The 211,595-nt window shown below is 52.7% G+C and overlaps 17 protein-coding genes across 50 annotated transcripts; 8 read left to right on the forward strand and 9 right to left on the reverse strand.

Annotated features, from left to right (window-relative positions):
* Positions 1-1,648: 1,648 nt before the first annotated feature.
* On the forward strand, positions 1,649-58,334 carry CDON (cell adhesion associated, oncogene regulated). Of its 2 annotated transcripts, none has more exons than XM_058856938.1 (21): positions 1,649-1,848; positions 21,033-21,169; positions 23,205-23,477; positions 24,978-25,124; positions 25,395-25,538; positions 26,241-26,528; positions 27,350-27,619; positions 28,537-28,869; positions 33,003-33,295; positions 36,092-36,266; positions 38,446-38,574; positions 39,872-40,078; positions 40,720-40,901; positions 42,016-42,121; positions 45,253-45,375; positions 46,806-47,033; positions 48,065-48,339; positions 50,648-50,727; positions 55,119-55,378; positions 56,273-57,238; positions 57,996-58,334. In XM_058856938.1, exons 2-20 carry the CDS (start codon positions 21,094-21,096, stop codon positions 56,437-56,439), a joined length of 3,756 nt encoding a protein of 1,251 aa, XP_058712921.1. In that variant the 5' UTR covers positions 1,649-1,848; positions 21,033-21,093; the 3' UTR covers positions 56,440-57,238; positions 57,996-58,334. The 2 variants fall into 2 exon arrangements, with proteins under 2 accessions (XP_058712921.1, XP_058712922.1); XM_058856939.1 differs by lacking the exon at positions 1,649-1,848 and adding an exon at positions 4,880-4,980.
* A 118-nt stretch (positions 58,335-58,452) lies between these two features.
* On the reverse strand, positions 58,453-64,483 carry VSIG10L2 (V-set and immunoglobulin domain containing 10 like 2). Its single transcript, XM_058856940.1, has 12 exons — positions 64,376-64,483; positions 63,946-64,299; positions 62,901-63,185; positions 62,132-62,407; positions 61,708-61,983; positions 61,175-61,435; positions 60,793-61,086; positions 60,326-60,628; positions 60,003-60,125; positions 59,901-59,925; positions 59,233-59,408; positions 58,453-59,151 (listed from the first exon to the last, which is right to left on the reverse strand). Exons 1-12 carry the CDS (start codon positions 64,449-64,451, stop codon positions 59,075-59,077), a joined length of 2,526 nt encoding a protein of 841 aa, XP_058712923.1. The 5' UTR covers positions 64,452-64,483; the 3' UTR covers positions 58,453-59,074.
* Positions 64,484-65,397: 914 nt separating this feature from the next.
* Positions 65,398-71,048, reverse strand: DDX25 (DEAD-box helicase 25). Of its 7 annotated transcripts, none has more exons than XR_009279565.1 (11): positions 70,764-71,048; positions 70,126-70,261; positions 69,948-70,040; positions 69,752-69,854; positions 69,017-69,131; positions 68,489-68,666; positions 67,641-67,878; positions 67,257-67,419; positions 66,951-67,139; positions 66,237-66,778; positions 65,398-65,877 (listed from the first exon to the last, which is right to left on the reverse strand). XR_009279565.1 is itself a non-coding variant. In XM_058857192.1 (10 exons), the coding sequence occupies exons 1-10, from the start codon at positions 71,008-71,010 to the stop codon at positions 65,813-65,815; spliced, it is 1,527 nt and encodes a 508-aa protein (XP_058713175.1). In that variant the 5' UTR covers positions 71,011-71,046; the 3' UTR covers positions 65,398-65,812. The 7 variants fall into 7 exon arrangements, 2 of the variants coding, with proteins under 2 accessions (XP_058713175.1, XP_058713174.1); XR_009279564.1 differs by having other exon boundaries at positions 66,237-66,781; XR_009279566.1 differs by having other exon boundaries at positions 66,237-66,678; positions 70,764-71,047.
* PUS3 (pseudouridine synthase 3) lies at positions 70,945-77,516 on the forward strand. Of its 2 annotated transcripts, none has more exons than XM_058857198.1 (5): positions 70,945-71,068; positions 74,076-74,505; positions 75,566-76,116; positions 76,436-76,626; positions 77,014-77,516. In XM_058857198.1, the coding sequence occupies exons 2-5, from the start codon at positions 74,119-74,121 to the stop codon at positions 77,301-77,303; spliced, it is 1,419 nt and encodes a 472-aa protein (XP_058713181.1). In that variant the 5' UTR covers positions 70,945-71,068; positions 74,076-74,118; the 3' UTR covers positions 77,304-77,516. The 2 variants fall into 2 exon arrangements, with proteins under 2 accessions (XP_058713181.1, XP_058713182.1); XM_058857199.1 differs by lacking the exon at positions 70,945-71,068 and adding an exon at positions 71,069-71,190.
* Positions 72,208-77,669, reverse strand: HYLS1 (HYLS1 centriolar and ciliogenesis associated). The gene is made up of 2 exons (XM_058857202.1): positions 77,551-77,669; positions 72,208-73,156 (listed from the first exon to the last, which is right to left on the reverse strand). Exon 2 carries the CDS (start codon positions 73,130-73,132, stop codon positions 72,383-72,385), a length of 750 nt encoding a protein of 249 aa, XP_058713185.1. The 5' UTR covers positions 73,133-73,156; positions 77,551-77,669; the 3' UTR covers positions 72,208-72,382.
* A 29-nt stretch (positions 77,670-77,698) lies between these two features.
* RPUSD4 (RNA pseudouridine synthase D4) lies at positions 77,699-80,992 on the forward strand. Its single transcript, XM_058857201.1, has 7 exons — positions 77,699-77,909; positions 78,896-79,061; positions 79,269-79,470; positions 79,688-79,781; positions 79,874-80,024; positions 80,298-80,395; positions 80,535-80,992. The coding sequence occupies exons 1-7, from the start codon at positions 77,751-77,753 to the stop codon at positions 80,718-80,720; spliced, it is 1,056 nt and encodes a 351-aa protein (XP_058713184.1). The 5' UTR covers positions 77,699-77,750; the 3' UTR covers positions 80,721-80,992.
* Positions 80,993-82,025: 1,033 nt separating this feature from the next.
* On the forward strand, positions 82,026-85,196 carry PANX3 (pannexin 3). Its single transcript, XM_058857200.1, has 5 exons — positions 82,026-82,206; positions 82,871-83,013; positions 83,113-83,327; positions 83,440-84,104; positions 84,926-85,196. Exons 1-5 carry the CDS (start codon positions 82,026-82,028, stop codon positions 84,985-84,987), a joined length of 1,266 nt encoding a protein of 421 aa, XP_058713183.1. The 3' UTR covers positions 84,988-85,196.
* Positions 85,197-85,296: 100 nt separating this feature from the next.
* SIAE (sialic acid acetylesterase) lies at positions 85,297-91,272 on the reverse strand. 4 transcript variants are annotated; one of them, XM_058857197.1, is made up of 11 exons: positions 91,236-91,272; positions 90,854-90,906; positions 89,065-89,229; positions 87,855-88,018; positions 87,633-87,771; positions 87,365-87,548; positions 86,966-87,075; positions 86,748-86,881; positions 86,422-86,576; positions 86,148-86,343; positions 85,297-86,072 (listed from the first exon to the last, which is right to left on the reverse strand). In XM_058857197.1, exons 2-11 carry the CDS (start codon positions 90,903-90,905, stop codon positions 85,791-85,793), a joined length of 1,581 nt encoding a protein of 526 aa, XP_058713180.1. In that variant the 5' UTR covers position 90,906; positions 91,236-91,272; the 3' UTR covers positions 85,297-85,790. The 4 variants fall into 4 exon arrangements, with proteins under 4 accessions (XP_058713180.1, XP_058713179.1, XP_058713177.1 ...); XM_058857196.1 differs by lacking the exon at positions 91,236-91,272 and adding an exon at positions 91,181-91,205; XM_058857194.1 differs by lacking the exon at positions 91,236-91,272 and adding an exon at positions 91,164-91,198.
* A 63-nt stretch (positions 91,273-91,335) lies between these two features.
* On the forward strand, positions 91,336-100,881 carry NRGN (neurogranin). 2 transcript variants are annotated; one of them, XR_009279569.1, is made up of 4 exons: positions 91,336-91,890; positions 95,793-95,967; positions 98,253-98,459; positions 100,511-100,646. XR_009279569.1 is itself a non-coding variant. In XM_058857203.1 (3 exons), the coding sequence occupies exons 1-2, from the start codon at positions 95,953-95,955 to the stop codon at positions 98,457-98,459; spliced, it is 222 nt and encodes a 73-aa protein (XP_058713186.1). In that variant the 5' UTR covers positions 95,787-95,952; the 3' UTR covers positions 100,511-100,881. The 2 variants fall into 2 exon arrangements, 1 of the variants encoding a protein (XP_058713186.1); XM_058857203.1 differs by lacking the exon at positions 91,336-91,890 and having other exon boundaries at positions 95,787-95,967; positions 100,511-100,881.
* An 840-nt stretch (positions 100,882-101,721) lies between these two features.
* Positions 101,722-110,553, reverse strand: ESAM (endothelial cell adhesion molecule). The gene is made up of 7 exons (XM_058857204.1): positions 110,406-110,553; positions 105,061-105,215; positions 103,692-103,905; positions 103,460-103,615; positions 103,164-103,286; positions 102,935-103,073; positions 101,722-102,480 (listed from the first exon to the last, which is right to left on the reverse strand). Exons 1-7 carry the CDS (start codon positions 110,449-110,451, stop codon positions 102,129-102,131), a joined length of 1,185 nt encoding a protein of 394 aa, XP_058713187.1. The 5' UTR covers positions 110,452-110,553; the 3' UTR covers positions 101,722-102,128.
* Positions 110,554-111,731: 1,178 nt separating this feature from the next.
* MSANTD2 (Myb/SANT DNA binding domain containing 2) lies at positions 111,732-134,716 on the reverse strand. Of its 13 annotated transcripts, none has more exons than XM_058857208.1 (7): positions 125,226-125,486; positions 124,821-124,856; positions 123,802-123,884; positions 123,130-123,175; positions 122,276-122,534; positions 120,580-120,640; positions 111,732-113,580 (listed from the first exon to the last, which is right to left on the reverse strand). In XM_058857208.1, exons 4-7 carry the CDS (start codon positions 123,139-123,141, stop codon positions 112,728-112,730), a joined length of 1,185 nt encoding a protein of 394 aa, XP_058713191.1. In that variant the 5' UTR covers positions 123,142-123,175; positions 123,802-123,884; positions 124,821-124,856; positions 125,226-125,486; the 3' UTR covers positions 111,732-112,727. The 13 variants fall into 13 exon arrangements, 11 of the variants coding, with proteins under 11 accessions (XP_058713191.1, XP_058713192.1, XP_058713194.1 ...); XM_058857209.1 differs by having other exon boundaries at positions 124,821-125,114; XM_058857211.1 differs by having other exon boundaries at positions 125,345-125,415.
* A 9,028-nt stretch (positions 134,717-143,744) lies between these two features.
* Positions 143,745-156,722, forward strand: ROBO3 (roundabout guidance receptor 3). The gene is made up of 26 exons (XM_058856845.1): positions 143,745-143,892; positions 146,907-147,233; positions 148,276-148,433; positions 148,992-149,112; positions 149,200-149,338; positions 149,841-149,968; positions 150,049-150,173; positions 150,587-150,758; positions 150,849-151,060; positions 151,278-151,359; positions 151,444-151,612; positions 151,699-151,865; positions 152,106-152,230; positions 152,310-152,529; positions 152,610-152,722; positions 152,833-153,004; positions 153,126-153,311; positions 153,391-153,517; positions 153,610-153,701; positions 153,782-153,999; positions 154,095-154,237; positions 154,306-154,473; positions 155,978-156,084; positions 156,168-156,245; positions 156,320-156,427; positions 156,508-156,722. Exons 1-26 carry the CDS (start codon positions 143,745-143,747, stop codon positions 156,720-156,722), a joined length of 4,020 nt encoding a protein of 1,339 aa, XP_058712828.1.
* Positions 156,723-156,777: 55 nt separating this feature from the next.
* Positions 156,778-164,915, reverse strand: ROBO4 (roundabout guidance receptor 4). 6 transcript variants are annotated; one of them, XM_058857058.1, is made up of 20 exons: positions 164,803-164,915; positions 164,637-164,681; positions 164,274-164,552; positions 164,059-164,197; positions 163,857-163,984; positions 163,020-163,132; positions 162,695-162,914; positions 162,495-162,616; positions 161,765-161,936; positions 161,535-161,685; positions 161,322-161,452; positions 160,715-160,891; positions 160,341-160,632; positions 159,731-160,255; positions 159,461-159,640; positions 159,104-159,373; positions 158,894-159,034; positions 158,485-158,813; positions 158,230-158,367; positions 156,778-158,141 (listed from the first exon to the last, which is right to left on the reverse strand). In XM_058857058.1, the coding sequence occupies exons 1-20, from the start codon at positions 164,864-164,866 to the stop codon at positions 157,996-157,998; spliced, it is 3,762 nt and encodes a 1,253-aa protein (XP_058713041.1). In that variant the 5' UTR covers positions 164,867-164,915; the 3' UTR covers positions 156,778-157,995. The 6 variants fall into 6 exon arrangements, with proteins under 6 accessions (XP_058713041.1, XP_058713040.1, XP_058713042.1 ...); XM_058857057.1 differs by having other exon boundaries at positions 159,104-159,370; positions 159,461-159,643; XM_058857059.1 differs by having other exon boundaries at positions 158,894-159,013; positions 159,461-159,643.
* A 460-nt stretch (positions 164,916-165,375) lies between these two features.
* Positions 165,376-171,505, reverse strand: HEPACAM (hepatic and glial cell adhesion molecule). 2 transcript variants are annotated; one of them, XM_058857123.1, is made up of 7 exons: positions 171,256-171,505; positions 168,683-169,024; positions 168,182-168,463; positions 167,981-168,074; positions 167,361-167,434; positions 167,204-167,274; positions 166,686-167,102 (listed from the first exon to the last, which is right to left on the reverse strand). In XM_058857123.1, exons 1-7 carry the CDS (start codon positions 171,338-171,340, stop codon positions 166,815-166,817), a joined length of 1,236 nt encoding a protein of 411 aa, XP_058713106.1. In that variant the 5' UTR covers positions 171,341-171,505; the 3' UTR covers positions 166,686-166,814. The 2 variants fall into 2 exon arrangements, with proteins under 2 accessions (XP_058713105.1, XP_058713106.1); XM_058857122.1 differs by having other exon boundaries at positions 165,376-167,274.
* Positions 171,506-172,730: 1,225 nt separating this feature from the next.
* CCDC15 (coiled-coil domain containing 15) lies at positions 172,731-186,807 on the forward strand. Its single transcript, XM_058857124.1, has 11 exons — positions 172,731-172,776; positions 173,268-173,439; positions 175,039-175,188; positions 176,004-176,168; positions 176,916-177,002; positions 180,225-180,386; positions 181,449-181,559; positions 183,202-183,305; positions 185,204-185,374; positions 185,446-185,594; positions 186,268-186,807. The coding sequence occupies exons 2-11, from the start codon at positions 173,278-173,280 to the stop codon at positions 186,372-186,374; spliced, it is 1,368 nt and encodes a 455-aa protein (XP_058713107.1). The 5' UTR covers positions 172,731-172,776; positions 173,268-173,277; the 3' UTR covers positions 186,375-186,807.
* Positions 186,808-187,956: 1,149 nt separating this feature from the next.
* Positions 187,957-197,302, forward strand: SLC37A2 (solute carrier family 37 member 2). Of its 3 annotated transcripts, XM_058857127.1 has the most exons (20): positions 187,957-188,115; positions 189,808-189,889; positions 190,000-190,087; positions 190,451-190,529; positions 190,723-190,858; positions 191,269-191,345; positions 191,440-191,606; positions 191,986-192,023; positions 192,254-192,433; positions 192,570-192,660; positions 192,738-192,800; positions 193,285-193,370; positions 194,173-194,221; positions 194,505-194,578; positions 195,061-195,139; positions 195,220-195,317; positions 195,620-195,684; positions 195,949-195,997; positions 196,548-196,580; positions 197,039-197,302. In XM_058857127.1, the coding sequence occupies exons 1-18, from the start codon at positions 188,057-188,059 to the stop codon at positions 195,989-195,991; spliced, it is 1,554 nt and encodes a 517-aa protein (XP_058713110.1). In that variant the 5' UTR covers positions 187,957-188,056; the 3' UTR covers positions 195,992-195,997; positions 196,548-196,580; positions 197,039-197,302. The 3 variants fall into 3 exon arrangements, with proteins under 3 accessions (XP_058713110.1, XP_058713111.1, XP_058713112.1); XM_058857128.1 differs by lacking the exon at positions 196,548-196,580; XM_058857129.1 differs by lacking the exons at positions 195,949-195,997; positions 196,548-196,580.
* A 5,772-nt stretch (positions 197,303-203,074) lies between these two features.
* TMEM218 (transmembrane protein 218) lies at positions 203,075-205,791 on the reverse strand. 2 transcript variants are annotated; one of them, XR_009279544.1, is made up of 4 exons: positions 205,669-205,791; positions 205,422-205,524; positions 203,370-203,574; positions 203,136-203,197 (listed from the first exon to the last, which is right to left on the reverse strand). XR_009279544.1 is itself a non-coding variant. In XM_058856993.1 (3 exons), exons 1-3 carry the CDS (start codon positions 205,770-205,772, stop codon positions 203,440-203,442), a joined length of 342 nt encoding a protein of 113 aa, XP_058712976.1. In that variant the 5' UTR covers positions 205,773-205,791; the 3' UTR covers positions 203,075-203,439. The 2 variants fall into 2 exon arrangements, 1 of the variants encoding a protein (XP_058712976.1); XM_058856993.1 differs by having other exon boundaries at positions 203,075-203,574.
* Positions 205,792-211,595: the final 5,804 nt, after the last annotated feature.

A 211,595-nucleotide genomic window follows, 5' to 3' on the forward strand; every position in this document is an offset into this window, starting at 1 on the left:
AGGGATAAAATTAGGGCTGGTAAACACAGGGTAGTGCAGTGTTTTGGTCTCACAGGTTTGTCCAAAACCATGAGATTTTATTTCAAGTCTAGTTTTTTGGGGGGGGGAATTTTAAGTTCCTCTTTTTTCTTTATTTTTGAACATAGCAACTGTGTTTCTTTGCACTCTGCTCCATGTGGCGCTGAAGCCTTTTCAGGTGCAACTCTCCTTGGAATAAATCCCTTTCCAGCTACTACTTGTGGATGCCACCAAAATACAGCAAATTCCCAAAAAACAGGGCATGTTGGGCGTATTTTGGGTGTGTTTGGGTTCTTCCAGAAGGGGTCGATAGTTTGGGCACAGTACGAGCCCTTGATAAAGGCCATTTTTGCTGTTTTTTAACGCGAGTACGGGGTTCTTGGTGGAGTCATCCGGAGAAAGATGATGCGTGGAGCATGTGTGGCGTGTGGGGGCATTTCCCAGCCCTTTGGAAAAAGCGAGAGCCACTCCCTCGCTCCAGCGACACTCCGACCATCGAGGCAGGAGAGCCGCAGTGGGAGCCGCGGGTTCGTGGGGATGGGCACGGGATGAGCTCTGCAGTCGCACAGGGGGAGGCTCCCGGGAGGCCGCCCAGGTGAGCTCGGTGCTCAGGTGCGCTCGGATGGGGGCACAGGGGGACTGTCACACGGGGACTGTCACAAGGGGACTGTCACAGGGGGACTGTCACACCGGGACTGTCACACGGGGACTGTCACAGGGGGGCTGTCACAGGGGGGCTGTCACAGGGGGGCTGTCACACCGGGACTGTCACAGGGGGAGAGGTGGTGCGGGAGCGCACGGCTGCGGCTCTGCGGCTCTGCCCGAGCGCCGGGGGAGCACAGCGGGTGCTGGGACCCTGCGGCTGCCTGGGTGCCCGCTGGGTGCCCTCCCAGCCCCGCGGGTGCTCAGCTGCACCTGTTCGGGGTGTCCCGGCTGTTCGGGGTGTCCCGGCCGCGCTCTGCCCGGTGCCGCCGGTTCGGGGGTGTCCCAGCGGTTCGGGGGTGACCCGATGGCTCGGGGATGTCCCGGTGCCGGCTGTTCGGGGGTGACCCGGCAGTTCGAGGGTGTCCCGGCGGTTCGGGGGTGTCCCGGCCCTTCTCTGCGCGGTGCCGCCGGTTCGGGGGTGACTCGGAGGTTCGGGGGTGACCCGGCCCTGCTCTGCCCGGTGCCGGCGGTTCGGGGGTGTCCCGGCCCTGCTCTGCCCGGTGCCGGCGGTTCGGGGGTGACCCGGCCCTGCTCTGCCCGGTGCCGGCTGTTCGGGGGTGTCCCGGCCCTGCTCTGCCCGGTGCCGGCTGTTCGGGGGTGTCCCGGTGCCGGCTGTTCGGGGGTGTCCCGGCGGTTCGGGGGTGTCCCGGTGCCGCGGGTTCGGGGGTGTCCCGGCGGTTCGGGGGTGTCCCGGCCCTGCTCTGCCCGGTGCCAGCGCGGGGACCCCTCGCGCACGTGCATCCCCTGCCGCCCTCCCGCCCCCCTTAAAGGGCCCGCACCGCCCCGCTGGCCGCAGGCTCGGACCGCGCTCACCGCCGCCCGCTCCCTCCCCTCCCCGGGCGGTGGGTCCGCCCGCGGGGCACCCGTGCTCCCCTCCCCCGGCCGGCGTTGGTTCGCTCCGCGGGGCGGGGCGGGGCGGCGGCGCCTCCCCCGACACGGGGCGCCGGTGGGAGCGGGGCGGGGAGCGCGGCGCGGGGGGAGATAAGCGGCGCCGAGCGGCCGGGCGGCGCTGGATGGAGGCTCCCGCCCGCCGGGACGCCCGCCCCAGCCTGGAATGTCCTGGCGAGCCGCCGCCGAGCGGCACCGGCACCAGGACCGGGACCAGGGAGGGGGCGCGGCGGAGAGGTAACGCGCGCGCTTCCCGCTGAGGGGGCGCGGGCGGGCGCGCGCCGGGAGGGGCGAGCGCGGCTCCTCCGGGAGGGGCGGGGGCGGCCCGGGGCGGCCGCAGGTGGTGGCTCCCGCCTCACCCCGCAGGGCTCGGCTCCTGTCACCCTCAGGGCTCGTCCGTGCCCTCGCCGCGCGGGGCTCAGCCGGTGCACCGCGCTCACCGGGGAGCGGGACGAGCCCTCGGAGCTGCCCGCCTCTGATTTATGGTCTCATTTCGCAGGGAACGCGCCTCCACTCCCCTCTATTTGTCATTTAAACGCTGCTCTGCTTGAAGGAGGTGCCGTAGGGGATGGGTTTGGGGTCGCGTCCAGCCTCCTAACCGCCTTAAAATGGTTAATCTCAATGTTTTTAACCTGTAAGGTCACTTTTCTCTGCAATTAGAGCGATGGAAAGTCAGTCCCTAAGGCAGGAGGTGGTGTGCGATGCCTGCCTGAGGTCTCTGGCTGTAAAGCATCCTGACATCTTATCTCTGTTATTATTATTTTTATTGCATTAAGCTGCCTACCTTCTTAAAGCCACGCGATTCTTGAATTTTAAATTACTTTCCCTTGCTTTGTCTGTCTCTTTGCCAAAAACAAATATAAATTATGTAGCTCCTGACTTCTCATGGAAGAACTTTCCAGTCGTCTATCCCATGCTTTCCAATACTGATGTTTTTTAAACCAAAAGAGATGTGTTTTTCTGCCGTGACACACTGTCGGGCAGCAAACAGGCAATGTTTACTTTGCTCCCGCCTCGTAACTGTGTAAAGGGTTGGTGAAAGGGTAAATGTGATGGCTTTATGTAGCTTTTTTTCTTTTTAATTATTATTTTACTGCTCTCCCCAACTGCTTTGCTGCCTCTGGGAAGGAGTAGTCGCGCCGATCCTGTGGCTGTAAAGCTGTCAGCTCTGAAGGGCTGTTTACTCAATGAGTTGTATCTTTCACACATGCACCAGAAATTCAATTTACTGACCCAAACACCAGCCACGGCCGCCGAGGTTCCCGGCAGCGTGGAAGCTTTGATTCTCTGGGGTTTTCTCCTTCGTGGCCCGGCGTTTTCCTTGAACAAAGCAGGTAATCCTGGGGTGCTGGTGCTCCCAGCCGAGCTGTGTGGAGCTCCTTTCCTTTTCTCATCTCCCACTACTCGGGTGTTTTGACAGCTATGGGATGTACAGCCTGCCCGTAGCTGCTTTAAGGAGAAAAACTGCTTTTGTGGTAGCAGTTGCTGTGGGCGACGGCCAGTTCTTTCTCCGTTCCAAAAATCTGCACTGAACGTTTCCCAGCACAATTTCTTAACGTTTTTCTGTTGAACTTGATATTATTTGCCTTAATTATAGCCAGCATGCTTTTGTTCCACCAAATTAAAATAGGTGGCGAGAGCATGAGTCAAACACATTGAAACCAAACCCTGCTTTTTCAAAGCAGCTACAAGCCTATCTTGTGGGGAGGACTTGGTAATGGAGTGATTAAAAAGAAATAAATATATTTGACCTGTATTCCCCTTTCCATAAGAAGAGGGAAGCCTCTGACTGGCTTGGTCTGCATCCCGGAAAATCCTCAGGCTTGTGGGGAGAGCCATGACTTGTTGAAAGCTGGATTCAGAGAGAAGGTGGGATCCACTGAATTACCTACCATGTTAAAAGGGTTTTTTTTCCCTCCTCAAGGGGTAGGAAGTGAGATGGGAACTGCTGCGGTGTGGAGGGATTAGTAACTCACTCTAGGATGAGCTCGGTGGCTTTGTCGCCTGGATTAAGGTGATTTACACCCTTAAGCTGCTCCGAGTGCTCGTAAAGAGCCATGCCTGTGTGTGCAAGGTGAAGTGTGGGCAGATGAGCTGGGTACACCACGGTAGTAGCTTCAGGGGTTGGGTTTTGCCATCCTTCGTGCAGACCTGGTGATTTTTCATCCTTTTTCTCTGGTGGGACACCAGCTCTGCGTTCTTAGCCACCAAACCCCTGGGATAGTGGCAGTGGGATTTGGGCTGCCCCCCCTGTGTGCCCCCTCTGCTGGATCACTGGGCTGCTCTGCTGCTAAAACACTTGGGTTTTACCCCAAATCTGAGGAGGGGGGGGAAAAATGCCTTGCAAGGAGAGGCCTGTCTGTGCAGGGCAAGTCCCACCAGTGCTTTCATTATCTCAAGGTGTGCTATAAGCCCATAAATGAGGCTCCTGCTTACTTTGGCTTGCTGGTGTGCCAGAGGAATAAGGCAGCTGTGCTCCGACTTCAGGTGATGTCACTTGAGGATTTTAACTGTCAGAGCTTAAAAATACTCTGGCTTGTTTAAAGACTGCTTCTGCAGATGTGGGAATGGGGAAGCAAAGCAATGGATTGTGAGTGCACAGCCACATCAGGATTCAGCATCTCATAAATCCCCCTCTGCCTGTCCCACTGCAGATCTGCTCTGCCTAACGAGGCCTCAGGTGTACCATGACCAGGGCATTAATTGGTGGGTGCTCAAGATGAGGCACTACCATGAACTGCAAGACCAACAAAGTCTTGGTGCCAAAGAACTAACTGGGAAGCATGTGATGATTAAATGATTTTGGGAATAAAGCTGTTTTCTGATGTGGTGGTACAGTCAGCAGTGCCTTCTCCCATACGGTTGTTGGTGTGACTGGGTGTGTACAGGACCAGCTGCTGTGATTTCAGGTTGTTTGCAGGGCTGGGTGTGAGGAGCTGTGGGTCAGGGGCTGATCTCTGAGTGTTTGTATGCAATATAGCACAAAGAATGAGCTGCATTGAAAGGTTCCCCGCAGGTTATGTGAGCTGTTTCTAGTTGTGTGTAAAAAGACATTGAACTTCACCAAACCCACTCTTCACACCTTCTCCAAGAGCTCCTTTACCTCCTGTCTTTCTGCCAGGCCTTTTAGCCTGTGGTGGAAAACTTCCTGTTCTGCATCTTCCTTGTTCCCATGTCCACAGGTGTGACTCTGGAGGGGTTTCACTGCAATGTTGTGGTCTTGGCACACAATCCTATGCAAAATGACTTGGAAATGTGGTGAACCTGTTGGGAAGCTGCCACGAGGCTTTGAAACCTTTGGTTTAGTACAAGGAGCCCTGAGACTGAGCAGGTCTTCACCCACAAACCTGCTGGGATTGGGTATCTCAGGTAATGTTTTTTATGGAATCGCTTTAATTGGCAACTCGGAAACCTGCCGAACGTCTTTTGTTAGGGAACATCTCATTTGTATAAATTAATTGATACTGTAAACTTGCCCTTTGTATGTTGGGTCAGGTTTTTGTCTCCTGCTTTGCTTATGAGCTGCTGTTCAGTGAGTGGCTCCCTTGAGCTGAGTCCTGCTCCTTCCTCCTCACTGCAGCAGTTTGCAGTCAGTTCTCTGGTTTTCCGTGGGCTGGGGAGCTTCAGGGCCAGTTGCTATCTGCAGCTGGGGTGAGACTGAGCTGAAAACCTGGTTTCAAGTGGAACTGGTCAAATTTCCTCCTTAAACGGGAATTTGCAGCTTGCCTTGCAGTCCTTAAAGCCGGTACGTGGGCACCAAACTGTGTTCTCTGTCCACTGTTTTTGCTATTCCAACCTATTTTGGTAATTTTGACCTATTTTGTTCTTTGGACTGGTATTTGGTTGGTTCTCCAGGTGTTTTCCCTTTCCTACTCACTTTTTTGCTCTCCTGGAGGCCTCCCTGAGCAAACCCTGCTATTGTGTGTCCCCTTACCCTGCATCATTTGCTCTGGGATGCTGTTTGTCTTTGGCAAAGTCAGCAAAAACCTCTTTACTGTATTACTTTGGCTGGTGGGAGGTCTCCAACTACACTGGCTCAAGAACTTCTAGACTAGATAGTTTCCTCTGTGTATGTGTTCACTTTTTTCACTTGAGTGTTCTTCCAGCTATTTCCTTGGTAGATGACTCAAGACAACTTCCAGGGCTGAGTGTGTCAGAGTTTTCCACTTACGTTCCCCAGCTCGCTTCTCCCTTTCTGGTGGGGATGATGATTCTCCAGTGACAGTGATCACTTTAGGGGAAATGCTTGTTCAGCCCAGTAAGGGATTGAGCCTTGTACATCCAGACCACCTGCCATTTCCATTAAGCCCGTACTCATTTTTTCTGTGTGAGAAATATCTGCTGTCTTTCAACAGGAGGGAAAACAATCATGCAAGGTGGGTTGTCTTCCCATTTTCCATACCTATGAGATATCTTGGAGCTCTTCTAGCCAGGTGGGACTATTTTTTTTTTTATTTTTCCCCCCTTTTTTCCCCCCTCCTCAGCTCCTTGGGCGCAGTTTCACGTTACAGCTCCATCCAAGGACTCGCTGCTGCAGGAGGTGGCAGGTACATTCCTGCCTCTTCCCCGCTGCGGGAATCCAGCACTGGAGCAGCCGCAGGGGAGTGACTCCAGCTAACCCTTCAAAAAAAAAAAGTACCCAAGCCCCAAACTTTCCTGGATCTTGCCCTGCAGTTAAGAGTTGCTAAATCTTCCACTTGGATGATTGGGAAGGCCCCGAGGGGCTGGGGGGGGATGGCTGCTTTTGGCAGCACTGGCTTCTAAATTGGATTTGCTGTCTCCTGATCCTGTGCACTCGCTCTGCTGCTGAGCCAAGGGTGGTGCCTTGCAGAGAGGGAGGGGTTCTGGCCAGCTCCCTCCATCTCCTGCCTCTGGAAATGCCCAGTTGAAGCAGTCCAGCTCACAGGAACAGCACGGGAAAAGGATAAAATAATTCCCTAAAGCTCAGTGGGCAAGACCAGCTTGGCTGGGGTATTGCCATCAGCTTGGCAGCACGAGTGTGCTGGGGAAGGAGGAGACCAGAGGAAAGGGAAGGAGACCATCCCTTTGGCAGTGGCTGAGCTGAGAGGTGAAACCACACCCTCAGCCTCACCTGTCTCTCTGATCACATCTTTGAGTTCTACCCTGGGTTCTGCTGTTTAGCTTTCCCCGCAGACTCCAACCATTGAATCTGATAATGAACCAAGTGGTTGAATCTTATTTGTTTAATTCAAAGAGAAGTTTAATGCTTCCTTCCTCGCAGTGTATGGAGGCTCTGCCTTGCAGCCCATGGTTTTCTTTGCAGTGAACCTATAAAATGCCAAGATAAGGACTAAAAGGCTCGAGCAGTGAGCAGCTTGTCATTGAAACAGTCTTAGCAAAGAGGCTGAGCACCAGAAATTGATATTTTTGGAGGGGTTTGAGGGTTTTTTGTCTCTGCAGAGGTGTTTGAGGGTTGCATTGCCTATGAGTATTCCCTGCCAGCTCACCTTCTGTGTGCTGGTGATCCTTGGGCATTGTGGGCTGCCAGCTCCAGTCTGTGGGGAGCTTCTTGGCCCCCCCTAAATCTTAGGTGAAGAACAGACAGATCCTGAATGTCTCTGTAATCACTCTATGGCATCTACTGAAGTACAGACATGAGATGTCCATCCTCCTGGAATTGCTGGTATATTCTGTGTAGGCACCTTGTGTCTGAGTACAGCCTGCTCTAGCTGGAGATGCTCCCGCAGGAGGATGGCACCAGGGGGGTTTGTTTCCCCGCCCCAGTGAGTAAAAGAAACCTTTTATCTGGGTAAAAGGCCTCACCCTAAAGAATCTTGCAAGAAATGAATCCTTTTTCTATGCCAGTTCAGGAGGTAAGGACCCAGGTGACTGTTCTTCTCCTGAGGAACACCAGCAAGGGAAGGGGACAGTTCATGTTGCCCCTTCTGAAACAAACAGTCATTGTTTGGAGTAAAAATCCTCTGCTTGCTTCCAGATCAATCCACTTGAAGTTACTGTAGACAGGTGGTATGTTTTCAGTTTTTAATTTCGTTTTTTTCTTTTTTTTTTCTTGCTTGTTGTTAGTTGAGAGCTGATGGATCGGCCCAAATAAGGCCATGAGAAAGGCTGGCCATTTCCAGGAGGATCCACAGACAGTCAGTGCATGACTTGTTGCCTTTATCTCTGAGATCAGGAGATTCCTTTGCAGTGATGGATTAATCCACCCTTGAGTGAATAATATAACTGAGAACAAGTAGGAGCCAGCGCTCCAAACAGATGATTTGTTCAGTACGTGTGTGCCTCCCCTCCCCCTCTGAAAAGTGTCTTTCTTCACCATTTCATTCAGCCTGTTGAAACCTCACAGCAACCTGTGTCTGCACCAGCCCCCGGCCCAGCGGAGGGCGAGGATGGGGCTGTGCCAAAGGCCTCTGCTCCCAGGTGCAGGAGGAGATAAACCAGGATGGAGAGAAGGTGCCTGTGGGCTGCTGGAGCTCTGATGTCACCTGTCTGCTCTGGCCATGACATCAGCTGTCTGCACATTCTGCTGGCTCTAGGTGGGAGTGTTGATGCTGGCACCTGCCTGGGGTGGCACAGCTCCAGTCCCTTGGCAGCAGTGGTTGTACCCCATGAGGCAGCGGGCTCTGTGTCCAGGAGAAATTGTGTAAAGGAGCTGGAATATTGGGGTTGAGGGAGTGAACTCACTGGCTACAAGGAGATGGCAGTGGGTGGCTTTGAACAGAAATATGGTATTTAGGAGGATGGTTCTTAGTTGTGCCAGGACAGATCTGTAACTCATCAGCAGAGCCACAGCTTCTTGAGCTGCTTGGGGGTGTCCTGGAGCCAGACACTGAAGGCCTTCAGTGACACGTGGGCAGTCCTTGTCAGCACACCTGCAATAGGATACAGGGCTGGAAGGGAGTTGTGCAGCTCCAGCAGTGGAATTCATGTAGTGAGATCTGTTATCATCCCTGTGGATACACTGGAATAATTCTTTGGCAGCTCATATGCTGGGTCTTGTTGCTTTAACATCTCGGAATGCATCAAGGTCTGCTCCTGTTGATAGGCTCAAAGAGGCTGTGAGGTGCCTGGGGCTCCTCCTGCTCAGGGATCCCCCCAAGCAGTCACAGTCTTACTGAGAAAGGCTTTGATAGCTCAAGATCAAGTTGGTGAAGGCCCCCAGCTTTGGCTTTCCTTGTCATAAGTACCAGTAGCCTTGCCTTGATCCCATGCTCTTGGGGTGTGGGATTGGTGGCAGCTTTCAGCAGCATTTTGGAGTTTCTGTGCTGTGTGGGGTGAAGATAACACTTAAAATGGCATTCTCCCTTTGGAGAACGGGCTTTGCTGCTGTTGGCTGTGCATAATTTCTGGGAGCTGAGCAGTTTTGCTGTGTAATGTTCCAACCCCATGTAGATTAAATGTTTTGCGGAGTCAAAATAAACAATAGCATGTGGTTTTCCTTTGTTCCCCCCCTTCCCCACAATAAGAGTTCACAAAAGTTCTTGAATTAGGGTTCTGCGTGCCATAAGCTCGAGCATAGGCTCAAATTTTCATGAGGCTTGCTGAGGGCTGTTACTGCTTGGGGAGTGCTTTCACCTTTGGGACAGCTTTGGAAATCTCTTTGCTTCTCAGGAGTTTTTTGGGAAGGTGTGTTTCAGTGTAGCACTCGGATAGTTGTTGCCTTAAATGCTTTGCAGTGACAGTGTATCATAGCTTGATGGAGATTTGAGACTCCTCTAATAAAATGCAAGAGGAGGAAAACCCCGAGGGTTTTTTGGAACAGAAGATGTTTTCTGTTCCTGCCACTAATCTCTGTTGCAGAATGAAATAGGAATGTATACTTTAAATCTCTGTCAGGGTGTAGAAGGAAGCTGGCAACGGATGTAATCAAAAATGTTATTATCAAAACTCTCTAAGTATGTTGAAATTTTAAACTTAATGATATAATTTTAAATTCAGCTATTCAGACTGAGGCATGGTTTTGGGGTGCAGATTGCACTTCCAAACTGTGCATTGAGATGGACCAGAGAGGAGTTTGGAGCAGACAGTAGGTGCTGGGTGCTACATTGATATGGCTGGAGTCTTCAGCCCTGTGATTTCCAGTGACTGGGGTGGCAGCATTAAATTGAGGTGTGGTTTTCTAGATTATGGACTTTGTGGCTGAGCACTTAAAAAAGGGTCCAGTTTCCAAGTTAGGATTTTTCCTAACTAGTGTGTTTGTCGTGGCTTGAACGTAACCAGCACATGTAAAAGTGTACATGTTCAGAGTTTGTTCAGGGCTTGGGGCACAGTGAACACAAGGAAGCAACACCAGATCTGATGCATAGCAGCAAAGACTCAAGCCAGTGTGAGAGGAGACAGAAAGCTTCCAGCCTTAGACTTGGAATAAGGGAACTGTGAGTAACCTTCACCCTTGTGACCCTTCGTCCTTGAGTGGAGAGGCTGCAGGTTGAGGATGCAGAAGAAGCTCAAGTCCTTCTCTGAGCCAAAGGTGTGAAGCTGTTTATTTTCACTGGGACAATGTATATATTGCAGGAGGCAGATGCTTGCCTGCTTAACCCAAGCACTCGCTGCTTATCTGGGCTCTGGCGAGCGTACAAGTGTTGTCCCTTCTAATCCCCCAACATTAAACAGTCCAGGCACCTTTCCCTGGCTGAGCCTGGGACTGATTTAAAAAACACACAGAGAGAAGCCAACAAAAAAGAAACATTTGCTTTCTTTGCCAAGTTTAAATGAAGACTAATGCCGTGGTGCTGCTTAATCTTGTTTTTCTTGCTATCTGATGGATGCTAACGTGGGATGGAATCAATCCCGGCAGCCGGTTATCTTTGCGGGGCCCCCATGTTGCTGAGATCGGCATTAAAGTCTCGTGGGGGAGTTGATGTGCTATGAAGAGTCTGGAACTTTCTTCCTATGTGGTGACTCTGTGGTATCCATCTTCCTTTGGGAAGGTGTCTCCAGGAATTGCCAGTCTGCTGTTGGACATCCGAACAGAAATCCTGTTCGGCAAAGCGGGATGTGTCTGAGCGAGTGAGAACAGGGCACAGTCAGGTGAACCTGGCGGAACTTTTTCCCTGGTCCCTGTGATGAAACTTAACTCCTTTCCTATCAGTTGCTCGTGTTTGAACTGGTTCTGCTGGGAACAGCTGCCATGGCCGTGATTGGCAAGAGGAGGTTTGGGCTTTGACTCACGACCTTCCACTGTGAGGGTAATGCCTCGAGTGCCCCCAGCCCTGAGCAGGGGTCCCTGCTGCTGGCAGGGCTAAGCTCGGCTGCAGGGAGTGAAGCAGGAGGGCTGGAGGAGCCAAACCCTCAGGCCAGATCTTTGTGATGACTGCTGCCTCTCTCCCTTGGATCAACGCTCTCCTTCGGCTCTGCTGGCATGAGGAAGGAGGCGGGAAGCTGCACCAGTGCTCGGTTGTGCAACACCACTGAGCAAAGCCAACCCAAAGCCTCCCTCTCTTTCCCCCATGTTCCTCTACCCCTCTCCTTGCCTGGGAGCCAGGTTGGTTTGCTGTAGCAAACCTGGCCTGACCACCACAGTTTTTTCATTTCTTTTTCTGCCCAGCTGCTGCTTTTATCTGGGCCTGAGGCAAAGGGGCTCCTTTTGCTCAGCAATATTGTCAGTTGTGTCAGGATTCCTTCCCTCGAGGTGAAGAAGTGCAGGAGTGTGTGTTTGCCGGAGAGCTCGGACTTCAATTTTGAAACCAGGTTTGGTCTTTTGAGCATGGGGGAAGGGAGGGGAGGAGAGCAGTAAAACTGAATTACTGTAAGGCTGGAGGATGGATTGTGTGAAGGCTTGTTTTAATCGGGGGAGGAAAGGCCGGGGTCTTTCCTGCTCTCTCCCTCAGCTGTCCCTGGTTAGCTGGTTTGCTTTTTAATAAGCATTATTCTGCCTGGAGCCTGGGTCCGGCAGCAGGGAGTGTTGGCATTGCCTGTGACAGCGTGTGGACAGCTGTAACAAGAGGGGAAAGAGTGACATGGAGTGCAGAGAAGCCCTTTTGTTTAGAAAGCAGGGTCCAAGTGGGTCTGTCGCTCCAATCCGTGCACAGGCCAGCCGTCTGCAGGCACGGTGAATTCGAAGGTGACTGACGACTGTGCTGTAACACAGGCTTGGCTCTCCGCTTCCAGCGCACCTCCCATATCCTGCAGCCATGAGTTCACAGGCTCCTAATTGCCTATGATGTAAGACAGCAGTAGATGAAGTTGCTATAAATTCTGGCTGCAGGTGTGGATTTAATGGCTGTGCTTCCCTTTAAGGGCTCACGGATAGCATGGATCCCTGCAAGTTACAACAGACCGAGTTGGACTCGGGCTAGTGCAGCTAAAAGAACCCATTTGTCTGCGTTTTTCAGAGCTGTTGCTTGCTGGAGGCTACCAAAGGACGAGGTGTCAGTGTTCAGCTGGAATTGCTTGGGGAATGAGCTCGCTGTCCTTTAACAGAGCTCAGCCGTGGTTCCAGTTCTCTCCATCAATGTTCTCTCGTGGCTGAACTGCCCAGGTGTGAGTGCCACTGGAAGTGGACCTTTAGGCAGCCTGTGTGGACACAGGAACCTTTGTCTGAGAGTCTGACAGCTTTTTCTCGTGACCAGAACAAGACTGTGGTTCTTGTCCTTTTTAGTTTTTATTCATGCAGGATTCTGGTTTTGGAAATCATAGACAAATTATGGGTGATGGTCCTTGATGTGCAAAATGCAAACCTTTTGGAGGGAGCAAAACAACCCCTCAGGCAGTTACTCCAGCTTGCTGTGGTGTGTGCACCTGTAGTTTGGATAATTAGCATGGTGAGTTCCCTAGCTCTCTTGAGAAAAGGGGCATGGCTTACTTGGAGTTTGGTTTTGTATATTTTTCTTCATTTTTGTGCACATTCTTGCAGTCCAGGGTTTATCTAACATGCTGGGGTGGTGCTTCATGAGTTGAACTGAGGCCTCATGCTGTTCAAGTGCTACGTTCCTTTTCTTGGATGTCCATTCCCTGCCCCTCCCTTGGGCTGGTGCTCTAGGACTGCATGGGGAGCTGAAATTGTTCCCTCATCCAGGTGAAAACTGAACCTCATTTTTTCTCTGGCTGAATTTTCAGCTGGATCTGCCAGCAGATCTGACTCACTTGCTGGCCGCAGGATCCCTGGTGCAGATAGGAGAATGCAAGCCAGGTCCTGAAGGAAGGTGTTGCTGCCCTCCTCGGCAGCAGCCCGGCTTTAAATTGGCTGAAAACCTGGTTGTGAAATCATTCTTGCTAAAAACCAGAGCTGAAGAAGTAAAGCAGGCGCCTCTCTCCAAGGCTGAGGCCAGCCCTGAGGAAACAGGGGAGGGGGTGTTGTCCCAAGGACCCTTGGAGATGTGGCTGAAGGCAGCAGAGCTGGCACAGGTGTCCCTTCAGTGGTATGGCACGGGTGTTGTGCTAAATGTGGGGAAAAAAATGGAAATACAAGGCAAAGTAGTACTGAAGCAGGAGAGGTCAAGACAGGGAGGTGTGGGGGAGCTTCGAAGAGCAAAGGGTGAGAATTTTGTATGTATTTGGCCTACTGTGATGGAACTGTTAAACTAATGATACCTTTAGCTCCCTTGGGGGCTGAAAGCCCTGATTTAGGCATTTAAGTGTAATTGCAGCCCAGCAGAGCTGGGTATCGGGCTAATGCTCTGTTCTCTCCTTCCCCCGAGGCCAGAGGAGGCAGGAGCCATTCCCACTTCATTACTGTGGCAGCAGGGGGACTTGTCTTAGCTCTTTGGCTGAAGTTAATAATAAAATTAAACTAATTGTTATGCCTGTTTGTGGAGAAGAAAGTGTGGCTTCTGGGATGATTTATTTATTTTTCTCCTTGCTGTGACCGGTGCTGGAATGGCAGGATGGGAACCCCAGCTCTCCCCCCTCGGAGCACAGATGTGTCTCGGGAGCAGAGTCGTGACTCGGGAATGTTTTCATCTGTGTGTGCAGAGGCACAGTACACAAACTGTTAAATTTCCTTCCCTCAGCTCCCAAATCCATTCCTCCAGTCCATGCCAAAGCATGCGTTCTTCTATCAAGACCATATGTACGCCAAGACCGAGGTTCTAAAGTCAAGGTGTTTTTGAAATATTGGAGTGCAAATTAAGTATCTGAGTTATCTTAACTGTCTTCTAAAAAAAAAAAAAAAATCTCTATCAGCCTCACATATAACTCAAAAGATTAATGGAAGCCTAAACTTTGATCCAAGTCCAACAGCTGATACCAACCATGAGATTTTCCAGGCCTGAAAGCAAAATAAAAAAATCCAATAAAAAATACTTCCTTCTCCATCTTTGAGGCACTCAGCCTCTTGGCCATGTTTTGGGCTAATACTGCTATTTTTTCCTCAGTTGCTTAACCTCTTCTTGTGTCACCTTTATCCTGGGCCACTGGACCTTACCTAGAGTGGTTTGAGTAAATGAATGACATTATTTAAGGTGTTTTATAGCTTTGTAGGAAACACCTCTGCCTGATTATTGAGGAAGGCCATCAGGATTTGGGATCCCCTGTCCTCTCTGGAACTCAGTCACTGTCTCGTTTGCTCAGCACTGTTTGTTTTTCCTGCCATCTGCCACCCGAGCAAACACTTGCTCTGCATTTTGACAAAAATATCAACTTTCAGGTCTTTAAGGTCCCTTCCAATTCAAGCCATTCTATGAAAAGTGATGTGCCATTAGAAATTGCTGCACAATTGATGAGGGCCTTTAATTCCTAAAATTGTTCTTTGGATTCATCGCTGATTCGTAGGGGTTTTAAATGGTGTGAATCAATAAAAAAGCTCCATACAAGGCTGCTTATAAAAATATGTTACCTAAAAAGCAGTAAAAATGCCAATTGAATCTTTAGGTGGGAAGTGGCATAGGAAGCATTTGGATCTGGCTTTTGGCACTAATGGGTGTAGGTGCCAGGCATGGGCAGAAATGTGGAGGCATTAGTGAAATCCAAACTGAGGATTGCAAAATTTGAGCAACTGTAATTTCTCTCCTTTATTCAGGAGATCCTTATCCTTCTGATAAGGATCTGGAGGGTGCACTTTCATTTGTTTAAAATGCAATAAATAAATATGAACAGAACATCAAAGGATGCTTTTTCTTGTAATTTTTAACTGCCTCTCCATTCAGTGTTTCTGTGGATCCTTTGGTGTCCATTTCCTTGTGTTCTGACCCGTTTGTGTCTCTCACACTTGGTTTATAGGGTTGCTGTCAGAAAACTGCTTTTTCTGGGGTTTTCCCTTTCACATGTTTTTTTGGGGGATTGAGAAAATCCCAGGCGTATGGGACTGGTCGGCAGAGCTCCGTGTGTTTCCTAAATGCACACGCAAAATCCCTTTGAAGAATGTAATTTTACTGCTTACACTCACGAAATCCTCTCGCTGGTGATGCCATAATTCCAACACAAATGCTCAATTATGGTATTTTTCGCAGAATTCCCCAGCCCTTCTGTAGCTGCCTGGCTCCTTATCTCCAGCACTCGGCTTCCTGTGATTTAGCAGCACACAAACTGCAGCTCCAGTGCTCGAGGTGGAGAAGAGTAAAACAGGAGCACTTGAATGTTTTTTGCCCAAGCTGTGATTACAGCCCGGCGTTTCCCGGCGCTCGAGCCCTCTCTTCGGAGTGTAATTAGGAACACATTGATTCTTATTGCAGCTGGCAGCTGCTCGCTATTGCCTTTTTCAGCTTCTGACCCCCATAGTCCCGCTGACCTTTCCTGGGGTTAGTCGTAGGCCCTTTTCATTGTGATGGGCTCGAAGTGGCTCATGTGGAGTTGATTATTTCCTTGCTTGTCTGGCCTTTTTGGTGCCATAACTCCAAGTCACTTCCATTTTTTTCCCCTGCTTTTGGCTGACCACAGTGAAAGGAAATGCTTTTGCTGGCGACAGGATCGGTTTGCACGCTTGACTGACTCGATTGAGACCCTGAAAGGGGGGGAGGGGGAGGGTAATGAACACTGTAGGTGCTGCATTTGCTTTTTAAAGGTTGATGTTAATGATTGAGTGGTCATTAGGCATTCATAAAAACGAGGCTTCGGCCGGCTCCGTTGCCTTTTGGCACGCCGAGCCCCGCGGGTTGGCATGAGGAGCGCGGCTCGGGGGATGCGGAGCGCGCTGCTGTCACCTGCGCTGTCCCCCGAGCTGGAGCTGTCCCCCGAGGTGTCCCCCGAGCTGGAGCTGTCCCCCGAGGTGTCCCCCGGGCTGGAGCTGTCCCCGAGCTGGAGCTGTCCCCGAGGTGTCCCCCGGGCTGTCCCCCGAACTGGAGCTATCCCCCGAGCTGTCCCCGGGCTGTCACCCGAGCTGGAGCTGTCCCCCGGACTGTCCCCGAGGTGTCCCCGGGCTGTCACCGAGCTGGAGCTGTCCCCGAGGTGTCCCCCGGGCTGTCCCCGAGCTGTCCCCGAGGTGTCCCCCGGGCTGTCCCCGAGCTGTCCCCGAGCTGGACCTGTCCCCGAGGTGTGCCCCGAGCTGGAGCTGTCCCCGAGGTGTCCCCCGGGCTGTCCCCGAGCTGTCCCCGAGCTGGACCTGTCCCCGAGGTGTCCCCGAGGTGTCCCCCGGGCTGTCCCCGAGCTGTCCCCGAGGTGTCCCCCGAGCTGTCCCCGAGCTGTCCCCGCCCCGAACGGACCGGGAGGTTCGGCTGCGGGCAGGCTGCCGGTGGCTCCCGGGCTGGAGCCCGCTGCCCCCAGCCCAGAGGCTAATGAAGGCTATGTGCCAGCTGTTACACTCATTTTGCCAGACCCCAGGAGGACAGCATGAAGACAGTCAGTGATCAAAGGCTCTGGAGATCACTGAGGAGCCGAGCGGCAGGAATGTCTGATTGCTTTCTCTTGGAATGCCACAGGCTTCAATACCTCCTTTTTTTCTTTTTTTCTTTTTTTTTTTTTTTAAAGGTGTCTTGGTGTGAGATTTAATGATCTAACTCAGCTTGCTCACGCTGAAGCCAGAGTATTTTAGTTAATTCAAGGGGATTCATTTGCTCTAAATTTAGGTGGTTTGAGAATTTGGGTTTTGTTGTACTGATAGCAAGTTAAAATGAAATTTTTCTTGGTAATTCTAATAAATTACCTAGGGGAAAAAAAAAAAACAAAAAACAATTTTCCAAGCTTTGGGTGTTAAATCACATATGGCATTATAAAATGAGGTGGGATTAATCAATTTTGAGTTGCTGCTGTTTAGGAAAAAATGGGAAATCTGTGTATCCAAAGCTGGTATACTCCAGAGGGCTGTCACCATGCAGCTGGTGGGCAGTGCTGCTCCTGAGGCTCAGTCACTTTTTCCTTGGACTTCCTACCAAAGGCCGTCAGCTCCTGGAGGTGGAGTGGGAAACCTGAATAACTCCCTCTGTTCCTGAGCGTGCTGTTTCCTTCCTCCTCCTCCTCCTCCTGCTCTACCCAACATTTATAGGACCTGGAGCATTTGGGTGGTGCAGAAACCCTTCCTCATTTAGCTGTTCCTCACGGAGCAGCTCGCTGGAGGTTGGGAGAGTGTTGGAGCGGGGAGTGATGGAGCAGGAGTGAAGTAACAGATCCGAGATGGGGTGGTTGCTCTTGGCAAGGGAGGTTCTGGTGTTGTCCTGCCAGCTGGTCTGAGATGGCAGGAAGATGATTCAGGGAGCTAAACCAAAATGGGGATGAGATAATGCTCTTTTCATAGTGACTCTGGTCTCAGCTGCAAGGGTGGAGAGGAGAAGTTCACGGTCCAGTAAATAAGTGGGGCAGGATCTCAGCTGTGTTTGGAAGGACACTGGAGCTTGGCACCATGGCAATGCATAGAAAACAGCATTTTGTAATATTTTACAGTATGAAACCTTATTTGGGGGTGAACATGGGTAGGAGTGAGTTATTTGGGAGGTGAGGGTTAAGTTACAGTGCCAGGACCAGACCTGTGGAGCTGTACATTGAAGGCCACTGGTTTCTGGAGAAACAGTGACAAACACAAAGCTTTGGGAAGAGACAAGAGTCACTGCAAGGGCTGCAGAAATCTTGGCAGCTCTGGTGCCTGTGCCTCCCCATCTTGGCTCAGTAGAGTGCTTCAGTGAGCCCAGGGGCTGCTCTCTGGTCCAGGATGACCCATGTCCATCCTGGTGAGGTCTCCAGGCTGTGCAAGGCGTGTGACTGTGTGCCAGCTCCCCTGCAGCATCCTGTGCCAGGCTGATGTGCCAGTCTGGTGTTGGGGACAGCCCTGCTCCTGTGCTGGGAAACCACTGTTGAGCTGTCCCTTCCCCTCTGGAGTTAGAGGTGATGGTTTATTTACATTTTCTTGTCTGTGCGTGGCATTCCAGAGGTTGAGGGGCTGAAACTGGGAGCTGCTGGACACCTGTCCCCACAGCTCTGTGCTCAGGGGCTCCTTTCATAAAGGGTCTGTGACAAATGAGGCACACAGCTAGAATTGTCATGTGCAGAAATGCTTCATCTCACTAATTACGTCCAGAAGTGCCAGGCACACGTTTCTGGGTGCTCCTGTGTGTGCTTCTGAGGGGCAGGCATCCATTGGAATGGTCAGGATGAGCCCTCCCCATGACACAAGTCTGTTATCTTCCTTGTTTCCCTTGATCCATGAGCAATAACCTACTTTAGAGCTGACAAGGAGGTCAAGTGCTGCGTGAAGATAACTGGAGGATGACTTTAGGTGAAGAGGTCTGGGTGGAAGTGAGAGAAATGTGGCCTTTGCCATGCTGTGCCTTTCTGCTGGGCTGGAGAAATGGCCAGAGAAAGTGAAACATTTTCCTGATCCGCAAAAACCACATCTGTCTCTATTCAACCTTGAATATTATTTATATGAATAATTACTCTTTTAGTTTAAAATGCTCAGACAGTGACACCTCTTAATTCAAAATAGTTGCAACTATTTGATGCACAAGTGATGGAGATACATCCTTCCAACCTAGGAACTGTGAACAGTGGGCAGAGCTGTTCTGAGCAGAGCTCATCTTGGAGTCCAGGACACTAAAGTGGAGTCACATCTATCCAAGATGCTCCTCTTTCAGATCCCAACACGTCCCCAGTAACTGGTACTTGCTGTCAAAATGGGAGCTCAGGGTTATTGAGAAGATGGCAAAGGGGAAGAGTTGCGTTTTTCCATCCCTAGGGCTTTTTAAGTACAGTATTAAAGAGGCAAAGTTTCTCTATGAGCTGTGGTCTTGCTGTCTTCTCTGTATTTAACAAGGGGCTTCTGCAGTGTCACCATCTGCAGAAGAAAAAGAAGCATTTCTGGGTTATGTTGTGTTGCTGGGTCTTATCTTCCCCTGTATTCTCAGATCTATCAGTGAGCGAGATGTTTGTGCCATCCCTTCAGAAGCAGATGTCGAGAGGTTTCATTCAGATACCTGAGTGTTGATGCTGAACAATCCTACTCCAGTTAAAGCCAATATTTTTCCTTTTTCCCCCCCAGTCAAAGAACTTTGGTGTTTGTGGCTCTCTGTGTGTACTCACTGCTTTGCAGTTGATCTTACCACTCCACAAGGCTGCAAAAGCCAAACTGGTAGGTCAAAAGAGGAGTAGCTGTTGACACTGGCAGCAAGGAACATGTAAGGAGAAAGATAAACAGAGGGAAATCAGAGCCTGGATAAAGTAGATCTCCAAAGATAAAGTTTAGTTAAAGATAATGAGCTGGCCTTGTTTAAAAAGACAGCTGCAAAATAACCCAGTAGCTCCATGTGCTGGGGTTAAAGTTGACCCAGAATATACGTTTCATTGCTTTTGATAAATAAATAGTGGAGGGAAGATTTGGCAAAAAGCAACATTGCCCCCAGCCCTCTTCAGCAAAGTGTTTGATGTTAACAAGTTCTCTGGGTGTTTACTTTGTCCTCTGCGTGCGCTGGTGGAGCAGCGCTCCTGCCCTTGAACCGAGGGAGAATTCAAATAAACCAACCCCTTCGGCACAGCTGGGCTCTTCTGCCATCTGCGGCTTCCCAAAACAGCCCCAGCTCGCCTTGGGAACCAGCCTGGGCCACAGGATCACTGGGTCTTCCCAACAGCTGAAATAAATTTGCCGGATCAGATAAAACTGCCCAGAAACGGGAGCAGAACTCGACAGCTTTTCTTGCCGCCCTCTCAAGCTGTCAGTGTAACCCAGGGTGCAGTTTGTGGGCAGAAGTGGCAGTGATCAAACAGCTCCATAAAATCCAGAGCCATCCTTTAATTAGGATTGGAAGCTTTTCCTGATGCTTAATTTGCATATATACTTTACAGTGATGCTGTGATGATAAAACATGGTTATTTTATAATAAAATAAACCACAAGAATAATTTTGCTGTTGATATCTGGATCCAGCTTCTTGGAAAGCAAATGGCTCTGTGAACACCCAATAATCTGAGACTTATTCCTACCAAGCATGTGTATTGCTGCACTTGTTTCTGTGCTCAAGTAAAACTCCCAGTTATTGTGTGTGTGTTGGATACGTGTTTATACACACAGCTGATAGATGAGATGTTTAAAGTTTATGTTGAGTGTTATCAGCAGCGGAATTGTATGGCTGGGCTGATAAATGAAGTAACTGTGCTAAATGAGCTCAGATCTTATCCATCATAGCATTATGCAAGGCCAGTAGGACATTTACATGAATGGCAGCTGTGGATTTATTGTTTTCTTGGAGAAATCAGTGTTTGATTGAGACTCAGAGTGTCAGAAACACTGTTCCTGAGGCTCACCTCTTGTAAGTTTGGTTGCCGGTTCCATGACTTAATTTGTGTTTTGCTGGTTTAATAATTTATTATAGAGTCATTTAGGTTAGAAGAGACCTCTGGAATCATAACTAGTTTGTGTTTTGCTGGTTCAATGATGTGGTTTTTATTTTTGATGATGAAAGTGAGATCTCACATCACTGAACAGTTGTGTGTGATACAGCCAAGGAAAAGACTGCCCTCTCTAGAAGCAGCCATGGAAATAAAAGTGGATATAATGGATGTCTCAAAAGGATATAGGAGAAAGCACCTTTTTTTTGGGAATATAAATGAGAACAAAACTAATATTGGTATTTTTTCGTTGCTGTGGTTTGCCTGTAAAGCCCAGCAGAAGGAGCCAGCAGATGACAGGTCTCAGTGAGCAGCTTTAGAGCAATTGAGAGTGGCAGGAGCATCGCAGCAGTAGATTCATAGAAACTTGTAAAACAAGTGCAGCCTGATGATAGATGGTCAAATGATTATTGTTTGCAAACAATATTATCTCCAATAGATAAGCTGTTTACTTTGGACTCCAGCTCCTCTAGGCGGAACGGAGTCTAATTTATCAAGGCAGAGCGGTTCAATGCAGATGCCTCATGCCCCAGCTGTGGAAAAACTTTTACATTAAGAATAGTCCTTGGAACCACAGTGAACTTCAGCTCTAACTCACTTTTACAGATGGTTTCTATATTGCAAAGAATATTGGCTGTTTCCTGGTTGTGCTTTTTTTTCTTTTTTTTTTTTTTTTTAAATCCCAAACACTTTGTTGTAAGAGAGTCAAAAGACCAACTCCTGAAACTCACAGTAGACATGTGCCTGTTTGTTTTGTAGCTGTTTCCGTGCCTCATCTTAGTCTGGAGCTTCGGGCTTTCAATTTGGATAATCTGGCGCTATGCATCCAGCCCCCGGGCGCTTCCAGGCACTGCTGCTCATTGCTGCCACCAGCCTTGTCACTGCCACCAGCACAGGTAAGACCTCACCCAAGCTGGGGACTTGCAGGTTTTGGGGTTGAGCCCAAACTTTGGAACAAACAACGCTTGGGAGTGCACTTCAAAGTGGCCAACTTGAATGGATATTGTCAATAAACTGCTTTTGAGGAAGCGTGGAGCACTGAAACGCAGCCTTACACTCAATATATGACTTTGCTTGTGAAAACTTGGCTCAAGACAAGCACCAGAACGTGGAAGACTCTGCGTTGCTTGGGTTTGTTCCTTGGGATCTCCATGGATTCATCTGGATGCCGATTCTGCTGCATGCAGTGCATCTCGTGTTCCCAGGGGTCGGGAGGGGTTTGGATTTGCAGGGGGAGAGGGGAATCAGCCCTTTGAAATGCGAAAGCTGATGCGTGGCTGCAGTTGGAACAGCTCTGGTGTTAAAAAAAAGAAGAGGGATGGTTTTAATTGACACATCTGCTCTGTGTAGTCAGCTTGTCTTAATGTAACCACACAAAAAAGAAGCTTTTACTACTTTTAGCACTTCATAGCCAATCGTTATGAGCAAATGGGATAAATTTTATTTTTCAAGCAGTCATAGGAGATAAATTCCAGCTGCAGGGTCACTGCTACCAATTTTGCCTTTTACGCAAAGTGCAGTGTTGGTGTCAGAAGTGAGGGCAGGGGCGAGGATGAAAGTAGCAGTATGATTTCATAGCAATTGGTGGCAAGCAAACTGAAAGGTCAGTGCTTCCCTCTTATCCCTGGAAATTCAAACTGAACTAATAGGAAAAACAGTTTTCTAATTAAAAGCTAAAAATGGACATCTGGAGTCCTGCGAAATGCTTGGATACCATTTTTATGGATTTCATCTTTTTTTGTTAAGTGAAGCCACACTTTAATTTCCAGTTTTATTTTATGTTTATGCAGATAGTTTATGGTTCAGTTAAAAATGTGCAGTTTCTCATCTGAAACTCATAACCAGAGCTGGGATGGACTGACTTGAGAGGAAAAGCATGAACCCAGGGCCCCACCTATAAGAAAACTGTCTCTGACTTGGATGTCATTTAATATCATCTTGACCCGTACTATCTGGAATTCCTTAGATCCTTTACAAAATAGAATTTGTTTTTCCCTGCCAATGTGTCTATTTTTAATTTAGTTTTTTCTCCTAATTTATATTACTAACCAATTAAGTATTACTGGTGTTAATTGCCTTTTGCTTGCTTCCTTCATGCAAAATCTTTAGGGGAGCATTCAATAGAAAACAAATGGAAATACTTCCCAGTGTTTCATTGGCCAGGATAGGAAAAAATCTCTTCCAACAAGCAGGAATTTTCTTCTGGCAAATAAATGGATTCTCATAACCAAGTTCTGTGGAATTGAACCTTTTATTTATTAGCAGCTCTTCCTGTTTCTGTTCATCTTTACTCAGTAAAGATAATGGATGCCCAATTCATCATCCTTGTCCTGATGAAGTCCATGTATTTGGAATTAGCAAGAGCCTTTGCTGTTCGTCCAGCTTTTTTTATCCGGCTATTTTTAATTAGTTCTGCAGACTCGGAGACGGTTCTGTGTAAATACCTGGCAGGCTCCTGCCATTTCTAGCATTTTACAAGTCACGTCCAGGCCTGCTTCATATGGGACAGATCAGCTACAGCTGCGTGTTCCTGTGCTCTGTCTCTTCAGGTGACGGGTGCTGTTTTCCTCTGGATAAATCCAGTGGGATTCCAATTTTTGCTGGCCCTGGCAAGCGTGACGCCTCTGCCTTGTGCACACTTGGGGATGTACTTCCCCCTTACTGCGCCTACCTCTGTTTAATTGTTTTTACCCCCTTTGTGGGGTTTGAATCTTGACATTTTCCCAGTGTTTGAGAGCAAGCAGGAATCTCTCCTGAGTTCCTCTTGCCAAGGAAAAGGCAACACTTGCTTGAGTATCACTTGCAACTCAGAGTTTAGGGACCCTTTATATGGTGAGTCTTTCCTACCAGTCAGCACTTCATTAACCTTACCACCTGTGTCCATGCAAAATTCTGATCTCTAACTCAATATATGTATATTTTTCCTTTTAGATTTAACTCCCCGTTTTATTTCTGAGCCCTCATCTACTGTCCAGAAGTCTGGTGAGCCTGTCCAACTCCGCTGCTCGGCCGAGCCCTCCTCAGCTCACATTTCTTGGCTGTTTAATGGGGAGCCTCTGGACAGCAGGGTGGGAGAAGTGGAAATCCAGTCAGGATCTTTGACAATCGTGTCCCTGAGCCCGGAGACGTGTGGGCGCTATCAGTGCGTGGCGAGCAGCGGCGTGGGAGCTGTGCTGAGCCAGCCTGCCACGGTGTCCATGGGCAGTAAGTTCATCTGCATTTCTGTTCTTTGCTCCTTGCCAGTTCTACAGACCTTAGCTGGCTTGTATGGTTTGTTCTTCTTTGACTTTTAGAAAACGCCTAGATCAAAATGTTCTGGGTTTTTTTTCCTCAGCCAGTATGTATGATATGATGGTTTATACACTTCTTGCCTTTTTAAAAATTACATCAGCTGAGACCTGTCAGGTGATGCAGGCCTGGAACAGATTCCCCATCTTGTGGATCCCCATCCTTGGAGGCTTTTAAAGCCTCAGCTAGACCAAACCATACCTGATGGATTTAGTGTTGGTGTCAGCTTAATTTTGAGTTGAAGGACCTCAAGGGTTTCCTTCAGCAAACACAAATGTTATTCAATGAAATAATATGAATTTCCATGAGTTGGCCTAAAAATACAAGATTCCCAAGTGCTTCCCTTCACAAAGGAAAGAGCAGCTGAGCTGCCATACCATTGCAGAAGTGCATTTGAGAGTTGAGGAGAAATCTGTGGCAATTGTTGCCTGGGAAATAAGTGGGAGCTGCAGATTTTCATTTTCATTTTATTTGATCAAACCAGTGTTGATGTTCTTCAGGTGGGGACAGTCTTTTCTCCTCTTAGGGACAGCTTCCCTTCTCTTAGTTGCACTGGTTCTTCTGATCAGTCTCTGCCTCGATGCTTGATCTGTAAATTATGTGACCTCAAGGGGTTTGGAAGAGGAAGGACAATATCTTCCACATGGAAAGGACGATGCAGTGCTGAGAATGGGAGTATGATACTCCTGCATGAGTGTGATTTGTCTCCTTAGGATCTGTGGGCTGTCTGAATCAGGTCTTTGTCAAGCAGGTTTGAGTGATTTCTCTGGAAGGGTACCTCATCTATGGAGCATGTCCAAAATCCCCTTGGGAGGAAAATCTCTTAGAAGTGTTTTGGTAAAGTACTGACCCATGGCCAGCCCCTCTCAAGAGAACTCCAAGGGTGGCCAACACAGGAAAACTTCACAGCCTCAAAGAAGTTTGAACATGGAGGAGGTTGCCTCCTCCCTTGGAGGTTTTGGCAGCACACAGGAAGGTGCTGGGAGCTCTGTGTCTGCCTCACGGCACTGCTGTGTTCATTATCATCCCAATTCCAATGTTTTTATGGACAGGCTCCCTACTGTCAGTGTGGATTGTCTTCTGTAGTGCCTGCAGAGCCTGTCAGGAGTCCTGCAGCCTTTCCAGTGTCTCTGCTGGCTTTTCTGGGAGCGGTTGAGGGGATGTAGGAATTATTTTTTCTCCTCACTGTTCCCATGTAAAAGCTGGTGCTCTTTGTGATAAGGAAGTGGATAAGGAGGGTTTATGCTGTAATGGGCTGCAGGATAGACCAGACCTGTTGTTGTGAATGTCCAAAAGCTACACCAGAGAAGAAAATCAGCATGAAACCTACTGTATTCTGAGCACAAGGACTGAGCTTGCTGCCCTTCCCCTCTTCCAAGCCATGGCTGCTCTAACCCTGTTCCCAACTCTCTGCAGGTTTAGCTGACTTTGATGCTTTGGGGACAGCTGCTGTTGCAGCAGAGGAAGGAGGCACAGCTCTCATCAGGTGCAAGGTGCCAGAAAGTCACCCCAAAGCACAGGTTCGCTTCCAAGTGCGGGGGAAATGGCTGGAACAATCAACAGGTGAGGTGTTGTGTGCAATATAAGTATCCAACAAAAGCTTGCCTGGAGTTTTTTCTTTGAACCTAAAGGAAAAAGATCATCTGTAACCTTCCTGTGCCAATCTCTTTATCTAAACCTACCCTTGGAAATTAGTCTCCTTTGCATGGTGATTTCTTTGTGATTGTATATGTAGAATAAATAGGTATAGCTGACAAATTAACTTTAAAAATAACAAAAATCTTTTGAAACTAAATTAAATTTAATTATCTTTTCTCCTTCCCCTTTGTTTAGGCAACTACCTAATTCTTCCATCTGGAAACCTGCAAATTTTGAATGTATCTTTAGAAGACAAAGGTTCCTACAGGTGTGCAGTGTACAACCCAGTTACTCACGACCTCAGAGTAGAACTCACTGGACGAAAGCTCACGGTCACACGTGAGTATTCAGTTCAGCTTTCCAGAATTAATACAGCTCAAACAGAATAAATAACATCCCTGAGGTTTTTAGCAAGGTCCTATCAGTGCCTCCAATACCATGTTATGTAAGATCTGTCCTGCATTCTTTGGACATTCAGTTCTTATTTCCCCTCACTGTGGAGGAGCAGTGTGACTGCTTTTAAATCCCAGGCAGTCACCTTTGGAAAGGGAATACTGCTGATACTTCTGTCCCCAAATCTGTTCTGGAGCAGGACTTCTGGAAGACAGTGTTACAACATCATGTTCAGTCCCAAGTGTGCTGTTCAAAAGACTTGAAGGAGGACAGGGAATGGGATGGGAGGGTGTGGTTTAAAAGCCTGGTTGGTTTCTGCTGCAAGGAAAGCTAAGAGAATTGGGGTGACCTAATTGCGACCTTCCAGTACCTGAAGGGAGCCTACAAAAAAAATGGTGAGAGAGGGCCTGGAGTGACAGGACAAGGGGGAATGGCACTGATAGAGAGTAGGTTTAGATTAGATATTGGGTCCCTGTGAGGGTGGTGAAGGCTGTGAGGCTCTCTGGCAAGAGAAGCTGTGGCTGTCCCATCCCTGGAAGTGTTCAAGGTGAGGCTGCAGAGGGCTTGGAACAACCCAGTCTAGTGGAAGGTGACCAGAAGCCCAAACCATTGTGTGATTCCATTCCACGACCATCTCCTTTCCTCCAGGCCCTTCTTCAGGTGGCTCCCAGATCCTTCACCCGCTGGCTCCCCAGAGCCTGGCCGTGCCCAGGCACAGCGCCCTGACCCTGGAGTGTGTGGTCAGTGGGTCAGCTCCAGCCCCCATCCGCTGGCTGAAGGATGGCCGGGATGTCCTGAGGAGAGGCAGGTGGAAGCTGCTGCACTCTCACCTGGTGACGGACCGGCTTGAGCCTTCAGATGCTGGAAATTACTCCTGCGTGGTGGGAAGTGACTCTGCAACAGTGAAATATGTAAACTATTCACTTTCTGTACTTGGTAAGAAGCAAAGACATTTTCACATTCAGGCAACAAATGTACCCTTCGTATACCTGCTAGTTTTGGCATGTGCTTCCAAACAGCCTTGCATTCTTTCTCAACCGTATTAAAATAAAGAATACAGATCTGTTTATAATGACCATATTCCATCATTTCTCCCAAGTTGAAATCCATAATTATTTATCTCTTCAAACCATTTGCAGTCTGAAATAATTGAAGGATAACAAACTCCAAGGGAAGAACTGATCCATTTATTTTCCCACAGAGTGCCAGCGTCACTAATGTGCCCAGGACCAGATTTGCTTCTTTTGAGGTTGTATGTGAACAAAAAGCTGGCAAGGGAAGGTGATATGTTTGGATGAGAACATAAACAAAAGCAAAAGAAACATAATCGTATATTTGGCTTCTTTTGTTTAGCTGCTAGTTGTTACTCACCTCCCCTTTCCATTGTAGCAGATTTTCCTGGTATTTGAGTTTTTCTGCATTTGTGACAGATTTTGTTTGGGTTTTAAAATGCGTATGTTGGAGTTACTCAGGAAACAGGGTGTTGATGCACAACACACCTCTTTGTGGGGGATGTCACTAATTAATTGTTTTGAAAATAGAAGTGTTTTATTTACAAGATTAACACAAACATACGGCTGTTGGAATAAAAGGGAGAAACCACTCACATAAGCCCATGTGTGAGAAAACCAGCTTTGGGCTCTGCAGTTTGTGGTACTTGCTCAGCCTTTGGATGTGAGAAGCCTGTGTAATGTTTCACAGTGGTTTTTTCAGGACTTAGTCTAAGTCATTTATGTAGAATCATTTCCCTTTTCCAGAACCTGCCTCACTCTCCAGGGGGCTGCAGGATGAAACCGTGGCCGCCGGAGCGAGCGTCCATTTCTGGTGTGACGTTGGTGGCAGCCCTGCTCCTGCCCTCACCTGGCTGCACAACGCTGCTCCTCTCCGTCCCTCCCCACGACATTTCCCCACGGGGAACCACCTGCGGATCTGTGGGGTCACCCTGGAGGACTCTGGCTTGTACCAGTGTGTGGCAAACAATGGAATTGGGTTTGTGCAGTCCACGGGGAGACTCCGTGTCCAGCCAGGTAGGAGCACTTACTTGCAGCCCTCAAGAACTCACATGAAGCATTTATACTTTAAGCTTTATTCTGTTGTGGTTTTTTCCCCTAGATTATGTATTAATTTGTTTCTGACTGCTAATCTTACAAAGAAGGTGCTTTCAGCTGGATTTTAAGAGATGTAGGGATTTCTGGGGTAGTGTGACTACTCAATACTTAAAACCTGGATTATCAGCTGCAATCAAATCAGCTTATGATTGGATTTGATGTGATTTATTCTTAAATAGAATCAGGATCCTGTTGTGCTGGATGAGCTGGTACTCCTAGTAATATTGACTGCTGAGTAGTTAAGCCTGTTCCATAATCAAGTTTACACAACAATCATCAGGTTTGGGGTTAATGCACACTTCCCCTCTATCAGATTGGCAGGATCAGGTACCAGTAGTCTTTTTGATCTCTTTTCTGTCTAAGATACCTTCTAATACCCAGAGAAGCTGATTTCTGCTGGCACAAGGATGCTGGCAAGACTGTTGCTGTCGCTGTTCTCTCCCTGTCATGCATAGCTTGAACCTTCTCTGGACCAGTTATGGTTGGTGTGAGCTGTGCAGAGCCTGGCTGAGCAGAGATTTCATGGCCTGTGTGTGTGGGGAGTGTATTAAGCCAGTCCTGCCTGCACTGTGTTCCTCACTGACAGTCAACTCTTCGTCATTTAGAGCGTTTAAAGTGTGGTTTGAGTGTAGGTTTTTATCAGCCTTCTCTAAGGAGGAGTCTGTGCTGATCCCTTCAGTCTGGAAGGGGAGTCTAGAGAAGCTGTGTACAGAAGAAATAATTGTTAAAATGGTCAGAAAGAACCACACGTGATTTTTTAAATCATATTGACTTCTTCTGGCATTAAGTGTCATATCCCTTTGCTGAATTAATTCTTTGATTGTATTTCCCCCCAGGCAAAGACTCTGTCCCCATCATCATCTCTTCCCCAGCCAACACCACTGTGGTGGCTGGTGGGGACGTGACCCTGTCCTGCAATGCCACCGGCCTGCCCGCTCCTCTGATCCGCTGGTACGACAGCAGAGGCCTCGTGATCGGCCAGCAGGGGCTTCACCCCAAAGCACAGAGCCCCCCCAGGGCAGGGCCAGAGCCCTCCTGCCCCTCGGTGCCCCGGGTGGGCTGGGGGTCCCTGCGCCTGCGGGGCGTCACCCCTGAACGCGCCGGCGAGTTCCGCTGCGAGGCCAGCAACGAGCACGGCTCTGCCCTGTCCACAGCCTTCCTCACAGTCCGTAAGTTGAAGCCCCCAACTTCCCCCTTGAATCCCTGATTTAGGAGAGAAATGCCTCAAAATAAGAAATGCGTGGCAGGTGGGTGGGGCAGAGTCTCAGGGGGAGGAAGCAGAGGAGTCTCGGTTGTCTTCATGGACCAGTTCCTCCCTCCCACCTTAGAAAAAGGAGGAATGCTGTGTGCATTGCATGGACTTAGCATCTTATATGTGATAAAAACTATCTGAGGGTGCTGGTTTTTTATTTCTTTCTTGAAATTGCTCCTAGGAAAAGACAGTACTTACACTAAAGCAAGACAGGAAAGAGCCTTTCCTCACATTGGAATATTGAGTGACATTAATATCAGGTTTGAGCTCCCTCAAGAACTGAGATACAGATTTGTACTTACATGAAGTTACTTAAGTTTCTCAGCTCTTTCAGCACCTTGCCTTAGTTAATTTAGCTAAATGCCAGGGAGATTTCAGGTCAGTGGGATTTTATATGTGGCCCCATATTTAAAGTTCTTTGGTTAGAGCTTAAAACTCCTGTAAATAACATGAAAAGATGCTTAAAGGTTCACTTAGGGGGAAAAAAGAAAGAAGAAACCTCAAGAAAGTGATCCCATCATGTAGTTTTATAAATCAGTTATTTTTGGACCTTGCTGAGTGGAAACACGAAACCAAATATCATCCCAGAATTCAGCCTGTGTTAAAGAGAAAAATCCCACTGCTTTGCCTCAGAATTTTATGGCAGTGAGTTCAATTTTAATGCTTTGTTTATTAACTTTTATCGGTTTCTAATACGTTGTACTGGCTGCTGATTATGGTGCAGAGGGTGGTTAAGGCATTTGGTTTTGATATAAAAGTCCCTGAGGACTTTCTGGGAGCTGTTAGGGGTTTAGAACAGCTCCCAGCCATGCCAAAGACATGCTCAGACACTCAGCTGTTTAATGAAGAATTTCTGCCAGGTAACACTTCTGAAGCACCTGAATGACTTCATCTGGGATTCCAGCGCATTTCTTTGGGAGAAGGATCAGCTTAAGCACCTCTCAGTACCCAGTCCTGTAGTTTGCCTTGTCCCAGCTCACAGTAAGAGAGCCCATTTGGCTGAAAAATGGGTTTGTTTTTTTTTTCCTTTTGCTGGATCTATTCCAGGCTGTGATTCATTGCATGGTCTTACAGCAGGCAGGACAACTTCAGCTGCCATCATAGTGAGAAACCACCAAAATGTAAAATGATGCCTCAGGATCCTGTACCCACGGCCCTCCCTTTTTTGAGTCTGTTTTAGACAGTTGTGGGGTTGGCCTGCATGGCAGGAGCTTCCCAGAGCTACTGAACACAAGGTTAAATCTCCAAAATAACTTTATCTAATGGAAAGGAAGGAGAAAAATACACTGCAGGCAGAATGAGTAGCAGGAGTGGGAGTGAAAAACACAAGGAGCATTTAGTCTACACAGGTGGGTGTTTCAGGGGCAAATGGGCTGAAGTTGCTTCCACAGAAACCTTAGAGAAGCTCTGAGAAGTCCTAATGTGATTTGAAACACGTGCCAGGTGTGGGTGAGCTCGTTGATGTGCTGTGTTCAGGTTTTCAGAGGGCTTTTCCAGCCTGTGCTGAGGTATTTGGAGAGCTTGCAAAGCAGGGAGGATCCTCAGGCTGTTAAAGGAGCAGGGAAGAAGTGCCTGGGAATGTGAGCTGTTTGCACAGCAGAGATCAAACCTGGAGCTCCTGGCTCTGCCCGTGGCTGTACCCTGGTCAGGAGGGGAGCAGGAGAGCAAACAAAGGGGCTGTGAAGCACAGCAGGTGGGGAAAGGTTTCTGCAGGAGGAGAGGCTGAAGAAGTGAGGGCTCTTCCCCTTCAAAATGAGACAGCTGAAGGGGAGAAACAACAGCAGAGAGCAGAGTACTGGGTATTATGGAATGTGTGAGTTGGAGCCAGGCTGGGAGAGTTGGGATGGTTCATCCTGGAGAAGGATCTGGAGAGATCTTAGATCCCCTTCCCATGCCTGTGAGAGCTGGAGAGGGCTTTTGTACAAAGGCCTCGAGTGACAGGACAAGGGGGAATGGCTTCCCACTGCCAGAGGGCCGGGTTAGATGGGATATTGGGGAGAAATTCTTCCCCAATAGGAAGGGGTGAAGGTGGAGAGGCCCTGGCACAGGGTGCCCAGAGAAGCTGTGGATGCCCCATCCCTGGGAGTGTCCAAGGCCAGGTTGGACAGGGCTCAGAGCACCCTGGGATAGTGGAAGGTCAGTGGGGCATGGAACTGGATGGCCTTTAAGGTCCCTTCCAACCCAAATTGTTTTAAGATTCTATGAATACATTCTTTCAATTCCCAAATTCGGGATATTCAATCCTTCTCCAGTTGCTGGTGGGATCAGGATTTTGGATGCATGCAGCCTTGGCCTGACTCAGCTCAGTGCTGCTGGTATTCCTGCTGGGATTGGGAAACTGAGGAAGAAAAATCCCCATGGCTAAGAGGAAAGATATGGCACTGAGAGCAACAGCCAAAAAAAGTTGCATAATGACACAGCAGCGGAGAGAAGGCTGATGCTGGGTTATATGGGTAGTAATTATACCAGAAACTTCTCCAAAAGAGCTTAGAACTGAATTATTTAATGGGAATTGTTACCCGGGGGTTGTTTTCCAAAGCAAAAATACAACCCAGCAGTTGTTGACGACTCCCCTCCTGCAGCAGTGAACACAGCACTGGGTCTGCTGTCACCAGCTGAAACCACAACTCATTCTCCACTCCAAGAGTCCGTGTCCCCAGTGCCAGCAGGCGTCAAACCAAACCATGCCCACCCACATCCTCGGGGTCCACCACGCTGCTGAGGGCCTTCCACCTCCTCCCATTTGTTTTCAATATCACGCCCTTCCCGCTGCTCCACTGACAGCAGAGATACCCTTTCACTTGGGGATTGTTCTGGGAGTGCCTGGCATTTTAAGACCATCTGGGCTTTGGGGACATCCTCCCCACGTTGTTGACTTCTTCCTGTCTCTGAATTTTGTGGCATTGCTAAATAGATGAGAAGAAACAAACAAGGAATGCTTGCCGAGAGCGTGTCTTCAATTTGAAAAGAGAACTTTCCTTCCCAGCTTTTTTAAAAGTGGCCAAAAATAGCAGCCACACTTGCTGCTGGTATTTTAATGGAGGTTTGAAGGAATCTGAGTCAGCCAGGCTAACACTGCCTAGGCTTTACATTACCAAGGAATTTGTTTGTTTTGTAAACCAAGTTCCCTTCATTCCCTTCCCCTTCCAGACCCCGGCACGTAACATAAACCTACACAAATCTGAAGGGACGGACAGGGCTCCGAACATCTGGCTGTCCTGCAGCTGCCGTGTGCAGCCTTGAGGAGCTGCACTGCTTCCCAAACCTTCTTGCTTTAAGTACTGATGTTTTCTTGTCCTGGATAATCTCAGATGTCCAACCTGCCATCCTTTCCCTGCCTGGAGTTCTGATGAGCCCTGCATCAGCTGAACAGGGCCTTTTTTTTGTCTTGTGGCCTCTTTTAGACTTCTGGTACTATATAGATTTCTTTTTCATACCAGCAAAAGTAAATAGAATGGAGGAGGCTGGAGGATTTCTAGAAATGTGTTGGTATTAAATTGCATGTAGATCTTCCTGTAAACTGAGTTTATTCTCAGCATAAATTTTCAAATGAAGTAGTTGAGTTGTGCAGTTTTCAAAGCTTCTCTAAATTACAGCTAAAACCTCAGAAACCGGGGTAGGAGAATGTCCTCTTGTGTGCATGCCAGTGCAGGCCATGAAAAGTTCCTTGTACAACAGCGTACAAATTACTCTGTTTGTCTCACAAATTTAGCTGTACACTTATTTATTTCTTTTAACATGCATTGCCATGACTTAATTTAGTGGAGATACTCAAACTGTGCCTGTAGACCTTGAGTTTCAGATTTTCTCTCTTTGCAACTGCGAAAAAAACACCAAACCAAATAAAACAAACCGAACCCCACTGCTGTGCCCTGAAAAAACACCCAGGCCACAGCTTAGCACCGGGCTCAGATCTGTGTGGGCACCTCTGGCCCTGGTGTTTTGCAGCAGGGCTTGTTTGGAAATGTCACTCTGAAATGATTTAACGTCCCCTCGGCACGGGGCGAACGTACGTCATCGTGGGGATGTAACCAGACCCTCCCTTTGCAGTTCCTTCAGCAACTGGCACGAGAGCAGGAGAAACAGCTCCTCTGGAGCTTGCCCAGAGCGACGAGAGCGGCGGTGATTTTGGTGCAGAAATGGCATTTTCAAGCTCGCCTCCGACAAAATCTCCTCTGGACGCGGCGGCGATGGAAAAGGCGTCGAGCGCGGCGGCCCCGCCCGAGGCCCCCATCATCCTGAGCCCCCCGCAGACGCCGAAGCCGGACACGTACAGCCTGGTGTGGCGGCCGGGCCGCGCCGGGGGCCTGCCCATCAACGCCTACTTTGTCAAATACCGCAAGGTACCATCCCCCAGATGTCCCCAGCCGTCCCCAGCCGTCCCCAGCCGTCCCCAGCCGTCCCCAGCCATCCCCAGCCATCCCCAGCCATCCCCAGCCGTCCCCAGCCGTCCCCAGCCATCCCCAGACGTCACCAGCCGTCCCCAGCCATCCCCAGCCGTCCCCAGCCATCCCCAGCCATCCCCAGACGTCACCAGCCATCCCCAGCCATCCCCAGCCGTCCCCAGACGTCACCAGCCATCCCCAGACGTCCCCAGCCGTCCCCAGCCATCCCCAGCCATCCCCAGACGTCACCAGCCATCCCCAGCCGTCCCCAGCCGTCCCCAGCCGTCCCCAGCCATCACCAGCCGTCCCCAGCCGTCCCCAGCCGTCCCCAGCCGTCCCCAGCCGTCCCCAGCCGTCCCCAGCCATCCCCAGCCGTCCCCAGCCGTCCCCAGCCATCCCCAGCCATCCCCAGCCATCCCCAGCATCGCGGCCCCGTGGGTTTCCCAAGGAACCTGCGGTGCTGGTGTTGACCAGGACATGGGCAGAGGTAGTCGAAGCACAACGTTCCTGTGCCCACACAGCTTGTTTGAGGGATGGATGACATTGTCACCAACACACTGCTCTGTCTAGTTTTAAGTGAGATTTATCCAGGCTTTTCTGTCCTTTACGGTGTCATTATGGAGAATGGGGATCCAGGGTTGTGTGCAGTCAGTGGGGTTAAAAGTGCATCTAAATGTGAGCCAGCTTGAATCTGTGTGTGAGAGCAGAAGGGAAGCTGAGTTTTACCTTAGGACATCACCGAGTTTGCTGCTCTGGGTCCCAAAGGGACTGAATTAAACTGAAGTTATCAAATATGAAAGTGAACTTGCAGGGCAGTACCCACTATGGCATTAAAAGCAGTGTGTCAACACCGAGCTCTTTTGCTTAACATCACATGGTGGGATTCTTGTGCAGAGCCAACAATTGGACTCTGTGATCCATGTGGGCCACTTTCAGCTCAGGAGGTTCTGTTACTCTGAAATCAGAACCAAGCAATGCCTGTGTCTGTTCTTCCAAGCAAACCAGTTTTCTACATGGCAAAGCTGTTTGATTTATTTTTCATAAGCTTTTTAATCCTTTACATCCTGATCTTGTCTTAGCCTGGAGGGAATGCTTAGATTTTTGACCTGTTGGTTCCTGAAAACCAAGTGCCAGAGTTTGTTGGTGATAATTTCTCATCCAAAGGCGGTTGGTTCACGTAAGCCCCGGAAGCTCTGAATGCTTTTTTGACCTTTTTGACGCTCTCCCTTCTCTCACACCAATCCTTTCCACATTGAATGTGCTCATGCATGCATTTCTCAGCAGTGAATTTATCCTCATTTTTAGGGTGGTGCTTTCTTTGTGTAATTAAATTATTTTATTGATTTCCCTCTTTTAATAGAGGGAAAAAAAAAAAAAAGTTGGGGGAATAAAAGCCTTGGAGTGGCTGCTGTAGAAGAAAATAGTTGAACAAAGACCTCTGGCATAACCTTTGATAATCCACAGCGTTTAGATCTGCCTCCAAAGTTTTATTAAAGTCTTATATTGTTTAGTAGTTTATTTTTGATGGAATCTTTGTCTTTTCCTTTGGGATTTGGGGTAATGTTTTCCTGCAAAGGTCAAGCATTAAGAGACTACCCAGAATGTCTTTCTTTTCTTTAACAGAGCTGGTGGTTTCACTGCTAAGTTAAAGAGTGGTTTTGTTTTAAAAAAAAGGAAACATGCATTGATAAACCCAAATCTTTGGTCTCCCTGCTGACTTTTTCTTTAAGGAGTAACTAAGACATACTTTTTGTTGTCCATTTTAGCCAATAAATATTTTTAAATACTGAAGTACAGAGAAAGCTGGGCTAGTACAGGGAAAGTCTTCTCATTAGGGTATTGGGTCCAGCCCTTTAGTAGCAAACAGCTGAAGGCTGACTGAAGGCTTGAAAATCATTTGAGCTCTTGTAGTTTTAGCCACATTTTCATTTGAAAATGAAAAAAAAACAAACAGTCACAACCAGCTCTGTGTGTGTTTATGGACAGGGAAAATAAGTTTATCCAAGGAGTGCTGTGAAAGTGGGTGCAAAGCTGCTGATTTGTAGCAGAAGCACTTGGAGACAAATCGTAGGTAGATGCAGGAGAGCAGTTTTGGGGATGGGCAGAGGCTTTTTTGTGGCATGTGCTGATGGTTTCTCCCCATGTGCAGCTGGAGACAAACCATAGATAAATGCAGGAAATCAGTTTTGGGGATGGGCAGAGGTGTTTTGTGTGCTGATGGTTTCTCCCCATGTGCAGCTGGAGACAAACCATAGATAAATGCAGGAAATCAGTTTTGGGGATGGGCAGAGGTGCTTTGTGTGCTGATGGTTTCTCCCCATGTGCAGCTGGAGACAAACCATAGATAAATGCAGGAAATCAGTTTTGGGGATGGGCAGAGGTGTTTTGTGGCATGTGCTGATGGTTTCTCCCTGTATGCAGCTGGAGACAAACCATAGATAAATGCAGGAAAGCAGTTTTGGGGATGGGCAGAGGTGTTTGTGTGCTGATGGTTTCTCCTCATGTGCAGCTGGAGACAAACTGTGGGTGAAATCAGTTTTGGGGATGGGCAGAGGTGTTTCTGTGCTGATGGTTTCTCTCTGTGTGCAGCTGGAGACAAACCATGGGTGAAATCAGTTTTGGGGATGGGCAGAGGTGTTTGTGTGCTGATGGTTTCTCCCCATGCAGCTGGAGACAAACCATAGATAAATGCAGGAAATCAGTTTTGGGGATGGGCAGAGGTGTTCTGTGTGCTGATGGTTTCTCCCCATGCAGCTGGAGGACGGCGTGAGCGCGGCGGGCGGCTGGCACACGGTGCGAGTTCCTGGCAGTGAGAACGAGCTGCGCCTCACCGAGCTGGAGCCCTCCAGCCTCTATGAAGTGCTGATGGTGGCCAGGAGCGCTGCTGGCGAGGGCCAGCCGGCCATGCTGACGTTCCGCACCAGCAAGGGTAGGTGCAGCACAATGTGCCCTGTGTCCTGGCCTTCCAGAGACATTTATTTAATGACATCAGTCATTTAATGGCATCTACTAAGCCATATGTGAAATATTCTGCAATTTATTTGCTAAAGAACGGCCTCGAATAGCTAAAATTGCTGTAGGGCAAACTTGCCTGAGTGTGAGGCTGTTGGTAAGTAGAAGCTATTAAAAGCTTGATATTATTTTTGGGGTGATGGTATGATTTGTACTGTGAGGTTTCTCTTGCTCTAAGGAGCAAAGTCAGGAGCAGCCTGTCCTTGTTGAGGTTTCTAATCACAGAAGAAACTCTGCACCATTGAGTTTCCATGTATCAACAAAGCTGTTCCTGGTTTGCTTTGCAGACACCTCAGTGACAATCTCTGCTGACCACAAGCCAGCTGTTCTGATAGTTGTGTGCAGACAGCAACAAGCACAACATTCTTAATCAGAGCATTTCTTCTTTCAGTCTTGGACACTGGTGCCTGTGCTCTTTAGCACACAAACAAGCAGATATTTTTTGTACTACTGTCTAAGAATGGCTTTTAAGTGACAGAGGGCAGGGTTAGCTGTGATATTTAGGATAAATTCTTCCTTGTGAGAGTGGTGAGGCCCTGGCACAGGGTGCCCAGAGAAGCTGTCCCATCCCTGGAAGCTGCCCCATCCCTGGAAGTGCCCAAGGCCAGGTTGAGCAGGGTTTGGAGCAACCTGGGATAGGGGAAGGTGTCCCTGCTCAGGGGAGGGGGTGGACCAAGATGAGCTTAAAGGTTCCTTCTGACTCAAACCCTTCTGGAATTCTATGAAGGAGAATTAAGGATAGCTTAAAATTTTCTTAAGAATTTAATGTCTTCATGAAATTTGTGAAACATTCTCAGATTCATTGTTCTGTCCATCCTTATCATCATTCTATCAATGAACAGATACAAAACTGATGGCCCCAAACCTCTGAAAATCTCCCCCTCTGCTAAAAATGTCAACAACTCCCTAATTGTGACCTACCTACCCCACAGAACACCTCTGCCTGAGGAAGCTTTGGGTCCCTCCCAGGCATCTGCCTAACAACTCTAATCCAGACTGACCTACTTCTTGCCCTACAGAGCCCAGCAGACACAGCCCCAGCCTGCACCAGCCTCACCCAGACACCCAGAAATGTTCCCTACGGCTGACTGGTCCCTCACCTGCTCAAAGGGAGCCTCATTCTTCATCTGCATCTGTCAGCACGCTGGATGAGGATTCTTCTATGGCTCCTACTTACACAGGAGTCCTTTTCCTGCTCCCCCTTCATAGGCTGAGTCCTACCATGAGGCCAAACACCATTTTGAGAGGCCACAACCATCCATCCCCAGCCTGTTCTCAGCCATCCCCTTCCTTGCACAGACCCTCAGAGGATGAGTCTGAGGATTCTCTGTAGAAAACCCCACACTTACCTGATTTTTTCCCTTACACCTCCTCCCTTTATCATCACAGGTGCACATTCCTCCACCCCACCTTCCTGCACAAGTCAGGTTCAAACAACCCCCAGGGTATTGTATCAAACTGTGGCAAAATCCCATTCCACCCATACTTTTCCATGAAAGACATCCTAGTAAAGACATGAGGACATACTCGTGTTCTTCCTCCTCCTATCCCTCCCAGCTTACTGGGGGGCCGAGAAAACTTCACACCAGCAAAGCCACTTGTCACAGCTCATCATTTGTAACCCAGATGATGCTTCCTCTTTGCTGTCCTGTGATCAATCCCTGTCAAACTCAGAGGAGTCAGTACTGCCACCCCTACCCTGCTCCACTATACTGTCCTGCCACCCCTACATGTCAACAGCCCTCTCAGCCTGGTGTGCTGACTCCAGCTGCTTCCACAGCATTTTCAGTCCTTCTCTAGACTGAATTTCAGTGTAGTTTTCCCCACCTGGTGATGATGTGATGAACAGGCTGGGCAGCACAGGCAGCATCACCACTAAGCACTGTGGGTGTCAGTACTGCAGATGGACAGTCACTCACCCACTGCCTGGGTAGGAAATCTCTCTTTCTCTCCCAGAGAAACTCCCTGATTGCTATCCTGACTGTTCAGCTTGGGATTTGGAGCTGGGGCAGCACTGTAGCGAGTGACCTTGTTGACAAACAGCATTTCCTTATGCAGGCCCTACACTGATCTACTGTCTTGTCAATTCTTCTTAGAAAGAACATCACCCTCGAAAAACACACAGGCTCCATCTCCACCTGTAGGAATCCCCAAACATCCCATTGTTCATGAAGGCACAAATAATTTTGGTGTTGTCCTTCCGGACCTGTCTCGCCACAGTGGAGGTAGGAGTGTGCATGGTTTGTGATTCGGGCACTAAAAGTCGTGTTGCAAAGAGCTGCATCTGAGTTAACCTGTGTTTATTTCTGCTCCAGGTGCTTGTATTACCTCCTCTATTTCCTGTTGATTTTGAGATTACTCTGTTACATAAGATATTTCCAAGGATGCTGCTGCCTCCATGTGTGGCTCTCAAAAAAACAAGAGAATTTTCGCTTACAACCCATGTTCTTATTGCTCATTTTTAAACCTATGGTTTCTTTTTGCTAAATACACTGGTTTTCTCTTTCCTTCCACTGAGAAAGAGCCAGAGGAAGAGGAAATGGGAAATGGCTGTGTCAGAGCTTTAAGTTCTCAAAGTGTGTGATATCTGTTCTGAATGTTTTCCTGTGGCTTCCCAGGGCCAGGCTGATTTCTGATGGTGAGGAGCTATAAGCACTTCCCAGTAGATGTGACATTTGGCCTGGTTTCCAGTGGAAAGAGCACATTTATAGTCCTTTTTCTCACTCATCCCTCCCCCCAGCCTTTGAACTCCTTGGCCTGGTTGAGGCAGATTTAGTCAGGGGCTGAGATCTCAAAGGTATCTAAAATTTGGGGTAAAGCCAAAGGTGAGTGATAAGGTTTAAGGCGAGGAGTTGAGCTTGTGGCAGCACTGAATGTCAGAGGAGCCACACAAGGGCCTTGCTTGTGCCTGGCTGCAAATGCTCAGCTGCTTCATGCCCCAGAGCTGCCAGCCTGCTGCTCCTTGCTCCACTCCTCAGCACCAGCTCCACATTTACAAATCCAGGCTGCTTTGGTAAAGCCTCACAGCTCTTACAACCACATTTACTAACACCCCTCTTTCCCTTCTCTCTGTGCCACTGCTGCCTGTAACTTCAGTGAGTTCCGTAAGTACATCCTGGTGCATGCTTTGTTCTCTTTTCCTTCTCATTTCTCCAGCACTCGTTAATGCAGATGGGTTGAAGTTTCATTGGGTCTGGGGGGATTTTGAGGGCTATAAAAATAATCATGTTTTTCCTGTTCACTTAGTGTATGTGTCTGTTTTCATGTAGAAATGGTTGGAGTAGTGCAATACCATATAATTTTTTAATATTATATTGATAAGATAATCAATTCCTCTGTTGTCTGCTCATCATCCATCCTTTTCAGCAGAATAAGGGCAGTGGTGATTTCAGGAGGATTTAAGATTCTCCTTGTTAATATGTGAAATCCAACATAATTATCAGCAGTGACTCTAATCTGCTGTTAGTGAAAATTAAGTTTCAGCTGACTCTAATCCTCTTGTAACCAAATTTCTCCTTTCAGTTCCAGAAGCTCCTGACCGACCCACGATATCCACGGCATCGGAATCGTCCGTCTACGTCACGTGGATCCCCCGTGCCAACGGGGGCTCCCCCATCACTGCCTTCAAAGTGGAGTACAAACGTCTGGGTCGCAACAGCGACTGGCTCGTGGCAGCTGGCAACATCTCTCCCTCCAAGCTGTCTGTGGAAGTTCGGAACTTGGAGCCAGGTATTAGAAATAAATGATCTTTCATTACTGCAGCTCTTCGCTTCTTTTCAACTTCTGCTTGGATTACCCCGTTTCTGCTCCATTAGGTTTGTGTCTTGTGCACGGCCTAGGAGCTCGTTACGTGAATTCAAGTTGATTTCTGGCTTTCCAAGTGGAAAAAAAACCCACCATAATTTAATACTTGTTCATGTGGAGAGGAGGGTTGTGTATCACTGCTATTTTTAACTTAATTGTCCTTCTAGTGAGCACTCAGAATGTAGAGAAAAATGCATTAATGGAAAAATGTCTGCCCTGACTTCTTCCAGTGTCCAGCCCTGAAAACTCAGGCAAAAAGCACAAAAGAAGATGGAGTGGATGGTGATCCCTATCATCCTTTGAAGCATCTTCTCAGTGCCCACCAGTTTAGGGACTTCCTGAGCTGATGGAGGTATCTCCATCCATGTGTAGCCTTTGGATTTGCCTTGAGTGAGTTTTAGGAGCTGTTTATATCTCCACATCAGTCCATGGCAAGGACTCCTGTCCTTTTCCAACTGGACATTGTGCAAAAAGTACTTCCTAATCTGTTTAGTCTCTCTTTGAATTCTCTTTCCACCACTTGTTTTGCCACAAGGGCTTCTTTCTTTCCCTCTTTCCCTTAAAAGGAGAAATGTATAGGTTCCGAGTGATCGCAGTGAACAACTACGGGGAGAGCCCGCGGAGCGCGGCGTCGCGCCCGTACCAGGTGGCCGGGTTCAGCGGCCGCTTCTCCAGCCGGCCCATCGCCGGCCCGCACATCGCCTACACCGAGGCCATCAGCGACACCCAGATCATGCTGAAATGGACGGTGGGTAGAGCACTGTTCTTCCCAGTTTGGACTGCAAAGTTGAGGGTTAAGAGCTGTTTGCTTCCCCCTGAGAGCTGGAAATAATCGTGTTCCTAGGATGGGGCTGAGCACTTCTGTATGGTAGAACTGGGGGAGTTAATGGGACTGGTGCCTCTCGAGCCCTTTTGCCCCCATTTCCAGTCCCTTTTTCCCGCTCAGAGGCAGCCCTGTCAGTTGTCTGCTGCCTTTTGCACCATCTCCCAGCTTCCCTCCTCCCCACTCCCCTTGCAGCTCCGCGGGGACCCCACACACCCCTCCTCGGGTTACGCCAGATGTGCCCAACTGGCAGCTCCAGTGAGAGGCCACAGCCGGCCCAGTCCACCTGCTCTGGCACAGACATAGCAGAGGCACCAGTGGGCTTAACTCTGTCCCAAGCCCTGCTCATGCCATGAGTTGTGAGCGAGTTGGCTCTGTTTCCTGCGAGTCCTGCTGCTTTTGTCAATCCAGGCTGGGGTGGCTGGGAGCGGGTTTCAAACCCACCGTCTTCCCTCACATCCACTGGAGGTTTCATGTTAGAGAAACATTTTCCTTTCCCCTGTTACCTCGTCTATTGTAAACAAGTACTTTAAAGTCCTTATTGAAACCCACAGAAATTCTTTGCTCTTGTTTTGAAATCTAACCCCCTGGTATACTTTGGAGGATTTAATGTGTAGAGTTCCCAGTGTTAGTTTGCTCTGCTAGCTCAGCCTTAAGAGATGTTAAGGATAATAAACTTAAAATAACCTCTGGTTCCTCAGGAGGCTGCATAACTTAAAGATTCTTGAACTGATTTTTAGAGTGACCTTAACTCTTTCTGAAGAGTTTTATGGTTCTAACTTTTCCATTTCCATTAATCATGCAGATTTTCAGGCTGTGCATGGTCAAACCCTAGCTGAGGGTTTGGGAAGTGATGCCTAAGCTCAGTCTCTTGTCCCCATCCTACTCTCTGGCTACTCCAGGGAGCTCAGTCACCTTTGCTTACACAACCTCAAGAAAAACACTCATCTTTACAGAGGATGAGATGCTCGGTGATGACAGCTCAGCAGGACTCAGTTAAAACTCTCCTCTCACACGGTCTCTTAAAATTCCTTTGTAGTACATCACATCGAGCAACAACAACACGCCCATCCAAGGATTTTATATCTATTACCGGCCCACGGACAGTGACAACGACAGCGACTACAAGCGGGATATCGTGGACGGTACGGTGCCGGGCACGTGTGCTTGGAGAAGGGAAAGGACACCCTGTAGCCACGTTGGCTGTGTTTATATGAAATCTAAACTGCTTTTCCCAAGCAGTCTTTATAATCTGTCTCACAAAAGGAGCTATCTCAATTCCCTAACGTTGGGTTTTGCCCACACGTGAGCTGGTTTTTTCCTTCTGAAGCCTCTTTGACGTGGAAGCTTGAGACCTAAATACTGGGTTTAAGTTTGGCTTGTTATACAGCTGCAAATCCTTAATGAAGGTCTCTTTAAACTGGTGTAGCTTCAATTTGTTTAAAGAGAAAGCAGTGTAAATGAGGTTTAACCCAGGATAAAAACATCTGGGTTACAGACTGTACTAACAACTAGCTGGCTTTTCAAATTATTTACCCCAGCATGGATTTTCTAATCTGGCAGTACCTTGAGTGCAACTGCCCTTCTCTCCTCTTACCTCGCCTAATCACTTCTCCTGCTATAAGGAAGTTGCTTTTAGCCTCAAGTGCTGTAGCACTCTGCAAATGCAAGTATGTTTGTGCTTCATTTTGCCTTTTAATCAAGTTATTTTTTTCCCCTGTGCATATTAGATCATCATTTTCCTGGAAGAAGTTATTAGATAATGTCTATATTAGTCCAGAAGTGGAAAACCCTTTTAAAAATATTTTATTTAATGTCCTTATTGCTCGGGCTGAGCAAACGCAGTGATCTCATTCTGGCCCGATGACGTTAATTATTTTTTTCCCCCTCATTTATTCAGTTACAAGAGGAATGGACCTTTATTTTGAAAAATTTCCCCTGCCAGACAATACTGCACATAGTACTTTGATGCATGACATAAGCTTTTGCACACTATAAAGCTATTAAAGATCCAGAGTTTGAGCTCAGAGGCTTTAAAGAACCTTATGCAGGCTGCACCTTCATCTGCAAATGTATTTTAGCCTTTGCTAGACAGAACTTGTGTGTTTATAAATCTTATACACTGTGCAGTTAGTTGTTTAAGTGGGCTCCACTGTGCTGTGAAATTAGCTTGTTTCGGGTTTTTTTTCCGAGCGTGTGTGTATTGAACTCTTTGTGGCAGTCTGAAACCATTAGCAGCTGCTCTGTTCTGCCAGAGCCTGCAACAGAAATCACTTGGTGGAAAGATTTAAACTTCAACTTTTCTTTACTGTGCTCCCCTAAATTAACTTTTCAGGAGGGAAAAAAAAAAAAAAAAAAGAGAGAGAACTATTTTCAATTAAGTTATGATTGGAAGCACTTGATGTGAAATATGTAGAGGAACATGTGACTTAAGGTATTTTTGCCATAAATCACTTTTTTTTTTTCCCTTGTGTTACCTTTGAATTAATCTGGTTTTTGACAGGGAATTTTATCTTGAAATGACTGCATGAGTTGTGGAAAAAGTGTTGTGATGCCTGTGCTATAAGTGCTTGCCGCAGGCTTTCCTCACCGCTTCCTGTTAAGTCTTGTCTTTCGAGACATTCAAAACTCTGCAGAAACATTTTTTTTCCTTATAAATGCCGCTACAGGCAAAATCAGATTTTATTTGAAGGAAAAAAACAAGCAAAAAGCTTGACTCTGATGGCTCCTCGGTATCTCTCAGCTGCTTTAAGCAAAAGCAAAAAAAAAATCACCCCTGTCCTGCAACGATGCATTTCTCTGTTTCTGGTCTGAATTTCTCTGTTTCCATGATCCTGGAGATTGAATTTTAAATGTAAATGCAGTCTGATGTCAGTTGTTTAAATGTTTTCCCTTGCTAATGGTGCACGAAGAGGACAGTTAAAGTGCCTGTACTGATTCCAGTCCCACTAATGGTTTGAAGCGGAAACCTAAAACCTGGTGTAGTAATTACCAAAAGGAATGCTTGGGGGTGGGGGCGCCGGGAAAAGCGAGTCGGAATCTTGGGAAAACGTGCGATTTAGGGAAAGGCGGTTCCAGCTTCAGCCAGGATTTCTCCACCCTCACTGGGATGTGCAGCAGGCGAGGGCTGGACCAGCCCCCGGTGCAGAGGGGCTCTCCTGGGTACCCCCACCCTGCTGGGGCTGGGCAGAGGGTCTGGACCTGGGCTGGGCTCCTGGAGGAGTCACAGTGACAGCCCCAGCACGCCCGAGCCTTTTTATTAATGCTTAAATCAGTAGGTGGTAGACAGTTCCTTAGAAACAGTGGAAACAGTTCAAGGTGGTATTTTCCAAGAGGGATTAAGAGCACTCAAACAGTTAATTAAACTACCTAAAAAAAAAATTTAAAAAAAAAAATGGTCGCTGTTTAGTAAAATTTGTCACAAGCCCGTGAAAGTAAAAACTGGGAGTGATTTATCCTGAAGTGCTCAGTACTTCAGGAGGGTGTCTAAATGAAATGCTGGCCAGGGGCCAGAGATGACAAAACCATCCTATTAGAGAAGATTGCTTGGCTCAGGCTGGGGCTCGGGCTCTGCAGGGGCAGTGGCACCGGGACAGCCTTGCTGCGTTCCCAGGATGGTTCAGAAAATGCACATTCAATTATTTGGGGTTTCAGCCAAATTGAACAACCCAGATGTGTCCTTCGTGCACCACACCAATGGCTGCAGTGGTACCTCGCACATCAAGGTCTGCTCACAGCCAAGTTTTTCCCTTGTCCCAAGCTCTCTGTGCCAGTTTTCCGTATTATTTGCCCAGTGTACTGTAAATAGTCAGCATAATCCACCTTAAACCCATCCCTTTGGCAGTTCCATGAGGGTGCACAGGGCTGCTGTTGGAGTTAAATGCACATGTGTGGGCACTTGGATGTCTGGGTTTTGAGTTTAGTGAGTTCTGGCTTTTGTAGAGAAAGACTTTCTTTAAAAGAAAATACTGAAAAAACTCTCACTTTTAATTCATCAAAAGGTCCTTCTAATAATCAATTTCACATGATAATGCAAGTCTTAGAGAGTCACGGAATATTTGGGCTGAAAGGGACCTTCAAGATTATCTATTTCCTACCCTCTGCCATGAGCAGGGATGCCACTCATGGACCATGGCTTCAGCTAAGTCCATAAACTGTTACTGAAGATTTTTGTGCTAACAAGACAAGCTGCAGTGCCCTTGCATTGCACTCATCCATAATTCTGGCTCCTGTGGGTAATTGGCCTGCAGTCAATTTACTTCTTGTCCCCCAACAGGTACAAAGCAGTGGCACCTGATAAATCACCTGCAGCCTGAAACTTCTTATGACATCAAGATGCAGTGCTATAACGAGGGGGGAGAGAGCGAGTACAGCAACGTGATGATCTGCGAGACCAAAGGTGAGGCTGCGGGGCCAAGCCGAGGTGGCCTTTGGGATGGGAAAGATCCACTGGGGGAATTTTAGTGCAGCACAAAAGTCAGCTGCCATGATGACCATAATTTTCTGGAATGTTTCGGAGGATTGTTTTGTCTTCCCAAGCTGGGATTGTTTTGAACATATGGAAAGTGATCTGTTGCACTCGTGAGGCTCTCAGCAGAGCTCTGCAGCTTTGCCTGCCCTCGGAGATAGCGCCGCTGCCTCTGCGGTGCTGATGGCCTCTCCTTAGGAGACAACCATGCGCCTGAAGATGACAGAATTGATTTGTACGTCTGTTTTATGTCTTCAGGGCTCTGTGACACGTTGTATAAGTGCAGACCACAGCAATTGATGGCTGTGTTGGCTGCCTCCATCCCTAATCCTGCATGCCTCTGGCACAAAGTTTGTACTGTTCTCGGGAAGTGTCAGATATGGCAGTCACATTTATTTTGCAAAGAATTCCTGTCTGCTTTAATCTCTAAAACCAAGTAAGGCTGTAAAGGGAAAATGCAGACAGTAAACTTCAAATGCAGTGCTATGAAAAAATGTTTGAAAAAAAAAGAAGAAAAAAGCCCTCTGGGAGCGGAAGCATCAAAATTCAGCAAAGTGAGTAGAGAAACCTTTGAAGGAAGGGAATAGGAGCTGCAGGGCTTCAGGGCTGTGCACACAGTTGGTCTCCCTCCTGCAAGGAATATAATGTTCTTCTCTAATTTTAAAATGGGCAAGATGTAATTTGTCATTCCCCCTTTCTCTTCCTTAAAATTTATCTCCCCCAGGCTTAGAAGGGTGATCCAGTTTATCCAACATTCCTGCATGGAGGTGTTTGTATCTCTCTGACCAGCTTCACTCCTAAGCCAGGCACCTCTTTTAGGGTTTTAGTGTCAAATGAAATAAATCTGAACTGTGGTGTACTGGAAACAAATGTAAATGCAATTCCTGGGTTAAACTAGCTTCTCATTTTCAGTGATTTTCTGTTCATCTCTTGGTTGATCTTCAACTGTGTGGTTTGGGAAGGGGGTTAGCAGGGTTCACATCAGATAAGAGCAGGTCATCTGGCAGAGCCTGGGTGAGAGAAATGAGTGTTGTGGTTTTTCCTGACCTCAGAAGTGGAAAGATTTGTGCTCTTTCAAGTTGAGAGTTAGAGCAGTTGCAGCCACGGGTACCTCGAGCAGCTCGTTAAAGTTCCAGTGACCTCAAAGAGTGGGTGAGCAGGCAGGATAATCACCATTTTCCAAGGCAAACAGTTATTACCCAATAGGAGCTGGCATTCTCATTGTAGGAATTAATATTGACTTGGAAGCTTTCTTTGCGAGGCATTGGGACACAGCTGTAATTATTTTCATTTCATGATGAAAAACCACATTTAGAAAATGCATTTAGTGGACGTACACGTGTTTGTCTCTACTCATCCAGTGAAACGCACGCCGGGAGCGTCTGAATATCCAGTGAGGGACCTGAGCACTCCACCCAACCCCCCTGAGCGGGCTGGGGGCAGCGGGGCCGTGCCCGCCAGCGGCCCCGTGCGCAGCAGTGACATGCTCTACCTGATTGTGGGCTGTGTGCTGGGGGTCATGGTCCTCATCCTCATCGTCTTCATCGCCATGTGCCTCTGGAAGAACCGGCAGCAGAACGCCATGCAGAGTGAGTGGGGGTTGGTTTCATGAGGAAAATATTACCAGAGTAAAATTAGGAATGTCCATGCTGCGTTTTATGGATGGGAAGCAGTTTCCTGTTAGGAGCCAACTTGCATTTCTGTAGAGACTTGGACTTCCAGGTGTGCCTTGGGCTTTTAAGAGCAGCAATGTCTCCATTTCTTCACTCTGATGCTCCCTGTCCTGCTGCATCCCTGGAGGATTGTGCTGCAGTTTCACACAGAGAATGGTGTGGGAAAGGCTTGGGCAAAGTTTCTGCAGTTTGTGTTTAACTTTAAGCCCCTGCACTGGTCTCTGATGATTGCAGAGGCAGAATGTGTGTAATTGTATTCACTTGTTAAAATTGTGGAGAGTTAAACCCTGGATCTCTCCCTTTCTTGAGTGCATCTGGAAAGAAAGAAAAGTTGCAGCTCTAGGACAAGTCCCTTGTTACCCTGTACAGTGAGATGGCATTCAATGGCCAAGTCTTCCAGAGAGGTGTTAATAATGAAAATCTGTTCATTAGCAAGCAGGAGCCTGGAGCAGGAGCTTTGCAAGGTGCTCTGCACCCACCACTAACCCAGAGCCAGCAGAATCTCTGCACTGGCCTTTTCTGCTCCTGGTGCATAAATCAGCCTTGCTCTTGCCATGGCCTGTGGTTATTTTTAAATGCTCTTACTCTCCTAGAGAAAGAAATTAAACAAAACTTCTTGCAAGATAAGATGGTGTCTTCAACTGCGGCCCAGATTGATCTGGAAGCAGCTTACAGCAGATAGAGCAGAGGGGCTGTTGGTGATACAAAAGCCCTGGTTTCAGGATGCTCTGGTAGTGACTGACATCAGCCAGGTCCTTCCAGACCAACATTTCTGGTCTGCTCTCCAGGATGGGGCTGTTTTCCATGTCTACATTTGTATGCTAAGCAGTTGGAGATCAGAGTTAGATCACAAAAACTGGAGAACGAAAAAAACAAGTTTATTTATTTTTTAGGGACGCTCATTTAGCTTCTCATAAAAGTGCTTTCAGTGATAATATCTTTTGCAGAATATGACCCTCCTGGCTACCTCTACCAAGGGGCAGATATCAACGGGCAGATGATTGAGTACACGACCTTACCCGGGACCAGCCGAGTCAACGGCAGCATCCACGGAAACTTCCTCAGCAACGGCCTCAGCAACGGCTGCCCCCATGTCCATCACAAAGTTGCCAATGGTGTCAACGGGATCATGAGTGGAGGAGGAGCAGGACTGTACCCAGGGCACACCAACTCCCTGTCCAGAACACACGTGGACTACGAACATCCCCATCACCTCGTGAACGTAAGGTCCTACCCCGGGTGGGAGGCTGAGCCCAGACCTTGGGATTCATTCAGGGGCTGTTGAAGCAGGCTTAATTCGAGTAGGGGAATACTCATCCATTGATAACAGCCAGTTCCACTGAATTCCTTATCCCAGAGGAAGCAACTGGGCTGATATTTGTGATACAAACATCATGGTTTTCATTTGAGAATATCAGATGACAGCAAGAATTCCACTTACTCTGGGAAATCTGCCTCTACCCTCCTCCTAACAGCATGTAAGCTCTGAGAATGCCTCAGTGCTGGGCTGAGATACTTTACTTGTACATATGGTATTTCTCAATCTCCAAGTTAAATACATTTAATTATAGCTGCTTATTCTGCAGCTTTATGGATCACCCGTTTTTCCCCCACCTGTTTCAGATCTGTAACTCTGAGCAATGCTATTAATTATGGCAAAGCACGAATGGCGCAGGAGGTTCCATGGAATGAAGTGCCCCATACATCTTGAGCTACAGCAGAGCAGTAATGCTGGGTTGGTTTTTTTTTTCAGTCCCCTGTTTGTGACTGTTGAGACAGGCTCGTTTTTTGTTTTGAAATTGAAAATAAAATTAAAAACTAATTTCAGTCTGCGATCCAGCCTTTGTATGCTGTGGAAAAATACTTCATTTGCTGAAACGTGTCCTGTTTCCAAGAGAGAATAATGATTTCATTATTGTCTATGGAAACAGATGGCTTGCATTCAAACTTACTAAACTTACTCAAAACTGTGAACATTGCCCAGGAAAACTGAAAGAAAAAGTTCAAAAGTCTGAATAACCCATGCTGTTTCTGGAGAAAAAAAACGGGTCTATTGTTTGTGTTGGTAATTGAGCACAAGCACTTCATTTTATTGAACAACAAATTAGCACTTGCACAGTAGTTGCCACTTCAGTTCCCTCCAGTCTGAGCCCAGACCAGTCAGTTCTTTACCCCATTCTGTCCTTGGCCTACTTGTGTAGCAAGAAGTGCTCACTTTTGGGTGTTTTCAAGAGCAAGCAAGGCCCAAACTGTATTTTTTTTTTTACCTGTCCAACCTCCCAGTGGGTGAAACTCTGCAAAAATCTCCAAGCCCTCAGAGAGGCAGGCAACATTTGCAGTGCTCAAAAGCTCACCCAGGAGAAAGACTGACAGTTTGCATTATGTTTTGCCCTTCCCATTTTTATTTCTTTGGGGGAAAAGAAGGAAAATACACGTGTGTGACAGGTCTTGGTGGCTGGAGCTCCTCTGTGCCACGAGGCCTCCACCCGATGCTGGTTCTTGCTGGGAACAGGTGATGGGGTTGATTTTTTTTCTTTCCCCACTCCCTGTTGTAGAAAGTTTGAGTCACACGATGTCACACGAGAAGGGCTGGGACTGGCACGTGGGTGAGGCTACACACAGGAACAGGATGTTCTGAGCCTCCTTTGGTCGCTCTTTATTGTTTCAATGATTGGGTTAAATGAGGAAGGGAGAAACTGGCCAGGATGGCAATCAAGACTAATTAGGCATTTCCTCAGTGCTCCTTATCCCTCAAAAACATCAGGATAAGTTCTGGTTTTGCAAAAATAGGGATTGCTAGAAGTTCTCTACCACTTGAGCTGCCAAAATCCAGGTGAGCTTTCCCAGCCTGGCTCCCTCCTGGAGCGGGGCTGGGAGCCTGGCTCTGCAGCCCTGTTGGAGTGGCTCCTGCATCACTGTCTGCCTGGTCCCTAACAATGAGGTATGTGTTAATCTGGGCATTTCAACTGGCTTGTAATGGCCCTGTTAGCCAAAACCAACAACACAAAATCCCTCTCACCCGGAGTCATTGCTGGCTGAGGAATTACCCCATCTGTACAAATACCAAACGGTTCAAAAATCAGTATAGTGAAGTAAACTGATCTAATCGGAGTAATTACAGGAAAGTGGGATGGGTTTGTGTGTGACATCAGCCCTCCAAATTTAATCCTCTGTCTCCCTAAACAAGCCTTGCGTGCTAATGAACAGCAATTCGCTTTCGTGTCTGTCATCAGCGTTAAAAATAAATATATTTACAGTGTGTTTATTAAATTAAACCTCAGCATATTAAGCTGAAAACAGACCAGGGAAATGACCACATACTTGTCTAAGCTGCAGTTATTTACTTTTCCCTGACACACACACTGGCAAAGCTCTCCCCTGGACAATCGCTCAGTGTTGCTGTGCCACGTACAACCCAGAGCAGGGCATTGATAACGTGATCAGAGTGGGGAAACTGAGTCAAGGAGCTCTTGGGTGTCCCAATAGTGATTTGATTTCTAATTATTTATTATTAATCCTTCCTGCTGCAGGGTGGTGGGCTGTACACGGCAGTGCCACAGGCTGACCCCTCGGAGTGCATCAGCTGCCGGAATTGTCGGAACAATAACAGGTGAGAAATGACCTGGCCAGAGAACTGCCCTCCCTCTGTGTGCTGGGGTGGAGCTGGGGCTGACAAAAGCTGAGCTGGAGTCCTGGCTGGAACCAGGAGTTCCATGGATGACCTGGAAAGCAGCTGGGGATTGTCCATAGGATAAAATAAAATGAGTTTTAGAGCCCCAGAGCTCTCTTTGCTCAACGTGCTTCTCTGATGCTCTCTAGGAAGTGAGGCAGGTTGGGCGCTGGATCTTTAAAAAAATCCGTATTTCCTGTGTTTTCCTCAGTTTTGAGATAACAAAATCATTCCATATGGAGCTTGTCAAATCGGATTTAATTGGTCTTCTATATTTTACACTTCCTGACATTCCCTTAAGAACACTAAGCAACTCACCCCTTTGCCTTCACAATGCTATTCTTTGTAAAACGTGGGATTTGAAGTTCTTGAGGCCTTCAGGAGGAGATTGACCAGCCATTGTCAGAGTGGGACACACTTTTTTTCATGGGAAAAAGAATTATTTTGTAGAATAAGGGAAAATCTGTCTTCTACATTGTAGCTGGGAGTTGGAAACCTAATAAAAACTGATACATTTTCACTTTTGGAATTATTATCCTCCTCGGCTACTGACTAAATCTCTGGTTATTTTAATGATTAGAAATAGCACTGAAAGTCAGACAAGCTTGGCTGCTCTGACTGGTAGGCTCTAGGCATTTTTTTCAATCATACTTTGATTTTTCAGTATTGTTAAAATCTTCAGCTGCCTTTAGGTGTGCATCTGGCTAAGCTGAATTGAAATTAATCATAGAATCATTGAATATTCTGAGTTGGGCCCACGAGCATCATCGAGTCTAACCCCTGTTGAACAATAAAGCCGCTGTTGAAGGCAGAAAACACGTTCACTTTATTTTCATAGTTTTATTTTTTAAAATACCACTTATAGTGAGCTTTGAATCCTTCATCCTTTTATAAATATGTGCATGACAAGCTGCTGCTCGCAGGTGGAGCTGGGCATGCCTTGCCTGGCCCAGTGTCCCTGGCAGGTCTCAGGAAAGCCCAATATGTTCCCTCACCCACCACTGCTGTGATTTCGAGCAGGCTGTGCAGCAGCTCTCACCAGGATGTCTGAGACTCACAGTAATTTGGAACATGCCACATGTGTTACACTGTAATTAAGAGCTTGCTTCCAGTTTTAAACACATTTAGATTTTTATTTGCTTTTTTTTTCCCCCCTTAAGAAAGCAAGGGAAAGGGTTCCGTCCTCTGCAGCTGCACTGCTCCTCCCAGACAGGTCATCAGCAGGGCCTGAACTTTGAGTTTTCACAGCCCCATTCTATATTTGACTTCTTGATAGAGAAACAAGTTGTCCCTTGCAGCTGCCTTGCCCAGAGGGGATCATTAACCTCGGTTTGGCAGAGAGCTGCACAGCAGGGACCGCTCCATTCCTGTCCTGGCGCTGGGGGAATGGAAAGAGGACATGGGAGAGGGGAATGGAGAGGAGCAGAACGTGCCTCAGCATTACACCAGGGAGCTGGCTCCACGGCCAGGGTGAGGAGGAGGAACAGCAGAAGCAGGAGGAAGGCCTGTTGGGTTAGTGCAGTCAGCTTTTGGCAAGTGGGAATTTGAGTGTTTTTCCCATTTTGTTCAACCTCATTGCAGAGGTGAGGTCAGTCCCCCTGACCTGGTCTCTGTTGGTGCAAAGAATCTTTTCCTCATCCCACCTTGGAATCATGTGCTGGAATCAGGCAGCTCCCTCTGCACCCCCATGGCAGGAGGGGAAGGGAGGTTCAGGTGGACACACCTCACATCAGGAGTGGGGCCTTGGTGCTGTGAGCTCCTCACTCACCCATTTCCACCAAATGCCTGGAGCTGTTGCTGATTTGGGGTGAATGCAGCCGTTGTGTGAATTGTGACCACGTGCAAATGAATCCTAAAGGTTCAGCATTATTTCATGGCTGCTTTCAGCAATAGCCATCTCAGAGCAGGTTTTATTATTCCAGTGCTGAGATCCCTGGATCTTCTGTTTAAATTAGCACTTTATCCCTCATAACTGCTTGTGGAGCCTTGCCAGAGGGAGAAGCTGCTGAAAACTGGAGACCCACTTTGCTATTGTGGACAAGGCTTGTGGTTGACAGGATTGAGAATTGATCTTTTTTCTTCTCTTGTGCTTTTGTGCTAAAGCTCTCAAGATACGTGATGTTTGCAGAGGAATTTACACTTTTGCAGATCTCTCTGCTTTGCAAATTCACTGTATTTTGATCAGAAATCTGAAATGTGCAAATTAAATGTGGGAACATCAGTTTGTTTTTCCAGCTTTTTCATCTAAATTTTTTTTTTTTTTTTTTGGATTATGGTTTAGTAGTGTTTCAGTGTTAAGAATTGATAGAAGATGTGTTTTCTGCAGCAGGGATTTTAACATCACTCTTCCTCCACACTCTGCTCTGGATATCCCCATGGCTAGTTTCCATCAAATTGTGGTTATTGAAGCTTAGAAGGCTGAACTGCTGTGTTGAAACATCCTTCAAGCTCTTACAATAATACAGAGAACTCCACTGACCTCTGTATCTTTAAGAAGAAACCCCAGAAACATGCAAACCCAAACATTTAGATGGGTTTCTCTGAGCCTTTTTTTCTAAATAATAAGTGAGTGCAGTCAAAACCTCTGCGGAGAGAAAGGCAAACTAATAAATGGATTTGTTTGAGGACCAGATGTGTTTCATGTGGATTCTCCAGTGGCTTCTGTGGTATTTTGGTACTTGGAATAATGATTTTGGAGGCAGTTACAGGAGCAGAAGGACAAAATAGGAGAGTGAAGGTTGAAGCTTAGTGCTGCTCCATCCTCCCAGCTTTGGAGAGGGGAGCAGGCTCCAGAGGGAGCCCGTTTGTCCTGTTCTGGCTTTGCAGGTGAAGGGAAGGGGAAGCTCACAATAGTTCCTCTTCTGATAAATTTATTTTTGTTGTTGGGTGTTTTGTTGCTCTTTCAGTTCTGGCAATATTGGTCCCAGGTTTTGATCAGGTTTCAGGTATGAACTGATGCTCTAGGCAGGGCTGTAGGACAGCTCCCTCCAGCGTGGTGGTTTTCCTTATTGCCATGACTTTTTTAATGGAATACAAGTGTTCTCTGGCACTTAGGCAGGACTTAAGTGAGACTGCCAAGCTTAACATGTCCTGTTTTTAACCCTTCTGGGTTCAGTGCTGGGCTGTTGTTGAGGTCAGCTCTGCTGGCTGCTGCCCTGGCACTGCTGGTGTCCCAGTCCATCTTTCCTCCTTTTCCAGCAATTTTTCATCCACTCTGCTCAGTTTTGGGCCAGAATCAGTCTGGAGCAGCACACAGTGCTACTTGCTGAGCCAGCAGCTGAGCAGACAGGTCCTAGGGATGAATTTTTGCATTTCCAAATGCCAGCCTTGAACAGCCCCAGGGATGACATACAGCAAGTGCACTGGGCTGATCCCTGTGAGCAAAGCAGGTGAGGGATGGGTTTACAACTGCTAGGAAAAAAAGAGAAGAGTGCTCAGAGTTGTATCTGCACTAGCACATAAGGACCTGAAACCTGCTCAGCTTTCACAGGAGCATTTTGGGGTGTCACTGGAGGGTGTGAACACTCTCCATCCTTATTTCCATGTGTTTATCTGTGAATCCATCTCCTGCACCACATAACAAGGAGCATTCTGGCATGCAGTTTCTCAAAGTTTGTGGTAGCTGTGCAAGTGAACCTTTTACTTTTGGGGTAGATATGGCTTTCTTATGTAGGAATTGTTTATATAAATGTTCCTTGAGGCCACATTGTTTATGGGGCTGCAAACACTGAGGTGTTTTCCCTCATGATGCAATGGTATGTGTGTCAAAGTCCTGCTCCTTTTTGTTTAAAGCTTAAATACCTCAGCTGTAACAATTGATTCAGCCTTTTCATATCAGTTCCACCATTTTACACAGGTATTACAGGGCCACAATCTGACTTGCACAGCAGAAGGAGGGGGGTTAAATTTGTTTTATTACATCTATTTTTCTAATTTGCATTCACTCCAATAACACTTAGTATTTATTTTTTAAGGTACTTAAGTGTGCTGCTTGGGTTTCAAATTTGAGCTCTTTATCTTGGCAGTGAAAACATGTTTTATGGAGTTGCTTTGATGGAGAAATGGGCTCACAAGTCAGGTCACTGGGTCTCAATCGATGGGGGAAGGAACTGAGCGTGTTTTGAATGTTTTCAGCTGTCTGCTGGGAGAAAAAAAAACCCACTCAATCCTTTTCTTAATGTCAGAATCGCTCCACAAATATATTTAAAACTGATTTGACAAATGCTCTGATTGTTGATGTGGTAAAACACTGAAAAGTTGTGGGGGTGGAGGGAAGAAGAAGAGGGGGAAGAAGCCACTCTGAGTAACTTTGGCCTCTGTCCCTCCCGCAGGTGTTTCACCAAAACCAACGGCACTTTCGGCAGCAGCGCGCTGCCCGTGGTGCCCCTCGGAGCCCCTTTCCAGCAGGATGGTGTGGAGATGAAGCCCCTGAGCCCCCATGTGATGGTGGCCATGTGCCTGGCCTCGGCCACCCCCGAGTGCAGCGCCCGGCTGGAGGAGGAGGAGGGCAGGGAGAGCGCGGAGCAGCCCCCGGTGCAGCATCCCTGCTGTCGGGAGGGCATGAGCCAGCTCTCTGTGGATTGCATGGACGGTGAGGCATCCCACAGAGGATAGCACCTGGCTGGGAAGCTGGGAATATTCTGTATGACATCTGTAGGGAGCTTAATTTATTGCAGAGAAGCCGGTAATTAAAGCCTTGTAAGAGCAGGCTTGGAGGAAGGTGAAGTGTCTTCCCTTTCCCATTGCAGAAAGAGGGAGCAGTGCTGTTCCAGTGCCTGGTCCTGTCATGCCCTTGTGATTGATGCCTCTAAAAAGGTCTCATTGAGCACATGAGGCTGTGACTGATGGGTGCTGCACTCACAGCACACCCATTGGCCCTGACACAGGACACACAGGCCTTCCAGAGCCATCCTGGAGGCTGCAACTGGCACAGGAAGGGACCAGTCTCTGCTGGTGGAAAGAGAACCTGTACTTTGTCCCACCCTGGAATTATTGCAGCTTGTGTGCTGAAATCAGGCAGCTCCCTCTGCACCCCGGTGGCAGGAGGGGAAGGGAGGTTCAGGTGGCCACACCTCTGGCAGGGTGTGCCAGATCAGGAGTGGGGCCTTGGTGCTGTGAGCTCCTCACTCACCCATTTCCACCAAATGCCTGGAGCTGTTGCTGATTTGGGGTGAATGCAGCCGTTGTGTGAATTGTGACCACGTGCAAATGAATCCTAAAGCATTATTTCATGGCTGTTTTCAGCAATAGCCATTTCAGAGCAGGTTTTATTATTCCAGTGCTGGGCTGACCTCAGCATGCTCAGGTGCTGTGTTGGCACAGAGCCTATGCCCTGTGCTTGTGCCTGCTATGTGGGAATGAGCCTGAGTGCCCAAAGAGCATCACCCACTGGCATTAAAGAGTTTTTGGGGCATGTGGGTCTGTTGAGCTGACAGAATCCCCTGAAAACCCCAACACAACCACCCGCCCTGCTCTTGCTTTGCAGGCGGCAGCTGCGTGCACTCGGAAACATCGAACCACATTTTGAGCTGGAGTCCCCTCATTCTTCAGCCTGTTTCCAAGGACTGTAAGGAAAAACTAGGATGGAGTTCATCAGGAGTCACCCTAAATGGTTCTGGGGACCTTTGTCAGCTCCAGCTGCGGGAAACCTGAGGCAGTGACCGTGGTCCCCACTGAACGCCAGGAACTGCACCGCAGCATCGCTGAAAGGGAGTCACGGGGGGATGTTAATTATAACAGAGAGAGTCACTATTTATTTTTTGTAGTAGTGTCATATGAATGTATCTTGGTTTCAAAATGGTTGTCTTTTTATATTATTTATGCCTTGAAATCCCTTTTTTGTTGGTTTTTTTTTTTTTTCCTTCCCCCACACACCACAAAACTAGCCTGGTTATGTGTATAAAAAAGAATTGTAATAATATAAAGAATGAGGATGGGAAATGTGGAGTGTGTTTCCGTGGCAATTTACCAGCGGGACAGGCACTTCTGAGGAGCCCAAGAGAGGGATTTAAGCAGGTCTGAAAGGACCAACAGCTGCCAACTCCCTGGCAGCTCAGTGACATGGTACTTGAACCCTCCTTTCCATGAACATCTCCTGGCCTCTTTTGGTTTTGCTGGGAAGATCCCAATGAGGAAATAAGAAGATAAATAAGAAAAGTGAGCCTTGGTTGAGTCTGTCCTGTGCAGCTTGAAGCAGAACTTGGGTCAGTGACTGTGTCTTTAGGTGCTCCTGCAGAAGTACAGGTGGAAATCCAGCCTCACTTTCCCACTTGCAGAAGACAAAATACAACTCAGCTCTTGGTTTGAGGGATTATTAACAGCTTGGATAGCTCTGAAATGAAACCAGTCATGGTGAAGCAGCTCCCATCAGCCCTGGGCATGGCTGCCAGGAACCTGCCCATCCTGGACACAGCACGATGGGGGTGCTGCAACCTTAACTACAGGGCTTTGGGTGGGTGTTCTGATTTTTCCTTTCCAAATTTAATCCCAATAAATAAACCAAACCAGTGTTCACAAAGCACTCCCTCCCCCCCCCACGAGTCACAGTGCAAAGCTGCAGAAATGAAGCACAATTTACAGTGATGGCCACCCCGAGGTGACATCTACAGCCCAGAGCAGTGTGTCCCTGGCCAGTCTGGGAAGGGAGGGAGCTGTGCCAGCCTGGCTGCAGCTGCTCCAAGCCCTGGGGAGCTCAGGGCTTCTGGTGCAGCTTTGCCAGTCCCAGGCTTTGGGGAGTGATGTCTGTGTGAGGAGGAAGCCCTGGAGATCTGCTTTGATAGCAGCAGCTCCATGGGCTGCTCCAAGTGTTGGGATGGGTTTTTTTTGTGTTTCATAGAATCCCAGAACAGTTTGATATGGGAGAAACCTTAAAGCTCACCCAGTTCTAACCCCTTCCACTATCCCAGGCTACTCCAATCCCTGTCCAACTTGGACACTTCCAGGGATCCAGGAGCAGCCAGAGCAACCTGTGCCAGGGCCTCACCATCCTCTCAGGGAAGAATTTATTCCCAATATCCCATCTAACCCTGCCCTCTGTGTGAAACCATTCTCCCTTGTCCTGTCACTGTCTGCTTGTATAAGAAATCCCTCTCCCTCCTTTTTATAAGCCCTTTCAGGGGCTTACTGAAGGCCACAATGAGCTCTCCCCAAAGCCTTCTCTTCTACTGCATTATTTGTGGTTATATTTATTTTTTGCCTTTTTTTTTTAGGGTTGTGCATCCTCCCAGCTAGAGCTGCCTTATTCCAAAGTTCTCTACACACCATGGACGTCACACCCGTGGGCTTTGGCTGCCACGTACCCCAGAGCCACCACAGATCTCCCTCATCCTGTTTTGTTTATCTCATCCTCATGGATTTTCCTTTTGCAGGACCTGCTGCAAGGCTTTCCCCTTTTCCAACAGAGATTGGCAGACAAGTGGCTGGGATTTAACTCTGTCTGCTTCATTTTCCCCAAACACTGAAATTTAACCATGGTTTTAAACAACCTTGCTTAAATCTCCCCTGTATTGTGGGTGTGTCAGATAAAGATGCTCTGTTTTCCAGAGAAACTGTAATATCCCTTTGGAATGTTGTGTGTTTGGAAGTGATGGTTTTGCAGGGGCTTTGGGCAGGGTTTGTGTTTCTGGCAGTGGTTTGATAAAGAGATTGATGCTGATTTATGGCTGGTGTGGGGACTGATACTCTGTGCACACTGATTGAGGTTGGTTCGTGTGGCTTGATACTTCCCAAAGGGTTATGATTAACCAAATACAGGAGAAAATGGCCCAAGGTGCCCTTGTTTCCACACACACCAGAAGATGAGGACTCAGGGAAGCTGATAACTGCCTGACACTTTACTTGGAGCCTGCTTCCCTTCATGCTTGCGCCAATGCAGGGGAAAACCATCTCAAATCACTATTTTTAACCTCCTGCAGTTTTTCCTGAAACTGGGGATTTTTGAAGTGAAGATGAGTCCCCTTCCCACAAAAAGCTTTGTGGCTGTTTTTGCACCACAGAAAGCTCAGCACAGCCCCAAAGCAGCATCCCCTGTCGATGCCTGGGGCTGAGAGCGGCGCTTCAGCCCTCAGGCTTTTTTTTCTGCCATCGGTGAGAAACTATTTATTGTAGCCTAAATATTTATTTTAGTTCCAGCAGTAACTGCAGGCCTGAGCCTGAGCTGGAGGGGCTTTCACCGGGTGCTGCATTTGGAGCCAGCTGCCTCCCAGCCCAGCACGGCACAGGTGGGTGCTGCCGTCCCGTGGTGTGGAAGAGAGGAGGGAAGGGAAATAAGGAGCAAAAGCCGGAGCGGTCACGGTGTCGCCGTCACGGTGATGGTGACATTAACTGGTGGCTCCTCGGTGGTGCCTGGTGCTGCCGAGAGCGGCTCTGCAAGGGGCGGGGGCCGAGTGCCGCAGGTGGGCAGAGGCTCAGCGGGGCAGGGGGCTCAGCCTCAGCTCGCCCCGGTACCTGCGGCCGTGCTGGGGACAGACGGGTCCCCCTCTGCTGCTGCTGCTGCCTCGGCTGGTGCTGCCGTGCCCGGGGCAGACGAGTCTCCCTGTGCTGGCCTGGCTTCCTCATCCCCGCCTGCGGCTGCTTCAGCATCCTCCGCTGTGCCCACGGGCTCCTGGGCGCCGGGACCAGCCCTGGGGGGACACGCGGGGTCTGGCCGGTGCCCGGGCACGGGAGCAGTGGGGCACAGGGATTTGGGCACTGGGATTTGGGCACAGGGATTTGGGCACTGGGATTTGGGCACAGGGATCTGGGCACAGGGATTTGGGCAGTGGGATTTGGGCACAGGGATCTGGGCACAGGGATCTGGGCACAGGGATCTGGGCACAGGGATTTGGGCACAGGGATCTGGGCACAGGGATCTGGGCACAGGGATTTGGGCACTGGGATTTGGGCACAGGGATTTGGGCACTGGGATTTGGGCACTGGGATTTGGGCACAGGGATTTGGGCACTGGGATTTGGGCACTGGGATCTGGGCACAGGGATTTGGGCACTGGGATTTGGGCACAGGGATCTGGGCACAGGGATTTGGGCACAGGGATTTGGGCACTGGGATTTGGGCACAGGGATCTGGGCACAGGGATCTGGGCACAGGGATTTGGGCACGGGGATTTGGGCACTCACGTGCGGAAGAGCAGGTCGTGCAGCCCTGGGGAGACAGAGGGCTGTGAGCTGTGGGTGCCGGGGGTCGTGGCCCCGATGAGCCCCCGCGGTCCCGGCACTCACGGGGGAGGCTCTCCCGGTGGCGGGCGATGCAGTGCACGGCCAGCAGCGATGCTGCGGTGGCCACCAGCATCCCTGCCACCGCCGCCCCCGTCACCGCCGGGTAGGCCTCGAAGGGAGGCTCGGCTGGAAGAGAACAGAGGGAACATGGCAGGCAACAGGGACGGGCAGAGCCCATCGAGGCCAGGAAAGGTGCGAGCCTGCGCCTGAAACCTACTGACGGCTGCTCACACTCGGCTCCTCAGCTCCAGCAGGATGGAAACGCTGCCCTTCTCCACTCAACCCTTGCTCTGCCCCCACGGAGCAGCAGCCCCTGCCCACTTCACCTGGCGTCTGCACCTCGGAGGGGTGCCCGGCCGTGCGGTGGTTGACGGCCAGGACGCGGAAAGCATAGAGCACCGCGGGGTCCAGCCCCCCCAGCCGCCGGTCCCGGGAGTGCGGCTCGATGTCTCCGGCGGCTGTTTCCCAGGGGCTGGGAGCCTCCCGGAGGGGCTTCTTGGTTCTGCGCCGCTGCACCACGAAGCCGGTGAGGTTGCCGGCGCCCTGCGTCCGCCACTCCAGCCGCACCTCGGTGCGCGCCCGAGTGTACCGCAGCTTACTGATGGTGACGTTGGGCGGGGCTGGGTACCCTGCGGAGAGATGGCAGGAGGGGCTAGATGCCCTCAGCCCACCCTTGATGCCCCTAGCCCACCCTTGATGCCCTCAGCCCACCCTTGATGCCCCTAGCCCACCCTTGATGCCCCTAGCCCACCCTTGATGCCCTCAGCCCACCCTTGCCGGTCCCGGGACTCACGGTCCACGCGGAGGCGGACGGGGAGGCTGGCAGTGCCCACGGCGTTGGTCGCGGTGCAGCGGTAGGTCCCGCTGTCCCCCGGCCACTCAGCATCCCGGACAGTCAGGTTGACCCACGTTTCTCCCTGCTCCAGCAGGTACTTGGCCAGCCCCGGCGTCACCTCCCGCTGCTTTGGGTCGTACCAAGCCACCGTGGCACCGAGCCCGGCACTGCTGCCACGCTGCCGGCAGGCGAGCCGTGCCTCGCCGCCCTCCAGCACCGCCACCTCGCTCTCCGCCTCCAGCTCGGGCACCTCTGCTCGGCCAGAAGTGGGGACGGTGTCGCCAGGGCCGTGGCACCCCTCCGAGGCACGGTGGGCGCTCTGGGGCCGGCTCCAGCTTACCCAGCCTCAGGCGGCACTCGGCGGCGGCGGCCCGCAGCGGGTGTGCGGCCGAACAGACGAACTCCCGGCCCCCCAGGCTGCCGTCCGTGCTCAGCACCAGCACGGCGGTGGAGGCTGCGGGCTCGCCCAAGGTCCGGCCCGCACTGTCCCGCCAGCGCAGGGTGACGAGCGGCGTGCCCCCCTCCCAGCGGCACCGCAGCATCACGTACTCGTCACCCTTGGTGGCCGCCGCCGCGCAGGTGGGGCTGCCGGACGGGACCCCTGTGGGATGCAGCGGTGTCAGAGCGGGACAGTGCCACGCTGTGCCAAAGCACCCCCAAAAATGAGACACACCCCCTCCCAGGGAGAGCGGGGTTTGGCAACCCCGGCTGTGCCACAGCGTCCCCCGTTTTGGTGCTGAAGGTGCCAGGGAAGGCAGCAGCGCCCCGGAGTGCCCATCCCGTGGTTTGGCCACAGCACGGGGTCATTGCAGCTCTGCTGTGACACCGGGGCTCAGAAAGGGCTTGGGGGCACACGGGCCCGTTGTCACTCACACAGGGTGGTCCCACATGCAGCCCCCAGTGGCAGCGCGGGGTGGGAGGCCAGGCAGGAGAAGGAGCTGCCGTTCCTGGTGGCTGCCCCTGGCTGGATCCTGGTGGCCATGGAAAAACTGGTCCCCATCAACCCCTCTTCCTCCTCCTCCTCCTCCTCGGGGCCCAGCCAGCGTAGCCGGGCCAGGGGGAAGCCCCCCAGCCAGCGGCAGCGCAGGGCCACATCCCGCTGATCATCGGAGGCCAGGGCAGAGCAGCTGGGGCTCCCGGCTGGTGGAACTGCAGGAGACCATCGGCACTGGGGGAGAGCGTGGGTTCCCCCCCAGCCCCACCTCAAATTGCCCCTCCCACCCACATCCTCACCAGGGAGCCGCGCTGGTCCGTCTCACCCCGTGGGGACCTACGGCCCCCCCGCGGGGTTACTTACAGTAGACGGTGAGGATGATGGTGGCCTGGGTGCGGGTCTGCAGGTGGCTGTTCTCGGCCAGGCAGGTGTATGTGCCCGCCTGGGCGCGGGCGATGGCGGTGATCACATAGGTCTGGCCGATGTGCACCTGGGAGCCGTTGTGCAGCCAGACGTAGCGGCTGGGGGGGTTGGAGGGGGCCAGGCAGCTCAGCACCACATCCTCCCGCTCGCCCGCCGAGAAGCCCCCCTGTTCGGGGGAGAAGGGCTCCACACGGATGGCCGGCTCATCAGGGCCATCTGTGGGGACACGGGGCCCTTTAGACAGGGATGTCCCCACAGAGGGGACACAGCCCTCCCTGGGGCTTCCTCCTCCTGGTGGGAAGCAGGACAGCAAAGCCCCCTTAGAAAGGGTCCCCATCATGGGGGCTGTGAGCACACCACGATGCACAGGGGCCACCGATGCATCGTGGTGGCCATGGTGGCTAGAGAGGAACTGCTGGTGAGTGTATGATGCCCGTGAACACGTCAAAGCAACAACAAGCCATACCATGGTGGCCACAGAGACATAGTGGTGGCCACGGAGGCATCATGGTGGCAGGATACAATCTGTCCATGGATGTTCCACGGCAGCTATGGACATACCATGGTGGCAAGGTGCTCAGTGGCCATGGACAAACCACGGAGCATTATGGTGGCCACAGACACGCTATGGATGTCACCAGCCCTGAAGATGTCCCCCCAGCAGGTGGCTGAGGGCCCCCCTGAGGTGGGTGGCACCCAGGGCACTCACAGACGATGTCCAGGTAGACGGGGTCGCTGGTGTGGTTGTTGACCTCGTTGTGCACGGTGCAGATGTACCAGCCCGTGTGGCTGCGGTTGGCAGGTGTCAGCTGCAGTTCTGCCCTGGAGCCCCCCAGCGCCGCAGGGGTCACTGAGGGACCCCCCCGGGGCTCCTGGTGCTGCCAAGAGAAGCTCAGCGGCTCCGTCCCCTCCCGCACAGTGCACGTCAGGGTCACCGCTGCCCCCTCCGCTGCCGCCGCCGCCGTGGGCCGCACGAAGGGCTTGGAGACAGGCACTGGGGGCACCGAGTGTGAGCAGCCCCCGCAGACATCAGAGCACCCCGGGGCCCACCCATCTCCCAGACGATTGCTTGGCCAGTGAAGTGCCACAGCAGCCAGTGGGATGGCTAATGAGGACACCTGCAGGCTAGTGAGGGGCACCCTGGCTGTGGGCATGTAGGGGGGGTAGCTACTGGGACCAGTTTGGGGTGGTGGGATGCTTGGGTAGCCAGGGCAAGAAAATGAAGGTGGCTTAGTGGGCTGCTGTGTTGGCTAGTAGGGGGCTACACTAGCTGGAGGCAAGGGAGGTTTGCTGACTAGTGGGGCTCTGGGTTGGCTGATGAGGGCTATGTTGGCTCGTGTTGAGCTACCCTGGCTGATGGGATGCTATATTGGCTAGCAGTGTGTTACGTTGGCTAGTAGGATGCTTTGCTGGCTAGTGGCAGACTATGCTGGCAAGTATGGTACTCTGCTACCTAGGAGGGTCCTTTGTGGGTGAATGGGTACTACAGTTTCTAGTGAACCACCATGTTGGCTAGTGGGACTCTGCATTGGCTAGTGGGACTCTGCATTGGCTAGTGGGGCACTATGCTGGCTTGTGCTACTCTTTATTGACTTGGGGAGCCCAGTGTTGGCTAGGAGGGTGTTTTGCTGCCCAGTGGATGGCTCTGTTGGCTACTGAGCAAGGGGCTGGGTTTGGCTACCATCTAGGGTAGTGTGATGCTGGCTGCTGCTGGCCAGCGGGTCCCCCCAGGTTGGCCACAGCCAGGGACTTACCCAGGACACGCAGGAGGACGGCGGCGTAGCCCACACGGAGCCGGCCCCGCTCTGGGAAGAGCCCCTGGCAGAGGAAGCGGCCCTGGGCGGCCACCCGCAGCTCCCGCAGCTCCAGGGTCCCGTTGCGCAGCGTCACCCGGCCCAGCATCCCCGTGCCAGGGGCCACGGCCACCTCCCTGCCCGAGCCCACGGCCACGGCCCGCGGGAGCCCCTCTCCCTGCGGCGTGAAGCTCCAGAAGACCACGGCCGGCGGGGCTGCGGCCACCGGCCCACAGCTCATCTCCACCGCCCGGCCTCGCACGCCCGTCGCCCGCCATTCCTCGTAGGCCGCGTCGCCGGCCGCCAGCGGCTGCCCTGCCCCGGGGCAGCGCGGCCGTCAGGCCTCTGCTCGCCCCCCACCCGGGGAATGAGGGGCCAGGTCTGTGCTCACCCCCCGCCAGCGCCGGCAGCAGGCACAGGATCCACGGCCCCCTCCAAGGCAGCGGCGGTGCCCGACCACGCTCCATGGCGCCATGTCCAGCGCCGGCACGCCGAAGCAGGGCTGCGCTCTCCGGCACGACCTGCTCTCGGGTTACCCCCAGGTAATTAAGCCCAGCCCTGATTAACTGTTAATTATTTATCAACCTGCCAGCACAGGGAGAACCCGACGCCGCTGCCGCCTGGGCCCCTGCAATCTCAGGGCTGAGGAGGGATTCGCTTGCTTTGCGAATGGCAGCATCCTTGCGTTCCCTTCACGTGGGAATTTAATTCTTGAGTGTTCCCTCTTCCACATACAATTATTTTTTTGGCTAAAGGGGGGAAAATACACTGCCACTCCCCCGTGATCAAAGCTGGGGGGTTTGGAGCTGGGGAAGCCAGGCAAGGATCAAGGTTTGATATTTCATCTCCCACTGTCTGCCACGCCCCAGACCATCAAACATTCATAGGGGCGGCTGTGCCGTAACGCAATGCCAGGGGCTGGGGCGAACCAGGAGGGATTTGGGGCTGCACGTGGTGAGGGGGATCAGGGAACACTCAGCAAAGTCTGGAAAACAACCTGCCATCTCTCATCTCCCCCACTGATCCTTTAATTAGAATTCATTGTTCGTTACCAAAATCCCACTGTTAATACCAGATGTGTGTACTCCCCACAAAGGGATTTTGAGGCTTGAAATGCCCCAAAGGGTGAAAGTTGGTGGCAAGGAGCTGCAGAACCAGGGTGAGCCCCCCTCCTGCTACCACCAGGCCCTGCTTTCTCTGCCACACACTTTTGGCTGTGCTCTCATCATGGTTTGGTCACTTTTTGTGCCCGTTCAGGTCAGGTTTGGATAGAAATCTGGAGAAGGAGAGCAGGGTGCAGCAGCCAACCCAACAAATGACACCAATTGTCAACACTGACCTTCTCAAACCCCTCCTGCAATGTTGATACATTTCAGAGAATTTTGGTAAAGAAGGAGCCAACCTGGTGTTTGCAAACAATTCCATTTATTAAAGATTAACAAAGGTACAAACAGCCCAGTCCCTGGAATCCAACTTCTGTCCTCACACTGCCGGGACCCCCAACACTTGGATTTCATGCCCCTGGGGTCCAACCTCTCTCCCCAACCGATGGGACCCCAAACACTTGGATCTCAGACCCCCGGGGGTCCAACCTCTCTCCTGCACTGCCGGGACCCTGGACACTTGGGTTTTGCTCCAGGACCTGGGACGGCAGCAGTGGATTCCTGCTGCCATCTAGCGAGACAAGGTTGGCTCCAGCCTCTCCTCAGGCAACACAACAAAACTCAACAGCTTCAGGAGGATACAAGAGAACCAGGAAGTTTCCCCCTGTAACTTTTCCTCCTGTTTAGAACTAGAACTTGGATTTGGGAGAACGAATCCTTGCTCCTCACTCAGCTGCAAGCCTCTCCAGCTCGTCCATGTCATATGGATTCAGCTGCTTGATCGTGGTCTCTGTAGGAAGGAAAAGAGACCAGGAAGGAAAAATTGTTGGGATGTGAGAGCAGAGCTGGTTCCACTGAGCCGGTGTCTGCAGCAGCCGAGTGCCCCACGCCAGCTGGGAAGCTCCTGGAGCACTCACTGCAGCATCTCCCTCTGCAGGGAACTCAACTGGGAGGAAGTGCAGGGGGAACTGGGTCAGCAGGGCAAGCGGCTGGGAGAAAGCAGGAGAGGAACTGGATCAGGGCAGCAGCCAAGGCACAGAGGGAAGTGCAAGCCCCATGGCAGCAGCACGCAGAGCTCAGCCTCTGATGTGCCCCCACTCCCTGGTCCCACCTCCACGGCCACGCAGGACAGGGAAGGTTTGTACCCACATGCCAGTTGTTCCAGCTGCTCATTGCTGCTTCCAGCTGCTCACTGCTTCTACTCCACAGCAACAATCTTTGCCAGAATGTGTGGCTCATGTCTGCCTGGTGTCTGCCTCAGGTTCCAAGGACAGGTGGACATTTAAAGGAACCAAGAGGGCTGAGTGGCTCTGAGGCTGGAGATGAGAAAGGGACACCATTTTCTGCCCATCAGAAGGTTTCCTCTAAAAATCACAGGGAAAACAGGCACTGGGATTCAAAAAGTCATCAGTGCAGCCCTGGCATTTGGTAAATCCCATGAAAATCCTCTTGATGTTAACAAGTGCCAATCAATTTCCACTCAGGAAATATTTCCACAGCTGCCATCTCCTCTCCCACAGCCAGGGCTGAGCTGAGCTGGGGCACCAGGTCCCTTGGGACAAGACCTTGCAAACAAAGGCAGAAAAAATGCCTGAAGGATGGAAAAAAAAAGGTGCTGAGGAATCCTGGGTACTGGTAACGTCCCTTGCAAGTTGCAAACAACCTCCAGGGCTGCTTCTCGGGAAATCTGCCTGCTGGGGAGCAAAAATCACCCTAAAAGCTGCATCTGTCACCTGTTCCCAGTGAGATGAGCCCCGGGGAGAGGAGCAGCCCGACAAGGACGATTTGCAAGGAGGAAATGAGCTGGAGGGGATCACAGTCCCAACCTCACCTCCCAGAGAGGTGGATTGTGTGGATACTCACGGAAATACTCCTCTATCCTGTGCACGAGCTCCACGCTGTCTCTCTCCACCATGCTGAAGGCAATGCCGCGGTGCCCGAAGCGTCCTGCCCTCCCAATGCGGTGCAGGTACGTCTCAAAATCCGGCTCGTTGCACTCATCCGTGGGGAGGCCAAAGTTCACCACCGTGGTGACCTGCTGCACATCAATGCCTGGAAGAGAGAAAGGATCCTCTTTGGATGCCTTGTCCCACAGGACCAGCTGCCCAAGCCCACATGGAAGAACAGCAAGCCTGGTGCATTTTGGGCTGTCAGAGGGGCGCTGGATACCTCTGGCACAGACGTTGGTGGCGATGAGGACCTTCTCCTTGCCGTCACGGAAGCGCTGGATGACGCTGGCCCGCTGCACCACCGTCAGCTCTGCTGTCAGGATGGCCACTTGGTGCCCGTCCTGGCTCATCTTCCCTGCCAGCCAGACTGCCAGCCTCCGGGTCTGCACACACAGGGAGAGCCTGAGGCCAACAGTTTCCCCCTCCAGAGTCCCCTGCTCCTTTTGAGGGAGCTCAAGGCTGTTTTCAGCACTCCCCTGGGGTCTGCTCCTTTGTTTTGGGGGTCTTGGAAGGAGCCCACTTTGCCCACAGTGTAAAATGACCCATTCCTGCTATTCCCAATGGGAGAGGGACAGTGCAGGGTTCTCCCAGGCAGGGCTCTTACCTGGCAGAAGATCATGACCTGACCGATGGTGAAGCTGCCATAGAGGTTGCAGAGGGCCTTGTACTGCTCATCTGAGTTCTGGCACACCATGAAGTACTGCCTGATGTTGCTCAGAGTGAGCTCCTCCTCACGCAGCTTGATCACGATGGGGTTGGGGATGATCCGCTCCGCAAAGGCCCGCACGGGTTCCTTGTAAGTGGCTGAGAACAGCAACACTTGGCAGTTCTTGGGAAGAGCCCTGGGGCAGGGAATAAGCTCTGTCAGCCCTGGAGAGCAGCTGCTGCCCAGGAGAAGGACAGAAACCCTCATTTAAACTGAGTTTGCGTTGCCTTCAGTGGAAAGGGAAGCCAAGAGGGCTGGTAAGATGGAGAGGAAGAGGGGGGAATGGCTTCACACTGAAAGAAAACAGGTTTGGATATTAGGAGGAAGTTCTTCCCTGTGAGGATGGTGAGGCCCTGGCGAAGGTTGCCCAGAGCAGCTGTGGCTGCCCCATCCCTTTAAGGGCTCAAGGCCATGCTGGAAGGAGCTCTGAGCAACCTGGTCTAATGGAAGGTGTCCCTGCCCATGGGAAAGGGTGGGAACAAGATGGGCTTTATGGTCCCTTCCAAGTGAGGCCATTCTATGATTCTGTCAGTCCGAGGCCTGTAACAGCTCAAAGGAAAGGTAAATGAGGTGAAGTGTCCTCCTGTGTGTCCAGTGCACGCAGTTTTACACAAAGACAGACCTGTGGACAAGCCTCTTGGGCACCATGGGGGCACTCTCACAGCGCTTTGGTGACAGATTCCTTTAAAGCTAAAGAAAAGAAGGGAAAGCAGGGAATCAGGACACCAGCCCCCAGCAATCCTCACCTGTGGATGCGGATGCTCTGACAGGACAGGCCCTGCGTGTCAATCATGATGTCAGCCTCGTCCAGCACAAACAAGGAGATCTTTGTCAGGTCCAGGAGGTGCTGTTTGAAGCACCAGTCCAGTGTGGTGCCTGGGGTTCCAATGATTATTTGCTCCTCCAGCACTGTGCCCTTCAGAACTGCAAGGGGGCAAAAGGCATTTGGCTGCCTCCAGGCACTGAACTCTCTGGGGCTGTGTGTTTTCCCCTGCTTGCTCACACTGGCTGCTCAGTGATGTCTTCAAGGCATCATCATGACACTTCCCTACAGCCTTGGGGCGTGGGAACCACCCCCACAGGGGAAAAGGCAGTCTGCAAGCAGCCAGTGATGGTGGAAAAGCCTCACTCAGTAGGAGAGGCGGACTGACACTACTTTATTGCCCTTCATGGATGTCTGGGCAGTCCCTGGTAGCTCCAGGCTCTAAGAGGGGATCCCTGTGCTCCTTTCCCATTTCTGAGCAGTGCTGGTGGCTGTGCTGGGCTGGACTCACCTCGGTTTCCCCGGACAGCGTAGTTCACCTTGATGTCAGTGCAGTACTTCCCAATGGTCCGCACCACCTGCCCGATCTGCAGAGCCAGCTCGTAGGTGGGAGCCAGGCAGAGGCACTGGCAGGAGAGCAGAGGAAGGAGCTGTCAGGCCTGGGATGGGGCACACCAGGCAGGGACAGCAAGAGGAGCTCAGGAGCATCCCACAGCACTGAGGCACAGGGGATGGGGCAGCTCAGCAGAGCTGCACGTTCAGGAGCTGGGCTGTGTTCCCAGCCCCAGCCAAGGAGGCAGAAGGAAGCTGCTGCTGCTATTTTTGAGGAGGAAATTCCTCTCTCAGAAGCGTGGTGCAGCTTGTTCCTGTGCCCTAGTTCAGTCACACTGTCCATACATACAAGAGGGGATCTTACATGGCTGGAAACGGCTGGCAAAGCCAGAGAGGGGACTGGGAGTATCTGAGCACCAGAAACCAGCAGTGTCTGCAGTTGCTCCTCAAAACCTAAATTCCAGGATAACTGAAGTCTGGACTGATCCACTCTGGCAAGTCAAAGCACCTCCCTGAGGTGGGCAACATGCTTGTGGTCCTACCTGCCACTGTGACGGGCCCTGGTGGCTCATCATCCCACTCCAGTGGGCAAAGTCACACAGGAACTGGGACAAAGCCCAGAGCTCTGCCCCTGGCCGTGTCCTGGGCACTTGGGCCAACCCCTCCTGCATCAGCTTTCCCTGTCCTGCGTTACCTGCGGGTATTTCTCGCTGGCACTGGCTCTGCTCAACATGGCCAAGACAAAAGCTGCTGTTTTCCCTGTCCCTGACTGGCTCTGGGCAATCAGATTTTGGGGCCTGCAAAGCAAAAGCAGCTTAGTGGAATGCAGGGGTGAGGGCATTCCTGCTTGGCACCACAGCGATGCCATGAGGAGCCGTGTTCCTACTCACGGGTGCGCCAGCATGAGTGGCAGAGCCTGCTCCTGGATTTTGGATGGTCTGTTGAAGCCCATCATATAAACCCCATTCAAGAGCTCCTCCTTCCTGTGGAAACAAAGCATCCCAAGCGCCCAGGTGAAGGAGGCTGGTGTGCTGGAGCATGGTGGGGCCAGGGGCTGTGGCAACTCACAGGGGCAGCTCCTCAAAGGTCTTGATGGAAAAGAGTGGGGAGCTGGGGTCCCGCTGCAGGATCTCCACGTGCTGCTGGGACTCCACCAGGGATGTGTGGATCAACTTGTTCATCAGTGAGATCTCCGCCAGCGGCACTGGGAAAGGCAGCAACTCCGTAAATAAAACAAATGGAATCACAGAATCGTTAGGGCTGGAAGGGATCTCTGGAAATCATCCAGTCCAAACCCCCTGCCAAAGCAGGGTCAGCTGGAGCAGGTGACACAGGAATGTGTTCCTGTAGGTCTGGAATGTCTCTCAAGAGGGAGAATCCAGGACCGCCCTGGGCAGCCTGTCCCAGCACTCTGCCACTCTCCATGTCAAGAAGTTCTTCCTCATGCTGAGGTGGAACTTCTTGTGTTTTAGTTTACAACAAAAGGCTTGTAATGAGAATAACCTTCTGTCTCCAGAGGATTTCTGATTATTCTGTGGGTTCATTAGAAACACTGCAGGCAACATCCATTATTCCAGCCTATCACCGTACTCACAAATGAGCACTGAGGTAAAACACCCTCTTGATTAAATCATGACTAAATACTGTGGGGCGCCCCTTCCTCGGGACCCCGCGGGGGTCTCTCCGAGCTCCCCTCCGGGACCCACCTTTCTCCTCGTCCTCCGCCTCGGCCGGTGCGGGGAGCAGGCGGAGCCCGCGGGCCATGGCCCGGCCGAGCCGCTCGGGGCAGCGCAGCCCGGCACAGGGAGAGCCCGAGCGGCGCAGCCCATGCCAGGGACAGCCCGGGCCGGGGCCGCTGGGGGGGCTCCCCCGGCCGAGGCCGCGGAGCCCGCGCCCCGACTCCTCCATGGAGCCGGCGCCCAGAGCCGGGAGCGCCGGATGGGGCGGGAACATCCGGCACCGGCACCGGCACCGGCAGCGGCGGCGGCGGGAGCGGAGAGCCCGCGGTAGGGTGCGTGTCCCGCGGTAGGGTGCGTGTCCCTGCGGTGCTGGGCACCGGCACCGGCACCTCACAGGGCGGGGAGGGTCCCCCGCTGCTCACGGGGACTCCGGAGGGCGCCGATACGTGTCCCTGTAAGGTGTAGCGGGTTCTGGGGCACAGAGGCCCAGCGTAGCGTGCTGGGAGGCACTGGGGAGTCGGGGACAGTGCAGGAGGGAGAGTCCCCTGCTGTAGACAGGGTTTGGGGGCTGTGTCCCCCTCCCCGTAAGATGCGGAGTCCTGGGACACCAAGAAGGAAGGAGGTGTCCCCAGGGTGATGGAGATGCAGGGATCCTGTGGGGTTTTGGGGGGTTCCCTGGGATTGCCCCATAGGGCAGTGAGGGGCCCCAGTTACACAGAGGGATGCTATATGGTGCCAGCACTGGTCCCCATAAGGTTTTGGGGGTCTCTGGGGAATAAGAGACTGCCCTATAGGATTGTGGGGTGCCTGGGGAGTTGGATGACAGGGACCCTGTAGAGCAGGAAGGGTCCCCTGCTGCAGACAGGGACCTCACAGGGTTTGAGAGGGGAGGGAAGGGGCCCTTGGGTGCTGAACAAGGAGAAAAGCTGGAGGGTTGGGGTGCTGTCCTCCGTAGGGTTTGGGGAGGGTTTTCAAGTGTTCTGGGGGGCGAAGACTCCTTCACAGATGGATGGGGATCCAAAGGGTGCTGGAGAGCCAGGGAACACCAACCTGGAAGGTCCCCTGAGATGCCAGAACCCCTGCAATGTGGGGTGACAGCCGGGGCCCCAGGCTTGTGTGTCCCACATCTGGGATCAGCTCCAAGAGAGGTTCAGGGGAAGCTGGACACAGGACTCCAGTCTGCAGCTTTCACATGCTTCCCATCATGACACTCCCTTTTCCAGACATCCCACTGAGCTTTTGGGGACCCTTTCCTGCACTAGAACTGTCACCTTTTCTGTCCATTCCCATATCTGGGAAAAAATTAATGCTAGTAATAGTAATAACACTACTAGTAGTGCTAATAATACCTTGCTTCCATCCTAAAGCTCCTTTATTTTAATGATGAGGTAAAATAAGGCAAAGGCAGCAGAGTTAGGTGATGCAGAGATGAGTCTGGAATAATTGGTGTTGCCTGAAGTGTTTCTAATGAACCCACAGAACAATAAGGAATCTTTGCAGATGCTTTATTGAGGAAAAAAGATATTGCCGAGACATTGCAAAGAAAACCTCCTCCACACCAAAGCTTAACCTGCTCGAAGCGCACCAGCGGGATTTTCCAGACTATGGGAGGATGTTGAGAAGGAGAAAGCAGCGGGGCTGGGGCTCTAGGAGGAGGTGCTCTGCTGGGGCACGCGGTGGTGGGCCAGGTCCCAGCGCACAGCAAAGCGCAGGGCGTCACGCTTCTTCATCGTGGGCACCTCGTAGTTATTGAGGACGAGGCGCCTCTGCGGCCGCGGCGCCGGCCCCATCTGGAGCATCTGCTTCCGCACGGCCCAGCGCAAGCTCTGACGTGCATCCTCCCCAGGAAAGCGGAATTTTTGCCAGGCTTGTCTATATTTGTTCAATACAGTCACTGGGTCAGTTCTCCTCACTCGTTCAGCCTGTGGAACAATGTAGGACAAGGACCGTCGCTCTGGAATGGAGTACACGGATATAGTGTCACTCCCAAAATCCCCAAGGAGAGAGCGGGGGCTGTCCTCAACAAACCAGTCATCATCATCATCATCATAGTGCAGGTAGTCCTCCATGGTGCCACGGCTGGTCTCTAATTTCTCTCTGGAGTGGATGTCACCCAGATTAGTCCTGCAATGCCCCAGGAATGGTGGCTTGGCGTTCGGTGACTCATTGGAGACCTCCACCCTTCCATCGGGTCTGTGCCTCAGCACCTTCCTCTTCATCACCTTGGTTTCCCTGTGACCCGTGGGAAGGGTCGACTGTGCATCAGGAACGATGGATGAGTCGGCATAGGGATCATGGGAATATGACAGCCCCTCGCTGCCTCCCTCCCAGGAGCTCAGCTGGCTCAGATCAGCTGCCAGCTGCTCCTCACTCTCTGCTCCTAGCACCTTCTCCATGGTTCCCACTAAACTGGGTGGATTCTGCAGAAAAAGAAACCAGGGTTAATTTATTGCAGTACATTCAGGCTGAGGAAAGATGTCAGAGGCACTCTGACACTCAAGTTTTTGGGTTCAGTGTTGCTGATTTATGTTGGGGGTGTCCTCAGTGTGCTGCTTAACCTCCTGCTGCCAGCAGAAGGCTCTTCCCTACAGTAACACAAATACAACCCCTAAATTCCTGCTAAAAAACTACACTAGAATTAATTATGTGATAAATGAAGTCCTTATGGAAAAACACAGGACAGGTTCCGTGCACTGGGTGAGAGATTAATGGTCTTTCCTTGTATCTCTGCTTCTAAACCCAAAATATTTAGTCATAATTTAATCAAGAGAGATCCAAGAGGGTGTTTTACTTCCAGAGGAGGGAAGGGCTCAGTGCAGTGTTTAGATGCTCATTTATGAATCTGGTGATAGTAAACCTCCAGCCCTGTGGCAAAAAGGGATCCAGACATGGATTCCACCCTCAGCATGGGTTTAGGATCTTTTTCAGGCGATTTGAAAAGCCACAAGTGTTGCCGGTGCCGCTGGGAACAGTGGGAGCAGATGGTGGGGCGGGATGAGTGGCAGCCATCAGCACGCTGTCTGCAGCGGGGATGCAGGTGTGAATGTGACAAGGGCTCCGTGACGGCTCGCCGGGAACGTGCTGCTGCTGACGGAGCAGATCCCATCAGCTGGGGGAAGAGGAGTGATTGAAGAGTCCAAAAAAAGAGATTTGAGTGAAATGAAGCTGCCCAAGCTAAACACCAGTGGCTCTGCCCTGCCTGTGCTCCTCTGGGAACACCAAGGGGCTCAGACAATAAAGACTGACTCTGTTGCTAACAGTTATTTTGCAGAACAAGCCTAGAAATCTAATAAAAACCACATAAAAATGCAAATCCACCATTTTTTTCTTTTCCTGCAGATCTCAAGGATCCACCAGCAACAAACACTCCAAGGTGGTGGCTATGGCTGAGGAGAACACAGCTACTGACCACGAGCAGCTCCTGAGGAGGGTGCAGGAACTGGAAGTGGAGGTGAAGCGGCTGCAAGAGAAGCTCCAGGAGGACAAGGAGGGTGCTGGAAGGAGAGAGGCTCCTCCAGCCCCTGGGAAAGGCAGGAAACGCCAACAACGGCCCTTTGATTTCGGTGCCCACAGCCGCAGACACGTGGCACTGCGCATTGCCTACCTGGGCTGGGGCTACCAGGGCTTTGCCAGCCAGGAGAACACCCCCAACACCATCGAGGAGAAGCTCTTTGAAGCCCTGAAGAAGACACGGCTGGTGGATGACAGACAGACGTCCAACTACCACCGCTGCGGGCGCACGGACAAGGGTGTCAGTGCCTTCGGGCAGGTCAGCATCTCCATGGAGGTTCCTGTGGGTTTTCCTGGGTGGGATGGAGTTCTGATGGGATTATTGTCCCACAGTACAGCTTGGATTTGTTCTTTAAAAGCCATCAGCTCTTAACCCTGGAAGTGAACCTGGCAGTGGCTTCCTGCATGTGCAATGATGATTTCAGACCTTGGAAGCCTTTTCAGTGCCATTCTCCCCCTATGTTAGTTGTTTTCCAGGGCCCTGTTTTAGGAGGATAAAATGTGTTTTAGGCTGCAGATTTCCCAATAGATCAATGATACCCTGCCCTTGGCAGGGCCCTCTCACTGACTTAACTTGCCAATCCTACAAAAACCCAAAATCTCCAGGAACTGGCTCACTTCCTGCAGCATCAGGCAGCTGAATTCTTGCACAGAAGGGTCTGAGTGGAGCTGCAGCCAGCGGAAGGGAGCGTGGGAGTGGGAGCTGGAGGGAGGGAAGCAAGCTGGCCTGCTTGGTGGGCATGGAGCCATCAGGCTGGCTGAGACACTGGGGAGAACACAACCTTGGTGGCTTCACCATAGGGCTGGGTCTCCTTTCTTCCCTCCCAGCACAGAAAGCAGAGTTGGCGTAGGTTTAACTTCAAAGGGCTGCTCTGCTCTCCTTCATGAGATGAGCCACATGGAATCGGGGCATTTGGTGCCTTCTCTTGCACCACTCCAGCACACAGCACCCAGGGTGGGAATGAACCTGTTCCCACACCAGGCTTCCTGGCCAGCCAGGCTGTTATTGCCTTCAAGTCATCACCTCCAGCTTGGAAAAGAAAAGTACATTATAACCCAGTGACTAAAGATGAAGCCATTCTGAGACCATGATACGTAGGCAGCCTGCAACTTTCCCTGTTTTATTAATGGAATCCATGGCATCTGCTCGGGTCCACAGAGGCACTCACAGCTCTGCCATGGCAGGATTGCCTGACTGAAGCCACCTTCATATGTAGGAGATCCTGGATTTATTTCCCAGAGGTGTGGGAAGACTTGGCTCCACATGCTGCTGCGCCTATCCATCCACGCTCTAATCCTGCCTTTCGTCATTTCTGCAGGTGATCTCCCTGGATCTCCGCTCCAGCCTGCCAGAGGGGCAGCAGCTCAACGGCCACGAGGGTGAGGGGCAGCAGGAGGAGCTCCGCTACACCCACATCCTGAACAGGGTGCTGCCAGCTGACATCCGAGTGCTGGCCTGGGCCCCCGTGGAGCCAGAGTTCAGCGCCCGCTTCAGCTGCCTGAGCCGCACCTACCGCTACTTCTTCCCCTGCGCCCAGCTGGACGTGGCCCTCATGGACACCGCGGCCCAGCGCTACGTGGGCACCCACGACTTCCGCAACCTCTGCAAGATGGACGTGGCCAATGGGGTGCTCAACTTCCAGAGGACGATCCTGAGTGCCAGAGTGACGTGGGTGGACAGGGGAGGAGAAGCCGGGCCACGGGATCCCTTCCAGCTGTGCCAGTTTGAGGTGACAGGACAGGCGTTCCTGTACCACCAAGTCCGCTGCATGATGGCCGTGCTCTTCCTCATTGGCCAGGGCATGGAGAGCCCAGATGTCATTGACGAGCTGCTGAACGTGGAGAAGAACCCCCGGAAACCACAGTACAGGTAGGGATTGGTCTGGAAAACCCAATGGGCTGCTCTTCAGAGCAACAGCTGTCCCTGGAGAGCTGCTGGCAAGCCATGCCAGCACATGAAGCAGTCTCATTCATGGAAACAGGCTGCCAGCGGCCTCACTGGAATGTATCCACAAGGATGTCTCTTCTTTTGCTCTTGAGCAAAGTTTTGATAGCTGTAGTCCTTGGCATTTAGTAAAAATTAAGTTGCTTTTTACTTAGAAAGGAAGTTCTGTGAAGGTTTGGGCAGGTTTTGGCAGATCATTGTTCTTGAGTCTTTTTGTGCTCCTACCTCCCGTCCTTGTCCCCAGCATGGCGGTGGAGTTCCCCTTGGTCCTGTACAACTGCGAGTTCCCAGACCTGCAGTGGCTCTACGACCCAGAGGTGCAGGGCTTCAACGTGACACACTTGCAGCAGCTCTGGGCCAGCCACGCCGTCAAAACCCACGTGCTCCGGGACATGTTGGCAGGGCTGGATGCTGCTCCCATTGTCACCAGAAAAGGTAGAGGGAGTTTGTGGGGAATAACTTGGAGTACACACTGTCAGACAACAGGGTTAGATGGGATATTGGAAGAAATTCTTCCTTGGGGGGATGGGAAGGCCCTGGCACAGGGTGCCCAGAGCAGCTGTGGCTGCCCCTGGATCCCTGGCAGTGCCCAAGGCCAGGCTGGACAGGGCTTGGAGCAGCCTGGGACAGTGCTCCCATAGGTTGTCCCTACTTATGGCAGGGGATGGAATGAGATAAGCTTTAAGGCCCATTCCAACACAACCTTTAGGGGATTCTGTGAATTAGAGAGGATTAACTGGCTTTAAAAAAAGAAAAGAAAAAAAAAAAAAAAAAAACCAAAAAAACTGGGGAATTAAATGTTGTTTTTCCATGATGTCACAGGTCCAGGGAGCAGCCTGGTGCCCTGGGGTGAGCTGCAGCCCCCACTCCACAGCCAGATCAGCGGCTTCGTGGAAGGGGTCCAGGCCCGCAGCTACAAGCCCCTACTGGCCCGGCCCAGATGCGAGGGGCTGGAGGCCCGGATCGAGCACTTCGTGCGGAGGGGCCGCATCGAGCCGCCCCAGGGCCCGGGGCTGCCGGGGGATGGGGCCGGGGAGCCCCCCGAGGGCAAGCGGGGCAGCACCGGAGCCCCCGAGCAGCTGCCCAAGAGGATCTGCATGGACACCGAGTGACGGGGCACCACGGCATAGGGACAGCTGGGGCTTCACCTTTTTTAAATTACTGTTATTGGGAAAAAAAAATGCGCTTTTTTAATGCTATTTTTTATAAATCTCAAGGAAAGCGGAGTAACGGTGTTGTGTTCTGGCTGGGGGCGGTGGGAGGGGGCTCAGCGTCCCCAGCGCGCAGTGGGGCAGCACTGAGGGGGATGACAGAGGCTGTACCGGGCTGGGACCCCCCACCCCGCTCTCTCCCCGGTACCTCCGGCCCGGCCGCGCCGCTCCCGCTGCTCCGTTCTGATCCGCAACCGCCGCCGCGGTTTAAACACCCCCGCACGCCGCCATTGGCCAGCGCGGCTGTCACTCAGCTGGTGCCACTTTCCCATTGGACAGGCGCTCCGCGGGGCTGCACCCGCGGCGCCGCCATTGGCCGGCAGAGGGACGCGGAGAAGGAGGCAGAAGATGGCGGCGGGAAGCGGCGCGGCGAGGCGCTGTTGGCGGAGCGGTGCGGGGCTGGCCCGGGCGGTGCGTGGTGTCTGCGGGAGCGGGCGGGTGACGGCGGCTCTGCGGGCGGAGGAGCTGGCGGAGCGGCTGCGGAAGAGCGAGGAACAACAGCGAGAGGTGAGCGGACAGCGGGCCGTAGGGCCCGGGGTCCCCGGACTACAACTCCCGGCGTGCACAGCGCGGGCGGTCACTGGGAGGGGGTGAGAGGGAGGGGAGAGAAAAGGTCCGGTTCCATCTCCTGCCATGGGCAGGGACACCTTCCACTAGGCCAGGGTGCTCCAAGCGCTGGCCAGCCTGGCCTTGGACACTCCCAGGGATGGGGCAGCCACAGTTTTTCTGGACAACCTGTGCCAGGGCCTCACCACCCTCACAGGGAAGAATTCCTTCCCAATGCCCCCTCTAACTCTGTCTTTTATCGGTGTGAAGCCATGCCCCCTTATCCTGTCATTCCAGGCCCTTACCCAAAGTCCCTCTGCAGCTCTCCTGGAGCCCCTTTAGGCCCTGCAAGGGGCTCTGAGCTCTCCCTGGAGCCTTCTCCTCTCCAGGTGAGCACCCCCAGCTCTCCCAGCCTGGCTCCAGAGCAGAGGGGCTCCAGCCCTTGGAGCATCTCCGTGGCCTCCTCTGGCCTGGCTCCAGCAGCTCCAGCTCCTTCCTGTGCTGGGACCCCCGAGCTGGAGCAGCTCTGCAGGTGGGGTCTCACCTGAGTGGGGCAGAGGGGCAGAATCCCCCCTCCCCTGCTGCCCACGCCGGGGGCTCAGCCCAGCACAGGGGGGTTCTGGGCCAGGGCCTGTGCAGCTCTCACCCAGCAGAGCCCCAAGTGCTTCTCCCAGAGCTGCTCTCCATCCCTTCATCCCCAGCCCCAATTGATCCTGGGGGTTGCCCTGACCCAGGTACAGCAGCTGCCCTTGGCCCTGTTGAACCTCATGAGATTCCCCAAGGCCTCTGTCTGAGCTTGTCCTGATCCCTCTGGATTCCACAGCATCCCTCAGTCATGGAGCAGGAGCACATGGAAGGCGAGCACGTTGGTGCAGGTCACAGTGCAGGTTTGTGTGAAAGCCAAGAGCTGTTTAAACCCCAGCACTGGTGTCTGGTTCTCTCCTCAGATCCCCAAGGACCCGGTGCAGCGCTGGCTCCGGGAACTCGCTGCACTGAGCCAGCAGCTGCAGCAGGTTCACCCCAATGTTCTGGCCAAGATCCTGAAGCAGAGAACTGTATACCAGAATGAGGAGATTGTGGTGATAGACAAACCCTACGGGCTCCCTGTGCACGGTGAGGTGGAGTGGGGAATGGAAATGGCTCCGTGGTGCTGACGGGGATCCTCTGTCTCTGTCCTTCCTGTGCTGGGGTTTCCCTTCCCAGGGAGGGTTCCAGGGACTTGGTCACTGTCAGATCTCAGCCTTCCCCTCACATTTTGGGTGATTTAGGGTGCATGGGGAGCCCAAGAGGTGAGACTCCTTGCTGCCCTGGGTCATGCAGGCGGCCCTGGCATCAAGAACTGCATCGCTGATGTGCTGCCCATTTTGGCCAAGATGCTGGAGAACATGAAAGCTGACCCCCTCCACTTGTGCCACCGGTTGGACAAGGAGACCACGGGTGTGATGGTGCTGGCACGGAGCAAGGAGGCAGCGGAGAAGATCCGTCTGCTCTTCAAAACCCGTCAGGTGGAGAAGATCTACTGGTAGGAAAGTTTGAGTGAAAAAGGGGCTGTGAAGGGGGTTTAAAAAAAGGGTGAGGGGACAATCACTGGGGTGTGAGGGTTTTGTGGAAGCAGGGGATGTTGCTTATCTCCCCCCTTCAGCACCATTTCATGGGGCTGGGTCGTGGGAGAGGGGCTGAGGGGAGGGTTCCTGTCCTGTGAGAGCAGCACCCCGCAGACCTCTGCTTTCCCTTTCCAGGGCAGTTGTCCTGGGGGACCCGGACCCTGTTGAGGGCGTTGTGGAGATCCCCATTGTGGAAAAGGAGGTGCAGAGCCACCAGTCCCACTACAAGGTGAGTCCTATGTTCCCTCAGCCACCATTCTGGCCAGGCAGCCCCAGCATCCCCTCCTGTCTCCCTCAACTCCCCCTGTCACCACCCTCCAGATGACGCTGGCTCCCAACTACCGCCTGTGTCCGGAGAATGGGAAGGTGATGAAGATCCGCAGGAACCGGAACGCCGAGAGAGCGGTGACTCGGTACCGCCGGCTGGCCGGGGCCTCCGCCTGCTCACTGCTGGAGCTCCAGCCCATCACTGGTGAGTGAGGCCTGCCCAGCTGTCCTGGGGCTGGATCTGCTCTCTGTGCAGTCAGCAGCAGCTCTGGAAGGGGGAACTTGTTATTAGACATGACTGGAATCCTTTTTGGGACAAAGCTTTGGGAATAAGCCCTGCTGGGGTGATGCTTTGCTACTGAGCTATTTGCTGCCTGCCAGTGATTTTGGTATGGCTTTGTCCAGCACTGAGGGTGGTGGGTGCTGAGGCCTGGCACAGCTGGATGTCACCTTTCTCTTTTTCCCTTTTTCTCCTTAGGGGTGAAGCACCAGATCCGGGTTCACCTGGCCTATGGCTTGGGATGCCCCATCCTGGGGGATCACAAATACTCACACTGGAGCAAACTGGCACCCCAGGTAAGGCAAGTCTTGCACTGGGGAGCAGCTGGAGCTGGATACAGCCCCTTGTATCCCTCAGCTCTTCGTGGGCTGGGGATTTCAAGTCCCAGCTGAAAAGCTGCAGTTTTGAAGGGAATGTTTTCTGTCTTTGCTGCAGAAGCTTCCTGAGCTCACCCTGAAGAGGCTGAAGCTGGAGCAGAGCAAGGCTCGGCACCTGCCCCTGCACCTGCACGCCCACCGGCTCTGCCTTCCCCTGGGCCAGCCCTTAGACTTTGTCTGCAAGCCACCCCTCTTCTTCCAAAAAACCCTGAGGAAGCTAGAACTGGACATCCCTAAGGACTGATGAGCAGGACTGGAATGGTGCCATGTATCTCTGCATCTCCAGCACGTGGCAGCAGCTGTGCCCACCTTGGGGCCAATGGTGGGGTGAAGCCTGCAGTCTCTGTGCTGATGCTGATGTTGCTGGATTCAGACTGGGTGCCTATATGTGCTTCTGGGCCAGGGAAGCAGCTGAACACGCTGAAGATGAGATGAACAAGGCTGGGTGGAAGTTGGGCTTTGCCTGATTTGTGTTTTGAACTTATCTCCAGGCAATAAAAGCTCCAGTTCCCTTGAGGGAAGGTGTTGTGTGTCTCTGTGCTTTAGCCAGGTGGTACTCAGTCCCTGTGTAGATTTGAGCAGACCTACACAGATTTTGGAACTGTCACTTGTCTCTCCAGAGTTGTTTAGCTCAGATTTGGAGAGTCCTATCATTAGAAAATCCATCGAAAGTACAATTTGGCAGTGGCTCTGGTATTTTTTTGCTGTGCTGAGAGACTGCACAGGGAGTTCCTTGGCTTGGCTGGGCTGAGCAGCTCTGAGACTGCTCTGTGCTTCCAGCAGCATTGGTGTGGGTTCCTGAGCACTGTGCTGCTGGGAAACTGTTCTGATCCACTGCTCCTTCTGTTACCCTATCCCTTATCCCTTATTTCTAGAACCTGTTATTGGGATCCCCTGCTCTTGGGAGCTTTCCTTGGAGCCAGATTCTTCCCTCTGTGCCCTGAGAGGGAGACAAGAGGAAGATATGGGGATTTGCAGTTGATGTTTTGCTTCAAAATTACCTCATTTGGTGTCTCCTGGCCTGTCGGAGGAGCTTGGGGCAGGATGTTCTCTGGCCCCTCTTGCTGGTTAGGGTGCTGGAGATTTTTTGTACCCCACAGGACCACCATGTATCTGGCTGGGGTTTCTTGCAGTGGGAGGGCCCAGTCCCCTGGCTCCCTGCTGAAAATAGCTGGGGACCCCCATGCCCTCGGCCCACAGCACCAAAAATCTGTCGGCTGATGAGAGAGGGACATAAAACCACGGGGAGCCAGGAGCGGCTGCGGCCGGGCAGGATTGCTGCCCTGCAGGAATGCTGTCAGGGAGGAAAGCTGCTTTCCCAGCCTGCTGCTTTCCCAGCTCACTGCTGCGGCTGCCGGGGTGGGTTTTTCTATTTCTGCTTGTGAAAAGGCTTCCCCTGTAATTACGAGGCGATTTAACGCCCTGTCTGAGCTGTCGTTCACAGCTGCCGGACACAGCGCTCAGCAGGAGCTCCTCATCCCGGCAGAGTCGCTCTTTGAGCCAGTCACACCTCAGGCAGCCCTCAGCAGCGTCTCTTCCTCACTTCAAAATGTCCCTGTCGCACACGGCTGCCGAGTACATGCTCTCTGATGCTCTGCTCCCAGATCCCAGCAGCTCCCGAGCCAAGGGTTTGCGGCTGGAACTGCCAAGCGATCGCCTGCTCAAGTTTGTCACCGTGGGGCTGCCCCTCTTCCTCGTCTCACTGGCTTTCGCCCGCGAGTTCTCTGCTGGTGAGTTGTGGCTTTTCCAATGTGTTCTTCAGGTCGTGGGTAATCAATCACCAGTGGTGGTTTGGTTGTTGTGGCAAACCCCTTGTAATGTTGACGGTGGTGTGATCTGAAGTGGAACAGCCTGGAAGGCCGGTTTTAGGAGCTGTTCTGCCTCGTGGGTGTTTATTGATTTTAATGGATCATAATTCACTGGGAGAGCCTGGGAACAGCCATGCTGACCCCAGGACCAGCACTGAATCAATGCCCACCCTCAGCTGCTTGTGTCCAGCACCTTTGGGTGCCACAGGCTTGTTTCCAAGGAGGAAGAAGAGGAGGAGGAGGGTGCCAGCAGCATGGAGAGATGCATTGTGACCTCAGGCTAAATCTGGCCTCGGCCAACATCCAGCTGCTCTCCCTGAGGATTTGGTTTTACTCCAGTTCCTGACTGGTCAGTCTATAATTCCCTGCACTGTGTACACACCACTACACACAAAGGGTTTGTGTTTTGGAAGAGATGGAAAAGTCCTCGCTAGAAACACAGCAGCTCCAAAATGACCATGAAAAAGGCTTTTTTTGAGTCAAAGTAAGATGTAATTACCCTCCTGTAAGGCATTGGCTTGTGGCTTTGGAGTGTTCCTCCACCCTCCATGGCTGAGGTTTGCTCTCCTCCTCCTCCTCACCCCAGGCTCCCAGATCAGCTGCTTCTCTCCCACCAACTTCACGGGGAAGCAGTCCGCCTACACGGACACGGCTTGCTGGGACTCCCTCATCCACCACGGCTTTGACGCCGAGGGACGTGCCATCACCAAGTCCCTCTGGGCTCTCAAGGTAGGATTAAAGTCACATCTGGGTGTCCCTGCATCCATCTGGATGTCCACAGCAAGAGTGATTCCACATCCTCAACAACCATTCATCTTCTCTGCCCAGGTCTTCCCCTACTCTCTGCTGGTGGTGGCGGTGCTGATGTACCTGCCGTACCTGCTGTGGCGTTACGCTGCCGCCCCTGCCCTGCACTGCGACCTCCTCTTCATCATCGACGAGCTGGATAAATCCTACAACCGCTCCGTGCGCCTGGTGCAGCACATGAAGAAGGTCCAGCAGGCCAGTGCTGAGCCAGAGCAATTCTGGGAGGAGTACGAGAGGTGAGGCAGGGCCAGGTCACCGTGGCCCTTGGAGTAGCACTGTGGCTGCACCCAGGGTGGATGTGGGTGAAATGGGGGGTGGCTCTCACTCCGCTGTGTCTCTCCACCCCAGGGCCCGCAGGGAGAGGTATTTTGAGTTCCCATTGCTGGAGCGGTACCTGACCTGCAAGCAGCGTTCCCATGCCCTGGTGTTCATCTACATCCTGCGGAACCTGCTGCTGCTCCTGTTCCTGGCTGCCACCTGCCTCTACCTGGTCTTTCTCCACCTTAACATCTTCTTCCAGGATGAGTTCAGCTGCTCCATCAAAACAGGGCTGCTCCAGGAAGAGCCACACATCCCTCCACTCATCCCTTGCAAGCTGGTCTTCTTCTCCGTGTTCCAGCTCATCAGCCTCTCAGTGGGCTGTGTCTATGTCCTCCTCATCCCTGTTGTCATCTACAATGCCCTGCAGCTCTGCCAGTGGGACAAGGGACTGCTCTCTGTCTATGAGATGCTGCCTGCCTTCGACCTGCTCAGTCGCAGGATGCTCACCTGTCCCCTCAATGATCTCAACGTCATCCTCCTCTTCCTCCGCGCCAACATCTCTGAGCTGACCTCCTTCAGCCGCCTCAACGCCGTCAGCGCCCTGAGGGAAGCCACTGCCAACAAGGAGGACATTGATACTGTCATCGATTTCATGACACTGCTGGCTGGGCTGGAGACCACCAAGCCCAAACACCAAGCTTGCACCCCCGAGGCCGAAGGCAGTACAGCCCTCTCCAACGGAGCAGCCCTAGGTAGGCTTTTTGGGTAGAGACAACTTCTTCCCTCTTCTCTTGGCTCCCACACCATAAGATCCCACCCTCAAAATGTGGCTGGACCACCCAAAATTTTTTGCCATGACCTTAAGGTGTTTGGGGCATAGCTGGGGGTCACTGTGAGGGCTGACAAATCCTGAAAGGGGTTCTGGCATCCAGAGTGTGATGCTACTGTGATCCAAGGTGTGGGCAGGGGTTGCTATAGGAACAGCAAGCCAAGAGATTGCTGCTTAAATCCAAGCTCTGGGCAAACTGCAGGGCTGGGAGGGTCCCTGCTTTTGGCAGCTCATCCTGCTGGGAGTGGAGTTGGGAATTTTAAATCCTGGGATGATGATGCCAAGGATGCCATGCCCACCCCATTCTCCTGTTCACATGGCACTGGTGGGCAGAGTGGGGTTGTGTGTGGATATGGAGATGGGTTCCAAGATAGAGCCACATTCCCAGGATCTGCACTGCTCCCTCTCCCATGTGCTTTGGGTTTTGGGGAGCTGGATGCCTCCTTTGGGGTCTCACAGGGACTCCTGGCACCCATGGCAAGTGGTTTGCAGGCTGTGTGAGACAGCCCAGCCCCACAGGTAGGAGCTGAGAGGCCTGGGCTTCATTCCTGGCCCTGAACACACAGTCTGAATTATGCTTTAAAAAAATCCACAGACTGAGCTGCATTCTGCATCCTCGTTACCATGGCAACCCAGGGCCAGCACAGCTGGCTCCTGGGCCAGTCACTTGGTGCTGGAAAAAGCCCAGATCCTAGTCTGCCGTTGCCCAGCTAATTAACTGCCTGCTCTTCCCCCCTTGTCTAGAACCAAAGCCTGGAGTGGAAACGATGGGAAAAGCCTCACGGGACTCGCTCGGCTCTGCCTGACCCAGAAGCAGGCAGGGATCCTGTGATCCCAGGAGCCACTCTTCTGACACAGCTGTTCTGAAGCAGCCAGGCTGAACCCACCTGCACCTCCTGCACCTGGCCTTTCCCTTCTTATGTACATTTGTCCAGCAAAAAAGGGTTAAACAATCCATGTTTTGTGCAGAACCTCTTGGGTCTCTTATTCTAAGTGCTGGGTGCCATGCTGTGCCTCTTCCACACAAATTTCCTTGCTCTTACGGCAAGAGGTGGGGAATGAAGGATTAGGAATGCTCCTCTGAAAGAAAAAAGGGATTCAGGAATAAAATTAGGTGGTTTATTAACTCTTTATTAAGAGAGGGAAGTGGAAGGCACTCGCAGCCCTCCACAGCTCCCTGTCCCAGCCCAGCCTTAGTGTTTGGCTGTGTTTTTTTAGCCGAGCCCCTCTCTCCCCCTCTCTACCCTGCAGCAGGAAGCTGATCCCTGGATCCTGTGAGCACCCTACCCTGGGGATCAGCAGTCCATGCCCAGAGAAATGGGGTGTCTGGAGGGGCCAGGACCAGCTCCATGGGCAAGGGAGCAGCAGTGCAGGGTTCAGCTCCCATTAGTGAGTCCTGCTGCTACTCCTTACATAGTTTTTCATATATATAATTGTAAATTGTCTTCTTCCCTTTCCCCCACCCCATAGCCTTGGCTTGAATCCACAGGGGAGCTGAAAAGTTGCTTAATTAATAAGGTAGTAATGAAGCCTCTGCTTGCCTGGTTTGGGAAGGGACAGTGCCAGGAGCCATGAGTGCTCTGCCAGAGGCCTGAGCTCACTCATCTTCCTAATTCAGAGGGAACCTGGTACTAGGAAGGAGCAGCAGCTCCCTCCCTCCAGCAGCATTCCCTGCAGGGAGGGTGTCCAGCAGGAAGGGGGGTGCAGGCAGCCCCTGGGGGTTGTAGAGGGGGCAGGCCTGGTACTCACAGGGCCACTCAGCCCAGGCATAGCGCAGGCCCAGCAGCAGCGTCCTGCAGCCACTCAGGGCCAGCGTCACCGTGCGGGACCCTACTGCCACCACTGGTGCCAGCAGCCACTGGCATGGGGATGCCTGGCTGGAGCAGCACACCTGGGGAGAGGAGAAACCCCCATCAGTGTTGCCTTCCCTTTCACAGTTCTTTGGAGAGGATATCTCACTCCTCACCTCAAATGCCTGTGCATCCCTCTGACGGCAGATGAGCTCCTGGCTGTAGGTGACATTCAGCAGCCCCCTGGTCACCTCCAGGATAGCCCGGGTGGGATATGGGCCCTGGAACACGAGGTCCTTGTCCCCATAAGCCACAGCCCTGGCACCCAGCAGCAGTCGGTGCGCCACATTCTGCTTGTCCCGGGGGTGGACACTGCCCAGGAAGAGGAGGGAGATGGGGCTGGTGCCCAAACACTCCATCCCTACACCCTCACCCCAGCCCAGGACTCACCTGCCATAGGGAGAGTGCTCATCACCCAGATCTATGGCTACAGCCATGAAAGTTCTGGGCATCCTGGCATTGGGAACAACCCCCAGATCGGCAGTTTGGTGCCAGCGGAGCCGGGCAAAGCTGTCGTCTGCACTCCGATGGCGGTAGGTGGACAGCTGCGAGGCACAGGGGAAATGGGGGAATGGTTCACATCCCAAAACTGGCCACTGTGGTCACTGCCTGGGATTTTCAGCATCTGAGGGAATGTGTCCATGTGTTTACAGTGTCCTCTCCCTGGGCATCCCCCCAGGACAACGGGGGTCCTGCCTCCACCCCCCCACCCCCACCTGCACGAAGCCAAAGGGGAGAAGTGGCTCTGTCTGTCCGGCTGATCCAGTGTGGAATGCCTGGCGCCAGTCGGCGATGAGTGCAGGGAAGGTGCAGTTGTACTGGTCTGTGTTCAGGAAGGTATTGGCCTCACCTGTCCCCCAAAAAGAAGGGCTGGTGAGAGCTCGGTGGGATAGTGGGGGCTGCTCCACCCCAGGGGACAGAAATGGAGGCTCACCCTGGTACCAAGCGACACCACGCAGGGTCATGTTGAGCAGCGGGTGTATCATGGCATTCCAGAGCACGGAGGGCTTTTGTGGGCCAGAGAGATGCTGATGTGGGGAAGTGCTGAAAGACAAAGCTGGGTTTAAAGGGGGTGCAAAGCACAAGAGAGGCTTTAGGTTAAAGCAAGCACCATGCCAAAGGGAGATCTGGGGTGCCTCCCTTCCCCTTTTACCCACCCAGATGTGCCTTACGCCCTTGGCATGAGACAGATTTTTATCCAGAGGGGGCATAATGATGCATAGAGGGGGCTGTGAGGCTCCAGGAGAGGAGGTGGGGTGGGAAGGGATGAGGATGCTGTCCAAAAGCAGCATGGTACAGGGGCAGAAGGTGTTTCCACAGCACCTTCTCTCACCTCTCTGTGTCCTCTGGGAGCCCACACGCCTGCAGAACCCGGCGGGAGGACCAGGCCTCGATGGGGGTCCCCCCCCAGGCCACCTCCACCAGCCCGATGGGGGACCCCAGAGCCTCATACAGGGAACGCCCCAACAGCCAGCACACGGCCGAGAAGTAGGTGAAATTCCCGTGGCCCAGGTTTTCTGCTCAAGAAACAGCAGGCTGCAAAGGGAAACAGTGGGAAAAAGCCACTTCCAAGCTCTCTTTTGGAGGCACGTTGCACTCACCAGCTGTTGGAATGGACCATGGCAAGTCAACCTGCTCCAGGTCCTCCAGCTCCACGTCAGAGAGGGCAAGCGCCGCAGCAAAGATACGGACATAGGGATAGCGAGCAGCAGCAGCGAGCTCCTGGCTGGCATTGATCACCTGAAGAAGGGCCAGGAGCATGCAAAGCACTTCCCTGCCTGATCCCTACCTGGTCCCAACTGATCTGTGCTGTGGGGCCCTACCTGCAGGACCGTCATTGCCATGTTGCTCTGTCCACTGCAAAGCCACACATCTCCAAAGTAGATGTCCCGCAGTGTCACGTTCTCCAAGCCCTGCTCAGCCGTCAGTGCATAGGGACCGCCCTGATCCATTGGGTCCAGGACAGCTGTCCAAGTCCCAGATGGTCCTGGAGGAAGAGAGAGGATGGTGCTTATCTCCAACCACCCTTATGAAGGCCTCAAGACCTTCACCAGGATGTTGGATGAGCAGCAACCAACCAGTGGGGAAGGACAAGCAACAGGAAAAAGCTTCCCCACCACAGAGACAGGTTGGGGAAAGGGATTTCAGAAGCTCTCTGACATCAGAGGGACCTTTCTCCTGCAGGAATTTAGGGGTTAAAAAAGAAAACCTGGAAAACAAATGTGTGTCAGAGCAGAAGCTGCTGGGAGGAACTGGGATTACAGGAGCAGCTTGGTGTGTGTGACACTGAGATGTCTCTGGCTAATTTTAGAGGCGCCAAATCGAAGCGTAAAGATATTCTGCTGGAGCTTAGCGTGGATTTTCTGGCTGGATCCTGCAGATCTCCAGGATCACTGCTCTCCCACAAGACACCTTCAGGCTCTTCATCTTATGGAGGTGCCCTAGGGCAGCACTTTTACCCTCCAAAGGTGATGAGCTCCCTCCCAACTCTTCAGGCGCTGATGTAGCTGGGATTTGAGGTGCCCCTGAGCTCTCCCAGCTCCAGGAAGGCCCTGCTTGCACAGAAAACATCCTTCAGGGCTTACAGATCCCATAGAATCCTCCAAGGGGGCACAGATTGAAAAAGAAGCTGGGAGTGCTCTGGTGATTCTGGTTTAGACAGGGAGAGAAGCTAAATTCCCCTTCTCCCCTCCACAGCCTCATCGCTCGGCTCCAGCCTGTGTGGTGCCACCCACTCCAGCAGCAGCTCGGCTCCTGCTGGGCGCCCACGGGATCTGCTGCTGGGAACCAAAGTGAGCAAAGGCTGGCACTGCTGGGGAGAGGAATGGCTGAACCCCCACAGGTCTCCTGGACAGGGAAAAGCACGAGCTGGAGATGTCACCAGCACCTCTGCAGCCCCAGGGCAGCAGTGTGACAAACACAGGGGTAGTGCCAAACCCTGTCTCACCCCTGAGAGTTCTGATTTTGGCTCATACAAGTTCTTTGGCCACCAAAACCACTGGCTCCAGTTTCTAGTCAAAGTCTGGGACTGACCTTTAACCTGTGCTGTTTTCTTCATGATGATGAGGCCACTGGCCCCTGAGAGAGTGACGGTCACCACGGCCCCCAGCTTCCCGTGGCCCCACACCACAGCCCCTGACGGCTTCTTCTGCAGCACCATGTGGTCACCATAGTAGGAGGCAAAGCTGAGCAATCTCCCTGGAATCAGTGCAAATATCAGCTCTGAGAGAAAAATACCCTCAGCATGGCCTCTGACCCCCTCTTAAATACAGATTATGAGATCCCACTTAATTTACAGCTTCCTGGTCAGCTTTAAGGTGGTGAAAATCATCACAGAGCTGAGGAAGAGGGAGAATTTAAAGTCCACAGGAGGGAATTCACCTCCCAAAGCACAGGGAGCATGTTACATCTTGTATTACATGGATTTGGATAGAGATTTTGGTAAAAATTCCTCTATTAGCAGCATGGGAGTGTCTCTCCCAGCCCAGCCTTGCTAATGAATGTTCTGATATATTTTTGCCCTTGGAAAAAAGTTTGTCAAGGGGTGGGATGGAAAACATCAGGTGTGCAGCATTGGCAAAGGCACCTGCAGTGGGGACAGAAGCAGAAGGCTCAGCCCTGGCAACTCCAAAAGTCTCATTTTTGCAGTGTGAAAAGAAAATAATGTTTGTAAAGGGGGTCAGGAGCAACGTGTGAGGGGTGATCTGGGCAGAGAACCCCAGTGACCAAATCAGAGCTCATGGAACCTCATCTGCTCTGCACCTCAGCCTAGGCTGGGTTTTGGAAAGGACAGGAGAAGGAAAAAGGAAAAAGGAAAAAGGAAAAAGGAAAAAGGAAAAAGGAAAGGAAAGGAAAGGAAAGGAAAGGAAAGGAAAGGAAAGGAAAGGAAAGGAAAGGAAAGGAAAGGAAAGGAAAAGAGAAAAGGAACGACATCCTTGGCCCCTCAGGAGTCAGCTGCATCGCTGGTCCCACTGCCTCATGCCACGAGGCTCTGGGAGTTATATAAAAAACAAGTCGGAGGAGAAAAAAAAAATTAAAACTGAGACGCCAGGGAAGAGTGGAGGCTATAAAAAGCAGCTGGGAGGAGGGAAGGGAAGAAGAAGGGAGGAGGGAAGGGAGGAGAGCCCACGAGACACCACCAAGGAGCCGCATGCGGCTCCCACCTTACGTAAAGCATCATCCCACGGCAGCACTGCCGGGCCAAGGGCGTTGGGGAGGGGCTGGGGGTGTGAAGGGTCTCAAAGTGGGACTCAGAGAATGTGAAGGGCATCGATTTGGGGCTTGGGGAGATGCCACGGGTATCAAAGTGGGACTCAGGGTGTGCAGAGAGCAACAACTGGGGCTCTGGGAGTGCAGAGGGCATAGAAGCAGAGCTTGGGGTGCAAAAAGTGTGGAAGATGGGTGGGGGGTAACAAAGGCATCAAAACTGGGCTAAAGGGAATGCCAAAGGCATCAAAGTGGGGCTGAGAGGGCACCAAGGGCCCCAAAGTGGGGCTCAGAGCAGTGCCAACATCATCAAAGAGGGTCTGGGGTTCAAGGGGTATCAAAGCGGGGCTGGGGGGTTTACAGGAGGTGCCAAGAGGTGCACCCGGAAAGCGAGCTTGGGGAAGTGCCAAGGCACATAGGAGGCTCGGGAGCAAAGGGCAAAGGGCACAAAATCAGGGCTCGGGAGGGCTTAGGGAATTCCCTGGGCATCGGGGCCGGGCTGCTGTGATGCCAAGTGCCCCGAGTGGGTCCGCGCAGGGGAGGCCCCGCTGCCGGGCCTGGCTGCAGAGGGTGCCCGCGGGGCTGGCTCGGAGCTTGGCCCTCCCCGGCCCTTTACCTGCCGCCACCGGAGCCAGAGCCAGCAGCGCCAGCAGCGCCCACGCCGCCATCCTGCGGGGACAACGGGCTGCGAGGGCTTCGGGACCGCCGCTACCCCCCGGTACCGGCCGGTACCACCAGTACCCTCCGCTGCCCCCAGTAACCCCGGTACCCTCCAGTACCCCGGTACCCCCAGTACCTTCCTGTGCCCCCGGTAACCCCGGTACCTCCAGTACCTTCCGGTGCCCCCGGTAGCCCCGGTACCCTCCGGTGCCCCCGGTGCCCCCGTTACTCTCCAGTACCCCAACACCCCCGGTACTCTCCAGTACCCCGACACCCCCGGTACCCTCCGGTGCCCCCGGTAGCCCCGGTACTCCCCAGTACCCCGACACCCCCGGTACCCTCCGGTGCCCCCGGTAGCCCCGCCCCACAGGCGGGCCCAGCGCGCGGGGGCGTGGTCTGAGCACGCGCCGCCCGTGGGGGGGGGGCGGTTGCCAAGCGACGGCGTCCGCAGCACGGCCTGAGGCGCCGGCGCGGCCCGGTCCGCGTCTGACAGGAGAGGCCGAGGGGAAAGGCGGGAGCGCGGGGCCGAGGGTTGCAGGGCTGCGGTGGAGGAAGCCGGGACACACCGGGGCAGGGAGCCGGGGCTCACCGGGGCAGGGAACCGGGGCACACCGCGGGGGGAGCCGCGGCCCCCCCGCCCCCGCTCTCCCCGCCCGGGCCGGGGCCGCGCGCGCGCAGCGAGAGGCGGCCAGGGAGAGTGTCGCCCCCTAGCGGCGGCTCTGGCCCTCGCACACGTGTGCCCGCGGGTTCGAGTCCCGGCGCTGCCCGCTGGCACCGGGGACTGTGCGCTGCGGTTAATCTCGGGCTCTGCCGCTGCAGTGGGTCCGGGAGAAGCGACCATGTCCATCGCCTCCTCCAACACCACCATGAGGGTGCCCGCCGGCTTCCGGAACCTGTTGGAGGGGCTGGCACGGGAAGTGCTGCGGGAGCAGCCCACCAACGTGGTGGCCTTTGCAGCTCAGCACTTCCAAAAGCTGCTGGAGCAGAGAGAGGGTGAGTGGCCTTGCCCAGCACCCACCCCCACACTGCCATCCCCTGCTTCCCCGGGCAGGCTGCATTATCTACCCTGCCTTCTGCATCTGCCCATCACCAGGGCTTCAGTCCTGCCCCACATGTCCCTTGCCCAGGGTGTCAGTCCTGCCCCACATGTCCCTTGCCCAGGGTGTCAGTCCTGCCCCACATGTCTCTTGCCCAGGGTGTCCATCCTGCCCCATGTGCCCACCATGTACAGCATCAGGCCTCTCCTGTGTGCCCATCATCCAGGGCACCAAACATGTCCCTTGTGCCCATTGCCCATGGCCTTGTGCCTGTCCCAGATGTCCACCACCTATGGCAATCAGGCCTTCAGTTTGTGCCATCACCAGGGATGTTGTGCCTGTCCCACGTGCCCACCACCCATGGTACCCGGTGCCCATTGCATGTGGCATCAAGCCTCCTCCTTCCCCAGCTGGTGGCATTGACCCGGTGGCGTGGGGAGCCATGCTGGAGGACGACCGTCTCACCTGGCCCCCTTCCCAGGTAGGCTGCCCTCCACTCCAGGCCCCTCCAGAGAATCTGAGGGGATCCAAGAGCTGCACTGTGTCCCTGCTCCCACGCTGTCCCTGCCACCCTTGTGCCACATCATCTAAATTTTCTTCTTTCCTTTGGGACCTGAAGGAGGCCAAGGACACTGAGGGGCAGCAGGCAGCACCAGGGGGAGCAGGCAGCACGCACAGCTCCAGATCACCGTGATTCCGCCCCAAAATGCGTGGAGAGGAGCCAAAGGGGAGCATGTCCCCGTAACCCTCATGAACTGGGACATGTCTCTGGAGATGCAACCGCAGCACTTGCCCCAAATCCCCCATTTCTCACTGTCCAACCCCAAAACTAAAAAAACCCCGTTGGTCCTCCCCTGGCTCCTGCCCTTTTCCCGTGGGTAGGTGCTGCACTCCCATCCCGCCCCTGCGGTGCTGTTTTAATTAGGAATTTTATTAACGAGGTCCCCGCCGTTATTAGCGCCGATCGCCTGAGATTTCTCCCCGAAAAATCCTGGGTTTGGGGCTGAGCTGAGCACGGGATGATATTTTTAGCCTCTATATTTAGGCCCCTGCATCCCTGGAGGTTGGAAGAAACTTCATAACATCCCAGCATGAAGGAATGATGTGACATTGCTCCTCTTCTACCCCCCTCCATAAGCTGAGATACCTCATTGAAATTTTGGGGTGCACACAAGGGCTCACCAGTCCTATTCCTACCTGTGAAATTCATATTTTCCCACACAGAGTGGTTTCAAAATCCCCCCCAAAACGTGGGGTTTGCGTCGAAGCCGGCTGCTCTATTTTTGGAGAGGCCTGAACCCCCCCATCCATACTCACCCCGTTTTTATCCCCTCTTTCCTGTTTTCCATCGCCATATGTGGTGCTCGCCCACGGCACGGGGCATGACAGCGGCTCCCCCGGGAAAAACAGGAAGGAGGGATGGGGGAAAAAAAAGCTGGCGGGGACCCCGTGCCGGGGCTGATGCCAACCAGCTACGTCTTGACCCCCCCTTCCAGCACCGCCTCACCGGCTGCCGGCTCCTGCTTCAGCAGCCGGCAACACTGCCCGCCCAGGGCATCATTCCAGCATCCAATTCCCTTTTCTTTTAAGGATTTTTTCCCCTTTTTTTAAAGGATTTTTTAGCACCTCGGTGCCACCATCTCAAATCACGACGGCGGGATGTTCTCAGCGGGTCTCGCCAGCTGCACTTCCCGTTCTCCCCTCCCAAAATCTGAGTTGTTTCCTTGGAATTCAAGTTTTGGAGGTGCTGGAGCACCTGAAAAAGCATCATCCAGATGAAGGGGTCCAAAGAGGAAAAATGCAGAGCCTGGAACAGGCTCAAAACCCGCCATTAATGATTAGAAATGTTCTGGCATTTCGCATCCCTCCTCCGCAGCCACAGCCTGCGGGAGACGGCGGCGCTTGGCGGCTCTGCCAGGACCCGGGTGCCACGGATGGAGCAGATTTTGGGGGCTAATTGAGGGACTAATCCTAATTTTGGGGCTAACTTCTCAGATCCATGACAGATGAGTCACCCCAAAAACCCTTCCCACTTAACTGGCCCAAAACACCCCGTCTTCTCTCTTTGAAGCAGGCAGTGATGGATCTGGAGGGTCTAAAATCCAGGGAAAAGGATCTCTTCCCATCAAAAATCCCAGCAGAGCTGCCAAGGCTTCTCCGGGAAGCTGGAGCGGGGTTTTCTGGAGCAGAGCTATTCCCATCCCCACCCCCCCCACCCTGGTGTGCTGGTGGGAAGAAGTGATGATGGAAAAGTGGCTCCGGGGAATTTGAGGGATGCTTGGGAGCATTTCCCAAGGGGGAATTTGGGTGCCTGGCTGGTGCTGGGGCAGGGGTGACCCCCATCAACCTCCAAGTGTGGGTGAAGCAGTTGAGGGAGGTGGCAGGTGGTGGGATGTGCCTGGGATGGGGAGTGGGGTCTCAGGGGACAAGAGGTGCCCCCACCTGCACCCAGCAGGAGCGGCCTTGGAGAAGGAGATGGAGAAGGAGATGGGAATGGGAACAAGGATGGCAATACGGCAGGGGACAGGGCCAGGGATGAGGGTGATGATGGGGATGGGGACAGGGAGAGGGACAGAGATGAGGTTGAAGCTGGGAATGGGGGCAGGGATTGGCATTATGAGGAGGATGGGGGCAAGAAGTGGAATGGAAATCATGACATCTCTATCATGGTGATAGAGATGGGGACAGGGACAGTGGTAGGGATGGAGAAGATGGTGGAGGTGATGGGGATGAAGTCAGGGATGGGGACTGTTCCAGTGCCAGAAATAGTGATGTCAGTGGGACAGGGATGCTAACAGGGATGATGATGATGATGGTGGTAGTGGTGGTGGCAAAGAGGAAGGTCAGTGCCACCAGGCCCCCAAGCAGATGACCCTTGAGAGCAAACTTGGCCAGGGAGAGCCAGTGGGGCCCGAGTGTGCAGGTGGGTCGGGGGGTGCTGGTGCCCACCCTGGGGGGGCCACGCTGTGTTTTGGGGGCTGGCTGGAGCAGCATCGGCGCGGAGCCCACGGGCGATTTATGCAGTTGCTTAGCAACTCCCAAACCCGGATTAGAGGCGAGCGAGGCAGGCGATGGGGGGGCTGTGGGCTGCAGCCCCCCGCACTGCCCTGGGGGTCCCTCCTCTTTCCCGGGGTGCCCCAGCTCACCCTGGCAGTCCCAGCACCTCAGCGCAGTCCAGGGGTGGCAGCAGGGTCTGCAAGGAGCGCCAAAGGCTGTGAAAGTGGCTGGGACTGCAGGTCTGGTTGGAGAACACCCCAAATATTGGGGGCCCAGATGCTTCTGTGAGTGGGGAAGGGACCCCCAGGCTCCCAAAGTGGAGCCCACTCCTCTGCTTGGAGCCTGCAGCTGGGCACATCAACCCCGGGGTTCTACGGGTGCTTGGTGGGATGCTGTGTCCCACCATGCCCACTCTTCCTCACCATCTTCATCCTTGCCATCCTCATCCTCACCCTTCTTCAGGACCAAGTCCTAAGTAGGTCAAGAAGGTTGTTTCCCCCCTGTGCAAACCAACCCAGGGGGCAAAACCTGCCTCCAGCATCACTGTGGGTCATTTACCCCCCCAAAATGAACCCATTAACCCCATTTGCTGAAGCTTTGCCTCCCAAAAAACCCTCCATGCCAAAGGCAAGACTCATCACATCTTGGCTCTCATCCTCTGCATGTGATGTTGTGTTCCACAAAACTCCAAGGCGAGCTGCCGGCTCCTTTAAGTGTTAGGAGGGAGTTGGAGGCTGCGAAATAAAATTGGAGGAGGGAAAATAAAAAAAAAAAAAAAATTAAAAAAAAAAAAAAAAAAAAAAAAGAAAGAGGAGAAAGGGAGGAAAAAAAAATAAGGCACCCCTCCTTCCCCCCCAAAAGCCTGGCAGGGGTGTCGGGCTGATAGGCTCGCCCGGAGGAAAGCGCATTACGTAGGCAAGCGGCTCCGCTCAACTTGCCACCTGCGCCGGGAGAGCTGCCGGGGAAGCGAGATCCTGCCGGAGCCCCTCGCCCGCCGCTGGCCGCCCACCCGCCCTCCGCCATGGACTGCTGCAATGTAGGTCCCCCTTCCCCCGATCCCCCCCAGCTCCTGCTTTTCATCCATTATTGCTGCTCCGGGCTGGGGGCGGCCGGGGGCTCCGGGGTGGTGGGGGCGGGGGGTGTTGCACCCACCAGGAGCTCACCCGGGTCCGCGACCCCTCCAGCGCTGCTGCAGCCCCCCGGGCCCTTCCTCCCCCCAGCCCCCCCAAATCCCCACTTCGGAATCCATCCCAGCGGGGCCACAGCGCGGCCAGCATCCTGCACCCCGCAGCCCACTGAGGAAAAACCCCTGTCCTCGAATCCAGCTTTTATTTGGCTTTTTCTTCCCCCCATCCCACAATTGCTCTACAGGTGGGATCGGGGTTGCGTATGGATAAAGGGCTTAATTGGGGTTGCACCCCTCTCTCCTCACCCGAGGGTGAGCTCCCCTCCCTCCTGGCCACCAGCCGGCTTGGGGAAAAACCCACATCCTTTTCCCCTTTCTCCCCGATCCCCTGACTTTTCCTGCCTTTTCCCCCTTCCCCCCCTCTTTCTCTTTTTTTTTTTTCCCCTTTCCCCACTTTTTTCCCCCATTTTCTCCCTCTTGCTAAGACAGCAGCACAGGGAAAAGCCCCCATCTTTCCTCCTGGGCACCTCCAGAGAGGCAAAGCCCACCCTGGATATAGGATTTATCCTGCCTGGATATAGGATTTCTTGCCTATGTATAGGACTTTTCCCTTCGTATGTAGGATTTCTCCCGAATATAGAATTTCTCCCCTAGATACAAGTTTTAATAAGCTGCATAGAGGTTTTCACCCCACGGATATGGTGTTTTTCCATTGGATATAGGATTTCTCCTGTCGATATAGGATATGGCCCCCTGTTTATGGATTTTCTCCCCTGAATATAGGATGTCTCCCCTGGATATAGGATTTTTTTTCTCCTGAAAAGATGTTTTTCCTACCTATATACACAATTTCTCAACTTGGATATAGGTTTCTGCCACCTGTATGTAGGATTTCTTCCCTGAATATAGGATTTCTCCCCTGGATAGAGGAAATGCCCCCACATATAGATTTCCTCCACCTGTATATGGTATTTCTTCCCTGGATATAGGATTTCCTGTCTCCTAATATAGGATTTCTCTCTTGGATATAGGATTTCTTGCCTGGATATAGGATATGCCCCTCCATGTATAGGTTTTCTCCCTTGACTATAGGATTCCCTTCTCCAGATATAGTATTTCTCCCCTGGATATAGGTTTCTCCCACCTCTATATAGGGTTTCTCCCCTGGATATAGGTTGTTCTCCCCCACCTCTGCATATATAGGATTTCTCTCCTGAATATAGGCTTTCTTTCCTAGATATAAGATTTCCTTCCCCTGGCTATAGGATTTCTCCCTTGGCTATAGGATTTCCACCCCTGGCTATAGCATTTCCACCCTGGACATATCATTTCCACCCTGGACCCATCCTCACCTTTCACAACGGTAAAACAACCTGAGCAACTTCGTGGAGCCGTGGCATGCTCTGACAGGATGAGCTTCCTCCCCCCTCAAATCTACAGCTTCCAAATAAGCCCCCAAAACTCCTTTAAGTCCTTTCAAGTGCCTTTGGGGCAAAACAAAGGCTCACCCCCACAGCTGCTGGCACTGGATCATCCAATGCCAGCTCATTTCCACCTCATTTCATTTTCCCTTTGTTTGTTTGTTTTTTCCCCCGCTGAACTTGGTGCTGAGTCCAACAGCTCTGGTGGGATGTGGCAGGAGGGGAACGGGTTACAGTGATTTGTCCTTGCTGGGGCTTTTCCTCCTTTCTGGCATCACTCCTTTCCTAAATTTCCTGGTGTTTTCAACCAAAGCCCTGAGGAGGAATGCAGGAGGATGCAACAGGCTACGAGGGAAGGGGAAACTGAGGCACGACCAGCTCATTTTGTGCAGGATGGCCCCCAGCCCCGTGCCAAAAATACCCCTCAGAACCCATTCTCTGCTCCCATGGATTCTCCTCTCCCTGCATCATAGCCCTGGCTGGAGTCTGGCTTCCTACAGCCGTGTGGTCCAGGGTGGGATTTAGGGATGAGCAGGAGGTGAAGCATCTTCCCCTGCCTGCAGCTTTGCCATTTACCCAGGACACCTGCAAAGGACCCTGACTTTTAGGAAAGGAGCCAAATTTTTAATGACTAAACCTAATTTTTAGCACTCCTCCTCCCCCAAATTTTTAGAACAGGGGCTCATTTAAGACCTTCTTGAACGGATTCATTTGGGGAGGGGGCTGCGCTGTGTGAGGTCCCACCAGCTGTAACCCTGCCATTGCCACCGTCAGGAGGGAGCCTGCACAAAGCTGGACGAGGACATCCTGGACATCCCTTTGGACGATCCTGATGCCAACGCGGCAGCTGCCAAGATCCAGGCTAGTTTCCGTGGCCATATGACCCGCAAGAAGATCAAAGGGGGCGAGATTGATCGGAAAACCAAGGACGCCGAGTGCGCCAACAGCACCCGCGGCGGCGACCTCCGCAACGGCGACTAGGTACATCCCAAATCCCGCTTCTTTCCCCCAAAACTGGGTAATTTCTATAAGGGTGCTGCTCTGAGCATCCTTTGCTGTGTTCATTTGGGATGGAGCATCCTTCCCCGTGCAGATTTGGGATGGAGCATCCTTCCCCAAGCTGATTTGGGATGGAGCATCCTTCCCCAAGCTGATTTGGGATGGAGCATCCTTCCCCGTGCAGATTTTGGGATGGAGCATCCTTCCCCAAGCTGATTTGGGATGGAGCATCCTTCCCCGCGCAGATTTGGGATGGAGCGACCTTCCCCGCACTGGTCCAGGGTGGAGAAGGGGTTTTTCCTCCCAGGAGATGGAGACACACAAGCAGGCAGCCCCTGCCTTGCCCTAATTTTGGGTGCGCGCCGTAGTAGTTGGGAAGGATGGGAAGTAGGATGGGAAGGCGCAGCCCTAGATTTGGATTGAATCTCTCCCTTAGCAACACCACCCCGAGCGCCTCGCCTCAGCACATGCTATTTTTAAAAGCCTGTGTCACAGTCTCCTGGCAGGAAAAGGTAAATTTAAAAAGCGCCCACAGTGCCGAGGCCGCGTGGCATTGGAGCCCGGGTGGTGGCTGCGCCGTGCCCGGGCCGTGCCCCGGGCAGAGCCGGTGCCGGGAGCGAGGGATGGCCCCGGATACCGGCGAGGCTCGTCCGGGGTTAGCGGCGGGGAGGGAGCGCTGCCGGCTCGGCCACGTGAGTGTGGCGGGGCTGCTGGAGAGGCAGCTGGGATGGAACTGGGATGAGACTGGGATGGGACTGGGATGCAGTGAGGATGGGGTAGGAATGCGATGGGGATTCAGTGAAGGTACGGTGGGGATGAACTGAAGATGCAGCAGGAATGCAGCGGGGTAGGAAGAGAAGGATGCAGTGAGGATGCAGTGGGGATTGAACAAGGCTGCAGTGGGAAGGGACTGAGGATGCAGTGAGGATGGAACTGGAACTCAGCTGGGACACGGTGGGGATGAAGTGAGGGTACAGTGGGAAGAGAACTGAGATGTGGTGGGGAAGCAGTGGGGATGCAGTGAAAATGCACTGGAGATTCAGTGAAAATGCAGTGAGCATGCACTGAGGATGGAGAGGGAATTCAGTGGGGCTGGGATGAGAATGAACTGAGGATGCAGCGGGGATTTCATGAAGATCCAGTGGGGACAGTGTGGAAACACAGTGAGGCTGCAGTGGGGCTGCAAGGGCAATGCAGTGAGGATGTGGTCGGGATGAACAGCGGATGCAGTGAGGAAGCAACAGAGCCTCAGTGAGGATGCAATGGGAACAAACTGAGGATGCTGTGGGGATTCAATGGGGCTGCAGTGAAGATTGAGTGAGGATGCACCAGGGCTGCATTGGGGCTGCAGTAAGGATGTCACAGGGCTGCAGTGGGGAGGTGCTGTGCAGTTTCTTAGGGCCCACAGGTTCCTTTGGGATGCCTTGTTAGGGGAGCTGAGCAGGTTGGCAGCAGGGGAGCCAGGTTCCCCTCCTTCTGCCACGGTGCTCTGCCTGGCAGGGGGCAGGCAGGGATCCCCCCCAGGTTCCTGGGCTGGGTGAGGGCAGAGTGTGGGCAGCAGTGGAGGGAGGACAAGGGTGCAGGCAGGGTGTGGGTGGCTGCAAGTAGGGCATGGGCAGGGTGTGGGCAGGGTGAGGGCATGGAGAGGGTGCAGGCTGCAGCAGCAGCATGTGAGCGGGGTGCAGGCAGGGTGCAGGGCGTGGGCAGGGTGCGGGCAGGGCACAGAGTGCAGACAAGGTACAGGCAGGGTGGCAGGGTGTGGGCAGGGCACTGGCAGGGTGAACTCAGGGCACAGGGTGCAGACAGAGCTCAAGGTGCAGGGAGGGCACAGGGTACAGAGAGAACTAAAGGTACAGTCAGGGGCACAGGGTGCAGAGAGCACTAAAGCTGCAGCCCGGGGCACAGGGTGCAGGATACAGACAGGGCACAGGGTGCAGGGTGCAGACAGGGCACAGGGTGCAGGCAAGGCTCAATGTGCAGGGTACAGGCAGGGTCAGGCCCAGGCTGACCACTCGCTCTCTCCTTGCTTGCAGGGGCCACCAGCTGCTCACCGGAAACCCCTCGCCACCGACCCCCTCCCGCCGCCGCCCACCGAGGCCCAGGAGCCCCCGCTTCACCCCCTACCCCCCGCATGCATCCCCCGGGGTCCCCCCACAGCCAGGCCCTGCCCCTGTCCCTGGCTGCGCCCCCCCGCCCCAGACACACCCCGCCCCAATAAACGCCCCTGCCAGAGCCCCGGCCTGTCCTCTGTGCCTTTTGGTGTCACCGGCAGAGCGGTGAGGTCACAGCGGGCAGGGGTGGGAGGGGTGTGGGGCAGGTGGTGCCCAGCAGTGATCTCCCATGTGTAGGTGCGACATCGTACAGGCACGTGTGACATCACTGCCGAGTGTGTGACATCACTGCCGAGCGTGTGACATCACTGCCGAGTGTGTGACATCACTGCTGAGCGTGTGACATCACTGCGGAGCATGTGACATCACTGCCGAGCGTGTGACATCACTGCCGAGTGTGTGACATCACTGCCGAGCGTGTGACAGCTGGCGTGACATCACTGGTGGTTGGGAGGTGACTTGTGAGGTGCTGGCATGAGATGGGTGGCGATGTCACTGCTGGACAGGTGACACCATACAGGTGTGTGTGACGTCACTGCTGGGTGTGTGACGTCATGAAGGTGTGTGTGATGGCTGGAGTGACATCATTCCACTGCGTGTGACTGTGGGGGTGACATCATACAGGCATGTGTCACATCACTGGTGCCGTGTGATGGTACGTGTGACGTCATGCAGGCACACATGACATCCCTGATGGACGTGTGACGTGTGTGACATCATACAGGCACGTGTCAGATGCTGTCATGTCACACACACATGGTGGCATCATAGCTCCTGACATGAGCTGTGACATCACGGTCATGGGGTGTGACAATACGTGCATCACGATCTCACCTCACCCTGAGGACCTTGGCTGGTGCACTGTGACATCACCCTGCCCTGTGACATCACCCTGCCCTGTGACATCACCCTGCCTTGTGACATCACCCTGCCCTATGACATCACCCTGCCTTGTGACATCACCCTGCCTTGTGACATCACCCTGCCCTGTGACATCACCCTGCCTTGTGACATCACCCTGCCCTGTGACATCACCCTGCCTTGTGACATCACCCTGCCTTGTGACATCACCCAGAAGGTTGTGGGACATCCCTCCCCACCTCGAAATCCGCACAAACTCACCCAAAGCGCCAATGCTGGGCAGTTCAGCAGCTTTTAATCAGAAAACCCCTAAAAAAGTGTGTGTGTGTGTGTGTGTGTGTGTGTGTGTGTGTCCCCATCACCCACCCCCCACTTTTAATGCTCTTTTATGAAAAATCCCTCATTTCATCTGATATATAGATAAAGAAAAAAATAATAATAAGAAGGGGATTCCCCTGAGGCAGGGCTGGGGCTGGTTTGGGGGGTGATATTTATGGGGAGACTCAGTCCCTCCAAACCCAGGGAGCCCCTGCACCCATTAAACACGCCCACGATGAGTCCAGCTGCTCGAGGCATCTGTTGAAAAGAAAAGAAAACCCAAAAAGGGACAAAACCACCCCAGGAAACAGGGAGTGGGGTGGGCTGGCTATGGGCACCCCTGTTTTTTGGGGGGAGGTGCTCACACCAAGGAGCCAGCTCTGCTCTGCGCTGGCACCATGACAGGAACGGCACCTGCTCGTGCCAGGCTGGAGGGAGGCAACGACCCCACGGGAGCGGCTGCTGGATCCTGGCGGCGCCGGGGGGTCCCGTTAACGGCGGGGGGTGAGAGGTTGGGGGGCCGCCCTCCTCCTCGGGGCGGGGGTCCCCGGTAGCTGCCGGTGGTGGTGAGGATGGAGGCGGTGTCGGAGGGGGCTCTGGCTCCGTAGGGTTGCCGGGTGCCGGCGATGGAGGACAGGGTGCTGGTTTTGGACATGGTGTCTGAAGCTGGTCTCCTTGCCCACGACGGGGTTTTGGGTGCCACGGCGTCTTCCCTGCCAAGAGGGGAGAGTGTCAGAGAAATCGGCTCTGGGAACCCTTCCACTGCCCAGCCCAGCACACTCTCCTTGAGTAATGAGGTTGTGCTGATGTCCTGGACCTCCAAACAGAGGGATAAAAGGGAAAGGGGAAAACAGAGGTGGAAAATGTCCTCAATAACTCAGAGGTGGAAAATGTCCTCCAAACAGAGGGATAAAAGGGAAAGGGGAAAACAGGTGGAAAATGCCCTTGTTAACTCTGAAACCTAATGATGACTGGCCAGAGGTGGAAGCTTCCTTCCTGATTGTTACCTCTGGAGCATATTGATGACTGCCCAGAGATCAAGAGCTGTTCCCCACTATTAACTCTGGACCTGAGAAATGACAGGCCAGAGGTGGAAACACCCTCCTCACCCATTAACACTGAAACCTAATGAAGATTTGAACCCCCTCCACAGGAAGAGCGCCTCACTTTATCTCGTTGGCTCCCTCCTCCTGGCTGTCACGTTTTTTCCTCCTGTAGCCGACAACCTTCTGGGCAAAGAAGATGATGGTGGCAAGGGCACCCAGGGAGCCCAGCACAGCGCCGGCTATGACTGCTTTGGTGCTTGCTGCCGGAGAGAGACAGATATTCCCTCATTCCCTGATGCCCACGGGGAGCTCACCTGTCCCCCTCCCTGACCCTGTGGACACGTACTCACTTGAGTGTACCTCCAGGACAATGCTGCAGTTCTTAGAACCTGCTTGGTTTTCAGCCCTGCAGACGTAGACCCCCGACATTTCCAGGGAGAGGTTGGTCAGCTTGAGGGTGCCCCTGGCTCGGTCTGCGGGTGAGAAATTTGAGAGCTGCCTCACAGCCACCCCCACATCCTGCACCTCCTCGTGTGGGAAGTGGTTTAAGGGGATGAAGCCAAAGAATCCCTCAGCTGAATCTTCTCAGGATATTTCAGCCCAAGCACTCACCCCACTCCCCGGCCCCACACTGGTGCCACCTTACCCTGGGCAGGGGGAAAGAAGACCTGCAGGGTGGGCGGCTCGCGCTGCCACTGGTACATGGGCGAGGGCTTCCCCTTCTTGGAGGAGCAGCTCAAGGTCACGTTGGCCCCCACGACGGCGCTGCCGTGCAGTTGGCAGGTGGGGGCGGCTGGTGGCACTGTGGGCACTGATGTTAGTCCTGAGGGCCACCATGGGGAGGTCCAAGGGAGCCAGGGTGACTGGCACAGCCTTACCAAGGACGGTGAGGTTGATGATGCCGATGTTCTTGTCCAACCTGATGGTGTCATCCACCACGTTGACGGAGCACATGTACTGGCCTGAGTCTTGCTCCCGGGTGGCGTTGATGAACACCGAGATGTTGTGGGTGAGGATGGGGTACAGGAACCCCATGCGGGGCTTCAGATCCGTCTCCTCCACCTTCACCACCCCGCCCAGGTATGACAGGATCTGCACAGAATAAAACACCTGCTTTCACTTCTGGAAGGTGTTGCTGGAGAGAAAAGCCCCCCAGATCCCAAATTTCATAGATCAGTGGTTGCTATATAAGCCCCCTCCAGCCCCCTCCCTGAGCATCCTGGACATGGGAACTGCAGGCAGCTCCCCACCACGGGCACAAATACCCCTGGCATGGGCACCACGAGCAACTGTCCCATCACAGGCATCTCCCCATCAGGGGCACCACTTGGGCATTGTCCCATTGTCCCACCATGAGCATCCTCCAAGGGTATTTCCCCATCATGGGTATCTCCCCATTGTGAGCACGACACCTCCCTACTGCAGGCACCCTGGGCATGCCCCCAGTGTGGGCATCTCCCCTCATGGACACAATGAGCACCTCCCCGCCATGGGAATCTCCAGATCATGAGGATGACAATCATCTCCCCATTGTGGACACCACAGACATATTGGCATCTCCCCCTCTTGGATCTCTCCCCATCTTCTGTCTCTCCCCACTCTGGGCACCACAAGCACCTCCCTCCAGGCTCTGTGGGCATGACCCCATCATGGGCATCTACACATCACCATGAGCCCCCCCCATCAAGGGCACACCCCATGGTGACCACCATGAACTTCCCCCATCAGGGACACCACCCCATCATGGGCATGACAAGCAGCTCCCCATGGGTACGGGGATGGCACCATGGGTGTCCCCATCATGGGCACCATGTCCCACGTGGTGGGCACCTTGAACATCACTCCATCATGGGCCAAATCTCCACCATGGGCACCACAAGCATGCCCCCACTGTGGGAACCACACAGATCCCCCCGTGGAGATCCCCACCGTGAGCATCTCCCTATCATGGGCACCATGTCCTTACCATGGGCACTTACCCATTGTGGGGATCTTCCCCACACTGGCACCATGAGCTTCATCCCGTCATGAACATCACATGGTGGGCACCATGGAATTCCCTGCATCATGGCCACCTCCCCATCATGGGCATCCTTCCGCCATGGGCAGTGTGGTCACTACCCCATGGTGGGCACCATAATCTTCCCCCCATTATGGGCACCACCAGCACCCCCTCCATGGCCACATGGTCACCTCCCAGCTTGGGCCCCCCCATCTCCTGTCCTGCAGCCCCTGCCCTCTTCTCACCTGGAAGGGACCTGCATTCTTGTTCAGCATCCAGGTGATGTAGGGCTTGTTCTGGGAGTGGCTGGTGTACCAGGCAGGCAGCACCGCCTGCTGCCCCTCCACGGAGAACACCAGGCTGGTCCCCACATGCACCTCCAGCACGGCCAAGGAGACACCTGCCCATGGGAGAGGGAAGAAACTGGGAAATGACTCAACCCCAGGTGCTACTTCTCCACAAAACCTCACTGACTGTGAGAAAAAACCCCATTCCCAAGACAAAAAAACAATCCCAGGTTATCACCAGGAAGCTGGGCCAGAAGAACATTTTGCCTCCTTCCCAGCCACAGGAAGGGCTTTCCGCCTGCTCCGGAGGATGCAGGACATTGCTGTTCCCTCCCATCCCAGCTTCCTCCCCACGTTCAGCTTGGGAATTCCTAAGGCCCAAGTCACCCCTGGCAGGAGACAGCTGCCTCCAGCAGGCAGACACCCCCTTAGCTCAGTATTGGGGTACTCCCAGCCCCCGTGATGCTGCACCAGATCCCAGGGGATTTATTTGTAGGGCTCCCCCACACGCACCCCACATGCCTTCCCCAGCATAGCAGCACCCCCCTTTTTGCTGCCAGCACTAAACTGGGATAATCCATGAGGGGCTTCCTCTGGTGCCCCATCTCATTTGACCCCAAATATCCCATCCCAATCCCCTGCATCCCAGCCTTCCCCCAGGCCCCACTGGGAGGAGGCAATGGTGTAAGAGCAGTACCACGGACCGGAGAGGGATGCTCCACTCCTGGGGGAAGATCATTCCCCAGCTTTGCCCCTAAGGCTCAGCCAGAACATTAATCAGCTCGGGCAAGGCTGAGTTTGTGCTGGGCTTGGTTTGTTTTTCCCAGGGGAACATCACCGAGGCCCTGCATCCCAGCAGTTCCATCCCTGCATCCACCCATCGATCCGTGACCCCGGCTGGCCCTGCTCCTGCCAGCGCCCCAGGGATGCTTCGCACTGGGATGCAGGGGGAAAAGGATGATGCTACCCCATCATCCCAAATCCTCAGTTTTTGGGGGAAAAACCCCTGGGTTTGAAGGATTTCGGGAGCTTTCAATGATCTTTCACTTTTCACTAAGAGCTCAGAGGATTTAATTGGATTTTTCCAGGGTGGGAAGAGGAAAACAAGGCGCTGGGGGGTATTTTTAGCTTCCTCCCGCATCCGTTCATCCCCCCCTCCTGGCAAGGCATTGGTGCCATTTCCGGACGGAGCCTTCCAGCTCCAGGCAGGAAACTCTGCTCTGGCTGATAAGTCTTCTCAGGAATTAAAAAAAAATAATTAAATTTCCTTTCTCTGGTGAAAAACTGGGAGAAATAAGGCCCAGTCTGGTGAGGATGCTTAAAAATAGCTCACCCAGGCTAAGAACATAAACCTTTAAATCCTGGAGGGTTTGCGGGGGGGAGATGCTGGAGGTGCCTGCAGGTCCCAAATAATTGATAATATTATTTATTAATTATATAAAGCTGTGGTATCAGATCCAATAGACAGTATGGAAAAAAGAATGGTAATTATAGTGTATTTCTATGTAATTATACAGATAATTGTATTAAATTTAGAAAAAGTGGAAAGAAATATGGGATGGCGACTCATTAATTTGGAATTTCCAGAACAAAATAGATCATCAAGAACATATAATTTATAATAGTTATAAATATAGGTATATTTTTGTAAGAATAGGGATAATAGTGGGGATGTGAGAGTGATAATAGAGCTCAGAATAATGAGAGTAATGATCAAAGTGAGAATAATAATTATAAAAGTGGGAATAATAATGATAAAAGTGATATTAATAACGATAATAATAATAATGGTAATAGTGATTAGAATAATTATAACAATGATCCCAATACAATAATGATAACAGTCATAATAATTATAATAGTGATAATAATTATAATAATGATGAGGATGATGATGATAATAATAATAATAATAGCGATCAAAATTATATAGTTCATTAATTATGCAGATGGCACAGTCCCTAAACCTCCCTGCATTCCCAACAGCTGGGAAAATCCAGGTGTTTTCAGCCCAGATCCTCCATTATTATAAAAATGTGTTAACTTGGGATAATCTAGAAGAATATAGAAGATATTCAATAATTGTATTGCAATTTCTATTAGAAATATTAGAGATAACAGGTAACAGATATTTTAGAATAGTTATAATTTAATAAAAATAATTGTAAGTTATAATAGTTATAATAACATATCAGTGATTATAAAGATAATAGTAATAAATGAGTGATGATGATGATGATGATGATGATAATAATAATATTTTCATAATAACGATCATTAATTATGCAGATGGCATCGATAAGTGACTCCACAGCTTCTACACCCCTGTGCATCCTCAACAGCTGGGAAAATCCAGGTTTTTCAGCCCACCTCCTCCATCAGCTTGATTTTTTGGGCACAAGAAATGTGCTGGGCCAAAAGGTGCTGGGCATTCCTGGGGAAATCCAGGCTCCAGAGAGGGAAAAGATGTTCTGGCATCAGCCAGAGGTTTCCTGGCGTGCCCCAAGGCATTGAAACAGCCCCGTGTGCCTCAAAGCTGCTCCCAGCGCTGCAAACCGGGCTGTGTTAATTCTGAAACCTAATGATGAGCACGTTAATTATGTTAATTGTGCTCTGGGGCTGCAGCTTTGCACTGTCATCCTTAAAACTCCTGTGGCAACAGGAGATCCCAGCTCCATCATCTCCCCTCCGGTGTATCGGGAAGAGGGAGATGGATCCAGATCTGAAGGCTGCTCGCTCCCCCAAATCCCTTTTCTCTTGCAGAATTCACCCAAATTCCCCATCTCCCACAGATGTGACCCTAAAAAAAGCTGGTGGAGCTGGGTCTGGAGCTGCAGGCACGGGACTGAACCCCCTGGCACAGCTCTGGCTTTGGCCACCTCGACACTCCAAATCCTCTAATGCTTTAACCAGATCGAAAAAATTAAGCCGCTCGCGGTGCTCATACACATCCAGGGGGGGCCTGGGGCCCTCAGCCCCTCCCTCCTGCTCTTTGGGCTCAAAACCTGGATTTTTATCCAGCTGCCCTGAGCTAAACACCTGCCCGGGTGTTTTCCCCCCGCCCCAGCCCATCTGCTGGGATTTTTTTGCATATGGAAAAACAGAATAGACTTAAATTTACCTTTAAAAATAGAGATTTTTTTTTTTCCCCTGTGGAATAAATATCTTACAATTTAGCCTTCTGAAATACTTTAAATTTTCCCACGACAAAATATAAAAAGCTGCTTCAAATTTCCCTTCAAATTTTTTCCCTATGGAAAAAAATCACCTTTAAATCCCTGCAATCTAAACATTAATCCCTGTGCTGATATCAATCACCATGAAAAATTGCATCATTTCACCCCAAAATAAAAGCTATTTCCAACTTCCGGCACAGCCTGAACCCCCCAAAAAATCAAACTCTCCCTCCAGCCCCCTCCCTGAGTCTCTAAACCATTAACTGTACAGGGAATTAAATCCCGGAGGCGGTTGGGGTTTGATGACCCCAGTTGATAGGATTAAGGCACTGGAGTCATGTGAAACCCAGACCCAAATTAAATCCCAAAAGACCAAGCTTGGGATTTAAAATACACAGCGGGAATCTGGCCGGAAAAGGGACCCTTGAAAAAGCTTGGAAAAAGGTCAAGGAGCATCTCGACACTGCGACACAGACGGTCGCCTTCCCTATTTTTACATCATTTTTGGGGATTTTTTTCCTTTTCTTCCCTTAACTTTGGCTATTTATAAACGGGCAGATAGGAGATGCCGGGCTCTGGAGCAGTGTCCTTTGGGAAAATCCACAGCGGAATTTCTCACGACCCCGGGGGCGGGCGGGGGGGGGGGGCAGAAAGTGCCGTATCCTCCAGAGAGACCAAATTTGGGGAAAAAAAATTAAATAATACAATAATCATATGTGACTTTGCTATAGATGGAAACGTGCTTCACCCCGGTGTGGGGGAGAGGGGCCGAGATGGGGTGGGATGGGATGGGGAATTGGGATTGAGGAAGGGATTGGGGTTGGGATTGGGGATGGGAAGACAACAAGGATGGCAAATATCCCTCCCTTTGCTTTTCCTCATCACAAGCCCATGAGGATCCCACGGGACGAGGAAGGACTGCTTGAAAGCAAAACTGAAGGAAAAACACACATTTGGGGTTCAAAAGGGTCTTTTTGCTGCATTTTTGAGCTGTCAGTGCCCATGATGTCACATCCCAGGGCTCAAGAGTGACATTTTTTGTGGGAATCCATCATAATTCCATGCCAAAAATGCCGTTGGGATGCGGCAAAGGAGCGCCCTGGTGGGATTTAAGGGCTGAGTGATGCGTGTGTCTCATACCAACATGCTTAATTAACTTTTATCACGGAAGAAAACCTTCAAGGAGGAACAAGTGGTGACTCCAGGACCCCCACCCAGTGTTCTGCTGGAAGGAAATGCTGCTGCCATTGTTTCTTGGGGCCATTTCCTTTCTCCAAAGGCCTCTCCTTCGCTGGGAATGCCAAAGGATGTTTCCTTTTGGAACAATCATGGCAGTTGCAAAAAGTCTCAAATAGAATGGGAAATTAGGGGCAGAAGAAGGGAAAAACCCATGGACAGAGAAGGGTTGAGATCCCTCACCTCAAAACCAGCTGGGATGGCTGTGGAGCACCAGTAAACAAGGGAAAACAAATGGATTTTTCCTGCCCAATGCCACACAGGGAGGTGAACTATGGATTCTCACATCGGAGTCCCTGGCGTGTCCCCATATGGGGAAGCTTTGGGTTTGGGGGTGCTGGAAGCGGCTGTTTGGCAGCTCCAAGGTACAAATGGCTTTTCCCGGAAAAACTCAGATTTTCTCCACTCCGGGCACTCCTAAAAGGGGAGGGGAGTGGATCGTCCCCCCCAGCCTGCCTGCTGGGGAAGGGGACTGGGGGCACGGAGACAGGTGGGTGTTGTGACCCCGTACCCCAAGGTCCTTCCCGGTGCCACCCTAAAGCTTCCCAGGCTCCTGCCCGGCGGTGTCGGGCTCCCGGGTTTCTCTCTTGGTGCCTCCGGCTGTTCCCACACCCTGCCCGGTGACCCCGCTCGATATCTCCGGCTCCTGCCCGATGCCCTCCCAAAAGCTCTCGCTGTTCCTGCCGGCTCCATCCCGCTTTTCCCGAGCGCCCCCCGGTACCCCCGCGTCCTGCCCCGTCCCCTCCGCGCTACCTCGGTCCGGAGCGCTTCCCCCGCTCCCCAGCCTGACCCTCCCTGCCGCATCCCAAAAGCTCCCCCGGTCCTCCGGCATCTCTCCGGGTGTGCTCCCGGTCCCCCTCCCCTGGAGCCCCCCGGTGCCGCGGGGCTCACCCAGCAGCGCCGCCAGCGCCAGCGCCGCCCGCCGCAGCGCGCCCATGGCCGGAGCCGCAGCAGCAGCGGCAGCAGCAGCAGGTGCCGGGGGGGCCCGGGGGCAGCGGGGGCGGCGCAGCGCAGGTGGGGGCGGGCCCGAGCCCACCACACCCCGTGGGGGTGTCCCCGTCCCCGGCACTGATCCTCCTCCCCCGGCTCCAGCCCCACAGAGCGCGGTTATTAATTAGTTAGATGGGTTATTATTACTGCTGGTAGGGTTAAGGTGGGTTCAGTGCGGCACCTCAGTGTTAATGTAACCCCCCCAGGGAGAGCACAGGGACCCCAAAGCCTCCCCGCTCTCAGCCGTCCCACGCGGGGTGAAACTTCCCATCCTGCATCCCTCACCCTCGTCCAACACTCCCCCCACCTTCAGACCTTTTTGGATCCCGAAAACTAAACACAGTATCAAAAAAAAGGGCAGCTTTGACTACCTGGTATTCGGGAGTCCCGGGTGGATCCTCCCCGGCTCAGCCAGGGTTATCCCGGTCCTCGCTCAGAGCAGGGTCAGACCTCGAAGCCCCAGCGGAGATTAGACACTGCTGGAGGAGGAGGAGGAGGCGGTGGGGGCAGAATTAATCCCTTCTCGCCCTCGCCACCCCCCCGTAAATCCAGCCTGGCCTCCAGGCCTGCAGGATCCCGGGAGTGAGGAGGCTTTGGGCGACCGACCTGGCTTGATCCCCCCGGGACCCCACCTGTCCCTGACAGCGTTCCCACCCTCTGCTACACCTGGAGCTTCCAACTCGGCACCGGCTCTTCGGGGAACCCACCTTGCTCCCTCTGTTTGGAAGATGGAGAGTGGGGAGGATGGGTTGGTGACCCACTGGTGACCTGCTCCCCTTCTTCACCATCTCAGCTGCACCCAAAGGCGATGCCAACGTCCAGCTGGGCAGTGATCCTCACCCCTCCCACGGATTCTGGGAACCTCCGAAGGGAAAGCAACCGGCTCCCCATGTCAAAAAATCAGCAGCTCCTTCAACAGCGAGACCAGGAACAAAACCCTGATGGGAATATCCACAGGGAAGAGCTCAGCACCTCCCCAAACTCCCGCAGAGAAGGAGAAGGATTGTATGGAAGCCTCTGTAGGTGTTTGTTTGATTTTATTAGGACCGACACATTCATCGTATGTCACAACGTCACCGATGGATGAGCTCCAGGAAATAAAACCCACCGGCCCCGGCAGCTGCGCGCGGGGCTGGAGCAGGAACACGCTGAAAAGGCATAAATGCGTCCTCCCCCACCCCCCTCCCATCCCTCCCCCTCCCCACCTTCCCCTTCTCACAGCTTTGATTGTATCCATAAGCAATGGGTCGACAACAAAACAAATAAAAATAATAATAAGTTTTTTCCCAGCTGCCAGGTTATTCTCATTGAGAGTTTTGGAACTCAATTAATATTAAAAAAAAAAAAAAAGGAAACTGAAAGGAGAAAAAGAAAAGACAAAAAAAAAGGGTCAAAAGGTCAAAAGTAAAAACAGAAATCATAAAAAAAAACAAAATTAAAAAAGCAAAAGAAAAAAGGAAAATGATAAATTTCAAAAAACAAACAAAAAAGACAAGATAAAAAGAAGATAAAAAAAGAAAATAAAAAAGAGGAATAGAGGAAAAAGAAAAGAGAAAAAGGAGAGAAATAAGAGAAAAATAATGATAAAAAAAGACCAAAATAGGGAAAAATTAATGAGAAAAAAAATAAAGAAAAACTAAAAAGGCCAGGAATTATTTTAATGTTAAAAAAATAAAATAAAATAAAAGCAGATATGGCAACGCTACTAAGGATGTGGAATACATCACAGAACCCAAAGTCTTTGCAGGCAACACTGTTTGGAGAGAGGAGAACACTCGATGGTGAAAAAAGTGAAGTTCTAAATTATATACAAGATATCTAAGGGTGGCTTTGAAAAACAGTCCCCGGGCTGGGCGTTGGGGTTTCCCTCGCCGTTATCTATTGCTTATTGAGTCAGATCCACAGGAACACTCAGAGACTGATGCATCCAAATGAGACACCGTGGAATAAAGGAAAGACCAAACCCTCAGTTTCTGTATGAAAACGCCGTGTGGACGAGCCTGTCCCGTGTGGAATGTACCGAGAGCCGTCTGGCGGGCCGGGCGCTCCTCCTGCCGCTCCCTGGGGAACCGGCCAGAGCCGGGCGCGGCGCCTGGGGAGCCTCCGCGCACCCCAAAACGCCATTCCAGGCGGAAAAGTCCAGCGTGCCCGGATGTGAACGGACAGGATCCCAGTGAGATGGAAAATGGGGCGCAAAGCCCTGATCCTTATGAAGGACGAGACTCAGTTGTTAAATTTTAAGGGGTACCCGATGGCTTTTTCCAGGCACTCTACCAAAGAGCCGGCAGACAGAAAATCCCTCTCCACTTCCACAAATTTGATGTAGATGGATTTGGGTGAGACACCGGGCTCTACGACGCAGTTCTGAGATAAAAAGGCGTTGATCCCGACCCAATCTTTGCTGAAGGTTTTGGTGTTTGCCTGGAAGTGTAAAAACAGGCACTGCTGGAGAGTCCGGACCTCGGCGATGCCGAGGTAACAGTAGATAATCCGGGCAGATTCCATATCCACCCGAAGGGAGGCCTGTGGCGAGGGGACCTCGAGCTCCCCTGGAGTCTCATTGCCGGGGTCGGGTGCCCGGTGCTCGGCCAGAGGGGAGGGGAGTTTCTCGTGGCACTCCTCATATCCAATGGCGTACAGGCCAGGGCTTTTGGGGATCCCTCCTGGTAATAAATACTGCACCACGTTCCCTCCAGTGGGTTTGGAGTGAGCGATGGGAATCCAGTCGATCTCCATGTGCAGCTCCAAGCATCTGGCTTCGCTGATGGTGATCTCCAGGAATTTATAATAAACATTTTTCCAGTTCATTTTCTGTACTCGGGTCATGATCACCCGACCCTCTGGTTTTTCCGAGTTGAAATATTCCCGGAGCCGCTTGCCGAGGGGCACCTGGGAGCTGATCTCTGCGTAGTGGTAACGGATATCCTCCTTCCAGCGGGTGTTGTACCCAATGCCAAAAATGGCCAGTTTGTTAGAAAGGTGGAGCCTGGAGAAGTCCGTCCAGCTCTGAAACAGCTCCCACTTCAACTGGACCGACTCCAAGATTTGCATAATGTTCTGCATGACGTCACGCTTCCTGGAAATTAAGAAACAGGGAAAGAAGGATAAAGGCATCAGAGCTGAAAAACTTTCCCAGTGAATGCATCAACCTTCAGAAAACATTCATCCCCATCAGCTTTCCTGCCTGATTTTTCTTACTATTATATATATTTCTGGGGCAGTCTATGGGTTATAACAATGGGGAAATTTTAAATTAATCTTGACAAAACCAAAAAGAACTGAACCCAAACTCCTCCTGATATCAAAGCACCTCCAAGGAAGCATGTATCTGGCACTGCTGAATAAACACACATTCAACTACTGGGTCATTCTTTACAGCCCTGGGCTTCTGTCAGCACGTGGTCCATGAGCTGCATCCCAAACTCACAACTGCCACTCAAAACGCTTCTGCCTCATTGTTATCCCCAAATTAATGCCAGCAAGTGGGACTGTAATTGTAAAAATCCCAATGTGAGCATGAAGCTATTCCCAAGGGCTCTATCCTGGTGCTGGGGTAGAAGCACAGCTCAAGGGACCAACCCCCTGGAGCAGAAAATGCCCCCAGACACATCCTGGATGCTGCAGGATGGACAGCAGCAATCCCTCCAGGCAGTCAATAAAGAAATCCCCACGCTCCCAAAAATCTGTTTTCACTCCCAGCAGCAAGGTTTCAGAGAGGAGTTTACATCAGGAGAGAGCATCAGTGTGCACCTGCAGTGAGCTGGAAACGCTTCCTCCGGGATAAATGAGAGCGTTAGGGTGTAATTAGCCAGTAGGGAGAACTAATTTGAGGAGTTATTGTCCTATAATCAAAGCTGTAGGAAGATATTACAACTCGTTTGCTAACGGAGAAACCTCTCTTGGTCCAACAAAAGGGATGTAAAGGATCTTTCCATGCAACTCTCCTTCCTTTATCCATTGTGCCACATCTGGAAAGCTGAACTGCGGAGGCTGCTGCACTCCCAGGAGGATTTTCTCTCCTTCCACATCCCACCAGGAGGACATACTGTACCAGGCAACACAGGTTTTCTTCTGTGGGGCAAATTTCCCTCCTCCTGCAGGTTCCTCAAGATCACTTGAACTCTAAACCAGTCCTTCCCAGTGGAGTCCAGCATCAGACTGGTGAGGGACACCAAGGCCTCTAAGGGCAGATACGACACCCCACAACCAAGGCTGACTCTGGCACTTGCATTCCTGCCCAGTAAATCCCTATGGGGAGTAGGTCTTTTTACATCATAACGTATAGAAGGGTTCAAAGAAAACCAGACAGGGACCTGCAGGGCCTTCATGTGCTGCTGGAGAGGCCCCACTTCAGAGCCTTTCATCCCAAAAAACTGCTTTTACAGGTCTAACTACAAGGCAAGTGATTCTGGCAAGGTTCTCCAGTGCTGGGTGTCCTGCAGGTGATGGAGGCCTCTGGAGCAGGCTGAGGGCCCTGGAGCAGGCTCAGGACACAGAGCTCTGGTTTGATGTGTGATGGTTGGTGCACACCATCTGCAAACCCCATCTGTGCTGTCCAAGCCCCCCCGAGCGTTCCTGAGCATCCAGGTTGTGACAGCTCCCTCCTCACAGTGACACCAGCAGCACATCCATCACCACCTCATCTATCCCAGCTGTCTTGTAGCACCAGCCATGTCAGAAGTTCCCTGAAAAGACCTTCAAAGGCATTTTGGGAAGTGCATTTCCACAGCTGGAGCGTAACAGAGTTTCTAGAGCACTGAGGAGGGACAGGAGAGCAGAGCCCTGTCTGTGTCAGGGGTTCTTAAAAATGCTGATTCCATCAGCACTGAAGTTCTGTTTCTTACTGCAAGTTATGCCTGAGGAGTCAGTTCCACTACCTGGCAGCAACAGAGAGAAATCCCAGACAAGAACGATGTGTGTTTACCCCAAATCCATTCCATTTACTCAAACAGTGCAGCAAAACTGATTTAAAACTTCCCTGATGCTTTGCCATGCTTGGAAAAGATAATTTTGAGGCTTCTGGAAGTGCAAGTTTACCTTCTGGGCACAAGGGGGTAGGACATGCAAGGGGAGAGGGCAGTGCTGGAGCAGAGCTCGGTGTCTCAGCACTGGCACACACGCTCGACTCCTGACGGCAGCTGAGCTCCAGTTATTCCCTTCCCAAAGCAAAGACAGGAGAGCACGGCGTGGGCAGGTTTTCATTCAACAGCTGAGGAGCAGAGTGAGGAACTGAAAGCAAAGCCCCCACCTTTATTAAGTGCACTATAAATACTCTGCTTGGTTTAGCTCGGCACAACCCAGAGCCCGAGCTCGGCTGCATTAGTCACTGCAGGGAAGGGGAATCATTGCATGAGAGCAGAGCTTCAGCAGCAGACAGAGAAAGCCTTTCCACAGGGAACCCACCACTTCCAGCACAGAGGAACACAGGGAAAGACAAATTTTAAAGAGTTTTGCTTTCCAAAACATCTTCTTGTTTTTACCAGGCTGAGCTTTGCCTTCTCAGGCTGTACCCAGGATCTCAACAACTTAGCTAAGCAAAGGTATCATAAGCAGTAAAAATTACTATTATTTAATTATTTATTAATTTTAAATGTAATTGTCATTCATTCAACTGTTTAAAATTATTTATTAAACATGTACCGATGTATTTGCTTTATTTATATTGTTAATATGATTCATTTTTCAGGAGGACAACAGCAACTGAGCAGAGGGTTTAACCTGTTGTGTGTCTCAGGACAATCTCACTTTTCAGCTGCAGAAGGTGCCCTAGAGCTGGATTTTCCCACATCATCAAACCATCACCTCCCTGCTGGAGTCTGGGACCTGCATTTCTTCCTCCTCAGGAGCTTTTGCAATTCAAATGAGGAAAGACTTGAGACAAGAGTAGGCGAAAATTTGTTCTTAAGGCGCTGTTTCCAAACCAGGCAGACTTCAAAGAGCCCTGAACAGCTGCTTTCACTGAAGATCCACAAGCTTTCTCTAGTTCATCTTCCCCAAACCGGCAGTGAATCAAAGTCTCTAAGTAGTATTTAACTTTTCAAAACAGTTTATTTGGCGAAAACAGCCAAGGGCAGGCAGCAGCAGAGTGACATGGGGAAGGAGCATCCTGATGAAAGATGGGACATGGACACAGGTTACCTATTCCCTTTGCTTCCCATACTGTCAAAAATAAAGTGAAAGGTTGGAAGTCCCTGTGTCAGACACAGAACACTTGGGCCTGCAAGGGACCATAAAGCTCATCTCATTCCAACCCCCTGCCATGGGCAGGGACACAATCCCAGGCTGCTCCAAGCCCTGTCCAGCCTGGCCTTGGGCACTTCCAGGGATCCAGGGGCAGCCCCAGCTGCTCTGGGCACCCTGTGCCAGGGCCTGCCCACCCTGACAGGGAACAATTCCTGCCCAATATCCCATCTAACTCTAATGTCTGGCACTGGGAAGCCATTCCCTGTGTCCTGTCCCTCCATCCCTTGTCCCCAGTCCCTCTCCAGCTCTCCTGGAGCCCCTTTAGGCCCTGGCAGGGGCTCTGAGCTCTCCCTGGAGCCTTCTCCTCTCCAGGTGAGCACCCCCAGCTCTCCCAGCCTGGCTCCAGAGCAGAGGGGCTCTGGTCTCTGCAGCATCTTTACCATGTTCCCCTGGAGGAGCCCACGGCTCTCTCAGTGTCACTTGGAGACACCCTGCCTCAATGTGGCAGCTGTGCTGTCCCACACTGTTGGGAAGTTGAGAGGAGATGGGACATCTGCCCTCTGACACCCAGGCAGGTGATACACGTGCTGTAACTAAAATCTGTCCATAGGATCCATAAAGCTGCAACTGGCTTTTCCTCCCTGCTTCATACCTTGCTTTTCCCCAGCCCTTTCAGTGTTTTGGTGCTCTGTTACACCTTGTCTTCATCAAGCCCTCCTTCACTTAATCATGTTTATTAATTTATTATGTGTGAACCTGGTCCAGACATTCCCTAACCCTTGCTTTCTCCTTTGCTCACATCCATTCCTGTGCCCATAGCACGTGGCTACAGGAGCTGATGGCAAAAAATTGCCTTTTATGAGCACAACCAAACAGCACAAATATTAACCCAGCACAGCTCAGTGCAGCGAGTTCCCGGAGCCAGCGCTGCACCGGGTCCTTGGGGATCTGAGGAGAGAACCAGACACCAGTGCTGGGGTTTAAACAGCTCTTGGCTTTCACACAAACCTGCACTGTGACCTGCAGCAACGTGCTCGCCTTCCACATGCTCCTGCTCCATGACTGAGGGATGCTGTGGAATCCAGAGGGATCAGGACAAGCTCAGACAGAGGCCTTGGAGAATCTCATGAGGTTCAACAGGGCCAAGGGCAGGTGCTGCACCTGGGTCAGGACAATGCCCAGGATCAATTGGGGCTGGGGATGAAGGGATGGAGAGCAGCTCTGGGAGAAGCACTTGGGGCTCTGCTGGGTGAGAGCTGCACAGGCCCTGGCCCAGAACCCCCCTGTGCTGGGCTGAGCCCCCGGCGTGGGCAGCAGGGGAGGGGGGATTCTGCCCCTCTGCCCCACTCAGGTGAGACCCCACCTGCAGAGCTGCTCCAGCTCGGGGGTCCCAGCACAGGAAGGAGCTGGAGCTGCTGGAGCCAGGCCAGAGGAGGCCACGGAGATGCTCCAAGGGCTGGAGCCCCTCTGCTCTGGAGCCAGGCTGGGAGAGCTGGGGGTGCTCACCTGGAGAGGAGAAGGCTTTGGGAAAAGCTGGAGAGGGACTGGGGACAAGGGATGGAGGGACAGGACACAGGGAATGGCTCCCAGTGCCAGAGGGCAGGGCTGGATGGGATATTGGGCAGGAATTGTTCCCTGTGAGGGTGGGCAGGCCCTGGCACAGGGTGCCCAGAGCAGCTGGGGCTGCCCCTGGATCCCTGGGAGTGCCCAAGGCCAGGCTGGACAAAGCTTAGAGCAGCCTGGGACAGTGGAAGGGGTCCCTGCCCATGGCAGGGGGTTGGAATGAGATGAGCTTTATGGTCCCTTCCAACTCAAACCATTCTAGAATTCTGCTTCTTTATGTCCAAAAGCACACCACAAGTTTCACCAGGATTTTAATGATTTTTTGAGAAAATTTCTGCTGAAAATCTGCCCTTCACCACGAAGGCAGATGAACCCGACTTTGAACTAGAATTTCTTCATTTTAAAATGCTGTGCAAAGACGTGAAAGAGTTTGACAACTATTTATCTACTGTGGCTTTCAGATGAAATTTTATTTTTTTAAGATAATAAATAAATACCCAGCTTATCTTTGTATCAGCTGTGCATCTTTTGACTGCTTTTAACCTACTGAGTCAGAGTTTACAAGTTCCTTCTCCTCACAGACAAGGGGAAAAGCAGCTTTCAGCAAATCTGTGTGTTGGAAAATGCTCTGTGCTTCCACTCTGCACGTAGGACAAGTTTATTGCTGGCATGCTTCACAAAATGCCCCAGAGTTCACAGACTCCACTGCATTTTAGAGGGAATTTGGGGAGAAAAATGAACATAAAACTTTGAAAGGTCTCATTTAGCAAAATCTAATTCAGCTGTTCACGTAGACATTAAACTTGGAAGAGAAGATTCATGTCGTCCAAGTCTCAGAAAACTCAGGATTATTTGCTATGGAGCTCCTTGAAGATCAAATTTATTCCAGATAAAAATTATTCCAGAACAGAACCAAACTGTTCAAGGAGGCAGTAAGAATGTTTATACTGAAAAAAGTTATTTTTCTCCAGATTGTGCCTGAGTTGTTAAACTGAATTTGCTCCTCCTGAAGAAAAAAGTCACCTTTGGCTATGTAAATATCCACCTGAAGTGAGGAGTCTGATGAAGCTACACTAGATTTTACACTGACACACCCATGTAGTTTGGAGCAGACAGAAGGAAAAAGAACCTTGAAGAAAAATAGGAAAATAAGCAATTGAGAGGGGATCATCCACTTGCTGAAGTAGAATTGGCATTAACCTCATTTATACTGATTTGGATTTCTTGAACTCTTTCTGGACAGTTTGCTTGGTCTTGACCAGGAAATAATTAAAAAAAAAAAAAAAAAAAAAACACAGAAAAAATGTTAAGCACTGAAAAATTCTTCTTCGAAATAGAAGGATTTTTTCAGTGTTTTCCACTTTCAAATATTGATTAAAAATTACTGCTTTAAAAATACTGTTAGACCTTTTCCCCTGCAAGGCTCCTCTCCCCAGTGTTTCATCATGGTGTTAAATTCTTTCCTCTGATCTGGAAGCTTTTCATTAATTCTTTTTCTTTTAAATTATTTTTTATATTCTTAAGGTACTTCATTTAATTTATTTCTATTTCTATTTATTTATATTAATTTTTTTTGAGGATTTTTTTTTTTCCATTGAGTTACAGTACAAAGCCTCTGTTCCATCCCTGGCTCATCAGGGATGTTCTGCTGCTGTTCCCAGTGCTGGTGACCTCCTACCCTACAGCAGCTGATTTTCTACCATGGAAAACCTCAGTGACACTAAAACCCACTGGTGTGGGAGCTCCTGTGTGGAACCCCAAAGGATCTGTGAGCCTGGGCTCACTCCCACTGCAGACAGAGCCACAACCACCCCTAAAGGCTGGCAGAAAGCAGCCCTGGACAGAGTAAATAGAGCACAATTCCTTTCATTTTTGGGAATGCTCTGTGTTATTGTTGGAGAGGCAAGGGAGAGTCGCATGCTCAAAGCACTCAAAAGGCTCCAGTGTTTGTTGGATTCAAACCAGCCAAAAGGTTGCAAGTAAGGTCTGGAAAATTATAAAAATGAAAATCAAAGACTCCCAAGCTTTGGAATTCCTTCCCAGCAAGGAAGGGAGCTGTTCTTGTGGATTCTATCCGTGGTTTACGTCCTCATGTCCATGTAGTAAGTCTCATTTCGTTTGCTGAATGGCAAAGCCAAGGAGAAACAGAGTTGTGAAGCTTTTCAGCTGTTCTGAGGTAATGGGAATAATGCATAAAGCAGATTCAACTGTATGAATAGTCTTGCACAATGTATTTATAATTATAAACAGAAGTTTCAAATATCCTCCCCTCCTGCACAGCATCCCCAGGGAAATACATTCCAGGGTAAAACATTCATAAATTACTTACTGTGTGTCTTCTGAAGATTCTTGTTTTATCTTTAATGTTCTTTTCGTGGTAGGCATTTCATCTGAAAGGTAAAATTCCAGCACATAATTAGATTTTAAATAATGTTCTTAGGGTTTTGGTTTTTTTTTTTAAAAAGGTTGAAATTAAATAAAAAAGAAATCTGAGCTGCTTCCTAAGCCAGGAGTTTTGCATGAGACAGCTCCAGCTCCTACACCCTCTGTAACTGATTGGGTTTTTATTTAACCTGGAAGAGGTAAGGTCAGTTAAGATCTAAATCTCACTCTGCAAGTGCAAAACCTTTCATGGACAAGTCTCCAATCCCTCCTATTAAATCACACATTGACAGAATTGCAAACTACATTGTTTCAAGGAAAAAAAAATAAGAAAAAGCAATTTTTCTACCATTTCAAGAGGAAGCAGCAGTAGAACTGCATCTGTGTTCAATTCAGACGTTGTGTGCCAAGTGCTTTGCTCACAACTTCTGAGTGTGAAGGGCATCGTCAGCCCAAGCGCACGCAAACGTCCCCAAAACTGGTGACAAACCAGGAGATCCCAGCTTGACTCACCAAAAGGAGCCACACCAGACAGAATTAGCCATCATTTACATACGTTTTGTAACGTTTTTTTTCTCCCCACTGTTTCTCTCCCACATATTTCTGACTTTTAAATCCCCCAGGGAAGGAGTCTGAGGAGCTGGAATGCGGTTAACAGCCAACTTGCAAATTTTAACATTAAACTGCGATCTAAGGTTCTTTCAAAGCGTCCTGACTCACCAGTCCCCCAAACACAGATGTGTACAGATACCCAACTGTGTCTCCTCTCCCTCTTTCATCCTACAAATGGGGGAAAAAAAAGCCTGTACACAATTCACCTTCTTCACCTGCATCTCCATTGGATCTGATCAACTTAAAGCTTCTGCTGTGAAAAAAACCAAGGCAAGGGAGGAATACACCCTTAAGAGCAGGAGCTTGAGAGAAATAAGCCTCAAGAAACCCACTTCTTCCCAGAACTGTTCAGTTTGGAGTGTGTTTTCTATCAGGGATGTGTTTAACAAAGTTCAAAAAGCCATGAGCAACAACTAAACTTCCAAATTATTTAAAATATTGACTTTTAGGCAGAGACAGCAATAATTCAGGGAAGAAAAGCATGTGGAGGAGTTTGGTTTAGGTCTCAAACATCAAGTGTGAGCTTGCTTGTTTTTTTTTCATTTAAAAAAGACCACACCTCTGGATATACATATATTGACATATTTAATATCAATATGTCGAGGTAAATTAGAAAGAGCAACATTTTTTACAGTTGTTGGTGTTGCCAGCAGCAGGCTGAAGCCATGTTCACAATTTAACAACTGGTGTTTGAATGGTAACACCCAGGTAACCATTGAAAGGGAAAGTATCTCCAAAATCCCAAGAGGGAAGGTAAAACTGTGAAAGGAGAGACAGGGAAGGTGTCACCTCCACTGTCTCTGGTCAAACAGCCCTTCTTTCCTCCAGTCCTATCCTAAAATATTTCAAGAACCATGGTTAGATTTTGACTAATTGAGGAATTTCTGTCCCTTTTCTCCCCAGGGATGTGTTTAACATTGTGAGCACTTTCTGTCCCAGAGGTGATAGCTGGTTCAGAGATGTGTGTGCCTGACAGCTACGAGCACAGGTAAAATCCAAGCACGGAGATGTGCCCAGATGGGATTTCTTACCCAATTCCTGCTCGCCAGTCTGGTAGCAGTGAAGATCCTGACTGTGGTTTCCCCAGTCCTCCTGAGAGTATTCCTCCATGGTGCTGCCATCTGACTCCAGCTCCTGGTACAAGCCACTGCTGTTGATGAGCACAGGCTGGCAGGGCTGGGAGTCCCATCCTCCCTGCCCAAACACCTGCTCCAGCTGTTCAAACGTGTAGCTGCTTTTCCTCTTGCCAACGCCGTGCTCCTTCACGCGGCTGTAGCACCTGCGGAGGGTCTGGGAGAGAGAAGCGGCTCAGTCAGGGGGTGTGGGGCTGGATGAGCACACAGGCACTCACACACAGTCACACAGGCAGAGTTTAGGGCTTTGGGGGTTATTTCTGTTGGTCATATTTGCCCCACGCTCATGAGCAATGCTCCCAAATTAATCCACACCCACCAGGAAGCATCATAAACATCTGACATTCCCGCTTAGCGTTAACATCTATGACACAGGACAAGTTGTGTAGCAGCTACAGATTCCTCAGATTTAACTTGGGTGACTTATTCTCTTTCTCACTTAAAAAATAAATAAATAAAACCCTGGATCTCCTATGGATGCAGGGAAAAAAATCAAATAAAAATACCAAGAGCCCCCCAGTCAGAGACACCAATCAGCCAGGAAAATGCACACCTACTATGAGGAGGAGAAAGCAGAGCTGGTGTTGTGCCCACAGCTTGGAGAGGGGGAAGCAGGGAGGAGAGAGAAAGGAAAACAGAAAGACTTCCCCCAAAAGCAAAGACAGTCCAACCTTCCTTACTCTGGTAAGAAGACACAAGGTACAAAATGGATATGCCTAAGCTATTCAGCTAGGAAAATATTTATTACTTACATATTTTTGCATTCCTTACTAACTCACTCTGTCTCTTGTGAAGCTGCTGAAATTTAAAAGAGGTCAAATCAATAATGCTCCCAGTTCCCAGACTTTGATATCAAGCATCAAGTAAGTAACAGCACTGAGGTGGCTTGGTATGAGCAGCCTCTCAAACGGAGCTGGGGCAAAACCTCCCACACAGGTGCCAAAGCCTCATCCAGCTCTGGTGATCCCTTTGACATCCCACATCAAGGGCTGAGCCACTTCATTGCTGCTGGATAAGCCTATGGTTCCATCCATTATTTCCCCTTAATCTGGAGCAAAAGACAACTACCTGGGGGTAAAAAAACTAAAGGTTTCGACACAGCCCTCAATGTGGTTTTAATTCTATCACTGCTCTGATTTTGAGAGATAATGATATGCCCCAGGTTTGCTGGGTCTTTTTTTCAGATTGGTAAACTGCTAGAAAGCATTAACTTTTTTAAAAATTAAATTTATCAGACTGCTGAGGTTCTAACTTGAATGGCAAAGCTGTCTCTGGAATTCAAGAGAGGCATTAATTTGGGAAGGACTAGTCCTGCTCCCTTGCTTTCTGCAGGAGGACTGTAATGGACACATCATTACAAAAACTACTTATTTTTTACCCCCCAAAGAAAGGAACTTTTAAAACTCCAGAAAGCTGGAACCTACCTAATGCTCCTCATACACTGGTTTAACAGCATCAGCAGCAAAGGGATACATTTCTAACCAGTTTCCTCCTGAGATTCAGAGCCCTGGGGGCAGAAGCAAAACCGCTAAGCAGCAAGTCAGTATTACCCTGCTGTTTTAAACAAAAACACACGAAAATAACACAAAATAAAAAAATAACCCAAATAAACACACAGGCAGCAACAGGCATGAGTTAGTCCACAATTTAAGGTGGAACTCTTCCCACTTTTGCCATAACTACCTCAGGATCAACAGGCAGATCCTCTTTGGATGGACACCAGAAGATTTTAATTTTCTGTGAGCAGAGTGGAAAACAACCTGCTGTGGCAACCTAGAACCAAAACCCAGCCTAGAAACTTGTTGGTATTCACTGGTGCAAAGAGAGTTTCCTCAGGCTGGGGTATAGATACATTTGGTTGTTAGAATTCAACTTTCTCACTCCAATTTCTCTCCTTTCAGCTCAAATTTCACTGGCAAGTAAGGGCAAAGTCATTTCACTCCCAGATTCTTACGAAAATCCACCCAGGGCAGATTTTTTAAAATGTATTTCCCAAACCCCAGTTCTTGTACCTGCCCCAGCTTATCCATAGGAGTTAAACATGGATTTAGAGCCTCCAGCTGAATTTATTAGCAGCCTTCAAGCAAAACAAACTGTTTCCAAAGCATCCCTACGCTTGGCCAAGCCCTCTGGGAATGCCAGACACCCTTAGCCACTATTTTCACACCCTATTTTCAGTGTGTGCTTCAAACATCTCTCCCCACCAATGGGGTTATGGAGGATCCCACACTAGGTTTTAACCTAGTAATAATTAATTATTTCAGTCAGGCTGCAATCTGGCATAATTTACTATCAAAATAATTTAGCATTAAGTCGAAGTGGACTAGTAGAAAAATTAAATGGAGCAACACAGGAAGGGGGATGAAAATAAATGAGCAATAGTGTGACTGCTCATTACTCTTAAAGGTCAAGATACTTTTGGGGGTAGCGCCCAGATGCTCACCTGGCTGTGTTACCTCCACTTCTGGAAGCAGACAACCTAAAATTTGAGGGAGATAATCTGAAATATAGGGCTTTCCAGAGCACCAACAGGCCTGTGGCTAAGCAGCTGCTGGCTCCTTGGTCTTGTGTGCTGGAGAATCAAGATTCTTGCCAGCTCTTTCTTCTTGGAGGCTCTCCCCAGTGTCTCCAACAGGCAGTCCCTACAACTTCACCTGATGTTCCCTACAAATACCACAAGTCAGCCTTGTTTCTTTTAAGTCCACAGGCTTCTTTTCTTCAGAGAGCCTGGTAAGACCTAAATAATTGCTCAGACCTCAGGAAACCTGGGCATTTTATAATCCTTAACCTTTCTCTCACCAGGTTATTCTGATCTCCAAGATCTAAGATCTGGTCTTTTCTTACGCACCTCCTCTACTCCTCCCGGTGTCCAGCTCAACTCCTGCTCCGTGGTTCCTGAAGTGCACATACATATATTGATACAGATACAGAAAGCAGGAAATTTAGGACAAGTAACTGAAAACAGACCTGATCACTGCCCAGTGACTGCTCAGACTGGAAGAGACCGAGGCTTTTGCTTATTGTTCTGCAACACTGCCTGCAACACGAACACATATTATCCCCGCTTAATTTATAATTAGGAAAACCAAAGGAGGAGACAGTCACAAAGCTCAATGTGGATTTTCTCACCATTTCTAACTCACGAGTCCTCATCTCTACAAGTGAAGCCACCGAAGAACCTGGAGCTCTGCAGGAACTGCAGGATGAGGATGAGAAAAACCTTTAGGAAGGCTGCAGACATGGTTCTCCTTCCAGCAAAAAGTAAGATGAGGGAGAACCAGACCACAGCAAGCTTTTTATATATAACCTGAGGTCGTCCAACATGGAATTCCAGATCCCTGATCTGAGACATGCTCTTACTCAGGGAGAAGCTATGGGCTCTGCAGAGCAGTTTGGTGGCCTGTGGCTGTGTCCACATTCATTTATGTTGATTCATTGATAGCAGCCTAAAGGGGTCCTGATGTCCCAGAGTAGCACTTAGCACAACGCTCAGCTTCAAAGATGCTCTTTTACTTAATGGAGAGGAGCTCTCAGCTTTATATCCTGAATTAAGAACAGCAGTGCCCAACAGCTCCCTCTCTCATCATGCCAGGATACTTACAGGAATCACAAGATGAAACTACACTGGGACAAAAGAAACAGCTTTTGAAGCATGCAGTGGTTGTAGGGGACAGTGAAAGCTCTTGAAGTCTCTATTTTTAAGTTCCTGGGAGCAGAAGGCAACAAATCTACACAATAGCTCATGAACTTTTAGGTTAAAAGCTATGTGCCAGGCAGGAGAACACAAGACTTACATGGGGTATTGCCTCAACAAGCCCCATTTCTGTGGTTTATCAAAAATAAAATGAGAAGAGCAGCACCTCAAACTCTTGGGAGAGCCACACGCCACTGCAGGTGATGACATCAATGCATCTCCAGCATGAGGACCCAAACAGGAATAGCCCAGCACTCAAACAGGCCCCCAGGAGCTCAGGGTCAGTCCCAGGAGCTGCCACAGCCCAGGCTGCAAAGGCTCCAGCCCCACAGCTGGCTGCACATCTGCCTGAGCACAGCACTGGGGACACAGCACTGGGGACATGACGACTGTCACAGTGAATTACTCTCTACATCAAAGAGCAAGGCCTTGGTTGTATCCTGATTTACCCAAACACACAAGGACCTCCTGAAGGATTTGGCTTTGGTACAGAGGAAAAGTGATGGGAATGCTGAGGAGAGAAGGGTTGGGGGAGTAAATATAGACAAGTTGATTATCTTGATTTAGGTAAGAACCAGAGCTCTCTTTGGACAATGAAGAAGCAAAGTCACCCCAGCAGACACAGGTGGGGGATATCAGCCAAGGCAGGGCAGACATGGGTGGAGAGCTGGAACCAAACAAATTTCACAGCCACCACTGCCAATTTTTAAATCACAATTACATATAATACAAAAAAAAAAAAGCTCTTGCCTCATGGGAATTATTTACAGAAGCTCCAAAGCCAATTGCACAGGTCAGTCTCTGTGAGACAGACTTTGCCAGCAGCCAAGAGTGAACAAAGCTGGGGCTCAACAGGCCAGGTCCCATCAGGGTGAGGAAACCAGTGACGTGTGGTGCTGTGACAACAGACCCCACAGTGCTGCAGGCTCACATCTACAACCTGGGAAGATGCTCCATTGGGTGCTGCTGTGAGAATGCTGAGGATACCCAGACCCTTCTCAGGGATTTGTTGCTAATTGAGCCAGACCTCTAGAGAGGAGACTCCAGCACTGCCTGCAGAAAGGCTGGCAGCTGGGCACCTCTGTCTCTCAATGCTCTGAGCTCCTGCTTCTCTTTAACTGGATGAAAAGAATAGGAAGGAACTTGTTAGAGCTTGAGAAGGCAGAGAAGCACAACCCTCCTCCAGACCCACAAAGCCAATGACCTTGTAAACAGTTTAGCTGTAGTGGATGGTCCTCCAGACAGAGATCACCAAATCACAGAATATCCTGATTTGTAAGGCACCCACAAGGATCATCCAGTCCAACTCCTGCCCTGCCCAGACACCCCAACAATCCCACCATGTGTCTGAGGGTGTTGCCCAAATGCTCCAGGAGCTCTTGCAGGGTCAGGGCCATGAGCATTCTCTGGGAAGCCTATGGAGGTACTCAAGCACCCTCTGGGGAAGGAACCTTTTCCAGCCTAAATGGATGAGATGCCTGAGCAAGGTTCAACCTGCTCCTGGCACAACCTGCTCAAACATTACTTTGGAGCAATGAAAGCCACACCTGAGCAGGTTACCTTGCCTTTGGAAACAAGCTCATATCAAAAATCAAACCTAAATTTGCATGCATCTGCTGTGATCAGGACAAACATCATTACACCACTCACAAAAACCAGACTTTTAAGGAAAACCCAAACTGCAGCAGCCTGGATGAAAAGAGGTCTGAGATGCACTCAAGAAGCCACATCTATGCAAGCCTAGAGAGACCACAGACTTAAATCCCAGCTGGTCCTCACTCTCAAGTGAAAGGAGCCACAGCCCATCCAGCAGAGGAAGAGCAGCACAAATCACTCCATGGGTGGGATTGGAACACACTCCTCTCCAAAATGAGCTTCACTGAAGTGGCAGAAAGCATCAACATGGGCAGTACCACAAGGGAAATGGTTTGTGTAGTTCAGAACCTTAAAACCCTTGATATCCAACACTGTCCCAGCCATGTGTCATCCTGTGGTCTCTAGAGGAAGTTCCACACCACTTCAGCTGTGCTGTGAAAACGTTACTGGGGAGACCAACCTCGAAATCCATCAGAAAAGCTGGAACTGAAATACCAAAAGTGGCTTGAACCCAAATTGTCACCTCTAGTGGTGAAAAGTTTGGTAACAGGTGAGACCACAGCAGTCTAGAAAGCACTGTCTGCTTGGCCTCCAAACTGACACACTCAGCAAGAGGGAGGTAAGCAGGAATCTGCTCCTGTGACAGTGCTTGAAGCACAGTGCAACAATCAGGAGGATTTTTAACATCTTCCCAAGTCCTCCATAGTCAGAGAGCACTACAGGAAAAAATTGTGTGTGCCCATTCTAGGGTTTAATGTTCACAAATTTCCCTAAATGAGATTTAATGCTCAAGTTTCACAAATCTGTCCTCCTGCAATGAGTTCCTGACCATCAACTCTTTCTGTCTCAACAAGGTAACCTCCCAGCTCCCTCTGGGAATCATTCTGCAGCTGGGGAACGAGCAGTGGATGGCACAGGTATCCTGGTATGATGGCCAGGATGGCCATGGCTGCAGAAGCCACTGGATCATAAAGACACTCATCCTGCATGTGCAATTCAAGCCAGACTCTTACCAGCACAACAGCACTCTGCAAATATCCTGGCTGAGAGCAAATCCAAGAGGGTTCTTTCCACATGACACTCATATCCCAGAAATGCTCCTCTGCCACAGCCCCACAAAGGATTGAAACAATCATATCTGCTCTTTGTCACTGCAGGGTTTACTTTTCCCAGCTATAAATGTCAAAAAGTTGTGCTCCCACCTACTGGAGCACATGAGATCCTCCAGTGAGAAGCTGGGCTGCTGGGAAGGACACAAGGAATGCCAAGAAACAGCCCAGCCTGGGAAACACTGAATCTATTTAAGCCAAGGGAAGAATGGGAGGTAACTTGAACACCTATGCACATCACAGCCTAGGGAGTCAATGGAATGGGGAGTTGGGACTGAGATAAATCACATTCAAAATAAATAGAAACTCAGAATCATGGATTTGGGTTGAGTGTGACTTTAAAGCTCATTTTGTTCCAACCTCCTGCCATGGGCAGGGACACCTTCCACTATCCCAGGTTGCTCCAAGCTCTGTCCAACCTGGCCTTGGATACATCTGGGGCAGTCACAGCTGCTCTGGGCAACCCATGCCAGGGCCTTAGCACCTTCACACAAAAGAATTTTATCCTAATATCCAATCTAGCCCTGCCCTGTCACTGGGAAGACATTCCCACTTGCTCTGCCACTCCAGGCCCTTGTAGAAAGTCCCTCTCCACCATTCTTGTCAGCTCAAATCAAAGGCAAAGCTGCTTTCAAGGTGGATGGTTGGCTAGTTGCTATGAAATGCACCAATGCTCCATCATTTGACATCTTTGAGTCACAAAGACAGCCACTCCACTCATTGGACCCAAGGATGGAACTCTGTCTGAAACCCTCTAATGTCCAGCAGCTCACATTAAATCAAAGCAAGCATTGCTTCCAAGACAGGTTTGCTGGAGCAGCTTTTCCTGCCTTAAAAAACAACTCCATGCAAGATTTACAGATTGTTTACATCACAGAGCAGCTAAAACCACAGCCCCCTTACAAACAAGCCCGTGCCACCATCAAGTTAGTGCTGCCTAAAGCAAGAAATACCAACAGCTGATAGTCAGGTGTGGTTTTTCATCCCTTCCCACTTCATGTGGGTTTGTGGCACTCCCATCTACTCTTTGTTCTTTCTGAGCACTGAACCAGCATCTTCAAGATATTTATTTTCCTTTTGAAAACCAAATTACTTTTGTGGTCAACCACAACCCAGCCTAAACCTCCAGTCACCCATCTGGGGGGAGGAGGAGGAGGAGGAAGCTGCTGCACACAGAAAAACCAACAACAGAGGAACTGGATTGGCAGTGATACTTGGGAATTCCTGCAGTCAGGAGTTAAGATGTTGGAACTGCTTCTCTTTGAATCAATGGGCTGGCATTGACTCTGGGAAAGGCAAAATAAAAGCAGAACTCACATTTCTGCAGTAGCTGAAGAAATGACATTTTAAAAACGCCTCCAAATTAGTTTTAACAGCAACTTCTAAGAAGGGATTTGTCTCTGCTGGGGAAAGGCTCTCCAGCTGCACCCGCAGCCAGAGGATTTCCAGCCCTGCACTGCTCTCTCAGCCCAGCTGAGCAATGTGCCATCAGAGGGACGAGTCTTTGATTCCATCTTCCATACAGATGCCAAGAAGAGAAGCAGAAAATCTCCCACGGGTTTAAAAAAAAGGCCTAAAATCTGGTATTGAAGAAACAACTGGAGCCCATTATTTCAAGAACATTTCTTTAAAACAAAATGAGCCTTTACTGCCTGAAAACGCCCCTTGACTCGCACAGCTCCGACTGCAGCACCTGAGCTCACCTGAGCTTTCCCAGAGCATCCCTGTCACTGCAGCCACCTCAGGGGGCTGGAAGAGGATGAAACAAAGTTCCAGCACACCTATGGAACATGTTCCATGTACCCCATGGGCTGTCATCTCCAAGCTGTGTGGCCTTCACACAGCAGCCTCACAGCCCAAGGCAAGGGCTCATTTTGCCATGCTTAAATCCTCAGCTGCTTGGTTGAAACAGCATCACCCAGTGCAGGACACAGGATCCTGGCAAGGCTGGAAAGGGTTTGGCCAAGTAATCCATCACCTGCCTCAAAATCCCAGCTCCAAGGTCAAACCTGAAAACAAAAAGCTCTCCATGTGCTGCTGTGGGAAGGTGATGAGTTTCAGGATAGAAAACCAGGCTAAATCCATGCTCAGGAACATAGGGAATAGTAAAGGTGCTGGATGAAAAGAGCAGAGTGTCACTGAACAAGCAAGGATTAAGGATAGAATGTGACTTATCAGGATGAGGATGCTATGGCACACAAGACAGCTTTTCTGGGAATGCAACAGGCAGAAATTAAGATGTTCCATCCTTCCTGTAGCTCCCAGGTGCAGAGCTCCCCAAGCTACCAACCTCAGAGCCACCAAGATGGACTCCAGGTCCCTTTCCAAAGGAAAAGCTGCTGGGATAGTTACATGTGAATCCCTAAATTTGAAACAGACCCTTCCAGAGTGGCTCCAACCCGACAGCAGCCCCGTTCCAGCTGCTGATGTGCAGAAAAGCACATGCAGATGGTGAGAGACAGGCAAAAATCCGCATCAGGACCTTTCTGCGCACCCTGTTTGAATTAAGAGAGAATGCATCCATGCCATACAACTGGAAAACCCTCTGCTTACAAGCTGAGTTGCTCCTTTCCAGCTCAACTGGCTGCTGAGACTCAAGATTTGGCTGTGTCCAGGGAATGCAGATGTTCCCAAGAAAAGCAGTACAGCATCCTTATCTAAAATTCATTTAAAAACCAGCTCAACCTGGAATGTTTGAAGCACCATTTATTATCCAGCAGCAAATCCTCAAGCTTCTGTGCCCTGATGGGCATTAAGTATCCTAAAAAATGATGGAAACACAGAACATTTTGGGTAATAAATGGAACGACGCAGCCATGTGTTTCTTCATCACCATCTCCCCAGTCCTGTTTTCAGTGTGGAGGATTCCAAAGCACCTGCACCCTCCTCTTGTTCCCTCAGCACATGACAGTCCTCCTGCTCCATCTCAGAGAAGAATCCATGCAGGACCCCTCCACAACCAGAAGTGACTTTTCTTTGTGGTGGACCATCAAAATATCAAGCAGCCAATCCTGCCTGGAATCTTACAAAAACTGGGACTTGAGGGTTGGCAACAGCTACCACAACTATCTCAATAATCCCTGCAATGAGGTAAATTCTTGACACCCAAGAGAGTTTACAGCTTTCAACAAAATGCTCATCTCCCAGCAATTCCAGGCCAAAACCCATTGAGAGCCCAAAGGCTTCAGAAAAACCACATTTTTGCTGCTCCAGATGACAGTGCTGAGGAAAGCCCTCACTGTGGGGATCCAGGATATGCAAAGTTTGGGTGTATGGTGCCAGAGACAGCAGCATTCAACTGGCTGCTCCTCTCCTGCACATGGCCTGGTGAGAGGCCAAGCTGTGCACAGGAACACTCAGGGATGGAACACAGGTAACTCCTTTCCAGCTGGGTGTTACAGTGTTGAAGGAGAGCCCACCTTGATGTTCTGCAATCTAGAAACATCTAACAGGTTTGTCAGGAGCTGCTCTTGGTGACATACCAGCCTTGAGCTCTGTTACTGATGTTTCATAGGTGGTTTCTTCCAAGCTTGAACATTTCAGGGGCAAAGACATGTTCAATCCTCACTTCTGAGGGGAAAGTGGGAGAATCCTCAGCTGCAAGGAGCTCAGAGTCACCAAAATGCTCCCAACAATCAGCTCCATCCAACAACACCATCCAAACCCAAACAGCCAGTTCTGAGCTGCTCTAACAGTGAGATGACACCTCACAACCTGCCAGCATGCCCCAAAATTGGGGCTGGGGGCCTTGACAGTCACTGCATTGACTCTCATCACAGCCCAAAACCATTGGACAAAGCCAAACCACCTCAAGGAACTTTTCTGTCATGCAACTGCCTCTGGAAAAGGTCACAGGTTTGCATAAGAGCTGATTCAAGCAAGAAACACCTTGAAAGCCACCAGGAAAATGAGGGAATCCAAGAGGGTTTGCAGTGCAGCAACATTTCTCTCCAAATATCTTTGGGTGCATTCAAGGGAAAAAGATCCCTGAGCAGCAAATACACAGACATGAGGAAAATACATTGAGAACCCAAAACTTCTATAGAAAGTGTGTTTGTTTTGAGTCTCTATTTCCAGGACAGGCTATTCTACTCAACAGGGATTGAGGTGGAAATCCCTCTCTCAGGCATTCCTGCTGCTGCAGCATCCCTTATTCCATGTATATTGCAAATTAAAGGTTGCCCAGGTGTATACACCTGCACAGCTCCAGCTCAGCTTGGCTAGCAGGTATTTTTAAGGGATTGGAAGAGGAAGGGAGAAACAAAAAGTCCACTGAGCCCCAGCAATAACATATTCATTTTTCACTCCATCAGTATTTGAAGTGGCTGCAGGATGGGTCAGGAAAGCAGAAATCAGAGCCAGAGGGAAATCACAGTGTGTAATTCACCCTCCCAAACATCATCCACATTTACAAACTCAGACCTCACAGCCATTTCCACATCATCCAAATACCTCCTCTCTGTAAAAGCAGGATGCACAAAGAGACTGCTCCCAAACCAGGAACCAAACCCAGCCCTTTTTTCCCAGGGAATGATGGAACTGGAAAGACCCCACTGGAAAATACAGCCCATGAGGCTGTTTATCAATTACTCAAGAGGTCTGTGAAGCCACAGCATGTTCCTGTTGAGCCAGAGAAGGCATCAGACACCACAAAACAACTCCACAGCAAAGGACAGAGCCAGGAATACAAGAGTAACCAGAGCCACCCCCTGTTACTGGGGGAACTGGGAGCCCTGTTTTCCCAAGGGGGCTGCAGGGAGCAGCCAGTGCCAGCCCCTCACAGACAGAGTCAACCACAGCACCCACAACATTCAGGGCCCAAGGAGGAAACCCAGGAGAGGTGGTGGTCCAAAAACACAGGGGAATGATCCTTTTGGGGCTGTCCCCATGATGGGACACAAACAATTGGGATGCTGTGTCCCTCCCCACTCCAGACCATGGGATATTGCCACAGCCCACCAGCACGACAGGAGCTGAGCCCAGGGGTTCAGTGCTCGTGCCCCAAAGGTGCTGCTGGAGGCCACGGGAGCAAGGGAGGAACCCACAGGATGTGGCACCCAGGAAACACAAATGGAACCATGGGGAGCCAGGCAGCTGAGCCAGGGAATGGGATACCCTGCACCCAGGGCAAGGGCTGGGTTCAGACCGAGGGACAACTGTGCCAAAGCCAGAGAATGCGCCAGAAAACTGCAGCACGGAGACCCCGGGGACACGGTGCCCCCGAACCCAGGGCCAAAGGACACGCTGAGCCAGGAGGATGCCCACAGCCAGCGCCAAAGGACGCTCAGGACAGATCCTGAAAGGACTCGACTCCCGGGACAGGCTGCCCCGGGCCCAGGAGCAGAGAATACACAGGAGAACACCTCTCCGGAGAAGCGGCCCCAGACCGGCCCGGGAGCTCACCCGGGGACCCCCGGCCCACCCTCCCGTCCCGGGCCGCGCCGCCTCCTCCCCGGGTACCTTGATGCGCTCCCGGCACTGGGACGGGGTGCGCTCGTAGCCCAGCTCGGCCAGGGCGCGGGAGACGCGCTCGTACATGGCGGGCCCGGGCGCTTTGCTGCCGAACACGGTGCCCGCACCCTCCAGCTGCTGGTACCGCGCCTCCACCAGCCGCTCATTGCCCCACACGGCGATCAGCGCGTTGGTCTCCGCCGGCGTCCAGGACATCCCGCGGCAGGCGGCGGCCGCGGCGGCGGCGGCGGCGCCGCCCGGCGAGAAGGAGACGGAGGGCGAGGCCCCGCCGCGAGCGCCCAGCGCGGCCCCGCCGGCCGCCGGCCCCGCGCCCAGCGGGGAGGCGCCGCTGGGCGTGGAGGGGTCGGACAGGCTGGGGTTGCCGTCGCTGAGCGCGCCCGGTGAGCCCGGCGACAGCACCTCCATCTTGGGGACGCGGAGCGGTGGCTCGGCCGGCGGGAGCTGCGAGGAGCCGCAGGGCGCCGCCATGATGGGGGTGCGCACCGAGCGGGCGGAAGTGACGCGGCACCCGGGGCCGGGACTTCCGGCAGCGCTGGGGCGGGGCGCACGGTGGGGCGGGGCGGTGGCGGAGGGGGCGGGACCCCGCGGGGACGGGGCGTGGCCACAGGGGGCGCGGCCATTGCACGAGAGGCTGTGACTGACGGGGAGGGGGCGTGGCTCTGTGCGGGGGGCGTGGCCAGAGGCGGGGCATAGGGCGGGGTGTAATGAGCGGCATAAATGGGCGGGCCCTGGTTTGTGCTGTGGGCGTGGTCTGATGGTGGGCGTGGCTCTCACCCTCAGCGCCCCCATGTGGGCGTGGCCCCGCGATGGGCGTGGCCCATGGGCAGGGTCCCCTCAGACCTCTTGGGGTCTCAGACCCTTCAACCTCTCCCTCCCATCGCCCGGGATTTGCCTTGGCCTCAGGACTCCAAATGTGCGGCCGAACATCCCAAACGGGAGATTTTAGCCCAACCTTGGGGCAGAGCATTCCCATCGTGCTGGAGCTGAGCTCGCTCCTCCCGGCCGAGCACTGCCCCCCTGGCTGTGGAGCCATCCCTGTTGTGGGGCACCCCTGAAGTCTGGGGCTCCAGAACTCCCGAACTGAGCATCCTGCAAGGATTGCAGCTGGGTCCGGGTGGTCGGGGACCTCTCCTTTCCCACCGCTTGCTGCCCCCGGCCCTGGTGCCTCCCAAACCCCGGGACCCCAATTAGCGGTGACCGTGATTGATGAGGCAGGGCGCAGCTCGCGGGGGGTGGGGGGACACCCCAGCTGCGCCCCAACTCTTCGTTAAGCCAAGACTAACGAGCATCGGGGAGATTCCACCTCTCCAGACCCCCTCAAAAGCCCCCCCATTCAAGGGGGGTGGTTAGAGAGGTCCTATGGGACCCCCGTCCGGGTTGGTTAATTAAACGCTTTAATTAGGGCTGTGTTGGTTAAACAAATGCGGGGGGTAGAGGATGGAAGGGGACATCCCCCCTGCCTCTGCCTGTCCCTGCCCGCAGCACGGCGCGAAGCGATCAGGATGTGTAATTATACCCCTGTAATTAGCGGGATTAGGGGCTCGCGGCGAGGCTGCGGATGTAGGGGGGGCGCGTTAACCCCACACCCCATCCCCCACCCCGATCCGGCTTCTTGTCATTGCTGTCCCCAGGGAGTGTCCACAAGGGACGTCCCCAATGCCAACATGTCCTCAAAGGGATATCCCAAAGGGATGTCCCTGCTGCCACCACATCCCCAAGGGTGTAATGAGCCAGCGAGCTCCCAAAGGGATACCCCAATGGCATCCGAAGGGATGCATCTGCCCCTGGCATGTCCTCAAAGGAATGTCCCTGGTGCCACCACATCCTCCAGGAGTTGTCCCTGCTGCCGGCACATCCACCCACTGTCACCACTGTGACATGTTCCCAAAGGGACACACAGCTGGTGTGCTCCCACTGCCAGCATGTCCCCAATGTCAGACCCACATCGTGTCCCCAAAACATGTGTCTGCCACCACCGTGTCCCAAAACGGACGTGCCCGGTGCCGGTGTGACCGCAAGGGGATGTCCCTGCTGCCACCATGTCCCCAGAGGTATGCACCCACTGATCTGTCCCCACTGCCACTCCTGAGGCATGTCCCCAAGGGGATATCTCCACAGCCAGCCTTGCTGAGTGTCCCCAGAGGGCTGCACCCACCGCCAGCCATCCCATGTGTCCCCAAAGCAGCGTTTCCAGGGTCGCTGTGTCCCCACTGCTGGCGTGTCCTCAGATTGCCATACCAGCTGCCAGTGTCCCCGCAGCTGCAGACCCCCAAGCCCCCCGGAGCTGGCCAGACCACAATTAGAGGCCCGGGAAGGGAGGGAGGGGGTGGGCCGGATGCAAATGAGGGTGGCGGTTAATTAGGGCCTGAACACTCATTACGGCCGAGAGCAGCTGATTGCGATGCAGCTCCGAGTCCCGGCAGCGCCATTTGACCGCGCGGTAATGACATGGGGGTGGGGGGCGATGGTTGAGAGGGGGGAGATGGCACCTCCGCAATCATTCCTGGAAGGAGCAGGACCCGTGCTCAGCCCTGTCCTGAGCCGGGACTGTGATCAGCCACGGCTCAGCCCTGCCCTGAGCTGCGGCGGTTCTCAGCCAGCATCGCCCCATGCCATGAGTTCTGGATGTTCTCAGCTGGGCTCACCTGTGAAATGGGCTGTGGGTGCCCTCAGCCAGGATCACCGACTCAAAGAGTTGTGACCATTCTCAAATGAGACTCACCCGTGCAACGACTCGTGCCTGTTCTCAGACAAGGCTTGTCCGTGCAGCAAATTGTGTGTTCTCAGCCCGGACTCACCTGTGCAAGGATTTTTGGGTGTTCTCAGCCAGGGGTCATCTGCGAAATCAATTGTGGCCGTTCTCAGTCGGGGCTCACCCGTGCAATGAGTTGTGGCCGTTCTCAGCTTCTGGGGATGTGCGGACAGCGGAACAAGCAGCCTGGGGAAGCAGTGGGGAAACACTTCCCTGGTCCCCACACTCCCCCTCGTTCCAGTCAACCTTCCGATTCAATGGGGATAATTGAAAGTCCGCCAAAAAGCCGAGCGGACAAGTCATTAGACCCAGAGCAGTGTGTTCTGCAATTTACTGACCTGCTTGTAATTAACCTCCTGCCGCCAAAATACGCTGCTGAAAAGAAGCATAAACTTATTAGTGGCGACGGTGGCTAATTAAAGCGAAAGCTGTAATTATCCTGAGATGTGGCCGCAGGCAGGAAACTGATGAAAGGAGAGAAAAGACGCTCGATGCAATATTTGGAAGGACGCGGGGATGCCGAGCGAGGCAGCGCCCTGCTGCCTCTCGCCGGTGCCCATCAGCATCCTGAGCGCCTGCATCCCGATCCAGCTGCCCTGCCCGCTGCACAAAGGGGACCCAGGCGGGCTAATTCGGCGCGGGGGCAACCGGCACGCCCCCCTCTTTGTCTCCCTTTCACAGCCAATATCCCGACCCCAGATGGGTTAATACATAATGCAGACAAGCAAGTAATTGCTTGCCTTTGTGAGGCCGTCAGCGCTGGGTCCCCGGCCCTCTGATCCCCCATTAGCGGCCATGCAAACAAGCCTTCCACCCAATTAAGCCCAGCTTTGATAAAGCCTTTCCCAATGATGTGGCGGTCCCAAACTAGCGATTCGCACATGAGCCACTACCTGTTAAACCCGGCGTCGGCTTCCTTCGGGGACGAGCATCCCTCGCCTCTCACCATGACCCAGCTGCCGAGTTCTGCCCGGCTTTCCCTGGCCCTGAAGGGAAGCTCGGCTGATAAATGATCTCGACAAACTCTATATTAAAGAGGTGGAAATGGGATGTTAATATACCCCAAGCCGCTCGTCTCGAGAACACATGGGCTCCGGATTTCCAGAGATGCTGGTAATGAGGCGGGCTGGGATGCCCGCGAGGAGATCTCGACCCACCAGCCTCCTGCGCCTGCCAGGTGTGGAGGACAGACAGACTGACACCCGTCCTCTGAGGCATCCCCACACCGTTCCACAGAGGCTCCATGGGTCATCCCCTAAAGCATCTCAATCTGCTCACTGAAAGCATCCCAGCAGCATCCCCTAAAGCATGCCAGCGCACTTTCCTGGAATATTCCAGCTTTATCCTTTAGCACACCCTGGCATCATCCCCTAAAGCACTTCAGTGTGCTCCCCTAAATATTCTCAGAGTCATCCCCTAAAACATCTCACTGAGCTCTCCTAAAGCATCCCAACATCATCCACTAAAAAATTCTGGCACCATCCCCTAAACTATCCTGGCATCAACCCCTACAGCATCCCAGTGTCATCCTCTTCATCATGCCAGTGTGTTCATCTGAAACATCCTAACGTTATTCCTTCACACACCCTGGCATTGTCCCTTAAAGCCTCTGACTATTATCCCCCAAATTATTCCAGAGCACTTCCCTGAAGTTTCCCAGGATCATTCCCCTAAAGCACCCCAGCACCATCCCCTACAGCATTCCAGTATTATTCCTTGCAGCATTCTGGTGTACTACAACACACTGTCTTACTTATACCCTTATGCCTTAATACATCCTGACATCCCTCTGTGCATCCCAGACTCATCCCTTAAAGCATCCCAGAGACATTTTCTAAAGCATCATAATTTGCTCCCCTACAGCATGCCAGCATCACACCCTGAAGTCCCATAAAGTCCCCTAAAATATGTCAGCATCGCTCCTTAATTCATCCCACCATCATCCCCTAGAGCACCCCAGTCTGTTCTCTGAAAAAATCCCAGTATTGTTCCTTAGGGTATGTCAGCATCATCCCCTAAAACATCCCAGTGTGCTCCCCTTAAACAGTGTTATCCACGACTGCATCCTGACACCATTCCCCACACCATCCCAGTGTCATCCCCCACCATCCCAGTGTCATCCCCCACACCATCCCAGCGTCATTCCCCACACCATCCCAGTATCATCACCCACACTATCCCAGTGTCATCCCCCACACCATCCCAGTGTCATCCCCCACACCATCCCAGTATCATCACCCACACTATCCCAGTGTCATTCCCCACACCATCCCAGTATCATCCCCCACACCATCCCAGTGTCATTCCCCACACCATCCCAGCATCATCCCCCACACCATCCCAGCGTCATTCCCCACACCATCCCAGCGTCATTCCCCACACCATCCCAGTATCATCACCCACACTATCCCAGTGTCATCCCCCACACCATCCCAGCACCATTCCCCACACCATCCCAGTGTCATTCCCCACACCATCCCAGTATCATCACCCACACTATCCCAGTGTCATTCCCCACACCATCCCAGTGTCATCCCCACACCATCCCAGCATCATTCCCCACACCATCCCAGCGTCATTCCCCACACCATCCCAGCATCATCCTCCACACCATCCCAGTGTCATCCCCCACACCATCCCAGTATCATCACCCACACTATCCCAGTGTCATCCCCACACCATCCCAGCATCATCCCCCACACCCAGTGTCATCCCCACACCATCCCAGTGTCATCCCCCACACCATCGCAGTGTCATTCCCCACACCATCCCAGTGTCATTCCCCACACCATCCCAGGGTCATTCCCCACACCATCCCAGCATCGTCCCCCACACCATCCCAGCACTGTTCCCCACACCATCCCAGCACTCTTCCCCACACCATCCCAGCATCATTCCCCACACCATCCCAGTGTCATCCCCCACACCATCCCAGTGTCATTCCCCACACCATCCCAGTGTCATCCCCCACACCATCCCAGTGTCATTCCCCACACCATCCCAGTGTAATCACCCACACCATCCCAGTGTCATCCCCCACACCATCCCAGTGTCATCCCCCACACCATCCCAGTGTAATCACCCACACCATCCCAGTGTCATTCCCCACACCATCCCAGCGTCATTCCCCACACCATCCCAGTATCATCACCCACACTATCCCAGTGTCATCCCCCACACCATCCCAGCGCTATCCTCCCACCATCCCAGTGTCATCCCCCACACCATCCCAGTGTCATCCCCTATACCATCACAGTATGCTCTCCAAAATGCTCCAGCTGCCCTAAAACATCCTAGAGTTATTTGTTAAAGTACCCGAGCATCATCCATCCTAATCATCACAGCACCATCCTCTAAAGCATCCCAGAGTCATTCCCATATGCTCCCCTAGAACATCTCAGCATTTTTCCTTAAAACATCACACTGTTATCCCTCAAACAATCCCAGTGTTGTCACTCCCTGAGGTATCCATCATCTCCCAGTGTCCTACTTTCATCCTCTAGAACATCCACTACACTCTCCTAAAACATCCCAGCATCATTCCTTAAAGCATCTCAGCACTGTCCTCTCAAGCATGCCACCATCATCCCCTGCAGTATCCCCTACAGATCCTGACAGCAACCCAATGCCATCCCTTAATACATCCCAGTGTTATCACCTACACCATCCCAGCATCATCCCAGTGTCATCCCTAAAGGATTCCAGCTCCATCCCTTCCATCCCCACCACCCCCAGTCCTCAGCATTGCTTTTCCCGACCCCCCCTCAGCAGCCCCCGTGCTCCCCTTTCCCTCCTCCCCACCCCAAATGCTGCCACAACCTCTATAAATATTCAAAAAGCCGCATTTCCCGGCCAAGCGCCTGGCTTGGGGTGGGGGGCTCCCGGGGGGAATGTTAATAATGGGGCTGCCAGGGATTCCCCCCTGGCAGCGGGGAGGGGGGACCCAGCCGCTCATTTGCCCAGACAAATATCTTGTCGCTCCTCATTATGGCCAAACTTCATGCCTCAGTTTCCCAAACCCCCCCCACCCCCAGTCCCCCGATGTGGCCCAGCGAGGGCTGGGAAAAAACAGGAAGAATAAGAAAGCAGCAAAATCAAGGTAGAATAATGAGAATAACAAAGTGTGGAGAAAGCCTCATCCCATCTAAAAACTTTGAGGGGGGTGATTTGGGCAAAGCCTGGGCAAACAGCCACTAATCGCCAAATCAAGCAGCAATTAAATGCCGTGGCAGTGAGAATAAATTTGCTAACAAGGAGGCGATGCCCCTGCACTTGCTGTTTGCCCAGCTGATTAACGGGGATGAATCTGAGGGGGATTATCCATCGGGATGAGGCGGCTCCTTTGTCTCCATTCCCCATCACAAGCTCTCTCAGAGGAGGTATTGGATGCGCGTGTGTCACCCCTGGGAGCCCATCTCTGCAGCCTCAGGCCTCATAGTGGGATTAATACAGAGGTGCTTTAATCCCTGAGGCTCCAAAAACCTCCAGGATTCCCATTAAAATTCTCACATTTTCCAAGAACTCCATGAAAAGAGCCCCAAACACTTTCCAGGGATTAACACCCTTTCCCATCCTGTAGTTCCGTGTTGGAGATGTCCCATTCCTCAGGTCAGCTTTTCAGAGGGACCCAAAAGGAGAATGCAGCGATACACAGCAGCTTTAGATATTCCAGCATTGTCTTCAATTCCCATCCCAGAGAATTATTCAGGTAATAGTTGGATAAACCTGTTATTCCATGGATATTTCTTTTTCTCCCTGATCCTACTGAGAAATCCCTGTGCTGCCGCAGTGCCAGCAGGAGAAGCGGAAAAGCTTTGTACTCCTACGAAATTAATATTTATTTACTTTCTCTGTGCCCGGCTCCAAGGGACAGATGAATAATGCATTGCCCACCAGACACCTGGCAGATTCGGGATATGAAGAGCCCAGAGGATGCTGCTGAGGCTGAGTCCAGATGTCTGCAGCCCCAGCACAGCTCTGTGTCAGCTCTGTCACAGCCTCAGCACAGCCCTGGGCAAGCTCTCCAGATGTGCAAACTCTCCAGATGTATGCTCACCTTGTGCCTCCAGATGTGCACAAATGGAAACCACCTGGCTCTCCAGATGTGCTTGAGCATCCCTGTGCCTTCAGCTGTGTGCCCAGCTGTGACACCAGGGACTTCTCCAGCTGTTGGTCTGAATGCAGCTGCATCCCCCAGACCACTCCACCCTCCCAGATGTGAACATTCTGGAGACCCTTGGTGCTCCAGATGTATGTGGAAAAGCCTCCCCCCTCCCCAGCTGTGCCCCAAGAGTCCTCCAGATGTGAATGCCCTTGGGCACCCAGATGTGCAAACACGTGTGGGCACATTTCACCCGCTGCTGTGCAAGTGCCCCCACTCCTTCCCTCTGCCCCTTCTCCTCCCCACCTCCCCTTTTCCCCTGAGCCCCCTCCAGGTTCCCCACACTCCCAAATTCCCCCTTTTCCCCCACTTTTTCCCTATTCCAAGTGCCACTATAACAAAATCTCGTAACGAGCCCCCCCAGCAGCCCCCCATAATGAACCTCCCTAACGAATACCCCCAACCCCCCCACGCCGGGTGCTCGCTGGAGGAGGCTCATTGCTTTCCACATCAGCCCCAACACAATAATTAAGTGGCCAATTGCTACTTACGGATTCAATGGCACCATGTGCTGATTCCTTCGTGTTTCCCCCCCCGACCCCGCAAATTCAAGCCCACTGGTGATCCCAGCACCCCCAAAGTGCCCCTATCCCTACCAGCACACCCCAGTATTGGGGTGATGCTGCCTTTCAGGGTTCACTGAGGAGGGGTCCCGAGTGGGGGGTGGCACAGCCCCATGTGGTGTCACGTAATTTGGGGTGAAGCCAGGGAGCTGCTGAGTCTCTTCCTTCTCCTCCCTCCAGCTCTAGGACCACCCTTTTCCTCTGCCCCCTCCAAAAGTCATCCCAGCTCCACTCCACCGTGGAGCCCCCTCCCCATACCGGACACCCCCGCCTTCGTCCCCATCCCGCTTCTCAGGGAGGGAGCACAGGGACACCCCCATCACCCCGCCCCACACCGCCCTGGCCCGTCCCCCACCCGGGGGCGGTGCTGCAGCCTGAGCCGAGCCGAGCTCAGCTGAGCCGGACTGAGTCGGGCTCTGCTGAGCCGCGCTGGACTGAACCGAGTCGAGCCGGGCTGAGCCGGACTGGGCTGAACCGGGCCGGACTGGGCTGAACCGGGCCGGACTGGCTGAACTGAGCCGAGCAGAGCCCAGCCGAGCAGAGCAGAACTGAGCTGAGCCGGACCGGGCCGAGTCGCACTGGGCTGAGCCGCATCAGGCTGAGCCGCTCGGGCTGAGCCGGATCGGGCTGAGCCGGACCGGGCTGAGTCGCACTGGGCTGAGCCGCATCTGGCTGAGCCGGACCGGGCTGAGCCGGACCGGGCTGAGTCGGACTGGGCTGAGTCGGACTGGGCTGAGCCGGATCGGGCTGAGCCGGATCGGGCTGAGCCGGACCGGGCTGAGTCGGACTGGGCTGAGCCGGGCCGGACTGGGCTGATCTGAACCAGACTGGCTGAACTGAGCCGAGCCGAGCTGAGCTGAGCCGGACCGGGCTGAGTCAGACTGGGCTGAGCCGCATCAGGCTGAGCCGATCGGGCTGAGCCGGACCGGGCTGAGCTAAGCCAGGCTTTGCCGTGCCGGGCAGTGTCGTGCAGAGCCGAGCCGAGCCAAGCGGATCTCAGCCGAGCAGAGCCGGGGCAGGATGCTGCGGTACCTGCTGAAGACGCTGCTGCAGATGAACCTGTTCGCCGACTCGCTGGGAGCCGAAGGCTCCAACTCCTCCTCGCTGCTGCTCGGCATCAATCGCTCCATCGCCGCGCTCCACCTGCCCGATCTCGCCCCCGGTAACGGTACGTGGCTCCCGGTCTTTCTGTCCCCCCGTCCCGCAGTTCCTGCTCCTGGTCCAGCCGGGATGCTGGAATTAGCCCGCAGACCCCAGCCCCAGCTGGGACGCCACCAGCACCGACACTGGGTACCCAGCCTGTCCCCTTGTCCCCAAACCGGGACCTGCCCCGTGTCCCAGCTCCGGAACTGACCCAATGTCCCCACACCCGTGTCCCCGTCCTGGGACCAGCTCCCTGTCCCCAGACCAACTCCCGGGAGTGATGTGGTGTCCTTAGATCGTCTCCACGACCCCAAACTGAGACCAGCTCACTCTCAGTCAGGACTGTCCCGGTGTTCCCAAACCAGTCTTGTGTTCCCAAATCCTGAACTGCAAGCAGCTCCCTGTTCCCAAACTGTCCTGTGTTCCTACATCGATTGCCAGACCACGAGCTGGGACAGACACAGCAACCCCAAATTATCCACATGTCCCCATACCAGTCCCCAGACCCCAAAGCAGGGGCAGCCCAGTGTCCTCAAACAGCCTTCATGTCCCCACATCCATCCCCAGTCTCCAAATCAGGACCAGCCCTGTGTCCTAAAGCTGTCCCTGTGTGTCCAAACCAACTCCCAGACACAACTAGAAGAGACTCTATGTCTCCAAACCTGTGTCCCCAAGCCAGTCCTCTGGAGCTGGAACTGATTCCGTGTACCCAAACATTCCTAAACCATCCCAGTGTCCTCCAAACAGCTCTGTGCGCCTTTATCCTCCCCATGACCCCTAACTGGGACAGAGTGGGGGTGAAGGAGGGGTGAGGGAGAGGGTGTCTGCTGAATTTTGTCCTCATTTTGAGCTTCTCCTCTCTTTTTCATTCTGTCCCCGCTCCAGCTGGCCCTGGGTGGCTGGTGAGGGGGTGGGGGTGTTCCCAAAGCTCATGGGACCCCCTGCCCCTGTGTAGCCAGCCGGGCACAGGAAGGGGCCTGCCCTGACCCCCTGCTTGTCCCAATTAGTCACCGGGCCAGCTGCGGCCCCCTCAGTCCCTGCTGTGCCCCCCGGGGGTACCCAGTACCCTGCAGCATCGCTTCTGTCCCCATGGCAGCCACATCCCATCCCCATGGCAACCCCTTGGGCACCCCAAATTGCAGCCCCCTTATGCCCATATCCTGCCCCAGAGTGTGGGGAACAGGGGGAGGGCGTGTGCGAGTGGGAGATGCACGTGTGTGCTGTGTATGTGCATGTGTGTGTGCATTTATGGGCAGTGTGCATGTATGTGTGCATTTATGGGCAGTGTGCATGTGTGCATGCATGTGCATATCTGTACACTGTGCAGGTGTTTGCACATCTGTATTGTCTGCATGTGTGTGCATGTGTGTGTAAGGACACCCCCCACCTGAATGCATGCACCTGTGCAGGTGTGTGTGTGTGCATGCACACCCTGCATGAACTCACACACACGTGAATGCATCTGTGCATCTCAGGGCATGCACCCCCCTGCCTGAATGCACACGTGTGCATGTGTGTGTGTGTAAAAGTGCAAGCACACCTGTGTGGCTGCATGTGTGTGTGTGTGCACCCCTGCATGACTGCCCACACTTGTACATGCACCTACATGTGCAATGCACGTGTGTGTAATGCACATGCATTGGGGCTTTTTAAAACTTAAAATTGTGCATTTTCTGCTGCCCAGAATGACCAGCTCTGCTACAGAAAGTCAGCCCTTGCAGCTGATGGAAAAATCCCTGTTTGGGGAGAATTTAACCTCAACCCCATTTCCTCAGGGATGCCCAGGTGGAAACTGGGTGGAAAAGGTCTTTACTGGGGGCTAAGCTGCTTTATCCCACTGGCCTTGCCTGACACCCTCCCGATCCCATCTTAAGCTGTGCCAAGGGAAATTTAGGTTGGATGTTAGGAAAAAGTTTTTTACTGAAAGAGTGATAAAGTACTGGAATGTTCTGCCTGGGGAGGTGGTGGAATCACCATCCCTGGATGTGTTTAAATAAAGATTGGATGTGGCACTCAGTGCCATGGTCTAGTTGAGGTGGTGTTAGGGCATGGGTTGGACTCGATGATCTTAAAGGTGTCTTCCAGCCTGGTGATTCTGTGGTTCTGTGGCTCTGTGGCTCTGTGATTCTGTGATTCTGTGATTCTGTGGTTCTGTGGCTCTGTGGTTCTGTGATCCTGTGATTCTGTGATTCTGTGGTTCCGTGATTCTGTGGCTCTGTGATTCTGTGATTCTGTGGCTCTGTGGCTCTGTGGCTCTGTGGTTCTGTGGTTCTGTGATTCTGTGGCTCTGTGGTTCTGTGATCCTGTGGTTCTGTGGCTCTGTGGTTCTGTGATCCTGTGGTTTTGTGGTTCTGTGGCTCTGTGGTTCTGTGGTTCTGTGGTTCTGTGGTTCTGTGGTTCTGTGGTTCTGTGATCCTGTGATTCTGTGGTTCTGTGATCCTGTGATTCTGTGATTCTGTGGTTCTGTGATTCTGTGGCTCTGTGGTTCTGTGGTTCTGTGATTCTGTGGTTCTGTGGCTCTGTGGCTCTGCAGCTCTGTGATCCTGTGATCCTGTGATTCTGTGATTCTGTGATTCTGTGATTCTGTGGTTCTGTGATCCTGTGATTCTGTGGTTCTGTGGCTCTGTGGTTCTGTGATTCTGTGATTCTGTGGCTCTGTGGTTCTGTGGCTCTGTGGTTCTGTGATCCTGTGATTCTGTGGTTCTGTGATTCTGTGGTTCTGTGGTTCTGTGGTTCTGTGGTTCTGTGGCTCTGTGGTTCTGTGATCCTGTGATTCTGTGGTTCTGTGGTTCTGTGGTTCTGTGGTTCTGTGGTTCTGTGGCTCTGTGGTTCTGTGATCCTGTGATTGTGTGATCCTGTGATCCTGTGGTGCTGCTCCCTCCCCAGGGCACCCACCCTGGGATACCCTGGGCTGGGACCTGGCCACACTTCATCTCTCACCTCTTGCCTTCCAAGCAAAGCAGGTGTGGAACCAGGAAAGCACCACACAATCCAAGGATGCTCAGCCCCCAGTCCCCATCCCTGCTGATTTTCCTTCAGGATCCCACGGCCAGCTGGAGGACACGGCTCCCCGCATCGTGGAGCACCCCACGGATGTCCTGGTCTCCAAGGGGGAACCGGCCACGCTGAGCTGCAAGGCCGAGGGGCGCCCGGCCCCGGAGGTGGAGTGGTACAAGGACGGGGAGCGGGTGGAGACGGACCGGGAGGATCCCCGCTCGCACCGCACCCTCCTCCCGGGGGGATCCCTCTTCTTCCTCCGGATCCTGCACGGGAGGAGGGGAAAGCCCGACGAGGGGGTTTATGTCTGCGTGGCCAGGAATTACCTGGGCGAGGCCACCAGCCGGAATGCTTCCCTGGAGGTGGCTGGTGAGTCCTGAGAGGGCTGGGAGGATTTGAGGGGGTGGAAATTTGGGGTTCTGGTATCATCCCTGAGCCCAGCCTGCTCCAGTGGCTCCTCCACCGGCTTTCACATTCCCAAGCCTCTGCTGCCAAAGGAAGAGAGGGAAATAAATGAAAATAAGGGGAAAATAGAAATAAGTAAAGTGAAAAGAAATGAAAATAAATTCAAAAAAATGAGAAATATTGAAAATTAATGAAACTAAGTGGAAACAAATTAAAAAAGGAAACAAGTGAAAATAAATGAAAGTAAAAGTGAGGAAGTAAGTGAAAATGAATGTAAATAGCAGAAAAGAAATTAAAACACAGAAAAAAAGATTAAATAAAGTGAAAATAATGGAAAGTAAGTGAAAATCAATGAAAAAATAAAGTAAGTGCAAATTAGTGAAAAGAAATTATGAAAAAAAGTGAAAATAATTGGAAATAAATGAAAAGAAGTGAAAATTACTGAAATGAAAGAAAATGCATGTAAATAACAGAAAATAAATTAAGAAATGGAAAAAAAAGACAAATTAAATAATAAAAGTGAGAATAACTGAAAGTAAGTGAAAATCAATGAAAAAATAAAGTAAGTGCAAATTAGTGAAAAAGAAGTGAAAATTACTGAAATGAGAGAAAATGGATGTAAATAAAAGAAAATAAATTAAGAAATGGAAAAAAGATAAATTAAATAACAAAAGTGAAAATAACTGAAAGTAAGTGAAAATCAATGAAAAAATAAAGTAAGTGCAAATTAGTGAAGAGAAATTATGAAGAAACTGAAAAGAATTGTACATAAAAGAAGTGAAAATTACTGAAAATGAGTGAAAACAAGTGAAAACACGGTAAAAGAAATGAAAAGAAGTGAATTTGAAAAATGGAAATAAATGAGAACAAATGAAATCTAGTCAAATCAAATCAAATCAATGAAGATCAATTCAAATCTGTTAAAGCCAATCCAGAAGCTGCCGCAGGTGCTGTGCCCAGCCCGGGGGTGCGGGGTTGGGGAGCTGAGGCCGCGGTGTCCCCGCAGTGCTGCGGGACGATTTTCGGCAGCCCCCGGGGGATGTGGTGGTGGCCGCGGGAGAACCGGCAGTGCTGGAGTGTGTCCCACCCCGAGGGCACCCCGAGCCCAGCGTCTCGTGGAAGAAAAACGGAGTCCGGGTCAGCGACAAGGACGAGCGCCTGACGGTGAGGGGTGGGGACTCAGAGCTGGGCTGGATGCACGGGAGATGGGGAATGCTGTAGGGATACGGGATGCGATGGGGATGGGGGTGTGATGTGGGTGTGGGTGCAGCGAGGGTGAGGGATTCAGTGAGGATCTGGAATGAGATGGGGATGTAGGATGGGATACGGATATGGGATGCAGCAGAGATTTGGGATGTAATGGAAAGATGGGATGTGATGACAGTGTGGGTGCAATGGGGATGTGAGATGCAATGAGGATACAGGATGTGATGGGGATGCAGAATGCAGTCAGGGTGAGAGATGCAATGAGGATTTGGGATGCAGTGGGATATGAGATGCAACAGAGATGCAATGGTGATGCAGAATATGAGGGGGTGGGGGAGGTGATGTGTGCATGTATGCAATGAGGATTTGGGATGTCAAGGAGATACAGGATGCAATGGGGGGTAGGATGCAGTGGGGATATAGGATGTGGTGAGGATGCAGGATACAGTGTGAATGTGGGATACAGTGTGGATGTGGAATGTGATGGGGATGTGGGATGAGCTCTCCCTCCTGCAGATCCGTGGTGGGAAGCTGATGGTGGCCAGCACTCACAAGAGCGATGCTGGCGTCTATGTCTGCGTGGCCACCAACGTGGTGGGGGAGAGGGACAGCGAGCCGGCCGAGCTGGTCGTCTTTGGTGCGTGGAGATTTAATTTTTGGGGTGTGACACCCAATTTTTGGGGAGGTGGGTGCTCTCCTGGTGAGACTGATGGCCACCCTGCAGAGCGCCCAGCATTTGTCCAGAGGCCCCAGAACCAGGTGGTGCTGGTGGAGGGGACGGCGGTGTTTGCCTGTGAAGCGGTGGGGGATCCGCAGCCGGCGGCACGCTGGCGCAAGGAGGAGGGTGAAATGCCACTGGGAAGGTGAGTAGGGGTGAAGGGGGTGGCTCAGGGCTGCCAAGGCCAGCCAGGGTTCTGTGGTGCAGCTGGGAGGCATCAGCGTGTGCCAGCCTGGTGTGCTTGGAGCACCTGACATCCTCATGGCATCAAGTAATTGCATCCCATAACCCTGGAGCATCCTTCATCCTCAGCACATCCTGCATCCCTATTGCATTCCACATTCCCATTGTGTCACAACCCCATCACATTCCACATCCCCCTTTGCATCTCTAATCCTCATTGCGTCCTGCATCTTCTTTGCATCCCACATTCTTATTGCATCCCAAATCCCAATCACATTCCACATCTCCCTCACCTTTCACATCCCCATCGCATCTTCCATTTTCCTGCAGCCCAGATTTCCACTGTACTCATCACATCCCACATTCCCGTCACATCCTGCATCCTCACTACATCCCAACCCCATGGCACCTCCCTGGTGCCCCAGCACACTGCTGGTGCCAGAGCCTCGCGGGGTTCCCCCCAGGTGGGAGGTGCTGCCAGACAACACCCTGCGGATCAGCCGGCTGCAGGTGGAGGATGAGGGCACCTACACCTGCGTGGCTGATAACAGCGTGGGCAGGTCGGAGGCATCGGGCACCCTCACTGTGCATGGTAAGGGGGACCCTGGGGAGCCCCCTTGGGTGCTGGTGGGGTGCCCAGACAAGCCCTTGTCTCTCCCCACACTGCTGCAGTGCCCCCCCAGCTTGTCATCGGACCCCATGACCAAGCTGTCACCCCTGGCCAGAGTGTGACTTTCCAGTGCCAGAGCAAGGGCAACCCACCACCCGCTGTCTTTTGGCAGAAGGAGGGGAGCCAGGTCTGTCTCCTTCCATCATCCTTGATCCCAGGCCCAATCATAGCCCCATCCTCATTCCAATCCCATCACCATTTCCATTCCATCTTGTCCCCATTATCATCATAATCCCCATTCCAATTCCCACCCCATCCCCATCCCCATCTCATCTCCATCCCAATCTCATCCCATCTCAACCTCACACCAGTACCAATCCTCCTCCCTACCTGTCCTCATCACCATCCCATCAGAGTCCCTATTACATCCCTGTCCCCATTCCTTTCCCATCACAGTCCCCATCATATTTCATCCCTTCCCATCCCCATCCTCATCCCTGTCCCCAATCTCATTCCCACTCCCACCCCTAACCCTCATCTCAACCCCTGCTTCCCATCCTCCCCTTCCTTCATCCCCTCACTAATCCCGCTCCCTCTCAGACCCTGCTGTTCCCGGGCCAGCCCCCAATCCCTTTGGGCCGTGTTTGGGTGAGCTCCAGTGGTGCTTTGACCATCGTCAACGTCCAGCCCAGTGATGGTGGCCACTACCTGTGCCAGGCTATCAGCGTGGCCGGCAGTGTCCTGGCCAGGGCCGGCCTGGAGGTGACAGGGGGTAAGTCCAGGGCCAGTGGAGAGCTGACACAGTCAGTGCATGAGTGACACCCACCCCACCACCCAGAATTTCCCACTTTCCTCCCTGTAGCACCCACTGGACTCCACCCACCGGTGATCAGCCTGCTTCCCGCTAACCAGACAGTGCTGCCAGTGGGGGCCACAGTGCGGCTGCCGTGTGGAGAGGGGGCCCATGACCCCCCAGGCAGCGTGGGGTGGCTGAAGGATGGCAGTGCCCTGGTAGGTGCCCAGCCCCGTGCCAGCCTGCTGGAGAACGGCACCCTGCAGATCACCGGCCTCCGGGTGAGCCGGCCCCGGCAGGGGCACCCGTGGGACACCGCAGGGAGGGAGGGGCGGTGGCTGCGAGGGGTGGAGCAAAGGGAGATGGATGATCATGGTGGTGGTACAAGCAGTGCTGGGGCTCAGGGTGGTGGGTACAAAGCGTGGGGGGTGCTCAGGGTGGGGGGTGCCGAGGTGATGGGTGCTCAGGGTGATGGGGCAGGAGCTCTTCCCCCTGCAGGTGAAAGACTCCGGGCTCTACGAGTGCGTGGCCAGCAGCCCAGCGGGCGAGACACGCTGGGGCATCTCCTTGGAGGTACAAGGTGGGTCATGGAGATGCCACTGCAGCGGGAACACCATGGCACTGGGAACAAAGCCACCCCAGACCTCCATGCATCTCCCTGCAGGTGATGAATCCGACCTCTCCCTGCCTTCCCCTGCACCCGGTCTCCTCCCTGGGCCACCCTCCACCCCTGTGGTCACCAACGTTACCAAAAGCAGTGTCACCCTGAGCTGGAAAGGGAGCAAGGACAGTGGTGCCACCGATGTCACCTCTTACATAGTGGAGGCTTTCAGGTATCACACAAGCCTCTTCTCTGGCTGCAGGGATGATGTGGTGGCCTGATAGCACCCTGTCACGAGTCACCCCTGTCCCCTGGCAGCCAGGCAGCGGGTGGCCCGTGGCAGACAGTGGCAGCCGATGTGGAGGGTGAGAGCCACACAGTGACCGGCCTTGTCCCTGACACTGTCTACCTGTTCTTGGTGCGGGCGGTCAATGCCTACGGGCTCAGTGACCCCAGCGGCATCTCAGAGCCTGTGCGCACCCAAGGTGAGACCCAGCAGTGACATCAGTGGAGGTGCCCACAAACCCCCCACCCTTGGGTCCATCTCCACTTGGTGACACCAATGGAGGTGCCTGTGCACCCAAAATCTTTGGGTCCATCCTTGCCCCGTGATGCCAATGGAGTTTCCCATGGACCTGCCATGGGTATGTGCTGTCACCATGGCTCCTTCACTTGGTGACACCAGTGGAGATATGCATGGACCCTCCACCCTCTCATGTTTCCAGCAGATGCCAATCCCATGCAGCAAGGGCTGGATCCTGAGCAGGTGCAGCAGGAGCTGGCACAAGTGGCTGTGCACCTGAAGGAACCTGTGGTGCTGCCACTGGGCACCGTCCACCTCTCCTGGACCGTGAGTGCTGAGCCTCCCTACTGGTACAGGGCTCTCGGTGTTGATCATCCCCCATCCCACCCTTCCCTCGGGTCCTCAGGTGGAGCACCAGGCACCGTTCCTTCAGGGCTACCGGGTGCTGTACCGGCAGCGCGGCGGGCGCTGGGAGGAGGCACGGATGGTGTGGGCACCGGGGGAGCGGGGGGCCCTGCTCACCGAGCTGCTCCGGGGCCAGGACTACGAGGTTAAGGTTCGACCCTATTTTCAACACCTCCATGGTCCTGACAGTGCTGTGCGAGCTTTGCGCACCCCCGAAGCGGGTGAGTGTAGGGATGGAGGGGATGGTGTGGGTCCCTGGGGACAGCCTGGCGGTGATACCCCATGTGTCCTCCACCGGCAGCCCCCAGTGCCCCGCCACGAGCTGTCAGTGTGGCTGGGAATGGTACCAGTGTCCGCATCTCGTGGCAGCCACCTCCTCTGGCAGAGCAGAATGGTGTCATCCGTGATTACCGGGTAAGTGTGGACAGCAGCAGGGACGTGGCAGGTCCACTCTGTCCACTCATGACACCATGCCATGGTGTCCTTATGGGTGTTCCCCATCTTTTCCTCCTGGTCCCCACCAGATTTGGTGCTTGGGCAATGAGAGCCGCTTCCACATCAACCAGAGCGTGGAGGGGACGGTGCTGGCGACAGTGCTGCAGGGACTCGTCCCTGGTGTCCCTTACCGTGCTGAAGTTGCCGCTGCCACCAGTGCTGGTGTGGGCACCCGCAGTGCCCCTGTCCCCATCCACATCGGTGAGTTCCTCATTGTCACAAGTTCCTCCCATGGGTGGGGCAGGGTGGGGTCACCCTGCAGTGCTGGGGATGGCTCCTTGGCACCTCGCCCGTGTGTCCCTCTCTCCCGTGTCACTTGCAGCCCCCCTGGTGGAGCGAGATGCGAGGCCAGCGGGCGGGAGCAGCTTGGCTGAGCATTTAGCAGAGGTAGCCAGGCAGCCAGCCTTCATTGCCGGCGTTGGTGGTGCTTGCTGGGTCATTCTCGCTGCCTTTGCTGCTTGGCTCTACAGCCGCCGCCGGAGGAAGAAGGAGCTCAGCCACTTCACCGGTACAGGAGGGTGCTACCCCTGGGACCCCTCACCCCTCACCCCTCTCCCATAAGCCACCCACTGTCCTTCTCTTTACAGCATCCTTTGCCTACACACCCACCGGTAAGCCCCTAAGTGCTGCGGGGTCCCAGTACGGCCTCTCGCTGCCCTCACCCCCATCTCTTTCCACAGTTGCCTTCCCGGCTCCAGTGCGCAGCAACCCCAGGTAACCCCCCCGGCATCCCCTGCCCTCCCCAGGAGCCCCAGGGCTGCCCACCAGCATTCCTTCACCCCATCCTCTTGCAGGGCAGCTGCCAGTGGTGGTTACCCGTGGCTGGTGGATGCGTGGCGTGGCGGCAGCACAGCCAGTGCTGCCGGTTGTTTGGGGGCCACTGAAAGATACTACAATGGTGAGGGGTCAGCATGGGGCTGGGTGGCTCTGATTGAGGGGATCATGATCAGCCCTGATGATGCTCCCCACCCTCTGCAGATGCCGGCATCACTCGGTACATCGCTCAGACGGAGCAGTTCGGAGCGGGGGCTGGCGAGGGGCCGGTTTACAGCACCATCGACGTTGACAGTGAGGAGCTCTGCACATTCCCCCGTCCCTTCTCACAGTATGGGACCCCCTACCCTGGGGGGAGTTCCCAGCCAATGGATGCTGCAGCCTCCCAGGTGCCCCGTGGCCGGGCTGAGCACGGTAGGGTGGTCGGATGGGTGGGGGCACACATGGGTGCTCGTGGTGCGGTGCCCTCCCCACAGCCCCCCCAGCATCCCTCCTTGGCACAGGGACCAAAGCAAAGCTGGGGCAAGCAGTGAAACCACCGGTGGTGAGCTGGACAGAGCTGCTGCCCCCACCACCCTCAGCCAGTGAGCTCAGCCAGTGCGCCCAGGAGGAGGAGAAGGAGGAGGAAGAGGAGGATGAAGAGGAAGATGCAGCTGGAGGGTGAGTATGGGGGCTTGGGGGCTGGGCATGCTGCCCCCAGCACCTACCCTGTGGTCTCCACCCTGCAGGTTGGGGATGGAGGTGTGGTACCGTGGTGAGGACATGCCCTGTGCCACTGCTGCATCCTCACCCACCACCTCGTCCGGCTGCCGTTCCACCGCCACGCTGACACCATCGCCTCGCACCACGGAGGACATCCCTCGCCTCCGCGACTTCGATAGCTCCCTCCTGTCCTGGTAGGAGATGGGCCTTGCTTGGTATGGCCGTGCCATTGGGGTCTGGATGTCCCATTGGGGTCCAGATGTCCCATCAAGGTCCAGATGTCCCACCATGGCCTGGGCGTTCCATCGTGATTCAGCCATGTTGTCACTACCCAGCCCTGCCATGCCATCATGATCCAACTGTGTCATTAGGGTCCAGGTGTCTCATTGGGGTCCAGGTGTTCTTTTGGGGTCAAGAGGCCTCACCACGGTCCAGATGTTCCATCACAACTCAGCCATTTTGTCACTATTTGGCTCTGCCGTGCTGTCATGGTCCAGATGTGTCACCTGTGCTGTCACAGTCCAGCCATGCCACTGAGGTCCAGATATGTCATCTGAGGTCCAGGTGTCCCACTGAGGTCTGGATGTCGTGCCCAGTCATGCTTTCATGATCCAGTTCCACTGTTCCACCATAGTCTGGCCTTGCCACTGGACTCTGGACCAGGCTCTGGATGTCCCACCATGGCCTGGCCCATCACAACCCAGCCACGCTATCGTGATCTGGTCCTGCTGTGCCACCACGGTCTGACCATACCATTGGGGTCTGGATGTCCTACCATGGTCCAGGCATCTCTTTATGATCCATCCATGGTGTCACCATGCACCCCTGCTCTCCAGCTGTGCTCTGGCCATGCTGTCATGACACATCCATGACGTTGTGGGCTGACTGGGGCATTGCAATACAGCTGCATGAGACAGGTGAGCCACCATCACACAGCTGTGCTGTCGTGATCCAGCTCTGCCACGATCCACCTGTGCCATCACAATGCTGGCATGTCACTGCACTCCAGCTGTGCAGCTGCAGCCAAGCTCTGTGGCTGCAATCCAGCTGTGCTATGACCCAGCTGTGCAGCTGCAGCCAAGCTCTGTGGCTGCAATCCAGCTGTGCTATGACCCAGCTGTGCAGCTGCAGCCAAGCTCTGTGGCTGCAATCCCGCTGTGCTATGACCCAGCTGTGCAGCTGCAGCCAAGCTCTGTGGCTGCAATCCAGCTGTGCTATGACCCAGCTGTGCAGCTGCAATCAAGCTGCACGGTTGCAATTCAGTTGTGCCATGATCTTAGCCATGTGGATTTAGCTGTACAGCTGCAATCTGCCAGTGTGCCTGCAATCCAGATGTGTGGTGATCCAGCTGTGCTGCTGCAATCCAGATGTGTGGCTGTAATCCAGCCGAGCAGCCCCTATCCAGCTGTGCTCCAGATGTGCCATTGCAGGCCAGCCATACTATCACAACCTTCTCAGGCCTGTGGTCCTCCACCCTAGCTGTACCATCCAGCTCCCCTTTGCCACCCCAGCTATGTGGCTGTGATCCAGCTGTGGCACTTCAGCCCACCTACATCAGTGCCATCCAGCTGTGACAATAGCCCATGGCTTCTTCCTGCTCTGCACAGCTCTAGAGGACTTGTGCCGGCACTGTGGTGGCCACTGAGCCCCCATCCCACTCCCCCCACCCTGCCTTCACTCCACACCCCTCTTTGCCAGGAGACACCCCCCCGGCGTCAGCACCCCCCCACAGGCACCCAGCCCCTCGGTGACTCCGGATGCCAGCGAGGGCCACCCACCCCGAGCCCGCTGCCCTCCTGGCACAGGTGAGCCCCGAGGGGCCAGTTTGGGTGCGTGGGAGCCTCAATGGCTGCTGGGGGAGCTGACGCTGCCATCCCCGCCTCCCCAGGGAAAACCCGCGGGGTGATCTCCAAAAGTCGCCTGAAGCCCAAATGCAGCCGCTACCGCCGGGAAAAGCAGATGGGAGGTGAGTGGGAGGGCAAAAATAGGGAGTTCAGGGGGCTCAGGGGAGCTCAGCCCTCTCCACCCTCTCTGCCGCAGAGCTGCCGCCGCCGCCGCTGCCGCCGCCCGGCGAGAGCCCCGGCCCCGCTGCGGAGCTGGAGCCGAGCGGGGCTGAGCGCAGGGTCCCGGCCCGCCCGGCCCGCGGGGGTAAGGCAGAGCCACCGGCTGCGCCACAAAACGGCTGCGGGTGTCACTGCCGAGCCCCAACCTTGTCCCCTCCCCTGCAGATGAGGTCATCCCCTACAGCAAAGCCTCCTGCGTGCCCCGCGGGCAGGTGTCCGGCAGCTGCTCCACCACGGGCAGCGTCTCGTCCCGCGGCTCCAGCAGCTCCCGCGGCCACGGCTCGGGGCGCAGCCGGACCCCCGGGGACCGCGGCGAGGGCACCGGCCACTGCCGCCGCCCGGGGGCCCCGATTCCCTGCCCGCCGCAGGAAAAGCGATAAAAGGGAGGGCGAGTCGGTGACAGAGCTGGGGACACGGGGATGGGAACACAGGGGACACGGAGGGATGTTCTTTAATTTCTGAGCGGCTCCATGGAAATGGGGTTGCACAGAGGTCGCGGCCAGTGGGCGTCAGCGTGAGGGGGGACAGGGAATCTTGGGGTGGGACAAGGAATTCACAAGGAATGAGACCCTGGGGAGGGACAAGGAAGGTGCTCAGGGAAGGACATGAACCCTGGGGACAGAAACACTTGGGACAGATGAGGAAAAAGAGGGATGAGGGCGCTGGGGAGGGGTGAGGAGGATGCCTAAGTGGGGCAAAGATCCTGGAAACAAAGACAGTTGGGAGGAACAAGGATGCTGGGAAAGGACAAGGATGTCTGGGAGAAATGAGGCGATTGAAAGGGAAGGGGACAGCTGGCGGGGGACACGATTACATGGGGGGCACAAGGACACAGCAGATGGATGAGGGTGCTGGAGACGGGCAAGGAAAGCTGGGTGACAATGATGCCTGGAGGGAAGAGGATATGGAGGAAGGACAAGGATTTCCAGGGGATTGAGGATTGCTGAGGGAAGAGAACACTTGGGAAAAACAAGATTGCTTGGGAGGGACAAGGACAGTAGTAAGGGACAAGGAGGATGGTTGCAGGGGGATGAGGACAGTGGGGAAGGAAAAGGACACTTGGCATGAGGACAAAACAACTGATGAAGGATGAAGACACTCAGGAGGGCTGAGAAACCTGGGAATGAGGATGATTAGGAGGGACAAGGACATTTAGAAGGAGCACAAGGCCACTCAGGTGGCTTGGGAAGGATGAGAACACTTGGGAGAGACAAGGATGGACAAGGTAGGACAAGGATGCTGAGGAAGGACATGAACTATCAGAAAGCACAAGGACAGGTGGAAGGAATGGGGATAGTCAGCAGGAATGGGAATGGTCAGGGGGCCAACAACCCTAGGGAAAGATAAGGGCACAGGGTGGACAGCAGTGCTTGGGCTAGAGAAGGATAGTTAGGGGGGATGAGGATGCTGGGGAACAAGGAGGACACTGAGGAAGGACAAAGACACTTAGAGGGATGCAAACTCTTGGGGAGGATGAGGATGCTGGAGAGGAATGAAGAATTTTGGGAGGGGTGGAGCTGCTGAGGAGGGATGGGGACACTGTGGAAGAAGGAGGACAAGAACAGTGAATAAGGAGGGACACCCACCACCTTGGTGCCACCCACCCTCCGTGGGTGGCTTTTCCTAGTAAAGAGCCCCTTTTTGGGGAACTGCCTAATAAAGTTGGATTTTAGCTGAGCCAAGGGAACTCTGGCCTTGCCGTGTCCTGCGCCCTGGGGACCGCCTCGCTCCTGTCCCTCCTGTCCCCAGCTCACCGTCTTCCCTGGCCCAGGGGCTGCCAATCCCTGACCCCTGGCCACCTGGAAAGCAAAGGAAACATTTTCCAACACCCTGCCAACACCTCACCACCCGCAGTGCCCACCACCCTGGCATTGGGACACTACACACCGTTCTGTGAGCTACTGTTCATGGCTGTCTCTGTCCTGGATCTCTGTGGGACCTCCAGCACTTTCCACCAGTCCCAGGTGCTGGAGTGGACTCTGGGTGAGAAGACCTGCTCCAAGGGCGATGGTGGTGGTGAGGGACCTGCAGGGAAGAAGACAAGAGATGGTGGCATCACCATGGTGTCATGATGGAGCTGTCTTCCTTGGGGAGGTGACAATGCTCAGGGTCAGAGAGGGGATCCAGGGACCCTTCACTCACCCCCGTAGGCTCCATCGGTGTCCTCAAGGCTGCAGTAGAGGCCATCGACAGCCACAGCCAGCGCCCGGGCAAAGCTGGCATCCAGGAGGAAGGAGCCGTCACAGGAGCTCACCAAGCTGCAGCGGGTGCTGGCAAAGTTGTCCTCTGAGACAGAGCCCCAGCCGTTCAGCAGCGACCCTCCTGGAGAGCCCCTCGTTGCTGTACGCTCCTCCTCCTCCTCTTCTTCCTCCTCCTCCTCCTCCTCACCTAGCTCAGAGGCTGGTGGCCCATAGATGTAGCCGTAGGTGTGCAGTGGTGAGAAGGACCGTGGTGTGGTTGGTGCCGGGGGTCTGTGGGGAACACAGTGAGGGTACTGCTGGCACCAGGGGATGCTGCAACCATGGGAGTGTCCCAGGGGGATGGGGAATACCTGCAGCAGGCAGTGTCCTGGTCCATCTCCAGGACCTCAGCCACCTGCTGTTGTGTGAGGACCCCATCACTGAATGCTAGCGAGAGGCGCCCGGTGGCCAGGGACATGTCCTTGGGGTACCTGGTAGCCAGGAATATGTCCCTTGGGTGCCTGGTCTCCAGTGACATGTTCCTGGTGTGCCTGGTGGCCAGGGACATGTCCTTGGGGTACCTGGTGCCTGAGAGCATGTCCTGGTGACCAGTGACTGGAGACGCCTCTTCAGGATGCCTGGTGGCTGGAGATGTGTCCCTGGGGTGCCTGGTGGCTGGAGATGTGTCCCTGGGGTGCCTGGTGGCTGGAGATGTGTCCCTGGGGTGCCTGGTGGCTGGAGATGTCTCCCTGGGGTGCCTGGTGGCTGGAGATGTGTCCCTGGGGTGCCTGGTGGCTGGAGATGTCTCCCTGGGGTGCCTCAAGGCTGGTGAGATGTTTTCAGGGTACCTGCTGCACAGGGACAAGTCCCTTGTCTGCGTGGTCACCAGTGATGGCTCCCTGGGGTTCCTGGTGGCCTGAGACATGTCCTTAGAATACCTGGTTCCCAAGAACTTGTCCCTGTGGTGTTCGGAGACTGGTGACATCTTCTCAGGGTGTCTGGTGAGTGGGGATGTGTCCCTGGGGTGCCTGGTGGCTGGAGATGTGTCCCTGGGGTTCCCAGTGGCTGGCACTGTGTCGTTGGGATGCCTCAAGGCTGGTGAGATGTTTTCAGGGAACCTGCTGCACAGGGACATGTCCCTTGTGTGCATGGTCACCAGTGATGGCTCCCTGGGGTAATCATTGGCTGGGGACATGTCCTTGGCATACCTGGAGGCCAGGAACTTGTCCCTGCAGTGCCCAGTGCCTGGGGATGTGTCCTCTGGGTGCCTGCTGGCTGGGGACGGGTTCTTGGGGTGCCTGGTGGACAGTGAGGTGTCCCTCTGGCACTTGGCCACGGGTAATGGGTCTCTGGGGCACCTGGTGACCAGGGAGGTGTCCTCAGGGTGCCCGGTGGCCAAGACTGTGTCACTCTGCTGCTTGGTTGCTGGTGATGGATCCTTGTGGTGCCTGGTGGCTGGTGACATGTCCCTGGGGGTCCTGGTGACTGGCAACACATCTCTAGGATGTCTGCTGTCCAGGAACATGTCCTTGGGGTGCTCAGTGACCAAGGACATGTCCCTAGGGTTCCTGGTGGCCAGTGACACACCCCTGGGGCTTTCAGTGATTGGGGATGTGTCCCTGGGGCATCGCATGACTGGAGATGTGTCCCTGGGGATCTCAGTGACTGGGGATGTGTCCTTGGGACGCCTGGTGACCAGAGATGTGTCCCTGGGGCACATGGAGGCCGGGGACCTGCAGGTGCAAGGGACATGTTGGGTTTTGAAGCAAAGGGTTGGGTTGCAGGGCGCCCATCTTGGATGGGGGCACTCAAACTCACCGTGTCACTGGTGGGTGCCAGGCATGGGGTGGTCTCGGGGGTGTCACCGGTGACCTGGTTACACCAGAGGCCAGTGAAGTGCTGCCCCGATGTGGTTTTGGAGAGCTGAAGACCGGCAGCCGTGGGTCCCTGCTGTTCATCACGGCAGCGGCGGTGTCACCCTCATGTCCCCTTTGCTGAGGCTGCCTGGCTGCCAGCCCAAAATCTGTCCCCCACTCGCCTCCACTTCCAGTGACAGGGATGTGGCTGGGGCCAGCTATGAGCAGCGGGGTGCTGTGCACTTGATGCAGCTCTGCGAGGGGAATGAGGGACACAGAGCCATGGGCCATTACCCTGGTGTCCCCCATGTCCCCCCATGTGCCCCCCACACCCACCTCTCTTGCGTACACGCTCCCAGGGTGCTGGGTTTGGGGTGCTGGGTGAGGAATGCACCCCGGGGTGCCCCCCACCACAGCACCCCATGTCCCCAAGGGGCGGTGGGCGTCCCCCATGGAGGCTGCTGTGGATGGGGGGCGTGGGGGGGCCAAGGCTCGGCGGCTCCAAGGAGAGAGCTGGAAGAGTAAGAGAGGTCAGGGCACCCATGGGGCCACGTGTCCCCTGTCCCCTCTGTCCTTGGCTCTGTGTGTCCTCAAGTCCTTGCTGCCTGCAGACAAACAATGAGGGACACCAAGATGAGGGTGCCATAGCACCCCCAGGCATAGGGTGGGGGGTCTTGGGTACACTTTGCTGGTCCCATGGCACTCTGTGAGGGTCTTAGGCCTGGTCTGGGGGCCCTGTTGCAGCAGGTCTGGGTTCCATGGAACTGGGTGGGCATCCAATGGCATCACATAGGATGGATGGGGGTCCCACAGTGCTGGTGGGGGTTCCATGGCAGAGAGTGGAGGCTCTATGGCTCTAGGTGGGGGTCCCAAGGCTAGTGTTCACTGGAGGGGTGGGGTTCCCATGGCAGTGGGTGGGGATCCCAGTCCCCATGGGGCTCACTGGAGGGGTGGGGGTCCCTGCCATCACTGCCCAGGAGTCGGCTGCTGAGGCTGCTGCTGCTGCTGAGGTTTCGAGGGGCACAGCTGGGTTTCCAGGGACCACCAAGCCACGGCGAGTCACCAGCCATCAGTCTGCAGGGTGAGAGGTGCTGTCAGTGCATCAATCCCCACCACACCAGGGGTCTGCCGTGTCCCCCACCCCATGGCCTCTCACCTGTGGCGGGCTGCGGCGTCCTGGCTGGCACGGCGCTGGCAGAGGAGGAGGAGGAGGGCAAGTAAGGCCAGCCAGAGCATGGAACCAGCGGCTGCGATGACAGCAGGCTGCCGCAGTGCCTGGACCACCCTGCTGCTCCCTGCTGTCAGCCCTGCAAGGGTTCCATCAGTGTCACTTCACATCACCACTTGGACCCCCACCCGCACCCCACCTCGCTCTCCATCTCCTACCCAGGACTCCACACGTGGCATTGCTGGGAACCCCCAGCCCTGCGCTGTTGAAAGCTGCCACCTGGACACAGAATTCGGTCCCGGGGTGTGGGAGGAGGTTTTCCAGGCGGCGGGTGGCTCCATCCACTGTCCTGTTGGTGGGATGCTGCCAGCCCTCACCCATTGACCAGACCTGGCAGACACCAAGAGGATGTGTCCCCTTAGATGATTAGCTTTGATGGCCCCCTGTGGATGGACACCCTGGGATGGACCCCTTCAGATGAACATCCCTTGATAGACCCCCATTGGTTCCCCCATGGATAGATTCACTTGGATGGGTGCCCTTAGATGAATTTCCTTGATGGACTCCCCTTTGGATGCTCCCCTGCATGCTCCTAGGATGAACCTCCTTGGGTGAATACTTCTTGGATGGACCCCCATTGATGCATCCCTCTTTGGATGGACCCCCTTGGCTGAATCCCCTAGGCTGGACTCCTTTGGATGAATTCCCTTGGATGCCACTAGACAGATGCCCTGGGATGGACCTCCACCCTGGTTAGATGAACCTTTTGGATGACCCCTTATGTTGAGATGGAGGTTAGACTGGATAGACTGGATAGACTCCTTGGATGGTTCCCCCCTTGGGTAGACCCCCGCCTTTGACAGGCTCCCTTTTTGGATGGATCTCCTTGGACTGACCCTGCTTGGCCAGAAGACCCCAGCCCTGCCCCCCTGCCCCATTGCCCCAGACCTGGTATCCCCGGATGACGCCATTGTGTGCTTCAGGAGGAGGTGGCTCCCAGCTCACGACCACAGTGCCGTTCCCAGTCTCAGTCTGGCTGACGGTGACACGCTGGGGCGCTGCACTGGGCACTGCCGGGACAGGGATGCTGAGACCCCAGCTGACCTCCCCATCCTCCACCCAGACATCCTGGGGGACACACAACACACCTTCCTCAGGTATCCAGAGGTGCCTGCTGTTGCTGTCTGAGCCCTGGGTCCCTCCAGTGTAGGGTCGGACCTTGAACTCGTACTTGTAGCCCCTGCGGAGCGCAGGGATGATGGCGCTGAGCTCCCTGCCTGCGTCATGTTGGAGCCAGGAGGTGGTGACCGGGAGCAGGCTGCGGTACAGCACCACGTAGCCCACAGGCACTGGCACCGGCATCAGCAGCTGAGGGAGATGGGAAGAATTCCAAGTCGAGGTGGCACATGGGGATATTCCCATTTCCCATATCCCATTCCCCCTCCCCTGGGGGCAGCTGAGCGTCACACCAACCTGCCAGCGGAGCTGGACAGCAGCAGTGGGCAGTGCAGTGCCGTTGTCCAGGTGCAGCCGCACAGCCAGCAGGTCCCGTGGTGCAGCCTCCTGCTGGCCCGTTGCCAGCCGGTCTGTGAGGCAGAAGAAGGTGAATGGCAGCACCAGGCAGGACCAAGGTCTCCTGGCAGCTGCCCAGACACCTACCTCAGATACCTGCACATGGAGATCCTGATGTCTACCTGGATGGACTTACTCAAATGAACTATTTTGGACAGACACCCTTTGATGGGTCTGTCTTGAATGGACCCCTCTTGGATGGGCTCCTTTTGATGTGTTGTCCCTGGGGACATGGGATGGGATCCCATGATACACCCCCATGATATGTCCCTCTTAGATGGACACTTTGGATGGATATTTCTTGTTCTATCCCCCTTTAATGTACTTCCACCTTGCATAGATCCCCTTAAATGGATCCTCTTGGAGGAACCAGGTTGGCTGGATCCCCTTTAGGTGGGTGATCTTGAATCTTGGACAGACTCCCACCTCAATGCATTTCCTTAGATGGATCCCCTTACATGAACCTTCTTGGATGAAACTCTTGGATGGATCCTGTTGGATGGATGTGTTTAGATGGACCTGCCTTTGGAAATGCCCCCTCTGATGGATCACCTCAAATGACTCAGCTGGATGGACTTTCATCTGATGGGTGATGGATGGCCTTGGATGGATCCCCTGGACAGACCACCCTTGGATAGCCCCCTTGGATGAACCCCATTAGATGGATCCCCTTGCATGAACCCCAAGATGGCCCTGGGTGCCTGTGATGGTGGAGGCCACGGAGGTCCCACCACTGACCCTCCACGTGAAGGAAGGTGGTGGCGGCGGCGGTGCCCAGCTGGCTCTGTGCTGTACACACGTACGCGCCGGCATCGGCAGACGTCACGGCATAGAGGCGCAGAGTGTGCTCCCGGTCCACCTCGTGCCTGCAGGTCACCAGCTCTCCATCAGCCTCATCCTCACACCAGGGATGGGCCACCTCCCCCCTGCCACCACCTACCTGCCCCAGGGCAGGTCTCCATGCTCCTTGTGCCACTGCACCTGTGGCGCTGGGTCACCTCGGGCACTGCAACCCAGCTCCACAGTGCTGCCAGCCGCCGCCACGGCGTCGCTTGGGTGCCGCACAATGCTCGGCTTCTCTGCGGGGGAAATCACGCACGTGACACCGTGGCTGGGTGTGACGTGCCCACCGCCCGTGGGAGACCCTTGGCTTACCCAGCACGGAGACACGGGCACCCCGGCTCTCCCTCTTGCCTGCCGCATTGGCTGCCACACAGATGTAGAGACCGGAGTCGCTCCGTTGCGCCGATGCCACCTGCAACTTCCCCTTGGTGACCACGTACCTGCCACCTACCAAGTCCAAGGTCACCCCGTCCTTCTTCCAGGTAACGTAGGGTTCGGGGTACCCCAAGGGGGGGACACAATCCAGCTCCAATGCTTGCCCCGCCGTGGTCACCAAATCACCTGGCTGCAGGCGGAAATTGTCCCGCAGCACTGCGGTGGGGAGGACACATTGTGGGTGGGGGGAACAGGATTTTCTGGTGTCTTCTGCATCAGTCACCCACCAGGTGTTCTTACCAGCTGGAGTTTGGGGTGCCGTGGCCATGCTGGGGAGGTGGCAGCCTGTCGGGTGACAAGGAGGTGGGGGAATGCCAATAGGTGCCCCAAGTGGGCATGGTCTCAGATCCGGGGTAGGGCAGAGGGAAGAGCTGAGTGGGTTTTGGCCCCCATGGGCTGCACTCACCTCCGTGGTGCAGGGCAGCGAGGCAGAGCCCCAGGCCCAGTGCTGTCTCCCAGCCGCCCGCCATGCCGGCCCTGGCCAGCCTTCCCGTTTCCTCCCGAAATCCCGGTTCCTCCCTGCCAGCACCGGGGCTGGATCCGGCTCCGGATGGGGGGGTACAATAGCCGGATGTGGGGGCCAGGAAATGCCGAAGGGGGGAAGGTGACGGTGGCCACAAACAGCTCAGCCGTCCTGTGGCAGTGGGAGTGCCTGGCCACGGTGGCACTGGCAGCACCCGGAGACAGTAGAGTGGGGGACACCGGCGGTTAATGAATTTAATTAGTCAGAATAAATTCCCTTTCTCCTTCGCCATGTTCAGAGGAAGACAAATTAATAAGAAATGGGCTCTCAGCTGAGGACACCATCAGTAGGCACCAGAGGGAAACAGTCTAAGGTCTCCCAAACACTTCAAGTGCTGGTTTGAGTGCCACCCAGGTACATGGGGTTTGTGTGGTCTTGCCTGTCAGCCACTTCTCATGTGTCCCCCCACCCTGGGGGACCCCTGTCCCACAAAGACACCCAAGGGTGCCACCACCAGACGGGTAGTACGTTTAGTTTATTGGTTAGTAGTGCACCCCGAGCACTCCGGGGTGCCCCGGCACCCACCCCGGGTGCCCCAGGGCCCGGCTTGGCCAGCCACTCTGTGCTTTTCATCCTAAACCTATTTCCCATGAAGGCTTGGGGAGAGACAGCGTTGTGTGCCCCAAAACTGGGGGATTTTCACAGAAAATCCTACCGTGGCAAAGGGGCAATGCTTGGGCCTGGGCTTCCAGCCCACGTTTAGGGGACATTGCAGCTGGGGAGCTGGGGGGCAGGAGGGAGCCCCCTGTTTAGACCACCTGATGCATGTTGCACCCTTGGGCGAGCTTGTGCCAGTGCATGTCCTGCTCCATGCATGGGGGGTGTGCCACGGCGGGTGGGCACCGTGTTCTTTCACACAGGTGTGCACATGTGGCTGCTGGGCGTGCAGTGTGTGTGCTCCTCGTGCACGCTCCAGTCATGCTCAGCTCTTTGTGCTCGCTCTCTCCACATCCACCACACACACTCTGTGCAAGCGCAGCACACACACTCTGCACGCTCACTGCAGGCTCCACGCATGCCCTGTGCCAGCACTGCAGACTCATTCTTGCACATGCTCTGAGCACACTCAGCTGCTCGCTTTGTGCACACTTTCCACACGCACCATGCACGCTCTGCGTGTGCTTGGTGCAAGCACTGCACACAGCCTCCCTGCTCCCGCTCTTTGCACACTCACCACGTGCTGCATGCATGTCCTGTGCAAATGCTGTGTGCATGTTCACTCCACGTGCTCCGTGCACACTCTGCACAGGTGCTCTCTGCATGGACTCTCTCTGCACACTCTGTGCACACTTGGAACACACACCAGTGCTGGCACGCTCACAAAGGCCACGCTGGTTCAGTGGACACTGCACACTCCATGCACACTCTGTGCACACTCTGTGCAGTGTGTGCTCTCTCTGCGGGCTCCACGTGTTCTCTTGCATGCTCTGTGCATCCTCTTTGCACGCTGTGTGCACACTTGCTGCACACGTGCCTGCCCCCACGCACCGTGTGTGCACAGTCCATGCGCCCTCCTGCACGCTCCATGCATGCTTCCTCTGTGCAGCGCTCCAACGCTCTCTCTGCATGCTCCATGCACACCCTCTGGCACACTCTCTCCGTGCAATGATTGCATGTTCTCTCTGCACACACATGTGTGCTTTCTGCACGCTCCCTGCACACTCGTCCCGGCGAGAAAGCCATTAAAGCGATGCCCCAGGAAGATGGGGGACGGAAGAGGGGGGCTCTGGGTGGGATCAATAGGAAATTAGTGACTTTACGCCGAGCAGAATGACGCCCAGTGGTGGGAGCAGGGCTGTGCCGGTGTCCCCGCTTGCTCGGTGGCGGAAATGTGGCCGTGCTGGTGTCCCTGCTCACTTGCACGCTGCCACCAAAGCGCGCACAGTCCCCCCTGCTCAGGCACTGATCTCCACGGCGTTGGCCTCCTCCTGCTCCCGGATAACGTGGACGCCGGCAGTCCGCAGCAGCCGTGGGGCGCCGCGGGAACGTGCCGGCGAACCCGGTGGTGACCTGTGGGTCCGCGTCGAGGCGGGCGAGCGGGCTGGCGAGCGATGGTAACGGCGAGTCGAACGCCCCACTGGTCCTGGCGAGCGTCCGGCTGCTGGTACTGGAGAACTGGTGTAGCCTGGTTCAACTGTGCTGCGGGGTTCAGGCAATGAATCCTCCTCTGCCTCTGGCGAGTCCTGCCAAAAGCCAAGAGCAGAAGAACGTGGGACATGTGCAAGACCCAGTGCTGGGACACTGCTGATGTGCTACTGGTGCTACTGGTGCTACTGGCTCTCACCTTATCTTTAAGGATGTACAAAGCCACTGGGTTCTTGCGCTCGTGCTCGCCGCTCCGTGGGATGCCTTCGGCTGTGTGGAAGCAAGGTGCTGCTCACCATGCCAGGAGCACTGGTGATCCCCCAACCCACCACCGCCTCGCTGAGGACAGCACTCACCCTCGTGCTTCAGGCGCTCCTCATCCTGCTCTGCGTAGTCAGAGGTTGGTTGTGTCTCCGCTTGTCGCTTCTCCCTGGAAAGGGATAGGGGATGGGGCAGCAGTGGCTTTGTGTTAGAGGCGATGGGGGAGCTGCCTATGGCTCATCCAGGGAAGGGTCAAGTGCTGCAGGGAGAGAGAGATGGGACAGGAAGGGACAGGATGGCATGGCATGGGATAGAAAAGGATGAGATGGAACAGAATAGGACAAGATGGGATGAGATGATGGGATAGAATAGAATAGATTAGTACAGGAGAGATGGATCAAGGTGGGATGGGATGGGATGGGATGGGATGGGATGGGATGGGATGGGATGGGATGGGATGGGATGGGATGGGATGGGATGGGATGGGATGGGATGGGATGGGATGGGATGGGATGGGATGGGATGGGACGGCACAGCACGGTATGACATGGGGTAGGATGTGTCGAGATGAGATGAGATGAGATGAGATAGGATGGTATGGGACGGCACAAGATAGGATGGGAAGAGATGAAATGGGACAAAATGGGATGGGACAAGGCAGGATGGGACAAGATTGTACAACCCCTCTTGTCTCCCATGTTATCCCCACACGTACTTTTTGGAGGGTTTCCAGCAGGCACAAACTGTCACCAGGGTGACAAGGAGGAAGATGCCGCCTGTGGACAGGATGATATAGAGAGAGCTCCGGCCTGCAGGAGAGGAATGAGGGCGGACAACCCCCCAGAAATTTTAGCTGAAAGCATCTGCAAGGGATGGCCAAACCTGGGAGTGCAGGAGGGGAGAAAGGGTGGCTTACGGTAAACTGTGAGCTTCACGGGGATACTGCGGCCATGGCTGATGGGGTTCTCCACCAGGCAGCTGTAGACGTCATCGTCAGCCATGAGAACACGGGTGATGGTGAGGATCTTCTGGTCAGGGGAGAGGAGCAGGCGGGAGTCGTTGCTCAGCGGCCGCCCGTCCTTCAGCCAGGTGTAGGTGGGCTTGGTGCCATTCTCATGTGAGCAGTTGAGGGTGAAGAACTCACTGAGCTCCAGCACCGTTGAGGAGGCCACCAGCACTTGTGGTTTTGAGATTGGAACTGTGGGCAAGTAGAGGAACCACGGTGATGCCATGTCTCAGGGGACAGATGGGCTCAGGGGACAGGAAGAGAGACATCAAAATCGCACCAGCTTGACTACATAGGGTGGTTGAAACCCCCCAAACCACCTCCCAGTTGGAAAAAGCCCTCCCAGTATGTGGTCAGGGAAGACATCCCATGGATAACTCAGTCTCCACTGGGTGTCCTTCTTGCCCTTACTGTCCACGGTGAGGTTGATGGTCTTCTCGCCAGTGAAAGTGTCGTCAGTGATGGACACCTCCACCTCGTAAGCGCCTTCATCAGCCAACTGCAAGGGGCTGATGAGCAGCGAGCCGTTCTCCAGCACCCGGATGCGGTCGCGGTAGTCGGGTCGGAGGTTGCCAATGATCTCGGTGCCGATGGACTGGACGACGGTGACAGGTTTGTCCCTCTTCAGCTGCCACTTGACCACTGGCTTGTCAGCGCTGGCGCTGGCGTAGCGCACTGACAGCAGCGCCGCTTTGCCCGCCGTGCCACGGACGAGTGGCGTGGGGCTGGTGATGTTCACCCCTGCCAGCAGACCTTGGGGTGTGGGGAGAGACAGTGGAGTGCCGAGCATGGAGAAAACAGGGAAACCCCAAGCTGGAGCTGTGCTGAGCACCCCCAAGGTGCCCAACTTGGTTCTGGAACCTTTGCAAAGATGCACGCGTGACCCCAAAAGTGCATGAGTGGTAGGAGCCTTCCTACACTCAGATCAGTGCAACATGTAAAAATGAAGGAATCACCCCCAAAACGGCTTTGGGCATGGGAGGTGGGTCAATGCAACCTCCTGTGAAGATGCATTATCACCCCTCAAAGCTGCATTAGGGATGGGAGTGCTCCTGCAGCCAGGTTAATGTAACCAAACCTTTGCAAAAAGGCATGCATCACCCCAAAAATGCAAGGGAGAGGTGTGGACGGCATACATCCTGTTGCTGGGTTCTGCAAAAATGCATGTGGGTGCCCCCAAAATGTGCAGGCCTTGGGTAGGAGCTCTCCTGCACCTGTGTCAATGCAACCCTTGGCAGAAATTCGTCTATCACCCCCAAACATGCAGGGGGAGTGCTCCTGCAGCTAGGTCGATGCAAAAATGCAGACTTCACTTGCAGAAATGCAGGGGGTGGGAGGCAGGTCAAGGCAGCTCTTGGCTAAGCTGTGTCATTGCCCTGCAAAAGCTGCCTGGGGAGTGAGAGACGCCAGTGCTTGGATCAGTGCAGTGTTTTGCAAAGATACCTTAATTCCCCCAAAAATGGTGGGGGGAAGGATTTTGTCCCACCCCCATCTACGTTGGATGTTCCTGTCTAGACAAAGCCCCCTCAGATGCAAAACCGCATCACGAGAGTCTGTGCACGTGCATTGCTCCTCATCGCTGGTTTTAAGCCAAAAAAGGCAGGGAAGAATGTAAAAACATGATTTTCTGGGGGAGGGAACTCCCCAAAACACTCTCCCTCCCCAAAATACCATAGCATCACCCTCCTGACATCCCAGAGGTCCCATTCGTGAGCCCCCCATATGGATACCATCATCAGCAGTGAACAAACCCCATATTGAAGAGGAGGGGAGAGTGGGAAAACCAGCTGGGCAGGGTGAAGCAGGAGCAAGAAAGGCCTTAAACAAGCCCGAAAAGTCATGGGACCTATTGGTATGCAGCATCCGTCCGTCCGTCCTCCCCGGCAGCGCCGCGCTCGGCCCCACAAACATGTCCTGACTCGCCAAATTTAGGGGAACCCTCACCCCAGGGGGAAGGCCAAGGCATGGGAAGGGGATGTGGCCTTCTATGCATCCTTGCCCCCTCCCTGTGCACCACCAAATCGCTGCTCTTTAACTGTTTCTTCCCTTTATTTAACCCTATTCCTAATTTTTCCTCCACTTGGGATAAAAAAATTGGGAGTTCATTAATAAATCGGGAAACGTTCCGTTTTCCTACAGCATCCTTGGCTTAGGGATGGAGATCTCCCAGCCCCTTTCAGTGGCTTTTGTTGAAAAAAGCCCACCAAAAATCCTCATTTTCACACTATTTCGTAGCACAATCCCTTTTTTTTAAAAAAAAAAAAACAACAAAACCCAAACAACAAAAAAACCCAGCAGCATTTTTGGGGTGCCCTGGCCACAGCCCTGTTTTTTAGAGTCTTAATCAAAGCCAGCAAAGAACCCAGATGGTTTTGTTTTTCATCCTTCACCTCATCTGAAGGGAAATGGGGCCTCCCCAGGGCTGCTTTTGGGTGCAAACTTTGGTAAAGTGGAACAAAATTGCTGAAGGTTATTTTCAGTCTTGCCAGACCTGGGATAGGGGAGTTTGGGACTCATTGAATTCCAAAATGTGAGAATTTAGAGAAAAAATGATGGAGAAAACTGGGGTTGTAGTGGGATGAGGCAAGCCTAGAAATGGGGTGAAAAATGACGTTTTAAGGAAAGGTGAAGAATGGGTAAGGGAAAATATTTGGAGATGCTAAAAAATGAGGAAAAAATGGGATATGGGAAAGAAAAAAAATGGGGAGAAGCTCAGGGTGGGGGCGGTGCCAAATCCTCCCCCACATCAGGACCTGCTTGGCTCCAGAAAATTGTTTTCCCCAGTTTTCTATTCCAATTTTGCCCCCTTTTTTCCCAGCTCCCGAGCAGAGGGTACGCTCGACAGTGCAACAACCCTCCCTCCAACCCCCCCCGTAGGGTATCACCACCCTCATCACCCCCCCCGGCCTTCGTCCTCCATCTGGATACCCCCAAGACCCATGGAAAAAACGGGAAAAGTGTGGAAAAATGGGAAAATTCCCTACCTGCGTGCAGCGCCAGAAGCCAGGTCACCGGCAGCAAGCAGGGGGGAGCGGGGTGGCCCCGCGGGGCAGCCGGCGCTCCCCACATTTCGGGCAGGCTCGCCCCCCGAATTGCTCCGCTTCCCCACTCTGGGCACGTCCCTCGGAGCTCCCGGCTTGGCGCTTCGCCCGGCTAATTTATTTTTTTCCCTTCTTTTTTTTTTTTTTTTTTTTTTTTTTTTCTTTTTCTTTTCTGTTCTGTCCCTTCTCAATAGAGCCCTGTGTCCTGGTGGCTTTCGCCTCCTCGGCGGCCTCGAGCTGACATTTATTTGAGGAAAAACCACTCAGATTTGCAATTTTTTCCCCGGTTACAGACCCCCAGTTCAATGCTTTGCCAGTCCCCGGGACACGCTTGGGGTGGGGGGCATCCTCATGGAGCACAACTAAGATTTGCCATCCCCTCTGCGGACAATCCAATGGGGTTTTGGGCTCTGAACATCCCATTAAGCTAAACCGAGGTTTTCTTTAGGAGAGATAATTTGCAAAGCTGAACCCCCACCCCCAAAGGAGCTCCCCCTCGCTTTTTTTCCCCCCTCTTCCCAGGCTCTAAAACGAAGGTCGGTGGCATGCAGGCTTCATTCCAACTCCATGCCAATTAGCACTGGTTCCCCGGGCATCGCTGAATAGGGCAGCGGGATGTGAGGCAGGATGCCCGGAGCCACTTCCCACCCCCCTCCCGAGGCCTGCCGAGCTCATCACCCCAGTGAGCCACCGTCCACACCCCCGGAGGTTCTCTGGCCCCCCAAGGGGGTCGATGCCTCCAAGGATCCAGTCCCAGAGAGAGGGAGATGCTTTGGGGGAGATGCGTTATGGGGAGATGGGACAGGGCTGGGGCTTGGGGGACTTTGGGGAGGGCGCTATAGGGACACGCTACAAGGAGGGGTGTGGGGGGTGCTACAGGAAGAGGCTTTCAGGGAGTTTTGCGGAGACATTAAGGGGGGAAGACTCGTAAGGCAGATGCTTTGGGGTCACTCTGTGGGGAGGTGCTTTGGGTGGATGCTGTGTGGAGATGTAAGGGGATACTCGGAGGGGGTCAGGGATGCTGTGGTGAGACACTATAAGGATATCTGGGAGTGACTCGCACGGGGATCCTCTGTGTGGGGTGTTCCAGGGATGCTCAGGGGGCAGTTTCAGGGATGCTCTGAGGCACACAGTTCCTCCACCCCATTTCCACCGGAGGCGGGACTCGAACCGGGGACCTCAGAACCCTGAGGGGCTGCGGCTGGGCGTGGCCGGGAGTTGGCTATGCGGGAGGGGCGGGGCTTGAGGAGAGGCGGGGCCAGATGGGCGTGTCCGGGGCTCCCGGGGGCGTGTCTGGGGCTCCCGGGGGCGTGGCCGGGGCCCCCGGGGGCGTGGCCGGGGCTCCCGGGGGCGTGGCCGGGGCTCCCGGGGGCGTGGCTGGGTCCCCCGGGGGCGTGGCCGGGGCGCGGCCGTGCGGCGGAAGTGGCGCCGGGATTCAAAGCTCCGGTGGCGGCGGAAGCGGCGGTTGGTGCGGCCTGAGGGGGCTCCGCGGGGCTCGGCCAGGGGGTTATGGGGAGTGAAGGTGCAGAGGCCTACGGGGGGGGATTGGGGGGCGGGATACGGGAGGATGGGCCCGAGGCGGTGCAGCACTGCCCGGGGCTGGATGAGGTGATGAGGGTACGGGGGCACAGGGGAGTCCCCGGGGGGGCGATGAGGTGCTTGGGGAGGGGCTGGTTGGGATGGGGGGCGCGGGGAGATTTGAGCACGAAGGGTTGAGTGCCCTCGGGGGAAGGCGGAGCTGAAGGCGGGGTGCCGTGGGGTTGGATAACGGGGGGCAGCGGGGAGAGAGGGTGCAGTGATGGGGTAGAGAAGGGCTGGGGGCCCGCGGTCAGAGCGGGGAGCTGCAGGTGGGCTGCAGAGCTGGGAGGGCTCCGGGGTGCTGGGGGCAGGAGATGGGGCCGGCTGCGGGTTGGGGTGCCCGGCGAGACACCCTCACCTCGGCTCCCCCTCCGCAGGGGTGCCGGCATGGGGCTCCCCTCAAAGGAGCAGCGGCGGGGGCCCGGGCGGTCCCCGGGGCGGCAGCAGGCGGGACCCCGCGGATGGCGAGTGCTGGCCCAGAGGAACCAGAGCGTGATGCCCGTGGGAGCCTGGGTGGAGAGTGCGCCCGGACAGCAAAGCCCGGCCTTTGTGAGTGCACCGAGGGCACCATCTGCTGGGGCATTTCGGATCCTTCAAAGTGCCCGTAAAACCCCCCAAGGGGGGGTCAGAGCCAAAAGTGATCCTTTTCACAGCCTGAGGGCAGCCAGGAACATGTCTCCTGGAAATAATAATTTGTTTTAATGTGATTTAGCAGGGTCAGAAGCTGCTATGGTGTCCATGTAGTCTGGCCTCCCCTTTGCACAAGCCCACAACGTCTCTGAGTTGATCCCCCTTGAGTAAACTGTGTTTTTTAGGGGAGAAATGCATCTATTTTAAGCATCAATCAGGTGGGGAGCCCAGCCAGTGCTGCTTCTCGCTTTCCCACTCATCCCTAAAAGATGTCAGGGAGTTGAGATTTTATTCTGTGCTGATGATTAAAAAATAAAAATAAAAATAAACTGAGTGTTCCAGGGTCTGTAGCCAATCTCCACTGTACCCTGTTAGAAACACATAAGGAAATCTTCATGGAGGGTTATCTGAGGGATTTCTGTTTTGAGGGTTATTCTAAGAGGTCTAAAAGTGCATTAAATATTGGATGATGAATTCAGTCCCCTGTAATTAATGTCTGAACATTATAGAAGCTCCTGCCCTTCTGAGATGATTTATTTCTATATTGTAATTTAAATCCTGAAAGGTTGAGATGATTTATGGAAATCAATCATCTCCATATTCCACAGGACTTTCATTTTGGTACTGTGAAACTTCTGGGGGAGCTGAACTTTTCCTGACAGCTTCAGGGGGCCTGGATGCTCCTGGGGCCCCCCATGTGAGGCTTCCAGAGGTGAATGGAGCTGCCCAGGGTTATCTGAGCTTATTTAATACACTTCTAATTAATCCATAGTAATGCCTAATGCATCAGTTGCTGCTGAGGTGGGCAGTGGTGAGCTGGCACTGGGCTGTTCCCTGGGGCACTGTCTTGGTTCCATCCCTAACAGTGCAGATTTCTCCCCATCCTGACCTGTTGCCTGTGCTGACCCTGCTGTTCCAAATTCATCTTTGGCCTCACCCCTTTCCTCCATCCCTTCAGTCTCTGGTTTCTCTTGCTGTGTAGGCAGCAAGGAGAGCAATGCTGTTTTTATTTAAGCCATGATGGTGTTGCAGAGTTGCTTGGCAGAATTGCAAGGAGACTAAAATGGGATTTTTGGGGGTTTTCAGGTCATTGCTCTTAATCTTTCACTTCAGATGGTAACAACATTCCCAAGCAGTCCTGTGCTTTGTGAACTGCTTCCCTGATGTGCTTCCAGCCTTGCAGAAAATTAACAGGATCAGGGGCTGCCCTGTTCCTTTTGGATCCAGGCCTTGGATGTTTGAGCATCCATTCATGGGAGCAGGAGCTGCTCTGAGGGTCTCCTTTTCCTTTCCTTCCCTGTGTGTTGCAGAGAGGTAAAGGCAGAGGTGTGCATGCTCTGTATCTCTAATCAGACCCAATCCAGTCCATAATTACCCAGTAGATATTGTCCAAGCTGTTATTCCACATATTTTGGAACAAAACATTTGCTGTGGGGGAAAGGGAAATACAGGAATACAGGCTTCTCTAATGCCACAGTGGAGCCAAACCCTGATGAAATCTGCTTCCACCTCTCCCAGGCTTCAGTATTCCAGGTGGAGGAGGAGCTGAAGGAGCAGCAGCAGCAGAAGGCAGCCAGGCTGAGGAGGTTCCAGGGCGAGGTGAGGCAGCGGGTGAACCGGCAGGTCAGGCTGCGCCGGAGGCAGGAGCTGCAGAAGGCCTACGAAGCAGTAAGTGAGGCTCTGTCGGGAGAAACTCCTCCAAACCCAACATAAATTGGGAAAAATCCAAACACTGGAGCTTAAGTCAACACCTTAAGTCAAGGTGTTAATGAGAAAAAATGAGAAAATCTGAGGTTCCAGACCCTGTGGTGGCAAACAGTGTCCAAGCAGGCTGGGTCACCGTGACACTTTGGCTGGTGCTGGAGGTGCTTTGAAGCCTCCTCAGGGGAAGGTTACTGGCTCCCTCAGGCAACAGCAGAACAGAGTTCTGAAGCTCTCTGTGGAATTGCCTGGAGTTAAACACCCAGGCAGGAGTTGGGAATGATGTGGATGTCCTGGCTGCATTTGAAGTGAAGCAGTTTTTCTGCTGTCTCTTTTTCCATCCCTTTTCCAGAGCAGCCAAAGTTTTCAAACAACACTTCCCCTCTGTCTCCACATTCCGTTTTTCCCCATGGGCTTGTTTTGGATTATCCTGTGAATATATTTAATTCTTTCTATTCTCAAACAAGTACTGGGGAGACTTGCCAGGATCTGACTGTGGCAGAAAAGAGAATGCACTGACATGTCACCAGCTTTGGCCACCCTTGGGGTGTTTGGGCTGTTTCCATGGCTGACTAGGGATGTCCTCATGTAACTCTGCCAGCTCCAAGCAGGAAGCAGCAAATGCCCTCAACCCCAAAGAGCCTGATGGTTCTTTGTATTCTCTCAGCATGGAAAACCAAAACCTCCCTCCCAAGAAATTTCATCCAAGGGTGGTGAAATGTCACCACAGTTGACATCTTGCTGGATCATGGTTGGAGATCCCACTGGCTTTTTCCTGGCAGGCGGAGAGGGAGAGCTGTGTTGCTGTGCAGTACTCGGCCCCCTGGAAGAACACGTGCCTGTTCCAGGGTCTCCCTGCTCCCATCATCTGTGGTCCTGCTGCTGGCTTGGATCCAGCCCAGACAGAAGAGGAGCATGGGGAGCCATTCCAGCAACAAGCTGCCAAGGTGAGCCCTGCCCTTCCATCACTGCTTCCGTGTTTTGGATCCTTCGTGTTTGGAGTGGGGAATGGGCCATGTTTTCTTTTTTTTTCTTCTACAGCACATCCCTAGTGTTTGGGTTTAGATATTGAATGAAAGGTTGGCTCATATTGTCACCCTGAATGCTGTCATGCTCCTCAGAGCATCCAGCTGGGTGGCTTGCCCCAGGTGCTGTAGCTGAGCTGCTCTGGCTGCTGGCAGGCACGGTGTGTTCCCAGCCGTGTCCTGGCGCAGAGGTGGCACTAGGTGGTGCCACCTCATTGCAGCTTGTCTTGTGTAGACCAAAATCTGGGAAAACCTGCCTTCAGGATTGTTTAGGTTGTTTTTTGTTTTTTTGGGTTTTTTTAATAGTGATATTTGTGGTGCCTTTGGTGTTTTAGAAAGCCTGTGTGCTCACCTAGGAACTGGAGTGAATCCAGGTGAAGCACCATGGGATGCATTCCAGCTGAAGTACCTTGGGCTGGAAAATCACTTCTGGCTGGATACCAAGCAAGAAAATTTGGGATCTGGTATCTCAGAAATAATGTTTTGGGAGCAGATGAGTTGTCTGGGTCAGGATTTTGGTACCTTGGGCAGCTCTAAAAGACCCTTGGATAATTGTGTGTTGGGTCGTGCTGCCTTGACTGAGCTTCTTGGCTGGAGCAGACTGGCTGGGAGATGTCTCCATGCAGCTGAACTTGTCCTGTGTTTCCTTTGCCTCTCCTCTGGGTGCAGCTCAGCAGGGCTGTGCAGCAGGTGCGGCGCAGGCTGGCGTCCCGCAGGACCGTGGCCCACATGTCCCCCGGTGCCTGGAGGCAGGAGGTGAGCAAGAGCTGTCTGGGCTGAGGGCAGAGAAATCACCTTGAAAACTGCTGAAGGTTTGGCTCTGACTAGCAAATCCAAAACAAAATTCAGGAAGTTTCTCCAGCAGGAATGAAATAAACTGTGCTTTCCTGACACACCTCATGGGTAACTCATTTCAGAGAAGGCAACAGGATAAAGTGTGTGAAAACATCTCTGAGATGAACTCAAGAATGCAAAAATACTTTTAAAAGTTGAGATTGTGATCTGGGTATCTGGGAGGAATGTGATGACCAGCCCTCCCTTCAGGTGCCTTTATTTCTTCAAACCTCAACAACTCTTCCCATTACATCAGTCCCTTGTTTTGTGTGGGTGGCAAAGATCTGGAGAGTTTTTCCTCACCCGGGGCTGACTTCTGCTGGAGAATGGTTGGCATGCTTTTCTCAAAGCAATGTGTGGAAGGAGGTCAGTCCCACCTTTTGTTCTGCTGAATTTCATCCTGCTTTTGCTCCTTCAGTTCTCAAGAACACCTTTGTGTTGTAGCTATTTTCCCAGTCTCTATGCCAAGACCTTTCTTAAACTGATGTACTTTGGAGAACACCAGGAGCAGCCCAGCCTGGTGTTTTTTGTTATTGGCTCTGGAGCCAGTTTCCTGCCCATCCTGTAAATCTTCATTCCCTTCTATTTCTCAGGTTCACCAAAGGTGAAATAGATCTTTGCTGATTATCTAGAAACTACCTTTTATAGAAGGGCTGGTCTGGCTCTTCCTCTTCTTTGTACTCTTGGATTTCTGATGAAGACAGCTCTGCAAATAGGACTCAGAGAAACACATTAATTATGGTCTGAAAATCCTCGTTATGTGTTTCCAGCAAACATCCTTCTTGTTTGAGCCATTGATGCATTCAGTGAGATGAGCTGATTCATGACCTCACATAAATAATAAAGCCACTTCCCAGGTGAGCCAGAGAGTTACAGGAGATCTGTGGGAGTCCTGGGCAAGTCATCCACAGCAGTGAGAAGCACTGGGAGGGATTTGGGACCATCCTCCCATCCCAGCCTCACTGCAGCTACAGTTAATCTACATAAGGAAGTTTAACAGCTTCCCTGATTAATTCTAGGAAGAATATATTGATTTATTTCATTGCTCTGTTTTATTACTCCATGATATATGAGGAGAAAAAAGCTCCCGTATTAATCTGAATCTCTCCCGGTATGAAGGTTAGGCATGTTTCCAGCCTGCCAGGACAGCAACGTGTTCCCATCAGGTGCAAAAGGCTGCCACAGATATAACCATGGACTTAACCCCCTTGGTAGTGCTGCCTCTGCTTTTGTGCTCCCTGGATTTCCTTGTGCTTTGTATTCCAGCTCATTTCGTCTGTTTGAACCCATGGGTTTTTTCACCCAATATTTCTACAGTGCAAATGGGGTTAAGTAGCTTAATCAAAATGCTTCTTCCTTCATCCAGGCTGGTAATGAAATCAAAGAGCAGAGCCCACCTCGTTCTTACCCTGTTTCTGTGCAGGGTTCTGCACAGAAACCTTCTGTTCTCCTGAGACCAAATGTGGGCCACGTTTTTAATCAGTTTTGCACATCCCACATCAGACTTCCATCTAAGAGGTTTTGCTTAACCCCAGTGCTGAATTAGGCCACGTCAAGAGCTCAGCTGAACCCCAGAGTCTTCTGCTGCTCTTTGCCTGAGGCCTTTTCCTTCTATTATAGGAGACATTCAGTTTAGCCTGACCTGACTCAGTCTTGACAAATTTATGCTGGTTGCTGCTTATCTTGTTTTCTCGTGGCTTACAGGCAGTTTGCAAGGTGATTTCCTCTAGTTTTGTCAACAGTAACAGTCACAGTTAAACTCTTGAGGCTAAAATCTTCTATTTGGTATTTCCTTTTCCTCTCCTTTAAATAAAGAAATACACTCCTTTTGCCCTTTTCTGATAATCTGGACCTTCATAGATTTTGGAGGAGCTGTTTGCACCTTAGCTGCTACTCCTGGCAGCAGCCCATGACAGGTCCATCCTCCTTAAAATCCTCAGTTTTAGGAATAACCTGACTTTTTCTTCCCAATAATAGTCCCAGCATTTCTCTCCCTGCTGCGGCTAACTCTAAGCAAGTCTTTGGCTGAAATGTTTTTTTTTTTTCCCTTCAGTCCTGTTTTCTGAATTTTTCTTCTTTTTCCTTTCTCCCTGTAAAGTGTTGCATTCCCTGTGATCAGTAGTCCATGTTCCTAAAATTGTTGCTCTTTCTCTCCCCTCAAGATTTCTTTTCAGGTTAAAAGCAAAGAGTTAATTGCCTGCTTTCCCAAGCAGATACAGGAATGGTAATTGCCTGGAAATGACCTGTCCAGTGTTCCAGCTCATCCTGTTACTGAGTCTTTGCCTTCAGGCTTTGATGGACATCTGTAGCTCCCCAGCATGGCACCATTCCACCAAGTTGGTGGTGTTTTTCCACAGTTTCATGTCTTTCTACCTTCAGTGCTCCAGAGCAACCTTCCAAAGCAATAACCCTTCCCCTCTATTCCCTTACCCTTACCAAAGCAGCTGTTCTGTCATGTTTCTGTCATAATGGGGTTGATGGAGTAATTCCTGTGCCTATCAAATAATTCCATGTTCAGACTGACTCCAGACTATTCTCTGTCCTTCCCAAACAGCAGCAGAGCCATATCAAGGAATTCTTGGCATCACCTGTTCTACTGATCCATCCTTTCCCTCTGTCAGCAGTCCTGCACTTCCCTTCCCACCATGCGGAAGGAAAAAAAGAAAGCAAGGGAAAAAGATTTATCCTGGCTTCAAGCTTGCTTCTGGCATTTTGATTCTTTAGTTTGTAGGAAACAATCTGCTGCCTCTCAAAATATTGTGGATTGCCACTGGGGAGCCTGCCCACTTCCCATCTGAAGGAGTGTACTCTGTACTCGGGTGTCACTCAGAGATCCCAGCTCCTTGCCACTGTGAAATAGTGCCTGGAGAGGTTTTTGCCTTGTCTTCTCTTCACCCCACACGTCTGTCCCACTGCTTCTGCAGTTGGGGAGGGCACAGTCACAGTCACCCTGCTACATTCCTGTTTCCCAGCTCTGGTGGCCCATGGTGCTGCTGAACACATGGTGCTGCCAGATCACATTCAAGTGACAGCACACACAGCCTCCTGTGTGTTAAAGCTGCTCCAAGGGTGTTCAGTTTTCCTTTGGCACCAAAGCAGCCAGATTTCAATTCCATGTTTACACCCATGTCCTCCCTTCTCCAGAAACCAGACCCTTGCCTGGCAGCTGCAGTGGCCATGGAGGAGAGTGAGGAGCTGCTGCTGGCAGGACACCACGATCTGCCTGCTGAGCTGCTGGAGCAGGGCACAGCCACAAACAGCACTGGGCAGGATGATGACTTCTGCATCAAAATTGAATTTAAAAAAGTAAGGCTCGTGCAAAGTTGGTCTTAAGAGGTTTGGCTCATTAGATTTATTTTGATGTCTGGAAGAGGCTGCTCTTGAAGTAGAGTACTTGCTCCCTCAGGGCTGCTTAACTCTTAAGCCTATCATCCTCAAAGTGGGCTCGGGAGCAGTACTGGAGCTCAGTGAGGTCAGCCCTGCCATTCCCTGCTTTCATGTACAGTTGTGGCCTTGGATTCCTGCCTGCTTGTGCTGCCATTTGGCAGTTGCCCAGGTGAAAGCTGAAACTGAGGGCATGCAGTCACATCATACCCAGAGCCATGCTCAGACCACACCAAAAGACCCGAGGGTGGAAGAGATCAAAAGAGATCAAATCAGTCAGAAACTCGTTGAAAAGGAGGGGAAAAGAAAAAAAGCTTTGTATCAGTGGAAGGAGATGGCTGTGGCAATCCTGGTGCCTAGGGGTGGCAGGCCCTGCCCTAGGAGGAGTTGAGGGGGGCTTGATGTACTTATTCTTCCTCTTTTGTTTTCAGGCAGCTTTTTTTGAGCATCTCAGGGGTGGAAATGGTTGATCCCGATTATCTGGGGTGGTGGCAAAGGCTTTATGGCTGTGGCAGTGTGTGCCCAGCCTTGGCTGGGGATTAGTCCAGTTTGGAGCAGAAATACTGCTGGGCAGATAGAGGCACAGCGGAAGTTTATGCTGAGGTTTACACTGAGGTTTTGGGAGATGTTGGCTGTAGAATTCCCCTTATATTTAGATATTTCACTCACACTTCCAGATGTTCATAATAGAAGTTTGGGATGGGGAGATGTGTATCCATATTTAAATTAAAACAGAACCCTCCTCCAAGGCTATTTCTAGAGATGTTTTGACAAAGCTTTGGTGCTCAGTGCTGAGATGTGGCACATCTCTCCCGTTCATGGCCAACCTGTACCCCAGATAAAGCAGATTTCCGAGGTGGAGAATCCCATTGAGGCCTGGAGGGATCACACAGAGGCTGTGCCTTCAATAAAGAGCATTTTGCTGGGGGAAGATGAGAAAGAAGTGTGGTGATGCTGATGCTGCTCTCTTCCATTGTCTCTCAGGTCTGTGATGGGTCAGTGAAGGACTCAAGCCTGCCTGGGAGGCCACACAGTGAATACCAATCTCCCCTCAAACTCTGGGCTGGTGTTGACCAAGAGGAAACCAGGAAGCAGGTCTGTCCAGGACAGCCAAGCCCTTGTGGTTTTGTTTGAAAGGGATTGGGTGTTGGGAATGCTGCTGGCTCAAATAAGAAACCTCAATATGAAACCCGTACTGGGTTTAGTTTGTCAGCTTTGATGGTGTCTCAGGTCTTGGGCAAAGCTACCAGGTTATTTTTTAAAATCTCTGCTATTAAGTGCAACAGTTAACTACTCCTCCTACAAAATCTGGGATCTCAATAATACCAGAAGTTTGAAGGAGAAGCAGGCTCCTTTCATTCTGCCTGGCAAAACCAAGGGGTACTTGCTGTAGTTGCAGGGAGTCCAAGAAGCTGCCAAAAATGCTTAAAAAAAAAAAAAGAAGAAAGAAAGAAAGAAAGAACAAAGCCAACTTTATCTTGTTTAAATACAAGGCTGGAATATAAAGGTTTCTCTGATTTTGGGAATAGCCTCAAGCCCAGCCTGCGGCCAAGTGGATGATTTCACAGTGATGGTTTACAGCCTGTGTCCTGGACAGTTTGGCTCACGCTAATCTGAGTGATACAGAGTGATGATGTTTGTCTTGGATGCCTAAAGCAAATGACTTTTATTTTCCTGCTTCCTCCTGCCATGGAGAGGAACATTTTTCTCTCCTTTTGTCACCTTTCTTGCAGCTTGCAACTAAAACTCTGAACAATTTGCATGTTTTTTGTTTCTTACAAGTGTTTTCCAACCAACTGATCCCAAATATGGTTGTGGTTTCTCACCAGTGTGACAACAGCTGGGGCTTCTCAGGCTGCTCCTCCTAACCCTGCCATTCCCTTTCCCCTTGCTTTTAATCTCCTTGGCTCTGATCCATCCAAGATAACTGGTTTTGCAGCCCTCTCCTCTGCCTGGGTTTTTTCCATCCGGTTTTCTTCATTGGCAGCCTGGTCGCTGATCTCTTCTCCTCCTCCTTTATCTCCAGCTGTGCTGGGCTCTCTCCACCAAGTGAGGTGGACAAACTCAGCCCAAAGGTTTTGGCATTCATGAGGAAAAATCTATGTATTAAACTTTTGGGAGTCGTGGAGCTCAAACTCTCTCTCTACCCCACGGCAGGAAGGCTTTTGATGTGAGCTTTAGCCAGGAGGTTTCCCTGCTCTTGCTGCATCAGTGGGATCAGCCAAAGCCCAGACAATGAACCCTCAGAATTCATATGGGAGTTCTTCGCTGTGGGGCCCCTGGGTTTGTCTCAGCAGTGGTTTTGCCACGTCTGTGGTTCCCCTGCATGTAGAGAACCCAGCTTGGTGTCATATGTTCATCTTTTGGAGGAGATACAGGGTTCCAGTGCACTGCAGGGGAGCCCCAGTGTCCAGGTGGATCCAAATTCAAGTAGGCTGAAGTTGGAATTGGCTCTTTTCCCCTCAGCAAAGTGAGACTTTAGGAATTTGCCAGCTCATAGGCAGCTTCAGTGGAGGGATGCTGGTACAAAGCTCTCCAATGCTTTGAGATGACTTGGTCTTTCCTACCTCAGTGCCATCTCTCCAGCTTCCCAGTCCTGGGTCATGTGCACTCAGAGATCTTTGAGGGTCTTTTGGGGAAAGAGCAATGTTCCATCCTCCAGAAATTAAGCTGAGCACTGATACAGCTCGATATTTATCCCAGACATCCTTCCCAAATGTCCTTCTCTTCCCTGAAGCGGCAGAGCGAGTTCCTGCGGTGCCGGCGCCTCTTCATGGCCCTGGAGCGGGAGCGAGTGAGGGAACAGCAGCGGCAGCGAGAGAGGCAGCAGAGAGTTGCCCAGTGAGTCTGTGCAGGTGCTGGGGTCACCTCCTCCATCAGGGTCCTTCAGGAGGTTGGAGAAGTCTTGTGAGTTTGTCTGGTGTAAAGCAGGTACTGGTGTGTGACCCTCTGGGGTGGGACTCACACAGCCCAGTAGAGACCCTTGGGCCATGATGAGCCCTTTAGCACTTCCCCATCTGCTTTTGAAGTCCCTGTGCAGCTTGTTTAGGAGTTGGGAGCCAAATCATGGAGAGGTGCAACTTCCCAAACAATGACTCTGGGAACCTAAGCCTGTGTTTAGAAACTTTGGGGTGAGGTCACATTGTGCTAAGCTGTGATATCCTGTGGCATTTTTAGTATCAGACCCTTCACCCTCACAGTCATAAAAACTTACATGGTGTAATAAAATGATTTCCAGGCATTTGTTCCAGAGCTGAACACTTGGTATCTGTGTAAAAGTATCAATTGTGGTGGAGTTTTCTCAGCTTCTGCTGTGAAGGAGTGTTCACTAAGGAGAAGCTCTGCAAATTCACAGCAGAATAGGAAAGATCCTCTAATTTTTGTTTTTCCCTGGCTTTTCTTTGAATGAACTGACCTAAATCCAACCATCCTGGCTTTTGTGATCCGGCTTTGGGGGAGTGGGACAGGCACCACAGGACAGGATTTGAGTGGACATTTTTGGGGAAGAACTGCCAGTCTAAAGCAGTGCTCCTTGATCCACATCCTGTCATTCCAATGGCACTTGGGAGTTTGGGAGAGCTTGTCCCACCCTGTGAAAGCTGGCAAGGCCCCAGGGACTTCCTAGTTACTGCGATACCTTTTTTATTATTATTTTTTTCCCTTGAAGTGTGTGCAGAGAGGAGCTGGGTTTGTAATTATGGGGTGTAAAGCCCCAAGCTGGCCTTGGCCTCAATTTCTGGAGCAGATTTATGGTGCTATACTTAAAGTTCTACATTTAATTTAAAAACATTTCTGAGTTTATAACTCAGAGAAGTTTGACTTCAGCACTTTCCTTCTGGATGTAAAGATTTGACTCCCTATGTGAAGTAAGGTCCAAAATGTCTTGTTCTGGCTTCTTCCCAGCCTTGATTTTGGTTTCAATGCCCTCTGGCAAGGAGTGGCTTGGGACACATTGATGCATTTGGGAATAAAATGTCAGATACTTTGGTGTAAAGTCTTTGTGTTTTGCAGTTGCTGCTTGTCAGAGGAACGTGTGTTGTATTTGGTGGGACTTACACAACCCAGGTCCCACTAAAGGGCTGGAGGGCCATGTAGGTGCAAGGGAGACTGAGGAAATAGAGGAAAAGTTGGTTGAAAATACATCTTAAAGCTTGTTTGAGAGTAAAGGTGGGATCCCTGGAATGTCTCTGCTGTACCCAGCCCTGTCACGCTTCCCTGTCCTGGAAGGTGCTTACAGAAGGATCCAAGGATTATGACTGCCTGATAACCAGAAACAGTGGGAGGTGGGGAAGCTGGGAAGCCAAGGTGTTGGTACTTTCTGGGGGGTATTAAAGAGCCCAGCCTACATGCTTTGTTTAAGGACAGAAGCACAGCTTTGGAGAACTGTGGGTGGCTGGAGCACGTGTGGATGTGATACAGGAAGGAGCTGGAAGAGGAAGTCCATGATGGTGAGAAACGGGCCAGCAGGAAGAGTTTGAGGGCAGGAGAGCATTCACAGGCTGGTGTTGCCATATGGGAGGAAGAATGGAGACTCAGGAAGCCTTTTTGACCATTCAATGTTTAAAGTTAATATATTGGTTTATATTTATTTATATTTAATGCTGTGACTAGTGCAGAATGATTTTTGCCGTTGAAAGCAGCAGCATCACCCAGATTCCTGTGCCCTCACAGCCGGGGACCAGCCAGGAATGGAGGCTGGGATGGGGAAGCTCCTTCTCTAAGCACGTGTGTTCCTGCAGGATTAAGAGGCAGACGGAGAATCAGCGCCGGGCAGAGGAGCAGAGGATGCGAGACATGGCTGAGCAGCGAGAGCCCTCCCTGGGAGAGGGAACCTGGGAAGCCCTGGCCCAGCTCCAGCTGGAGGAGAGGAGAGTGAGGGACAGACAGCAGCGGGATAAGGAGCACATGAGGTACAGCCAGTCTGTGCTCCTTGTGCAGAGCCAGGTGTCTCTGGCAGAGGTGAATGTTTGATCCCTTGCAGGTATGTTGAAGCTCTGAGAGCCCAGATGAGGGAGAAAGTCAAACTCTGTAACATCGACTTGCCCCCACTGTGTTCCTGTGGCTCTGATTTCTGGGATTCCCACCCGGATACCTGTGCCAATAACTGTGTCTTCTACAAAAACCACAAAGGTAGGAGCTCCTGCTTTCAGAGAGGAGACATCTGGGCCTGATTATTAAGGGAGAAATCAAACCAGGATAGGTGTTTCCATCCTCCTGGGCTGCTGTGCAGAGATTCTCCTCCAAATATACTCTGAACAAGGCAAGTCAGGGCTTTGCTGCTTGACCCAACCTCTGTCCCTTAGGGAGTGTAGTGGCATCCTCAGTAAGGCACCAGCCCCTACAATGTGTTAAATAACACAGCTGTGACACAGCCACGTGTGACTATGGACACAACCATGACAAAAGTGCTGCAAAAGCATCTCATTAGGGACACAGAGCCCTCTGCCTTAAATGCTGAATCTTCTGCTGGGAGGATGCACAAAGGTGTGGAAAGGGCCTGCCTTAGATGATGGAGTGCTCTGACCTTGAGCACACCTTAGGAAAATACCTGGCTGGGCAACTGGGAGTCATCTGGGAGGGAAAATAGAGAAATTTGGGTTCATAAAATAATCTTTGGCTTTAGTACTGCTTTATGTTCGGGAGTGTGCAAATGGGTGTGTGGAAAACTACAGGCATGTCGATTTACCTTAAACCCCAATCATTGTTTCTCTGCTCTGGTGAAAGGCTAGAGCCAAGCCCAGTTTCGGGCCGTAAGGGCAACCCTCGTGCCCTGATAGTGTTTCTGTGTCCCCATCCCGCTCAGCCTACAGCCAGGCGCTGCACTCGGTGATCTCCTCCTGTGCCCACGCAGCCACACGGCCTCTCCAGGACCTGGCTGCTCTCTGTGCCCGCGCGGGGAAGCATCTGTGAGCCAGGCAGCTCCGTGTCCCAGCCCCTGGTGTGAGCAGGGAGTGGGGCTGTGCCGTGTCCTGCCTGCTCTTCCACGCCAGCTGCCAGGACGGTGTCACCTTTGCTCTCCCGGCTTGTGCGCTCCGGTTTGTGAATGCCTCTCCCACTCTGCTCCAGGTGCGCGGTTGGCCGGGGCGATGGTCGAGGTGAAGGAGGCAATTGCTCTGTGGGGCTGGTTTATGACAGGCACTTGCATTCCAGCATTTGACTGTGGAATAAACTGTTTTCAAAGATTCTTTGTCTCATTTGAAGTGTGAAAGGAGGAGAAATGAGGTGCCAGGGGTCAGTACCTCTTCAGGGAGGATTTCTAACCTTTCCCTGCTCCCTTCTCTCCTTTTCCTAGGGCTTCTGCCAGCCCCTGCCACTAGGATCACCTTCCAGAGCCAGGTATTTATTGTTCCCTCCTTCTTTTCTGTGTGAGGACCTTTCTTCCAGTAACACCCACACAGCTTCCTACCTGACCCATGCTCCCATAGCCTCTACTTTGCTCCTGAAAGGAAGGAGCATTTTTCTAGTAAAAAAAATGTGCAGGCCTTTGCAGGAGTGACTGGAGCAAGATGGGTTTTCCCAAAGCTGCCTGTGGTGAGATAACGTCCTGGGCAGAGGTTACTCCGTACCCTGTCATTAATATTTGCTCCTTGCTGGCCGCCCTCTCTAATATTAACTATGGCAGGAAGGATGGGTGGCCGAGTGTGCCGGATCATTTCTTTTCCCTGTTTCCATCCCATTGGGCACAAAGCAAACCCACCCCTGGTCCAGAGGTAGCACAGAGTCACAGAGCCAGGACTGCTGCTCGGTTTCCCCTGGAGAATCATTCACTGAGACATCCGTGGTGCCTGATGCTGTTTATTAACAGCTGCTTGCGTCAGGGGAAGGTGCTGCAGCCCTAATTCAGGGAATTGGAGTGGGTTTGGAAAGGGCAGGCTCTGCCCCGTGAGGGGGCAAGGAAGCAAAGGGCTAAAGCTGCAAATGGGTTTTTGTAACTGATTTCAGCTCTCGGGCAGCTGAGGACAAGCAGTTCCTTGGCAAGTCCCCAAGGAACTTGCTCAGGCCCCGAGGAACCCTGCTCCCACCTCTCTGGAGTGATCCCCAAAGGGGCTGTGGGCTGATTTGGGGCTTAGTTAAAGGAATAAATAAATAAATCTGTTGCTGCTTCTCAGCCTCAATCTGTCCCTAGCAGAATAAACGGGATATTTGAAAGGGGGTGGGGGGAGAGGACTCCCAGAACCCCGGGCAATAACCCCAAAGCGTGTCTGGCGTAGCTGTCACCATCAGGGCAGTGATGCCTGTTCGGGGATTGCTGGGAATGTTCAATCTGGAAAAGTTCAATCCAGTTTTTTTCTGCTGGGACATGCAGCATCTGGGGAAGCTCACCGAGCCCCGGGGGGATATGAAAAGGGCTGGTCGGTCCCTTCAGGGCTCTGCCGCCTCCCACTGCCCAGCGCGGCTGCTCCCTCGTTCCAGCCGGATTTGAAGTGGATTTTTGCTTTAGAGGGAGCGAGGACAGCCCGCTTCACCCCTCGCTGCCGAGGAGCCGGGGCTGTGGCCGGGCCGGGGCGGGACCGGGGCCGGCGGGGCGGGAGCGGCGGCCCCGGGGGCGGTGAAAAGGAGCCGGGGGGTGCCCGGGTGCCGCCGCCGCCGCCATGAGGGCAGCGCTCGCCCCCGGGGTTCGCCTGCTCCGCGCCCTCCCCCGGGACAGCCGGTGAGCGGGACGGGGGGGACCGCACCGGGACCGGACTGCAGCTGCACACAGGGACCGGCACCGGGGCTGGAGCTGGGACAGGGACGGACACCGGGCAGGGAGGGTATCGGCACGGCAGAGGGACGGGCTGTGGAACGGGGCTCACTCTTTACTGGGGCAGCACTGGGACTGAGGTTGGCCCTGGAGGCGGCAGCAGGATGGGAGCGGAGCTGGTGCAGGGAGCAGCCTGGGTTAGGGAGGAGGGGGTGTCATAACACTGGGAGTGGAACGGGATAGAGACTGGCCCTGGGATGGAGACTGATCCCAGACCAGCATGGGGACCAGCACTGGGAGCAGCGCCAGACTGGAAACCACTTGACTTGTCTGGGGACTGTCACTGGGACAGACCTGGGCTGGGGACAGAGATGAAGGGTCCGCAGGGGCCCAGCATCGCCCTCAGGCACTGGAGCCACTGTGGGATGGGATCAGCCATCCCAACAGCCCCGGGCTTCGGGCTCGGCCTGGGGAGGGGGAACCTCGGGACGGGGAAGGCACCCAGCAGCCTCCAGATGTCTCAGGCCTTCACACTGAAAATTCAGTGGGATGTGGCCAGCACAGAGACTTCGCCTGCTGCCTTCTCTTTTGATGAGGTGTTGGGACTGCTGCCCATTTAATTTCAATTAATATTTGGATTTTTTGGAAGCCTATTGCCAGACACTCCCCCTGCTTTTCCATCTGCTGGAATTTTCCCTGCCAGAACACTTAGGGTAAAACGAAAAAGCCTGACACCCAAGTGTCTGGCCCAGAGGGGCACTACATATGAAGTTTATCTTTCCCTTTCCTACTGTGGCCTCTCTGTTCCTCGTGGATCAGCCCTGCACTCACTAGCAGTGATTTTGGGTGATTTATTCATTTTTTGGGGTGGAAAGGAGCAGTTTCTCAGCCACAGCTTGGAGCCGGCACCACAGCACAGGGAGCTGCCCTGGATTTGCAGGGCACCCATCATTGCTGCAGCTCCAGGGAGAAGTGAAACTGCAAAGAGGAGCGGAATGGGCCCAAACCACTGGAAAAAAGGCTGTTGTTTTTTTCTGAACTTGAAGCAACCCCGTGACATGTCTGTGTGCTGCAGCCTGCCCACTTGCATCCTCTGTGCAGCCATAAAACCCTTCCTGAAGGCAGGATTCTCAGAGATCCTTCAGAGATACTCATCTTGCTCCAAAGTGCTAGATCCTACCTGGGATTCTCCAGGCTTTATCTGTCAGCTTTGATGGGTGCGGCATCCCCATTTCCTGAGCCCAGACTCCCCCATTTCCCTACATTTAATCCAAGCAGAGAGGATGAGATAGCTTTTAGGTGGAGGAAGGGCAGCTGGTATTGCCCCCTGCTTTTTTTTCCAGTTTATCTTTGATTAACCCTGGGAGTGATGATGAATCAGTGCAGTTTCCACTTGTGACACCAGGAAGGCACTTGCTCACCCTGTGTTTCGGTGGGATGTAACTGCTTGAGGAGGTGGAAATACTGCTTGATGCTCCCCACAAAACTCAGCTGATCTTTTTAAGCTGCATCCTGGGCTTTTTGGGGGGGTCTGCTCACTTCCTGACCAGCTCTGCTGAGCTGGTTCAGGTCACCAATCCAGCAGAAGAGTCCCATTGGTTTCTGAGGCCACCCACCCCTGTCCCACAAACCCTGACCTCTGCTTCCTCCCTCCCACAGCTATCGGGGACTGACTCTGGTACTGACCTTCCTCTCCTACAGCAGCTACCACCTCTCCCGAAAACCCATCAGCATCGTCAAGGTGAGCTCCAGCCTCACCACTGCTGTGGGGACAGGGAACCTGGAGGTTTCCATATGGGGAGGGGGGTGCTGACAGCACCTCGATTTCACCCCCTCTCTCTCTCCCTGCAGAGCCAGCTGCACCCCAACTGCTCGGCCTTGGGCCCAAACCCCCACAATGACTCCAACAGCACCACATGGTGCAGCTGGGCCCCCTTTGGTAAGGCTGAGCCCCCCAAGGCACCCCAAAACCCACGCTCGTGGCAGCTGAACTGGGCTCCCCCATCCCCTAAGACCAGGTCGTGGCCAGGGTTTGGCCGGGGGCCACCTGCTCATTAGGCACCCGGAGGTAATTAAGTGATAAAAGTCTGTCCCATGCCCCTGGGCCGAAGGGCAGCAGTGGGTGGTGAAGTCCAGGACAGGACAGGACCAGGTCCCAGTGCAGGTGGCACCCGGCCATGCCCCCAGAAGCCGCCATGGAGACCAGGCTTTTGGGAATGGGGGACAAGGCTGAGCCAGCAGCCACGGGGAGGGGGCACAGGATGGGAGCCAGGCTGAGGTGGCCCTAATATTTGTTTTCCAGATGGGGACAACTACAAGGAACTTTTTGGGGCGCTGGATAATGCCTTCCTGGTGGCCTACGCCATCGGGATGTTTATCAGGTACACAGGGCCTTTCCCTCCTCTCACCAGTTTGCACCAGTCTGGCAGAAGCTGGTTTCCATTGGGATGGGGTCATGCTAACAGGAAAGCAGCCAAGGATCCGCTCAGGATTCGGGTACTGGCTCAGTGTGATAATGCCCATTGGTGGCATCACCTGTGACAGCTCTGGTTGTGCTCTTCCCTCTCTCTGCAGCGGCATTTTTGGGGAGCGCCTCCCTCTGCGCTACTACCTGTCAGGGGGAATGTTGCTGAGCGGGTTCTTCACTGCCCTTTTTGGCCTTGGCTACTTCTGGAACATCCACGTCCTCTGGTACTTCATTGTCGTGCAGGTGTGTTGTGCTGGGGGATGCCCAGGCTTTATCACCACGGCCTCATCCCAGTTTTTCAGTGACCTTCATGGATTGGGGTGGCCCAGTTTCTGAGCAGGGGAGCACTGAGTACGTCCATTCCCCGCAAAGCCTGGTTGTGCGTGGTGTGGGCGTCGAAACCACCGGGTGTGCCCGTCTCCAAGCACTGCAGGCAGCTGGTTTGGCAACACCAGCCACTCCCAGTTTAGCCATGGCAGCGACGCAAACGGCTCCAGGATTGCCCCAGCAGGGAAAAAAACAAACAAACCAAGTGTTTTCTTAACAGCTTTGGAATAGGGGTGGCTATTTTCAAGGCCAGTTGCCCAAAACAGTGCAGGGGCTCCATGGCTGTGGTCGGTGCTTGCTGGGTGATGCTCCCCATCTCTTGCCAGGTCTGCAATGGGCTGGTGCAGACGACCGGCTGGCCTGCTGTCGTGGCGTGTGTTGGAAACTGGTTTGGCAAAGGAAAGTGAGTTTTTGTCTGATGTGTCCCATGCCAGTCCTGGTCCCTGTTGACCCTGGCAGCCACCTCAGTGCCACTGACCCGGCTGTGTCCCCACCAGGAGAGGTTTGATCATGGGCATCTGGAACTCGCACACCTCCGTTGGCAACATCTTAGGGTCGCTCATCGCCGGTGTCTGGGTTTCCTCTGCCTGGGGCCTGTCCTTTGTTGTGCCCGGCATCATCATCACCGTTGCAGGCATCATCTGCTTCTTCTTCCTTGTGGAGTGTGAGTGTTGTGATCTGGAGCACAGCAGACAACCTGTGTAAAATATACAATTTTCCACCTTGCCCAGCTCTAAGCATTTTTGGCAATCCCCAATACTTATTTCCAGCCTGTGGCTGGCAGAGATGTGGATCTGACCACCATGGGGATGGTTGGCATCATTGGGGTTGTCCAGGCAGGCTCATCCACCATCCCAGTCACTCCTCTGAGCCTGTCTTTCTAGGAATGTCAGGGAAGTCCCTTGGGTTTTTACTGGGGAAGAGGGTACCCAGAGATGCAGCCTAGACCTGGGGGTTCCCAGCCCCTGTGAGATGCTGGAGGGAGAGCAGGTGGAGTGGGCTTGGTCCAGGCTCTCCTCACAGGATGTTCTTTGTCCCTGCAGACCCTGAGGATGTTGACTGTGATCCACCTCTGCACCACGTGAGTCGCGCTGGTTCCCAGCGGGCCTGGCCTGGGCTGGGTGTCGCTCAGGGCACAGTGAAACAACAACTGGGTCATCAGGCTGTGATGGCAGGAATTAGAGCAATGTTCAGTTGTCACAGGGGATGGTTGTTGATTTTGCACTGGGAGCATCCTCCCCAGCAGCAGAGCCAATGCTGCAGCCTCCTCCAGCTGTGAGAGCCACATCTGCTGTTTTGACTTGATTTTAGATGGCCTCTGATGATAATCCTGGAGGAGTGACCATCAGTGAGAAGGATCCTGAAGCAGTCACCTCCAAAGAGGGCCCACTCAGCCTCTCAGGCCAGAGCAGTGTGGATCACTCCCACAACCCCAAGGAGCCAGCTGAGGAGCCTGAAGCCATCAGCTTCCTTGGGGCACTTCGGATACCTGTGAGTGCGGGGATTGAGGAAAGAGCAAAGCCAGAGCAACTCAGAGCATCCACAGGGCAGAAAATGGGAAAAAACCCACTATCCAGAGGAGGTGAGAGGGAGGAGGCTCCTCTGATGTCCCCTCCTCTCCTCCCAGGGCGTGGTGGAGTTCTCCCTGTGCCTGCTCTTTGCCAAGCTGGTGAGCTACACCTTCCTCTACTGGCTGCCCCTCTACATTGTCAACGTCGGTGAGTTTTGGGGACAGCGAGGCAGGAGTGAGCCTTGCAAAGGAAACATCTTCTCACCCCTCTCCTCTCCCCCACAGCTCATTTCGGTGCCAAGGAAGCCGGGGACCTGTCGACCCTCTTTGATGTCGGGGGTATTTTAGGTTTGTTACCAAACAGGGGTGGAGGGAGTGGATCAGGGATGATTTAGGGACAGTCCTGGCCTTGACCAGCCTTGGCTGGTCCCCCCACAGGCAACACCAATCTCTTTCCCCTGGGAGGTTTATTCAGTATTCACAGCACTCAGCAGGCAGCAAACACCCCTCCATTTTATTTTGGCATCCATTTGTTTTGATGACCATCACAGCCTCTTTCCTCAGGTCTCACTTGCTCAGGCTCTCCTTTTCCTACAGTTTTCAAGCATGGAAGAGACCAGAGTGGCATGGAAGTGCTGAGAAACCATCTGCAGGGAGGAAGTGGAAGGGATAAATCAAAGCTTTTCACTCTGATAATATTATGTTTAACCTTGGGGGGCATACTGGTCAGAAGATGAGGGATAAAAGAGCATCATGTTGGATTTTGGGCTGAGCCAGGGCAAAGCTGTGCCTTTGGGGTGGTGTGACTGACACCTGCGACTCTTTCTTGTAGGGGGGATCTTCGCCGGCCTCATCTCTGACTACACTGGCGGCAGAGCCACCACGTGCTGCGTGATGCTGATCATTGCTGCTCCCATGGTGAGCTGTCACACGGGCTCAGAACCCTGTCACGAGGCTTTCCTCTGCTCTGGCTCCTTTGAGTCACGGCTGCCTTCCTCTTCCCAAGTGCCCGGGATAAGCTGGTCACGCGTTTGGCTGAGATGAGAGCTGGGATTGATTCACGTGCCCAGATGTTCCTGGGAAGGATGTCCAGCTCTAGGGGCTGGGAAGGGATTGCAGAGACTAAAAAAACCCTGTAGGTTTTTCCATCCTTCCATAACTCTGCTCAAAGCCTTAAGAGTCCCACCGAGCCGGTCCAGCTTTTGTCTCTTTGATTTTCATCCCAAAAGCCCCCATGCCAACAGCCTCATGCTCTGCTGGAGCTTGGCTTGGACATCCTTCCCAAGCACCTGCACAGAGCTCATTTGGCTTTGCTTCCACAACATGGCTAATTAGCTGTAATCCAATCCTGGCTGGCTCCAGGATGGGAGCCTCTCCCGCTGAAGGAGCAGGGAAGCAGAGGGGCTGTGTCACATCCTCGGCCCTGAGACACCACTGGGGCAAATTATGTCTGGCTGCAGTCTTGGGAGGCAGCAGAGCTTCTTCACTGGCCATAAATTGTGACAGCACCCCTGTTTGCCAGCTGCCAGGTATTTCATCCTGCCAGGGGGATGCAGAGGTCAGGGGTGCACTCAGCCCCCCATCCCAGCTGGTGCTCGGCATGAGCAGTAATTCAGGTCCCCACATTCTCCATCCTATCCTCAGGGTACTGCTGCAAGGAAAACACTTGGTAAAACAGCTGGAATAGCCATAACTGGTTCACCTTGTGTCTCTTTTCCAGCTGTTCCTGTATAACCACGTGGGTCAGAATGGCATTGGCATATCAATAGGTGAGGAGCTCCATGGTGCAGCCAGCTCCTGTCACTGAAGTGGTGATGGAAGACACTGTGCATTCACCTGCATTTATTCCTCCTCTTGAGCCAGGCTCCTGAATTTGGGGGAGGGTGGTGTTGGATGAGTGTTCACTGGGTGGGATCATCATGGGAAAATGGAGATGCACAGGAGATGGATGCATGGGACAGCAATGTCCACACGTGGGCTGGGGATGATGGGTCCAATGTCCTGCTGCTCCCTGCACCTAAAGATCTGATCTCTCCCTGGGTACCTGTGCAGGGATGCTGATCATCTGTGGTGCTCTGGTTAACGGGCCCTACGCGCTCATCACAACAGCGGTGTCGGCAGATTTGGTAAGAGGTGCACTTCAGACCCCACCACGCTGCCCTTGCACACCCAGAGGCTCTTCAGGATGTTTTGCTGGGATTTTTGCACTTTGCCTTTGTTTTCCAATACCTCCAAAGCCCAGTGGAGAAGGGCAGAGCTGTCACACCTGGTGCTGTGCTCCCCACTCTCCCCTGAACACAGGGGATTTTCCTGTTGTTTTTTACCCTTGGCCACATGGCTGAGTTTCAGCTTTGCTGTGTCTCCCTCTGAGCACAAGCAGAGTGGAAATATTCGGTGGCAAATCCCCTGTGAATTTCTGCCTGCTGTTGGTGATCCAGGTTTTGCCATGGTTTGGCTGCAGACAGCATTTGAGTTTGATCCTCCCATCCATGGCTACATCTGACACATGGAAACTGCAGCCTGGGACATCAGCCTCACTCTGGGATATGCCAGCCATGCACCCCAAAACGGCTTTTGCTCCTTATGTTTTATTCCTCCATCCTTACAGGGCACCCATGAATCTCTGAAAGGAAATGCCAAAGCCCTTTCGACTGTCACGGCCATCATCGATGGCACAGGATCTGTTGGTGGGTATGGCTGGGGGTGCTGGCTGTCCTGGTGCCCTCCTGTGTGAGCAGGGGCTGACGTGGCTCGTGTGCCCCTGCAGGTGCTGCGCTGGGGCCGCTGCTCGCGGGGCTCATCTCTCCCACAGGCTGGAATAATGTCTTTTACATGCTGATAGCAGCTGATGTCCTGGCTTGTCTGGTAGGTCTCACCTTGGTAGGACACTCCTCACCCTGGGGTGTCACCTGCTCACTGGTGGAGGGCACAGATGGTTCTCAGAAGACAGCCAGGCACTGGGCAAACTGCAAAGGCCTGTATTGACTGCAAGCCTCTGCTTCCACTTGGCTTTCCCCAACAACCTCCTCCTTGCACAGGTTTAGTTCATATGATCTTTGCTAAGAAGAGCTGTAAAATCAATCTCCTGGTGATGGAAATACTCATGCCAAGGCTGGAGGCTGCAGTGCCACCAGCTTTGCAATGATCCTCCGCCCTTCCTCTTGCAGCTCCTTGTTCGTGTGGTGGTCAAAGAGGCCCGTGGCTGGTGCGGCTACATGGCGAGGCAGAGAGGGTACGTAGTTGCCACCCTGGGGCAGCCTCTGGTCCCACAATGCCCAAACACGGTGTCAGTGCTGCTCCAGAAAGATGTTTGTTATCCCTTGCTGTCGCTGCTGCATCTTCGCGCGGGCATCGCGAGGCCGTCTGCCCGACGTCTCGCTCCTGTGGCCACAGAGACATTTCCACCTCCAGCTGAGGCAGCACCTGGGGGATTTTAGCCATCTGCACCTCAAAAAGCACATGGGGTTCTAAACACAGCATCCTTGTGTCTTTGTAGCTCTAGTGTGCAGCTAACAGAGTCAGTGATGGATGGGAAGTAGCTCGGTGTAAGTATCTTCACTTGAGCCCTGAGGATTAAATGCAAACACAAGCTTGATTCGTTCTGATTCCGAGTTTCGCTTCGCAGGCTCAGCCTCCAAATAGCCACTCCCCCAATCATTTAGGGCCGAGATCAAGATTTGGGAATCAAGAGGTCAAATGAAGAGTGTGGGATGGTGGGAGGGGATGGGAGGAAGGGGGGAGAGGGAGATGTGGATGGGCAGTGCATCCTTGTCTCTGTCTGACTTAGGAGGTACTGGCCCAGGTGCCCAATCGATTGGGATTGATTAATGCACTTGAAACAAGTGAATTTATAGGCTTTGCCCACCTGTGCTACTGAGCTTGATTACACACAGCCAGGGCTCACTAATCAAACCTGTAGCAGAATCACTGCAGTGAGTGTATAAATAATCTCCAGATCAGTGCTGGCCTGGCTCTGATTGCCACCACCATCCCCATGTGACATCTAGAGGAAGGGGCCACAGCCAGTGCTGGCAGTGGGGCTGCCAGACCCCGACCCCCTGCGAACATTTCGTCCCTTATGTCTTGTGTTTGCAGGTGAAAGACCAATAGTCTGGGCCTCGTGCTGCGGTAAGTGCAGCCCAAATCTCCTTCTCCGGCTGCCGGTGGAGGGCTGCCAGGCTCTGCTCTCTTGTGCCGGGGCTGGTTAGGGTGATGGCTGTCCTAGGGGTTGACAGCACCCGTGTTTGCACCAAGTGCTGCCTGGTTTCTGCTGGGGGAAGGAGCTGGCTCAGTTTGTGGCAATACTGCAATGTCTTGAGGGCTTTGGGGAGTGTCTCCGGAGCAGCTTGCAGAGAAGAGGCACAAACGCTGTAGGATTTTTGGGGACATTTCATCTTTGGCCAGACAAAAGAGTGGCTGGATCTCCTTGCACCTGCTTCTCCTCCTTGTGGTGCGGATGGGGCTGGGCTTTCCCGGCAGAGCTGTTTTCCCTTTCCATCTCCAGCAGCGTCGCAGTGTCCACCATCCATCCCAACAGCTGCAGGATGATTCCCTCCGCCCTGAGCCGCTGGCTTCTCTCCCCGCAGGTTTAAGGAGTTTTGATGCGCCCCCTGCGAGCTGCCCCAAGCCCAGAGGGAGGAGAGAGGCTGGGGCACACACACCGGAGCGCGGGCGTCTCGGCAAAGCTGCAGCCCAGCCTCGGGCACGGCCCCACGGGCTCACTGCCACCATGGGTTTGCTTCCAACGGAGGCAGGGGCGAGGAGTAGTCAAAGGGCCCTGGCCAAACGGTTTTCTGGGTCAATTCTCCACCATCGGCCGTTTTATTAATAAAAACATGCAAAAACTGTGTGGCCACTCCATGCCATGTCCTGACGGGGCTCAGCTGAGTCTGTGAATACTTGGGGGCAGTGATCACACCCCTCCTCTTGCTTTCCTCCATGTGCAGTCTCTTGTTTGTGAGCCTGCCCCATCCAGATGCTTGGTATTCCAGGATCTGGATCAGGAGGATGATGCCAAATCACTTCAGGCACTGCCTTCCAACAAAGCACTGCTTATTCTACACAGGGAACATCCCTGGGCTGAGCCCAAATTAAGCTGGGTTTACTCATCCCACTGCAAAACAAGACAAATCCCAATGTTTTTCCTGATTATTAATATTCCAAAATCATATCATTTAGCTCCAAAAGAAGAGCACCACACCACGGTGAGCTGCTGACACACTCTGCCTGCTCTTGGTCCAGTGCAGGCAGCTGCTGATCTTCATTAGACGCTTCCTAATTAGGGAGGACCCCAGGAGGTGCCGCTGGCTGCCAGCCCTGCAGGCTCCCCGGGCAGGGATGGGGCTCTGGAGCCCCCACGGTGTCAGATGACTGAAGGCAGGACCAGCTGTGCAGCCAGCTGTGTGCTCCGGGGCCGGGGGGTGTGGGGCGCTGGGACCCCACGGGATGTGTTTGCATCCCCTGGGATGTGTTTCCATCCCCCGGGTTGTGACTGCATCCCCCGGGATGTGTTTCCATCCCCCAGGATGTGTTTCCATCCCCCGGGATGTGTTTTTATCCCCGGGGATGTGTTTCCATCCCCCCGGGATGTGATTCCATCCCCCGGGATGTGTTTTCACTTCCCGGGATGTGTTTGCACCCCCCGGGATGTGTTTTTATCCCCCGGGATGTGATTCCATCCCCCGGGATGTGTTTCTATCCCCCGGGATGTGTTTGCACCCCCCTGGATGTGTTTTTATTCCCCGGGATGTGTTTCCATCCCCCCGGGATGTGACTGCATCCCCCGGGATGTGTTTCCATCCCCCAGGATGTGTTTCCATCCCCCGGGATGTGTTTTTATCCCCGGGGATGTGTTTCCATCCCCCCGGGATGTGTTTCCATCCCCCGGGATGTGTTTTTATCCCCCGGGATGTGTTTTTATCCCCCGGGATGTGTTTCCATCCCCCCGGGATGTGTTTCCATCCCCCGGGATGTGTTTTTATCCCCCGGGATGTGTTTCCATCCCCCGGGATGTGTTTTCACTCCCCGGGATGTGTTTGCATCCTCCTGGATGTGTTTTTATCCCCCGGGATGTGTTTCCATCCCCCGGGATGTGTTTGCACCCCCCGGGATGTGTTTCCATCCCCCGGGATGTGTTTTTATCCCCCGGGATGTGTTTCCATCCCCCCGGGATGTGTTTTTATCCCCCGGGATGTGTTTTTATCCCCCTGGATGTGTTTTTATCCCCCGGGATGTGTTTCCATCCCCCGGGATGTGTTTCCATCCCCCCGGGATGTGTTTCCATCCCCCCGGGATGTGTTTCCATCCCCCGGGATGTGACTGCATCCCCCTGGGATGTTTTTCCATCCCCCGGGATGTGTTTTTATCCCCCGGGATGTGTTTCCATCCCCCGGGATGTGACTGCATCCCCCGGGATGTGTTTCCATCCCCCCGGGATGTGTTTTTATCCCCCGGGATGTGTTTCCATCCCCCGGGATGTGATTCCATCCCTTCTCCACCCTGGGGTCACACCCGGGCAGGCTCCGGCTCTCTGCCCAAGGCTGGGGGTTCTGTGTAAGCCTGGGATAAATTGCAATTCAAATTGACTTCTCCTCCTTCGATCTTGACCCGAGAAGAAAACATCTGGGCCTGATGTGATTTTATTAAGTGCTGATTTCATCAGCAAAGAGGTAAAAAAGGGTGGGGGAGGAAAAAAAGGAGGAAACTTTTTGGCCAGTTGGACCAGCTCCCTGTAAAGCTCTGAAGGTGATGGAGGGGCCCAGGGGAGCAGGCAGCTTGGAGAGTGGCAGCTGCAGGTTTGAGGTGGCCAAACACCGATGGCTTTCAATCCCCTCCACTCTGACCAGTGATGCCCAGTGGGCCTTGGAAATTCACTGGTTTCCTGAGGAAAAAAGCGAGAAAAATGATGGAGCAGGCAGAGTAAAACACAAACCCCAATTTCCATTTTTCCCAGGATAAAACCCAATCCTGCTGGGCTAAACCCTGATGGGGAGAGGTGTCACAAGAGGATCTGTCCTCTGCAGAGCCACAGGACTGACCCTGCAGTGTCCCCAGGCCACTGGCTCGTGGCACAGGTGGCCTCTGTGGGCACAGGGAGCTCTTAATGATGCTTAATGAGCAAATTTTGTGGAGGTGGGGGGCTCAAAATACGTTTTCAAGCAAAAAGTCCCGTAAGTCCTGACACACATGGAGGATTATTGCAACAGCAAGTTGGTTTGGGGGTTCCACCCCCTCCCCTCATTTCTTCCTTTTTATTTTTATCACCTTTCCCCCCTCCTGTTCGTTCTTTCATCTGCTTACAATTTTTCTGGGACAAATTTAGGCCTGGGTCATGTCCCACTTAGGACTGGAAAGTCTGAACAGCCTTGGCTCTGCTGCCAGGAGTGAGGAGAAAGGGCACACAGCCCATGGCAGTTTTAAACTTCAAATAAAAAAGATCCAAATGCCAAAGAAAACTCCAGATCTCGCTGAGTTTTGGAAGTGAAGGGTGAGTGGGAAGGCAGGGAGGGGATCCCCTGGGTTCACCTTAGCCAAAAAAATTGTTTAAATGGAGCTGAGCTCCTCTGGGAGGAGTCAGGAAGACAACTTGCCTTGTTCCTCTGCTGGATAAGGGGCTGCTGCTTTTCCTCTGCCACCATCCCCTTTGGCACTGAGAGAACAAACACGTGTCCACCTCTGTCTGTGATGGGAAAAATCCCACCTCAAACTCTCAGGTTCTTTAGGTTTGGTAAGTGCAGCACTCGGGTTTTTCTCTAGGTGACCACAGCAATGCCACTCACCAGGAGGCAGAGGGGGAAAAGGCTGCACAGATTTTGGAGGAATGCTGCTGGGAAGGTGGAGAGGTGGCTGGGGCACGGTCTGTAATTACCTATGCAAGGAGCAGCTGGCAAAGGCTGAAGGGCTTTTTAATTAGCAGCCAAAGGCAAATCAGGATCCAACAGCAGGGAAGCTGAAGTCAGCAAAGTCAAGGTGGAAATCTGAGGGCAGTTTTTCCAGCGAGGGTAATTAAGTGCCAGCAGAGAGCAGCGTGAGACATGAGGAATTACCGTCATTCAAGGACCTTAAATCAAGGAGAGGAGTTTCCCCTGCAGACACTCCTGCTCCTTCCATCTCTGCTTTGGCACTGTTCCCTCGGGCAGGAGGGAGCAGCTGCCCTCAGGCTGGCACTACCTGGGCACACATCCTGCTGCAGGGGCATCCCTGCTCGGTCCTAACGAGCCAGGCACAGAATTTCGGGGGGAAAAGGGGCTGCTTTTCCAGCTGACCTGAAAGCAGCCAGCCTGCCCTCATCCTGGCACACCTGGGATCTTTTAGAACAACAGCTTTCTTGCGCTGAGATTCAGCCTGAGTTTTTGCCTGCATGGGGGTTGCACCTCGGGACATGGCAGATGTGGTTCTCTCATTCTGCAAGAGGAAATCTGGATCAGTTTGGGCTGGAGCAGGGCTCCTTGGCTAGAACATCTTCTGAAGTCCCCAAATCCTCACCAGCAACTGAGAGGTTGGGGTTTAAGACAAACCTGCCCTCCTGTGGCACATTAATTCCAAACCAAAGGATCAGGCTGCTAGGTGGGGGCAGAAGTTATCCTCCAGGAACTGGAGCTTTGGGATGGGGATGGAAGCAAAAAATCCCCATTTGGGGCTGGTTGGGAAGCAGCTCTGGCTCATACCAATTCCTTGACGTGGTCTTTCCTTTTCCAGAAATAAACAGGAACCGTTTGGAAAGCCCCTGTGTGAGGAGGAGCAGAACTCCCCAGAATAAATAAATACACAGAGAGCCCGGGTTGAGTTCATCCAGCTGGTTGTTCCCCACTGCCAAGGGTTGCTCAGGAGGAGGATGAAGCTCAAAATGTCTCAGTGGGGGTGAGAGCACATGAAGCTCTTTCCCCAGTTAATGGGGTTTTGGGGAAATGCTGGAATGGCCTCCTTGAGCAGGAGCTACTCTTGCAGCATGGCTTTCTGCTGTCCCCAAAAAACCTGCTGCACTATCAGCCTTTCCATCTGTTTTAGTCACAGACAGTTTAAGGGGACAGAAAAGCCCTTATTTGGGTTTAATTACAGTGCAAAATGGGGAAAAGTTTCACATTTCTGCTTTCAGGGCTGGGTTTTTACTGCCCCAGCTGCTTTTGTCGTGGTTTCCCTCCCATGTGCTGGACTGAAGCCCTGGTGAAACACCACCATGGCCTCACTGAGGCTCCCCAAATCATCCCACAAACACAGAGATAACACCACCATAGGCACAGAGCTGCCAGACAAACTCCACATTCATAAATGTTATTAAGACGATGAATTAAATATGAATTTTGTTTCAGGCATAACATCAAAATCACCAAGAGACCCCAAAGCGCTTGTGTTGCATAAATGCCCAGCATTTCCTCAACAAGCTCCTTCAGCTCCCTTGGACATGGGCAGCAGGACAGGAAGGCAGCAGTTTGGAAAGCAGAGATGCCTCTTCTCTGCTTTTTTTGGGACTGTACTTATATTTTTTAGCTGACTGAGTCAGTGCTCTGGGGTGCTGGGGCATTTTCTGCCAGGGAAGCATCACCTCCACACCCACTGGCTCTGCCTTATCAATCTTTCATGTCCTGAAAGCTCTGCTTGGTGACTGACAGCTGTCAGGACAGAGCTGGAAAAAGCCAGTCAGTTATTTAATTTACTGTCTTCAGTAAAAAATGAAAAATAAAAATCTCCAAAACGGGAAAAAAAAAATTAAATCTGAGTTTCTGCCCCCAAGTTTTTGGCTGTATTGACCCTGACCACTGCTCAGGGCTGCAACACTCACTGCCTGCTCAACCATGGGAGGATGAGCAGCTCCATCCCTGTGGGGCTGGAAAACACGGACCATAGAACCCACCTCACCCTGTGACCTGTGGGAACCTCTCCCCAGGGCAGCAGGGAGGGTAAAGGCTTCTTCCCTGCTGCAGAAACGTCACAGGATGCTCCAGGCCACCAAAAATGCTCTGCTCCTGCAATCTAGGAACCTTTTGAGTGTTCATGCAAGAAAACAAACTGCTGCCACTGGCTGTGCAGCTCGTGCCACTGCTGCCCACAGGTTCATCTCAGCACAGGCTGATGGCTTGGCTCTGCTTCAGCAGGATTGTTCCCCTGGCTTCCCTCCCAAAATAGGGACAAAAATGGGATTCCACCCCACTGCTGCTCCTGCAAGACATAGAAAGTGTTTTCTCCCCCACAAGGGGAAGAGAGGGACAGGGAAGGTTTGGAGTTGACCAGCAGCTTCAGCAAGATCTGTGCTAGAATTGAAGTTTTAGGGTAGCAGCAGCTACGAGCCTTTGGCAGCAGGCAGGGAACACTCAGGTATCAGCAGGGGGATTTTCCATGGCTCAGCACAAGGGAGGTCAGACACAGCTTTTCCCTCACTCCTGGGGAGAGCAGCTTTCCATTTGCTGTTCTGCCATCACTTTGCATCTTATTCACTCCCCACTCCTGATTTCCAGTCCAAGGGACCATCCCAAACAATCCACAGCCACACAATGATGTTTGTTCAGGTTTTTTTTTTCTTCAAACCCCCACATCCACCCTAGAAAAAGGCAGTTCTCATGGGAGCTGTCACCACAGTGTGGCCAAATGTGACATCCCTGTGGAATAAATAAAGCCTGAGTCGGGGATTCCTCAAAGAGTTTTATTAAAATGAAAAAAAGAGTTTTATAGTGAAAAAGGAACAGTAACAAACCATCTCAGTTCAATGCACTGAATGAGGAGCAGCACCAAGTGCCTGGATCTCAGCTCTCCTGTAAATGAGAGCAGGATTCAGAGGTTCACACACCTTTGCAGGTGCAGAGGTTTCAACCCCCTGGGGAGGAAGAGGATCTTGCTCAGACCAAACTTTGCTTTTTAAGATAAAGCAAAGCCTCCACTTGCTTCCCTGGCTCTTTCTGAGCTCAGAAAGAACATCATGGTCACCTCCAGCTGGTGTCTCTTCCTGGTTTATTGCCATGAAATCAGGATTTCCTCTTTGCAGAGACTGCTGTCTCTAGCTGCTGTGGAGTGGCTTGGCGTACACGGGCTCCATGAGGTGATAAATCAGGAACAGGAACAGGCAGCCGAGGAAGACCAGGCTCATCACAGCCAGGAGGATGAAGCGGCCAATGAGGAAGGTGTCCACGATCTGCAGGGAAGAGAAACACGAAATTCCCATCCTGTCACAGCCCCAGTCTGCTTCAGGACACCATGTCCTGGAAAAAGGAACCTCTGGGGCTCCCCCAGATTTCTCGCCTTGCTTTTCATCCCTGGCACGGGCACTCTCTGGGACGCACAGTGTGCGACAAATGAGAACAAGAATCCCTGCAAAAAGCTACTGGGAATGTTAATGTGGAGCAGCACAGTCCTGAGCAAAGGGAAGAGACAGGAGTCAAGCCCTGAAGCAGCTCTCCCCAGTCACAAACCTCCAGCCCTGATTCCCTTTTAGAACAGAGATAGTGAGAAAAGAAAAAAAAATAACAATTAAAAAAAAAAAAGCTATGGTAGGTAGGCAAGACAAAGAGAAGCCCACAGTGAAGAGGCTGTTTATGAAATCCCCTCTCTGCTCCCCAGACCCCCCAGAGCTCTGCTCAGCCCCGGCTCAGCTTTATCCATCGCATTAGCTCAGCCCTGGTGCTCCTGCAGAGAGTCTCTGGTGAGCCAAGCGCCGGCTCCTTCTGCACGTTTCACTTTTTAATTAGCCAATTAGCAGAGTTTTGGTGCAGAAAGCCCAGGTCATGTATTATTGATAGGCAGGGCAGGTCCAGTCCAATTGAAGATCTGTATAAAAATAAGCTTTCCAATTCCATTTGCCTCCCAGGCAACAAACACGCACTGGGCTGCCCTTCATCTCACTCCTAACCTTCACACCAGCAGGGCAGATGTGACACAGAGAGAAGAAAAGAACATTACAAGTGTCTTTTAGTAGGGATTTACACAGAACAAGAACCAGAAGAGCAGTAATTAACATGCATTAATAATAGAACATAGGAAATGGCACCTGAAAGGCCACGAAACTTTGTGTATTCAAAGCCCAAAGAGCTCTGGGAGAGCTCAGCCTGATCCAAAAACTGGGGGAGATCCCTGTGCCTGACAATGCAGATGGCTTTTCATGCTCAAGCACGGCAAGAACCTACAAAAGAGCTAAAGAGCAGTTATTGGGCTTTAATCAGAAAGCAGAGCTGAGGGGAGAGGGAAAGGCTGCAGAATTGGAAGGAAAACGATAAGGAAAGGGAATGGCAGAGGGAGCAGAGGCTGCTGGAGCTGGGAGGGAGCGAAGCAGGAGAGCAATCCCCGCACAGAGCCCCTGGGGACAGGAGGAGGGGAGCCAAACCTCCCGGCTCAGGTGGATCATCGTGTAAATCAGCAATTTAGTTAAAGAAGTTCATAGTTACCGGCTCCATGAGGACACAGGCTGTGCCAGCGGGAGACCAGAAAGGAGCCCGGGGCGATCTCCTGGGCACCGGGGATGGTACCGGGGCTGGGGCTGAGGTAAAAGCCCATTCATTCCCTCCGGGATTCCTCCGGGCATCCTTGCGGCCCATCCCCGCGGTACAGAACCATTCCCAGGGCTCCTGGACGGCCGCTGGGGCCCATCCCTGGGTCAAAAACCCACCTGGGGCCATTCCCAAGGAAAAGGAACATCCCCGGCGCTTCAGGGCAGGAGCCGGGGCCACGCATTGCCCTCCAGGCCCGTCCCGGGACTCACCCGGGGCACAGCCGGAGCTCACCCGGGGCACAGCCGGGACACAGCCGGGGCTCACCCGGGGCACACCCGGGGCTCACCCGGGACACACCCGGGGCTCACCCGGGACACTCCCGGGACACACCCGGGACACACCCGGGACACCCCCGGGACACACCCGGGACACACCCGGGGCTCCCCCGGGACACTCCCGGGACACACCCGGGACACCCCCGGGACACACCCGGGACACTCCCGGGGCTCCCCCGGGGCACCGCCCGCCCTGCCCGGCCCCTCTTGCCCGGCCTCACCTCCTCAGCGCCGGCTGGGGCCGGACTCTCGCCCTCCCGGGGGAACAGCAGCAGCGCGGCCGTGAGCGCGGCGGCTCCGAGCGCCACCGGCACCGCGGCGACCCTGCGGGGACAGCGGGGAGCGGCGGGGCGAGCTCAGCGCCTGCGGGCCCGAACCCCCGCGCTCACCGGGCCCCTCCCGTCCCTGTACCCACCGGGGATCCCGCCCCACCCCCGCCGTGTCCCCGGGCCCGGTGCCGTCTCTCACCGGGCGCGGCCGGCGCGCAGCAGCGCCAGCACGAGCAGCAGCGCCATTGCCCAGAGCAGCAGCAGCGCCAGCACCCCCGGCCCCACGCCCAGCGCGCCCGCCATGCCGCCCCGCGCCGCCGCTTCTGCCTAGCAACCGCACCGCCCCGACCAATCAGCGCTGCCCGCAGCGCGGCCCGAGCTTTCTATTGGCTGAGGGGCGGAGGGCGGGCGGGACCGCCGCGTTCCCTGCCCCGCCCGGCGCTCGTTCGGCGCTTCCCATTGGCTGAGCGGGGAGGGATGGGCGGGGCTTTCCTCGCGCTGCTGGAGGCGGGGGCGCGCTGGGGGAGCCGAGTGCCCGATCCCGATCCCGATCCCGATCCCGATCCCGATCCCGATCCTGATCCCGATCCCGATCCCAGCCCCGATCCCGATCCCGGCCCCGATCCCGATCCCGATCCTGATCCCGATCCCGATCCCGATCCCGATCCCGATCCCGATCCCGATCCCGATCCCCGATCCCGATCCCGATCCCGATCCCGATCCCGGCCCCGATCCCGATCCCGATCCCGATCCCGATCCCTATCCCGATCCTGATCCCGGCCCCGATCCCGATCCCGATCCTGGCCCCGATCCCGATCCCGATCCCGATCCCGATCCCGGCCCCGATCCCGATCCCGATCCCGATCCCGATCCTGATCCCGGCCCCGATCCCGATCCCGGCCCCGATCCCCGATCCCGGCCCCGATCCCGATCCTGATCCTGGCCCCGATCCCGATCCCGATCCCGATCCCGATCCCGATCCCGGCCCCGATCCCGGGCCCCATCCCAGCCCTCATCCCGGTGCCATCCCGGTCCCAATCCTATAGAAACCCGGCCCTACAGACCCGGTCCCTGTTGAGTCCCGGTCGCCCTGGCCTCATGGAATCCCCAGGATCCCGGTCCCTGTCCCGCGGCCCCGTCCCGGAGCTCGCCGCTGCTCCCGGGAGATCGCGAATTCCCCTCCCGGTGCTTCATCCCCCGCATGGGCCGGGGACACCCAGCTCCTGCCCAGCCCTCTGCAGAGAGCACCTCTGAACGCGCTTTCACCCCAGAACCCTAAAAATTCACCTGTCCACACCCTCAGTTGGATTTAGGGCACAAATCAGGCAGGTTTCGTTAATACGGTAACGCTGACACAGGGACTACAGCAGGGTTTTGGAACAGCCATGCTGGGGTCTGGAGCAGCCAAGCCAGACTAGAGAGGTTGGTCGATGCTATGAACATCTTCTAATATCAATACAAGAGGAATTTCCATTTAAAATAAATATTTCAGCCTGTTTATAAATCCTGTCTCTTCACCATCACATCTTGCCCATCAGACCCAGGCCAGTGTGGTTTGATGAGTGACTTTATCACAGAATCTCAGAATTACATAATGCTTTGGGTTGGAAAGGATTTTAAAGACGATCTCGTTCCAAATCCAGACACTCTGGGCCGTGAATCAAAAAAACCCCTAAACATTGATATTTTCTGTCTCAACTGCTTGAAGTCTGCAATACTTTGGCTGCATAAAATGTCACCTGGGCGGGCGTTTTCTGTCGCTTCTTTCAAGGGGAGGAATAAAGCAGCGGTTAATTATTCTGCACAGCACCGACCTGCCTTTCCCTGTGATGAAATCAGAGTCACCAGCATGACACCAAATGCTTCAGCAAGCAGAACACAAACTGTCTCTGACACCTGCCTTTACTTGGCATGGAGTGGTGACCGGCTGCCAACACATTAAAAACGTATGTTTGATAGCAAACTCCTTCCTGCTCTGCTTGGTGTTGTTAATCCCACCAGGCAGGGTTTTTCTCCCTCTGCAATCCCCACCTTGTTGATGTCCATCTCTGCCCTTCCTTTCCCACTCCTTCTCTGCTGTTTTCCCTGTGCTTCCTGCTCCTGCTGGCAATGAGAAATGAAACATTTGCTCCTGTTTTCTGGGACTCTCCCTTTGCTTTTCTCTGTTTTCCCATTTCTTTGCATATTTTGGAACCTGGTTGTTTCTAAAACCCCAAATTTCTTTCCATAACCCTGTTTTCAACTGGAGCCTTCTCCTTCTGCCACTCCTTTTGCATCCTTTGGCTTTTCATCTAGAAGCAATATGTTTGATTCATCAGCCAATAAAGCTTTTCCTTGGCTTATTTTTCTCTTGTACCTCTTATCCACAGCTTTTCCAACAGCCTTGTTAACCTCTTCCCATATTGATTGGGTTTTCATTTCTCATCTCCATGTCTTGGTGCTGCCTGGAAGTTTCTTGATACCAGCAACAACAATCTTAAGCCAGTTCAAGAGCTTGAAGCAGAGAGCTTGAATCATCCAGCTATTGATCCTGCTGGTGGACCAGGCCACATCCCAGATATTTGGCCAGAAGTTGAAGGATAAATGCAATATACAGCCCAGCAAGCACATCCAGTGGGCAGCTCTGAGCCATGCTGCTTGCATCATTCATCTGATCATTTATCTGATTTTGTTCATTTTAACCCCACCAGAGCAGTAGGGCTGATGGTAACTCAAGCACAAGATTTGGAGTTGAAATGAGCCCAGCAGCCTAACACCCTCCAAAATACCTATATTTTATGTATCCCTTTAATATTAAATGTATTCAATATTTAATAAGGTATATTATATGTAATAAATTACACATAACACATAATATTTAATATTATTTATTTGCAGAGCCCACATGGTATCATAGCAAGGCTGCAGGTTTCTCTGAGCACAATGAAGGCAGATGGCAAAATCACAGATAAGGAAAACTGGCAAAAACCAACCCCATTTGTACTTTCATCAAAGCACAACCTTCGCCAGAAATTTCCCCAACACATCTGCAACAAAGCTCATCATCCTAAACCCCATCATCCTAAACCCCATCATCCTAAACCCATCCTTCATTCTGCACCCTCAGCCTCCTCCCAGCACCAGAAATGCCCTGCTGGGGATTTGCCTTGCAGACTGCTCTGTCAGCCCATCAGTTGAATGTAAAGATCTGGTTTTATTGCCCAAAAATCATTTATTGCTGGCCTAAAATAACTTTTCCTTCCAGCTTTTACCTGTTTAGATTTGGTCTCATTTATTGCTTGTGTCAGTGTTGCATTGCACCTGGAGAAATGAAGTAACAGAAAGTGGGAGAAAGGCAATGCTGGGTATAAAAAGTGAATTAAAAATCATAGGAGAGCAGCAAATATTGAGGATTTTTCTGTTGTTATCATGACTCTTGGACAAGCTTCCTATTTGTGGTGCTTTTTTTCAGGACAACTGTTGATGTAGAGAAGTTTTCTGGTGTCACACATTCAGGTTTCTCCAAGACTTTTGATTTGCACTGTGTGGAATTTGCACCCAAACCCTTGTGCTGGGGACAGGACACATCCAAGTGATGACAGATGAAGGGGTGATGATGAATTCCAGCTCCAACGTGTTTGATATCCATAACAGAGGTATCATAAAGCCTTTCCTGGCTCTCAAGCAATAATCTGCTTTAAATATGGAGAAGTGGAGTCATGCAGGTGCTGTGGGATGGCCCAGAAAACCCAATTCAAAGGATTTACTTGGACACAAATGATTCTCTTGTCCAGTGGATGGGTGCTGCTGTCCTGCCAAGGAAAAGGAATGGTTTGAAGGATGTGGTGTCACTGTGGGGAGTTTTTCCCAAGGAAGAGATCAGGGAATTGTGGAATTTCTTGGCAAAGGCGTGACAAAGATCCTGAGGCTGGCATTGGATGAAATAGGCTTGGCAGAGAGATGCAATTAGTGCTGAGGCTAATTAAATGCTTGGCTCAGGAGGACAGAGAGGTCACTTTCCTTCAAGATAGGATCACATGGATCAAAGCTCTTTTGTGAGAGCAGCAGCCCCTGGAAACAGGGCAGGTTCAGCTTCTTTTGGGTTAAAACCTGCAAATCCACCATGCCCAGCTCATCCTGGTGGCCAAAACAACCAATGAGGCCTAATATTAAATGATAATAAACGATCAAACTCTTGGTGGTGGAGTTGGGAGCGCTGAGGGAACTGATTTAAAACTGCTCGCGCAGTCGTGAGACTTCCAGTTTTACGGCTGGAGCTCCCCGATGCTCCAATATTAGAATTAAAAAGAAACAGGCGTTGATGCAAGAAAAGAAAATATTCTGCTCCTGATTTAAAGACTAGCGAATTGCTAAATATTTTTATTAGTGGCAAATTTGCAGCTTGCTGGAACTAATTTCACGCCCGGTAGATATGGAGCTTAAGCTGGGAATGGCGTTAAATTACTCTCTTGTAAGGGTGTTTAAACCTTGTGATGGGGATCTGTTGGATGGTGGGGACCCCTCTTTTGGGGGGATTCCTCATGGCTTGGGAGTCTGGAGGTGGTGGATGGGGAAAAGGGTGTCAGAACACACAGAACATTTCATCTTTGGTGTGATAGGAACCGCCAGGCCCCCTCATTTGCATAAATTTGCTTATGGGGTTTTGCTGCAAACCAGTGTGGTCATGAGGCCCCAAGATCCTTCAGATGTTCTTTATATTTCAGGGATATTTTGGAGATTAGTCAGGATATCCAGCATTTAGCTGATTTTGTTAATTCTAAAATTTAGTTAGTCAATTATAAAAATGTACTGAATTGATTTAGAAAAAAAATATTTATTTTAATTGATTTTTTTTAGAATATTCCAGGTTTAGTTGATTTAAGAGATGGGTAGAGGTTGGAACCGCTGTATCCCTGAGTGCCACTTGCCCTCTGGACTAATTTTTTCCATGTTTTCTTTGTTGGCCAGATGTTCTACAGCTTGCCAATGTTTTTTCCAGCCCAAATCCCTCCCTGCTCCTCCTGCAAAGTCTCTGAGTGAGGTTGGAACCGCCCAGATTAATGCTGGGGAAAAACCCCATCCCATTTCTTCTTGCCCAGATACAAACTGGGACAGGTGCAGGTGTGGGGTCAGAGATGAGGAGCTGGAGAAAGCAAAGTGAAGGCGTCAGGAGGATCCAATTACTCCTCTAAAAATACAGCGGTAAACAAGAGCTATTTAAATCCCCCAGTCCACCTCCTGTGATGGGAAAAAATGAGATTAAATTGTTCTTGCCAACTTACCTGGAGGACACTTATGGCTGAGGAGCACTTGAGTTGTCCTTTTCCAAAGAGACATCCCCCCAAAAAAAGAAAGTTAAAATAACAGGAGAGGGTTAGTAATGTCTCCAGTGGGGATAGAGCTCTCTCTCACAGGAACCCACTTCAGATTATCTTTTTCTAGCTGATGGCGGAAATCAATTTTAATCATCCTGACAGGAAATGAGGATGTAAGACTTCAAACAGAATAAATCCTGCAACGTTCAAAAAAAAAAAATAAAATGGAATATGAAGTCACTTTTCAAATGGGATAAAAAAAATAAATCCCATCCCAGCAAGTGGAAATGGCTCTAAAAGGCCCTGGCTGGTGGGAGGAGAGAAAACATTTCCCACTGTGGGATAAGACTGACCTCAAGGCAGAAGCACTTGGAGAAGGTGGATGGAGGAAGGGTGTCTCTGTCCTCACACCTAATGACTCCTCTCATGGTTCACATCACTCCCAACTGGGAGGAAGTTGGTAAAAATTTGGGTTTGGTGACTTGTAAATGTAACTTTAGTTCAGTCCAGTAAATTACTAGATTGGTTCTAGTAAATAAATAGCAATAAATATTTTGATATTTGGTTCTCCAAAGTTCAAGCAACTGCTGCAATTTCCCAAAAAACCCTACAAAAAGAAAGTTGCTGTAGTTGTCTCCTGGGGGTGTTTTAATGTCATCATGCCCACATGGGATGACATGTCCTTGTGGAGTCAACATGGGTTGATATTGTGGCAAAATCTGTTCCAGACAAGGGGAGGAAGGAGAGAAACCACCTGAGAGACTGAAATTTGACTGCAGAGACCTCTGTGAGTGCTGCAAGGGATGGAGAATAGGCAAAGCTGAAGGAAAGA

The sequence above is a fragment of the Poecile atricapillus genome, chromosome 25, assembly GCF_030490865.1.
Source record: "Poecile atricapillus isolate bPoeAtr1 chromosome 25, bPoeAtr1.hap1, whole genome shotgun sequence".
NCBI classification, from domain to species: Eukaryota; Metazoa; Chordata; class Aves; order Passeriformes; family Paridae; genus Poecile; species Poecile atricapillus.

Excerpts from the sequence above, each read along its gene's own strand:
- ROBO3 (XM_058856845.1), top strand. The coding sequence starts at position 143,745 with ATGCTGCGGTACCTGCTGAAGACGCTGCTGCAGATGAACCTGTTCGCC. Across the intron at positions 143,893-146,906 it reads CGATCTCGCCCCCGGTAACG|GATCCCACGGCCAGCTGGAG; the intron begins GTACGTGGCTCC and ends ATTTTCCTTCAG. Across the intron at positions 153,702-153,781 it reads CACTGAAAGATACTACAATG|ATGCCGGCATCACTCGGTAC; the intron begins GTGAGGGGTCAG and ends CACCCTCTGCAG.
- CDON (XM_058856938.1), top strand. The coding sequence starts at position 21,094 with ATGCATCCAGCCCCCGGGCGCTTCCAGGCACTGCTGCTCATTGCTGCC. Across the intron at positions 36,267-38,445 it reads GACGTTCCGCACCAGCAAGG|AAAGAACATCACCCTCGAAA; the intron begins GTAGGTGCAGCA and ends AATTCTTCTTAG. Across the intron at positions 55,379-56,272 it reads CTCTGTGGATTGCATGGACG|GCGGCAGCTGCGTGCACTCG; the intron begins GTGAGGCATCCC and ends CTTGCTTTGCAG.
- SLC37A2 (XM_058857127.1), top strand. The coding sequence starts at position 188,057 with ATGAGGGCAGCGCTCGCCCCCGGGGTTCGCCTGCTCCGCGCCCTCCCC. Across the intron at positions 192,024-192,253 it reads GTGATCCACCTCTGCACCAC|ATGGCCTCTGATGATAATCC; the intron begins GTGAGTCGCGCT and ends ACTTGATTTTAG. Across the intron at positions 192,434-192,569 it reads TTGGGGCACTTCGGATACCT|GGCGTGGTGGAGTTCTCCCT; the intron begins GTGAGTGCGGGG and ends CTCTCCTCCCAG.
- PUS3 (XM_058857198.1), top strand. The coding sequence starts at position 74,119 with ATGGCTGAGGAGAACACAGCTACTGACCACGAGCAGCTCCTGAGGAGG. Across the intron at positions 74,506-75,565 it reads GTGTCAGTGCCTTCGGGCAG|GTGATCTCCCTGGATCTCCG; the intron begins GTCAGCATCTCC and ends TCATTTCTGCAG. Across the intron at positions 76,627-77,013 it reads TCCCATTGTCACCAGAAAAG|GTCCAGGGAGCAGCCTGGTG; the intron begins GTAGAGGGAGTT and ends ATGATGTCACAG.
- DDX25 (XM_058857191.1), bottom strand. The coding sequence starts at position 71,010 with ATGTTCCCGCCCCATCCGGCGCTCCCGGCTCTGGGCGCCGGCTCCATG. Across the intron at positions 70,041-70,125 it reads ACCTTTGAGGAGCTGCCCCT|GAAGGAGGAGCTCTTGAATG; the intron begins GTGAGTTGCCAC and ends TTGTTTCCACAG. Across the intron at positions 67,879-68,488 it reads CAGAGCATCCGCATCCACAG|GGCTCTTCCCAAGAACTGCC; the intron begins GTGAGGATTGCT and ends TCCCTGCCCCAG.
- ROBO4 (XM_058857056.1), bottom strand. The coding sequence starts at position 164,866 with ATGGCGGGCGGCTGGGAGACAGCACTGGGCCTGGGGCTCTGCCTCGCT. Across the intron at positions 164,553-164,636 it reads GGCACCCCAAACTCCAGCTG|TGCTGCGGGACAATTTCCGC; the intron begins GTAAGAACACCT and ends TCCCCACCGCAG. Across the intron at positions 164,198-164,273 it reads TGCCCGTGTCTCCGTGCTGG|AGAAGCCGAGCATTGTGCGG; the intron begins GTAAGCCAAGGG and ends TTTCCCCCGCAG.
- CCDC15 (XM_058857124.1), top strand. The coding sequence starts at position 173,278 with ATGGGGCTCCCCTCAAAGGAGCAGCGGCGGGGGCCCGGGCGGTCCCCG. Across the intron at positions 183,306-185,203 it reads AGGCAGCAGAGAGTTGCCCA|GATTAAGAGGCAGACGGAGA; the intron begins GTGAGTCTGTGC and ends GTGTTCCTGCAG. Across the intron at positions 185,375-185,445 it reads CGGGATAAGGAGCACATGAG|GTATGTTGAAGCTCTGAGAG; the intron begins GTACAGCCAGTC and ends GATCCCTTGCAG.
- MSANTD2 (XM_058857206.1), bottom strand. The coding sequence starts at position 134,716 with ATGGCGGCGCCCTGCGGCTCCTCGCAGCTCCCGCCGGCCGAGCCACCG. Across the intron at positions 122,535-134,236 it reads AGTGCCGGGAGCGCATCAAG|ACCCTCCGCAGGTGCTACAG; the intron begins GTACCCGGGGAG and ends TCTCTCTCCCAG. Across the intron at positions 113,581-120,579 it reads GAATCTTCAGAAGACACACA|GAAGCGTGACGTCATGCAGA; the intron begins GTAAGTAATTTA and ends CTTAATTTCCAG.
- HEPACAM (XM_058857122.1), bottom strand. The coding sequence starts at position 171,340 with ATGTGGGGAGCGCCGGCTGCCCCGCGGGGCCACCCCGCTCCCCCCTGC. Across the intron at positions 168,075-168,181 it reads CGTGAAGCTCACAGTTTACC|GCCGGAGCTCTCTCTATATC; the intron begins GTAAGCCACCCT and ends CCTCTCCTGCAG. Across the intron at positions 167,435-167,980 it reads TGCTGGAAACCCTCCAAAAA|GGAGAAGCGACAAGCGGAGA; the intron begins GTACGTGTGGGG and ends ATCCCTTTCCAG.
- PANX3 (XM_058857200.1), top strand. The coding sequence starts at position 82,026 with ATGTCCCTGTCGCACACGGCTGCCGAGTACATGCTCTCTGATGCTCTG. Across the intron at positions 83,014-83,112 it reads AGTCCCTCTGGGCTCTCAAG|GTCTTCCCCTACTCTCTGCT; the intron begins GTAGGATTAAAG and ends TTCTCTGCCCAG. Across the intron at positions 84,105-84,925 it reads CTCCAACGGAGCAGCCCTAG|AACCAAAGCCTGGAGTGGAA; the intron begins GTAGGCTTTTTG and ends CCCCTTGTCTAG.
- TMEM218 (XM_058856993.1), bottom strand. The coding sequence starts at position 205,772 with ATGGCGGGCGCGCTGGGCGTGGGGCCGGGGGTGCTGGCGCTGCTGCTG. Across the intron at positions 205,525-205,668 it reads CTGCGCGCCGGCCGCGCCCG|GGTCGCCGCGGTGCCGGTGG; the intron begins GTGAGAGACGGC and ends CTGTCCCCGCAG. Across the intron at positions 203,575-205,421 it reads CCCCAGCCGGCGCTGAGGAG|ATCGTGGACACCTTCCTCAT; the intron begins GTGAGGCCGGGC and ends TCTTCCCTGCAG.
- RPUSD4 (XM_058857201.1), top strand. The coding sequence starts at position 77,751 with ATGGCGGCGGGAAGCGGCGCGGCGAGGCGCTGTTGGCGGAGCGGTGCG. Across the intron at positions 79,062-79,268 it reads CTACGGGCTCCCTGTGCACG|GCGGCCCTGGCATCAAGAAC; the intron begins GTGAGGTGGAGT and ends TGGGTCATGCAG. Across the intron at positions 79,782-79,873 it reads GCCACCAGTCCCACTACAAG|ATGACGCTGGCTCCCAACTA; the intron begins GTGAGTCCTATG and ends ACCACCCTCCAG.
- VSIG10L2 (XM_058856940.1), bottom strand. The coding sequence starts at position 64,451 with ATGGAGCGTGGTCGGGCACCGCCGCTGCCTTGGAGGGGGCCGTGGATC. Across the intron at positions 63,186-63,945 it reads CGTCCTCCTGCGTGTCCTGG|TGCCTGTCTCCAAGCCCTTC; the intron begins GTAAGTCCCTGG and ends CGGTGCCCCCAG. Across the intron at positions 61,984-62,131 it reads CATCATCCTCACCGTCTACT|TTCCACCAGCCGGGAGCCCC; the intron begins GTAAGTAACCCC and ends GGTCTCCTGCAG.
- ESAM (XM_058857204.1), bottom strand. The coding sequence starts at position 110,451 with ATGGGCGCGCTGCGGCGGGCGGCGCTGGCGCTGGCGGCGCTGCTGG. Across the intron at positions 105,216-110,405 it reads GGCGCTGGCGGCGCTGCTGG|GTGTCTCCTTGGCCGTGCTG; the intron begins GTGAGCCCCGCG and ends TCCCATGGGCAG. Across the intron at positions 103,906-105,060 it reads AGAATGCAGGTCCCTTCCAG|ATCCTGTCATACCTGGGCGG; the intron begins GTGAGAAGAGGG and ends TATTCTGTGCAG.
- HYLS1 (XM_058857202.1), bottom strand. The coding sequence starts at position 73,132 with ATGGAGAAGGTGCTAGGAGCAGAGAGTGAGGAGCAGCTGGCAGCTGAT.
- SIAE (XM_058857197.1), bottom strand. The coding sequence starts at position 90,905 with ATGGCGGCGTGGGCGCTGCTGGCGCTGCTGGCTCTGGCTCCGGTGGCG. Across the intron at positions 87,549-87,632 it reads ATGGTCCATTCCAACAGCTG|AAAACCTGGGCCACGGGAAT; the intron begins GTGAGTGCAACG and ends TTTCTTGAGCAG. Across the intron at positions 86,073-86,147 it reads GGGATGCACAGGCATTTGAG|GTGTGCTGCTCCAGCCAGGC; the intron begins GTGAGGAGTGAG and ends TCCTCTCCCCAG.